The sequence below is a fragment of the Armigeres subalbatus genome, chromosome 2, assembly GCF_024139115.2.
Source record: "Armigeres subalbatus isolate Guangzhou_Male chromosome 2, GZ_Asu_2, whole genome shotgun sequence".
Lineage (NCBI taxonomy): Eukaryota > Metazoa > Arthropoda > Insecta > Diptera > Culicidae > Armigeres > Armigeres subalbatus.
This window is the reverse complement of record NC_085140.1, coordinates 91,691,393-91,979,750: the sequence shown is the minus strand read 5'-3', so window position 1 is coordinate 91,979,750 and position 288,358 is coordinate 91,691,393. Positions and strand designations below refer to the sequence as shown.

The 288,358-nt window shown below is 40.2% G+C and overlaps 7 protein-coding genes across 10 annotated transcripts; 2 read left to right on the top strand and 5 right to left on the bottom strand.

The window, feature by feature from the left end:
* Positions 1-21,626: 21,626 nt before the first annotated feature.
* LOC134209946 (cuticle protein 16.5-like) lies at positions 21,627-22,504 on the bottom strand. The gene is made up of 2 exons (XM_062685964.1): positions 22,373-22,504; positions 21,627-22,291 (listed from the first exon to the last, which is right to left on the bottom strand). Exons 1-2 carry the CDS (start codon positions 22,385-22,387, stop codon positions 21,839-21,841), a joined length of 468 nt encoding a protein of 155 aa, XP_062541948.1. The 5' UTR covers positions 22,388-22,504; the 3' UTR covers positions 21,627-21,838.
* Positions 22,505-47,893: 25,389 nt separating this feature from the next.
* On the bottom strand, positions 47,894-48,634 carry LOC134209948 (cuticle protein 67-like). Its single transcript, XM_062685966.1, has 2 exons — positions 48,542-48,634; positions 47,894-48,482 (listed from the first exon to the last, which is right to left on the bottom strand). The coding sequence occupies exons 1-2, from the start codon at positions 48,554-48,556 to the stop codon at positions 48,039-48,041; spliced, it is 459 nt and encodes a 152-aa protein (XP_062541950.1). The 5' UTR covers positions 48,557-48,634; the 3' UTR covers positions 47,894-48,038.
* Positions 48,635-60,296: 11,662 nt separating this feature from the next.
* Positions 60,297-61,042, bottom strand: LOC134209950 (vitelline membrane protein Vm26Ab-like). The gene is made up of 2 exons (XM_062685967.1): positions 60,932-61,042; positions 60,297-60,868 (listed from the first exon to the last, which is right to left on the bottom strand). Exons 1-2 carry the CDS (start codon positions 60,944-60,946, stop codon positions 60,455-60,457), a joined length of 429 nt encoding a protein of 142 aa, XP_062541951.1. The 5' UTR covers positions 60,947-61,042; the 3' UTR covers positions 60,297-60,454.
* A 1,424-nt stretch (positions 61,043-62,466) lies between these two features.
* Positions 62,467-63,178, top strand: LOC134209947 (cuticle protein 16.5-like). The gene is made up of 2 exons (XM_062685965.1): positions 62,467-62,563; positions 62,625-63,178. Exons 1-2 carry the CDS (start codon positions 62,549-62,551, stop codon positions 63,069-63,071), a joined length of 462 nt encoding a protein of 153 aa, XP_062541949.1. The 5' UTR covers positions 62,467-62,548; the 3' UTR covers positions 63,072-63,178.
* A 17,850-nt stretch (positions 63,179-81,028) lies between these two features.
* On the bottom strand, positions 81,029-81,597 carry LOC134209951 (cuticle protein 38-like). The gene is made up of 2 exons (XM_062685968.1): positions 81,459-81,597; positions 81,029-81,392 (listed from the first exon to the last, which is right to left on the bottom strand). Exons 1-2 carry the CDS (start codon positions 81,468-81,470, stop codon positions 81,135-81,137), a joined length of 270 nt encoding a protein of 89 aa, XP_062541952.1. The 5' UTR covers positions 81,471-81,597; the 3' UTR covers positions 81,029-81,134.
* A 13,222-nt stretch (positions 81,598-94,819) lies between these two features.
* LOC134214713 (cuticle protein 16.5-like) lies at positions 94,820-95,382 on the bottom strand. The gene is made up of 2 exons (XM_062694034.1): positions 95,258-95,382; positions 94,820-95,196 (listed from the first exon to the last, which is right to left on the bottom strand). Exons 1-2 carry the CDS (start codon positions 95,267-95,269, stop codon positions 94,939-94,941), a joined length of 270 nt encoding a protein of 89 aa, XP_062550018.1. The 5' UTR covers positions 95,270-95,382; the 3' UTR covers positions 94,820-94,938.
* Positions 95,383-114,162: 18,780 nt separating this feature from the next.
* On the top strand, positions 114,163-263,190 carry LOC134209943 (protein boule). 4 transcript variants are annotated; one of them, XM_062685960.1, is made up of 8 exons: positions 154,378-154,704; positions 201,389-201,443; positions 227,891-228,685; positions 248,865-249,030; positions 249,970-250,029; positions 250,208-250,384; positions 250,806-250,839; positions 261,925-263,190. In XM_062685960.1, the coding sequence occupies exons 3-8, from the start codon at positions 228,588-228,590 to the stop codon at positions 261,939-261,941; spliced, it is 552 nt and encodes a 183-aa protein (XP_062541944.1). In that variant the 5' UTR covers positions 154,378-154,704; positions 201,389-201,443; positions 227,891-228,587; the 3' UTR covers positions 261,942-263,190. The 4 variants fall into 4 exon arrangements, with proteins under 4 accessions (XP_062541941.1, XP_062541945.1, XP_062541944.1 ...); XM_062685957.1 differs by lacking the exons at positions 154,378-154,704; positions 201,389-201,443 and adding an exon at positions 114,163-115,215; XM_062685961.1 differs by lacking the exons at positions 154,378-154,704; positions 201,389-201,443 and adding an exon at positions 114,167-115,215 and having other exon boundaries at positions 248,865-249,018.
* The last annotated feature ends 25,168 nt before the right edge of the window (positions 263,191-288,358 follow it).

The window sequence follows — 288,358 nt, the reverse complement described above, 5'->3', positions numbered from 1 at the left end:
GCGAAATGCCCACACTAGCAAAATACATCTAGGCAGTCTGGGAAAACTGTGTGCAGCGTTTTTGCAATTGGAGATGTAACCGACAAAGAGTGGTATTTCGATTCAGGCGCCACGTGCCACATGTCTCGCAGTGGCAATAAATTTGTAAAGTAACAAAGTATGGTGCGTGCTGGTGGAACGACCAATAACGGTATCAGGATGTCAGTAACAAGAAGTCTAACTTGAACTCAGTGAAGGTCCCACTGAAAATCAAGAAGTGCTGCACATTCCGGAGCCAGCTACTAATCTGCTTTCGATCGGCAAGATTTGCCAGAAAGGATTGACGGTGATCTTCGATGCGAACTAGTGTGAGGTACGTGAAGATGATGAAATTGTAATTGCATCCGGTACACACACAGTAGGCGGTTTGTATATGCTGAATCGTAAAGAAGAGCAAGCCCTCGTTACATCCGTCTGGCTTAGACGACTTGGTCATCTCAATCGCTAAAGTTTACGCAAGATTGTGTTGATGGCAGACGGAATCGAGTTAGCAAATGAAGTCGTACCAAAGTGCATCGCTTGTATTGAAGGTAAGCATGCTCGTGATCCTTTCATTCCAGTAAGTCGCGAGCCAATCTATAAGAAAGAGCACAGACTAGAGTGTGCCAATTACAGAGCGGTCACCCTTCTGAACTAGACGTACAAAATCCTGTCACGTATCCTGTTTAACAGACTGAGACCTCTTGAGGACTTCTTCGTTGGCGAATACCAAGCAGGTTTTCGTGAGGGCCGATCAATGACGGATCAGTTGTTCAGCCTGCGGATGATCCTTGATAAATTCTCTACAACACCCCAGGCATAGGTGTATCGACACTGTAGCCAACCAGGTATCAAGTAAGTCGCGAGCCAAAAAGATACTCGAATTAGTTCATTCAAATTTGGTCGGACCCATCGAAGTTCCTTCGCTCGATGGCTGCCGATATGTGATGACGTTCATCAACGATGCAAGCCTTCAGACCGCATCGTGCTTTCGTGCTGTGCGGCTCTTTCTCTCTTTGCGGAAGGAAGTTTTTAATACTACCCGAAGCTATTTTAATTTCAACAGTGCTTTTCAGCGCTATTTGTACCCACTGATCCCGTTGCGATCTTTGCAAGGACCCGTGCCTTCGTTTTACATTGGACCCGTTTGCGGAAGTAAAATTCCGACAAGCGGTGGTAATCCTGCAGGGACACCGTTCTGGGAAAAAACCTCTTAGAAGGTAACGTCTCCACGCTCAGCAATGAGCATTAATAAAAACAAGAGGAAGGCGGAGTCTCTGAATTCTCCACTTCCTTCAAAGAAACAAGGTTTCAAGACCGTCCTGCCCAAGCGCGGAAAAAATAGAAGGAAGCTGGAGACTTCCGATATTCCTTCTAAATCTAATGTTGACCTAGTTTCTTCTCCTATCGAACTGAACAATTAGTTCGATTTGATTAATGATGAAATTGAGCAAATCGAATCTACCTTTAGCCCAGGTGATTCGATTCATGCGAAGAAACAAAGGATTCCGCCAATTGTGGTATCTGTTGCCGAGTTTTCTGGCTTTCGGAATGAAATCTTGAGTAACCTTCAGGGGATCAAGGTTTCTTTTCAGATTGCTAGGAAGGGTGACTGCCGCGTTTTGCAGGGATCCTTTGACGATCGCAAACGTCTTCTTCAGTATTTAACTGAGAAGCGCCATAAATTCTTCACATACGACGACAAAACTGAGCGATTGTTTTGAAAGGTCTCCCCAGTGATGACAAATCACTGGATGAGATTAAAATTGAAATTTCTCAATTACTTGGATTTTCACCAGTCCAAGTAATTAAGATGAAAAAGAAATCCCACTCTGGTACTTCCCAGAGGGGCATTTCTCAAGAATTTTATTTAGTTCATTTTAACAAAAGTGAACTAAATAATATGAAAAGTTTGGAAAAGGCCTGTATTATGTCTCATGTCCGTGTTACATGGGAACATTTCCGCAGGCCTGAAATTTCCAAAACCCCACCCAGTGCCGTAAGTGCCAAAAGTGGGGTCATGGAACCAAACATTGTCACATGGATGCTAAATGCATGATTTGTGGTGGAACCTCTCACGCCAAGGACGCATGTCCTGTGAAAGAAGATTCCAATAAATTTAAGTGCGCAAACTGTGGGGGCAATCATAAATCCAATTTCTGGGAATGCCCTTCACGCAAAAAAGTTTTGAATTCCCGTGCAAAATTGATGACGGGAAATTCCAATCAGATCCCAGATTCGACGGGTTGAAATTTTTCAAACGCTCAAATTTCGAAACCAATTTGCCGCTCGTCAACGGGTAGCAAGCACTTCATTTTTTCCAATGTACCTACGTATGCAAACATCGCTGCTGGTAGACAAAATTTCTCTTCTCAAAATGAGGTTTATACCCATGTCCCAACGGAAAATAACGGTCATGTTGCCGATTCAGGTAGCATGACTGCTTCCGATTTTGATTTTTTAACTGAACAATTGCATCACATGATTGATGCAATGTTCAAAGCAAATACCATACCAGAAGCTGTTCAGGTTGGTGTAAGGTACACACAACAAGTTGTTATCGGACTCCGTTTCAATGGATCCAAATAATTGTGTGAAAGTTCTAAATTGGAATGCCCGCTCTCTAAAGGGTAAGGAAGATGAATTATTCAACTTCCTAACAGTTCATAATGTGCATATTGCCATTATAACAGAAACTTATTTAAAACCAGGACTCTCCATTAAAAGAGATCCAAATTATTTTATCTACAGAAATGATCGTCTTGACAGCGCCTGTGGGGTCGCCATTGTCATCAATAGACGTATCAAACATACATTATTTTCTTCGTTCGAAACCAAAGTTTTTGAAACCTTGGGAGTTTCTGTTGAAACAAATTTTGGACAATTTTTCTTCATTGCAACCTAATTGCCTTTTCAATGCAATGGGCAGCAAAAGAATTTGTTGAAAGCTGATCTTCAAATTCTGACTCGCAACAAATCAAAATTCTTCGTAATTGGTGACTTCAATGCCAAACACCGTTCATGGAATAATGCTCAAAGCAATTCCAATGGTAAAATTTTATTTGAAGATTCTTCTGCGGGATATTATACTATTCAATATCCCAATGGACCAACTTGTTTTTCTTCCAGTCGAAATCCTTCTACAATTGATTTAGTTTTAACGGATTCAAGTCAGCTGTGTGGCCAATTGGTAACTCATGCTGACTTTGACTCACCTTCCTGTGACGTTTGAAATCTCACAAGAAGCCATTTATAATCCAAACAGCTCTACTTTTAATTATCATAGAGCTGATTGGGATTTATATAAAACGTATATCGATAGGAATTTTGATGTTGATATTCCTCTCGATACCAAAAGTGATATTGATAATGCTCTCGTATCTTTGACAAATTTAATTGTCGAAGCCAGAGGCATTGCAATTCCGAAATGTGAAGTTAAATTCAACTCCATTATTATTGACGACGATCTTGAGCTACTGATCCGTCTTAAAAATGTGAGGCGAAGGCAATACCAAAGAACTCGCGATTTCGCGTTGAAAGTTATTTGGTGAGATTTGCAAAATGAAATTTAAAAACGTTTCGCTATTCTGAGAAATACCAACTTTGAGAATAATGACTCGAAGTTGGATCCCAGTTCGAAACCCTTTTGGAAATTAAAAATTCTTAAAAAACCTCAAAAGCCAATTCCAGCGCTTAAAGAGGGAAATAAAATTTTATTAACAAATGGCGAAAAGGCTCAAAAACTTGCTCAGCAGTTCGAGAGTGCCCATAATTTTAGTCTAGGTCTCACTAGTCCAATTGAGGATTAGGTTACACGAAGCTTCGAAGACATTCTCAACCAAGATAATGTTTTTGACCCTTCGTTGGGAACTAATTTGGATGAAGTGAGATCTATTACTAGAAAATTTAAAAATATGAAAGCCCCGGGTGATGATGGTATTTTCTACATACTTATCAACAAACTTCCTGAGAGCTCTTTATCCTTTTTGGTTAATTTATTTAACAAATGTTTTCAATTGGCATACTTCCCAGATAAATGGAAAAACGCCAAAGTTGTTCCAATTTTGAAGCCGGACAAAAATCCAGCTGAGGCTTCTAGTTATCCTTAATCAGTTTGCTTTCTTCAATAAGCAAACTGTTTGAAAAGATTATTTTAAATAGAATGATGGTTCATATTAATGACAATTCTATTTTTTGCTGATGAGCAATTTGGTTTCGCCACAGGGTTCAACCACCCATCAGTTATTAAGAGTAACGAATTTAATTCGGCTCAACAAATCTGAAGGATATTCGACTGGAGTTGCTCTTCTTGATATAGAGAAAACATTTGACAGTGCCTGTCATAAGACGAGTTTGAACAATCCCATTGAATTCCACCACTTAAGTGGTTAAGTGGTGGAATTAAATGAGATATTCAAACTCGTCTTATGACAAATTAACATTCCACTAAAAGCTCAATATAACTTTCTTATCATTTGACTGTGTTTGGCATGAAGGTTTGATTGTATAATTGATGAATTTTAATTTTCCTCTGTACATTATTAAACTGATCCAAAATCATTTATCAGATCGCTCCTGCAGGTAAACTATCAGAATTCTAAATCTGATAGATTACCTGTAAGGGCTAGTGTCCCCAAGGCAGCATACTGGGGCCCATATTGTACATTTTTACTTCTGACTTACCTGATTTACCACCAGGGTGTCAAAAATCTTTGTTTGCAGATGACACAGGTCTCTCAGCCAAAGGGTGTAGCCTTCGTGTCATTTGTAGTAGATTGCAAAAAAGTTTGGATATTTTCTCCACTTACTTGCAAAAATGGAAAATTTCCCCGAATGCTTCCAAAACTCAGCTTATAATTTTTCCACATAAGCCGAGAGCTTCTTATTTGAAACCTTCTAGCAGACATATTGTCACTATGAATGGGGTTCCAATTAATTGGTCTAGCAAAGCTAAATATTTAGGACTTCTGCTAGATCAAAGATTAACATTTAAAAATCACATTGAAGGCCTTCAAGCCAAATGTAACAAATATATTAAGTGTCTATATCCACTTATAAACAGAAAATCAAAACTTTGTCTTAAGAACAAACTTTTGATTTACAAACAAATTTTTAGACCTGCCATGTTGTATGCTGTACCAATATGGACTAGTTGCTGCAATACCAGAAAGAAGGCAATCCAGAGGATTCAAAATAAAATTTTGAAAATGATTCTGAAGTTGCCTCCGTGGTATAGTACCAATGAACTTCGTAGAATTTCTAATATTGAGACATTGCAACAGATGTCCAACAAAATAATTTCCAATTTTAGACAAAAATCGTTGCAATCTTCTATTGCAACGATTAACTCCTTGTACCCTTAGTATAAAATAGGTTAAGATTAGTTTAAGTTGACAACATTGTAATTCCTATATGGTTCATTTCAACCAGAGGAAAAATTCTAACTGCCAGAGGCAATTGAAATGTATTAATAATAACTAAAAATATAACATAGCAAATAAGGATGATAGTGTTAGGAAAACACGGAACACCTAGTCTAAGAGATGAATGCATGTATTAGATAATTAGCAAATAAAATTAGTTAAAGAAAAAAAGAAAAAAAAGATATCGACGGAAACTAACCATGTACTAAAAAAAAACAAGTAATTCGGTTGTAATGCGTTCGAGTAATGAACGTTGCTGACGGGAATAGGGGGTGCTGCTCAAATGGTTCTCTACCTTACTGCTTTAAAAACGGATGCAATCCATAAAAAAAAGTGGAAATATGGAGGATTTTTTTTTTAATCTTTCAGGGCTTTCAAAACCTCCTTGAGTTCAGAACTTGATGATCTACATAAACAACAAAGCGTTTTATGGAGCCTCAATCCTAATATGAAGTTGGTAATGGTACTTGAGCAGGGTTTGAATCCAAAGGAGAATGAGAAAATCTCTCACTTATCATGTCTGTATACACTCTCGATAGGTAGCATACCGTGAGAGACGTTTTTCGGTAGCTGTTACGATAATGAACTGATTCGGGGGAACCCATGATAAATTCATTTTAATAAGCTCCAACTGCGGGGGGCACCAGTTCTGGTGATGAATTTCAACTTGTTTTACACAGCTGTGCGAAAAAAGTATGGTCCCCAACATAAAATGAGCGAGAACAACGCGTTTTATCAAGCCCCCTCGGTGGGAACCGCCTATCCAAATCAGTTCTTTTCCAACTTGTACACATTTTTTTTTAGTTTTGTTTTCATGGCTTGTTATGATTCGAAGAGGTTTTTGCTTCTCTTTTATCGTTGTTTGTTATCAAGAGCGATTTCTGCTATTCCTGTACTTGAGGCATAATTAAACTATTTTTTATCAAATCGCAGTGTTACCAGAACATCAACGGTATTATTCTGGAGTTCATATCCTGGAAGTCCTCAAGACCAACAGAGTGATTCAAAGGTTCCTGACCTTGTGTTATAGTTGGAGTAACCCCATGGGATATCATTACACCAGTATATACAAAATACAATTCTTCCAGAAGATTTACGGTACTTCCAAGCATTCTTGATTTCAGATCTTGGGGTCTATAAAAGCAACAGACTGATTCTAGGCTACCTAGCTTATGTATCAGTTGCAAAAACCCCATGAGACATCATTATACCAGTATATGAAAATTATAACATTCCCAGAATATTTACGGTACTCCAAAACATTCTTGAGTTCATATATTGGAGGTCTACAAGATCAACAGAGTAATTCCTCGGCTCCCGAGCTTGTATGTTAGTTTGAGAAGCCCCATGAAATATCATGACACCAGTATATACAAATCATAACATTCGGGGGCAGCAGGGACTATGTCCAAGTGCTTGACGATCCCTCCCCAGGCCTTCTGCGAGTTGTGGCGCCTGCCTAGGATGTGGTGAGGTTTGACAGTGGGCCCTGTTAAATCTCTATAAAAAGCTGCATGAATCCGCAAGTAGGCTCCGCCAAAGCGACCGTGTGCCGCTCAAAGCGCACAAGCCCAAGTCCTGGTGTTAGGTGGGACGCCAAACAGCCCTGATACGACGGCCCTCCGACGAGACAGGAGGTTTGCGCAGGCCCAATAAGCCGCCTTTAAAACCAACTATTACGAACGACATAGAAGATAATACGACTCGATACAATCGGCAACGACCTAGGCGACGAATAAAGGATCACGATTGGAAGCTTGGAACATGGAACTGCAACTCGCTAGGCTTCGCAGGTTGCATTACATCCCCGCAACTTCGATGTCGTAGCGCTGCAGGAAATCTGCTGGACAGGACAGAAAGTGTGGAAAAGCGGGCATCGAGCAGCTACCTTCTACCAAAGCTGTGGATGCCCACTGCGGGACGTCAAAATCGTCATCGGTGACATGAACGCTCAGGTAGGAAGGGAGGAAATGTATAGACCGGTCATCGGACCGGATAGTCTGCACACCGTATCGAATGACAACGGCCAACGATGCATAAACTTCGTAGCCTGCCGCGGAATGGTAGTCCGAAGCACTTTCTTCCCCCGCAAGAATATCCACAAGGCCACATGGAAATCACCTAATCAAGTAACGGAAAACCAAATCGACCACGTTCTAATCGACGGTAAATTCTTCTCCGACATCACGAACGTACGCACTTACCGCAGTGCAAATATTGAATCCGGCCACTACCTCGTTGCAGTATGTCTGTGCTCAAAACTCTCGACGGTGATCAACACGCGTCGAAGTCGTCCGCCGCGGCTAAACATTGGGCGGCTGCAAGACGGTAGACTAGCCCAAGACTACGCGCACCAGCTGGAAGTGGCACTCCCAACGGAAGAGCAGCTAGGCGCAGCGTCTCTTCAAGATGGCTGGAGAGATATTCGATCCGCCATTGGAAGCACCGCAACCGCTGCACTATGCACGGTGGCTCCGGATCAGAAAAACGACTGGTATGACGGCGAATGTGAGCAGTTAGTTGAGAAAAATAATGCAGCATGGGCGCGATTGATTGCTGCAAGACCGCACGAGGGCGAACGAGGCACGATACAAACGGGCGCAGAACAGACAGAACTCGATTCTCCGTAGGAAAAAGCGCCAGCAGGAAGGTTGAGACCGTGAAGAGACGGAGGAACTGTACCGCGCTACTAACGCACGAAAGTTCTATGAGAAGTTGAACCGTTCACGTAAGGGCCACGTGCCACAGCCCGATATGTGTAGGGATATAAACGGTAACCTTCTTACAAACGAGCGTGAGGTGATCCAAAGGTGGCGGCAGCACTACGAAGAGCACCTGAATGGCGATATGGCAGACAACGGTGGCGGTATGGTGATGAACCTAGGAGCACGCGCGCAGGACATGCGACTTCCGGCTCCGAATCTCCAGGAAATCCAGGAGGAGATCGGCCGGCTGAAAACAACAAAGCCCCTGGGGTTGACCAACTACCAGGAGAGCTGTTTAAACATGGTGGTGAGGCACTGGCAAGAGCGCTGCACTGGGTGATTACCAAGGTTTGGCAGAATGAGGTTCTGCCGCAGGAGTGGATGGAAGGTGTCGTGTGTCCCATCTACAAAAAGGGCGATAAGCTGGATTGTAGCAACTACCGCGCAATCACATTGCTGAACGCCGCCTACAAGGTACTCTCCCAATTATGCCGCCGACTAACACCAATTGCAAGGGAGTTCGTGGGGCAGTACCAGGCGGGTTTTATGGGCGAATGCTCCAACACGGACCAGGTGTTCGCCATTTGCCAAGTACTGCAGAAATGCCGCGAATACAACGTGCCCAAACATCATCTATTCATCGACTTCAAAGCCGCATATGATACAATCGATCGGGACCAGCTATAACAGCTAATGCACGAAAACGGATTTCCGGATAAACTGATACGGTTGATCAAGGCGACGATGGATCGGGTGATGTTCGTAGTTTGAGTTTCAGGGGCATTCTCGAATCCCTTCGAAACGCGTAGAGGGCTACGGCAAGGTGATGGACTTTCGTGTCTGCTATTTAACATCGCTTCGGAGGGAGTAATACAAAGGGTAGGGATTGACACGAGTGGTGCGATTTTCACGATTTTCATGGTACGTCCGTCCAGTTATTTGGTTTCGCCGACGACATTGATATCATGGCATGTAACTTTGAGAGGATGGAGGAAGCCTACATCAGAATGAAAAGCGAAGCTAACGGATTGGACTAGTCATCAACACGTCGAAGACGAAGTACATGATAGGAAGAGGCTCAAGAGAGGTCAATGTAAGCCACCCGCCACGAGTTTCTATCGGTGGTGACGAAGTCGAGGTAGTTGAAGAATTCGTGTACTTGGGCTCACTGGTGACCGCCGATAACGATACCAGCAGAGAAATTCGGAGGCGCATAGTGGCTGGAAATCGTACGTGCTTTGGACTCCGCAAGACGCTCCGATCGAATAGAGTTCGCCGCCGTACCAAACTGACTATCAACAAAACGCTTATAAGACCGGTAGTTCTCTACGGACACGAGACCTGGACGATGCTCGTGGAGGACCAACGCGCACTGGGAGTTTTTAAAAGGAAAGTGTTGCGTACCATCTATGGTGGGGTGCAGATGGCGGACGGTACGTAGAGGAGGCGAATGAACCACGAGTTGCATCAGCTGTTGGGAGAACCATCCATCGTTCACACCGCGGAAATCGGAAGACTGCGGTGGGCCGGGCACGTAGCCAGAATGTCGGACAGTAATCCGGTGAAAATGGTTCTCGACAACGATCCGACGGGAACAAGAAGGCGAGGTGCACAGCGGGCAAGGTGGATCGATCAGGTGGAGGACGATTTGCGGACCCTCCGCAGACTGCGTGGTTGGCGAAGTGCAGCCATGGACCGAGCTTAATGTAGAAGACTTTTATGTGCAGCACAGGCCGCTCCGGCCTTAGTCTGATAATAAATAAATAATCTTTTCATGGCTGCCCTTCATGCGAAATTGATCAAAGAACCCAAGATAATTTCATCATGGCCTGTCTTATCTGTCTTATGACTATCGCGACCTTTTGCAGTATACTAGTCCCGTTTCTAAGTAACGATAGCATATCTCCACAGCCAATATTCAACATCCTTTGCCTTTACTCCATGGCTTCCGCGACCGGTAACCTCAGGAAGGCTACCTGCGGGCCACAGGGACTGCCTCTTAGGCGTACAGAGGTCTTGTATCTTTCATAGCAAGTGACAATGGATTGGATACACTATGCCCAAGGAGCCGAGAATGTTTTCCATCCGAAAACATGCTAAGTCGGACCGAGAATCGGACTCGCCATCATCGGATTGGCAATCCTACGCCTTTGCTCACAAGGCTTACTGGTGATGTATCGGGGGTGTTCCCTTGATTTAAAGGAATGAAAAGCCGAGCCAGCCTCGGGCTGAAAGCCTCCTAAATAAAGACAAAAAAAATGAAAAGCCGTCTGTCAACAAACGTGTGTATCGTGCTGACAAACCATAAAACATTTCAATGCTTATTCCATTTCCGCCGAACGCAGCTATTTATTTGCCGTCCTACAATATCAGTATCACTTAATAGCCACAATCATCTTGATAACGTAAACAAACCAACTTACTGCACATGTTCATATCCAGAAGTAAATTTACTTTCACTCAAGTGGTACAACATGAGCTCAAAACTCAGTCCTTTAGTTATTTGCCAAATGTTTCTATATGTTCAAATTTGTCTGAGCCTCTATAAAATGGTCCTGGAATTCGATCGCTACGAAATTGAATACAGCATTATCGGTGACTTCTCCAAAATTCGCATTCGCAAATACAACCGCACTACTCCAGTTATCAATGGGTCATATGATTTGTCCATAGACTTAGACAATAGACATGAGGTAATCTTTCTTCAAATTAATGTTACACCTTATTAATGTGAATTATTGTCATTCGTAAGATTGGATTCATCTGTTCCCGTAGCGAGTTGGGTAACAACCAGTACAATTTATTTCCAATGAAGCTGGCTGCCATGCCGGTGTGTGATTTCATCAAAGCTTATGCTGAAGACTATCAGTGGATTTGGGAAAACAAGTCGAACTTTCACAAAGTTGGACCGGAGGGGTTATGTCCATGGCCCAAAGGTGTTTATTGGATTAAGGACATGGCATTGGATGGAGCGATGCTTCCTTCGGTTATTCCCGATGGGTATTATCGATGTTATTTGGACGTGCATCTCGCTGCGACAAAAGAACTTATTCATCATCAAGCTTACTATTCCCGAATACGGCGAGAGTTTTTAAAAAACGTTTAATAAAATTAGGTTAAGGTGTTTTTATTGAACGTTTTATAATTGTTGAAAGATATGGTGAAAATTTTTGAATTCAAAATTTTTTTCTTCCAAATTCATTTATTTAGTAAGCTTTTAACACGGACGGTTTATTAACATATGGTTTATTATCATATCAACCGATATCATCTAATTAGACCCAAAATAATATTTAAAACCCAGAATAATCCAAGTAGCGGTGATGGTGCCTTTCTCGTGTATTATAAAACAAGAAAACACATGAGAGTAACAAGAAAAGTACATGAGAAAGCATTAAGCACTTCCAAAGTTATCAACTCAATCGAGATCTAGATCTCCAAAATTTACCATTTTGTATGAAAAACGGCAAGTGGGATTTTCATTATGCAGGTCACTGTTAATTTTTTACATTTGGCTTGAATGCCTTCAATGAGATTTATAAAAGTCAATTTTTGATCTAACATAAGTTCTAAATATTTTTGCTTTGCTAGACAAATGAATTGGAAGCCCGATTTTGAATAGTTGATTTCAAAGGTTTAGTGAGTTCGGAGAAATGTTTCAATATGTTAAGAAAGGTTCATGCTTTTTATCGGTAGTATAGACTTTGTAGAACATTCGAAAAATCTGAAAAACATGTTGAAGAAAACATCGTAAAAGAACTCGACTTCTATATCAAATAGAACTGAATTTTTCGTAGCAACCTTTTCTGCAAAATTCTTGAAGACAAGGTGTTCAAGGTCAAAACATTTTCGATTACGAATTCATGGAACACTGTGGACTGGTTTCGGATTTGAAGCGTTTGTAAAATTTCTTCCCGGTCAATCGGGAATCCGAATAACGTATCCGTATGAGGGGTATTCGCAGAAATTGGATTGGTGATTGCCTCCACAATTTGCGAGGTTTTCGGCCCTTTAAAATAAAGAAAAAATTAAATCTTGTCGTGAGTTGTTCCCCACAAATCATGCATTTGGCATCCATGTGGCAACTAGTGATCCGAATAAACGAATGTTTTCTCCTCGTGGACTTGAAGACTTGATTCTTACGAAGAGAAAAACGTCTTTTAGCTGGAAGCGGTCAGGAAGCGTTCAGGAAACAACGCAGTGCGTTCTAGTATAGACAGTGCAGTGCGTGGAGACGCGTAGTACATTGTAAGTTAGCCCCACTAAGGCGTTGGCAAATGAGCCTACCCAAGGCATTTTGCCTCGCTAAAATGTTAGAGAGTCATGAAAATAATCTGTTCCTGTCATTTTCGCGATCACGAAATTGAAATCCAGGAACGGCTCTACCGTATCATGCCCTCAGGTGTACTTCATCCCAAAGAAAGGTTGATGATTAAAATGCTGGTGCTATCATACAAAAGACATTGCATCGAACTGCATGAACAACGCTATCAAGATTCTACATTCACGACAAGCGCGCCAGAAAGGAGGATATCATATACATCCGACAATCTTGGCACAGCAGGAACTCCAAGCTGAAGTGTTTATAAGGAAATACAATAGATCTACTGATCTACGAACTGCTGTGAAACGGAAAACTACAGGCCCCACTTCAATCGGTAGGAACACAAGAAAGATGGCCCTGGTAGTTCTTAGACATTATTGATGAGATCTTTCGAATACCTCGATCGAATGAAACACACTCTATACAAATACCCACTATTTTACAAACGATGTTTCATCTAGATAGTTCATACAGTTCCCTTATTTTGGTTGATGGGCAACAGTGCCTAAATCCGTTCATGCCATTAAAAAATGAGTTATGTGGGCGTAATCATGCACTTCTTTTCGCTAATAGAAGTTGGAGTACACTACACCAACATATTATAAATTCCTCCTAAATGTTTATTAGCAATATTTGGCTTTATGAACCCATATTAACTTTGTAAATGCCGAACAACTTTTTTGCAAAATCGTTGTTTAATAATTCGCATTGTCGCTCGTATACCTTCGAAGAGTGAAATATTTGTGGTTTAGTATTTTCCCACAACTTCATTTCATTTATTTAGTTTACATCTAAACAGATAACACTGAATCACAACCATTTGACGCCACAATACACGGTTCGAGGCCGCATCTCTCCATCCTCGGATACGCCCCTAGCTCGCCAAGTCGTTTTGCACCTGGTCTGCCCATCTCGCTCGCTGCGCTCCACGCCGTCTCGTACCTGCCGGATTGAAAGCAAACATCATCTTTGCAGGATTGCTTTCCGGCATTCTTGCAACATGTCATGCCCATCGCACCCTTCCCGCTTTAGCTACCTTCTGGATACTGGGTTCGCCGTAGAGTTGGGCGAGCTCATGGTTCATTCTTCGCCGCCACACACCGTCTTCTTGCACACCGCCAATGATGGTCATAAGCACCCGTCTCTCGAATACTCCGAGTGCTTGCAAGTCCTCTTTGAGCATTGTCCATGTTTCATGTCCGTAGAGGATAACCGGTCTTATAAGCGTCTTGTACATGACACATTTGGTGCGGTGGCGAACCTTTTTCGACCGTAGTTTCTTCTGGAGCCCGTAGTAGGTCCTACTTCCACAGATGATGCGCCTTCGTATGTCACGACTAACGTTGTTGTCGGCCGTTAGCAAGGATCCGAGGTAGACGAATTCCTCGACCACCTCGAAGGTATCCCCGCCTATCGTAACACTGCTTCCCAGGCGGGCCCTGTCGCGCTAGGTTTCGCCCACAAGCATGTACTTTGTCTTTGACGCATTCACCACCAGTCCAACTTTTGTTGCTTCACGTTTCAGGCGGGTGTACAGTTCCATGGGCGTAGCCAGGATTTCGAGAAGGGGGGGGGCCAAATTGTGTGGTCTTCTAAATCGTAGTTTTATACTAGTTTTATAAAAATACATGAAACCAAATCCAAACCAAATCGAAACAATAATGATTAAAACAATAATGGATTTCAAAATACGTGATTTATTGCTCATCAGATATTTTTAAATAAAGTGAGAAAAATATTAACGAACTTAGTATTCAGAAAGAATATAAAATCGGCTATAACAATTATTATAAAAATCCTGCATTCTTCCATAAGTTAAAGAAAACTAAAACCATACATCTGAATTTCTAAACAAATCCTCTCTGAAATAATATTTATTATAAAATAGGCAGAAAAATCAATATGCAAATTCCAGGAATTCCTTCGACAATTGCTCCTGGCATTCTATCCGGAATTCTATCAGGGATTCTTTAGGAATGCCTCCAGCAACTTCTTCGGCAGTGTCTCCAGGAATTCCACCATAAATTTTGCCGGGAATTGATCCGAAAATTCCACCATTATTTACTCCAAGAAAATATTCACGAACTTCTATATAAGTTCTGCAGAATTCCCTGCATTAGTTCAAATTATTTCGTGCTGTTTCCCATAATCTTTAAGAATAAGAATATTCCGTGGAAATTCCGCAGAATTGCCAGTAAACATTCCTGAGAATTTCACGAAAAATCTTCGAATTTCTTGTGTAAATTCCATAACATTTTCCGTGAATTGTTTCGAATAATTTCTTGTGAAAATTTTAAAGATAATCTCCAGGAATTCCACCGGAAATTTATACAGAAATTATATCGAAAATGAAATCAACAATGGAATTTTCGGAGGAATTCCTAGATTAATTCGCAATGAAATCCTGAAAAAATTCCGGTGGAAACTTCAAGATTTCCACTGGGAGATCCTCCAGGAGTTTCTCCAAAAATTCCTCCTGGAATTCTTCCACCAAGAATTTCTCTAGGATTTCCTTCGAGAATTATTCCGGTGGTTCTATCGGCAGTTCCTCTGAAAATTTTTCCGGTGATTTCGGCAGAACTGGAATTTATTTAGGCTTCTTCAGGAATTTATATAAATTTTCCACCAGAAGCTCCTCCGAGAATTTCTCTGCGAGCTCCTCAGGGAATTCTCCGGGAGGTCCTCTGATGATGATGATGGTCCAGCTACAAACCCCAACAAAGGTTTCAGCTAGACGAGATTTGTCCATAAGATGAATTCTCTTGTTTCCGAGAATGCTTCTGGTAGTTTCCCCGGGGTTCTTTTGAAAATTCCTCGGGAGTTTCTTCAGAAATTCTTCCAGAAAATTCCTTCGAGAGTTCCTCCGGGAATTCCACCAGCAATACATCCGGGAGTTTCTCCGGAAATTCCTCCGGGAGTTCCACCAGAAGCTATTCCAGGAAATTATTCAGGCTTTTTTCAGGAAATCATTTAGGCTTTCTTCAGAAATTAAGCTGGAAATTCCTTCCGAAGTTCTTCCGATAGTTTCTCTGGGAGCTCATCTGGGAGGTCCTCTAGGAATTCTTCTAGGAATTCCTCCTGAAATTCCTCCGTGAGTTCTTACGGGAGATCTTACGGGAGCTCCTCCGGCAGTTCCTTCTGAAATTCCTCCGGGAGATCCACCAGCAGTTTCTACGAGTATCCCTGCGGGAGTTTCACTGGCAGTTTCTCCGGGTGTTTCTCTGAAAAGGAACTCCCGGAGGAACTCCCAGATTAATTTCCGGAGGAACTCCCGAGGGATTTTCTATAGGAATTTCCGGAGAAATTATCAGAGGAATTCTCGGAGGAACTGCCGGTGGAACTTCTGGAGGAATTTATTAAAGAACTTCAGGAAGAATTTCCGGAGGAAATCCTGGAGGAACTCTCGTAAGAATTCCAGGATGAACTCCCAAAGGAACTTCCGTAAGAATTCTTAAAAGAACCTCCCGGAGGAATTCCCGTAAGAACTCCCAGAGAAATTCTCCGAGGAATTTCTGGAGGAATTTGTAGATAAATGCCTAAAGAAATGCTAAATTAATTCCTGAAAGAAAGCCTGATTGAATTCCCGAAGTAACTACTGATGGAACTTCAGAGGAACATCCGGTGGAATACCCTAGAGGAAGAGAAAAAATATTTCAGAAGGAACTTCCGAAATCCCATTTTCCGTGAAATTCCTGCCAAATATCGTCCAAGAATTCCCTGTAAAGTTCCTGGAGGTATTACCGGAAAATTTCTTGGAAAAACTCCTGGAAGAACTCCCGGAGGAACTCCAGCAAGCACTTACGGGGGAACTCCCACATGGAAGTCCTGAAATAATTCTTAGATAAGTTCCTAAAGGAATTTCCGAAAAAAATATCTGAAGGAATTCCCAGAAAAATACCAGGAGGAATTAATGCAGAATTTCCCAGATGAAATCCTGTAGGTATTCCCAGATGAATTGCTGAAGAAAATCCCTGTGGATTGTTCCGAAGAAATTTCTGGAAGAACTCTTGGCAGATATCCGAGTAAATTGCGAGTGAAGTCCGGAAGGAATTCTAGTACACTTCCGCGGAAAATCTCCCGGAGAAATTTCTAAAGGAATTCCTGGAGAAGTACCTGAAGAAACTCCCGAAAAAATACCTGGAAGAATTTCTGGGGAAATATTTGGACGAATTCCAGGAGAAATTCATGAAGATATTTCTAGAGGATTTCTTGAAGGATATTCTGAAGTAATTGCGAAAAGAATTCCAGTTTGGAATGCTAGATGATTTTGCTATTGAATGTTTGGAGGTATTCCCGGAAAATTTCCTGGAAGTAATCCCGGAGGAATTAAAATAAGAGTTCCGAGAGGAATGCCCGGAGAAGTTCCCAGAAGAATTTCCGAAGAAATTTCTTATAGATTTACAAGTGAAATTATGGAGTTAAATCGGAGGATTTCCGTCATAAATTTTTGAAGAAACTTCTGGTAGAATTTTGGGAAGAAATTCCGTATGTATTCTTGATGGAACTCTCGAATGCATGCCTGAAGAAAATGCCGGATTCTTCCTGAAGAGAGATTAGCCGAAGAAATATCTAGAAGTAAATCTTGGAGAGAAGAAAAGAAATCTTCAAGGAATTTCCTCGTGAATTTCCTAAAAAAAATTATTGGGGGGTTTCTAGATAAGGAGGAATTACAATTACCGGAGAAGGATTTTCGAACGATTTTCAGAGGAATTTGTGGATAACTTTCCGGAGGAATTCCGAAGTTCTCAGGAGAGCTTCTAGAAGGATTTCAAGGAGAATTTTTGAGCCCGAAATGTTTCGAGTTGTTTTGAACTTTCATATATTATGGATCCTGGATGCCCTAATAAGTTTTTGGAATCTTTTGAATTTCAACCACCTATTTCTGTATATGATTGGATCGTAAAGTGCACATGTTTGAGGGAATTCATTTCAGTACCCGTTCAATCTTTCCACAACTTAGGGGGGGCGACGCCCCACCCCCTGGCCCCCCTTGGCTACGCCCTTGTACAGTTCTGCCACCTTTGCAAATGTTCGGCCGACAATGTCCATGTCTTCTGCGAAGCAAATAAATTGACTGGATCTGTTGAAAATCGTACCCCGGCTATTACACCCGGCTCTCCGCATGACACCTTCTAGCGCAATGTTGAACAACAGGCACGAAAGTCCATCACCTTGTCTTAGTCCCCGGCGCGATTCAAATGAACTGGAGTGTTCGCCCGAAATCTTCACACAGTTTTGCACACCATCCACCGTTGCTTTGATCAGGGAAGCTGTTCTCGTCCATAATTTTCCATAGCTCTACGCGGTCTATACTGTCCTATGCCGCCTTGAAATCAACGAACAGTTGTTGCGTTGGGATCTGGTATTCACGGCATTTTTGTAGGATTTGCCGTACAGTAAAGATCTGGTCCGTTGTCGAGCGGCCGTCAACGAAGCCGGCTTGATAACTTCCCACGAACTCGTTCACTAATGGTGACAGACGACGAAAGATGATCCGGGATATCACTTTGTAGGCGGCATCAAGGATGGTGATCGCTCGAAAATTCTCACACTCCAGTTTGTCGCCTTTTTTGTAGATGGGGCATATAACCCCTTCCTTCCACTCCTCCGGTAGCTGTTCCCAGATTCTGACTATCAGTTTGTGCAGGCAAGTGGCCAGCTTTTCCGGGGCCATCTTGATTAGCTCAGCTCCGATACCATCCTTACCAGCTTTATTGATCTTTAGCTGTTGAATGGCATCCTTAACTTCCCTCAAGGTGGGGGCTGGTTGGCTTCCATCGTCCGCTGAACTGACGTAGTCATCTCCTCCGCTGCCTTGACTTTCACTGACTGTACTCTCAGCGCCATTCAGATGTTCCTCGTAGTGCTGCTTCCACCTTTCGATCACCACACGTTCGTCCGTCAAGATGCTCCCATCCTTATCCCGGCACATTTCGGCTCGCGGCACGAAGCCTTTGCGGGATGCGTTGAGCTTCTGATAGAGCTTGCGTGTATCTTGAGAACGGCACAGCTGTTCCATCTCCTCGCACTCCGCTTCTTCCAGGCGGTGTTTCTTCTCCTGAAAAAGGTGGGTCTGTTGTCTCCGCTTCCGTCTATAACGTTCCACGTTCTGCCGGGTACCTTGCTGCAGCGCGACCTCCCGCGCTGCGTCCTTCTCCTCCAGAATCTGTCTGCACTCTTCGTCGAACCAATCGTTCCGTCGACTTCGACCCATATACCCGACGTTGTTCTCCGCTGCGTCGTTAATGGCTGCTTTAACTGTATTCCAGCAGTCCTCAAGAGGGGCCCCATCGAGCTCACCCTCTTCCGACAACGCAGCCTCGAGATGCTGCGCGTATGCAGTGGCGACATCAGGTTGCTTCAGTCGCTCTAGGTCGTACCGCGGCGGTCGTCGGAAACGAACATTGTTGATGACGGATAGTTTTGGGCGCAGTTTAACCATCACCAGATAGTGGTCAGAGTCGATGTTAGCGCCACGATATGTTCTGACGTCGATAATGTCGGAGAAGTGCCGTCCATCAATCAGAACGTGGTCGATTTGTGATTCTGTCTGCAGTGGTGATCTCCAGGTGTACCGATACGGGAGGCTGTGTTGGAAGTAGGTGCTGCGAATGGCCATGTTCTTGGAGGCGGCGAAATCAATTAGTCGTAGGCCGTTTTCGTTCGTCAGCCGGTGAGCGCTGAACTTCCCAATAGTCGGTCTAAACTCCTCCTCTTGGCCAACCTGAGCGTTCAAATCTCCTATGATGATTTTGACGTCGTGGCTTGGGCAACTGTCGTACTCACGTTCCAGCTGCTCGTAGAATGCGTCCTTATCATCATCAGTGCTTCCGGAGTGTAGGCCTCTAACAATATCAAAAATCGAAAACAAAAGCCGAAAAATGTTTTTTTGTTTTAAATTTTAAAAATACTTAGAGGCGTCGAAAAATATGGGTTCTTTGGAGAAGTTTACCTTTAAAAAAAATGGATTAAGTGAATAAAAAATGTTGAAGGGAAAGGTCAAATTGAAACCATTAATTTTTTTTTTTTTAAATTCAATCCATAGCCACTTCTGAAAATTCTTAAAAATGTTTGAAGACATGCTTCTAGGAAATGATCTTGCAAAACAAGTTTTATAACTTATCCGAGGATGTCTGAAAAAATCTTTTGAAATATGAGAGGACCTTCGGAAAGTCCTTGAAATTCAGTTTTTGTGCTACCCACGTCTCGGAACGTGACCGCGCCTCTGGGTGTCACATAACACATTTAACGTAATATGTGAATATGTACGTTATGTGGAAGATATTGATTTGGAAAATGTATTGGAGGTAACCACTTTCCCTTCGATGGGACTCGAACCCATGACCCTACAGAGTCCCATCGAAGGGAAAGTGGTTACCTCCAATACATTTTCCAAATCAATATCTTCCACATAACGTACATATTCACATATGAGTTTTCATAACATTGTAAATTAACGTCCAAGTCGGGTGGTTTAATCCCCGGAAATAGGCAATTACCTTTGATTGAACTGACATTTAACGTAGTTCCAAAGGAACTTGACCATCAAAAATTATTACTGCCTTTAATAATTGAAACTGCATTTAATAACTTTGTATTTTTTCGGTATTTAAAAAGTTGCTGTTGTTCTTTTTGATCCATACTCGCTCACTTTGAGTGATTAATTGTTTAACCTCGCGACAGATTACAAATTAACAACTATTCTAAAAGATCAGATAAAAAATTGGTAATACTATATTCCATATAAAGTTATCCGTATTGATTAGTAAAATAGAAGTTGTATAGATCGCATCACTATTCTTGGTGAATCCCGATCTACGTTTCTAATTACCCCACCCAACCAACATAACTTCCTTTCCGTGGCTATTGTGGAGATGCAGAGGTATCCTCGGTCTCTAGTAGCAACACACAAAAATCACACACTAGCATTCCCGGCTTTTCTCTTCTTATTGCTCTAAAGGAGTGTTGCCGGGGAAGAGCGTTATTAGACAATTTCTTCTAGTGTTCAGCTTTGGACCATACGCTAAAAGGACGACAGTTCATCGTGGGTTTTTAAGAAGAGGAAAAGATGATGACAATTACTGGTCTTCTCCTCCGCTATGGGGTTTTCCGTAGAAGAGAAGAACAGAATTTGCTTCAACCTCACGAATTCTGTTACATTTTCAATCAAAATTATCTATTTTGCTACAACCTCATCGTAATCTTTTGCACTTGCTTCAGAATGTTTGTTGAGTGCTTTAAAATAGGCGGAGATGTGCCGAAGCGAAATAGCCTGCCAGATAGTTATCTGAAGTTTTACATTGACCCAACATGGTCAATCCTCCATGTTTTCTATCAAACTATAACTAACATGTGTATCGTGCTGACAAGCCATAAAACAATTTAATGCCATTACTTTTTATCCTATGCAATCAATTTTACTTAACAGTCAGAGTCATCTAGATAACATAAACAAACCAACTAGTTGCACATACTTATATTCAGAAGCGAATTCCCTTTCACTCAAGTAGTACAACATGAACACAAAACTCAGTTCCATAGTTATTTTTCAAATTTTTATATATGTTCAAACTTGCTTTAGCCTCTATAAAATGATTCTCGAATTTGATCGCTACGAGAACGAATACAGCATTATCGGTAATTTCTCCAAAGTTCGCGTTCGCAAATACAACCGCACTACTCCAGTCATTAATGGTTCATACGAGTTGTTTATAGATTTGGGTGGCAAACATGAAGTAAGTAGTTTTAAATCATATGTGATATTAATGATATTAATGTGATTTTGTTATGCGAAAGGTTGGATTAACTTGTTCCCGTAGCGAGTTGGGTAACAACCAGTACAATTTGTTTCCAATGAAGCTGACTGCCATGCCGGTGTGTGATTTCATCAAAACCTACGCCGAAGACTATCAGTGGATTTGGGAAAACAAGTCAAACATTCACAAAATCGGACCGCAGGGGTTATGTCCATGGCCCAAAGGAGCTTATTGGATTAAGGATGTGGCATTGGATAGTTCGATGCTTCCCTCGGTCATCCCTAACGGATATTATCGCTGTTATTGGGACGTGCGTCTCATCGCGACAAAAGAACTTGTTCAGCGTCAAACTCTCTATGCCAGAATACGACGAGAATTTATGAAAAATGCTTAATAAAAATAGGCTCAGATATTTTTATTGAATGTTTTATAAATGTTGAGAAAAATTTAATTCTAATAGGAAGCAAATTCCAATTATTTTTATGGATTTATTGGTTAATATTCATTTAATTACACTACGGACTAGCAAGGTACTGAATTAGAACTAAATAACTATTAAATGCTTCACTCTCCTCTTTCGCACCATTCCATCACGTCGCAAGTTTTAGTCCTCTAGACTACAACCGAGCGATAACGAATGGTTGTAAGGTAAGGTGCCGTTCGCACAGGTGCCACCACTTTTGCCACGGGAGCAGCGGCCACCAACTTGGCAGCGGCTGGAGTGGCCACCACAGCAGGAGCAGCTGCAACTGCGGGAACTGCTGGAACCGCCGGAACCGCAGCAGCCACTGCTGGCGCTGGAGAGTACACCGCATAGGAGAACAGTGCCGGAGCTTGCGGCACATAGAATGCGGCGAAAGACGGTGCAGGGACGTGGAAATGTGGTGGTGCGACTGCTGCTGGGACGGCTGGGGCGGCTACTGCTACTGGAACAATTCCGTTGTAGGTTCGGGCAAACACCTGGGAGCTCTGTGCAGTGACAAACGCAGGTCCTGCCACTGCCGGGGTTAGAACGTGCGGCTTGGCACTGACCGCAGCTACCAAAAGGCAAACAGCAACGATGGACTGCAATGTATCAATCAGGTCAGTAAGTGTAGATCAATTAGGGCTATCGATTGGACATAATCAGTCGATTGGATAACTTACCACCTTGGCGAACATTATGGTTTCGACTGTGAGTGAGTGAAGCGAACTCAACCGCAACGCTTTGCGAACAATTAGTGAATATTAAGTGAATAATGCCGTTATCGGTATTTATACATCGAATGTTGATTAATGCTGGGCTAATAAGTGCCCTCCCATTGTTCCTAGCGGTAGTGTATGGTCAAAAATAGTTGAGGCGTGGAGTTTTGGTGCGGGGTACCTTGATTTGGCGTTTGGTGCAAAGCAAGGCGTGCATCACGATTTTTGGATATTTTTTTGAATAATTTAATTTGATTTAGGCTTTTCGTACATCAGCGCAAATGATGCAACTATGACATTGAACTCAAATATATGCTAAAGTTGTTAATGTTACTGAATTAAAATGTGTGCGAGGGACTGCATTTCGATGTAAAATTTGCAATTGAAAGCGGCACCAAATTTAATTCACCATAAACATTAAAAAAAATTAAAATTAGATATTCAAAGTTCACCAAAAATCAAATACGATAAACGCAATCTCTATATATTAAGTTTCGAGAAATTTTTAAATAGAACTTTATGTTCGTCACTAACAAGAATTGTAAGTTTCCAATAAAGACAAACCTTCCTGAACCCGAAACTAATTTCACTCACGTTTTCCAGGGCACCCAATACGGAAACATAACATTAACATTTCGGATATTTCCCCGATCCTAAGAACAATAAGCAAATTATATTGCGAACGTTGTAATATATACAATATACATTATTCTTTCGGGGCCCTTCTTAGCCGTGCGGTAAGATCCTACAAAGGCTACAAAGCAAGACCATGGGTTCGATTCCCGGTGCCGGTCCAGGCAATTTTCGGTTTGGAAATTGTCTCAACTTCCCTGGGCACAAAAGTGTCATCGTCTTAGCCTCATGACATACTAATGCAGAAATGGTAGCTTGGCTTAGAAACATCGCAGTTAATAACTGTGGATGTGGGGGATGTAATGTCAATGAAGAGAAGAGAAGAATATAAAATTCTATGTAGCACAATATAAAATTATACATTGAAAAAAAAAGGTCCTGTGTTTGTGTTTGGCGAAAATCGTGATTTTTTTTTACCTTTTAGGGTTCCCAACGGATTCTATATGGTTCTATCTCTGTTGAATATTGTTTTCTATTTCCGGCATTCATACCTAGTGACAAGCCCATTGATGTCTAAAAATGATTGATGTCTTAAAATGTCTATGATGATTCGAAACGGATCGAAACGAAATATAGATTTACTTTCGAGACTTCGAAACGATACGAAATCGGGGTCCCTTTAATTCGAAATTTTACGAAACGAAACGAAATTATAAAATTTTTCTCCGCGGATTTTATATTAAATTGGTTTTACATTATGTACGGAATTTCAATTTCACTTTTCAAAGTCAAATAACTGTTTTGCGACCAATATAGTTAAAATAAGAGAAGAAATAGTCAACCCACACTCCAAATTCCAATATAACCCACACTCCATAGCACTTGCGCTTAGGCGATTGACGTCGCAAACCGCACGGCTACGAAGCCCACTGCTGAAGCATACTTTATGTTTACTTATCAGCGTTGTTTTATGGTATTGAGCTAATTCGAAATTAGAAAATGAATGCATTGATTTTATTTGTTATCCAATGGAATACTCCGTCGTGCGTATACGCAGATAGAGAATTGATAATAGCATACATTTGCTTACTAGCAGAATCCTGTGAACCTTTCTAAAATGCACAATAATTTTTCCTTTCTCATACAAAACATTGTATCAAAAGGCTATCATACTTTCAAATTCAAACTTTTTATAGGAGACTCGGCCCAAAGTCTTATATGCAATCAGCTCGACGAACTGAGCTATTGTCTGTTTGTCCTTGTATATGTGTTTGGGCATATGAGGAATGCCAAAATTGTTGCCAAATTTCCATCATTATTCGATATTTCATGGGCTACAGCTCTTCGATGAACCTACGCCGCATGGAGTATCCTTCTGCACCAGAATCGATCCTGAGCCAATCGCTCCCAGTTGCCCTGAACATTGAGCGCCCTCAGGTCCTCTTCAACTGTAAAAAGCCATCGTGTACGCGGCTTTCCACGAAGCCTGCGGCATTTTCTGGGTTCTCTACTAAATATTATCTTCGCTTGACGTTCTTCCAGCATACGAACAACGTGACCAGCCCACCGTAGTCTGCCGTGTTGTATAAGCTTAATAATATCCAGCCCTTTATACACCTGGTACAATTCGTGATTCATGCGACGCCGCCAGATATCGTTCTCCTGTTTACCGCCGAGTATTGTCCGCAGCACCTTACGCTCAAACACTCCGAAAGCTCTCCGATCAGCCTCCTTTAACGTTTATGTCTCATGGCCGTTTAAAGCCACCGGAAGAATCTGAGTAGTATACAGCGCGAATTTTGTTTTCGTTTGCAGACTACGGGACTTAAGCTGGTTACAAAGTCCGCAATAAGCCCTATTTGCAGCTGCAATACGCCTTTTCACCTCACGGTAATTACATTATCGCACGTCACTAATGTTCGATGATATACAAATGCTTCTACCACCTTTCACCATCCAGCACCATTTAGCTACCACCACTACTACGATGATTGCCAGCGACCATGTACTTCGTTTTACTGGTATTGATCGTGGGTCTAATCCTCGCTGTCTCCCTCTTAAAAGGCACAAAAACCTCTTCCACGGCACGGCGATCAATCCCGTTAATATTGATATCGTCCGCAAATCCCAGGAGCATATGCAATCTTGTGATAATGGTACCGCTTCTTTGCACACCAGCTCTCCTAATCGCTCCCTCGAGCGCTTTATTGAACAGTAGATTCGAGAGTGCATCACCCTGCTTTAATCCATCTAAGGTAACAAATGACGTCGATATTTCATCCGCAACCTTTCACTTGATTTCGATCCGTCCAACGTTATACGAATCCGCCGTATCAGTTTCGCCGGAAAACCATGTTCAAGCATCCCTAGCAGCACACTTATCATATACCAGTTATTAAAACCTCTGTATAACTAAATCAAGTTACATATGAGTTGCTGCAACCAAATCAGTCCAAATTGTGCTGCTTGGGATAATTTTCTATAATTCATTCCGTTTCACTGAATCGTACGCCGCCTTGAAATCAATTAACAGATTATGTGTCTGCAAGTTGTACTCCTGGAATTTATCAAGGATTTGTCTCAGGGTAAACATTTGATCCGTCGTTGATCGGCCCTCAAGAAAACCTGCTTGGTATTCGCCGACGTTTTGGCGCTGTCTTTTTCCGCACGCCATTGACAGACTCATAGAACCTCCGCATATAAGTCTGCTCCATTTTTTCCTCCGCCTCGCTAATCACTTGTTCTTCATATTCTTTCTTCTTCCGTTTTTCGTTGGGTTCGTTTTTCGGCTGCTTTTGCTTCCTTGTACCGATCTCTGTTCGATTGGGTACCCGACACCAACATCCGGTTTCTGGCAACGTTCTTCTCGTCTGTCACTCTCTGACACTCCACATCGAACCAACCCTTCCTTGGTCGCCTCTGTGCAATGCCTACCACTGCTCGTGCTGTTGTGCTCACCGCTCCATGGATCGACTCCCATAGATCGTTACTTGATTCCACCGCATCACTCGCTTCATCTGCTTGCCCATCATTAAGAAACCAACTCCATGCTCTGCTTTTCCGCCGCCGCTGTGATAGATGTTATATTTGAATGCAGTGTTGGTCGTGGCGGGGTCCACGGCTCGGAATTCACGTTCTCCGGATCTAGGCCATAGGACTTCTTGAATAGCGGCCACGTTCACTCCAACCTTCTGCAGTTCACGAGCCAGAAGGTTCACTCGTCCAGGTTCATTTAGGGTCCTGACATTCCAGGTACCAAGTTTCCAATCATAGTCCTTTTTTCGTTGCCGGGTCCATCATCAACCGACTTCAATTAAATGCAAGAAACAGCTGTTATGATCAGTATGAGCTGAAAGCAATCATGAGTAACAGTAAAAGGTATCAATAACAGAATAAGTCATTGTTTCCTCCCCTTGGATATGTTATCGTGATGCGATGGGTGGGCTTACGCCATTTGCACTGAGATGGCACCCAAAGACATATTCTGTCGTCACAAGTTGACTATTTTTGCTTGGTGCCATGTCCCATATCTGACATTGATGCACAAATTTAACGCATGTGCATGTGATCCAACGAACGTTGTGTCTTGATGCTTTGAATGGTAGTGCAGTCAGGCAGAAGCCTTTTTCATCAGTGATAATGATGTGAGTTCCCTCCTTTTCGGCAATTCTTTTCTGATACGTTCCCTGTGACGATGAGTCGTAGCTACGCTTATATTTAAATAGCTAGGCATTTATTGATAAACACTGTATTCACTTCGAAGAGCCATAATAAAAAAAAATACCTCACATTATTATGATGGTATATAAACAATCTTATGACGGCTTCATTCTCGATCATTTTTACTAATAGATAGGGAATAGGTGTGATGAAGCTTTACTTTGCTGCTTAGCTAAAAATCGTACAGATCAGTCTATATGATTAAGAATGAGTTAATGGGAGAGAATATCTAATTAAAATTGTAAATATAACGTCTTTTTAGTCAGTTCAACAGTGTCTTAATGGACGACATGATCCTTAAACGGCTGGAAAACTGCTTCAAAAGTTATTAACTTGTAATTTTCATAAATCGGGGATTGAACTTCCGACTCAGTTTCTATGATGAAGCATGTAAGTTAAAAAAACTGTTTCGGTCGATTTTGAACGCGTATAATGACAATAGACATCTAAATAGCATAACAACTCAAAAAATAATTTGACTCTTACAAGAAAATGACAAAAATGACTTTAAACTATTACGATGTTAGTTAGAATTACACCTCTCTGACTATTTATGAACGTAATTCCCTCTGATTCAGTTGCTACAGCGTCTTCTTGGACGACATGTTTCGTGTACGGCTGGCAAACTGCTTCAAAAGGAATTATGCAACTTGTTCGGTATCATAAAGGCCTGGTGTAGAGGTCTCTATTCTGTTCAGAGTCCCGCTAGTAAACATAAAAAACAGAATGTGACATTGTGGAGCATTTTTCTTTTGCTCGGGAAGCACCACCTTCGGTCAAATAGCCTGTTCGATCAATCTGAGCGTTACAGCCTATTCAGATTACGCCATTGATGATAATAAATATCATGATGAAGAGTTACTCGACGCCAATCCCCATACATTCAGCTTTCTGTGGTGAATGCAATAGAAAATATTATATAAATTATATTAAGCTATTAACTTGATATGCCCTATAGTACATCATGCTTCAGTTACATTTACGAACATATTTGGGATTTAGGGGCCCTCCTTAACCGTGCGGTAAGACGCGCGGCTACAAAGCAAGACCATGCTGGGAGTGGCTAGGTTTGATTCCCGGTGCCGGTCTAGGCAATTTTCGGGTTGGAAATTGTCTCGTCTTCCCTGAGCATAAAAGTATAATCGTGTTAGCCTCATGATATACGAATGCAAAAATGGTAACTTGGCTTAGAAACCTCGCAGTTAATAACTGTGGAAGTGCTTAATGAACACTAAGCTGCGAGGCGGCTCTGTCCCAGTGTGGGGATGTAATGCCAATAAGAAGAAGAAGAAGTAATTGATCATGCCCTTTGAAGCGATTTGGATAGGAAGAGTGGAATCGCCAACTGCCTGTTGTTAACATCTCGTGAATAAAGGGCGGGCTCTTCTCCTCATCTATTGGGTCAATCTGAGAAACGAGGGCTAGATTATAATATTGTATGTACCAGGGTTGTTAATCGTTGATTTATCGTTATCGCCGATAAAGTTGATTGTGATCAACGTCATTGGTTGCTACGATAACGATGAATCAACTGAATTATTATCGGAGTTCGATGATTTAACGTAAGTTAACTCGATAATTTTGCGAAAATGGGGTTACTAGATTATGCGAATAAAATTAGTGTAAAATTTTGACAGAAGTCGAGAATGGAACAAATTGTTTGCACCCGGTTGACCAGACTTATGGGCCAAACACAATGGATACGTTTGCGTGCGTTTTGACAGTTTTCCCATGGGAAAACTGTCAAAACGCACGCAAACGTATCCATTGTGTTTGACCCTTTAGTTCTGATTGAAGAGGGGCACTCTAGAATTAATGCATAATGCCTGCTACTCTACGAAACGAATCTACGAAACGAAGTGAAGTGTTCTGTTGGTGGTTTAGGGATTTTTTTCACTATGCAGCATAGGTGTTACGATGAGAAGACCGCGGAAATTTGCAGTACCCAGGCGGACATAATTCTCTGCGACAAAGACAATTAAATATAAGTACAATATAACTGAGAGCGCAATCCTTATCGTATAAGCAAGAATATTCAGCTGGAATAGGAACCCCTCGACAATATATTGGGATTCAAGTACTAGAAATGTATTTGATCCAGCGATCTGTAGTGCTGCAGGCATAGAGCACCATTATCGAGTAAACATACTCTCAATAGATTGATGGACTAATCTCGTCACCTATTCAATATGATTCGGTTAGGCTAAGGAGTTTGGTCTACACTGTGAGTCATAAAATAGTCATATATCTGGGTGCTCCAGATCTTAAAAATAAAAGTTTTATTAATCACTAATTTATTTGTGGACGCAATAGCGCCCGTGGCAAGTGTTTTTTTTTTTTTTTTCAATATGAACGGTTCATTAATTCATGCATTTAAAAAAAAATCAAAATTTTCGACGTCTGCTGTCTGTGATTTTTTTCATCAAATGCTGTTTCTGGTTGTCTAAGGCTGTCACTGGTTTTGTTTTCTGCATCTGATAGTATAAAAGAATTGAAGCGTCGAATATTTTATTTTTTGTGAGAATTTCCCCGCGTGCTGCGTCTGGTTGGCTAGTCACCGGACAGACAAACAGGGCTATTATATTAATCATACTAGATTAAACAGAAGTATAGACTTTAAAAATGAAATAATATTTTGGTCAATTCGGTGACCCCTTTGAATCCCAATTTAATTCCAGGATTTAAAGGCGTTTCTGAATATTGTAAGGCGATACAATGCTTAAAACAGATATTGCAAACACAACTTGTGAATATTTGTACTTTTAACTGTAGTACACGTTACAGTTAACTCGATAATTATCGATAAATCAACGAATACTCGATAACGATAAAGTTAATTCAACGCTCACTTTATCGTCAACGAAGCATCATCGTACAACCGTTACCGTTATCATCATCATCATCATCATCATCATCATCAGTAGTAATTGATCATGCCCTTGAAAGGATATTTTTTTTCGAAAATAAATTGAAATATAAAATTTAAAATTCATTCCAATGTGTATTTCATTTGATCTTCAATTCGAAATTCAACCAGACGGAGTTTGTGCTATCTTGCTCGGGGTGTAATCAATGCGGCATGTTGTAAATTCAATCCATTCTGTAGCTATTCAAAATCATTGCCATGGGACCGGTCTCTTAGTAGATGGTGTAAGGGGACAATCCGTAGTTGTAGGCCACTGGAGTTCCGTAGGAGTAGGCAGACACTGGAGCACTATAGACACTTGGGGAAACGAGGCTGGAGTATGCCAGTGGGCTGGGAACTCCGTGATAGGTGCTGGTCACATAGGGGCTACGGGCAGCAACAACAGCTGGGGCGACAGCACTAACCACGGCAGGCGAGCTGTAGCTGGTAACGGTCGAAATTCCTGGGCGGGCAGCCACGGCGGCGATGGCAACGGCGAGGACGAACTGTAGGATGAGAAAGACATTTGATTGTTGTTAGATTCTTGAATCCTTAAACATTCTTCAAACTTACCAGTTTAGCGAACATTTTGACTGAGGTTTTGTGGTTCTGCTGACGCGAGAAGCTGTTAGAGTTGCTGAAGTTTTGATTATGATTTACTGCCTGTCCCAATGGCTCCTTTTATACTCGAAAAATGTAACACATTCTCTCTGCACACATTCTAACCAGAACCGAAATCCAGAATATTTAATACCCGACGCGCTTGACATACCGCATCCAGTTTCCAGACGAGCAAAAACATTTCTTACATGCGTATCAAGTGGTCATCTATAATTGCTCCATGTAGACATAAGAGCGATACGTTGGAGTGCGAATGAACCGAGACGGAACGAAATCGCAAAAACTTCAATCGGGATCAGCAGTAATAGCAGGCACCTAGTGCTTTCGGTTTCATGAATTAGCTGGAGGTGAGATTCCGAAAAAAAATTGGCATTTAAAATACCGGCGGATCCGGTTCAAAGCGCCATAGTATTGCAAGTGTTCACACCCTTTAATGGGTAAAGAAATAAAAATAAACATGAAAAGATTGTTCTTGCTCTGGTTTGGTTAATTGATAGAACATACTGGTTTTTGATCCGATAGATTATACATTTGGTTAGTGAAATGTATTTCGTGCTAAAAAGATTTATTTCAAAATGTGAACCAGCCGACCAAAAAATGTGATCAGTAGATCCAAATCAATTATGGACAGGGAGTCATTAGAAGCTTTATGGCTAGTTTAATAGGCAAATTTTATTACTTTACTTTATTGACTATTTTTTCGTAATATTCAGTGAGTATACTTCTTATTCTTTTTCTTCTTTGATGGCATTATGATCTTTGATGGATGGTTTCTAAGCCAATTACACGCTTTGCATTAGTAAAAACAACTTAGATAGCAACTAACAATCTACCTCTATACCCGTCATAAATCTTTATTATTCAATCGTTAATTACTTGTTTTGACGTGGAACTACAGTTTTGTTTGATACGGAGTACATTTCAGAATTTGAAAAAATTAGACCGTCACGAAAAAATGATAGGCTAATATATATAATGGGCTAATAATAGGCTAATAATAATAGGATAATTCGAGGCCAATACGTCCATCATTTTTCATCGGATTTTCAAAACTTTGTCATCAGTCGATTGCAAATTTATCTAAGATTCAGAAACACCAATGAGCTATTGATTTGTTACCTATTTTCAAACACTCCAAACACACTCATAATCATGACTTCGCATGATTTCACTCTCCTCTACCAGTTTCCAATTATCTATTCGATTTATTTAAGGCTTATGTGGAATTACAGAAATGTTGGGGCGAGGGTAAATAGGCAGGGTAAAATGGCCTTCAACGCACTTTTTGGGCAAAATTGGTCAAAACATAAAATCGTGTTTACTACTTTACTACATTTTTAACGAATAGTTCAATAAAAAATTAGTATTATTATCGAAGCTCTAACGAAAAGATTTCTTGATTGGCTGTTCTTCTAGCTCGGTTGTAAGCAGATGGTTCACAACGCTAAAAAAATCAATAGGGTGGGTGTACCAATTGTCGCCATACATAAGAACAACTATTTTTTAAAAAATAAGTAAAAGGCATGTTGGTGGACTTTATATATCAAGCGAAAGGTTTTACTTCCTGCTCCTTAGAATAGCTGTGAAAACCATAATAAAATTTGTTATGATCATCAAAATTGATTAATCCATAATAGGAACGCATGCACCAGTTTTGGCACTATTCTTAATTTTGGTTCCTTATTTGGCAAATCCCATTGTTTTCTTATGGGACTAGCCAAATAGGGATCACTAGTGCGACAACTGGTGCAAAGTATGTCAAAAATTAAGCAAAATCAATTTTTACAATTATGCTCTGCTTGTTTTGGAGGAGATCAAAGGTTTTATCGTATCATATGACCATAGGAAACAATGGGACAGGATTCTGCGTCGAATGCAACTTGATAAGAACAAATCGATTAAGGATAAGTAGGGGGAATGACGGCTTTGGCAGGTTTTGTTCTATTATTGACAGGGGGTTTTTTATGACTGACTAGGCTCAAATTTGGCCTAAACATTCTTTGCATATCAAAGAATATTGTGGCCAAATTTCATAAAATTTGGTCGACAAAAACCCCCCTGCCAATAATACAAAACCTGCCAAAGCCGTCTTTCCCCCTACCTAGAAAATGAATGAGTTTTTTGCGGGTTTTGCGCACACATCGTTCTAGAACTGACATTGTTTCATCGCTCTAAGGAAATTATTTCATCTTCTTGGGACGTGGTTCCACGAATGCATCGCCCGATACATCTTCAACTTTCGCGTAATCATCTGATTCATATTTCACCGGATTAACTATAAACGTTACACGTAATACAAATAATGGTGTGTTTACAAGATTTCACTTTATTTACATATCTTATAAAAATCGTTGCGCTCAGCTATTTTTTTCACAGACTCCCCCTTCGGTTGTACCAATGTTTGACACGTTCGGTTACTAATACCGAAAACAGTTTATATTTTTTATTCCCATCTTTGGCGCAATTTGTCGAAACATTTTCTTTTTGTTTTATAATTCATTAGGTATTTTCTCCAGTCTGCATAAAGTCTTTTTACTTTCTCTCCGATATGCCACGGACGCTGAGTTTGAATATTTTCGGCATTATATTTTTCAGTAAGTAATTTTACAACGCGTGAATCAATATCCGAATATTTTGATTGTCAGCCGAGCACCCTAGGGGCTGTCTACAAACCACGTAGAACGTGTTTTCACATTTTCAAACCCCCTCCCCCATAGAGAACTATCGTAGACTTTTCCGAAACCCCTTCCCCCCTATGTAGACTTTTCTAAATTTCAAAAAATATCATACACAATTGGAATAATATGGAAATCAACCACGTGTTAAGCAATTCAGCTATTCAAATCCATTCCAGTATGTAAACTTTACAATAGAGATGGGCGTTCAGATCCGGAACCGTTCAAAAGATCGTTAAAAGAAGTGAGTGAATGATTCGTGGATCATTTTTTTAAAGATCCGGTTACCAGTTCAGCAAATTATTTGACCATTTGTATGTAAATGACAAAATGGAAAGTTCATTGTTTGTACTCCATACGCTTGTAAACAAGAAAGGGTGAAGATATTTCCAATACGGTTCAAAAGTGTGAGCCTGAATGACTAATGCTTCACTATTTCGCATTCTCCTTGCATTTTGTTCTATGGATCCGATCCGGTTGAAAGATTCGGATCCTTAGAATGAATGATCCAGATCTGATCCGTTCATCAAAGTGATCCGTTTTGCCCATCTCTATTTTACAATAAAATTAGAATTTCTCCTACAGGTGTGCGCCACCGTCACCGACACTTTTGCTTCGGCGCACCACTGCCTAAAATCTGTGACGAATCTGAACTATAATTCTCCACGCCGGTTTCAATTTGTAGAAAACTGAAGACTTCCGAATAATTTGAGTTGAGATTCCGAAAATGTCAACTCAATTAATAATTTTTTAAAATTTCTTTAGAAATTCAGAGGATTTTCCATTGATAATTCCAAATAATTTTCATTCTAACTCCCGAAGAAATTGCTATGAAATTTACGAAAAAAATTCCCATGGACATTTTTAAGAGTTTTCCGAAAATTCCGTAGAATTTTTGAAATTAAGAAAAATTTCCCGGTACATCCAGTGGAAATTCTGAAGGTGTTCTCGCGTAAATTTCGGAGAATTCCCTCTTACAAGTTTCAAAGAATGTCTTTTGGATATTCAAAAGACTTTTTCTTTGGATATTAAAAAATAGGGGGAATGACGGCTTTCGCAGGTTTTGTTCTATTATTGGCAGGGGGGTTTTTTATGTCTGACTATGCTCAAATTTGGCCTAAATATTCTTTGCATATCAAAGAACATTGTGGCCAAATTTCATAAAATTTGGTCGACAAAAACCCCCCTGCCAATAATAGAACAAAACCTGCCAAAGCCGTCTTTCCCCCTACTTCTTTTGTAGATTCCACAAAATTTTCCTTTGAAGTACAATATAAATTATCGTGAAAATTCTAACGAATCACTTGCAGCTTCCAAAGAAGTTCTTGTCGAAAACCAAATAATATTCTAGTAGAATGTGCAATGAAATCTAGACGGAAATTTTGAAAAATTTTAGAAAATTTTTAAATAATACTTCGGAGAAATTTCCTGCTCAACATAGAAGAATTTCCTGATGAAATCCATGATAATTTTAAACCGTAGTTCAGCCTATTACTTGAGTGAAATTCATTAGATTTTTCGGGAAAAATACAAGAGATATTTCGGTAAGGTCTTGCAAGTCCGGAAAAATAAAAAAAAAAACAAACAAGTGAACTTCCCTTAATGCAGTATAAATTGTTTTGCTAAAAAAATGAAATATAAAAAGTCTACGTAGACTTTTGGTATACCCCGTCCCCCATCGTAGGCTACCGTGGACTTTTTCGAAACCCCCCCTCAAAAGTCTACTTGTTGAAAAAAATGTTTGCCATCGTTCGTGTCTTTGTGGTATGCCACCCAATGCACTATGGTCCAGGATACAGATTTACGCGGAAAGATTCATCTTACGCCAAAACTAAATTTTTTAGAAAAAAAAACTGTTGTTTTACAAAATTGTTCGAAATAGTAAGGCCATTATTATGGTGCTACCAAAAAATAGGGTGGCCCATCATATAAAAAAAAATAGAAAACATTTTTTTTATTTCTCGGAATACTGACATGTTATGTTATACAAAGTTGTAGCGCGGGTTATTCCAATAAATTTTGCTAAAAAAAATCTGTAGCTCTTAAGTTGGCTGATTTAGAGCAGTTTTAATTGGATTAGGGTGTACCTCAAAAAACAGTAATTTTATCTACTTTTTTTGTTTTAGATTTCTCAAAAATGTCATCTTCGGGTGACTTTTAGAGCTAAAGAAAATGCAACTTGTGATATGGGTGAATATGCTCAATATCTTTTTCTGATCAAAAGTTATAATCGTTTTTCTGTCAAAATTACATTTTTTTCAAAAGTTGGTATCTCCGGTTAGGGCAGGCCAAAAAATATGTTTCCACGGCATTTGAAAGAGCAATTCATATTCTTTATTATGTCAAAAAATTGGGGATATGTTATTTATCTCAAGTTTTACCAATTTTACTGAAGTCATGTTTTTTCAAGTTAATTTATATAACTCGACTACGGACTTAACTTTGACTCAACATACATAAAGTTAAAAAAATACATCCAAAAAAATATTCTATAGTATACAGGGTATTTAGGGTTGCTTGTCGGTGTTTGAAAACTCCCAAGTAACAAATCTTAAATTATTTGAATTTATTCATAATTTGTAATGGTTTTAAAAGTGATATCAAAATTCTATTTCTATTCTAATTTTATTAGAGCTATTAATAAGAAAATGGTGCATCATAATTTTATCATTCTTTAAAGCGTAGCATTAGCTTTGACTGACTACACATATCTATGGTTGGTACTCCTTGATTGACCAGAATCAGTGAAATTTCTCAAAGAATCAACTGAATGATCAACTGGGATTGTTCAAACATTCTTAGTATGCAAGTTTCATTGACTCAAATATTCAAATGATCAATAACGGCGCCGGCCACGTCCTTGTAGTCGGTTAAGAAGAGGGAAGGAATATTAGTAAGTGGTTTTTGTTATTCGAAGACCATGGCTACCTCTGTGTCTCCACAAAAACCACAGGAAGAATTTATCAGTTCATTGGTAGGCATCGGTGAATCTGAATTCACTCTGATAAACGATACGACCATTCTTCATACAAAATGATTTTAACTAACCATGATTCGGCCGCACAAAGCAGAATGAACTAACTACCTGCACACCGAGCAGGAACACCATCAAACGCATATTAATTGATTTACTTCTCGACCGCTCAAAGTACATCGATACCAGATCGTTCGACGTGTTTATGAACCGAGCATGGACAATAGTCACCATGTATGTCTTATGACATATGCAAACTGCGGAGGATCGCGTTTTGGACGACCGAACTGACACTAAAAACTATTGTAGAACTAGTGCTTTTTAAAATATTCTCCTAGATACATTAAAAGTTATGCAATAAATCTAAAATAATGCTTTTTATAATATTGTTTTGAGACACTGGCATAAAATGCAACTTTTCCATAAACTAAATTTAAACCCGTAATGAATCTGTTGAACATCAGTTAAATGATGTTCGACACTATTTCATAGCTGTCGAAAGGAACCATACCGATGGAAAAATCAAGTCCAGTTGATATTTCAAAAGAAAAGTAAATTATAACTTCAAAAGAATAAGTAGTAAATTTTTCAATTCCAAAAACTGTTCGTTCTTCGACAAATAAATAATCAAAAATGTGAAAATCAAACTGCTTCTACAATCCCCAAGTCACTAACAGCCGAACAGTGGGCGCAATTCGCACAGACTCATAATACTGAACAAGGAGCACTAGAACAGTTGGCGGATGAGTTTCTGCAAACAGGATATGAAAATATTGACCGGGAGGAAGATGATGAGGACAAAGATGACAATAAGGATGAAAAACATGAGGAGCTTTCAACAACTAGACACTTGAACACAATATCAAACACAGTGCTTTGAAGGACTTTATAAATAATCACCCTTATAAATAATCGTTTGCCAAATGTATTACCCAAGGACCCCAGAAAGTTTCAAGGAACTGCACAAGATGTTTCTTCTTCTGCAATGTGAGTTAGTCAATACTGGCACCATGGTATACGATAATATCTGTTGAACTTCTTTCCAGATTTGAATGAATCTATGTTTATTCTAATTAATATATAAATAGATAGGTTGCCAATTTACAAAAGCTCGAAGGATGAGTTCTGGCTAATTCTTTTTAACATTTATGAATAACCACATTTACAGCCAATGATAACACTGAACGACAAAATCAGAAAAAGCTTTAATATTTGCGATTCTCATGTGTTGCATTTGTAGTTCTCGACTTCTAAAGGCTCCCCCAGACCTAAGTGATTTCATCGCCGCGACGGCGACAACTAGTCGCCGCGATTCTATCGTTGGGTCGCTGCAGGCAATGTTTTATTCACGCTTCCATATTAACGGCGACAGAATCGCTGTTGCCAAGCGATAGAATCGCGTCGCGACTGCCGCATCGCGTGTGTTTGGGGAAACCTTAAATCGACTGGTTACTGACGTCCGAGATTATTTGGTTACAAAGTTGGAAAAGGTACTCACTTTAACGGCGTTGAAGTCATTTAATGCATGTTTGCTTGTAACCGAACGGTAACTTTTTTAGTAATTGGTGTGGGGTCGTAGGGTTAAATTTTGTTCAGATAATAATCAACGGGAAATTCAAAATTTGCTTGTTTGGGTGTGGCGACAATGGTTACGAAAAACGGGTGATGAGAAAGAACAAATGCGAAATTTGGTAGCTATGTGGAAGGATGTATCGAGAGTTAGTATCGAGTAGGGGATGGGAGATTTGGCTCTGTGGAAAAGCTGGAAGCGACAGATATGAAGATTTGATTAGTGGTGTGTCCAAAAGATGTCAAGTTCGTGATTCGTGGAAGAAGAACGTCGACAGATCCCTCGTGGAGATTCCTGCCAAATCGACTAAAAGTTTTTTTTTGTCTTTGTCTTTGTCTGTTTGTTATCGAAACTTTCAGCCCGAGGCTGGCTCGTCTCATTGGGAAAAAAGAGTAATTACATTTTAGTTTATTATTTTAGTGCTGGGATCGGACCAGATGGGTTCCGTCGTAAATGTGTTATTCTAGAGGGGGTGGACCATTTAGGTGCCGAAAAAGAAAAAGTTGAAATTTACGTTTGGTGCATGTTCCGTTGTTCGTTGTCCGTTGGGTTTGGCAGAGGGTCGTTCTGGGTTCCGTGGGGGGTGTTGTATTCTGTTTATCCAAAGGGGTTCCGTGTTCATTGCTGGGTCTTCCTTGTGTTTTGGGTGATGGGGGGTTTGTTGGTTAAATTGCGTCAACTCACTGCTTGCTTCCCTGAAGCCATTTCACGCCGCCAGAAACTTTCGACTGGCCAACTCTGCACTATTGCAAAGCTCACTAATATTGAAGTCATCCACTGCCCACGCCATCTTCGATTGAAGCCGTTCTTCGCCAGCCAGTGCCGCCCCTAAAAAGTCCATCAGTCGGCAGATATCAAGCCGCCATTTAACCACTTCATTGCGAGTCGCCGCTGTTACGTTCCCCGCCGTTATCGGCTTTCGAGAGGCCACCACTCGATCTCTACTGAGCAAGTCGTCCGTCATTGCTGCCCAAGAAACACGGTTTGTTCTATGAGTGTAAAAAATACATCTTCCGAACTTACAGCTTGTTACGCTTTGGTATAACAAACTGCTTTCATTACTTTCACACGACGCAAACAGCGCAAAAATTGTCGATATTTTGAACATCATTCAGTCGCAACCTTGTTTTTGATTGCACATACACAAAACTAAACTCAAGTGCTAATGATGTTTTCAATAACCGACTCTCAACATGGATCTGTCAAATTGAACACCAAATTGAAAATGTTGACCAAAACGTATATTTACAAAACACGAATGAAAACAAGCATGCATGAAATGATGAATACCATTTTATTAATAATAACAAAAATATACAAACTGAAAAAGGGGGCCCTCCTTAGCCGTGCGGTAAGACGCGCTGCTACAAAGCAAGACCATGCTGAGGGTGGCTGGGTTCGATTCCCGGTGCCGGTCTAGGCAGTTTTCGGATTGGAAATTGTCTCGACTTCCCTGGGCATAAAAGTATCATCGTGCTAGCCTCATGATATACGAATGCAAAAATGGTAACCTGGCTTAGAAACCTCGCAGTTAATAACTGTGGAAGTGCTTAATGAACACTAAGCTGCGCGGCGGCTCTGTCCCAGTGTGGAGATGTAATGCCAATAAGAAGAAGAAGGAGAAGAAGAAAAAGAAGAACAAACTGAAAAAATAAATCAAAATTGTTTCGAAGTCTCGGTCGAAACATTATATGCGGCTGATGTTTCATTGGCTAACTTTTCATTTTACTTCTTTTGAATTCATGCGTCATTGATTGAAGAAAAGTATAAATATGCAAACGCATAGTTTTGAAATTGATGCGTAAACAAATTCTCGAATCTGCAAAATAAAAACAATATGGCGAATTCTCGATAAACAGCAAGGTCGATGAGAAACGTTCATTGCATTGATCTTAAAAGGTGTTGAAATTACGTTCAAAATGCATATTTTAGCTGAACTACTATCATTGGGATATACATATATTCTGACAAAACAAATGTCAAAAAATGAACAAGTTATAACCTTGTTCGTAAAATCTTCCTGTTGGCATGATTTAAGTTGTAAGAATGCAGTATGAAACATCTTTAATGATCAAATTTCTTTATGTTTTGAAAAAACCTTTTTATAGCTTTCCTTGAACATAGCATGTTTTGTATTTCATTTTCCCGACCTTTATTCAACAGTATTACTAGATTTTCGTTAATAATGATGTTTTCGGTGTTACTTGGGTGGGGCTTAGGCACATTGCCTTCTGGGATGTAGCAGGACTCCCAGGGTCATAAATAGTCATATATACTAAATTATTACGATATCAGAATGTGCCCAATGGCACTGTCCATAAGTGTTTTTCAGGCAATAATGGGTCTTCCAGGGAAAACTATTGGGAGAGATTTTTAAAACTGTTCAGCAGCATATAGTCTTAAAAGCATATGGAGACGCTTGGTACATTAGTGCGATGACTCATCTTGTTACTGAACTTTTTATGCAAATTTCATTACTTCCGTTTTATTTAATAAATTAACAAGTATGCAACCACTTGTAGGGCTGTCCAGTGTCCATATACCAGGTGGACAGTTTTGGGGGGAGGGGGTTATGCCGAATGTCCACGGTACATACATTTTTTTTTTTTTAATATTTATAAGAACAACTGTAAACGCCGGGGAAGGGGCGTATCTGAAACTGATCAAAACCTGTCCTCGTGGTATATAGAAAGCCACTGTATGAAACTTATATTAAGGAAAACCATGTTCTTAAATAGTACATGATCTTGATAACCATGTCGAATACTGCGATGAAGAAATCATTAGAATAATTATTTTAAACAGCAGGTTCCCGTGCGTCTTCGAAGCGATTTTCGGTAGATATTTTATGTTTCGTGTGTTATGTTTCAAGGGATCATCTTTTTTATCATGATCAGCTGGAGCACAGATGCTGTTATTTAGAATGTAGAAAATTTCGATCTACCAAAAGCCCTTGCGTAAAATATTAGTTTGATGCAAATGTTCTAGGTTCTCCAAATTGTCCTGGAATTCGGATCAATGAGTCTACAAGATGTCAACTCTGCTTGGCATCAAACCAAAATCGACCCAGCATGTCCATAGATCCCTTGCGTATTATTTATTATCAGACTAAGGCTAGAATGGCCTGTGCTGCACATAAAAGTCTTCTCCATTCAGCTCGGTCCATGGCTGCACGTCGCCAACCACGCAGTCTGCGGAGGGTCCGCAAATCATCCTCCACCTGATCGATCCACCTTGCCCGCTGTGCACCTCGCCTTCTTGTTCCCGTCGGATCGTTGTCGAGAACCATTTTCATCGGATTACTGTCCGACATTCTGGCTACGTGCCCGACCCACCGCAGTCGTCCGATTTTCGCGGTGTGAACGATGGATGGTTCTCCCAACAGCTGATGCAACTCGTGGTTCATTCGCCTCCTCCACGTACCGTCCGCCATCTGCACCCCACTATAGATGGTACGCAACACTTTCCTTCAAAAAACTCCCAGTGCGCGTTGGTCTTCCACGAACATCATCCAGGTCTCGTGTCCGTAGAGAACTACCGGTTTTATAAGCGTTTTGTAGATAGTCAGTTTGGTACGGCGGCGAACTCTATTCGATCGGAGCGTCTTACGGAGTCCAAAGTACGTACGATTTCCAGCCACTATGCGCCTCCGAATTTCGCGTCGAAACACCTATGCCTGGCGTATTCTAGAGCTCCATAATCGTCGGTCTTGGGCAATGTTACTCCAGTTTCCCCGAACGTTCAGGGTCCCCAGGTTCGATTCCACAGCGTGCAGCCAGCGTGTTCGTGGGCTTCCACGAAGTCGCCGGCCCCTATCTGGTTCTCTGTTGAATTTTCGCTATTCTTTCTTCCGATATTCACACCAAGTGACCAGCCCACTGAAGTCTGCCGTATTTTATACGATTTACAATATTTTCTTCTTGTACGCAGCACTTTTCGGTCGAAAACCCCTAAAGCTCTCCGGTCCGCCCTTTTAAACGTCCATGCTTCATGTCCATAAAGGGCCACTGGTATAATCAGAGTTTTGTGTAGAGAAAATTTCGTTTCCGTGTGCATGTTGCGGGACCTAAGCTGATTACGTAATCCCTAAAAGACCCTATTCACAGCAGCAATACGTCTTAATTTCACTTCACGGGAAACGTCATTGTCACATGTCACAAGCATTCCAAGGTAAACAAGTTCTTTAACAAATTCAAACACATCCCCGTCAAGCACTACCTCAGCACCAACACCACTAGGTCTTCCTTTTTATCTACCTGCCACAATGTACTTTGTCTTGGCAGAGCTAATGGTTAAACCTATCCTCGCCGTCTTCCTCTTCAGTGAGACAAAAGCCTCCACTACTGCTCTGTGATCGATTACAATGAGGTCGATGTCGTCCGCAAAACCCAGGAGCATATGCGACCGTGTGATGATAGTGCCGTTACTCTGCACGCTAGATCTTCTAATAGCGCGCTTGAGTGTAATGTTGAAAAATAAATTCGATTTCTTATAGATTGAGCATATGAGGCCATCCTCCCTAGCAGCACACATGCTTCACATAGGTTGCTGCAACTCATATGTGACCAGATTTAGTCACAATCAAGTTGCTGCAACCATTTTTGTCTGACTTGTGCTGCTCGGGCTACCAGCCGGCAGGCAGTTCTTCATCATCCCATATTTTCTGGATAATGTGGTGGACTGATTGATGCAGCTGCTCACTTCCGTGTTTGAGTAGCTCGACCAGGATCTCGTCATTCCCAGCAGCTTACTGTTTTTCAGCTCGTTTAGAGCTTTCTTTGCTTCGTCCAGTGTTGGTGGTTCCACAGCTTGACCGTCGCCGACTATGTCCGATGTTGAATAGCAGGCACGAAAAACCATCACCTTTCCATAACCCTCCGCGCCTTTCGAAGTGACTCGATAAAGCCCCTGAAACTAGAACTACGCACATCACCCGATCCATAGTCGCCTTGATCGACCGTATCAGTTTATCCGGAAATCCATGTTCGTGTATTAGCTGCCATAACTGGTCCCGATCGATTGTATCATATGCGGCTTTGAATTCGATGAATAGATGATGCGTAGGCACGTTGCGCAAGATGTCTTGTAAGTAAATTTGATATTTTCACAATCAAATGTAAAATGGTTCCAATACCATTGAATGCAACAGTAATCGTATTCATACCACTACTTCATACTATTCTATAGATGAGACAAAGTTGAACAGTCGACAATAGTTGTAGGAAACTCATAATAGATAATAATAGAATCCTCTGTGATTCAGTTGGTATACTTTGATCCTGGAGCTTTAATACAAGCTTATTAAGCACTGAATTTCAAAGTGAATTTCGGTTGAAAAAACAAATTCGAAAATATAAACCCCCATATTTATTACCCAAAATCGTGACTAATGACGACTTCGGTGGTTAAGGGGTATAAGCATGCCTACCGCACCCTAGGTATCCGGGGTTTGATACCAGCTTACGTCGTTGGCGTTTTCTACTCTATTTTCTACTCTCTTCTACTCGGAGTAACGCATAGTAGTTAGTCAGCTGCGTCGAAGAAACATTTTGAGAGGCCGTCGGATGCATCTGGCGTCAGTAGTAGACTGGCTCCATCAATATCAAATGAAAACAAAACCAGCGGCCCTCAAATACAAGATGATAACGGTAATCAATCACTACTCCTTACAGATCAGAATGGTTGCAGCAAAATTAATTGTGGCACCAAAGTAGGAACGAGTTTCCTTCACTCGAATGACAAACGCTTAAACTCCGTTTCCCCGAATAGACAATTGGACCGATTACATCAAATATCCGAAAGAATCGCTTAGACAAGTTAAGTTGTAGCTTTTTTTGCAATCCCGATGCTACAAAATACTACAAATATGTTCGCACTACTTATTTATTGTCGAACTAACAAATTCACGGTGTATTTTGAGTCATGGAATCAGGAATAACAGTCACGTTTTCTGGAATGTTCTGGAAAACGTGACTGGTGCTCCCGAATACATGACTTAAATCACTATGTACTTTTGCTGGTACACGAATTCTGGAGCGCTTTTTTGCGTTAATATGATCATCATGGTCGGGTTCAGCCAAATCACACCAAGCGCCAATGAAAAATTACTCATTTTCTTGCACAAATTTTCGTGTAGCAGATCCAACTGATCACAAATCTTATCGGATATCCTTCTTTCTACCCTGTAACTGAGGATAACCAACAACAAATGTACGAAAGAATTGACATGAATTACTTTTGCTTTTTATCAAATATATTATATTAACAATATGGTTCACTTCGAGTTTTCCCATACATCGAAATGGTGAACAATTTGCCGGTGATAACAACATCATCTAGCGAGCAAAGAGGAATCTAAACATGTTTTTTTCTAGTTTGTGCGGGAAAACCCTCCTGCCATCTTCCGGTGAGTAGTCACACATTTGTTCGATGCCATTTAACAGTGTGGGATGTCCATACATTTTAAATAAATCGATTACCGGAATATCGACTTTGTTAAATGCAAACACTACTGTAAATATTGCGATGAAGCTGTGCAATGCAGATTAACTACAATTTTGCTTTAATCGTTCAAACTGTGAAAGCCGTTCCACAAACATTAAAATAATTTTTCCACTGTAAACATTTCAATCATTTTCTTCAGCAAGAAATTTGATTATTTCTTTATGAATATTATCGATATTATTCCAATGCATCATTCTTCTTCCTCTTCGGTGTCCTAAATTCCTACTGGAACTTAACACCTGCGTTTCAACTTATTGTTTTATTAACATATTCCCTATTATGAATTGAAAATTTTCGCTGCCCACCATTGATTGAAGGAATATGTATCTTGAGCGGAAAGCAAGGAAGATGACACTCTCCGATTGCGTTTTGTTATGTTGCGCTTATCATAATGGGTATGATTATTATGTTACGTTTTGACATGGAAAGTGAATTGAACAAGTCACTTGGATTAAACGCGTCCAAACACCTTCGTTCAACTCACTTGAACGGATAGTAAGTCAATTCACTTGCCCACTTAATTAGCTAACTTTATTGTGCTTTCTCGATTTCGTATTCAATATCAGATATTTTTTGGGATTGATTAGATTATTTTTCGATGATTTTGCAAAAAAAAAACTAGTTGAACGTACCCGACCTTGCTCGGGATTATACTGTAGTCGCTTCTCCACCTCTAGATATTGAAGGGGCCATCGAGATAGGGAGAGATCGAGGAATGGAAGAAAAATTTAAATGGGTACTAGATCCAAAAAAGCTTGTTGCTATGCAAAACGACAACAAAACAAATGTCATTACTTATTGTTGATGTGTTTGTTATCGTCCAAAGATGGTCTAGTAGCCTAAAAATTTGAACATATCGACATAAGGAGAGTGAATCCACAACAAAATACGATTACAACACATCGAGATAGGGAGGTTATCGAGATGTAGAAAGCCAAAATGTATGTAGATTGAAGGGACCGAGGAAACCATCGACATAGGGAGAGATAACGAGATATATAGAACATCGAGATGTAGAGACTCGACTATATTTTGCATTCTTACTGTCAATTGTGGAGTTCATTTAGCGATGCACTCTAGAACATTTTTTGTGCCATCGTATTGGGTTTCCTCACAACTCGCCTCAAAATTGTATTTCCACAATTTCTCAACTTTCTCCTCAAAATTTGGTAATATTATACCTATCTATACCTATAGAAACACAGCGGACCTGAAGACGAATCGATTAGTGAGAAAACCGTACCAATCGGTCAATCCGTTCGTGAGTTATAATGCCTCAAAGGAAATGCAAACTCATTTTTATATATAGAGATTGTACCACAAACGTAATTATGTTTGAATTGTATTTGTATCAGACTCTCATATCGGCCAGATAGTTCACAAAATTTCGTTTTTCCTTGTCAAATCATATTAAAAAATGATAACGATTTGGGAATTCTCAAAAATGGGATTATGCATGCTAGTGTGTATGGGGGACATTTACGACAAAAAAATGAGCATCGCTAATACATTTACTACGTAAAAATATAGCTCTAAAGCTTTCATTTCGTGACTATTTGGAAAAGGGGTCCCACACAACTTTTTTTCTCTCTGAAACGGAACCTTTTAGTTAAAAAATTGTCTATTATTTACCACGTCCCTATTAAATGAGATTCCTCTATTTGTTTTCTTCCAATCATCATATAAACAAAGGAGGAAGCGATTATTACCAAGTTATAGTCTAAATAACTTCACTTGTCATAAGACGACTTTCTACCTTCCCATTTAATTCCACCACTTGGTTGTACCTTGACAGATACGTATTTCGACCTCAACAGTAAGGTCGTCTTCAGTGTCTTGTACTTGACTCGACTCGAGTACGAGTCAAGTACGAGACACTGAAGATGACCTTACTGTTGAGGTCGAAATACGTATCTGTCAAGGTACAATCAAGTGGTCGAATTAAATGGGAAGGTACAAACTCGGCTTATGGCAAGTGAAGACATTCCACTAAAAAGCTCAAAATAATTTTCTTAAAAAATTTTTACGTTATGTTATTTTAAGCCTTATTTAGCTATTATAATAAAAAAGAATTGAGATTTCTTTCCTGACTATTTAACTCGCGAACGGGTTGATCGATTTGCAAGATTTTCTCCCCAATCAATCCGTTTTGGGATACGCTAGGTTTGTATAGGTTGGTTGGTGAGTTGAACGGGGAAAGGTAAAAAATCAATAGAATACAATTTTGGGTCAGCTGTTGTGGAAAACATTTGAAACACGGAACACCCGGGCAAAGCTGGGTATTTTTCGCCATTTTTTTATTATCAAAAGTATTGGAAATAGTTAGAGATTGTGTAGTAGTTTAACATTGGATTTGGATTTACAATTAGACGAATTATTACTTCTTCTTCTTCTTCTTCTTCTTATTGGCATTACGTCCCCACACTAGGACAGAGCCGCCTCGCAGCTTAGTGTTCATAAAGCACTTCCACAGTTATTAACTGCGAGGTTTCTACGCCAGGTTACCATTTTTGCATTCGTATATCATGAGGCTAACACGATGATACTTTTATGCCCAGGGAAGTCTAGACAATTTCCAATCCGAAAATTGCCTAGACCGGCACCGGGAATCGAACCCAGCCACCCTCAGCATGGTCTTGCTTTGTAGCCGCGCGTTTACCACACGGCTAAGGAGGGACGAATTATTACTATTAAATATAATTCCAGCAATTTGAAATCTTTCTCACCAGATATTCTGATGCTCGATTTTGATATTCTGATCGAGCATCAGAATATGCGGTTACACACGAATCAGCCTAATTCGCTTTACGGAAAAGCCGTGGCCTTCATCGTTCGTTCGTTTAGTTTCGTCTGGTTTGTTGTTGATCGTACATCTCGTAAATCGAGAATGCACTTTTTCTTGTAGATATGAATATAACGCCATAAGGCCAGATTGGAGGCGCTTGTTTCTCTCTGCCTCTGCTTCAGAGTATGAATGAAACCAAGAACTTCTGAGGCTTTTGTATTGACCACCTCGCGGACTTGCTACCTTCAATGCGTTCAGATTCTCCCCAAAATGATGTTTTTCGATTCGCTCGCCGAGTTTATGAGCGAATTGTTCCGCAATTATTTTACCGGACAGTAGCTGTTTATCCAGCTACATGATTTTTCTCTCACGCCTAGGGTTCCGAGTCGATATTTAGATTTTTTGGACCAGTCGAGTCCTTGACTTATCTAAAGTCAAATTTCGCAATGAATTATATTATTTGATGCTTTTAACTATTGAAAAAAATCCAATTCTCAAATATCAAAAAAGTGTTGCATCGAGGCAAGCTGCAGATATATGAACAAAACAGGCAAACAGCAAAATGGTGTAAGAGCAGAGAGCAACTACAATGCAAGAAATGAATAAAGAATGGTAACTTTAACAGCAACCTGTTTTACCGTGCCTCAATTTCGATATGGTACCTACACCAGCAGTGGTACCATTCCGTCGGGTAGGTACAGTTCAACCAGCAATTTCAAATTTATTATACATTTTAACAAAAATAATGGCTACCACACTTCAGCTACAACATTTGATTTTCGGATAGAATTCGAAAAAAGATAATCGATTAATTTCCCAGAAGAAACATCCGGCATCCCTATTTTTTTCATGATGACATTTTGAAGTGCGTGTGTATAGCAATCCTCATATTTTGGGTAGTTTAATTATAACGTGTATCGACCTTTTTGGACGCGAGTTGGCGCCACATGTGGTGTCGCCTGAATTTCGTGAGAGTGAATCATATTGTTAATATAGTATATTTGTTTTTATTCTACGATCAAAATATCACAAGTCAGTCAAAAAGGCGCTTGATGTGGTTTCGCTAAGCCCCGACCAATTGTGTCTAGATCGACGATCATCAATTGCTAAAAAACTGTATGTTTCAAACACCTAGAACGCTGATTAATAAAAAGTCGCTTTTTCGATTCAAATTGATTTGTATTTCTCCGACCTTAGCTTACTTAATACTGCAGTAACAATAACATCACGTGTTCCATTGTTTGTAGAGCCTGCTCTCATTATTCAGTACCACATATTCAGTCCTTATTGCCTAATCATCCACTTACAGCACGTACGGGTTGTAACGGTAGGCAGCGTATGGCGACGCATACGGAGAGGCGAAAGGAGCAGCATATGGAGCAGCGTATGGAGCAGCGTATTGAGCAGCGTATGGAGCCGCAAACGGAGCGGCATAAGGAGACGCAGTGTAAGCCAATGGGCCAGCCGGGGCGTATGCTACTGGTGCAGCGACCTTGGCCACTGGAGCTGCGTAGGCCAGAGGAGCGGCGACTTTGGCAACCGGAGCGGTGTAAGCCACAGGAGCAGCCACGGCAGCGGTGTAAGCCAGAGGAGCGATTCCGTTGTAGTTACGGGCCACCACTTGAGAGCTCTGAGCGGTCACAAAAGCTGGACCTGGAGCGGCCACTAGTGGGGCAGAGTAAGCAAACGGAGCTACGACTCCCGGCTTGGCGAGGGCGCAAGAGATGGCCAGGGCGGCGAAACAAATCTGTAAAAAAAAACTTTTTGAAAACCAAACTGAATAATAGAATTTTTTTAAGTACTAACCAATTTAGCGAACATGTTGTGTTTAGATTGGTTTCAGTATACACTGATTGAAGTGAGCTGTCGAACTATAATTCTATTTTCTCCAGTTGGTACTTATATACCATTATGAATTTTGGAGTCCTGCTACAGATATACTCCTACCCTTTTCTAAGCGTCAGTCTCAGTTTCACTCTTGGTAAAGCGTCACAATATTTGCTTTGCTTACACAGAAGCAATCGACAACAACACAAATCACTGAAAGAACTAAATACCTACACTCAATTGGACAGCAACGAAATTTCATTCATTGGTGTATCAAGGTATTTGTAACTACATAGTTAAGGAAATATTTATTTTGTAAATCCCTTTTATTTTATTTGCGAGTAAAAAGGTAATGAAGAACTGACTCTAAAACCACTAATAATGATTCAAAAAATAAAATTTATAATATACAAAAAAAGATAAAGGAGCGTTAAACAGCTGATAATTAAAAAAAACAAAAAATAGTGTAAGCAAATTACCATAGAGACAATGAAAATTTGCAAATAAAAAATTTAAAATTGAGGCTTAAATCTTTGAAAAAAAGTTCGACGCGTGAGAAAGTCAGCAAAAAAGATATCACTGCTTTGATCGGTGAAACATTGATGGCTGATAAATAAATAATGAATTTAATTTCTTTGAGAACATACGCAGTATCAGTTTGCTTACAGTGCACATTGGGCCACGTCGTAAAATTAGGAGGAAAAAAATATTTTCACCATAATGATAATATTTTAGGATCAAAGTGTCTTCAGCAAAGTCAAAGGTTATTATTCAAGCTTCTTTTTGAAGTTTGTTGCAATAGGGTGGCCCCACTACATTTTGAGATAATTTTTTTAACTTCTATATTTCTAATTTTAGCATTGTACGATGTTCTAGAAAGTTGTTCCTTATTTTATTTTGAGGCATTTTGCTGAAGAAACCATTTTTGTACGTCGTTTGTGTCATTTGTTATGATAATTTTAAATAATTATGTTAGGGTGACCCTTAAAAATCAATATTTTGATTGTAACTTTTAAGTTTTAATTTTTATCGAATTGACGTCTTCTACAAAGTTTCAGAGCATAAAAAATGCACGTTTTGGTTACATAACCAAGTAAATTCATTGGTGGATTGCAGAGATATCACTGTTTTTCTTGATGGGACAGAATTGAGTGATCGGTGTGGAGAAAAATAGAATTTTTGAATCACCCTAATATATATCTAGATAAAAAATAAATAAAAATACGCTCGAAAAACCTAATTTTCCATACCACCCTAGCGATTTAAAAGTAAAATCGATTGAACGAATGATGTAAACAACCTACGATTACGGTCTGTTCAGTGAAGTTATCACGTTGATGAGCGTTGATATTATTGAACATGTTATCCAACCAATCGGTATATTGAGTGAAGATGCGCTGGAAATATATAAGGAAGTTATGATTACTATAAACATTTTGTTTTTGATGAATTGGGCGGAATTTTCGGTTTTATAACACTTCTAGAACTGATGATTTTGATTTCCTCGTACACAAAGCCATTTTTTTAAATGATGGAAAAACCTCAAATTCCCTCAAATTCCCCAATACCAAAATATGCAAAGTAATCCTTAGCCCTTCCTCTGTCTAACCCAGGAAAAAATGGATCCCCCTTTTTCCCCCATTCAAAAATACAGGCATTTGAAAACAACGGATTTTTTCAAGAAAAACAGTGATATCTCTACAAACCACCAATGAATTTACTTGGTTATATAACCAAAACGTGCATTTTTTTATGCTCTAAAACTTTGTAGAAGACGTCAATTCGATAAAAATGAAAACTAAAAAGTTAGAATCAAAATATTGATTTTTTAGGGACACCCTAACACAATTATTTAAAATTATCATAACAAATGACACAAACGACGTACAAAAATGGTTTCTTCAGCAAAATGCCTCAAAATTAAATAGGGAACAACTTTCTAGAACATCGTACAATGCTAAAATTAGAAATATAGAAGTTAAAAATTTTATCTCAAAATGTAGTGGGGCCACCCTATTGCAACAAACTTCAACATAAAGCTTAAATAATAAGCTTTGTCTTTGCTGAAGACACTTTGATCCTAAAAATTATCATTATGGTGAAAATATTTTTTTCCTCCTAATTCCACGACGTGGCCCACTGTGCAGTGTATGGTTGCTCTGACACGTGCATAGTGAATTGAGCGCTCGTCTGAGTCCATGAGGGCTGACGCAGTACACCCAGGTTTTTTTTTACGCGGTTGGAATTCTTTAATTTATTGATTAACCTGAACTTTCACAGCTTTTTAAATACCCCCTGAATTTTCTTTGATTGTTTTGTGATTTTTTTTGTCATTTAACTCATTGCTTCGTTGACGGTGAAGGTCTGAAACAACCAAAACCGTGTAAAAAACCTGGGTGTATATCATTACATTTCTATAAAGTTGGGGCTCTGCAAAAACGCACCTAATGCTTTCCGGAATGCCACGTTTTCTTCTTTTCTAGTTCTGAAAAGAACACGGAAATTAATTCTTAACTGTTTATAAGTGCATTGTAATTATTATAGAATATCCTCAACTACTGAATTAAGGAACAATCGATGCGATGTAAAAATTAGAAAAGCTGAAGATACAACTAGAAATGAATTACTATCTTAAAATAAAATAAAAATTCTAAAATCAAATCTGAAATAAACCAGAGAGACACAGAAGCATAAAAATATTATCAATTTTTAAGGAAAATTGAATACACAGATTAGAAGAATATTGAAAACAAGAAAAAGTGGTCAGAGATATAGAAGAAATAAGATATGAATGAATATGAGTAACAGATGAAGAAGAATTGTCATCAAACAAATGAAACACAATTTTTAAAAACCTGAAACCGCCTATGCATCCCTCCGGTCTCTAAAAGTGTCTCATCCATCACAGAGCCAATAGCAATTCCAGTAGCCAGCTAAAGATAGATTTTGCCGAAGCCAGGAATGTCATCGTTCGTTACGGTATGCACGGAGCTGGGGGCAGCGCCGAAGGACGATTAGCATTCCAGTCGTGTCGCGATAACCACCGAGTTGTGTGTGATTACACCTGTCCAAAGTGCCATAGGCCGTGGCTGCGGTTCACTTTCGTAGTAGTTCGTAGTCATCATCATTGTCCACACCTTTGGTCCAGTTATTGTCACAGTGATGTGCGCACGCCCGCGTACATTGGCCTTGGCCGATCGGCTGGCGGTGACAAACACAAAAACAGTTGGATTGGGAAGCGTGACGAAAAGATTTTCGGTTAACCTTTGGGAAATTTTAACGGCCCATTGAAAGTGAATTGCGTTTTTTTGTCTTTCTGGTTGTCGATGAGAAGTTCAAGGGCATGGACTTGGAGCAGGTGACATTTACTGGACAATAACCTTTGGCTGACAATTTTAAAAACCTGGAATGGTATGAGCAAAACTGCATTTTGAAATTCAAAATCGAGATTAGCTTTTATTATTCAAAGTGATCCCTACCTCAGTCTAAAGCTATTTCGCAGTTTCAATCCCAAAAATTGGAAGACCTTTAATTTAATTTGTTTAATTTAACTTAAAGCTGCTCTAGACTACACGGTAAGAATCAATAACACAGAGATGTGTTTACTTCAAACAATACGGGCTTCTCCAGCAAAAATACATAAATAGAGCTTTAGTCACAAATCTATAAACATTTTGAAAAACCTCGCTTATGACAAAAATTGAATAAAATTTCCTCGAAAAACAAATAAGGTTATACAATTTTACTCAGTCTCTGAGTAGAAGAAAGTTATCGTGCATTTACCATTTTCGATCACGCCGCCAAGTATTATGCTTTCAGTTGAAAACCGAAGTGACCTCTCGCGACGATTGAGTTTTTCCTTTTTCCTGATATCTCAACTGCATCGCGACTAGTGCGCATCTATGCCACTGCCGTGCGCCATCATACACACTAGTCGTGACGCAGTTGCGACAAAAGGAAACGGGAAAAACTCCGTTGTCGCGGGAGATCACTTTGGTTTTCAACAGAAGTACAATATTCAACAGTATTTTCTGCTCAAATGCTTGAAAAATTCGATAGTCGGCATCATTAAGGTCACTCCTGACGGAATCCAAGTTTAAAAGTGATCGCGTTTTCTGGGGCACACCACTCGATACGGAAGCAACGCATAACTGTCATTTTGATGATTTCACGCATGCCGCGACGCAGCAAAGCTAAATCAACCTAAATGACAGTTGTGCGCCGCCTCTTAATCGAGTGGTGTGCCCCCGAAAACGCGAGCACTTTTAAACTTGGATTCCGTCAGGAGTGACCTTAAGGGCGGTCCTCACGAAATTTAAAAGTACTCTCGTTTTTAGGGGACCTCCACTCAATACGGGAGCAACGCACAACTGTCATTTTTAATGTTTCAGCTTTGCTGCATTGCAGCATGCGTGAAATAATAAAAATGACAGTTGTGTATTGCTTCCGTATTGAGTGTTGTACCCTGGAAAACAAGAGTACTTTTAAACATGGATTCCGTGAGGAGTGTCCTTAAGTATCCATGCTGTAAAGGACAACGGGAAGAATCAGAGATGTGTACAGAGCTAGTTTAGTCCGTATCTGTAAGCTGTAAGACTTTGGCTACGGAAACAGTAGAAAGTCCTACTTGAAGCCGCAACAAGTCTCTTCACCTCGCGACTAATATCATTGTCATATGTAACGAATGTTCCAAGATACACTGGAATCGGGTTTTACGCAGCGGATACGTTCTGCGTAAATCAAAACCGCGTAAAAAAATTGCGAAAATCCCAAAAACCGCGTTAAAGCGACTTAACTAAAAATCGATTTTTTTGTGGATTTCACGTGTTTCCTAACCTTTTTGAAAAACCACGACTTCTTCTCAGATTTTTTGAAAAAATCCGCTTAAAAATGCATAAATCCCGAAAACCGCGTAAAAAACGACTTTTAAGCAAAAATTGGGCTTTCGCTATTTCCACGCGTAACCAAAGGTCTATCTACCTGTTTCAAATATGGTGCATGCTCCTTGTGCTACATAGAATAGAATATGTAGAAAGCATAACTTCTTGGCCATCCAAGAAATTCCCGGAGTAAGGCCTTTTGATCTACACGCGTAACCAAAGGACTGTCGACCTGTTTCGAATATGGTGCATGCTCTTTGTGCTACATAGAACAGAAATTGTACAAAGCATAGATTCTAGCCAATCAAAAAAAATCCTGGAGTAAGGTTTCAAATACGGCGCATGCTCCTTATTGTAGATAGAATAGAATGTGTACACAGCATATTTTCCAAGAATTTCCTGCAGCAAGGCCTTTCGATCTACACGATCATGATACATGGAATAAATTCCGAGATACGCTTGAAAATAGTCACGTAAATAACGACCCGAGTCAGGGACGTTGTACGGGGCGGACAGGAGAGCGACATCGGTCCTTGACTTCAAGACCGACAGCCACAGCAGCTGCTGGGCAGATGCACAGTGATTAAGATTCAACTGTGTTACTTGCATGGCTTCTTCTTGTTTTCATCTCCGAAGAAACATGTAGGTCCATCCATAACGTGATTACATGCTTGCTTTTTTGCTGACGCAGAAGGACACTTTGTTGCCTTATCGCATTCCTAGGCCGTGTGTCCTTCCTAACCACCATGACGACACAGGTAGCAACGGTCTGGGCCCTTACAGTCGTAGGACTTATGTCAGCGCCATCACCCAAGATCTAGCTTGCGCTCCACGTTTCAGTACCAAGATCATTTCACCGGTCTTGGTGCGTCTGGCACTTTGCGCGTCCTGTCCCAGCGCCGGAAAATTTTCAGTCGCCCCCATCGACGCGACGTCGTCGTACTTATCCTTATCAGTTTTTACCAACATGGCCTCTACTCTGTCCTTAACTTTCTTTATAAGTCAAGACGCGCTCGACTGTCGCTTTGAGCTACTGACCTGCAGCCAGGGATTTTCGGTCCCTTGTACCGATGGCACCGACCAGCTGGTACCCTCTTGCGGCTCAGCGACTTGCGTCTGGTTGGTGTATTCCGCTTTTTTTGGGCCGAGAAGTCGCCTTCTCGGGTCAACGCCTTTCAGGCAACACTACGCTCCGATCTGCTCCGTCATGATGACGTTTGGAATTTATGGTCGCCTACTGTGTTCTGCTTTCCGCTTACGAACTCGATAATGTTATCGAGTTGCTCGACGACCACCCGCATCCCGGATTATGGCCCAAATATTGTACCCAAATCGCAAAGTTCCATAGACAAGCTTAGGCGATGGTGGGGTTTCGGTCACCGTAAAACTTTATATTTTCTGGTTTGTTGATTTTTTTCGGTGATGAAAAATACACAATTTCCGTTTCGTATTTCACGAATATCTCTGAAACTAAATGTCCGATTGCAGAGGCCGTTTAAAGATAAAATCATGCAAATCGGTTCACAGACGGCTGAGATCTAGATGTGACATTTTTTTGTAACGCACACACGCACACACATACATACATACATATGCTCAGTTCGTCGAGCTGAGTTGATTGGTGTATATGACTTGGTTCTCCGAGTCTCGGATAAAAAGTCGATTTTTCAAGTGATCTTAATACCCTTCTTAGGGTGTACGAAGGGTAAAACGGAAATTGTATATTTTTCATCGCCGATAAAAATCAACAAACCAGAAAATATGAACTCTCAATTAGTCTAGCCAAACGAGCATGACGTCACCATTACAATTCATGCAATGCAATGTGTGACGTCAAATTCGCTATGTACACTTCTCGCTTCTCACTTCTCACATCTTTATCCCATTTTCACTTCTATCATCTCACTTCTCAACAGAAATGCACATGAAAACGAGAACGCGTGTTCGTGTTCAAAAGGTTCTGAACACTGCACACTGTTCAAGAACACTGTCATAACTTAGCAACTTGTATCCTAGGAAAACAAATTCAATCGATGGCATGTTACATATTTTTCGGCTAGTAATGGAACACGTGGGCATCTAACGGATAGAAATCAAGCATGCTTGTATGTTTTTGCATAGTTCCAAAACTAAGGAATCTTGCTTGATTACCACTTCAGTGCACACTGAAGTGTGTTCCGAGAGCAAAACTAGGAACACCAAGACACGCCTTAGGCTCATGTTCTGTTCAGGATGCATCTCTGCTTCTCAACTCTTTGTTTCTCGCGTCTCACATCACACACCTCATTTCTCCTCCTAACTTCTCTCTTTTTGCTTCTCACTTCTAACATCTCACATGTTGCTTATCACTTCTCACTCCTCACTTCTCTCATATCTCACTTCTTGTATTGAATTTCTCACTTCTCAATATCACTTCTCATTTGTCGTTTCTAACTTCTCGGCTCTCACTTATCACTTCTCGTTTCTCACTTCTCACATCTCACATCTTTAGGGGCCGTACACTAATTACACAAACAAACTGACATAACACATTGAACATTCAGTCATGAAATTCATCATCGTAAACACCCTAACGACATCTTTTGTTTTCACTAAGTTGGGCAAACCACGACCCGGATGGTGGTAGTGAGCAAACGTCAAACTCGAGCAAATCCGATGTTGGCGCCACGAGTGATCGATTGGTCAACTAATGATAATTGAAATTGACCAGTAAATCAGTAAACGATGAGGATTTCACAAGTGTTATGTCTGTTTGTCTGTGCTAATTACGAAAGCATTTTTTTGGGTTTTTCCTCCAAACAATTTTTTTTTTATTTATATGGAGCAAAAGAAAATGGAAGACCTCCTCCCGCATAAGTGCTTACGTAATTAGTGTACGACCCTTTATATTTCTTACTTCTCACTTCTCGCTTCCCACTTCTTACTTCTCGCTTCCTACTTCTCACTTCTTATTCCTCATTTCTACCTTCTCACTTCTCTCTTCTTATTTCTCACTTCTTGAATCTCACATCTCACATATGACTTCTCATTTCTCACGTCTGACTCCTCACATCTCAATCTTCACTTTTCACTTTTCTAAAATTATTTTCCACTGCATACCTTTTACTTCTCACTACTCGCATATCATTCCTTTCTTCACACTTCCCAAATCTCACACCTAACTTCTCGCTACCGTTTTCTCACTTCTTCCTTCTTATTTTTCGCTTTTCACTTCGCTCATCTTACTTCTCATCCTTCACTTTTTACTTCTCCCTTGCAAGGAATATGACATTGTTTTACTAAAGGAATTTCTGAAGAAATTTACAAAGGCTTTTGAAGGAGCATTCAAATAAGGAAATTTTGTAAAATATTCCTGGAGGAGTTCTCTAAAGAATACCTTGAGAAATTTTAGAAGAAATTCTTGGAGGAATTTCCGAATGAATTCTCGATAGGTTTTTGAAAAGACCTGAATAGGTTTTTGAAAAGAAATTCTGAAGAAATTGTTGAATAAATGTCCTAAATATTTATTAACGGAATCCACAAAAAAAGTCAAATGGCATTTTCAAACTAATACCTATTGAAATTTTCATATAATTTTGTGGATTTCTACAGGAATTCTTTCGGGAATTACTTCAGAAAATCCTGCAAGAATTTCTTTAGGAATATCTGAAGAAGTTTATCCAGGAATTCCTTCGAAAACCCGGACAGTAATAGAACAAAATACTGTTTTGAATCTGTAATTAAGACTTCATGCCGAAAAAAACCCAAAAATATCGATATGGCATTCGATCCATCATCCTACTTCTTCTGATATTCTCAAAAATTTTACATCTGGATCTGCTTCGGAAATTTTTCCAGTATTCATCCAGGTGATGAAGAAGGGTCGTTTAACCAAAAACCATTCAACCAAAAGCCATTTGGCCGAATGCCACGTGGCCGAACAAACCATTAGGCAGAAACCCATCCGGCCGAAAGTAATTTTGCCGAAAGGGTCATTTGGCCGAAAGGGTCATTAGGCCGAAGGGATCATTTGGCTGAAATGGTCGTTTGGCCGAAAGTGTCGTTTGGCCGAGTAGGTCATTTGAAAAGTGAGAAATTAGGAATGAGAAGAGAGACGTCTCAATTCTCATCTCTCATTTCTAATTTCTCAGTGTAAAAAGTGCGAAGCGCAAAGTGAGTAGTGAGACGTCTCACTATTCACTTCGTGCTTCTCACTTTCTACAGCGAGAATAGAAAAATGAAGAGTGAGAAGTGAGACTTATTATTTTATTTATTCAGACTAAGGCCGAAGTGGCCTGTGCGGTATATAAGAGTCTTCTCCATTCGGCTCGGTCCATGGCTACACGTCGCCAACCACGCAGTCTACGGAGGGTCCGCAAGTCGTCTTCCACCTGGTCAATCCACCTTGCCCACTGCGCACCTCGCCTTCTTGTGCCCGTCGGATCGTTGTCGAGAACCATTTTAACCGGGTTACTGTCCGACATTCTAGCTACGTGCCCGGCCCACCGCAGTACTCACTTCGCCCTTCTCATTTGGCCGTGGTAGAGCGAAGTGGGTAGTAAGACGTCTCACTACCCACTTCGCACTGCTCACTTTCCACAGTGAGAAGTGAGAAATGAGGAGTGAGAAGTGAGACGTTTCACTTCTCACTCCTTGTTTCTTATTTCTCGCTGTAAAAAGTGAAAAGCGCGAAGTGAGTAATTTCTAAACTCCTAAGTAAACTCCTAATTTCTCATTTTTCAAATGACCTATTCGGTCAAATGACCCTTTCGGCCAACTGACACTTTCGGCCAAATAACCCTTTCGGCCAAACGACCCTTTCGGCAAAACGACCCTTTAAACCAAACAACCCTTTCGGCCAAATTGATATTTTAGCCAAACAGCATTTGGGCCAAATGACCCTTTCGGTCTTATAACGCTTTCGGCCAAACGTCCCATTCGACCAAACGTCCCTTACGGCCAAACGACCCTTTAAGCCAAATGATGTTCTAATGGTCTGCCCGGTCAAATGGTATATTTGGCCAAACAACTTTCGGCCTAGTGGCATTCGGCCGAACGGTATTCGGGATACGGCTTTTCTCCAAGGAATTAACACGATTAGTGAGCCAGAAGTTCTTTCAGGCATACGTTCAAAAATTCCTCCAGGAGCTTCTTTATTGGCATAACATCCCCACACTGGGACATTGCTGCCTCGCAGCTTAGTGTTCATTAACAGCTATTAACTGCGAGGTTTCTAAGCCAAGTTATCATTTCTGCATTTGTATATCATGAGGCTAACACTATGATACTTTGGCCCAGGGAAGTCGAGACAATTTCCAATCCGAAAATTACCTACACCGGCACCGGGAATCGAACCCAGCCACCCTCAACATGGTCTTGCTTTGTAGCCGCGCATCTTACCGCACGGCTAAGGAGGGCCCTAGTTCTATGTGAGTAATACATCGGAAATTCCTCCAGTGATTCATTACTAACTTCCTCAGGTAATTTCTTCAAAAATCCTCTGGTAATAAATCTAGGAATACCCCCAGAAATTTCTTTAGGAAATCTTTTAAAAAATGTTTAAAAATTCTTTTGGGGAAGAATTTTCGAAATTCTTGATTTTCTCTGTACATTCCTCCAAGAATTTCTTAGGATTTTTCTCCATGGATTCGTCCAGGAAAATTCGTAGCCTCAGATAGATCCAGAAATTCTCCTGGAAACAACTAAACATTTAAACATTTAAAAAATCCTTAAGGAATACCTACTTGCGTCTTGCTTGACAAATTCTTCGAATTTTCCTAATCGAGATATTTAAAGAATTTCTTCGGAAAATTCTTACGGCAATTTCTATGGGAATAGCATCAGTAAAACCTTAGAAATTCCTTCGATTTTTTTAAAGAAATGGTTTCAGCAATTATTTCAAAAATTCTTAAGAAAATCTCTTCTTTAGAACATTATCCAGGAATTCTTTCAAATTTTGTTTTAGGATTTCCTTCGAACATTCCTCCAGAAATTTAATTGGTCTCAAACCCTAGGATATTTTTTTGAAAAAAAAAACCGGAAATAACTGCATAAATTCATTCAGAAATTCTTGTCAGAATCATTCGGAAATTACTATAAGAGTTCGTATGGAAATTTCATCTGGAAATTCCTTTGTAATTTCCGTTAGAAACTCTTCCGAAAATTCCTTACGTATTTCCTTTTCCATTCTGTAATAAATTTCCTGAAAAATTCTTCCAACAAAATCTCCGGTATAATTGCTGCAGTCATTTCGAAAGATATTGCGTGTGGCTTTTCTAAAAAGATTTCCTAAAGTTTTCCTGGACGAAGTTTCTAAGGAATTTCTGAAGAAATTTTCAAGTGCCTCTCCAGAGAATTTTCGGATGGAATTCCGGGACGAATGTCAAAAGGGAATAAATTTTCTTGGATTTTTTTTAGTTTCCAAAGCAATTTCAGGTTATATCTCCGATGTTATTTTCCACGGATTTTCTGGGGAAATCCAAAAATGAGATTCCAAAGAGTTCTTGGAAGAATGTACAAAGAAATTCTTGAAATTGTATTGATTACTTTTAGAAACAGTCTCCAGTAGCCTTGTGGGCAAAGGCGTAAAATTGCCAATCCGGAGATGGCGAGACCAGATTCTCAGTCTGGTCTAGGATGTTTTCGGGTTGGGAACATTCTCGATTCCCTGGGCATAGTGTACCCATTGTACTTGCCACGCAAAATACATACTCATGCAATGGCGGCCATAGAAAAGCTTTCAATTAATAACTGACGAAATGCTAATAGAATACTAAGTTGGAAAGCAGACCAAGTTCCTGTTGGAATGTAGAACCATTGAAGAGGAAGAGAAAGAGAGACTTTAGTTAGTTAGTTGTAGAATAAAACACCAAGAGTTGCACTGAATAAATATTGTATATTGCTTAAAACATCAACATTCATGATCACGGGACAATTTTGCTTCGTTACACCGAAACATAGCTCAACACTGCATCATATGCAAAACTGAGATCAACTCATTCAATCACTCTAATTCATCCGTCTGTAGCACACTTTATAGCACATACTTGGCCGCCAAAGGAGCGGTGTAGGCCAGAGGCGCGGCATACGGAGCGGCGAACTGCGCTGCGTAAGGTGCAGCATAAGGAGCAGCGTAAGGCGCAGCATAGGAGGCTGCATACGGAGCTGCGTAAGGAGCGGCATAGGAAGCGAAAGCTGGAGCAGCGGCAGCAGCAGCATAAGCCAGTGGAGCGGCAGCAGTGTAGGCGGCGTAAGCCGGGTTGATAACCTGAGAGTTGTGCGAGGTGACAACGGCGGAATCTCCAACGTTAGCGTATCCGGCGGCGTAAGCCAAGGCAGGGGCCACAGCAGCTGGGGCGGCAACCAGTGGAGCCGAGTAGGCCAGAGGGGCACCCACCAATCCTGGCTTGGCGGCGACGCTAGCGATGGCCATAGCGGCAACGAAGAACTGTAAGATTTTAAGAAAGGGACATTTTAAGAACTGTGATTTTCTTAAATAATGTAAACTTACCAATTTGGCGAACATTTTTAATCGGGTTGTTTAGACTGTGTTTGGCTTCACTTGAAAGTAGGTAACTGATAGCTTCCGATTGATTGCAAATTGTATTTATACTAAATCAAGTATTTGGGTTTCGTGCACCCGCACTCTGCACTTTCTGGTGAGGTACCACAGGCGTAAATACGTGATTGTTGTATATTACGGACAGGTTGCATGATCGACGGCGCTGGTGTGATAATCGGTAGAATGACGCGACACCACACCGACAGCAGGTGAATTGGGTATTCAAATTAGACCACCGTCATTCAGCTGGCAAATGAAAGTTAAAAGCAATCTCCCAAGAGCGACGAAAATCGTCGTTTGAAACAGTCTAAAGCAAAGATATGGATCAATTCTCATGGCGTTAGCTCAGAATTTCGAGCTTTTTTGTGCTTCATCATTCTGTCATAGTATGAGACACTGGAATAGAATGATCGACGAATAACTTGTCAAATTCGTCGATATTCACAACAATATTTAGGAAAAGTCATACTTTATAAACAGTTTTTTTTTTCAAAATAATACATCAATCCATTCTCAGTTTTAAGATGGAAACTCTTCGGATATTATTACCGTATGTTTTGTAATTTCTACGATTTTCCTCCATTTTTTTTATTGAAATTAACTCGGAGTTTTCATGGAAAATTCTTCTGGTTTCCTACGGAAAATTCTTTAAAACTTACACTGGAAATACTTTGGAATAACCAACCAATGGAAATCCTTCGAAATTTCCAATTGATTTTTTAGCATTTCTACGGATTTTAATTATAATTGTAGCTTGCCATTTTCTATGTTCTAGTTTCCTCTTCGTAACCTGATCAGGAACCCGGCAGCAATTCTGTTATTTTTTTCAATGCTGTTTCGCAACTGGTTGAGCCAAGATAATGTCAAAATTTTCTATGCTTGAAAAAATCAGTCATAACAATCTTTTTTGTCTACCAAATTATATATGACACGTTTGCACTTGAAATATTTAATCCTTTTTATCTACCTTGCGTTCCATTGTAGTTAAAACTGGTTGTTTAACTCACTTAGATTGAATGTGAATTTTAATGTAATATCAGACAATTACTATTCTACAATATTTAATTTAAATATATGACAGATTGATAATTTTTGTGATAGATTTAAATCAATTAAAAAAAACTTAAATTAGGTAGAAGACTGAATAAAGCAGAGAAAATATATCTCCAAAAACCGATTTTGCTACCCACGCCATAAAGCAATCAAAATAATTAATCAGGACATGCCATCGAATTCACTTTTACACTATCCGTTTATTGCAAGTTCACCTATTTTGCATCTGTTCGATTGGTATGCCACTCAACTTAGTCGCCAAGTATATACAATCACCTGTGAAATTAAAAGATTACTGACGAATTATTCATGTAAATAAAAGAAGCAAAACAACACACGATGAATCAAGTTCACTTTAACGCTGTGTCCTGTTGTCGATCAAGAGAGGGAGCAAGAACTGGGTAATGCCAAAATATTCGAAACGACTACTATATAAATCGAATCGTGGGAGGGTAGAATCATAGTTCAGTTGCAATCTTCAATCAGTACGCAGAACAACCAATCCCATTCAAAATGTTCACCAAATTGGTAGGATAGAAACATTTCCTATTTTGACTTAGGATATCTAATCAATTACAATCAATTACAGATCTGCATCGCCGCTGTGGCCATTTCGTGCGTCAGTGCCAAGCCTGGGCTTGCTGCCCCAATTGCCTACTCTGCACCGTTGGCCGTCGCTGCTCCGGCGCCAGCTTTTGTGACCGCTCAGAGCTCCCAGGTCATCGCTCGTAACTACAATGGAGTGGCTCCCCTGGCTTACACCGCAGCCGTCGCATCCCCACTTGCCTATAATGCCCCCGCTTTAGCTGCTGCCGCCCCTGTGGCCTATACTGCTGCCGGCCCTGTGGCTTACTCGGCCCCTGCTCTGGCTGGTGCCTCTCCACTGGCTTACACCGCTGCCTCTCCTCTGGCTTACACCGCTGCTGCTGCCTCCCCTCTGGCTTACACCGCTGCCACTCCATTTGCTCGTACGCTGGCTACACCCTATGCCGCCCCATTCGCTGCTCCTTACAGCGCATATCCTTATGTGCTGTAAATTGATTTGGACTGTTACTAATGACTGAATTTATCATCAAGGCTTGTACAGTTATTGTTACCATAGTTTTCTAAGGTGATTTAAATACACGACATGAGTCAAATTGATGTTAGTTTAAAAATATATTTTTAAGAATATATCACAAATAAATCGTGGTGATGTTGTCATACGAAACGGTACCGCTTTGCAAAACTATCACCCGTTCGATTAGGGGACGGGGGGGTCAAAATGCCCTAGCTAAGCAAACACTGCTTTATTGTCTCATTTGTAACGCTATTCATGGGTATTTTTACATAATGCAACAGTTAAACAAGAAAGCTAGTTGATGCCATTCAAAAATTGTCAAAAATCTCAATCATATTGATATTATTCACATTTCAAAAAAGTGGTGATATTCTGTTGCCGGAAAATTCATGAGGCAAAACGCCTTTTAGCTGGCAACTACTAGGGAACAAAGTACCATGCGTCGGCGAATCAGCATTCTGGTATGAATAGTGCGTGGAGACGCAAGTACATTGTAGGTTAGCCCCACTAGGGCGTTTTGCCTCGCCAAAATGTTCGATGTCTCTTTAAAATGTGGAAATTTTCGGTTTTTCCGACCTTCCCATACACTATTTTGAAACTTTTTTCGCCTAACCTACATAATTCTAACCTACATAAGATCTAGTTTTGTTACGGCCATCTTAACCCGTTTCGGTCTGACCTAGAAATCAAAATTGAAATAACCCGTGTAGGCTCATTTTTCGTCCGATTGCCATGAAATTTTCAGGGAAGAAGCGTCATCATGTCTATTTTTTGGTACATGACTTGATTTGACCATGGTGCCAATCCGGCCGGATTTATTAAGGGGGGGTCCTGGGTCAGATGCAGTCAAAAACGGGTCATTTTTTTAAAACCATTGATAAATGAACTAAAGTGACTAGAATGCTGATGCAAACGTGGTCAATCATCATTGACCAGCATCAGAAGCTAGTTTTGATATATTTGAATCACCAGGACATGGTTCCGGATGTTCCGGGAACCTGGTTCCCTGGGGTATCCCTGGGGTGGTGGACACTTTTCAAGTGGACACAACCCAGTCTTGCGACATATCAAACTTCATGGTTTTGAAAGAGAATCCTAATAGATGAGTTTTTGGGAGGTTTTGGACACATTGGCCGCATCCGGAAGTGTTCCCGGGAGCCTGGTTTCCTCAGGGAAGCGGACAAATTTCGATAAGCACCGAAACCCATCTTGCGACCCATCAAACTCCATGGTTTTCAAAGACAACCTCAATAGATGGGTTTTTGAGAGGTTTTGGACACATTGGCCACGTCCGAAAGTGTTCCCGGGAACCTGGTTCCCTCAGGGAAGCAGACAAATTTCAATTAGCACCGAAACCCATCTTGCGACACACCAAACTCCATGATTTTGAAAGACAAGCTCAATAGATGGTTTTTTTTAGAGATTTTTGACACATTGGTCACGTCCGGAAGTGTTTCCGGGAAATTGGTTCCCCCAGTGGACAAATCTTGCCTAGCACCAAGACCCATCTTGCGATATATCAAACTCCATGAATTTTAAAAACAAGCACAATACATGATTTTTTGACAGATTTTGGACACGTTGATCACGTCCGTAAGTGTTCCCAGGAGCCCGGTTCCTTCAGGGATGTGGACAAATTTTGATTATCACCGAAACCCATCTTGCGACCCATCAAACTCCATGATTTTGAAAAACAAGCTCAATAGATGAGTTTTTGAGAGATTTTGGACACATTGGCCACGACCGGATATGTTCCCGAAAGCCTGGCTCCCTCAGGGAAGCGGACAAATTTCGATAAGCACCGAAACCCATCTTGCGACACATCAAACTCCATGGTTTTGAAAGACAACCTCAATAGATGAGTTTTTGAGAGGTTTTGGACACATTGACCACATCCGGAAGTGTTCCCGGGAGCCTGATTCCCTCAGGGGACAAATTTCGATTAGCAACGAAACCCATTTTGCGGCATGTTCAACTCCACGATTTTGAAAGACAAGCACAATACATGAATTTTTGAGAGATTTTGGACACACTGGCCACGTCCGGGAGTGTTCCCGGGAGCCTGGTTCTCTCAGCGAAGCGGTCAAATTTTGATTGGCTCCAAAACCCATCTTGCGACATATCAAACTTCATTATTTTGCTTGACTTTCAAAATCATGGAGTTTGTTACGTCACAAGATGAACCAGGTTCCCAAGTACACTTCCGGTCGTTGCCAATGTGTCCAAAATCTCAAAAAAATTCATGTGTTCAATTTGTCTTCCAAAATCATGGAGTTTGATATGTCGCAAGATGGGTTTCGGTGCTAATCGAAATTTGTCCGCTTCCCTGAGGGAACCAGGCTCCCGTGAACACTTACGGACGAGGCCAATGTGTCCAATACCTCTCAAAAAATCATGTGTTGTGCGTGTCTTTCAAAATCATGGAGTTTGATATGTCGCAAGATAGTTTCGGTGCTAATCAAAATTTGTTCACTTCTCTGAGGGAACCAGGCTCCCGGGAACACTTCCGGACTAGGACAATGTGTCCAAAACCTCTCAGAAACTCATTTATTGAGCTTGTCTTTCAAAATCATGGAGTTTGGCATACCGCAAGATGGGTTCCGGCGCTAATCTAAATTTGTTCGCTTCCCTGAGGGAACCAGGCTCCAGGAAACACTTCCGGACGTGGCCAATGCGTCCAAAATCTCTCAAAAATTCATCTATTGAGCTTGTCTTCCAAAATTATGGAGTTTGACATGTCGCAAGACGAGTTTTGGTGCAAGGCGAGCTTGTATTTCAAAACCATGGAGTTTGATGTGTCGCAAGATGGGTTTCGGTGCTTATCGAAATTTGTCCGCTTCCCTGAGGGAGCCAGGCTCCCGGGAACACTTCCGAACTTGGCCAATGTGTCCAAAATCTCTCAAAAACTCATCTATTGAGCTTGTCTTTCAAAATCATGGAGTTTTATATGTCGCAAGATGGGTTTTAGTGCTAGGCAAGATTTGTCCACTTTCTTGAGGGAACCAGGTTCCCGGGAACACTTCCGGATGTGGCCAATGTGTCCAAAACCACTCGAAAACTAATATATTGAGCTTGTGCTAATCGAAATTTGTCCACTTTCTTGAGGAAACCAGGGGTGGCATTGTGCATCTCGAATCGAATCACTCGATTCGTATGTTTTTGCATTCGTTTCGAAAAAATTGCGGCATTATATATTTCGTTCGACTTCATTCAGTCGCAGTACAAGATTTCGAATGGTGCTGTACTAGCTCAATCGAGTATGTTCTGTCAAACGAAATGTAAACAGAGAGAATAAGAGGTAGCTGTCTCCGTGTTTAGTATGCCGCCCGCTGGAGAGACAACCTTCAGCGCGTGGCGAATGTGAGTAAACAGAGAGAATAAGAGTAAATTCATCTGCGTGTAGCATGTTGCCTGTTGGAAAAGCATCCTTCAGGGCATGAATTGGCAGTTAATTTATAAACAAGCAAATTGTGCTCAATGACTATAAAAAGGAATATTATTTATTGAGCAGTTACAATCGATTAAAACATTATGCCGATAGGATATGTTTTGTAAATTGAATTATTGTTACGATCAAATTATAAGTTTTATGTTTATTCGAGTTTATGCCACAGATCCAATTTTGAGCTTCATAATTTAAAGCTAAAGAAGGATTCGATAATAAATTACTTTGATTTTTCCATGTGTTTTAGTTGAATGCACTTGGGTTTTTTTTTAAATTAAACTCAACTATTTTTACGCAGATTTTCCCCATCGATTTTTCACGCGGTTTTTTTGAAATCGTCATGAAATACGTGAAAACTGCAAAAATAAAAGATTGTAATTGAAGTCGTTTCTACGCGGATTTAGGGATAATTAGAGATTTCATATTGTCTGGAAACTATAAAAGTAGGTATACTAATGACATTCTTTCCATCAAGATACAATAATGAAACATTTATTATCTTCCCGTAGAGAAATAATAACAAATGTAACTAAAAACTTTCAGCAAGAAATGACTCTCGAACAACATTCGAAAGCTATAAAGGTGACGAGTGTTTTTCATTCGACTTGAGTCGTTTTCCAGTGTGCTATCGAGTATCCATAATGCCAAAACATCTCGTTATTCTTGTACCTCCTCGAGCATACTCGAACGATGAGTCGTTTTCGAGATCGAATCGAAAGCCGTAATGCCAAACATGTTCGACTCGATAGAATTACGTTCGAATCGAGATGCGCAATGCCACCCCAGGTTCCCGGAAACACTTACGGATGGGCCAATGTGTCAAAAATCTCGCAAAAACTCATCTATTGAGCTTGTCTTCCAAAATCATGGAGTTTTATATGTAGCAAGATGGGTTTCGGTGCTAATCGAAATTTGTCCACTTGCTTGAGGGAACCAGGTTCCCGGGAACACTTCCAGACGTGGCCAATGTGTCCAACATCTCTAAAAAAAACCATCTATTGAGCTTGTCTTTCAAAATCATGGAGTTTGGTGTGTCGCAAGATGGGTTTCGGTGCTATTCAAAATTTGTCCGCTTCCCTGATGGAACCAGGCTCTCTGGAACACTTACGGACGAGGCCAATGTGTCCAAAACCTCTCAAAAAAAACATGTGTTGTGCGTGTCTTTCAAAATCATGGAGTTTGATATGTCACAGGATGGGTTTGGGTGCTAATCGAAATTTGTCCACTTCCTTGAGGGAACCAGGCTCCCTGGAACACTTCCGGATGTGGCCAATGTATCCAAAACCTCCCAAAAACTCATCTATTAGGATTCTCTTCCAAAACCATGAAGTTTGATATGTCGCAAGACTGGGTTGTGTTCACTTGAAAAGTGTCCACCACCCCAGGGATACCCCAGGGAACCAGGTTCCCGGAACATCCGGAACCATGTCCTGGTGATTCAAATGTATCAAAACTAACTTCTGATGCTGGTCAATGATGATTGACCACGTTTGCATCAGCATTCTACCCGAGCAGCACAAGTCAGTCAAAAATGGTTGCAGCAACTTGATTGTGACTGAATACGGTCATATAGGAGTTGCTGTAACCTATGTGGAATATGTGTGCTGCTAGGGTAGTCACTTTCGTTCATTTATCAATGGTTTTAAAAAAATGACCCGTTTTTGACTGCATCTGACCCAGGACCCCCCCTTAATAAATCCGGCCGGATTGGCACCATGGTCAAATCAAGTCATGTAGTCAAGTCATATGACGGAAACCACAAAAGGCGTTTTGCACCGGGGGGGGGCGTTTTGGGGCCTCTTCCCCTATGTGAAATGGTTAACATCCACGCACTAATTTATCTACATAAGAAAAAAAGAAAATAATATCGATTCGCTTTGGGCTAAAAAAAATCTCAAGCAAGATTTAGAATAAATCCTTAAATGATTATCGTTTAATGGCCGGAGATGTCTGAGTTAAAATCAAGCTCTATCGGGTGAAAGGGCGAATGTCGCAAGAGAGGATTCTCTTCGTCGACTTCCCCTCTTTTAAATAAAAGTGACAAGCAGAGGATTTCTTCGGCCCCTGTTACATGATACTAGGCGCGTAATCCGGCTTCGGGAAAAGATAATTCTATGACGTCTAACAATATTAAAGCTCCCATTTTTTTCGAGAAACGGGAAATTAATCAATTATTTCCCGGAAAACGATGGCTTTGGAATGTTCTCTTCTGAAAGGTTCATCTAACACCAACTATTTTTAAACTCGGAAACATTTTCTCAAATACAAACAAGGAACGATAAGCCTTTTTGCCTTTATCGTATACAAAGTATACGTAAAGGCTATATGGTCGCTCCAAAAACGAACTTTTCATAGGAGTCCCGGAGACCCATAGTGTTAAATACCGATCGACTCATCTCGACAAATTGAGGTGATGTCTGTGTATGTGAGTGCATGTGTGTGCGCAAAATAATCTCGCTCATTTTTCAGGCACTTATCCTTAACTGATTTGTTCGCAACAAGTTGCATTCGACGCGGAATCTTGTTCCATTGTTTCGTATTGAAAATTGGCCCAATTGGACTAGGGGAAGTGTACCGGTTTGACACCATAGTGCCCAATTTGGCCAACCCTGAAAAATGCATATTTTCCAAAAAATATCGATCAGTTTCAACAGCAAAGAAAGATAAGGGATATATCTCCTGTAAGAGCCAATAATACCCTCCAAATACCCTCGAGAAACTGGCCAAATTAGCACAATGGCCAAAACTGGTACAGTTACCCTATGGGCTTCGGAGTTATGGCCAAAATACTTTTTTTTATACCAAAAGTGCGTAGAAATTACTCACTCGAAAAAAACGAGAAAGGCACCATCACCGCTAGGTGGATTAATCTGGGTTTTTATTCAAATTACGGCCACTTGAGCACATTTTAGACTTTGCATGTATTTAAAGCAGAAGAATAAAACTATTTTTGAATCATAAATTGTTCATTCTATTCTTGTGGTGAACGCTTGATGATCGTACTTTACTAATCGTAACTATCAAAACTGTATATTTTTTCCAGTGAAACTTTGTTTGAAATAACAAACAGCACTTGTGAGACAGTTGTAATGACCTCATACAGGAAACCTAAAAGCTGTTATCCATTAAGATCTGTTGGCTCGCCGTGAGAGATTTCAGCAAATGAATCTGTTTGCGAATTGAATCAAAACGGGTTGAATGTCTTAAAAAAAACCTATTACAATAGTAGGACAAACCAGTGAATCTTCAGTTATAACTTCAATTCTTCATAATAATAGTCGTGATCTAATTTGAATGTGAAATATGATTTGGAAATGGTAGAATGATGCTAGTCAAAATATGCAGTTGATATCCCAAAATCAGCTATCATCAAATTCGAAAAATAAGAAAATTATGTAATTTCCAAATATTTTAGTACCGTAATCCGAGGAACATTTTTTGTTTTGTTTTGTAAATATCTCCTCCGTATGAGAAATCATAGCTTTTTCATATTTTAAAAACGAGTATTGCTACATGTGGAACGTCTTGTTGGCCGAATGCCATTTGGCCGAATGCCACTAGGTCGAACAAACCATTATTAGGCCGAAACCCATCTGGCCAAAAGTCATTTGGCCGAATGGGTCATCCGGCCGAATATGTCAAATGACCGAATAAGACATTTGACCGAAAAAGACATATGGCCGAGTTGAACATTTGGCCGTATAGGACATTTGTCAGTATAAGTCATTTGAAAAGGTCAGGGTAGTGAGACGTCTCATTGCCCACTTCGCGCTTCAAACTTTTTAAAGTAAGATGGGACGTCTCACTAAACTCGCCAAACGTCCTATTCGGCTAAATGTCTTGTTCAGCCAAACGCCCTATTTGGCCAAACGTCCTATTCAGCCAAATGTCATATTCGGCCAAACGACCTATTCGGCCAAATCTTCTATTCGGCCAAATGTCCTATTCGGCCAAATAACCACATTTCTCATTTTCCAACTGATCTATTCGGCCAAATGATATATTCTGTCAAATGACCTATTCTGCCTAATGGTCTGTTCGGACAAATTACCTAAACGAGCGAATGTCCTGTTCAGCCAAATGTTCTATTCAGCCAAATGTTTTATTCAGCCAAACGTCCTATTCGACTGAATGACTTGTTCAACCAAACGTCCTATTCGGCCAAATGTACTGTTAAGAAAAAAAAAATGACCTATTCGGCCAAATGGCTATTCGGCAAAATGACCTATTCAGAAAAAAACACTCTCGGCCAAATGGATATTCGAGAAAATGACCTTTTCGGCCAAATGGCCTATTCGTTTAAATGTTCTATTCGGCCAAACGTCCTATTCGGCTAAATATCCTGTTCAGTCAAACGTCCTACTCGGCCAAATGTCCTATTCGGCCAAATAACCTATTTGGCCAAATGATCTATTCGGCCAAATGACCTATAAAGAAAAATGATATTTTCGGCCAAATGGCCTATTCTGCAAATTACCTTTTCGGCCAAATGGATATTCGGGCAAATGACCTTTTCGGCCAAATGGCCTATTCGTCCAAATGACTTATTCCGCTATATGACCCTTTCGACCAAATGTAGCGGGCTTGGTAGTCATATGGCTACTGCTTCTGCCTCATACGCAGGAGGTCGTGGGTTCAATGACAGGTCCATTCCATTCTCCTACTTTGTATCTTTCTCTATATTCCTCATGTTCCAGCAATCACTAGAACTGGAAATGGACTTCCATACCGTTACTATTCCTATACTTTCAACTTGAGTAACAGTAATCTGCTAGAATTGGAAAATTTTTTTTTTTGTGTCTTTATTAAAGAGACTTTCAGCCCGAGGCTGGCTCGTCTCCAAAACATCCAATTAGAAATTCCATCAGTTGCTCTCTCCTATCTATCACATTGGCAGCTCGTTAACCAAGACGGACCTCTGCCTCTCGAACCTAGCCCAAAAATTCCAACAAATTCCGCATGAACTCGTGGCAAGTGCAGAGGTATATTCGGCTTGCAGTGGGCGAGTGATTGCATCATCATTTCCTCCCCCTTCCCTACATTGACTTACATTCTGACGTGGCAGGCGCCAGTATGTCCTAACAAATGAGTGTTACTCTCAAAAGAGTAATATTACAGTTAAAAGCGTAAGCTACTTATTTCTCCGATTAGGAGAGACCTTTCGCTTAGCTTTTATTGACAGAAATAGAGGTTACTTATTTCTTCTTTTTAGGGAAGAGACATTTCGCCTTATTCTGAAGTTTTCCTCAAGTAATTGCTACTTATTTCTTCGTTTTAAGGAAGAAACCTTTCACAAGGCTTGATTGAACCTTTTACCGATCCGCACCAGGGTGAGTTCGGAGTCAAAAATGAGAACTCTTGGAGTCAGCTTAGAAGTTGTTTATTTCGATTTTTCTTTACAATAGTCATCTACGTGTTACATTAGCGATGTATTGTTATACTAGTATCTGAACTATGGCTAAATATTGTCTGTTTATCCTTTTCTAACTCGGGGAAGTCTATTATTAACATTTCGTTCTTTCTCAATCCTTTATGATTTTATATGGAAACATACCATGTCATTGCAACGCATTAACCTCGTTTCACTCACTCCTTTTCCTAATTCTAGAAAGTTTCAATAAGTTTCCGTTGAGGGTGGAGTCTACTAGTCTAATTAGATTATTTTCTTGTAAGTGGAAATTATCTCCCTAATGATAGACAAAGAAGGATTGATTATATATATGCTCTTGTCGTGCGTGGGCGTGTTCTTACTTCCTTTATGGTCCTTTCGTTACAGACATACTATGCAACTCGGTATGCGTTTTTTTGTCTTATCTTTCATTTGATTTTCTTATAGCTGTAGCTAACTTATTTGGTCGTACGGCGCAGAGCAATATGTTTAGGAAATTAATTATCCCACAGCCACAAATGAGATTACCAGTACTTGTACATTGAAGATGTGTGCTAGTCCCAAGCAAACATCTGTTGGTTCCCTTGCAAGAACAGCTGTTCTGGTCATAATGGAGTAGCAACTACGAGCAGCCAATCAAGCTCAAGCTCAAGCTAAATGGCCAAATGGTATATTCAGGAAACCTTTCGGCCTAGTGGCCTTCGGCCAAGTGGCTTTCAGCCGAACGGTATTCGAACAGCCCTTCCCCCTTTCAGACACCTCTGGAACTAAATTATGGTTTTATTGTCAATTTTCATTTTAACTGCCGCACTTACATATTTACTGAGGCTATCTTATAGCTTTGGAATTTTCTGAGAAAGTTTATCTTCAATATAGTCATGCCATAAGCTAGTTTGGTCATTAATACTCTGTATTTGCATGAATTGTTTCGCCTCCATTTCGCTTCTACTTTTAATTAACTTTTAATGGAGCTATTTGGAACCTGATCTCAGACTGAGCCAATCTTCCTGTATTTGTTTCCTGCACATTTTAGTCTCCTTCATATTTGCTCCAATCTTTTAGTTTTACTTTTTTCCTGCTCAGAGCAGATTTGCTCACATGTTTCACAAGTTAAGTACACATTCAGGGCTAGATTTAGCCTGAAGGGAGGCCGGGGCCGACAGTTTGCGGGGCAAACTGTTTCTATTCAGAGTTTTCACTCGAAATTATTTAAACGTGTAACAAAACATTGTAGACCAATGCGTTCTTCAGCAAAGTGATTTCACTAAATATTCTTGACTTTTTGGATCCTTTTATGACTTTTGTGATCCATCCACCTAGAAGTGAGAAACGAAATTTATTTTTACGATTTCATAAAATGACTTTGTTCAGCAAAGTTGTAGAGAAAGTCGTAATATTTTCTTTTTTGAATACACTATAGGTCTATCTCTAAATTTCAATGGTCAAAATTGATTTTTCAAATACACAGAAAATTATTTTTCTTTGAATAACTTTTTCTATCGATTTTCTACAATTTTCAAATGTTCAACAATTTGAAGAGCTATAAAATCTCCGAGATGAGCCATCCTCTTTATAAATATATAAGAAACCCTGATTAATCCACCTAGTGATGATGGTGCCTTTCTCGTGCAAATAAAAAAATGTATTTTGGCCATAACTTCTGAGCCCAGATTACGAACTGTCCAATTTTCAATAGAAAATAATGGGACAGGATTTCGCGTCGAATGCAACTTGTTGCGAGCAAATCGGTTGAGGGTAAGTGCCCGAAAAATGAGTGACACTTTTACTACATTTTGGTACGTGGGTGCGCACAGACACACACATACACACACATATTGGGGCAGCAGGGACTTTGTCCAAGGGCTTGACGACCCCTCCCCATGGCCACTGCGAGTTAGACCGGGATCATCGTCCCTAACCCCTAATCCCAAGGCGTCAAGCGACCCGTGCCGAAGGGATGCATGGCCAGGGGGGTGAAATAATAAGCTAGGCCTTTAACGGAGCCTGTGGGGTACCTGGGCACCCTCCACAGTAATTGTCCCTTACCGCGTCATGCTGGGCTCTGGCGTGCTGGACCTCTTTTCCCGAGCAACTCGTGGGACCAAAATGGAAAACCAAGTCAATTCTTCAATTAGTGGTAGTAGTGTAGGCGACAACCCCTTCGCAAGAGGTGGGTTGTTCAGGTCTCCGCCTAGGAGGCCAGAGGCAATAGTCGGCAGCTCAGTGCGCAGCGCCAGCGTGGGTCACTTAACCTTCCTCTCGGCTAAAAAACGCCGGTAGAGGTTATTGACGGCCCATGGCTTGTGGAGGCGATGAACCGCAAACGCGATGGGCTTTCGGCCTTCGAGGTGGCGACGGAACAGCTGGACGCCATCATCGACTTTGCGTCATCGAAGCATAATATCAGTAAGGACCTCAAGAGGAGCTTGCTGAAACTTCGAAAGTCGATGCTGGACGCCAAGCTGGAGAGGGCGGTCGGGACGGCCAAGCTGGAGAGGGCGGTCGGGACGGCCAAGTGTAAACCCGTGAAATCCGTGGAGTCGAGGTCTACCCAGACTGAGACCCAAGGATTCGCGGACTCGGGCAAGGTCGAATCGACCGAAGGCGTGCCAGCGAAGACGGTGGTACCAAAGTCTACCCAGACTGAGGCTCAAGTATTTGCGGGTACGTCGGTTGTGACTGCTCCAACGGAGCAGACACAAAAACGGGGGAGACAGTCTTCAGAAGATGAGCTCCCTGGGGGCCGCTCCAAAACGCGGAGGGTTACTACCCCGAACAAGGGTAGTGGGACTGGAAAGCTGAACCCCGGCAAGGTACCTCCAAAACCGGGGGAGGAAGGACCTGGAAAGGTCCGTCCACCCAGGAAAGACGGTGGTAAGGGGTTACGGCAGGCTGAGAGCTCTCAGCCGCACCAGACCAGGGAAATAGAGGGGGATGACGCCTCCTGGACCCTGGTCAAGAACAAGAGGAAACCGAAGACGTCAAGGGCCGAAAAGAAGGCCCAAGCAAATGAGGGTAGCAAGAAGTCTAGGGTAGGCGCCAATCGCTCCAAGGGCGGTGCCCTAGTCATCAGGTGGACGAGGCTAAGTACTCGGACGTCCTGAAGGCGATGAGGAGTGACGTCAAGCTCGGTGAACTCGGCGCCGACGTACGTCGAATAAGACGTACCCGGATGGGCGAGATGATCCTCGAGCTGAAGCGGGGCGTCTCGCAAAAGGGCTCCGCCTACAAGAAGTTGGTGGAGGAAGTCCTAGGCGAGATGGTCAAGGTGAGGGCACTCACTACGGAGCTGAATCTAAGGGTTAAAGACCTGGACGAGATCACCGAAGTCGAAGAGCTCGTCACGGCACTGTGGCGACAGGGTGAAGTGGAGACGCCCACCGCAGCCGTTCGGCTACGGAAAGGTACAGGAGGTACACAGGTAGCATTGGTTCGGCTATCTGCAGCGGACGCACATTGGAACAACTCAGAAAAAAGACGGTCAAAACCTCATTGTGGCGTTTAATACAGATTTAGAACCATGATTTTTTTATACAATGTGTTCAAAAGGCTGCCCGACAAAATCTAGAGCGTGAAATCCACTATTATGTTTTAATGCGATACCCGAGCAAAAAAATTTTTTTTTCAAATTTTTTTTTTGTTCGGGTTTTTGACAATGTTTTAGAATATTGTGTTTTGAGAAATTTTGCTAAAGATACTGTATGTTTTCTTCCTAATTTTATAGGTTGAATCATTGTTTTTCGATACTGCTGTCTAAAACTCATATAAAAATCGATTTTTAATATTTTTAAAATAAATATACAACATATCAACACGTTTTATATCACAAAATAAAAAATGGAAATAATATACGATCGTTTTCAGATAATATGGTCTTTCTGATTGGAATTTCAGTCAAATAGTTATTCAGTTATTATTCAGTTATTGAAAAAATAGGCTAATTTCTTGATTAAATATTAGCCTTATAGGCACATTTTGGCAGCTAGATTTCCGTTATACTAAAAGCTGATTTTGTATAAAAGAAGCCAGTGGGTAAAGTTCAGTTGGGTCTGATGAGGCTCATTGGTTTTTGTTCCAATTTGCATAGTGTAGTTTTCGAAAAAAATAGGTTGTGTTTCACCTGTATCCAGTTTGTACTAAAAATAGTACTAAAAATGCTATAGCTCCCGCTCACAAAAAGAAGACCCCTTCCCTTAAGATATGGAAGATAGAAATATGCGCTCAAACATGATAAGTAAGTAAAATATAAGTATACTAATTTTCTTGTTTCAATTTGATTTGCCTTTAATTGATTATTAGGCAGTTGTTTCCGCATTATCGATTAACTGTAAGGTGCAAGTATCTTAACCAATAAGGTATTATACGGGTACAGTACCAAGTTTTGGCCATATCTCCATATTCGAGCATTTATTTAAAATATTTTAGAAGTTCTAGTGATGTTTTAGCTCTCATAAAGATACACTTATTATTTAGTCAAATTTACTTCTAAACCCAATCGATTTTGCTAGAAAACAATGTTTTTCAAAAGTTGGCTGAATTAGGCACTGAGTTATAAGCAAAGGGTACGCTCACCCTACTTATAGAAATAATAAATAGATCCACAATAAGGCCGATGAAATGAGTATATCATGAGAAAGAGAAATATTTATCGAAAACTACACTATAAAAATTGGAACAAAAATCAGTGATCCTCATCAGACCCAACTGAGCTTCACCCACTGGCTTCTTTTATACAAAATCAGCTTTTAGAATAACGGAAATCTAGCTGCCAAAATGTGCCTATAAAGCTAATATTTAATCAAGGAATTAGCCTATTTTTTCAATAAAACCGTTCTATTTGACTGAAATTCCAATCAGAAAGACCATATTATCTGAAAACGATCGTATATTAGTTCCATTTTTTATTTTGTGATATAAAACGTGCTGATATGTCGTATATTTATTTTGAAAATATTGAAAATCGATTTTTATATGAGTTTTAGACAACAGTATCGAAAAACAACGATTCAACCTTTAAAATTAGGAAGAAAACATACAGTATCTTTAGCAAAATTTCTCAACACACAATATTCTAAAACATTGTCAAACACCCGAACAAAAAAAAATTTGAAAAAAAAAATTTTTGCTCGGGTATCGCATTAAAACATAATAGTGGATTTCACGCTCTAGATTTTGTCGGGCAGCCTTTTGAACACATTCTATGAAAAAATCATGGTTCTAAATCTGTATTAAACGCCACAATGAGGTTTTGACCGTCTTTTTTCTGAGTTGTTCCAATGTGGGACGCCTCCAAGCTAGTCAAGTTAGGGAGCGTCAAGGTGGGATGGTCGGTATGCCCTGTGGGCATATACGAGCAACCCGAAGTTTGCTTCAAGTGCCTGGAACCGGGGCACAAGTAATGGGACTGCAAAGGCCCTGACAGAAGCAATCTCTGCCGACGCTGCGGATTGGAGGAACATAAGGCACAATGCGGCACGAACCCTCCCAATTGTTTGATTTGTTCCAGCAAAGCTGTAAACAGCAAGCACCCCATGGGGGGTTCGATGTGCCCGGCGTTTAAGCGTGCTGCAAAATCACAGTGCAGGTATCGCAGCTGGCTTGCTCGGCCTCGCCCGAGTGTTCGGTGTGCGCAGGTTTAGAGGAAACGGCGGAACACGTTAATCATGATTTTTTTTAAATTAATCGTGAAGTCGACCCTTCCCACCTTCCGAGGACATAGGGCGTGGTAAGGCCACCTGGAAAGCCGGTAACGCGCTGGCACGATACCATGGTGTTCTTTTAAAAAAGCGAGTTACGATGTTCGGTGCTGCAAGGACACGCAGCTAACCTCGAGGGTGCGTTGTGCACTGGCCCCCCTTTGAAGCATTACTTTCTGGTTAAAAGTATGTTTTTGGAGCGATCATATAGCCTTTGCATTTATTTAGTATACGAGAAAGGTTAAAAGAGCTGTAAAAATACACTATTCGCTGGAATATTAACCGCCGTTGAAAGTATTTTTCATATTACATTAGTTTTATTGGTCATTTTTTCCTCATTGGTTTAAGCATGGAAGGGACAACGAGCGACAAATGGTTTTCTCATGATTCATTAGCGTTAACTTTATAGTTTTAGCCCTTTCAGGCCCAAATTTTCCTTAGCGGTATAACCCAGTAAATTTGATATGTTCCTTTTATTTTCGTGATTAATAATGGAGAAATGAAAACAAGGTGAGTGATATTTTTTCGGGATGTATTAGATCATCCAAACTGTCCTTGAACTGGCTATGTACAGTACCTTGCGAGCTTTTTTCGTCACTCCAAGCTTGGATATGTATTCAACCATATTCATAACATATTCCTAAAGATCAAAAGACATGGTGAGATAATTTTGGGATATCGAGGGTCATCCAAACCGTTCTTGAGGCCAGCCCTTGCGATCTACGAACACGACTCTAGGTTTTTGCGTCATTACAAGCTTGAATATGTATTCAAATATGGTAATAACATATATGTGTAGGCCAATAGACATGACATGATGGTTTTGGGATAATCTAGGTCATCCAAACTGTCCTTGAGTTCAGAATTTGCGATCTACAATTACCACTCTAGTTTTTTTCGTCGCTTCAAGCTTGGATATGTATTCAACTATATGCATAATATATTTGTGAAAGGCAGGAGACATGGTAAGATGGTTTTGGGACATCTTGGGTTATCCAAACCGTCCTTGAGATCAGAACTCGCGATCTACAGCCACAACAGTAGATTTTCCAGGTAGCCATAAGCATTTAAAAAATCCGTACGTGCGACTATAATGCTGTCACAGTGCAAACATGCTTTACAATGGTTTATAGAGCCTCGTTTGTATAGCTTTATATTGCCGAAAAAACGAGATATCCAGCATTTTACGAGCGCTAATGGCCGCCACAATCCAACTCAGTTTTTGGTAGGGTGGACACAGTTTGAAGTTTGGCTTGTGTCGTATGACACAAAAACGATAAGTTTTCATCATCATAATGATGAACTCATGATGATGATGATCGCTGCGGTGTCATACGACACAAGCCAAACGTCAAATCGAATGCATCCTACCAAAAAGTGAGTTAAATTGTGGCGGCCATTACCGCACGTAAAATGCTGGATAGTCGTAATGGTTACTCGGGCTTTCCGTCACTCAAAGCTCCAATACATCGGCACCAACATTTCAAAAGGGCGAAGCTACTTTTATAAACAAGAGCTTCTCACGTCGCTGGTGGGCTAATTTGTGCCCACCCACGCAATCCAACGCCATTAAATGAAAGTGACGTTGGATTGCGTGGGTAACCCACCAGCTTTTGATGATGATGATGATGATGATACTACCATCTATTGTAGAAAGGCGCTTGTAGTAGCACTGGTCATATCAGACAAACAATTTGGTCTATATTATTGTTTGTATTTCATCAAACTCCTGTATGAATGGTCAAAATGGGTGGGTGGTTTCATAAACAGATACTTCTTCTTCTTATTGGCATTACATCCCCACACTGGGACAGAGCCGCCTCGCAGCTTAGTGTTCATTAAGCACTCCACAGTTATTAACTGCGAGGTTTCTAAGCCAAGTTACCATTTTTGCATTCGTATATCATGAGGCTAACACGATGATACTTTTATGCCCAAGGAAGTCGAGACAATTTCCAATCCGAAAATTGCCTAGACCGGTACCGGGAATCGAACCCAGCCATCCTCAGCATGGTATTGCTTTGTAGCCGCGCGTCTTACCGCACGGCTAAGGAGGGCCCATAAACAGATACACTTATGCGAAATCTTCAAGAAGTAAGTTCAAACAAACAAACAAACAATAAACAACAAACAAAGTATGTGACAAAATTGGAAAAAAAAATCCAATTTTTTAATTCTTTCCACAAATATGAATCATTTTATGCCTTGGAAAGGCCAAATGCGTGATCGCCACCCGTTATTTCTTGTCAAAATTGCTTACATAATATTTCCCAGGTACTCAAAAGTCATTCGTAATAAACTACAGGCGATAAAAGTTATTTCATGAAAATCAATGTTGTTGGTGGTATTATTTACGAAAATAAAAAGAATGACAAAATGTTTTCGGGTGACAAAATCGGGTCGAAAACGTGATAAAATCGGGACGTGATAAAATCGGGTCGAAAACGTGATAAAATCGGAGGTAGACAAAATCGGGGAATGACAAAATCGGGTCAACACTGTATATATATTTGAGTAGTTTTAGTATAAATTATTGCATATAATGGAATACTTTCAACAAATTTCCGTGCGTGAAAAAACAATGTTTGATGGGCGATATTCTTCCTTCACATCAGTGTGTTTTGAGAACATTTCGGTTTTGAGCCAATGTATTGAAAAGCACAGAAATCAGATAATGTTTGAGTCCTTGCTTTCTTTCCCATCTCCGTTGATTCGTCCAAGACGTTATGGATGTCTAAGTCGGTACACGACTGGTCACTATCATTTTTTTTCTTCTTCAGGGAATCTTAGGCTGTTTTTTTGAAAACTAAAGCGAAATACAACCAAATGAAGCATCCACCGGTTATAATTATGTCTTATCAAAAAATACTTTCCCCATCCAGCTGGAGACTGCTTTTTCTCCTCGGTGGGTAGTTTTATTACTGGGGGGTGGTACGAGCACGTGGCTGTCTTTCTCGTCAATGACTGGATGACGGTAATTTGAACCTTAAGCGAGTGCTGCGAGGATATTAGGGTGGGACAACTCGATTGCATCAGAAAACTTCCTAGAAGCCTCTTCGGACCACCAAGACCGTACTATCTAGAAATCGCCTAGGGGATAAAATTATATACAACTCATGCTGAAAAAATAATCCTTTTGCAACTAGTTGCACGAACTACTACTACTTAAAATATCGATGAATATTTGGGAGATTTTTTTTTCATGTAATTATAAAAAATTTAAAATTTTGAATCTCTTCTATTCCTGAATGAATTTGAAGAATAAAGTACATAGCATGATTTATGATGTTAAATGAGCATTTCAAAATATTCTTCTTATTTTTAACTATGTGAAACACTAATTCTATCTGACAACTTTTTCAATTAGTATTAACCAGGGAAGGTATGGAATAAGCACGACTAGTTGTGTTTTTACTCAAATTTGTATTGATTGCTAAATATCACATTTTTCTTCATTGCTCAGTCAGTGATCAGCGGCATCAGTGTCATTTCCTGCATCGTCAAAATATTCACTTGCCCAGCAGTGGAGCGGCTGCAACGTAAGGAGCAGAATACGCCAATGGAGCAGCGACATAGGGAGCAGCGGCATAGGCAGCAACTGGGACCAGTGGGGCAGTATTTCCGTGGAAGGTGCGTTCGTAGACGGCTGCTCCTTCCGACACGAAGGCAGCTGGGGCCGCCGCTACCAAAGGAGCGCTGTAGGCAAGAACTCCTGGTTTTGGCTCGGCAGAAACCGATGCAACTGCAATGATGGCGAACAGGCAGACCTAGAATTAGAATTAAAGTTCTATGAAATATAAAGGATAAATACAAGACTAAATTGAATAACTTACAATCTTGTACATCTTGAATAAGATTTTCTACACTTTTCAGACTACTCAGTAGTGATAAGAAGCTATAAGCAAACTGATGCCTGCTGTCAAATGAATGATCCTATTTATACGAATTGATTTCATATCAGTAGAATTCTTGATTGTTTTCTGATATGGAGACCCATTTTTCATCTGATTTGAATAAATGCGTTACTTGGAGGTGGTTGAATATTGGAGGACGCCAGCGGACGGCACACATGTGTCATTCACACGAAATACCAAAATTGAATTCGAATGATCACGTATCCATGCAAACGACTTTCGATCGTATTGCTTCGAGCTAATAATGCAAAGTTTTCAAGGCATGAATTGGTGTATGTACATCGAAACGCGTGATGATGGTAAGCGGGAAATGAAGATAACCAGCAAGAACGCTAAAGTTTACAAACAATATAAATATAAATCCTCGTTGCCTTAAAGGATACAGTTCAATAGAAAGCTCCGAACAGTACACAGTACTCCATTATTCACAACAGCATTCAACATGTTTACCAAATTGGTACTACTTACTTATAACAACACTTTTAACATATTCTTAATATGTTCTATTCTTTATATTTCTAGATCTGCATCGCCGCCTTGGCCATTTCATGCGTTTGCGCCAAACCAGGAGTCCTCGCTCCTGTTGCATATTCCGCTCCATTGGTCGCTGCTCCAGCTCCAGCCTTTGTTACAGCCCAGAGCTCACAGTTCATTGCCCGCAACTATAATGGAGTGGCTCCACTTGCATACACCGCTGCCGTTGCCGCCCCATTGGCGTACACCGCACCAGTCGCCAAGATCGCTGCTCCAGTGACGTATGCTGCCCCTGCTGTGGCCGCTGCTTATGCCACCCCCTTTGCTGCCCCTTTGACCGCAGCGTACCAATACAGTCCATATGTGCTCTAAACTTTCGAACAACGTGCGAAGGAAAATTGATTGCCAACATGTGATACGTGCGTTACAATTGTTACTATGATCGGCTAGGAAATACAACCAATTAGACAATTTTAAAATTCATTATTGTTATCTTTATTCTTTGATAGCATTCTCAGCCAAGTTTCTATTATTACATGCGCACATGATGAGCCATACATGATGATCCTCTGTGCTCAGGAAAGATGAGAAAATTTCAAACCAAACATTTCCGGAACCGGATTAGATCCTAGTTACATTTTGCACAATCTTACTGGGTACCTGTTTGTTATCGTGTACACAATATTGTGTGCATTTCATAAAAAATATTTGGTTAAATGTGACCATCAAATTTGATTCTAAGGATCCTTCAAAATGAAGTTTAACAAAATCCGCAGAAACCTTTTCTGACATTGCGCCATCGAAAACCTTTCACGATGCTGATTTGGAATTTTCCACGCCGGTATAAATTTGTAGGATTTCAAGCCTGCCCAACCTTTTCATATCACGGGCCACATTTTAAAATCGTCACTTGCTGGCGGGCCAGAAAATATTCGGTACACAACTTTTTAAAAAAATTCAAAATAATTATTGTTTTTTATGTTCTAGAAAAACTAAACATGATTTCATTGCGTTCAAACAATCTTTTTTGATTATTTTGTTTTCGTTAGAGATCCATTTGAAACATTAAATTAAATTATTCCCATAGTTTTAAACGGTAATACCGGGTTTTTAAAAAATGAAAATTTAGTACTTTACCAGCATATTGAACAGATTTGCATAAGCTGTTTGCAGAAATGTAGCAGATTTCAGCAACCCACTGTGCCCTCGTAAGGTCACTTAAGTTTTCGAAGGAGAAAAATGTTCCTTCACACTGGTCTTAACAGCCGTCAGGTTTTTCCCGTTTGTTGTTCCCTGCATTAGGATTAAAGCTGCCAATTTCTCTGTCTTGCATGAATGACCATCATTTCCTCTTATGAAGACAGTCACTTCGCCACGTTTTTCACGTCAGTATTTTCATCGTTTGCGAGACAGTAAAAGCCGCTTTTCAGGGTTTACACTTTCAGGCATAAGTGCGATGGACATAAGGACGTTAGGCATAAAATGTCCCAAAGAACAGCCCACGGCATAAAGAAGGCAGAATTATGTCTAACGTCCAAGCTCCGGATTTCTCACTCATTAGCATTAGCATTAGCATTGAGCAATTCGCACACATTCGTAGGTGGTACAAGCCAAGACTATTGTATGAGAGTAGCATCACTTTCATCCGTTACCACATATATTGATTTGGGACTAATCACTATCTCTTAAATGGAAGCAATGTACTCTCCAATAGTCGAGATCTGTCCTGGCCACGTCCTTGCGAATGCTGAGGAAGGGGAAGGATGGTTAGTTGGACACCTACTTAAGAAACATGCAGAGAACTCTACGACCTCTCATAGGTGCCACGGGAGATTTTTGGGATTGTGTGGGAGGTTATTAACACACGCTTAAAATAAATAACACAGAGATGTGTTTGCATCACACAAAACGGACCTAATGTGGAACATCCCCTAGATGAGCGACAGTTACACAGGCACAAAAATGCCTCGTACGGTCGTGATAACGGTCCTTTTCAACATGTAAACGTTTGTACAGATTCCTTGTTTCATGAGAAACCAAATACTGTTGAAAATATTGAAATCCAAGCTTCAATAAAACCACACGAGCTATTTTTGTGGCTGTATAACAATCGCTCATCTAGGGGATGTTCCGCATTAGGTCCGTTTTGTGTGATGCAAACACATCTCTGTGTTATTGATTTTAAGCGTGCAGTAGGAATAGTTTTGGTAGAACGTGAAACACAGAAGAACTAAGATAGAAATACAAAGTAGGAAAGGGACAACCCTGGAATCGAACTCACGACCTCCTGCTTATACGGCAGAAACAGTAGCCACTAGACCACCGAGCTCGTCTAACTTCGGCTTCGGATTTCTCACTCATATGAATAAAAACCCAAGATTGATCCACACAGCGGAGTGCAATTTTTCCATGTTCTCCTGTAAGCAAGTGTTCTCAGACAATATTTTATCCAGATAGAAAGACGAATGATAAACTCGTGAGCGCCGCTTGGCTTGTCGAATAATTTAATTTTGCACCTCCAAATTCTCCATCTCGTCACTTCTCCAGATGATTTTTACAAGCGTATTCACAAAAATGTAGGTCCGCGTCGAGATGCGACAGAATTTTACGTTCTCCCGGCATACGAACAACGTGACCAGCTCACCGTAGTCTGCCGTGTTGTATAAGCTTAATAATATCCAGCCCTTTATACACCTGGTACAATTCGTGATTCATGCGACGTCGCCAGATATCGTTCTCCTGTTTACCGCCGAGTATTGTCCGCAGCACCTTACGCTCAAACACTCCGAAAGCTCTCCGATCAGCCTCCTTTATCGTCCATGTCTCATGGCCGCATAAAGCCACCGGAAGAATCAGAGTAGTATACAGCGCGAATTTTGTTTTCGTTTGCAGACTACGGGACTTAAGCTGGTTACGAAGTCCGTAATAAGCCCTATTTGCAGCTGCAATACGCCTTTTCACCTCGCGGGTAACATCATTATCGCACGTCACTAATGTTCCAAGATACACAAATTCTTCTACCACTTCAAATTTTTCACCATCCAGCACTATTTCGCTACCACCACCACTAAAGAACCCACGTTGATTGCCAGCGGCCATGTACTTCGTTTTGCTGGTATTGATCGTGAGTCCAATCCTCGCTGTCTCCCTCTTAAAAGGCACAAAAGCCTCTTCCACGGCACGGCGATCAATTCCGATAATATCGATATCGTCCGCAAATCCCAGGAGCATATGCGATCTTGTGATAAAGGTACCGGTTCTTTGCACACCAGCTCTCCTAATTGCTCCCTCGAGCGCTATATTGAACAGTAGATTCGAGAGTGCATCACCCTGCCTTAATCCATCCAAGATAACAAATGACACACAGTTTCGCCGGAAAACCATGTTCAAGCTTAATTTGCCATATATCATTCCGTTTCACTGAATCGTACGCCGCCTTGAAATCAATAAACAGATGATGTGTCTGCAAGTTGTACTCCCGGAATTTATCAAGGATTTGTCTCAGGGTAAACATTTGATCCGTCGTTGATCGGCCCTCAAGAAAACCTGCTTGGTATTCGCCGACGAAGGACTCTTCAAGCGGTCTCAATCTGTTGAACAGAATACGGGACATAATTTTGTACGCCGAAGTAAGGAGGGTTATTCCTCGGTAATTGGCGCACTCCAATCTGTGCCCTTTCTTAAAGAGAGGGCAAATGAGGCTTAAAGGGAGGGCAAATGCCATGTTTGAGAAGTTCAGCCGGGAGCTGGTCCTTCCCCGCAGCCTTATTATTTTTCAGCTCTTTAACAGCTTTTTTAACCTCATCTAGTGTAGGTGACTCCACAGCTTGTCCATCATCGCTAATATTTATTCTGTTCACCAATGCACCGTCACTTCCTCTATTCAACAAAGTCTCGAAGTGTTGCTTCCACCTGGCAGCCACTTCGGTTTTATCTGTCAGCAAATTTCCTTTTTGGTCGTTGCATATGACGGGAGATGGCGTTGTCTTTCCCCGCACGCCATTGACAGACTCATAAAACCTCCGCATATCATTCTGTTCCATTCCCTCCTGCGCCTCACTAATAACGTCTTCTTTGTACTCTTTTTTTCTTCCTGCGGAGGGTTCGTTTTTCGTCTGCTCTTGCTTCCTTGTACCGATCTCTATTCGATCGGGTACCTGACACCAACTCGTCTATTACTCTCTGACACTCCACATCGAACCAACCCGTCTTGGGTCGCCTCTGTGCAGTGCCTACCACTTCTTGTGCTGTTGTGCTCACCGCTCCATGGATCGACTCCCATAGATCATTGATGTTGTCGCTAACGTTGATTGCACTTATCCGTTCGTCGAGCTTCTGGCGGTACTCAGCCGATACTCCTTCCGCCGACAATCGCTGGATATTGTAACGCATCGTTCGCTGTGATCTTTCGTTCGATACAGTTGACAACCGAGATCGAATTTTACTGACAACGAGGTAGTGATCAAAGTCAATGTTCGGAACTCTGAATTTCCACACATCGATAACATCCGAGAAATGGCACCCATCCACCAGAACATGGTCTATCTGGTTGCAAGTTTCACCATTTGGGTGTCTCCAGGTGTGCTTTCGGATGTTCTTTCGTGCAAAGTAGGTGCTACTGATGACCATCCCTCTGGCAGCAGCGAAATTTACTAGCCGTATGCCGTTGTTATTGGTAGCGGAGTGAAGGCTCTCCCTACCGATTATGGGACGGAAAAAGTCCTCTCTACCGACCTAAGCGTTAGCGTCTCCGATAACAATTTTCACGTCATGCTTTGGGCACTCTCCCTAGGCTTTACCAAGACATTCATAAAACGTGTCCTTTACGTCGTCGGATTTATCGTTTGTCGGTGCGTAAACGTTGATTAGGCTGTAATTGAAGAATTTGCCCCGTATCCTCATCACACAGATTCGTTCGCCAATGGGTTCCCACCGCATCAGTCGCTTCATCTGCTTGCCCATCACTACGAAACCAACTCCATGCTCTGCTTTTTCACCGCCACTGTGATAGATGTCATACTTGAATGCAGTGTTGGTCATGGGGTCCACGGCTCGGAATTCACGTTCTCCGGATCTGGGCCATCGGACTTCTTGAATAGCGGCCACGTTCTGCAGTTCGCGAGCCAAAAGGCTCATTCGTCCAGGTTCATTAAGGGTCCTGACATTCCAGGTACCGAGTTTCCAATCCAATCCAATCCTAGTCCTTGCCGGGTCGGTTGCCAAAAAAAATCGTTCTCTTTTTCTTCTATCCCCATTTTTCGTGGCATTTGAGAGGCTTCAGTAAGCTACCTTACCGGGGTCGTGTTACCTACATCGCGATGATGGGGCTGCCACCTTAGGTATAGCTGACGCGATACAGCATTTCGTTATTCAGCCGCTGGGTACCAGGCAGACGCTGTTTGAGCCGCACCTCCTGTCGAACAGACGCTCGAGGCGTACCTTCTCACTCTAGCTGATGTCAGAAGGACAACAGCGCCCAGGCTGCACTACCAGCTAAGTACACAACCCTTAGCTGGCGGTCTTTTGTCATCGGACGACCCGTGGAAGCGTGAGATGGGGACCAGAACTCTGTTGGGCGCTCCTTCCTTGATGTCAACCCACCATTTTGCAGCCCGTGTCGCAGTTTATCGCAATGTTATTTCTCCGGATAAAGTGGATGGTGGAAAAATCGGTTGAGAGGTGAGTGAGTGAGAAATCCGAACCCTGCTAATGTCCATTATGCCTAACGTCGCGGACCCGCTTTTTAACGTAGCGTAGCTTTCAAATCTTCTGCGAGAACTTTTACTCTTTACCGTCTTCCGCGCAAGCTAATGCTACATCAACATTTTGTAGCCAAAATTTTTTTGAGAGATTACAGAGTTTTACCGGGAAAATAATGAAAAAAATATTGAGCTTCCATAGAAAATTCTTTAAGAAAACTGATGAGTTTTTCAACTTTATCAATTTACGCCTTTAATTTTTATTTCCCACCCGCTTCATTATCGAAAGCTTACAGACAAAAGATAAAACAAGTATTAGTTCCAGCCTAAATGGAAATTTAAATTAATTGAGCTTTGAGCCTTTGAAGTTCTATGGTTCTATCAAATGGCCCCTTTCAAATAACATATTTCATAGAATGCTTGGATTCAGATTTTATTCCTTCAATTATTATCAAAAATTATCGAACAAGTTAAAAAAATCAGCCTTCCTTTTTTCAACGTGAATATTTATTATTTTATTTATTCAGACTAAGGCCGAAGTGGCCTGTGTGGTATATAAGAGTCTTCTCCATTCGGCTCGGTCCATAGCTACACGTCGCCAACCACGCAGTCTACGGAGGGTCCGCAAGTCATCTTCCACCTGATCGATCCACCTTGCCCGCTGCGCACCTCGCCTTTATGTGCCCGTCGGATCGTTGTCGAGAACCATTTTCACCGGGTTACTGTCCGACATTCTGGCTACGTGCCGGGCCCACCGCAGTCGCCCGATTTTTGCGGTGTGAACGATGGATGGTTTTCCCAACAGCTGATGCAACTCGTGGTTCATTCGCCTCCTCCACGTACCGTCCGCCATCTGCACCCCACCATAGATGGTACGCAGCACTTTCCTTTCCAAAACTCCAAGTACGCGTTGGTCCTCCACGAGCATCGTCCAGGTCTCGTGTCCATAGAGGACTACCGGTCTAATGAGCGTTTTGTAGATTGTCAATTTGGTACGGCGGCGAACTCTATTCGATCGGAGCGTCTTGCGGGGTCCAAAGTATGTACGATTTCCAGCCACTATGCGTCTCCGAATTTCTCTGCTGGTATTATTTTCGGCAGTCATCAGTGAGCCCAAGTACACAAATTCTTCTACCACCTCGATTTCGTCACCACCGATGCAAACTCGCGGTGGGTGGCTCATATTGTCTTCTCTTGAACCTCTTTCGATCATGTACTTCGTCTTCCCCGTGTTGATGACTAGCCCGATCCGCTTGGCTTCCCTCTTCAGTCTGATGTAGGCTTCCTCCATCTTCTCAAAGTTACGTGCCATAATATCTATGTCGTCGGCGAAGCCAAATAGCTGGACGAACTTATTGAAAATTGTACCACTCGTGTTAATCGCTGCTCTTCGTATTACCCCTTCCAATGCGATGTTGAATAGCAGACACGAAAGACCATCAAATTGTCGTAACCCTCTGCGGGTTTCGAAGGAACTCGAGAATGCCCCTGAAACTCGAACTACGCACAATGCACATTACCCGATCAATCGTCGCTTTGATCAACCGTGTCAGTTTATCCGGAAATCCGTGAATGAAATCAACGTTAATATAAACTACTCCAACTAATCTTTATTGATAACGCAATGTTCCACATCAACCATCTGCAGCAATTATTGGATACCCTAGTGGCCCGAGGTAAACAACCCTTCCAGGAGATAAGTGGTGTTTTGGGAGCTGTTGTCTATATGCTGGCTATCTATATTTTGTTTTTGTTCTTCGGACATTAAAATATATTATTTTTGTTTTTTTTTTCTTTCTTCAAAGTTTTTTTTTGTATTGTCTCTGTCTTTCTGTTCCGGAGAGCTTCTGATCCGGAAGATGCTCCTACTCGAACCACTCCTTGAGCAGGATGACACACCACACCGTCCCTGACGCCAAATGCCCGGATGAGCTGCTGTAATTCCCTAATACCGAATCCTAACCCCATCCATAGAAAAAATATTAATCTAACCTCGAGTCACCACGAGTACGTTGGCTTCTATCCCTCTCCGTGGCCCCGTAAAGTGTTATACACGCCTGAGCCTACCAAATAAACGAACTTTGAAAAAAATCAACCTTCTGTGTCTTGGGGTCGCTTAATGCAATCCCAAATTTTCAAATTCAAATAAATGGTTTTGCAGCGCGAGCTTTGATTCAAAACTTACGTATTTAATAATGAATAATAAAGAGAGCTTCTCGAGCCAGATAGAAAAGCTGGCGGGCCGAATATGAGGTTATTTTTCTTACACGCCGCGGGCCACAAAAAATGGAGCCGAGGGCCGTACGTTGGGCAGTCCTGGTTTACATTATTATTCAATATTGTATTATTATAATTGGTTGTGCATCTTGTATTTTTTTAGTCACGTGAATTCTGACCCCAGATCTATAATTTACATTTTATGGCAACGTAGCCACGCCCCGGAAAAGAGTATTTTACCTGGAACGGAAAGACACCTTAGCATTGGGTACACAATCTTATTAGGCCCCACGGATTTCCCGTTGCTCCTTGCTCCTTGCTCCAGATCTCTGCGGCTCATTTATAATAGCTGGTTGACGATCCGGGGGATCCAAAAGATTCCTTAGATAAAGTTTTCTCGATGGATTAGCCTTCTAAATTCCGGAGGATAGCCGTCGGTCGAGAAATATCACTATTCCCTGAAGAAGAATGAGAAGGTATATTTCCCGCAACGAAAATTGACAGCTCCATATAATTTGACATTGAAATCGAAATCAGCTTTACGAAATTCGCTCTATTTGTCAGCTCTTTACTGCTGAAGGAATTTAATAACCGAACTGGAGATTTAGATATTTTTGAACAGTTTGTAGCGGTGTGAATCTGGTTGTATTACCAGGAGCACTTCAGTGCAGTTAATAATATGACGTCTACGGTATCAAGCGACCTGTGTCAAGGGAATGCATGGTTTGGGTTGAATGGCAAGGCAAGGTTAAATAAATAGCAGGCCGCTAACGGAGCATGTGGGGTTCCTGGGCACCCCCACTGGCAGTATAACGTTCCCTTACCACGGTATTGCGGTGCTCTGCCGTGGCGGACCTATTATCTCGCGCGACTCGTGGAACCAAAATGTCGACCAAACCAAAAAAACAAATTTGAGTGGAGAGGGAGAGCGTCGGACGAAAGGATGGATCCCTTCGTCAGACGAAGTGGCCTTAACAGGTCGCCCCACCGGTCGCCAGGGGCAGGCGAAACAGAAGAGCGTGGCAGGTTGGAAGAGCCGCCCATCCAGATCAAGATGGATAGAGCTACCCTGACTAGTCACAAGGAGAGCGGAGGTCAAAAAATGGAGGTGATTACAGACGTAACAGACGTAACCATGTCCTTTCTAGACAACTGCGAGAAGTACATTAAGTACCTTAAGAAGTCCGTGCTGACCCTCTGCAACATGATTATAGAAGCAAATCAGGAGTGGAAGTCCTTGCAAATAAGTAAGGAGACGGAACGAAAGATCCACCAACTTACCGAAGAGAGTGAGCCAAGCGGTGGAGGCCAGGAAGAAAGCCGATTCGAGTCCTCACTGAAGAAAAGCAGCTGGCAGAAAGTTAGACTGCAGAACTCCACAGACGCATAGCTGCCACTAAAGCAACTCCAATAGCTAAGTAAGGTCAGTATGACAACCGACCTGAAAGGACCCAGGTAACCATAAGCATTAAAATAAGCCATACGTGCGACTATAAGGCTACCATTGAGCTAACAAACTTCATACTGGTTCTATAATAGCCCTATATAGCCGAAAAGGCGAAATAAAGTGCTAATGGTTTCCTGGGGAGCTAGTGCCAAGTCGGTATTGTACAAGGGGAAAGCTACTAAGATCCGTCGGGAAGAGGTTGAGTAGGTTACCGATCCTAACGAACGAGAGAAACCAGTCCCTCCTTCTAAGAGGACTACCGAAGTTAGGAGGAAGGCCTGCCCTGGCCGGCCGGAGTGGCCTGTGTAGCACATAAAAGTCGGTCCCTGGCTGCACGTCGCCAACCACGCAGTCTGCGGAGGGTCCGCAAATCGTCCTCCACCTGTTCGATCCACCTTGCCCGCTGTGCATCTCCCTTCTTGTTCCCGTCGGATCGTTGTCGAGAACCATTTTCACCGGATTACTGTCCGACATTCTGGCTACGTGCCCGGCCCACCGCAGTCTTCCGATTTTCACGATGTGAACGATGGATGGTTCTCCCAACAGCTAATGCAACTCGTGGTTCATTCGCCTACTCCACGCACCGTCCGCGCTTTGCACTCTACCAAAGATGGTACGCAACACTTTCCTTGTCAGTCAATATGGTACGGCGGCGAAATTGTGAACCCCAAAAAGGCACAAAGAAGCGAGAAGCGGCAGAGAAGGCCAAGAAATGGAGTGCCCGTAGAGGAAAGAACACACCTTCTAATGGTCATTGCAGGAAGGACAGAGGCGAAGCAATTATCGTCAAGGCTAATGGTAAGAGCTCTGAAGGATTTGCGAGGCGATAAAAATCTTACTGACTTAGAGGATGGTGTAAACTGTATACGTAGAAGCGGGATGCTGCGCTTATAAAAAGTTGGCAGAAGAGGTGCTAGGTGATGCGGTTCAAGTGAGAGCCCATGGGAGGTAATCCAATGCCGAGGCCTGGACTAAAATACCGAAGCCGACTGCGATGACCACTATATGCTAATACGGAGGACATTGCGGTTCATGCGCGGTTGTTGTTGCCGGGTTGCTCTTCTCCAAACGTGATACGGATTAGCGGAAGGGTTTTGGCTTTAGTGGACCGGGTAAAAAAATATAGAATATTTAAACGCACACTACTTGAGAGCCTCCTCAGTAGGGTGCCAATGGAATGTATGGGAAAAAAAATTGCCATCGAATTTAAAAAAAAAAACGACATTGCTCAAAAGTTTCATTACCCCAAAATATGACCCCATGCAAAATTTGAGCTCAATCGGACATGATTTAGGGGTGCCTGAAGTAAGTTTTGAAATTTTTACCCATGAAAATTTTTCCAAGGGGAAATCAAAAGAAAAGTCTAATATCGAAATTTTGTATTTAATGCCAAATGACTTAAAAATGCATGAAACGTCGAGATCTGATGTTACGGTAGGGTGCCAATGAAATGTATGGGAAAAAAATTGCCATCGAATTTAAAAAAAAAACGACATTGCTCAAAAGTTTCATTACCCCAGAATATGACCCCATGCAAAATTTGAAAAAAAAAATTTTTTTCTCACAAGGGGGATTTTTTTTTGTTGGTACTGAAGGACTCCAACTTGTTTTTCGGTTTACACTTCTTGCATTTTCATGGGTAAACATTTCAAAACTTTGATGAATTTTAAGCACCTCTAAACCATGATTGAGCTCAAATTTTGCATGGGGTCATATTTTGGGGTAATGAAACTTGTGAGCAATGTTGTTTTTTGAAATTCGAATGTGCCATTATCATTGACACCCTACTCCTCAGGTGTCTGATAGCAGCATTTCACATTTCTTTAGTGAATAACCCAAATGTTGTGGTAAGGTTCTGATCAGGGTTCGGATTTCTCACTCACTCACGCGACAACTGATCACTCCAGCATGCATTTTATCCGGATAAATTACAGTGCGATAAACTCCGGCACAAGCGATAGTGCGAAAAATTGTTATCCTTCTTCCCATGTTTCGCGAAAATCAAATGCTGCTTACTTTGCCTCTCCAAGCTGATTGAATCTGACGATGCGCCACGATAAGCAGAAGGTTCAATACAGCAGTTTTTCGCTTCGATTTCAATCAAATCATGTGGTGGCGTGGTTATAGTGGGCGCTCTAAATATTTTAAAATTGTTTTAGGTTCGAATCCCGTTGCGGTCCTAAATTTTTGTAAATATGCTTGTAAAATTTATCTGGTGAGGCGACAAGAAGGAACATTTGTGGATTAAAATTTAAATATCCGGCGATCCGGTGCTAACGAATTAATCATTTATCACGAATTTGTTGTGTGAAAATACTTCCTCACAGGGGGACCATGAAAAATCGCACTCCGCTTAATGGATTAATCGCAGGTTTTTATTCATACGAGTGAGAATTCCGAGGCCTGGTTCTGATAGATCTTGCGTGTTCTTGAGAACGGAACAGCTGTTCCATCTCCTGCTTTTTGGTCTTAAATTAAGCAATCTTCAATACGCCTAGCGATTCCACATGCACCACGCTTGCCGGGGCATCGAGAGTCCAGTAGAGCAGTTATGAGACTACCTTACAAGAGGCATCTATTAGTACCTGCAGCAGACTGAGGTACCACCCGACCGACATTCCTACCCAGCTTTAACGACTGGTCTCACTATGTCAGGGACCCCACTGTCCAACAGTTGGAGCCACCCCGTTCATACACCAACATCCTAGTGCAATAATAGATAGGGGAACTGCTCCTGCATTACATCTCATGGCTCCGATGTTCATCCCACCAAAAACAATGTAATGAAAAGGTATTTGATTTGTTTCTCATTTTTGTGACTTTTCTAGCAGTGAGCACGTATGTGAACAAAAAGAAGCGACGAAATTGGCGCCGTATTTTTTTGTATCGCGATGCGATAAATAAGGAGCTGGATCATTTGGGCAGCACCCCCTATTCCCGTCCGAAACGTTAATAACTCGACCGCGATCCAACCAAATGGCTTGATTGTTTTTACATCACTAGATATTGACAGAAAATAACCATTTACTAAAAAACAAGTAAATCGGAGGCAATGCGCTCGAGTAATGACGGGAATAGGGGGTGCTGCCCAAGTGATTCTCTACCCTAGTGAGATGGAGATCGGCACAATTCATCTAATATTCTGGAAATAAAAAAAATCTATTATTGAACTCGTTACAATGCAATCATGGCGAATACTTGAGAAGCAGGCAATTACTAAAGCTTAAACGTTGCTGTATCGTAGATTAATCAGATTTTAATTACAATTTACCTAGAATTTATTATAAGCATTTTTAAATGATCTTCCTATGCTGTACTGTAGGATCTGTCAAAGTTAACACCGTCGTGTTTTTTTTTCTTATTTTTACTTGGATTCGTTTTTGGAGTAAAGACTTAACAGAAAACTAGAAATGTAAGGCTTTCGGATTTTTAATAAATATATCGCACATCGGTTTTAATTATTTGTGCTTATAATTTCCATATTGAATTGATTAAATTAACAGCCTGTGTAGCTTAGTGTAGTCAGGAACAATCGGTTTCGAAACGTTTATCCCAGAACCATTCACTTGAGAAGCACTGGAGCAGCTGCAACGTAGGGAGCAGAATACGCCAGTGGGGCAGCTACATAGGGTGCAGCAGCGTAAGCGGCCACCGGCGCCACTGGAGCAAAGTTTCCGTGGTAGGTGCGTTCGTACACGGCAGCCCCTTCCGAAACGAAGGCTGCTGGAGCCGCAGCCACCAGAGGAGCACTGTATGCAAGGACTCCGGGCTTTGGCTCAGCCGACACCGAAGCGACAGCAATGATGGTGAACAGGCAGATCTGGAATCAGATTTAAATATATTTAATAAGATAGTTGAAAACGGTTCTAATTAGAACTTACAATCTTGTACATTTTGAGATTGATTAGACTACACAGTAGTGATAAGGAGTTATAAGTAATCGAAACTGATGCCTCCTTCAAAACGATCGACCATATTTATACAAAATCATATTTTTGCCGGTTGAGTTCTTGGAATTTCTTCTGATACTTGCAGAGGCGATAGAATTTAGAGGACGCTGCTAGCCTCACCGCCGCATTTCGGGACGTGATTGTTCGCAAAGGACACGATTTAATATGAAAATTGTCAACCAACAATGTAGTAACTCAATTTGAGGCTCATAAAGAATTCATGGCTGCTAGTTTTGACGCGAAAGCATTCGAGCAATTCGTCAAGCCACAGACGCAGACGGCCGGCTGTGCTGTTGACCGTCGATGATGACATTGATTGCGACGAACATGTAGATCGATATGAAGACATGGGTCGTAAAGCGAAGCAACGGACATTAAACCGCAAATGACGGTTCGGCACATGCTGTCCGATGCGAAAGCTGATTGTTCCACTAATTTTTATTGCCCGATTAGGATCCATTAGCAAGTTAACTGTATTCGTCGTAGATTGTATTTTAGATTCAACGGTGAGGTTCAATATTTGAATAGTATTTAAGATAGTAAATGCACAAGGATGTGACTGGTAATATCATTCTATTTCTTGAATGGTTCTATATTCCTGGAACTGGGCATGTTTTCCAACTTAGCATTTACGAAGTTATTAATTGAAAGAAATGATTTCAATCTTATTATTGCATGAATATGTATCTAGTGTGCAAGCACAATGGATCTACAATACCTAGGGTTCATATATGTAAAAAAGACATTTTTAAAATTTTCAGATTTTTGCTTAAAGGGAATGTGGGGTTAAATGGCCCTTCAAAAATTAATTCATTATTAATGGCGGTGATTGTCCGATTTCGTTCAAATCTTGCATGATTCCTCTGCTTTTTTAACTGATTTTATTTGCTAATTATCTAATGCCAAAAGCATGATCTTGATTGAGAATGTCTTCGAAGCTTCGTGTAACCTGATCCTCAATTGGACTAGTGAGACCTAGACTAAAATTATGGGCACTCTCGAACTGCTGAGCAAGTTTTTAAGCCTTTTCGCCATTTGTTAATAACATTTTATTAACTCTTTAAGCGCTGGAATTGGCTTTTGAGGTTTTTTTAAGGGGATACGGGAAGCACGAACAATCATCAAATCGTCATAATTTTCATCATTGAATGCTTAACTTTTTTTCTACAACAAATATGGTTTTGAAAAAGTATCAGCGGCGTGTGTTTACTCGCAATCTACATTCTGATACATTTACAGTTACATCAAACAACTGAAAACCGAAATACGCCGCTCCAAAGTTACGAGGTGATAATGCTAAGATAATGATAAGATAGGAAAAATAACACGGTGTGTAGTGCTTCCAGTCACCTTAAGAATTTTCGTTAATTTCCAGAAGGGTTTCGAACTGGGATCCAACTTCGAGACATTATTCTCAAAGTTGGTATTTCTTAAAATAGCGAAACGTCTTTTTATTTCATTTTGCAAATCTCGCCAAAAAACTTTCAACGCGGGATCGCAAGTTCTTTGGTATTGCCTTCGCCTCACATTTTTAAGACGGATCAGTAGCTGAAGATCGTAGTCAATAATAATGGAGTTGAATTTAATTTCACATTTAGGAATTGCAATGCCTCTGGCTTCGACAATTAAATTTGTCAAAGATACGAGAGCATTGTCACTTTTGGTATCAAGAGGAATATCAACATCAAAATTCCTATCGATACACGTTTTATATAAATCCCAATCAGCTCTATGATAATTAAAAGTAGAGCTGATTGGATTGTAAATGGCTTCTTGTAAGCTTTCATACGTCACAAGAAGGTGATCAGAGTCAAAGTCAGCATGAGCTACCAATTAGCCACACAGCTGACTTGAATCCGTTAAAACTAAATCAATTGTAGAAGGATTCCGACTGGAAGAAAAACAAGTTGGTCCATTGGGATATTGAATAGTAAAAAATCCCGCAGAACAATCTTCAAATAAAATTTTACCATTGGAGTTGCTTTGAGCATTATTCCATGAACGGTGTTTGCCATTGAAGTCACCAATTATGAAAAATTTGGATTTGTTACGAGTTAGAATTTGAAGATCAGCTCTCAACCAAATCTTTTGCTGCCCATTGCACTGGAATGGCAAGTAGGCAACAATAAAAGAGAATTGCCCAAAATTTGTTTCAACAGAAACTCCCAAGGTTTCAAAAACTTTGGTTTCAAACGAAGAATATAATTTATGTTTGATACGTCTATTAATGACAATGGCGACCCCACCACAGGCGCTGTCAAGACGATCATTTCAATAAATAAAATAATTTGGATCTCTTTTAATGAAAAGACCAGGTTTTAAATATGTTTCAGTTATAATGCAATGTGGACATTATGAACTGATAGGAAGTTGAATAATTCATCTTTCTTACCCTTTAACCCTCTCTTTCCCACGACTTTTTTCAAAGATTTCAATAAGAAGGAATGATCTATGAAAAAAATGCTAGAACAAAAGTTATTTGGCATAGCTTAAATTAGTGGAAAACGAAAAAAAAAATTGATTGTAAATCAATAGTTACTTGATTGTTTTCAATAGTTTTACTATTTTCACTCAAAATTGATTATATTTGCAGTCTAATGAAACCATAAAGTTGTGCCAAATACTGCTTTTTGTTGTTGGAATAAATCGATGAATGTTGGAAGGTGCAAAATTTGATGGAGCTCTACAGCTACCATGGGAAGGAAAGGGTTAAAGAGCGGGCATTCCAATTTAAAATTTTTAGAAAAATATTTAGATACATTAAAACGAAGTCCAATAACAATTTTTGGAGTAAATTTGATACCAACCTGAACAGCTACAGTTTTGGTATTTGCTTTGAACATTGCATCAATCATGTGATACAATTGTTCATTTAGAAAATCGAAGTCGAAAGCAGACATGCTACCTGAGTCGTCAGAACGAACGTTATTTTTCGTTGAAGAATGGGTATGAAAATCATTCATCGTCGGTAAATTTTCAGAAATGAAATTTTGCCTGCCTGCAGCGATGCTTGCGTGTTTGAAAAAGGCGTGTAGGAAAAATTTGAATTCGACGAACTGCTCGTTACTCAGTGAGAGGTAGGAGTGAAATTTGTTCGTTGATTGTGGTGGGTATGAATTACTCGACCGGCAAATGATTGCGGATTTTGAGCGTTTAAAATATGTTTACCCGGCGAATCTTTGATCCTATTGGAATTTCCCGTCATCAATTTTGCACGGATATTCAAAACTTTTTTGCGTGAATTTTCATTGAACATTCCCAGACATTCCCATTAGTTCACTTTCGTTAGAGGAACTAAATAAAACTGTTGAGAAATACCCCTCTGGGAAGTACCAGAGCGAGATTTCTTTTTCAGCTCTGGAATGAAACCTTGATTTATTTTAATGAAGGATACCCAAAATCTCATTTCTAAAGTCAATAAACTCGACAACAGATTCCACAATTGGTGGAATCCTTTGCTTTTTCGCATGGATCGAATCACCTGGGCTAGAGGTAGATTCGAGGTGCTCAATTTCGTCATTAATAAAATCGAACTGATTTCTCAGTACGATAGGAGAATAGTTATTTAAAATGGTAGAGTTAGAGGGAATATCTGAAGTCTCCAGCTTCCTTCTATTTTTTTCCGCGCTTGGGCAGGACGGTTTTGAAACCTTGTTTCTTTGAAGGAAGTGGAGAATTCAGAGACTCCCCCTTCCTCTTGTTTTTATTAATGCTCATTGATGAGCGTGGAGACGTGAAGACGTGAAGCACTGTTGAAATTAAAATAGCTTCGGGTATTAAATATTAAAAACTTCCTTCATTAGATTAAAAAGAACCGCACAGCACGAAAGCACGATGCGGTCTGCGAATTGGCTCTTAATTGAAGGTTTTCTATATATAGGCTATATATAGGCTTCCATTGCATGAATTTGGAATTAGCGTGACAAACAGTGTTGGCGACTAATTTTTGAATCAAATCGGTAGTCTTCCAAAATTTTGAAAAAATGTTTGAAAAATCATCATGTAATATCTTCTGACTAAATAATGTAAGAGAGCTAAAACGGACAAAAACGGCGATAAGGTCTGCGAATTTCCGAACAAGTTGGACCATACCCAACAAACATTGTGTGCTGATAATTTATCGCCAAAAATTCATTACCAATTCAGCTAAAATTGTTTGTTGAGTATGGTGTTTTATTCATGATGTGAAAAGGTTTTAACATTATTGTTTGACAGAAGGCTAAATCTTAGCTAAGTTCTTTTTCTTTCTTTTCATTGGTATTACATCCCTCACTGGGAAATTGTCACTTCGCAGCTTAGTGTTCAGTTAGTGTTCGCAGCTATTCCGCAGTTATTAAATGCTTAGAAAAAGCCAGGTTACCATTTTTGCAATCGTATATAGTGAGGGTAAAATGATGATACTTTTATGCCCAGGGATAATTTCCAATCCGAAAAATTCATGAATCAGACCGGGAGTCAAACCCAGCACCTTCACCATGGTCTTGCTTTGTAGCTACACGGCTAAGGAAGGCTAAAAAACCTGAGAGTGCAAAAAAGTAATGATGGAAATAATTAACAACACAAAGGACTTGAGGAATAGTTTTATTAAACAGCCTGGAACCGTGGGAGGCAATAAGGAACATAATTGGATGAATAAAACGGCAGAGTTAAAAATTTAAAACCGATCTTATGAATTGATCGAGATTTTTGCGACTGTTGAACAGCCTTGCAGTTTCATACAAAGTAATGAATATCATAAAAGAAAATTGAGAAAACCTTGATTATTATTCAGTCCGTAAACATGCGTTTCCATGATTCTAAAACAATTGTCCTGGACCATGTTTTGCGTTGACTTGAAACTGATTAATCACCCGACAACAACTCAGTAGCGCGAGACTCGGAGCTAATCACAGGGTCGGCGCACTACCGGGCAACCGGAAGGGCTTCGCGGACACTAAAGACGCTAAAAGATTTAAATAAACTAACACTATGGGATCGATTTTCACGGTATATTTCGGTGGTTGGTGTTCAAGTTCACTGCAGTACGTACCTCTGCGAGTTTTCGCTGGGTTGCTGGTCCAGCAATGGCTGACGGAAACGATGAAGCTTGCTGGAAGATGGCGGTACAGCTGGCCGGCGAAATTCGATGGAACTTGCTGGAAGATGGAAGATGGCACGGCTGGCCGGCGTTCTGATGGTGGGTAGCGGGCTGGATTAATGGGTTATGGAGGTGGTTCTCGGCTACAGGCGCTTCCTTCAGAAGTAGTCGGCCGACGACAGCAAGGCCGCCCTTTGTCGAACCGAGAAGGGATCCTCTCCTTGGTAATTAGGGCCACGGCCCGAGAGCTTTGTCCTCCTTGATATTTATGGCCTAGAGCCAGAGGAGCAATGGCGGTCCTTGACGATTAGACTCGGGATTTACCCAAGTCGGTGCGTGCAATGGCGGTCTCCTGACACGCCAATCAGAAGGCTATCGTTAATAAAAACGCAAAAAAGGTCCTATCGAGAGGACAGCCAAGGATCAGTCTCAATCCATCAAGACGGAATGGGTTTATTTACCTGAACGATAGTACACTTCAAGTCACTGAACTATCACTTCAGCCCGTTACCATAGCGTCTTCACAGTATTGTTCTGTGACACTATTCACGCCATGTTTAGCTGTTCACGGTTACAACCCTGTGGTGTTCTATCCTCTATAGTTTCGTAGTGTACTTATATCTTCGAAAACATGGCGCATTTTTAAAATAATTTGAAATGTTGTACCAACGGTTATGGAACGTACACACGGTCAAGCAGATTGACCAACATTGACTCCACCTTTCGTTTATTCAAACATCCATCAAGTTTTACCAACAGCGGCGCGAACAATCAATTAATTCGGCCAACAATATCACACACGAACGACCGAAGCGCCAACTTGAGCACCAACCGTCAATAAATATATGGGGGTTTGTGCAACTTCACTACAAATGCTCAAACATGTTCGGCGAACCTTGACTCCACCCCCGACAACTCAAACCAAAATCAAACCGCTTTAATTTTTTCCAACCGAGCCGCCAACTGTCAAATGGTTGTTCGAACAACTTCACACACGTTCAAACAAAGCAGCAACCGAAGCGTTTTCTTGGGGGCGGCGTCAATGTTCGTCGAACTGCTTGACTGGTGTGTACGTTGCATTACAGACCGTTTTATTAGTCCTCGATAGTATCTGTGGAGTGCATTTGGTACAAGAGGTTCACGCATTCATCCCTTCCACAAGATTCCAATATATGAAGCGACTTTAGATATTCCTAGAGTCGGTATCTAGGAGTAATCTATGCAGTTGGCCGTATGATAAGAACAAATGCCGGAGTGCTCAATCCGTAATTTCCAAAGATGCTATTTATAATTGGTCACGCAAGATCACATGGTGCACAATAAGTCCTGGATAACAAAATAAGCCCCACCGACTGCATCAGATACGCTTGCCATTGCAGCCTGATGTTATGGTTAAATGACATTCTACCAAGGCACCAATAATTACTTTGTTACCTAGGGGAACGGTTCGCCACTTCATCTCATAGCTCCTATTTCTAGGCTGACCATACGTACCGTATTTAACGGGACAGTCCCGTTTTTTAGACCTTATTGTGCTGTCCCGTCGTAATCTAAAAAATCCTCAATTTGTCCCGTTTTTTTATTGATTCTTCCAAAGAACTCCAAAATATTAATCAACAAATTCGATATTTTAGGTAGGAATCTAAAATCAAATACATAGAAAGACACCATTTTCTAAGAGCGATTTGCAGCCCTCGGCTGGCTCATTTCTCAACAAAGAAAGTGGACGAAACTCATAAAAAAGTATGAGATGTTATGTTATTAGATTTGCTTTTAAAAGAATGCTATTTATGCCGTTTTGCATTTTTCATTGATCGACTTCTCTTAACGTTTTGAACAAGTAATGGCAATGGGTGCTTCTCAGTTTCATTTCAATAATTTGTTTCTGCTTATTCCGGAGGCATTAAAATTTGGCCAATTTCATAAGTGGAATTGAACGGAATTAGGAACAAGGTAGGCAAGTATTTCCTGGAAATCAGGTCACGCCTCAACGTCAGTGAAATGAAGCACAGAGACAGAAACTCTTAGTTTCAGATCAAGTGCGTTTTGGATTATACTTTTTTGAATCTTCCGAAGTAGGTAATACCATTTTTTCTTCAAATCTGCTTTATCGCATATTTTACAATCATTTGATTCCTTTCGAAACATAAGGAATCATTCAAAGTCTTTCTGAATAATTCTGAATATTTCGGAATCATCCACTGTTAAAAAAACGATAGCATGAAAAAATAAATTATAATTGAGCTGAACAAAAATTTAGTTTAAGGCAGTTTTAAACCGAGGGAAAATTTGGTCGGATTAAAGGCTAGATTTAAGGTCACATATCAGGAGCTTGTCTGCCCCCCTGAACTGTCCACGTGAAATGCGCATCAGTTTTCGTTCGAACTTAAACAAGAGTAAGGGTGAATGTCTATACTTAATGTTTAATCTAGCATTATTAACAAAACTTCTACTTGAAGATCCGGAGCATCCAGTAATATGATTATTTTATGACTCACAGTGTAGACCAATCTCCTTAGCCTTACCGAATCATATTGAATAGGTGACAAGGATAACCCACCAATATATTGAGAGTATATTTACTCGGTACTGGTGCTCTATGCCTGGAATGCAGCACTACAGATCGGTGCATCAAATACATTTTTAGTGCTTAGATGTATTATATTGCTGAGGGATTCCGGTTCCAGTTGAATATTCTTGACAAAGGAAAGTCTTTATGTGCTCTCAGTAAATCCGCCTGGGTAGTGCAAATTTCCGCTATCTTTTTATTGGAAGACCTATGCTGCATAGTGAAAAAAAAACACTTAACCACCAACAGAACACCTCCTTTTCCTTCGCTTCATAGAGTAGCAGGCATTAAACAATAATTCTAGAGTGCTCGCTTCAATTAACTCTGGTCAACCAGCTGCAAACAATTTGTTCCATTCTAGGCTTCTGTCAAAATTTTACACCAACTTTGTTTGCGTAATCTAGTAATCCCATTATCGCAAAATTATCGAGTTAACTTACGTTAAATTATCGAACTCCGATAATAATTCAGTTGATTCATCGTTATCGTAGCAACCGATAACGTTGATCACAATCAACTTTATCAGCGATAACGATAAATCAACGATTAACAACCCTGATTCCAACCATTTGAAAATATATGGAAATAATTAAAACTACATTTAATTAATTATCTTTTCTTGTTGAGATTCTTGGTATTAAGATAAGAGATAAGACATAAAAAATGGATCTGGCACGGGAAATCAATAATCCCACCCTATTGCTCTTTTCGCATTTGTATTTTGACATTTTTTCTTAAAACTATTTTTCTTAGCCTTTAGGAAGGGTACTTTGACTATTGTTTGTTATTTTCAATTGTTCAGAATTGGGAAAAAAATGATATTGGTCAATAATAATATCCCTTAATGAATATCTAAGAGTATGTCAAAATAGAATTTCAAAACTACACTTTTTTAAATATTGAAAGATGCGTAATTTTTTGTTCCTTCGTGTTCATGCCCGCGTTCTTTCAAAGAGTGAAATATTTGTGGCTTAGTATTTTTCCATGTTTAACTTTTAATACAAAGAATGTTTTGGTACTGAATGATTCACTCTAAAATATTTTTAATTTCTTGCATTGCGTTCAAAAGAAATTTCTTTTTCTATCCCAACCCCATGTTAAATTCTGTTTACGGAATCAGAGAAGTAATTGAAATGAAATTTCTTCAACAGTACCAGCCTGAAAGGAACAAAAAACAAACAACAAAAAGAGAATTTGTTGGATTTCCACAAACTAATCGGAGCTGTCACTTACTTTCGGAAAAATAGTCTGCTCGATTATTCCGCAAGTAAAAAGTGACATCAGTTGTCAATATTTGGTAATATTGAACAAAATTCCGTGACCACTCTATTTTTAAGTAGATACTGGCCTTTACACGGAAAATGAAAATTAAGCCCATAAATTTTGAAATTTCCACAGCTCTTGAATTTTATTACAAGGTTTTTCGACATGTCCCGTTTAGCAAGCGCGTTTGTCCCGTTTTTTCACCGAAATGATATGGTCAGCCTACCTATTTCCATCCCATCAAAAACAGAGAAATGGAAAGGAATTTGGTTTGTTTATTAGTTTTGTGATTTTTTTCAGCAGTGAGCACGCATGTTGACAAAAAGAAGCAATGAATTTGGTGCCGTATTTCTTTGTTTAGCGATGAGATGGATATATGTACAGTGAGATTGAGATCGGAGCAGTTCCCCTATTTGTATTTATTTATTCCAACTGACATGATATTGTATTAGGGCAAATGATCCGATAGTCGTGGGTGTTCCTATAGTTGCGATAGTGTTATTTTCACAAAATCTACGTATTTAACGCAGCAACCCATATAGTCAATCAAACTGTTGTCCTGTCATTAGATGAAATAACGGAGAACGGTTGAGATTTTCCTCAAAATCAATAAATTATCACTGAAATACATTATCTTTTTCTCGTCTTTGCTCCAATAGTTGCGGTAGTGTTCCCATAGTTGCGAGTCCCATATAAAAGCAAAGGGATTCGTAACTATAGAAACATGAATTAACTATTGGAACACTGCACCAATAATTGGAGGTATCATTTTAGGCAACAACGATGGATGGTGCTGCAATTGCGAAACTTCTCTTTTGAAGCATAATTAGTGACTATTCGTTTGCATATTTAATGTAGGTGAAATGAAGTATAGGCTTGGTGTAAACCGACAAATAGTGAGAGAACGTGCTTAGTTCCTCCACTATTGGGTCTTTTTCCCTATTGAAAACTTATATCTATATAAGTTTGTCTCAACAACAACAACCAAAAATATTTGATGACTATCATTGAAAAGCAATGGTTACTTGTTCGATCTAATTACTTCCCAGCGTGCAAGTCTTTGTATTGTCCATCCGCAGGGCCGAATTTAGCCAAAAATTTCATTAGAACTGTGAATATAAGTTGACCGGTCGGTTTTAAGAAACTTTTTGTAATTTGAACAGATCTAACATATAGCCATATATATTCATAGAGACAAGACAGATTTTTAATTCTAATTTCTAAGATACAAGACGGATTTGCTGTTTTATTGATGAAGCAACGTAATATGAAGTAAAAATGGCAACCTTTTGTATCGCTGAATCCTTTGCAGTTCATCCGATACTTTACGAATGTTTATGTATTACATGAAATATTGAATCAAAAGGTAAATCCTTTAAGGCATCCTTCAGTGGACTCGAACAGGGTGTGTGATGGTTTCATTGTTCACTGATACCGGAAAATATACGTAGACCCTCCTTCATCAAAACTTTCTCCAGCATTTGAATAATAATCGACCATTACAGCTGACTGTCTGACTGTCTGACTGACAAAGTTCCTAAAAACAGATAAATAATATAATTTGATTCAAAAACCAGAGTACTCACCTTTAAACTGCATCACTTGTTATGAATAAGAATATACTAAAATGCAACACATATGATCAACCGTGAGAAATGAGAGAAGACACAATTCCAATAGGATTGCCTCATCGGCCACGAACTAGCATTCAATTTTGTTTTCTCAATTTTCCTCGGTATGTCACAGATCTGTTTGATCTGCATTAGTTTGGTTGGAATATTTGAAATGACAGTTTTAAATATATTAAGGCTCAAGAAAAGTTGGGCGATGAAAAGAGCTTTCTGAATGATTTACCACCGACGGTGTATCGTCTGTCTCTTTCCGTCCTTCGAAAAATTGTGATTCTGGTAGTGTCACACCGAGAATTACCACAAACACTCATTCGAAAAATACGGATCTATGTAGTGGTTTGATGTCGATCTTTGTTCCCCCTTAGCCTTCTTTCTGTGCTTGAAAAAAACTTAGGATATCTGTGCTCTAGGGTTATCTTCTTCTTCAATGACTCTACATTCCAACTGCAACTTGGCTGGCTTTTCAACTGTTCTATTAGCATTTCCTCAGTTATTAATTGAAAGCTTTCTATGCCCGCCCGCCATTACATGAGTATGTATCTTGTGCGGCAAGTACAATGTGTAGCGACCCTAAACGCCATGCAATTATCAAATTATTTTTTCTTCTACATTTAGTAGGGTAGAGTGCCCAATAGTGGACCCCCTACCAATAGTAGACCCTTCAGCCATTTTTGCATTATTATAGAACAATGTAAACATTTTTCTATGAAATTCCATCGAGAGAACCTACCTTACAGTCCTATGATTTGATTACATGCATTCGAAATGCTATGGAAAGTAAAATAAGATGATTTTTTACAATTCTATAAAAAATAAACACAAGAGTGTCCATTATAGGATTATTTTGAGGGGTCCATAAAAGGGAAGAAGAACGTGCCGAAACGGAACCTGAAAATCAAATGAAGTGTCGACTATATGGAAGCAATTTCCTATTGTGGACCCCCAGGGGGTCTACTATAGGGCAAATTCAGTTAGACCTTAAAATGTTAATTTCAACGTCGTGCATTTGAGTGTTTTATGTATGTATCGTGGAGAGGAGATGCAGAACTTGTTATTAGATATCAAGCAGAATTAATATGTTGAAAATTTCTACTCCTTACGACAGGACGAGCACAAATCCGCTACTAGGAGGTCCACTATTGGGCATTTTACCCTAGGTTACGTAATCGAATGGAAAGCACGATTGAACAGGTTGGAACCTGTCCATTTATGTTTATCAAATAGCAATCGATGTTGAATAAATACAACGGATATTTAGGGGAAGGGTCGTTTGGCCGAAAGCCATTTGGCCGATTGCCACTAGGCCGAACAAACCATTAGGCAGAATAGGACATTTGGCCGAATGAGCAAGGAATGTAATTGTCGCTGAAAAATGTAAAAACAAGCAACAAACGAGAATAGCGATAAGCCTTTGTCCTCATCTGCAGAAGATAAAGTCAATGTTGCGTTCCATTTTATTTGCAACAAACATGGAGAGTTAATTGTTGTGAACTTTCCAAACTGCGATAAATTGAATATTTCAGACACAATAATAGAACGCAAATCAGATGGTTAAGTTTAAGTCTAGACATTAATAACTGATACTTATTTAACCAAAAACATCGTCGAAAACCGACTTCCAAATACCGAGCCAGGTGATCATTGTCCTATTCTGTTGCCAATTGCGAGTTGAGTTTGTCCCAACATTTACAAGAGAGGACAATGTTGTTGTCATAAGCAATGTAGTTCTAGTTGTTCCCTGCGAATAGGCTGGAAGGTTTCACTTCTCACTCCTCATTTATCACTTTTCACTATAAAAACTGAAAAACGCGGAGTGAGTAAAGAGACGTCTCACTATTCCCTTCGCGCATCTTAAACTATACAGGGGGAAGAGAAAAATGATGAAAGAGACGTGAGGCGTCTCACTACTCACTCCTCAATTCTCACTTCTCACTGTGAAAAGTGAGTAGTGAGACGTCTCACAAAGACGGCAAAGACCACGCTTCTTACTTTTTACAGTCAGTAGTGAGAAACGAGGAATGAGAATTGAGACGTCTCTCTTCTCACTCCTCATTTATCACTTATCACTGTAAAAAAAAGTGAGAAGCGCGAAGTGAGTAGTGAGACGTCTCACTGCCCACTTCGCACTACTCACTTTTTACGGTGAATAGAGTAGTGTGACGTCACTCTTCTAACTCTTCATTTTTTCTCTTCTCACTGTACACAGTAAGAAGCGCGAAGTGAATAGTGAGACGTCATTTTTGATAATGATTTCTACAGAAGCGGTCTGCAAGGACTATGTCCAAGGGCTTGACGATCCCTCCCCAGGCCATCTGCGAGCTGTGAGGCTCACCTAGGATGTGGTGAGGTTTGACAGTGGGCCATGTTAAATTCCTATAAAAAGCTGCATGTATCCGTAAGTAGGCCCCACCAAAGCGACCGTATGCCGCTCAAAGCGTACAAGCCCAAGTCCTGGTGTCAGGTGGGGAACAAAACAGACCTGACACGACGGCCCTCCGACGAAACAGAAGGTTTGCGCAGGCCCAATAAGCCGTCTGAAAAACCAATAATGACGAGCAATATAAGAGATAATACGACTCGATATAATCGGCAAAGACTTAGGCGACGAATAAAGGATCACGATTGGATGCTTGGAACATGGAACTGTAAGTCGCTAGGTTTCGCAGGTGGCGACAGGATGATCTACGATGAATTAACATCCCCGCAACTTCGACGTCGTGGCGCTGCAGGAGATTTGCTGGACAGGACAGGAAGTGTGGAAAAGCGGGCATCGAGCGGCTACCTTCTACCAAAGCTGTGGCACCACCAACGAGCTGGGAACCGGCTTCATAGTACTGGGAAAGATGCGCCAACGCGTGATTGGGTGGCAGCTAATCAACGCAAGGATGTGCAAGCTGAGGATAAAAGGCCGTTTCTTAAACTATAGCATCATCAACGTGCACTGCCCACACGAAGAAAACCCGGCGACGAAAAAGAAGCGTTCTACGCACAGCTGGAGCAGACATACGATGCATGCCCACTGCGGGACGTCAAAATCGTCATCAGCGACATGAACACACGGGTAGGAAGGGAGGAAATGTATAGACCGGTCATCGGACCGGATAGTCTGCACCCCATATCGAATGAATGGCCAACGATGCATAAACTTCACAGCCTCCCGCGGAATGGTAGTACGAAGCACCTTCTTTCCCCGCTAAAATATCCACAAGGCAACATGGAGATCACCTAACCAAGAAACGGAAAACCAAATCACCCACGTTCTAATCGACGGTAAATTCTTCTCCGACATCACGAACATCCGCACTTACCGCAGTGCGAATATTGAATCCGACCACTACCTCGTTGCAGTATGCCTGCGCTCAAAACTCTCGACGGTGTGCAACACGCGTCGAAGTCGGACTCCGCGGCTTAACATTGGACGGCTTCACTGCCGCTAACCGCAAGTCGAGCACATCTGTATATGGAGCTCCAAATACAGAAGTGCTCGACTTGCGGTTAGGGGCTGTACAAGACGGTAGACTAGCCCAAGGATATGCGCTGCAGCTGGAAGTGGCACTCCCAACGGAAGAGCAGCTAGACGCAGCGTCTCTTGAAGATGGCTGGAGAGGTAATTTATCCACCATTGGTAGCACCGCAACTGCTGCACTTGGCACGATGCCCCCGGATCAGAGAAACGACTGGTATGATGGCGAATGTGAGCAGTTAGTGGAGGAGTAAAATGAAGCATGGGCAAGATTGCTGCAACACCGCACGAGGGCGAACGAAGCACGATATAAACGGGTACGGAACAGACAAAACTCGATTTTTAAGAGAAAAAAGCGCCAGCAGGATAATCGAGGCCGTGAAGAGACGGAGGAACTGTACCGCGCCAATAACGCATGAAAGTTCTACGAGAAGTTGAACCGTTCACGTAAGGGCCACGTACCCCACCTCGATATGTGTAAGGACATAAACGGAAACCTTCTTACAAACGAGCGTGAGGTGATCCAAAGGTGGCGGCAGCACTACGAAGAGCACCTGAATGGCGATATTGCAGACTACGGTGGCGGTATGGTAATGAACCTAGGAGCACGCGCGCAGGACATGCGACTTCCGGCTCCGATCTCCAGGAAATCCAAGAGGAGATCGGCCGGCTGAAAAACAACAAAGCCCCTGGAGTTGACCAACTACCAGGACAGCTGTTTAAACACGGTGGTGAGGCACTGGCTAGAGCGCTGCACTGGGTTTACCAAGGTTTGGGAGGATGAGGTTCTGCCGCAGGAGTGGATGGAAGGTGTCGTGTGTCCCATCTACAAAAGAGACGATGAGCTGGATTGTAGCAACTACCGCGCAATCACATTGCTGAACGCCGCCTACAAGGTACTCTCCCAAATTTTATGCCGCCGACTAATACCAATTGCAAGAGATTTCGTGGGGCAGTACCAGGCGGGATTTATGGGTGAACACTCTACCACAGACCAGGTGATCGCCGTACGTCAGGTATGGCAGAAATGCCGCGAATACAACGTGCCCACATATCGAGTGATGTGCGTAGTTCGAGTTTCAGGGGCATTCTCGAGTCCCTTCGAAACCCGCAGAGGGTTATGGCAAGGTAAGGGTCTTTCGTGTCTGCTATTCAACATCGCTTTGGAGGAAGTAAAAGGGAGGGCAGAGATTGATATGAGTGGTACGATTTTCACGAAGTCCGTCCAGTTATATGGTTTCGCCGACGACATTGATATCATGGCACGTAACTTTGAGAGAATGGAGGAAGCCTACATCAGACTGAAAAGCGAAGCTAAACGGATTGGACTAGTCATCAACACGTCGAAGACGAAGTACATGATGTGAAGAGGCTCAAGAGAGGTCAATGTAAGCCACCCACCACGAGTTTCTATCGGTGGTGACGAAATCGAGGTGGTTGAAGAATTCGTGTACTTGAGCTCACTGGTGACCTCCGATACCAGCAGAGAAATTCGGAGACGCATCATGGCAGGAAATCGTACGTACTTTGGACTCCACAAAACGCTCCGATCGAATAGAGTTCACCGCTGTACCAAACTGACTCTCTACAAAACGCTCATTAGACCGGTAGTCCTCTACGGACACGAGACCTGGACGATGCTCGTGGGAACCAACGCGCACTGGGAGTTTTTCGAAAGAAAAGTGCTGCGTACCATCTATGGTGGGGTGCAGACGGCGGACGGTACGTGGAGGAGGCGAATGAACCACGAGTTGCATCAGCTGTTGGGAAAACCATCCATCGTTCACACCGCGAAAATCTGAAGACTGTGGTAGGCCGGGTACGTAGCCAAAATGTCGGACAGTAATCCGGTGAAAATGGGTCTCGACAACGATCCGACGGGAACAAAAAGGCGAGGTGCACAGCATGCAAGGTGGATCGATCAAGTGCCGGACGTTTTCGGACCCTACGCAGACTGCGTGGTTGGCGAAGTGCAGCCATGGACCGAGCTGAATGGAGAAGACTTTTATGTGCAGCACAGGCCACTCCAGCCTTAGTCTGGTAATAATAATAACATGTGATCTACCCGAACAATTCCTGAACGATGCATCCGTGCATTGTAAAAGGATTTCACTCATTTATTTCACATTAGTTTCAGTGGATCCTCCTTGAGTACATGTTCTAAGACTCGATGTTAACACGTGGAAGCATATGGTTCTATATTTAAAAAAAATCTCGGTTACTCTGCCTTTCTTAGTTGTGCTGTACCTATAATATGATAATGTTGCCAAAGACTTGGGCTGAACTCTAGAATGTTTTGGAGTACCTTGAACATCTCAAATGCAAGGAAATTGGGTATATGACGATTATGAGGATATTGCAAAAGACTTGGTTGATCTGGTAGATACTGGCTGAGCGCTAGAATGTTCAAGATAACTTAACCTAATAGAGTGTTCAAAATGATCATACAATGCTGTATTTCAGATTCATTTACATGCTTTCAGAAGCGAAGGTTTCGGATATCTGGGTCTTCGAGGTATAGTCACACATGGTTTCCGATATTTTTCCTGTAAAGACAACTTTGCTGAAGAAAGCGAGGACCTAGCTCTTTTCTGTGATTTTACACAGTCAATCTAAAACGTTGGGTATATATGACCCATACGTCCCGAAAGAGTTAAGCATCAGGAAACAAAATTTGGTATATGCTCATAGTGATACCAAGATTAAAATGCGTTCACAGAATATGTTCCTGGTCATCCATGACATTCCTGGAGTTAAAGCCTCTCGGTCTACACGCGTAACTAAAGTGTCTGATGTTTTGTAACGTGTTTTGACCTAAAGGCCCTAACTCTAGGAATTTTTTTGATGACCAAAAACATAAGCTGTTCACGCATTTTGATCTTTGTATCACTAAGAGCATACATCATATTTGAAACAGGCAGGCTGATCTTTGATTACACGTTTAGTCCCAAAGGCCTTAACTCCAGGGATTTATGGATAACCAAGAAAATATACATACTGTGAACTAAACTAACTATGAACCTGTGAGCGCATTCTAATCTGAGCATCACTAAGAGCATGTACCATATTTGAAACAGGCTCGCTGATCTTTGTAGATGGTGTAGATCCACAGGTCTTAACTCCAAGGACTTTGTGGATAACCAAGAGCTGTGAGTGCAATCTAATCTTTGAATCACTAAGAGCATGTATCATATTTGAAACAGAACGGCTAATTTTTGGTTACGCGTGTAGACCCAAAGGCCTTAACTCCAGGTATTTCTTAGATGGCCAAGAACATATGCGGTAAACACATTCTATTATTTGCGTCGCTAGATCTAAACAAATAAAAAATAAATACTACAAAAAAATACTAAATACTACAGATCTCTGAAGGAACTCAACTATAACTGCTCACTAGCGCCACCTCTTTGAAGAAGTACTCATTATATTCAGCAACCTTTGTAGTCCTGGACATCCTGAACAACAATGCCGAATACAACCATATACCACATATGTATAGGAATGACTTGCGTAGTCTAAAATGATAATTTAATGCATACCACTACCTGGCTGCCAAATTCTGAACGTATTAATGTCTCATGTCAAAGCACACGCAAAGCACACACAAACCGCACAAGAGGTGCAGTTTGAAATGGTCAAATATTTAAAAAGTTATAACAATTTCAATTTGGGGTCAATATGACCTCAGAGCACAGACAACGTAAGTTTTTTTGGAAAAAAAATAGACTGTTGCGCTTATTTTCAATTTTTTTCTAGCGAGTTTGTACATAGAAAACAAATGTTGGAGAATTTAACCAAACTATCAAAAATCAGGAGATTCAGTTGAAAATAACGAAATGGCAGTCCTTCAAAGTAGCCTGGTGTCATATTGACCCCAAAGCACATACAAAAGGTTAACTAGGGTCTTCAGATAGCATTCCCGACAGGGTCTAATTCCTGGTACAGGCTCGAAAACCAAAGATAGACTCATTATTTCGTCACAACTTCTTCGTATTCGTATGTGCTCATTCATGAATTTACGATGCAGTTGGCTGAAATTGAACTTAAAGATGCAATTGCGGCTCTAGAGGGGTGTGCCGAAGCGCAGTAGCTTGATGGGACTTCTTGCCCTACCACTTTCAAGTTTAATCTGAGTTTGGTTCGAGAATTGGAACAATGCCTAAAAGTGTAAAACAGCTAGCAGCAATTTTTCAATACCTAATAGGGACACGGCAGGTATTTCCGTCCATCGTCATAGGGGCTAAAACCAACGAAAGCAACGTACATTTGCTAGAACTCCACTATAGCAGAACGTTTCTCCTGATCTTACGATTTGGTACGTATGAGTTTTCCAAAAAAGCGTCTCTTTTATTGGTTTTCGAGACTATGACGAACAGACGAAAATACCTGCCGTGTCCCTAGACAGATTTTTTCATTTCTTTATCACTTAAACGCAAAAAGTACTAAACGCACCTATCAATCTCGCTGCACTGACATAATAATGGTTCAGCTGCACTTGCTCACACGAGTACTGATAGCGAATGAACGCCATGGCATATGATCGCCGCGAATCATGAACGCGAAAATTCGCCGTTTACTCTCCCTTGGAATCGCACATTCCACCACATCAGAGCCATGTAGGTATTGCATTGCATCGCATGCCCGCGGAGAAAGAAAGTTCCTCGTGTATCGAATCGAGGAAACATCACAGCACAGCCACTGGCTGCTGGCACTGTATTCGTACTTCTATTGTCGTCTTTTATGTACATACACCCATCCAGGAGAGTGGCTGCATCTCTCACTGACTGATGTTGAACAGAAACTCACTCGCCATTCGTTGGAGATACTTCGGTTGGGCAGTCTAGAGGTTCAATCGCACATCACCGCATCGGCAGAGAGCAGCAGCAATCGCAAGTAATATAAAAGTAAAATCATTTGATTTCATAGGAAAGTAATAAGCCAGTATAGTAGTAAAAAAGTAAGCCCGAGCCAGCAAAAACACGAAGAAAATCTCGGGAGAGAGAGCAAACAATCAGAAGCAGACAACGAGGGCCCAGCTGAGGCACTATTCAAAACCAGTTTGAGTTTTTCGCTAGCCTTCCATCGCGAAACCCACATTCGAGAGGTAGAGAGAGGTTTTCCTTCCCGTGGTGGTCGCCCAGAAAGTTTGTCACGAAAAATTGGTGTGCTTTTCCCGTCGCGCAATCCCGATTCAGTGAAAATTTGCTCCCAGCTGGTGTTGATTTGGTGTTTTTCCGGTGTTAATCGTTCACCTGGCCTGGCTCACCCAATTCGGTTCTCAGTCCGAGGTGAAGAGGTCGACCGTATGTGTAATGTGCAGTAGAGTGCGTTCTCGTTTTTTTGCATTTTTGTCAGTGCTCTTGAAACCCTACACCTAAAAAAGTAAAAACGCGAAGCAAATAGTGTATTGCAGCGGTCAACCAGCAGTCAGTAGAAGCAGCCCGAGCCGAAGGAGTAAGAAGAAAAACCCTTGCTGCCGCAGCGTTAAAGGCAAAAAAAGTTAGTCAGAGCTACCAACCAGCCAGCAGCAGCCCCAGGGGAGAGATTTTTCGGTTCGATTGATTTCGGTTTCAATTCAGTCTTCTTTTGTGTGCCTATGCCTACAACGGCGACGTAGACGACGACGTCTTGAAAAGAGTAAGGATTCGAGAAAAGTTTTTGTCTCAAACACATCAGCACACGGGCTTTTTCGTGTGCAGAAAAAGTGCGAGTTAGTAGCGAAACGAAAAAAAGAAGTGTGCCCAGTGATTCGTAGCCAAAGCACACTAAATTGTTACAGAAAAATAGTCTTCTAGTTGTGATTTGTCGTGTGTTTTTTTGGATCAAAGGATTTTCCGCTCGAAGGATTCAGCTGGAAGCATTGAACAAGTACGAGGTCAAAATCAGGTAAGGCATGGCTCAGTTCCCTGTTCCCGATCCCATATCGGTGTAATCTTTGTTCAGTGTAATTAGCTTAATAGAATTTGGGGAAAATTGAAATGTGAAAAATCTGCATGAAATTGATATTTTTTCCTCTCTCGAGCACAACCACCATTATGGTTCTGATTGCATATACCCACATCATATCGTGGTGATGGTTTTGCTAGTTAGTATACGAAAATCGAAAGCGTAGCGCAGCAATAGAAAAGCACTACCAGGCGACACAAAAAGCGCCTAAGAGAGAAGACAACGCACTTACACATCCAATTGTGCTGTGCTGAGCGAAGGTAGTGCGGAATACTTGAGATGATTGCATTTTAGTTACTGCGGAGGCTCTCCCCGCTGAAACAGTACACCATGCCCTGGACAGGGGTGCCAGGATGTCTGCCTTCTGGCTACTGTTATTGTGGTGTTCAACGTAGTTAACCTTTTGACAGGAACGTGGAATGTGAATGTGCTGATAGTCTTCAATTTGTCAATAATTGATTTTTTGGGTATTGAGATCATCGCTAAACTTAAATCTATTATAAAACTGGAAATGAACTTTATGAACTTTTGGGCAAGGAAACTTTTTTAAACTGACTTCGGAAAACTTAATAATTTCACTTATTGGACACCCCTAAATAAATTTTACTGTGAGACGAGCTGTGAAATAGTTAACTAACTTTCAAATATACTTTTGAAATTGATTTTATACATATATCCAAATTAGTGTCTTCGGAATTTCTACAGAAAATCTTCGGAATTTCTATGAGAAATTCATTTAAATTTCCACGGGAAATTCTTTATATTTTTTCATGGAAATATCTTTGAGGTTAACATAAGAAATTCTTCAAATTGGTGGGAAAAAATCTCAATCGATTTTTTTTTTTATTTTTACATACATTCTTTGGACGATCGACGATTTTTTTTCGGGTTTTCTACGAAAAAATCTTCAGTATTTCTGCGATAAGCTTCCCAGAATTTTCACGGGAAATTATTCGGAATGTCCACGGCATTTTTTTTCGGAATTGTTGACAACGATTTCCCACAAAAAAAAGTGCGATGGTTTCCTTCAAATTGATGGTTGCAATTGGAAAATGATTTCATCAAGACAAACCGCCAAACCAAATAGGTACCTTTTTGGGTTTGGTTTCTTTAATAGGGGAAGGAGGGGCAATATGCCCTAGCTAAGCAAAGACTGCTTTAATGTCTTAGCTGTGACGATTTTCATGAATATTTTTACCTCATTAAACAGTTAAACAATATAGCCAATTGATGCCATCTAAAAATTCAACTCAATCATATTGAGGCCCTCTTTAGCCGTGCGGTAAGACGCGCGACTACAAAGCAAGACCATGCTGAGGGTGGCAGGGTTCGATTCCCGGTGCCGGTCTAGGCAGTTTTCGGATTGGAAATTGTCTCGACTTCCCTGGGCATAAAGGTATCATCATGTTAGCCTCATGATATACGAATGCACAAATGGTAACCTGGCTTAGAAACCTCGCAGTTAATAACTGTGGAAGTGCTTGAACACTAAGCTGCGAGGCGGCTCTGTCCCAGTGTGGGGATGTAATGCCAATAAGAAGAAGAAAAAGAATATTGTTAATATTCACATTTATAAAATGTGGTGATATTACGTTGCCGGAAAACTCATGAGGCAAAACGCCTTTTGACTGGCAGCTATTAGGGAACAAAGCACCAAGCGTCGGCAAATGGATTACGGAGATGTACTATTTGGGCTTGTTTCTCAAAGGAACCTCAGAAAACTGACACTAGTATTTAACACTATTACAAGATATGTATTCAATTTAAGAAAGTTTGACCACATATCAAATTACGCTAATCTACTTCTTGGATGCAGTTTTTCTAACCATCTTAAGATTAGAACATGCACACAAACGTTTAAAATACTTATCAACCCTCCTAAATATCTCGAAAACTTTTTTACTTATACGCGTTCAGCAAGAACACCGTCACTGATTGTTTCGAGATACTACACAAATTACTTGAAGGATTCATTTCGTCACCGCGCGGTCAAATTATGGAACGAGTTACCGTCAAATTGTAGGCTTGAAAGACATTTTCATTCGTTTAAAAATAGAATTACATCATTTTTCAACCGTAGTTAGAGTACAATGGCATTCTGCAATTAGTTATAGTTATGGTATCATATACTTTGAAAACCTTTAACCTTCTTCGGATATTAGAAAAAACTTACGAATAAGATGTTGGGGTCATATTGACCCAGAAATGTAAATGCTTATAAAACAGTCAAATTATAACCGAATTACAAAGTTTATATACCGTTCGAAAGATAAACTCATCAATTTTGTGGCTATGATGTGATATGCTGGTTCTGGAGATAATGGCCACCGGGAAACGACTTCCACGGGGACCTTGTCGGTCATATAAGGGGAGCATAAAAATCGCTCTATATATGCCATTCGATCGCTAATTCTTCATATATTCTCTTAAAACAGTAATGTATGGTCCATGAGAGGGTTTCCGACGAAAGTGGCCACTCCTGGTACATGCAAGGTGCCCCCGGGGAACCCGCAGGAGGGGACATTTCCGTTTTAGCACCAAAATATGCCGTGCGGCGGCTCTTTTGTCATGATTTTCCACCAAACAGATGGTTATGCGCTTGAAATCGATAAGTGACCACATTGGCCACTCCTGGTTCATGCAAGGTGCCCCCGGGGAATCCGCAGGAGGGGACATTTCCGTTTTAGCACCAAAATATACCGTGCGGCGGTTCTGTCGTCATGATTTTCCACAAAATAGATGATAATGCGCTCAAAATCGCTAAGTGACCACATTGGCCACTCTTAGAGCCTATGAGGTGCCCCCTGGGAACCCGTAAAAGGGGACATTTCTGTTTTAACTCCAAAATATGTCGTGCGACAGCTCTTTCGTCATGATTTTCCACAAAATAGATGATTATGCGCTCGAAATCGATAATTGACAACATTGGCTACTCTTGGAGCCTATGAGGTGCCCTCGGGGAACCCGTAAAAGGGGACATTTCCGTTTTAACACCAAAATATGCCGTGTGGCGGCTCTTTTATCATGATTTTCCACCAAACAGATGGTCATACGCTTGAAATCGATAAATGATCATATTGGCCACTCCTTGTATATGCACGGGAACCCGTAGGAGAGGACATTTCCGTTCTGGCACCAAAATGTGCGGTGCTGCGGCTCTCTCGTCATGATTTTCCACAAAATAGATGATTATGCGCTTGAAATCGATAATTGACCACATCGGCCGTTCTTGGAGTCTACCAGGGGCCCCCAGGGAACCCGTAGAATGGGATATTTCCATTTTAACACCGAAATATGCCGAGCGGCGACTCTTTCAGTGTGTTTTCCCACCAAAGAGATGTTATTCTCTCGAAATTAATAAGTGACCACATTGGCCACTCTTGAACCTATGAGGTGCCCTTGGGGAACCCGTAGATGGTGACATTTCCGTTTTTATACCGAAATGAATAAGTGACCACATTTTCCATTTTGGAACCTATGAAGTACCGCCGTGGAGCTCATAGGATAGGACATTTCCGTGCTTACTCTTACTCTTACTTAGGGCCGATGCCCACGTAGCGTGTTTTCAAGCGTCCACGCAAGGTACCCGGCATCAAATGTAGTCGTGCACATGTTTACGTGTGCATTACTCCATTTGATGCTGGGTATCTTGCGTGAACGCGGCGTGCAAGCAGCGTGAAAAAACTTTACGTGGACATCGGCCCTTAAAGACATGCCGTGCAGCGGCTCTTTCACTATAATTTTCCATCAAATAGTTGGTTATGCTCTTGAAATCTAATATTAACCCGGGGGAACCCCAGGCCCAGTTTCGGTAATTGTGGAGTGCCGTGAAGAATCCATTGAAAGTGTCTGTGCACACAAAATCTCACTCACTTTTTAGGAACTTTTCCTCAACCGAATTGCTCGCAGTAAAAAGCATTCGACGAAAATCCTGCCCTATTGTTTCCTATTGAAAATTGGCCAGATCGGACTATGGGCTCCGAAGTTATGGCCAAAATACTAATTTCAGCAGCGGCATGGGAAAATCACTTTTCTGGCACTTATGCTCATCCGATTGGCTTGCAAAAAGTTGCGTTCAGCAGAAAATTTTAGAACCCAGCCCAGAAACTATTTTTTAATTTGACTCAGTACTCAATTTCAAATGAAGAACAATTTCAAGCGCATAACCAACTTTTTGAAGACTTGTGGCCAGGGTAGACAATGATAGACGAAGATAAAGTTGCCGCAAGCGGCACAGTACATTCCATATAACCATGAAAAAGTCCTCTCCTACGGGTTCGCAGGGCATCTCAAAGGTTTCAAGAGTAGACAATATCACTAATCAACTCCAAGCACATGACCATCTGTTTGGTAGAAAATAACAAAGAAAGGGCCACCGCACGGCATATTTTGGTGTTAAAATGGAAATGTACTCTTCTACGGGCTCCCGAGGGCACCTCATAGGTTCTAAGGGTGAACAATATGTCAATAATCGATTTCGAGGGCACCTATTTGAAGGAAAATCACGACGAAAGAGCCGCCGCATGACGTATGTTGGTGTAAAAATGGAAACGTCATATTCTACGTGTTCTCCGAGGGAGCCTCAAAGGTTTCAAATATAGCCACCCAAGTAACATTTTTAGTTTTATGACGGTCATGAAAACCATTATTTGCTCTACATGACTTCAATAAAACTAGGATAAAACCAAAATGATACTAGGGCAATGTGGTCACTTATCGATTTCGAGCGCACGTCCATCTGTTTGATGGGAAAACACCGAAAGAGCCACTGCACGGCTTATATTGGTGTAGAAATGGAAATGTCCCCTTCTACGGGTTCCCTGGGGGCCCCTCATAGGTTCCAGGCGTTGCCAATGTGGTCACTTATCGATTTCAAGCGCATAATCATCTATTTTGTGGAAAATCATGACGAAAAAGACGCCGCACGGCATATTTTCGTGCCAAAACGGAAATGTCCTCTCATACGGGTTCCCCGGGGGCACCTTGCATGTACCAGGAGTGGCCAATGTGGTCATTGATCGATTTCAAGCGCATAACCATCTGTTTGGTGGAAAATCATGACAAAAGAGCCGCCGCATGGCATATTTTGATGCTAAAACGGAAATGTCCCCTCCTGCGGGTTCCCCGGGGCCCCTTGCATGTACCAGGAGTGGCCAATGTGGTCTTTTATCAATTTCAAGCGCATAATCATCTATATTGTGGAAAATCATGACAAAAGAGCCGCCGCACGGCATATTTTGGTGCTAAAACGGAAATGTCCCCTCCTGCGGATTCCCCGGGGGCACCTTGCATGAACCAGGAGTGGCCAATGTGGTCACTTATCGATTTCAAGCGCATAACCATCTGTTTGGTGGAAAATCATGACAAAAGAGCCGCCGCACGGCATATTTTGGTGCTAAAACGGAAATGTCCCCTCCTGCGGGTTCCCCGGGGGCACCTTGCATGTACCAGGAGTGGCCACTTTCGTCGGAAACCCTCTCATGGACCATGCATTACCGTTTTAAGAGAATATATGAAGAATCAGCGATCGAATGGCATATATAGAGCTATTTTTATGCTCCCCTTATATGACCGACAAGGTCCCCGTGGAAGTCGTTTCCCGGTGACCATTATCTCCAGAACCAGCATATCACATCATAGCCACAAAATTGATGAGTTTATCTTTCGAACGGTATATAAACTTTGTAACTCGGTTATAATTTGACTGTTTTATAAGCATTTACATTTCTGGGTCAATATGACCCCAACATCTTATTCGTAACTTTTTTTGTGGGGTCGTTCCTGTTGCACCTTAAAATACTTTTTTCATGTCAGATGCTTCATTTCCACAAAATATTAAAAGTCAAGAAATTTCAGAAAGATCGGATTATCAGGTAAAAAGTTATTCTACTTTGAAGTTTCGTTTTGGGTCATATTGACCCCAACATCTTACTAAGGTTAAAGGTTATTTATGTTACTATATAGATTATTTAATAAATAAATAAATAAAAAATGATCGTTGCGATGACAAATCAGCATTCTGGTATGGACAGTGCGTGGAGATGCGTAGTACATTGTAGGTTGGTCCTCCTAGGGCGCTTTGCCTCACTGAAATGTTAGATGTTTCATCAAAATGTGGAAAATTTCGGTTTTCCAACTTTCCTATCTTTTATTTTGACACTTTTTTCGCCTAACCTACATAATTTTAGTCTAGTCAAATACGGTAAATATGAGAGAATACTCAAAAGCCGTTTTGCCTCGGGTGGCGTTTTGGGGCCTCTTCTCCTATACGTTTCTCACCCTTTTCCCATACATCTATAAGCCAAAATTGGTCGTACATATGTTGTGTAAATCCATTTGATACATTTAGGTTCAAGACCCCAAGTTTTTCCAAAGGTTCCCGACCAGACGATATTACCAGATTTATATCAGAACTTGTTATTCTGTTACATCAGTTTTTCATAATAGCGGTTGTTATAAAACATGTACCATTAGTAGTTAAAATAACAAAAATTGTAACAAAATCTCTTCTAGTTTAAACAAAAATATTACTTAATATGTTATTAATTGAACAAAAATATAACTCGTTGTGTTACATAAAAAGTGGGGAAAATAGCTTATACTATAAAAAATTATGTTATTGAAAAGATTATGATTATCTATAATGTCGGCAATTAACTTTGTTCAGCTGGTTCAACTTTGAATGTAGGTACCTGTTATACAGATGGTGGAACCTTCGTTTTGTTTCCAATTTCTATCTACCAAAAATGTAGGCAATTTTTATTGGTAAAAATAAACATAACACATTATGTTATAATCATGTTAAGACGATCATACAATTTTTTTTCCTTTATCTTTGACATAGAAATTATAACTAAGTAATGCTTGGAAATTGTGGTACTTTGGCCGTACACTAGTCGAAGAAAGCTAACGAAAAACTTCACAGAAGAAACTTTATTCAATTCCCTGCATATAGAGGTGAGCGCCGCCACTGCCGGCAGTTTTAGCATCACGCGGTCACCGACAATTTTGCATCGGCACGCCGCAGTTCACGTCACTTATCTACAACTTTCAACGCAGATGCAAATTTTGCAGAAGTCCATGGAATTTCCTGATTGATATCCCCAAAACATCCAGTTGAAACTTTGGAGAATTTTTCGAGAATGCAATCCCTTATAAATTCCCGTTCTCCGTTTCTGCGATTTCGAACACTTTTTTGAAAAAAAAGTCAATAATTTTGAAACACTGAATATGGGTATTATTATAATATACGGCAGACTACGATGGGCTGGACACCTATATCATACGTGTACTAAAAGGGCACCAAAAGGGAACACGATGGCTTGTGCAACTGGTAACGTATACTGGATTAGGCTTAGGCTCATCAAGAGGAGACAGCTCATTATTTATCATGTAATCAAGTAAGTACACGTGAAAAACAATGGATTTATAAGGGTAAATATTCTAAGAGTTTGACAAAATATATATCCTGTTTTCAAACTCCAAGAATATTTACCCTCAGATAGAAACATAGATAGGGACACTTATGGAATATCTCCATTACTCGCATGGATGTGATTTTTCGAGTGCCTTCTACACATATCTTACCAAATAGATTTTGAAAAGTGGCTGTTATGAAAAATATTAAAGAAACAGTACCTGAAAGGAAAACAGCTTATACAGAAAAGTCTTTATGATAGTTTCGGAGCCAAGCCAATGCGGTGCAAGATCAGATACAACTGGAAACATATGTCTAGCAGATATTGTAATCGAACCTTGAAAAAATTATTATTAATTTTTGGAGATGTTCATGAACATAATAAATAAATAAATGTTGTAAACCTTGAATCCATTATTACATGGAGTTTATGTAGCTCCCTTGGAGCATTATATTGTATTCCTTTTACTTAATTTAAGGGTTAAGAGTCTGAAGCAATTTAAAAAATCTATCAAAGACAACCAAATACGCTTGTAGATGCAAAGGCCTGTATTCCATGAAGTTCTTAGGCGACTTAGATCATCTGTACAACTCAGAACAATACACAAGTTTTTAGTTTAAATACTATAGGTCTACGTCATAATAAAATATACATAAATAGACTGCTGAAACATGTACATTACGTTCATAGATGAAAGAGATGTATACAATGGAGATCAAATTACTATATTCCAGGAATTTGAAGACCTTAAAAGTAATAATGACCTGCATAACATACATTTCACATATTTTAGCCATTAATCCTCGAAATAAGTGTAAAATATTGTGAAAATTTTCGGCCACCTACTTGAATGGAGCCGCCCCATAGTGCATTTGGGCCGAAAGTCCATTGGCCAAAATTGCATTTGGCTGAAATGAACATACGGCCGGAAGTGTTGTTTGTCTAAACTGATTATTTTGCCCAACAAGTCATTTGTTCGATTAGGGCAAAAGGGTCAACCTTTTCGGTCATATAACCCGTTTGGCAATTGCATTTTCGGCCGTATGTAACTGTCAGCCAAATGACACTTTCAGCCAAACTATTTTTGACCTAATATCTCACCGTTTCGGTCAAATGTCCGATTCAGCCAAATGGAATTCGGCTAGATGACAATAAACCCAGTGGAATTCGAACAAATGGCCTACGCCGAATGACTTTCAGTCAAACGACGGGAAGTGTCATCCGGCCGGAAGTTGTTTAGTCGGATATGTAATTTGACTGAAACCCATCTGGCGATTAGACCGAAACTCATCTGTCCAAAAATGTCATTTGACCGAAATGAACAACTGGTCATTTGGCCGTATAGGCCATTTGGCTTAGAATGTCGTTTGGTAGAAACGGCCATTTGGCTGAAATGGACATATTTACTACCGGTCCTTTGGCCGAAAAAGTCGTTTTGCAGAAGGAACCACGCTGGTAACTGATTATAGTGGCAATAGTGGCAATGGGAAACTATCCAACGGTGTTCCTCAGAGGTGAACCAGCCAAGAGCTAAAAGCCTCTTTAAGGTCTGAGGGAAGCTCTCTCGCGGTAGAGCGCTATTTTCGTACTAAAATGACTTTAACTCGGAATTGGAAACGAATTTCGCTTATCCCAACTGACAATCTCTTTGAAATTTATCAAGGAATATTCCTACAAAATTTCATGGACCTACTATTTCCCAAATTTGAATTAAGCTCTAAATACTGAACTATTGTAGAACTGAAATTTTTGCTTCTCAGTACCTCTCTCCAATGATTTGAAGCACAAAGGAACCGAATTTCGCAAAACCCAACTGACAAAAGTTCTGAATTCTTCCAACGATCATTTTGATGTAATAAAAAGTATATGTTTGCGCGATAAATTTTGAAGGAAGCTCTTTTTACTTCAACCAAGTTTTTTTAATTCCATACAAAAGTTACCATTTCGGGAGAGCAGCCAACAGCATATTTTCTTGTGGCGCACGGCAGAAAAGGAGCGATGAGAGCGGTAGAAAGTCTGTCAACTTTGTATCTAGCGTGACACTAGAAAAAATCGTATTCCTATTTGTGAACACGAGGATACCAAATAATATATATTGGAATCAAATGTAGGAATTAGATCAGATAAACAGTTGAAAATAAATAAGACAAATAAGACAAATTATAAGCAAAATAAAACAAATAAGACAAATAAAGCAAATACGATAAATTCCTACGAAAGTCAATCCAGGTATTCCTGCAGAAGTTCCTGCAGAAGTTCCTCCAAGAATTCCTACGAAAGTTCCTCCAGGAATTCCTCTGGAAATTCCTCCGGGAATTCCTCCAAAAAGTTCTCAAGAAATTCTTCCTGAAACTCCTTCAGGAATTCCTCCGGAAGCTCCTCCAGGAATTCCTCCGGAAATTCCTCCAGAATTCCTCCGGAAGTTCCCCCACGAATTCCTCCGGAAGTTCCTCCAGGAATTCCTTCGGAAGTTCCTCCTGTAATTCCTCCAGGAATTCCTTCGGAAGTTCCTCCAGGACCTTCCGGGTGAACTTCCGGAGGAATTCCCGGGGGAACTTCCGGAGGAATGTCCGGAGGAACTTCCTGAGGAATTCCTGGAGGAACTTCCGGAGGAATTCCTGGAGGAACTTCCGAAGGAATTCCTGGAAGAACTTCCGAAGGAATTCCTGGAGGAACTTCCGAAGGAATTGCTGGAGGAACTTCCTGGAGGAACTTCCGGAGGAATTTCTGGAGGATCTTCCGAAGGAATTCCTGGAGGAACCTCCGAAGGAACTCCTGGAGGATTTTCCGAACGAATTCCTGGAGGAACTTCTGAAGGAATTCCTGAAGGAACTTTTGAAGACAATGCCTGGAGGAACTTCCGAAGTAATTGCTGGAGGAACTTCCAAAGGAATTGCTGGAGGAGCTTCCGAACGAATCCATGGAGGAACTTCCGAAAGAATTCTTGGGGAAACTTATTTTATTTTCCTTCTTAGTCTTATCTATCTTATTTGTCTCATTTGTGTTATTTGTCTTTTTTGTCTTATTTGTCTTATTTGTCTTATTTGGCTTATTTGTCTTTCTTACACCAGCACCACTGTTATCACCCAAATTCTTTTCAAAGCTTTTGTGGAAACCTTGCGTGATTGGTCGGCGCTGCTGCTGTTCTCTCGCCGAACCACTGCAAGAGTGATAAATTTCTTCCCCATTGTTGCCAATTCCTTTTGTTCTCCGTTTACGGAAAATTCTCAAGCAATTGCAAACTGCATAATGATGAAATAATTTTGGCGACACTGGCAGCGTCATTCTGGCGCGCTGAATTGGGCAATTTTCTCTCTCAGAGAGTGCTACCACGTGCTTTTTTAACGGAAAACCCTTCCCTCAGACCTTAATATGTTACCGACAGGTCGTTATCAATAAATTAACCTCCCCTTATGAAGATCAAATATGCTATTTATTATCTATTAGTCGAAAAATCAATACAAGTAAATAGTTTAAATTGTTGCAAATAATTTAAATTGGCACCTAAAGTTAAAAATATTTCATTAGTTACATCACATTTATCTCTCACCCCATCCTTACTACACCTTGACCAACACTACTCACATCTCGTCATCGTCGTCCACTATCTGAAATGGTGGTACCCCTGTGGATGTTCCGGGACGGAGAGGGGAGAGAGCACGAAAAAAAGTGTGGACCGGGGAAGAAAAAAGAGAAGATCGTCGAGAGTGTGGAAACTGAACGGTCGCAAGAAAGAAGAGTTTTTGGAAAAAAGGATACCGCTGGTGTTCTCGGCCTGCAAAGAGAAGTTTTTGTGTTCCAGGAAAACCAGATAACCGCTTGGAAGGTGCCGCGAGATCCGGATTAAGAAGTGTGCCGAGGACCGGACGCGAATAGCGCCGTCGCGAACAAGCTGTTCGCGAAAAGCTGAAGCCCTGTGTCGAAAGATCCTTGCTCCGAGGCACGACAAAAATCGGCGAGTTCCGTGCTGGTGGCCGACAAGTTCTCGCTATCGTCGCGCCACACGCTTCGAGAGACCGTGACCGTTGTTTCGAAGGGGAGGGCTCTAGCAAGGTCCGCGGGCTACGCAACGCTTGTGAAAGCCCAAAATCCGATGTGTCACCGTTCCTATTGTGAGCACGTGGGACGTCGATCAACCAAGAAAACCGCTGTATTGGAAGCCAGTCACCTGTAAATTCCCCGTTAGTCCGCTGACCGCAGGCCCGTTGGCCATTCGCCTGAAAACGACTGTTTTGGACCGCTGACTCGTGAAAGTTTGCCCTGGCAAGCCTATTGGTGAACGTCGGCTCGTTGAAGCTGCCCTGGAAGCCTGTTCGTGAAAAGCCGGCTCGTTATTCGCCGTCCCCCATAACCATTGGCCCTGCGCACCAAAACACCGGTTGGTGGAGCGCCAGCCCGAAACCCATTTGCCTGGTTACCGCTCGCCCCAGAGCTCCAGTTTCCGTTCTGTCGTCTACGGCATGCCTGTTAACCTCGTGTCTGCGAAGCGCCTGTCTACCAATATCCCCGAACCCACTACGGAAGACAGCACAAGATACCCGCCAGGACGACTGGTGGATCTGGTATAAATAACCCCGGCAAGTGCTAGCCGCGGGGCTAGCCGTTAGTAACAAATAAAGAAGAAGAAGAACGGTGTTCCAAGCGGAGATTTTTGCTATAATGAAATGTGCTAATATCTGTGTAGAAAGGAAATATAGATATGCACATATTTGTATTTTCACAGATAGTCAAGCGGCACTCAAAGCGTTGAGTAGCTTTAAATGTACGTCAAAACTTGTCTGGGACTGCATTCTTTCATTGCGAAAGGTGTGCCAAGAGAACTCCGTAAATCTGTACTGGGTTCCAGGGCACTGTGGCATTGGAGGTAATGAAAAGGCAGACGAGCTTGCGAAACGAGGTTCAAATACACAGTTTATTGGCCCAGAACCTTTCTGCGGTATATCATACTGTACCATAAAAATGGAAATAAAATCCTGGGAAGCACAAAGGTTGATGACCAATTGGTGTGTTGCCGAAAAGTGTGCTCAGTCAAAGAGATTTATAATTCCCAATGTTAAAGTAACCGAAAAGCTCTTAGAGCTCAGCAAGAGAGCTCTTTGCACCTTTACTGGCCTAATATCACTTGAAAAATATCGGCCAAAAAAAAAAGCTGATTGCTGAAATGGTCAACATTATTGGCCATATTACCCGTTCAACAAATAACATTTTTGCCAAAACGGCTATATGACCTATTGAGGCAAATTGATTGCTTTTTCAGCAAAAATACCAGTTCGGCTTTATATGTCGCTTTTGCAAATCGACATTTTTAGTCAAATCGTTTTCGACCTATTAACCATTTCAGCCTAACGTTCAATTTGTCGAATGACTCTTGGGCAATATTTTTCTTACTCTTTTTGAACAATTTCTGTGGATTATCCGAAGATTTTTCAATGGACAATAAAAATAATTTCCCGTAATTATTTAAAAAATTCCTTGAAAATAAAAATAAAATCCTGAACGAATTACAAAAAAAAACCTCCAAAAAAAAATTTCCTTGAAAACTCTGAACAACTTCTCGTTGAAATCAAAGAATTTCTTCCACATTCTTCCATATTCAAAAACAATCTCGCGAAAACTCCTAATACTCCTAGAATTCCCGTAGATCTTTCTCGAAAATTCCAAAGAATTTCATGTGAAAGTTTCTGAGAGTTTTCCGCGGAGCTGCCCGCGGATATTGCAAATGATTATGTGGACATTTCGAAGAACTATCCGCGGAAATTCTGAATAATTGTTAGTTAAAAATATTGAACCATTTCCATTTCGAAAATCCGAACATTTTTCCCTAGGAATTTCTAAAAGCTTACATTGGAAATTCCAAAGATTTTTTCGGGAAATTTTAATTAATAATCCAAATGAATATTTTGAAAAATTCAGTGGAATTTCCTGAGGAGGAATATTTTTCCGACGAAATACAAATGATTTTCCTGTTAATATTTGTATCCAAAGAAACAATGGTCATTTAAAAAATCGCCACGCCGATTCATGCCGCTGCCGCCGCACTGAGGAGTATTTCAGCCCAAATCCTGGCCAAAAGTCAAAAACAAAAATTTGAGATATTTCCATATTATTTTTCGTTTGTGAACTCTCAAATGCTAAGAAACTTTTTAAACAATATTGTTTACTTGTAAGCAATGCTGACTGTCAAAACTTCACCATAATTTCAATGCTAGTTTAATCACAATTGTGCATAAAAAAATGTGCACGTTTTTTGTGTGTTTCTTTGTTAACTATTAGTGATTTTGAAGAAGAAAATCAATATAGGTATCAATGATGATAGTATGTAAAACGTTTTCGATCTGAAACCGTTTTTAGGTGATCTATAATCATAATATTATTGCTAGCTTTTTTCTACCTTTTTTGTAATACGTTTTACAAAATAAAACTTTTAATTAGGTTCCAAACCCGTCCAAGCAACAAAATTTTCAGCGTTGGAAAGATTGGAGTTTCCTTAAAGATCTCCACAAAAGATATTTCACGTATCCTCATGCAATTGTTACTTATTTGTATTTGAATAAAGTGAAGTTTGCTAAAAAGCGAGTTAAAATGATAAATAATCTTGATTTTGAGCGACAAAGCTCACATAAATTGTATTTCGCTTCCAAAAAAGAGTGATGCCATAAATTTAGTAAGTAATAATTATCAAAGAATGAAGAATAACTAAAGAAAAGTCACACTCAATGATGGATCCAGAGGTGGGCACCACTCGTCGCAAGCACGCTGTAGTTATGAAAGACAGCGTTCTTGCGCCAAGTGATGTTTTATCAAATCTAGACCAACATTTGAAAAGGGCGTAACAGCCAAAATTTATTCCTTCTGGTTCTTGGTCCACATATATAGCTTTATATGAAGACGAAGAATCAGAAGGAATAAATTTTGGCTGTTACGCCCTTTTCAAATGTTGGTCTAGAAATAACAATAACTGAATGAAAAAAGCATAAAAACAAAAAAAACTCTTTTCTGTTTATAATGAATGCATTTACATACGATAAAATGATTGACATAGTTTTGGCCACGCTTTTACACTACGTACTCCTATGTGCGCCGGCTAAAATGACTTTCGGTGTGACGCCGAAAACGCCTGACAATCGCCGCCGCCGATTTTCGGGCCGGTTCGCAACTCTACTTGCACGATCTTGTGATTAGATGATTGGTGCCGATGTTCGTATTTGCGCGAACGGATTGTAATAATATGTTCTTTGTATCGCATGGGATGCTCGGGACCCTCAACCGACTTTCAATATTTTACTGTGAACAAACACAAATGGTGAATTCCAATAAATTATAATTTGTTCCAGTGCTCATCGTGTCAAGTATGCTCAAATCACAAATAACTTTTTTCCATAATAAATACATTCAGCATAGGATTTAATCTTATGTTTTGAGTTTAAAAAAACATTTTTTGAAACATAGACGGCAAATAAAATGTCGCTCTTTAGTACTCCACATTAAACGAGCTCGTGGCTGTTGTTGTTGAATTGACCGCCTCGTTGCCACAATGCGTTCAAATGTTCTCTAGTTGGATATTCTTCGATTCTTTCGTCGAGCTGATGAGCAACTCTCTCCCCAACGTCCTCGCCTGACAGTCTCTGTATGCGCAGCCACTTGGTTCTTTCACGCCTAGAACCGGTGATGCTGGACAGGCTTGCGCTAATTCTACATACCACCAGATAGTGGTCATAATCGGTATTTGGGCCTCGAAAGGTGCTACGGAAAACCATTCTTCTAGTTGCGGTAAAATTGACTACCAGGTCGTTGTCGTTGGTAGTAGCGTGGCAGTACTGCAAAGGGTCGTGATCGTTATAAGACAGAGCGCAAAGCGCCTTTTTATATCTCAGGCGACCAAATGAAAGAAACGTATGTTCTTTGATCAATTTCAAATCAATTTAAAATTCTAAATTATTTTAATAGATATTATGCAAAGAATAATGAATAGTCAAAAAATTAATCATATTCCTTTAATCCACCGAGTTGAAAGTGGTAATGAACACAAAAATAAAGCAGATATTGCACACTTTCATGGCCTTTCACGGAATAAATATATTTTTGAAATGCAAATATCATCTTCCAAACTTAGACGTACATGTTCATGATAGAATTAGAGGCGAAAGTATGAAATTGATAGTTCCGTTAGGAAACGGCCGGCATGAAGAATGATTTTATAGAAGTCGATTTGAAAGCGAGCGGAGCGCAATATTTGTGATGGCATATATCGCACTGGCGTGGAGATATATCAGCTTCCACACTGATACTCTTCCCTCCCCCTTTATACGGGAGTTTGGCAGAAGGAAAGGGTCGTACGATATATACCATCTCAAATATTGCCCTCGGCTCGCTTCCAAATCGACTTCTATAAAAAAACATTTTTCATGCCTGCCGTATCCTAACGGAACTATCAGTTCTATACTTTCGCCTCTAATTCTATTACGAAACTTGTACGTTTAAGTATGGAAGATGATATTAAAATTTCCATATCATTGTAACTCGTTTAACTTCATGTATTTTGCATCGCTGATTATGAATATCCGGTCGAGTTTTGGGCATTCCTATAACGTCATAGTTGCAAATCCGAACAGGAAAAAAACACTCATAGAGCTCGCCCCCTCTTACTCTAGCTCAGTGTTTCACAATCGGTGGTCCGTGAACCCCTGGGGAAGCAGCGAGACCATACCTGTGAAACTTTTACAATTACCTGTGCAAAGAAATTACAATTTTAAGGGTTTGACTATCATGAGCACGTTTTTTTGGTAAAATTGTATTATTTTTTGTGTACAAAAATCAATTTATGAGTTTTACGAATCATGAGATTTAAGCCAAAAGCAACGACATCATGGTTAAAATAAATACATTTTTTTGCATCTGGTGGCTGCGCTGGTAGTAAGAAAAAGTTAAGGTGATTATAGAATGAAGCCCGTGGTGAATTTCAAATTCACCACACGTTTATCTACATACATTTCCAAACGCCCAAATCTGGCGTAATAGTTTTCGTACAGTGCTGAAACTCAAATTATGATTGTTCAGCATAACTAAGCAAACGATCTACCATTATTTAAGCCGCATACGCGTTATGGTTCTTTCATCTCGTGCTCTTGAAAAAAAAATTGGAAAAGCACGTGGTTTACAAAATGGCCGTTTTCTGGCTTTATTGTATAATCACCTTAAATCAGTATTCCAGAAAAGAATCAAAGAGCTTGTTGCATATTCCCAATGTGTATTACATTATTCACCGATATGTCCTAACTTGTGAGAATCATAAACAATATAAAATCTGTTGGAATTAAGGGATGAAATTAAAATTTTCTTGAAAAGTTAGGGTAAGAATAATTTGCTTGCCAACATCAATGAAGAAGGATGGCAAGCATTTTTGACGAACTAAACTCGCTGATCTTGAAGTTACAGAGCTAGCAAACCAATTTCAATTCAGAGACAATTTGTAACATCGCTTTGGAAGGGGGAATACGCAGAGCACGTAACACGGGTGGTACAATTTTCATGGAGAAGACTTTTGTGTACTGCACAGGTCACTCCGGCCTTAGTCTGGTAATAAATAAATAAACAATTTTCAATAAGTCCGTCCACCTATTTGGCTTCCCCGACGACATAGATACTATGACAACTTATGGTAACTATGATAACTTTGAGAAGATGGAGGAAGTCTACATCAGACTGAAGAGGGAAGCTAAGCGGATCGGACTAGTCATCAATACACCGAAGACGAAGAACATGATAGGAACAGGTTCAAGATAATATGATAACTTTAATATGACAATGTGAGCCACCCACCGCGAGTTTGCATCGGTGGTGACGAAATCGAGGTGGTATTCTTGTACTTGGGCTCACTGGTGACCGCCGAAAATGATACCAGCAGAGTAATTCGGAGACGTATAGTGGTTAGAAATCGTACGTACTTTGGACTCCGCAAGACGCTTCCCGATCGAATAGAGTTTGCCGCCGTACCAAGATGACTATCTACAAAACGTTTATTCGACCGGTAGTTCTCTACGGACACGAGACCTGGACAATGCTCGTGGAGGACCAACGCGCAACGAAGTTTTCGAAAGGAAAGTGCTGCGTACCATCTATGGGGTGCAGATGGTGGACGCCATGTGGAGGAAGCGAATGAACAACGAGTTGGCGAGGTGCGCGGCGGGCAAGGTGGAAGATGTCTTGCGGACCCTCCGTAGACTGCGAAGTTGGCGACGTGTAGCCATGGACCGAGGCGAATGAGGAAGATTCTCATGTACTGCACAGGCCAATTCGGCCTTAGTCCGAATAAATAAATAATACAATTTGTAAGATTTCGCGGCAATGATAACAAACTGGCGACTTATATTACAAACACTTGATAAACTCAGCGGTTAGATTGAGGAAGGATCAACTAAATCAGATGCAGATCTCAAATTGGAACTCTTGACTCACTGAAGCAACAGTTTGATCGATATTTTCCTGAGCTGGCTCAAGAAGACGCTTCATTTGTTCCCAATCCGTTTATGGGCTGCACTACCAGCTAAGTACGCAACCCTTAACTGGCGGTATATTGTCATCGACAGACCCTAGAATGGCACATCCAATATAAAAGATAATTCTAGACCAACATTTGAAAAGGGCGCAAAATTTATTATTCTCGATTCTTTGTTAATGTATACAACTATAAATGTAGACGAGGTATCAGAAAGAATAAATTTTGCTTGTTACGCCCTTTCCTCATGTTGATCTACACTTCAACAATTCCATTCAATATCAAATGTTAAAAGCGCCTTTGCTCCGAAGCGTTTATTCAAAAAGGGACTTTCGTCATGGAACACTTCAAAAGTTCAGAAATACTCGCGCTTTAAGGCTCTCCCAGACGTAAGCGATTTCGTTGCATTCGATGGAATCGCGTCGCGGTTGTTTGGGGGAACCTTTAATTTTCTCTTTTGATCACGCGCGCGTGGTTTCGGTCAGGTTGGTGCCATCCATATCTCGCACAATGGACTGGACTTTTTGCCGCCAACATTACGCGAATGGTCCCCACTGAGATTTTTGGATCACAATTAGAAACTGTAAATGTAAATAATTTTTTCTTTGACTTTTTTGGCTATAAAAAACATGGCGTCACACAAGTGCGAACCCCCATAGAAATGCTTGACACAATCTAATATGTTGTTCGAATTTTTCACCAGAGAGTAATTTTAGATCGCTGAATTCATTTTGAAGCTAGAATGGTTATCTAACACATGCTTATGCTACTCAAGTACTTCTGGAAGTCCATGCCTTAGAATCTAAAACAGTAACAGCGTCTTCATTCTAACGTTGAAGAAGTTAATCACAAACTTTGGCCCAGCTAGGCGCAATTAACCACACTAGGTATTTTGAACCACCAGTTCGACGGCTCATATTTTGGACCACTGAGCGCAAATTCCTCTTGGTGGTCCAAAATAAGAGCCCCCGTAAGGGTGGTCCAAAATACATCCTTTACTCTAACCCCCGAAAAGTAGACAAAAAATAGATTCTGATACATGATACCAGATCATTCCGAATCTTTCCTGAAAAATTTTAGTCAAATTTTCTTTTCCATACATATTTGTTAGGGATACGCTTTACAGCATCAACTTCAATGAGTCACCAAATATTTGAGGTTTTGTCCGAGTTTTCGACACTGCATGTCAAAGCGTTCTCGGTTGAAGGTTCCGCGTTGAAAAAACATGTGATGGCGGTGGTTGTTTCGGTATCCTAGAGTAAAATATCACGCGCCCCCATCGAAGCTTTTTGGGTTTCCCCACATCACATGCTGCTTATCCGTGAATATTTTCCGATTGTACTGTATCATCAAGTTTGTACAATATATATAACGAATTCACATAATCCAAATACATATTTATTTAGATTGACGAGAAATCTATCGAGAATTTAAATGTTAGGGACAAAATTGCCACATGTGCAGTGCAATGATCCAAAGTCTGGCAAAACAACTCAACTTTTGCTAATTTGCTTAGTATCTTAATTACATGCGGAAATAGTCCAGTTTCTCAAAATTATTCAACCCTTCATAACCCAAGCTCAGTAAACCTTCTGGACTGCTCATGTTCTCCTTTCCCTTCTGGTTTTTCGGATCTGGTATTTTCTGAACATCTCAATTCCTACGGATTTAATCAACTCTGCAGACGTTACAGATTTATCACGGAATACGAGACGCTTTCTGGGACGCCTGTCAATGCGGCTGTAGGCTGAATCAGGGACGTCCGGCCAATTTACCACCAATTTCAGTCAAGAGTTGATTCGAAAGTTTAACCGATAATATGTCAAATAAGTATAAATTACATATGATCCCTTCTTCTTAGGGCCTTGCAAGCAAAAGCTTGCAAAAGAGATGGCGAGTTCGATTCTTGGTCCGGTCTAGGATGTTTTCGGGTTGGAAACATTTTCGACACCCTGGGCATAGTGTATCAATTGTACTTGCCACACAAGATACATACTCATGCAATGGTGGGCGAAAAAATGCTTTCTATTAATAACTGAGGTAACGCTAATAGAATATTAGGTTGAAAAGTAGGCCAAGTTCCAGTGTACAGTCATTGAAGAAGAAGAAGATTCCTTTTTCTTTGTTATATTATTTTGACAAAATATTTTCAAAGAAATATTATTTTAGGCAAATGTTATTTTCGAGGAAATATTATTTTATAGAAAAAGGAAAATTTTCGAGAAAATATTATTGTCGTTGAATTGTAGTTTTAGGTCATTGTGTATTCGTTCCCAAATCTTAATTTCTAATTTTTATTTCTATTTGAATGTATGCTCTTATTAGTGAATAAAATGATCTGACGATTTGAAAAAGTTGGACATTTTGTAGAAAAAAGTAATCTTTGGTGTTAGTATTCTGAAAGCAGGTGCGTCCAGAGGTGAGCCAGTCTAGAGGTGAAGGCCTCTTTGGTACAGCTAATTTATAATAATGAAAATTACATAAAATAAGATACTGATGTACTTACAATTATACCATTAAAGCTTATTATAAGAAATCATAACATATCTGAATTCCATTATGATGCAGTGCAGAATACCCAATTAGAGTGGCATCCTATCAAATATAATGATTTAATTTTCCACTATGAGCTCAGTGCAGCTGCCGTCCATGCGTCTGGCCGATCGGTGGCTTGCTTCAACCAACAAATACAGCCGATAGAAGTTACAGCGAAAAGAAAAGCCCCTACAATCTAACTTTTTCTTTGTGCCTTTCTATTTTTGCGAGATCTATTTCATCTGGCTCTCGGGCGGACCGAGTGCCTTGGCATTGTGCAGCAATAAGAACCGAAAGCACCGGACGAGACATCCTCTAACTTTTATCCGCCTGTCTGTCTGTTCGATGGCAGAACCCACTGGTCCGAATTCCAAATGAGATGGAAATGTGGGGAACCTAATTTGCAGATGAATGCTTGAGGCCTATATACTAATGGGTGAATGGGTGTGCTGCTGATAATAGCAATTATTAAAGAGAACATGACTGTACGCCGTTCTGAATGGTGTCTGGAAGTCTTCTTCATTCTGCATGGAAGGTAATCGATATTCCTGGGTATTTTTGACCATTGGTTCTTTTTCTAACCCTTTTGGATCGCTTCCTAAAATTTAGGCATTTAACGACAGTTCTGGTTGAAATAATTCCTTTTCAATTATTTCATAGCCTTTCAGATACTTAAAACTCATACAACCCGTAGGGGCATATTAAAGGGGAGAGAGAGGAAAGGGAGATAATATAAATATAAATTGTTGAAAATTCGAATTGTTCTGAAAAGGATACACATTCCCAATATTCAACATGTATGTTCTTGATGGTTGTATTACAATATAAATAGAATGAAGTGTTCCGATTTGATTTGCCCATTATCCGTTTTAACAATTTGTATTGAACAACTAAAACAAACACTCGTTCACATTTCCAGTTCCGCATTGATCTGTAGGCAATCGGAAAGCTATTTCGGAAAGCCATTCTCCAATGGCAGTTCGTTATGACCGTCGCACGTTTTAGTGCCTACGAATCCGCGACGACTCGCGAGACGTGCGTCAGTTTTATCCGTAGCAAAAAATAATGCTCTCCCCAACTTTCACTTTCGGACCCTAACTCCACACGAGGGGGCTTAGAGCTAGAGGAACACCTCTCGACGCGATCATCATCGGGACAAGTTTTTTTTTTCTTTCTAGTTTGGCGTTGTGAATGGTCTTCAGCGCTGAACTCGCATTTCAATTTGTTTGCTTCTACTTTTAACTTAGGGCGTACCTTCCAAAAAATGTCGTTTCCAAAGAAGTTACGCTGCATAATATTCCTCCGTGAGGATATTTTATAAAGAAAACCCAGGCCGAGAATTTTCGCATTTATCCTTAAATGTTAATAGAAGTTTGTATTAATGCTTATCCTTTGCTTATCATTAAAAAAAATCACAAAATCGATAATCCAATTTGTTTTTTATTTTCCTATTTTAAATAGAATAAACAAGTTATGTTAGAAACAGCATCAGCAGTAGCTCAACGTTCCTCAAAATTGTTGAAAAAAAAAAACGGATAAATTATTTTCTTCCAAACTGAGATCTATCAAAAATAAATAAATATGTATTCTGAGGTAAAACGTTGTCGTTGAGCTTTTTGGGACACCCCAGTTCCTATGTTACCTAAGCCTCGCTTCATTATGTGAGCCCCCAAAACAGGCGAAGATCAGAAACAAAACAACGAAACGAAATTGAACTCTGATCAAAACATGCGGAGCAGAAAACGAAATTTGGATTTCATTGATCGGTGAGTTAAGATTGGTAAACGGGCACTTGTTTTATTTCTTGCTTCATTTTAATTCATTTGAGCACTTTCCGATTTTTACTAACGAAGGAAACCTGACTGAAAATTTGATGCGCTACGGAATAAAGCTGTTCAGTTTGTTTATTTGCAAAATAAGCTCTCGCCAAGTTTAGAGAATACACCATAAATGCCTGTACAAGTTGATGGAACAGCCTGTCAATTTGTAATACAATTCAGGTACAATGGGTGTAAAAGTCTAAGAATTTTTGAGCTTCGACTAGTAATGAGCGTATGTAATTGGAAAGTAACAATTTTGTGGGAAAATCGTATATGTTTTGTACATGCCATTTGAAAGTGTTTTATGAGAGATCTTGTCTCCGTTTGATCATGTATTGAATCGTAAGTGATTTACTCATTTAAGTTATCAATAAGCAATTCATTGACGTGATTTGCGATGAATTCTTCTTAATTCTTCTTCTTATTGGCATTACATCCCCACACTGGGACAGAGCCGCCTCGCAGCTTAGTGTTCGCTAAGCACTTCCACAGTTATTAACTGCGAGATTTCTAAGCCAGGTTACCATTTTTGCATTCGTATATCATGAGGCTAGCACGATGATACTTTTATGCCCAGGGAAGTCGAGACAATTTCCAATCCGAAAATTGCCTAGACCGGCACCGGGAATCGAACCCAGCCACCCTCAGCATGGTCTTGCTTTGTAGCCACGCGTCTTACCGCACGGCTAAGGAGGGCCCCAATGAATTATTGCGATGAATTATTTATATTAAATATAATTTTAGACTATTAGTTCTCCCAAAAATAAAAAAAATTAAGTACAATAGTTTATTCGTTCTTATTTTTCGTCCTCGTCGTGAAGTGTTATTCCATCAATAACACAATAACTAAGTTGATTTACCGGTTTTACTATTTTTTCAATTATTTCGGACGAGGCAGAGTGCAAACAGTACTCTTTTCAACAAAACATAAGGTGCACATTGCCTAACATAATTCAATATTAATTTCGATATTATATATTTTTTCGACTTTTTGTCTTTTCTTTTAAACTTCGTCCTTAAGCCTTTTATTCCACGCCATGCTTACGTGCACCGATAGTTTGGCACGATATTGATTTAATTCCAGTTCAATTGTGTTATCCGGGATTATGTCAAACTAATTCATTTGAAACTAAGCAATAATTGAATAATTCGTTCCGGATTACGGTACTAGAATGAGAACTGAGCGAGCGTAATGTTACGATTGGCACACAGAGGCTTCGCTGCCTCTGGAACACATTTTTGGATACCAAATACATTTGGTAGTAAACCAACCGATAAACATCATCAGTGAGCTGTGCCAAGCAAAAAACTCGAACGCAGTCGGTCGGTCGGTGGTTGCTATCGTGGTGACTATCGTCTTTCGAAGGCATTACTCTCGCGCATTTCTCTCCACTCACTGTACCGATACAAGCAGGGAGGTGCATTACAACCACCGAGCGACTAGCTCTTGCTCTGTTTTCTACCAGGCACTACTATTCGCTGTAGACTTGGTAGGTCCGCGGGCATGTGGACGTGAGCACTTGCACAGCTGAGCAGCAAACAGTAGGTGGCTCACCTCGGGGAAAATTCTTTCACTTGCTTTCTAAGTTGGGTTGGTTTTTGTTCACCAACATTCACAATAATACAAATACGAATGTACAGCTGCATGAATTCCTATGTACAACATATATTTGTGTGCCTCCGTAAGAAATGTGGTGCGCTTATCAGTGAGCAAGTTAGTTACTTGGTGTGTAGGTGTTCATTTTTATATTATAATAGGAAAAATATATTCATCGGTGGAAATAATTGCACGGCTTTTGAGAAATGTGGATTCAAGAGCGGAGAGTAAGAGGTAGCTTATATTTTTAATTAACTTGCAAGCTAAAGTGTTTCCAGATTTCTTAGCATAAGTCAAGCGGTAATAGTATCACTATGTTTTAACTCATCTTAAACATTTTGTTTGGAATAAAATTGTTAGCTTATCCAATTCAATACGAATTTTTCTACATCGCATATTAACTTAATTTTTGTTGTAGATGAAATATTGTTTAAGATTTTCTAAATATTCCAAATAATTCTTGAGTTATGATCTTGATATTCTACATAACAGAAGGAGCACATTTATGCAGTCTATACCAAGGTGATGGTCATACGTGCCTGCTATTCAATATTGCTTTTGTGGGAATAATTCGAAGGGCAGGGATTGACACAAGTGCACAGTGGCTGAAATCGTGTTTTGAGCGCGTTTATTTAATAGTACCTTTATTATTCAATTTAGCGTAAGGGCGTCTTCGAGACATTTTATCAGTAAGTTAATGAGCTTCTTTGAAGGTATTCAGCTTACTGATAAATCCCCCTAAAAGTGAGATGAAAAATTTAGTTTTTTCACTTAAGTTTTCACTTTCACTTTTCAATAAGGTTTAATTTTCATTAAAGTTGTAGCAAAAGTTCTCCTGAAAAACTTTGTCAAAGACACCAAGTTCGTAATTCCGCTACTGTTGGAGATTTTTTACGTTTTATGCAGTTAATCATGTTTTCAACCAGACAACCCCATAAAAATGTGTTTTTCATCATATCCTTTTCAGTTTAATTTATACATTTTTTGCATGTTCTAGAAAGTTTTAGATAATATTAAAATACATAAAGGCAATTGTGACTTAAAAGCTTATATATAAAAAAGTTATAACAGTTTCATTGGATTTCTTAGTCATATTTGATTTAATTGCAAGTTGACATCGGGCGAATTGTGGCAGTCAATCTCATACCCATAATAAAGTACAAGAGATGAGCCTTAAATTAATACCATCACTGTAGAGTTGTAAGCGAATGAAAAGAATGTTTCATCAAAAACCATTTCCTACTATGCAAGGTAGAACTCAATCACCCATCACAAAGAGTTGATGAACCAATGCACCATGCGTCTCCATATACTTGTATGCTTATACTGTCCAACTTATATGTTCAAAACATGTTGGCATAAAAATCAATAAATCTCAATAAGTAATGAAATTACGAACTTGGCGTTATCGACAAAGTTTTTCAGGAGAACTTATGCTACGACTCTAGCGAAGACGTATACCTTCCATGTTGTAAAGTGGAAAAAATAAATTTTGCATCATGTTTTTTTAGGGGGATTGATCATAAGGCTGAATACCTCCAAAGGAACGCGTTACTGAACAAAAACAGAATGTTTTCATGTTTTTTTTTAATTTATTTTATTTTGGAGCAGGGAAAAGCCCCTGGGAGTGGAATTCATACTGAAGCACTTCTCCCAAAGGCATAAAACCTCCTCTTCTTTTCGTTTTTTTTGTACAATTTTGGTGCACTTCCAGTAAAAAATATTCTCTTTTAAGGAAGTACAATAGTTCATTTACAATTCACATAATAATTACAAAGAACATATAAACTATACTACTAACAAATTTAGAAAATCAGAACTATTCACTATACATATAAACATAATCAATGAAACATTAACATTAACAACTGATGGTGAGATGGCGATATTTTGGCAATAGGCAAATAGACTAATGAAACTGAGCTATTACAGATGGAGCTGAATAGATCACAGGAGCCATGACGGGACAGGCTGCCAAAACCATGTTGTGCTGGGAGGGAAACTGGCGTTTCTTGCTGACCGAGCGACTACAGATGTAGCTGGAGAGACCACAGGAGCCATGATAGGATAGGCTGCCAAAACGTGTTGTGCTGGAACCATTCAATATTTTGAAAACGGGAGCAGTATCTCTGGCTTCGGCCAGACGTATACCAATTTCTTTTACCTGGGAGGGGAACTGGCGTTTCTTGCTGAACGGGCGACTACAGATGTAGCTGGAGAGCCCACAGGAGCCATGACGGGAGAGGCTGCCAAAACCATGTTGTACTGGGAGGGAAACTGGCGTTTCTTGCTGACCGAGCGACTACAAATGTAGCTGGAGAGTCCACAGGACCCATGATGGGATAGGCTGCCAATGGCGTAATGTGCTGGGAGAAAAACTGGCGTTTTTTGCTGATCGAGCGACTACAGATGTAGCTGGACAGACCACAGGAGCCATGATAGGATAGGCTGCCAAAACGTGTTGTGCTGGAACCATTCAATATTTTGAAAACGGGAGCAGTATCTCTGGCTTCGGCCAGACGTATACCAATTCCTTTTACCTGGGAGGGAAACTGGCGTTTCTTGCTGACCGAGCGACTACAAATGTAGCTGGAGAGTCCACAGGACCCATGATGGGGTAAGCTGCCAAAGGCGTATTGTGCTGGGAGGGAAACTGGCGTTTCTTGCTGACCGAGCGACTACAGATGTAGCAGGAGAGTCTACAGGAGCCATGATGGGATAGGCTGCCAAAGGCGTATTGTGCTAGGAGAGAAACTGGCGTTTTTTGCTGACTGAGCGACTACAGATGGAGCTGGAGAGACCACAGGAGTCATGACAGGAATGGCTAACAAAGGCGTGTTGTGCTGGAACCATTCAATATTTTGAAAACGGGAGCAGTATCTCTGGCTTTGGCCAGACATATACCAGTTTCTGTTACCTGGGAGGGAAACTGGCGTTTCTTGGTGACCGAGCAACTGGAGCTGGAGAGACCACAGGAGACATGACAGAAGAGGCTATCAAAAGCATGTTGTGCTAAGATGGAAACTGGTGTTTCTTGCTGACAGACAGACAGGACAGAAACAGGTGTCTACCGCTGACACAAGCTGGGAGAGCCGATGTTTGTTTTACAGCGAGTTGAGCTCGAATTGGATGTAGGTCGAGGTAAGTATGAGCTGCTAGTTGACGTAACGTTGAGTTTCCGATCGTATTAATGTTTTTACAGCTTGTTTGAATGTTTTAACATTACGCTCATGTTTCAATGTTATAGGCAGATCATTGAAGCATTTTTTGCTGTAATAGGATACACTTCTCTTATCCATCTCTGTATTGGTGCGTGACGTGACTAGAACAGCAGCATTTCGAAGCGAATATCTCTGGGAAGCATTCTCCAAAACCTGATTATGCTTCCATGTTATGCATGTTATTGTGAATCTGCAGCAAACACTGGAGCTCTCTTAATGCAGAAACTGGTAGTATCTATGATGGACTATTTTTGTACAGATCAACCGTTGGGTACAACCTTGGTAGATGAAACACTGCTTTCAAACAACGGTTTTGGATTACTTGTAGAGGTTTCAATCTACACTTTGCTGCAGCTCCCCAAATTGCTACAAGTTATTGCAATTTTGATTGTACAAACGCGTGGTACATTGTTATCAACGTTTTGAGGGGTAGAAATTGGGAGACCTTTCACAATATACCACATACCGAGCTGATGTTTGTTTTTAGTGAATCCACATGTGCACTCCACGAGAGTTTCGAGTCAATTACCAAGCCAAGGTGTTTGAAATTTTCCTCCTTGTCGATCGTAGTCGATTGTACGACTAGGTCTCTGTGCGATACTGCTTCACGGTGTGGTGAATGTATAATCATGAATTTTGTTTTTGACAAATTCAGAGAAAGTAGGTTTTCGTTGAAAAAATCATAAAGCATCGCCAAGTCTTCCTTCATTTGTTGTATAATATCATTCGAGTTTGTACTGTGGTAGGATAACGAAGTATCATCAGCAAACATCCAAGGTTTTCCATGCAGTTTCAAATTCGACAAGTCGTTTATGTAGAGGAGGAACAACAGTGGACCAAGAGTACTGCCTTGCGGAACACCGACGGTTAATGGACATTGAGAGCCATTGTTATTATTCACGTGCACAAATTGAGTTCTTCGGGATAGATAGCTACGGATTAGGTCATTCGATATTCCTCGAATCCCATTGAAATCCAACTTGCGCAATAATATGTCATGGTCGATGGTGTCAAAAACCTTTTTTAGGTCAAGATAGAGTACTCCAACCAGTTTTCTGGAGTCTATAGCAGCATATATTTCATCAATAAGATCACATGTCGCTGTCAGTGTGCTAGATCCTGTTCTGAAGCCGTATTGATGGCTATATAGGATATCATGCACGTTCTGGAAATCCAGTAGCCTAGTCGCAAGCATTTTTTCCAATAATTTACTCAGAACAGATAGTACTGATATAGGTCGGTAGTTATTAACATCAGATTTGTCTCCGGATTTATGAATAGGTGTTACTCGGGCTACTTTCAAGTAGTCTGGAAAATTTCCTGTTGTTATCGATTGATTGAAGACATCTCTTATGAGGGTTGAAAAAATAAGATGGTGATCCTTGATAAATTTCACTGGTACACCGTCCGGTCCACTGCTTTTGTTCTGTTCAAGGTTTCTTATCTCAAATATGACTTCATGTTCAGTTGCGGGCCGTAGGAGTATTGATGCATTCAATGGCGTAAGCGTATCGAACTTATTGACTTGCAAACACAATCAAAAACTCTATATTATTTGGACTTTACAACGACAAGTTCGATACTTTGCCGAAAAATTGATCATAGAAGCATACGATGCATGTGATACATGAAAAATGACTCTTTTCATTTTGGAATTCGCTTTTCAAATTTTCTTGAGGGGCCACAAGTGGGTTTGGGGAGGGCCAGGCCCCTCCTGGCCCTCCCGTTAATTACGCCAATGACAGTTCCCCTAGCTGATCGTACCGTTCAGGTCAATCCCTGCCCTTCGTATTACTCGCTCCAAAGCGATGTTGAATAGCAGGCACGAAAGATCATCACCTTGTTGTAAAACTCTGCGCGTTTCGAAGGGTCTCGAGAATGTCCCTGAAACTCGAACTACGCACATCACCCCTTGGTCAACTGTATCAGTTTTTCTGGAAATCCGTTTTCGTGCATAATAGAACCAGTAGCACTCTAATTGGTCAAGTCCTTCCATATGAAACGAGTTCAACAAAAAAATTACGGGCTGCACACGTGTGTGTGTCTGTGTTCAGTTTTTCGAGATGAGTCGATTGGTATATAACAACATGGGTCTCTGAGCCTCCTATACAAGAGAACAAATCCATTCCAGAAAATTGCAAATTTACTCATGATTTCATGAATATTGCGTTTTCATGTTATGACTTGTGAACACAACCTAATACATAAACGTAAGGCTTGTCTAAATCATGATTTATGATCATGTCTCCGGGTGTTATGGCTCATGAATTTAGTCAATTTGATTATGGAAGTCGTGAGTCATAATCATGATTTCATAAAATAAGATGGTTCATGAGGGGAGATCCCGTAGCGTAGTTGGCTACACGTTCGCCTTATAAGCGGATGATCATGGGTTCGATTCCCAGCCCCTCCATCAAACCCCTGTCAGTCGCATTCCTCTAACGTACCCGGATAAATGGCAACCGAGCAATGCAACGAGCAATTGGATACCCGATACGGACAAATGGTAGAGTTGATCACGGTACAGTAGCGGTTAAGTAACACAGAGTGCCTACCACATAAAAAAAAGATGGTTCATGATTTAACCTTTCCCTTCAAAAATTGTCTCAGTTGATTCTTTGGCTTATTTAAGGTCAACTTTTCCGAGGAACCCATATTTTTTGAAGCCTCTAGCCAATTCCATTCTAAAGATATTCTAAATTGTTGAAAACACTACCCAATCTCACTCCTATTTGGCCAATTGCCACCCCCGATGACGGTACCCAAATCAATGTTTTGCTATGTATTGTTCTCAAGACTATGGCTTTTCAAATTTAACCAATTTGTAATTTCGACCTTTTGTTCTTTCGACATTTTGTCCCATCGAGCTTTTGTCCATTCGAACTTTTGTTCTTCGATCTTTTGTCATATATTCAGCAATGCACTTGATCCGTAGATAAAATGACGTACCAAAACAATTAAAAAAAAAATATCGTGATTCATTCGTGGTTCAAATCTGCAAAAAAAATAGCTGAGCGCTATACCAGTTTTAAATTTTGAACAGTTAGATGGTATAAAAAATGAATCTAGAACAGCTGCTGGGCAAATGAATGTTTCAGATTCAAACTGACAGCCCGGAACAATTTGAATCACTGCTGATTTTAATCTTTATGTGTATGATTTTTAGCGTAAATTTCGAAGGATTTTGTCTATCCGTGTACAACTTTGTTGTACGAGGAAGGCAAAACAACACAAACAAGGAATATAGCGCTCGTCACCCGACATACCTACTTAAAGATAATTTGTACGCGGGCATCGGCATGGGACATCTTCACATTTCACGTATATTGGACAAACGACACCTTCCATCCACTCCTACGGCTGAATCTTGTTAAGTCATACATTTACAAACACAATTAGTTTTGTTCAATACCACATGTAGACACTATTTCAAGAAAAACCTGGGTCCTGTTGATCCGTTGTGTACTATATCGAACATAAATATGCTTAGGCTACAAGACCTTCTATCGAAGGTTTGCCTCTCGAGTAGTTTAATAAACTTTCTGTTTCATAAATGACCAAAAATGCAAAAAAAAAACCTCTTCGAGTGTACCTACAACAACAAAATCAAGTCTCCCCAAACTCTAAGATTTCATGCACTATCCAATTACTAAACAAAATTTGTCCACGAATACGCACAGCAAGTCAGAGTCTACGTATATTGAAAGTAAAATATTAAAATAATCGGAGAGTACCTTTCTACTTCTTCAAACCAAGTTCATGGAGAGCGATCAATTCCCCTTGAACATTTTAATATTTGATTTTGTATCAATAACAACAACAATTTAGAGACATTCGCACATCACTAAAGTTAAGTTATATGTTTCTCAGAGAGTCTGTGTGAAAACGGCGAAAATTTATTTGTTTTTGACAACAAGACATCGGAAATGAGAAAAGAGGAACAAGTCTCCCCAGTCTCCCCTACTGATTATGACGCTTCTCCATTAAGCGCTGGTTAAAAGCAAACCTGCATAGCTAAAAGGAATACCATGAGCTTTCACTCAATGAAAACCGCATCTTAATCGATACAAGTTGCGAATCTATAGTCATGATTGTTAAACTTCTTTGAGGGCGTCACTGAAACGTGCAGTACAACCCAGGACTGGATGTGCCAATTCTAGGAACTTTTTTCAAATAAGCGTAACTGTATTTGACATTGAGCTAGTACTCTCTCAATTCTGCATATTCCGTACAACTGACATTGAATCAACTAATAACGTTTTCATTGTAAAAACCAATAAATGTACGAACTCGTTATAGCCGCCCTCAAATTTCCTTAAAGTTTATAGTTGTTTCATATTGGTAGCGGAATGGTAGTCCGAAGCAAGATTTTTTTATGTGCAGGTTATCCGACTTCGTCAGTAGATGGGAATAACCAGCGCGGGGGGGAAACACATTTTCAGTGCAAAACGTAAACAAACGAGCATAAATTCCATACAAAAATCCAAGATGGCTGAGTTGGGGATATTGACAAATCGGATAACCTGTACATCAAAAAAATCTTGGTCCGAAGCACCTTCTTTCCTCGCAAAAATATCCACAAGGCCACATGGAGATCACCTAACCAAGAAACGGAGAACCAGAAAACGTTCTAATCGACGGTGAATTCTTCTCCGACATCACGAACGTCCGCACTTACCGCAGTGCGAATGTTGAATCCGACCAAACACCGCACGAGGGCGAAGGAGGCACGATATAAACGGGCGCGGAACAGACAAAACTCGATTTTCCGGAGGAGAAACTGTACCGCGCTAATAACACACGAAAGTTCTATGAGAAGTTGAACCGTTCACGTAAGGGCCACGTGCCACAGCCTGATATGTGTAAGGACATAAACGGGAACCTTCTTACGAACGAGCGTGAGGTGATCCAAAGGTGGCGGCAGCACTACGAAGAGCACCTGAATGGCGATGTGGCAGACGAAGATGGCGGTATGGTGATGGACCTGGGGGAACGCGCGCAGGACACAATTCTACCGGCTCCGGATCTCCAGGAAATCCAGGAGGAGATTGGCCGGCTGAAGAACAACAAAGCCCCTGGGGTTGACCTACTACCTTCTTCTTCTTCAATGGCTCTACATTCCAACTGGAATTTGGCCTGCTTTTCAACGTAGTATTCTATTAGCATTTCCTCAGTTATTAATTGAAAGCTTTTCTATGCCCGCCATTGCATGAATATGTATCTTGTGTAGCAAGTACAATGGATACACTATGCCCAGGGTGTCGAGAACGTTTCCAACCCGAAAAGATCCTAGACCGGACCGAGAATCGAACTCGCCATCTCCGGATTGGCAATCCTACGCCTTTGCTCGCAAGGCTACTGGAGACCCCTAACCAGGAGAGCTATTTAAACACGGTGGTGAGGCACTGGCTAGAGCGCTGCACTGGGTCATTACCAAGATTTGGGAGGAGGAAGTTTTGTCGCAGGAGTGGATGGAAGGTGTCGTGTGTCCCATCTACAAAGAGGGCGATAAGCTGGATTTTAGCAACTACCGCGCATTGCTGAACGCCGCCTACAAGGTACTCTCCCAAATTTTATGCCGTCGACTAGCACCAATTGCAAGGGAGTTCGTGGGGTAGTACCAGGCGGGATTTTATGGGCGAACGCTCCACCACGGACCAGGTGTTCGCCATTCGCTAAGTACTGCAGAAATGCCGCGAATACAACGTGCCCACGCATCATCTATTTATCGACTTCAAAGCCGCATATGATACAATCGATCGGGACCAGCTATGGCAGCTAATGCTCGAAAACGGATTTCCGGATAAACTGACACGGTTGATCAAAGGGACGATGGATCGGGTGATGTGCGTAGTTCGAGTTTCAGGGGCATTCTCGAGTCCCTTTGAAACCCGCAGAGGGTTACGGCAAGGTGATGGTCTTTCGTGTCTGCTATTCAACATCGCTTTGGAAGGGGTAGTACGAAGAGCAGGGATTAACACGAGTGGTACAATTTTCAATAAGTCCGTCCAGCTATTTGGCTTCGCCGACGACATAGATATTATGGCACGTAACTTTGAGAAGATGGAGGAAGCCTACATCAGACTGAAGAAGGAAGCCAAGCGGATCGGACTAGTCATCAACACGTCGAAGACGAAGTACATGATAGGAAGAGGTTCAAGAGAAGACAATGTGAGCCACCCACCGCGAGTTGGCATCGGTGGTGACGAAATCGAGGTGGTAGAAGAATTTGTGTACTTGGGCTCACTGGTGACTGCCGAAAATGATACCAGCAGAGAAATTCGGAGACACATAGTGGCTGGAAATCGTACATACTTCGGACTCCGCAAGACGCTCCGATCGAATAGAGTTCGCCGCCGTACCAAACTGACAATCTACAAAACGCTCATTAGACCGGTAGTCCTCTACGGACATGAGACCTGGACGATGCTCGTGGAGGATCAACGCGCACTCGGAGTTTTCGAAAGGAAAGTGCTGCGTACCATCTATGGTGGGGTGCAGATGGCGGACGGTACGTGGAGGAGGCGAATGAACCACGAGTTGCATCAGCTGTTGGGAGAACCATCCATCGTTCACACCGCGAAAATCGGACGACTGTGGTGGGCCGGGCACGTAGCCAGAATGTCGGACAATAACCCGGTGAAAATGGTTCTCGACAACGATCCGACGGGCACAGGAAGGCGAGGGCAAGGTGCATCGATCAGGTGGAAGATGACTTGCGGACCCTCCGTAGACTGCGTAGCCATGGACCGAGCCGAATGGAAAAGACTCTTATATACCGCACAGCCCACTTCGGCCTTAGTCTGAATAAATGAAATGAATGTTTCATATTAGGGTAACCAACTTAATTTGGACCCCCACACATTTTCGACCCTTCTGCCAACATTTTATTGATTTCTGAACTAAAATCAATGCCGCTGCTAATTCCCCCTGTCAGAAAAATAATATTGTTCACCATCTGTTTCACTGGTTTCCCGCACGAAAATAGCGATCTTTAGATGGAATTTCGGGGAAATTATTTTGTTCAAGAAGGCGAGCGTTACAATGCGTTTCGCTTAAAAGTACACAGTACTGAAAATCCCACAACGCACACAATAAGTTTTTGTCGAAATTGTGAATTTCAAACGCAGGAATTTCCTCAGCGATGCATGTCAATCAAAAGATACGACCATTCTTCGGCTCAATTGACCAAGGTTAATTAGATATTCGACTTTGAGTAGACTAAATTCAAGGTGTCCAAAATGTGTACATTTGGGGGTGCAAAATATGTTGCACTGTCCAAAACAAAGAATATATTACTTTTAAGATAATTACAATTCTCAGCGATTTATCAATAAGACTTCCATCTACTAAATGGCGTGATTTCCACCTATATCAAACCAGAGCATTAGTGATTAATCATAGATTTAATCATGATTAATGAATAATGGATTATTTATTCATTATTCATTAATCATAATCACCCAAAATTTAAGATTTAATCATTAATCACTAATCATTAATTAGACACTTTTACATTTTATCATTAATCATTATTCATATTCATAATTTTTTAGCGTTTAATCATTAATCGTCAATCTCAATCACAATATTCATCGTATTATTCATTAATCATTAATCATAATCATACTTTTGAAAGTGCCTTTATAAAATTGCTAAATCTAAAATCTGGAAATGTTTTCGTTGTACGTAATATTTCTTATTTTTTCAGTGGGTGTGATTTCTGATTATTGATCACTAATTAAATTTGATTAATCATAAGTATTAATCGTTAATCATATGTATATTTAAACATTAATCATATACATATTGTGTCGATGTTTAATCATAATCGTTAATCATTATTCATTCTCGAAACTTTTCATTCATTAATCATAATCGTTAATCATTGTCAAAAAGGTATTAAATCGTTAATCTTAATCATTAATCATTGTCGACAACTGATTAATCATCAATCATAATCTTTAATCATAGGGTAAAATGATTTAATCATAACAAATTTAATCATTCATTGGAAGCTTTATTCATTAACGCTCTGTATCAAACGTTCCATTTGATACATATAAGCAGATATCGGTATGCACTGCCTCGAGGGGTCTAAAATGGAAAATTTACCCTACTCGTTCATAATTTGCCAATAACAGGGCTGTCCCTTGTATTTTTTTCCCCATTTCTATTAAACGGTTCAACTCAAATATTTTCCACGTAAAGTTAGCCTGCTACCACTACTTTTTTTGGGATTGATTAAAAAATAAACACATTGGACGATAACGATTGAAAATTTCATTTGAGAACATTTCAAATGAGAAAAGTAGGCGAGTTGTCGCCGGCGATAGCTTCTCAAATTTTAGACTCGATCGATAATAAACACAGAATTCATCAATATCAGAATCAAATATAAACCTTACTTATACCACATAAATGTCAACAGCCCCGTTAAATATTCTATTTGGCGTTATAGTTTCGTGGCAGGAGCAAGAGTTAAACATTAACGGTAAATGCTACAAATCAAGATACAATGTTCAAACGATTCTATTCCGCTGGTAAATTTTTTTCAATTTATATTTTTTAAATAAGATCAAGTGTGAATGTTGTTTACCTTCGATTTTTTTTTAATTTTTGATTTTTCTCATCCCTGTGTGTGTGCTCATGTCACATTAATTCAATTAAATCTCCTTTCTTTCTCGTTTTAGGTACCCCATCTCGATTTATTTTGATTATCTACAATCAATAACCGTTTTTCAGGTAAATAAGTATTCATTGACATACACTATGAAATATTAAATTTTCTTTACCCTATGATGTATCAAGTACGACACACTCAAGACGGCCTTACTTTTGAGGTCGCAATACGTATATGGACCTGGGGTCATGGAGCCCTCCTTTGCCGTGTGGTAAGACGCGCGGCTACAAAGCAAGACCATGCTGAGGGTGGCTGGGTTCGATTCCCGGTGCCGGTCTAGGCAACTTTCGGATTATAAATTGTCTCGACTTCCCTGGGCATAAAAGTATCGTCGTGTTAGCCCCATGATATACGAATGCAGAAATGGTAACCTGGCTTAGAAACATCGCAGTTAATGACTGTGGAAGTGCTTAATGAACACTAAGCTGCGAGGCGGCTCTGTCCAGTGTGGGGATGTGATACCAATAAGAAGAAGAAGAAGAATACGTATATGTAAAGTTACAATTATGTGGTGGAATTTCCGTTGAAAAAAAGGAATTCACTCAATCGATTCTATAGTTTATTTAAGGTCAACTTTCCTAAATAACCTATATGGGTTGTGAGTTGTGACTCCTCTATTTTTAAAATTTAAAACAAAACAAAATCGAAAAAGTGCTGTTTTTAGCTTTTTATAAGACAAATTCGTAATTCATTTAATTCGTATTATTTATGAAACTTCCGTAAATAAAAACATATGAAAGATACGTATTTCAACCTCTTCAGTGTCTTGTACTTGACTCGATTCGGCTAAGACATTGAAGACGGCCTAACTGTTGAGGTCGAAATACGTATTTGTCGGAGGAACAATCAAGTGGTGGAATTAAATGGTATTGTACAAACTTGTCTTATGACTTGAGAAAACATTCCACTAATAGGCTGACCATACGTACCGTATTTAACGGGACAGTCCCGTGTTTTAGAACTTATTGTGCTGTCCCGTCGTAATCTGAAAAATCCTCATTTTTTCCCGGTTTTTCATTGATACTTCCAAATAGCTCCAAAATATTATTCAAACAAATTCAATATGTTAGGCAGGAATCTAAAACCAAATTCAAAGAAAGTAGACGGAACCCATAAAAAAAGTGCAAAATGTTATGTTATTAGTGTTGTTTTTAAAAGAATGTATTTTCCTTTTCCATGGATCGAATTTTCTTAAGGTTATTAACAGTTTTATTAATATTATGTCAATTAATGTTATAACAGGTATTTCTCCGGGAATTTTTTTCATACAGATTCATTTAAATGACTTTTTTTATGCTTATTCCGAAGTCATTAAATTTTGGCCAATTTCATAAGTGGATTGAGCGCAACTGGTAACTTGGTAGGCAAGTATACCTTGGTCACGCCTAACGTCAAAAAAAAAATGAAGCGCAGGGACAGACATTCTGATTGCCAGATTAAGTTTTTTTTTCGATTTTTTTAAATCTTTAGAAGTAGGTAAGGTAATTTGTTTTCAAATCTGCTTTACCACATATTTTTCAATTATAATTTCGGCCTTTAAGGCTGGTTTACAGTTTGGAAAACGTGTAACGGGATTTGATCTCCCATGTTTTTTTTAAAAAGGGCGGGAGAATCGTTTTCCGTACCCAAATCCCTCTAATCCTACCCCTTCAAAAATGCATGAGGAAAATCCTGTGACACGTTTTCCGAACTGTAAACCAGACTTTACTTTGGCTATTTTTTGTTATTTTCAATGATTCAGAATAAGAAAAGTTTTTGATATTGGTCAGTGATGAAATCCTTCTTCTTCTTCTTCTTCTTCTTCTTATTGGCATTACATCCCCACACTGGGACAGAGCCGCTTCTGTGAGTCTGCGAGGTTTCTAAGCCAGGTTACCATTTTTGCATTCGTATATCATGAGGCTAACACGATGATACTTTTATGCCCAGGGAAGTCGAGACAATTTCCAATCCGAAAATTGCCTAGACCGGCACCGGGAATCGAATCCAGCCACCCTCAGCATGGTCTTGCTTTGTAGCCGCGCGTCTTACCGCACGGCTAAGGAGGATAAAATCCTTAATGCATGCTTAAGAATGGATTAAAATAAAATTTCAAAATTCCACAATCTTTTTTAGTATATTTAAAAATGTATAATTTTTTGGAAGGAGTTTTAGTCCTCGCCTCCTTGAAGAATGAAATATTTGTAGTATTTTTCCACAACTATGTTATAACTTAAAAGAAGCTTATGGTGGTGAATGATTCACTCTAAAAAAAACTTTTCACACGGAAAATGAAAATAGAACCCGTGAATTTTGAAATTTCCACAGTTCTTGAATTTTGTCACAAGGTTTTTTGACATGTCCCGTTTTGCAAGTGCTTTTGTCCCGTTTTTCACCGAAATGATCTGGTCAGCCTATCCACTAACAGCTCAAAATAATTTACTTATCAAAATGGCTGTTTTCAAGCTTGGCCTAAAATTCGCCAATTTTCAACCAACATCAGACCAATTATTCCGGTCGGTTCACACGTACAAGACTTTTTCAGTTTTTGTTTGCAAAATAGTAAAAGGTTTCAATAACTTTCTTTGGGTTTTTTGAGTTCTTTGGGAAAGGCGACCTTAAATGAGTCAAAGAATTGAATGAGACAATACAACGAGATACAATTTTTGATGAGAAAAGTCAATTAAATGGGATTGTAACAAACCCGTTATATGACAGACAAGTGCTCTATCTTGTTATCCTGAAGCATTCAGTTATACAAAATCGACCAGTTGTAGATAGCTTTGCGGAACCACCGTAGACTGAGTGGATAGTGTCGCATGAGCATGGGCCAATTTGACTAGAGGAGAGCTGTACGTACTGCATAGACCTGCTCTGTCTTACTTCGATAATAGATGAATAATAAGCCAGCATTCAGAGTTCGTGAACAAGCTAGAGTTTATATTCAATATCAAACATTAGGCAAACATTATTATATGCGAATGAACTCTATAAATTAATCACTATGTTTTGATTAATTTCTTTCTTTCTTTGATTTAATTTCTCTTGTTCAACACATCGCAAACGATTTCTTGTTATCATATCTTAGATCCTATTTTGGTAACGTTGACAACATCGAACGTTCATGCAGAATGTACCTATCGAGCGACAGCAACTGCTGGCAACCGCAAGCGAGAGATTTTCGCTTCTCGTGTGCCATCACGTCTGACCGCAGGCAGAGACCTACACACTACGCCAGTTATCATTCGCTCTTTAAATCCCACCAGCAGCAGCTGCCGTGCGTTCACTGATCGACCCGCCAGTCAGTCTCAGTGGCTGGTGAATGTGGAAATTGCGAATTTGCTTTCAGTAGGCATTCATTTCTCCATCGTCGCGCAACGAGACTGCCGTCTGGTTTCCGCTGCACGTGGGTCGTTTGTTCTAAGGATACGTGGACTTCTGGTCGTACGGTTAGTAAGGATAAGTCAGTGTTCTTCTTGCCCGGGCCGAACTCGTCGTCGGTCGGTGGTGCTCTGGTTATTGTTCGCGATAGTGCTTTATTCATCTTGTCAAGGAAGCTGTCAAGGATCTCGCAAGCTGATCCTGAGAAATATTCGTTTCGCTCGTTCGGCTCGGTTGAGTGTTGCCAATTTTCTGAGCCGCAGAGGATTATTGCTGCTGTAGTTTTTCAACCGAAAACAAGTAATTTATTTCGTCTAATAGTTATTTTTAAAATTGAAATTACCCATAAATGAGTGAGCTGTAAGAAGAATTGAAATTGCAGGAATGTGTCTCGGTTTGATTCAATGCGAGGATGGTGTGAGTATGGTGAGCGAGTGAGTGCGAGGAAAGTGTCTCACGATTGTCAGTCAGTCAGTGTCGGCTGAGAACGGGTGAAGCAAATTTCTTCGTCGCAGGGATAAACAAGTGAAACGAGAGATTCCAACATAGTAAATGCTATGGAACGATAAGCAGTAAATCCGTAAGAAGGATACCAACACGTACTCTGTGAAATTGGCCAAAAGTGCTGAGGAGGGCGTAAATGTGTTTGTTTGCGTGCGATTTTACGACTGCTTGCTCTGTTGTTGTTGCTTGCTCCTGCCAGTGGTGATGAGGAAATGCGATGGTCAACTGAAGATTGGAACCAAACGGTACATGTGATGCAATGCTCGCGAGCGAGTCAGCGTGGTGGTGGTGGTGGCCATCCGGGAAACCCAAAGAGGACGACGACGTTGATGGTGTTCTGGGATCGTGTGCGCGGTGGCCGGTATGTTTGGGACTGTGACTGTGTATGAGAGTGTATGTGCGTACATGGCGGAGCTCAGCTCGCCTCTAGAACGAGAACGCGACAACCAGTGCCAGAAGCATGGCACTGTACGGAACGGCCAGAGAAGCCAGAGATAGTGAGCCAAAATAAATAAATTATCCGTAACCTATATTTTCGCAGTCTCTTGCTCTTTGGTTGTCGAGTTTTTAGTAGGGAAATTTAAATCGATTTTATGGGATAGGTCCCAAGCTGTCGTGGATGTGATAAGTTGAAAGATAAAGCGTGGTTCGCTGGAACGGCGAATGGCTAGGATTTCTGCTTTTGCGAAGAATTTGGGAAGATGAGGATGAGCATTTTCCGGAATCCCCCGATGAATGTGTTCAAAATTTTAATATCTATCCATAGCTAACATGCTGGAAAGTATAGGAATGCGTTCCAGTGACAACAATCAATCTCTACAGGGAAGAAAGTTTTATGCTGAAATATCTAGGAATGACATTATATATGAGAAGGGAAGTTAAAGTTATTGTATGGCTGTAAATTCAGAGGTTCTTCGTGACGATTTGACATTTTGCACTAGGCTGCTACATTGATAGATTGTTCACAACGGCGACTTAATAGCAAAAAGCGGACCCTTTATATCGCGAATTCGTGAGAAGGATACATAGCAAAATAATTTGTTTTCTGGAATGGGTAATAAATAACCATTGACAAATGGAGGCAAGGAAATCTGGGCTGATTTGGATGGATAAACAAAGTTTTTTTGACAAACATGAATCTTGGATCTGTTTGTAAAGTAGAAGCAAAAGCATACTCATGTATCTACAGTTCGTGATTTTTTTAAATTATGGCTGAGGAACAAGAATGGTTTACATTTGATCGTTTCAGTTATTCATAAATTGGAAAACGTTTGCATGAATTGAATAAAAGAATTTAAATGGTCTTATACAATGAGTTGGTTGAGCAATCATAACATTTCTTGTATTGTTCTTATGCGGAAGGTGCAATTCTTGCAACAAAATATATGAATCCTTCTTTCATTTGAAATTCAAATCAGTTTGATATAGAAGGTAAATTTTTAACTTAAAATGTTCGCTATTAATAAAGATTTTGATCTTCAAACATAACCACTTTGTATGAAAGTCAGCGGTGGCATTCTACTCATTTTTTTGATTATTGTAGAAAGCAAAACACCATTTTCGTATGGTTGCTGCCAGAGGTTTATTTTTCTTTGACTGCTTAGCGGAATGAATGGTATAACAAATGTGAACCATTCCCATCTCTGGTCGTGAAGCTCAGATTTTCACCAAAGTATCTATAGGGTCTAGCGTCAATACACCTATGCCCGGCGTATTGTAGAGCTCCACAATCGTCGGTTTTGGGCGATGTTCTTCCAGTTTCCCCGAACGTTTAGGGTCCCCAGGTCCGATTCCACCACGTGCTGTCAGCGTGTTCGGAGTCTTTCAAGAAGTCGACGGCCTCTATAATTCCCACTTTCGCACTAATTATCCAGCCCAGTGAAGTTTGCCGTATTTTATACGATTCACAATATTCTCTTTTTTGTTCACTTGATACAGCTCGTGATTCGATATTTTCTCCATATCTAGGATATTTTATTATGCATTTTGGAAGTTGGAGCTCAGTTCAGGTGAATTTTATATCAAGATTTTCAAAAGAATTATAGTGAATATTTCCTTTAGAGCATTTTAAGACCGGATTGAAACTCTGTTGGGCTTGTTACTCAACAATCGAGTAGACTGCTTCTTCTTATTATTATTGGCATTACATCCTCCACTGGGACAGCCACCTCGCAGCTTAGACAGTTATTAACTGCGAGGTTTCTACGCCAAGTCACCATTTTCGATTTTTTTAAAATCCATGTTGAAATGTTTTTTTTTATTAAGATTAAGTTCAATATCGCATCTTACCGCACGGCTAAGGGGGCTGATAACAGTACCAAAATTTCAAGGAAAAGAAGCCCATTCTAAAACCAGATATTTATTTCCTAGATTTCAAAGACTTGTTCAACGTGTTTTTGTCAAGTTTGACCTAACATTCGTCCGATTTTGAACCAACATCATGCCTATTCTTCAGGTCGGTTCACACGTGCTGAACTTTTTCAGTTTTTATTTTAGGTTTTCAAAATAGAAATTGGAAGAGGCCATGAAGTAATCTAGACGTGTTATCAATTTCGTTGTCAGTTTCACTTATATTCTTAGAAGGCCGGTTCACCTATGGCAATAGGACTTTTTCCGGAAACACATTGTTCTTGGGGCCCGATGAGGGAACCTAATTTTGAAATATAATCCTGCCTCCTTCAGGAAGCAGATGAGGGCTGCGGTCGCAGCTTCGTCGTCAGCACGTGTGTCCCTTATGCTGACTGGGATGCCGTATAACTTCCATATTTCCGAAGTGTTCAACATTATTTACTTCATCACAGATATCGTAATAGGACCGAAATGAACCTCCGCAGATATAGTTTGAGACACGGGTGTGTCCGATCCGGAGCCTGGAAATAACGCCTTGTTCTTTTGGGAAGCCTTTGATTTTTCTTGAGAAGATTGAGTTCCTGAAGCTTCAAAGTGAAGCCCAGTCCTGTCCGATGACATTTTTTGTCCAATTTTTCACGTTAGCCAGCCGGACGGAGTTAGTGTAACGAAGCGTATGTGTCCAGTACCAGCAAACAAATCAGCAGTGGTGTTCCCACAAATATTGCCGGCAAGGATTCCACACCATAATTCCTCATTTTTCAAGCACTTATCCTCAACCGATTTGCTCGCAACAAGTTGCATTCGATGCAGAATCCTGTTTCCTATTGAAAATTGGCCAGATTGGACTATTGGCTCGGAAATTATGGCCAAAATACCATTATTACAAAAAAAAACAGTTGAAAAGTTTGTCTCCCATTTTTAAGGCGCTTATCTTTAACCGGCACAGACACTAGCTTGCCACAAATTGTATTCGACGTAGAATTCTGTCCCATTGTTTCCTACTGAAAATTGGCCAGATCGCACCATGGGCTTGGAAGTTATGAACAAAATACAACTTTTTATTTGCACGAGAAAGGCACAATCATCGCTAGGTGGATTAATCAGGGTTTTTTGAATCGGGTGGCGATGGTGTGTCCACGGGAGGCATTAGCCAGCTTATTGCTCCATTCCAGTGGACCCGCACCTCTGGGAAGAGATCGTGGCGACCGTTCCTTAAGATCCGGTCAGCCTCATCGAGGAAAGGGATCCTGTGCTCTCCTGAGGTTACAGTGGCAAAGGAAGCGGCCTTGCAACAAATGGCTGTGAGGACCCTATGTCGGAATGGGGTGATACCGGCGTCGACGCAAGCTGCTTCTACTGGAGTAGAAGGGAGGAGTCCAGAGGCCAGTCGAACGTAATTGTTAACGATGTTCGGATGTGCCACTGCGACCAGTTATTAGATCTATTGTAGCGTTACCCATATCCTTAGTGTATAAGTGCATGTCGAATTACTTCATTACTATTGATAAGCAATGCAGTATCGGTTTCGATACAGCTCTTGTTTTGTTTTCTCAAGAGCATAATGACAAGGTCCCGCTATTTAGACCCTTCACAGAAAGCAATCCCATTGAAGAAGCGCCCCTTGTCAATAGCAAATAAATCCTTTCTTGAGAAAACAGAACAGTACATTGTCCGTTTGTCCGTGCATCGGAGCCCTAGTCACATCTTTGTTTTGCTTCTAGAATATCACCAGTAAAGCTACAAACCCGGGAGTTACTCTATCTATAAACCCATTTCTAGCTAAAGAATTTATTCAGTAATTTTTGCAGCGATCAGTTCAGCCTAGGATGGACACCGAGGTTTTTTGAATTAGTTGCTGAAAAGTTGCTTCCGCTGCATACAGTTTAGCCTCAAACGCTGGAAATTCGAGTCTTTCAACTCTCTGCAGGGTAAAGTTAATATTATCATACTTCAAACACTGCTGTTAGTAGCGAGGACCTGAGACCTGGGACGGGACTTGCAAAGAGGAAAAAATGTAACTTCATCTGCAACCAGCAAGCGCTGTCACGAATTGTCAGCTGCAACCAGCACTTTTTGTGTAAAAGTATTGGTATCCCTCAAAAAGTATTCCGAATGATTTTGTTTTACGAGTACTTTTTCACTTTGAAAAGTATTCTAGAAAAGCCGGACAGCTTAATATTGAACTGTTATGAATACGTGTTTTATTTCCGATAGGAAAATCTTTATAAAAATAAGTTTACAAATCCGTAAATCACAAACACTTTTATTGTGCTCAGAAGATTCTACCCGGGATTTAGGTGAAACACTCAAGGAAACAGTTGAGAATCGATGATCAACTGTGATGAAAAGAAGAACAAGTGTCAAAACAAGGAAAAAGAAGCCGTCTTTGCAGGTCTCGTCTCAGCCTCTAACAGGTCATTTTGCCGAATAGGTCATCGGCCCAAAAATGTTGTTCGGTCGAAATGGTCGTTCGACAGAATGGAACGTTTGACCGAGAATATCGTTTAGGCCAACAGCTTATACGGCCAAATGTCAATAACTGAACGAGTAATTTTATCAAAAATATTCATTTACGTTGAAAAAATTTCGTGACCTCTCTACTTTTTAAGTCGATACTGGCATTTAAGCCAAAAGCCATCTAACCAAATCCTTTTAAGCCGAATTGAACGTTTATCCGAATCTATGTGGATAAACGTCTTTTTAGCAAAATGATCAATTCAGCCGAACGACACTTTTCAAAGAAGGTTGCAAAAAGTACATTTTTGGGCCGAATGGATCTTTCTGTCAAATGACATTTTTTACCAAACGGCATTTTTGATTGAATGATCTATATTCGATTAAACTACTTTTTCATCCGAACAGCCAAATTACCTATTTAGGGTAAACAATTTTTTAAAAATCCGGCCAAATTTTTCTTTTGGCTGTCCATTGCTTTGGGCCAAACTACATTTTCGATCAAACCAGGGGTGACATTGCGCATTTCGAATCGAATCACTTGATTCGTATGTTTTTGGATTCGTTTCGAAAAAATTGCGGCATTATGTATTTCGTTCGACTACATTCAGTCGCAGTACAAGAAAATGGTGCTGTACTAGTTCGAGTATGTTTTGTCAAACGAAATGTAAACAGAGAGAATAAGAGATAGCTGTCTCCGTGTTTAGTGTGCTGCCCGCTGGAGAGACAACCTTAAGCGCATGGCGAAAGTGAGTAAACAGAAAGAACAAGAGTAATTTCATCTGCATGTAGCATGTTGCCTGTTGGAAAGGCATCCTTCAGGGCATGAATTGGCAGTTAATTCATAAACAAACAAATTGAGCTCAATGACTTTAAAAAGCAATATTATATATTAAGTAGTTGCAACCGATTAAAACATTATGCCGATACGACATGTTTTGTAAATTGAGATATTGTTACGACACAAATTATAAGTTTTATGTTTATTCGAGTGTATGCCACAGATCCAATTTTTAGCTAAATAATTTCAAGCTAAAGAAGGATTCGATAATAAATTACTTTGATGTTTCCATGTGTTTTAGTTAAATGCACTGTTTTAGTTAAATGCACGCGCGTTTTTTTCTAACTCATCTATTTTTACGTAGATTTTGGAATATTTACGTTTTTACGCAGATTTTCATCATAGATTTTTCACGCGATTTATCGAAATCCTCAAAAAATACGTGAAAACTTCAAAAAAACGATTTTAGTTGAAGTCGTTTTTACGCGGATTTCGAGATAATTAGAGATTGCATATTGTCTGGAAACTATTAAAGTAGGTATACTAATGACATTCTTTTCCTCAAGAGACAATAATAAAACATTTAGTCTCTTCCCGTAGAGAAATAATAACAAATATAATGAAAAATTTTCAGCAAGAAATAACTCTCAAACAACATTCGAAAGCTATAAAGGTGACGAGTGTTTTTCATTCGACTCGTTTTTCAGTGTGCTATCGAGTTTCCATAATGCCAAAACATCTCGTTATTCTTGTACCTGCTCGAGCATACTCGAACGATGAGTCGTTTTTGAGATCGAATCGAAACCCGTACTGCCAAACATGTTCGGCTCGATAGAATTACGTTCGAATCGAGATGCACAATGCCACCCCAGTTTTGACCTGATAACAGTTTCCGTTAAACGTTTAGTTTTTCTAAATGGTACCTGGTTTAATGTTATTTGGCCAAAAGGTCTGTATCGACCTAATAGAGAGGCCACGGAATGGTCAATGGTCAATGGTCAACTGACAAAAAGACCATTTCGCCAAACAAATTACCAATTCTGACCATATTACCCGTTCAGTACGCGGTTCAGTAATTGAAATTTGGAATTTTTGACCAACGATCGATTTGGCCGGACAACATGTTAGGGCAAACGGCTTTTCCGGCCAAATTAGCTGTTCGGCCGTCTGTCGCTTTCAATCAATGAAACTCATCAAAAAATTTTAATCGAAAATATAAAGAATTTTCTGAAGAAATCCAAATAAATCCTCAAAAATTTCGAGCATTGTTACGATGATTTAAAGTTGGCTATGCCAAACTAACCGTTCAGTGATGAATTTCTCCCTGCGAAAAAATCACTCTAATAAAAGATAAAAAACTAACAGTCTTAATTAAGATTGAGGAAGTCAACGTTAAATCATCTCTTTCACCAGTCACAATTTTCTGTGTGAATTTCAAAGAATACTCAACAAAAACTCAAAAGGAACTTTCAGTGGATATTCTGAATATTTTCCTGTAGAAATTTGGAACAACTTCCCGTAAAACCGTAAAAATCCCAAGGAATTCTCATGTAAATCTCCAAACAATTTTCTTTGTTAAATCCAAAGATCTCCTCTTGGTAATTCAAAAGAGTCCTCGAAACTTGAAAGTAGTTCTCGTTGAAAATCTGAAAATATTTTTCAAATGAATATTCTGGACAAACTGGAAATCTTTCGTCAACATTTTGAAGTGAAATTCAAAAGATTCTCCCGTTATTGTCTTGAAAAAAACAAAAATTGTCAAACCTAGTCGAGTCAAGTACGATACACTGAAGACGACTTTACTGTTGAGGTTGAAATACGTATCTGTCAAGGTACAATCAAGTGGTAGAATTAAATGGGATGGTACCGTTTTTTTTTCGACCGTACTGTAAATCGTTTAGTGGATGGCAGCGTAGCCCTGTAGCTCGATTTCAGTTTGAGCTTTCGTGAGTTATATTGCCTCAAAGGAAATGCAAACTCATGTTTATATAAAAGAAGATGAACAATTTAGCCGAACGACACTTTCTACCGAATGTCCATTACGGCCAAATGGCCCTTTCGACCAAAGGACTATTTCGGCCAAATAACTTTAGGCTAGCTATTCTAGCAAAGTCTGAAAACATAATGAGATCATATAGAAAACATATTTTGATTTTGACATCATCATCATCATCATTTTGACAAATCATCATGATTGATTACATATTTTGATCTCATTTTGCTATAGATTTCTAAGTGAATGATATGACATCAAACTGTGTACTTATTTTGTTATCGAAAAACAATATCAAAATTAGTTTTCGATTTGCTCTCATCGACAGCAGGAACAGTTTTTGATTGGATGCCACAGTAAGATATTTCTGCTATTACGTTTTGTTATTTTAACCGTTAAAATGACCCAAAAAGTATCAAATTAAGTAGGGGACATGACGGCTTTGGCAGCTTTTGTTCTATTATTGTCAGGGGGCTTTTTGTCGACCAAATTTTATGAAATTCGGCCACAACATTCTTTGATATGCAAAGAATGTTTAGGCCAAATTTGAGCATAATTGGTTATAGAAAACCCCCTGACAATAATAGAGTAAAACCTGCCAAAGCCGTCATTTCCCCTAAACATAATCGATGATTTCACAACATTAAAACAAGTTATCGATTTGCTCCTAAGCTTTGCTTAAGGTTTCTACCAAATAGTCTTTTCGGTTAAACGGCATATTTGGTCTAACAACTATCAGCCTATGCATGCCTCGAACCGTGTATTGTGGCGTCAAATTGTTGATTCAGTGTTATCTGTTTAGATGTAAACTAAATAAATGAATGAACTATCAGCCAAGGGGGTCCCGTAGCGTAGTTGGCTACACGTTCGCCTTTCAAGCGAATGGTCATGGGTTCGATTCCCAGCCCCTCCACCAAAAACCCTCGTCAGTCGCCGGATACGCAGCCTATGTGGTGGCGTATTGGGGTGCACGCCTCACCGTCACGGCTGCCTGATGACGACTGACAACTTGTTCTTCTCGGAGGCATTCCTCCAACATTACCCGGATAAATGGCAACCGGATAATGCAACGATCATTGGATACACGACACGCCGATGTAAAAATGTCGGCGGCGGCGGCGTGACAAAAACTGTCGGCGGCATGGCGGGGCGGCGCACACCTCTAGCTCTAGCAATAAAAATGGTTTAAGCTAGGGCTCTGTTTGGTAGATCTTACACCGTAACACACCACGTCAAAGTGATCTACCGTGTTACGGGATAAAGGATAAAGGAAATAAGTTTTTCCGTGCGGAGCAAGTTAGCTCCAGGCCATAGAGCAGGATAGGCGCACTTTTAATCCAGTGTGCCTGTTGTATGTACGGTGTTTTTTGGCCAAGGTCTTCATCAGGCTAATACGGGACTTGCAGGCAACCTTAACGGCCCGGAAATGTTGTATGAAGGTGAGCCGCCGATTGATATCCACTCCGAGAAAACGGACAATTTTCCGGAATGGGATCACGGCCTAGCTTGATGGATGAACTTACGAGTGGGTACCGGCCATAGCAGACGCACTAAGGAGTATTTTAGCCCAAATCCTGGCCTAAAGTCAAAAATAATATTTTTAGATATATTCACATAATTTTTCGTTTTTGTACTCTCAAATAGTAATACTAATTTACCATGAGATTTTTGGACCAATATTGATTATTTATGAGCAATGCTGGTTGCCAAAACTTCACCATAATTTACATGTTAGTTTTATCGCAATTGTATATGAAAAAATGTTCATGTTTTATCGTGTTTTTCTGGGTTTTTATTGATTTTTAAGATAAAAACCCATACAGGTACCAATAATAGGGGTATGTAAATACGTTTCCAAGCATGATTCAATCTGAATCGATTCGATCTGGTGATATAAATTGCTAGTTTTTTTACCTTTTTTACAATAATATGTTTTACAAAATTAAACTTTAGATTAGGTTTCAAACCCGATCAAGCAACAAAATTATCAGCGTTGAAAAGATTGGAGTTTCCCTAATAAGCTCCACGAAAAACATTTCACGCAATCGTTGTTTTTATTTTAATATAGTGAAGCTTGCTAAGAAAAGCTAGAAGAAAAAAAAAATATTTATGATTTTAAGCGACAAAACTCAAATAAATGGTTCGCTTTCAAAGAAGAGCTGGACTTTGATGAAAAGCATACGTATTTTTCGGATGCAAAAGGTTGTTAAGAAATAAAGTTAATCGCTTTTATCTGATCTGCTCAATTAATTGTAATGTCAATTCATTATCCATTCAGGAACATTGACATTATCAGATGACAAATTTGTATGATCGAAGTGAACAAACGAAGCACAACTAAATAAGTAATAATTAAAGAATGAAGTTTAACATAAAAATCATACTCATTGGCAAAGTCAAAGGTGGACACCCCTCGTCGCAAGCACACTATAGTTCCCAAGAACAGCGTTCTTATGTCAAGTGGTGCTCTACCTAACAACAATAACTGACGCCGCCAGTGGTCATACTTTACTACTAGTTTAATGCAAAGAGCACCAAAACAAAAAAATACGCCGTCTAAGACGAATTAAGTACTGTCCATTTAATTCCACTAGTTAATTTTCGTTATCTTTGCAGATACGTATTTCGACCACAACTGTGTGGTCGTCTTCAGTGTCTTGTACTTGACTCGACTAAGTCGAGTCAAGTACAAGACACTGAAGACTGTTTCACACAGTTGTGGTCGAAATACGTATCTGCAAAGATAACGAAAATTAACTAGTGGAATTAAATGGACAGTACTTAATTCGTCTTAGACGGTTTAATACATTCCACTAAAAGAGCTTAATATATTTTTCTGAAAAAAATACGCTTTGCTGTTAATTGAATGCATTTACACACGATAAAATGATTGACATAGTTTTGGCCACGCTTTCATACTGCGTACTCCTATGTGAGACGTGACCCCGAATGCACTTTCCGGCATTCATGACGAGTCCGATGGAGGCAACCCAGCGGTATATGACACTGACCGGCGTCTGTGCTTTACTTCTGGTTCGTCCGGGAGTCCCTCCTACAACGACTAGGACAATGTTGTCGGCATGCACGAAAAGATGGACGTTCGCTGGTAGGATAGACCCCGTTCATTGCAATCAAAAATAGAGTGACTGCAGGAACAAAAGATATTTTAGTTACTAGATAAAGATTGTCGCTTCGGTTCCCTTTGTTCTGCTGTCCGAAACATGTGTGGTACATACCTGTCAAATCGTATGGATTTTCCTTCTTTGACATTTAGCTCCCCTATCCTCGCCAGCAAAAGATGTTCCGGACAGCGACAATCTTTATCTAGTAACTAAAATATCTTTTGCAGGAACCGACTCTTGGGGGCCGCCAGTTTCCTCGGCAAATTCTTCGGGTGCAGTGCCGTCAATTAGAACCGTGAAGGTCCGTCCGGTGAGAGTTTTTGATAAAGGCAAGTATGTTGCCGGTGAAACCCCATTCCAAATTTGATGAGGACCAGGGGTGTCCAGGTCCTGTCAAAAGTTTTGATGATGTCTAAAAAGACCACGTCAACATGCTTGCCTTCGTTGTATTCGCCTTGAAGCACGCTGCCCTGGTTGGCGAATAGGTACTAGTGCCATACCCTGGACGAAGAGCGTGCTGTTGGACGCCAAACCTACCATCTGCTTTTCACGGAGTCGGCGGTTATTATTCTTTCCATAGTGTTGCAGGCACAAGAGGTGAAGGAAACTGGCCTGTATTTGGTGGAATCCCGACCCGCCGCGTTTAGGAATGGGGACCACGACACTTCGTCGGAGAACGTACGGTTTTCCCCGATGTCGTTGACGAGCTTGAGAAAGTGCGCTTTAGCGTCCGGTGGGAGCCGTTTTAACATAGGATACCCCAATTCATCCGGTCCGGATGAGTTCCCGTTGTATTTGGCAAGTGCGTGGGCCAACTCACCTGCTTGGAAAGGCAGGTTTAAGCTTCTCTTCATAACAGTCCAGGTCGTCTGGCCTGAGAGGATGGTTGGCGCTGAGCTTCTTAAATGCACGTTAAGCTTTGCGTCTGGCTACTGATGATTTGAAATGGTCGTGGTACAGATCATAGTTCAAGTAACAATAAATCGGTGACTAAAAGTACAACATCCCCAGGAATATCGAATGTTTTCAATAGAAAATTAAAAGTTGTCAATGGGAAAGTTATAATACAGGCGGTTCATAGGGGTAGGTGTTCTCCGTTGGTACAGAGAGAGAGAGAAGAGAAAACAGCCAAAAATAGATATAAGTATATACTATTTTCACATCCAGCTTTCAAGATTTTAAATTAGAAACAACTTAACAACTTAGGGTTGAATTGCCAATTCGAAACATACCCTACAAAATCATCAACTCTGTCAAAAATGAATTAATGATTGATTATCCTCGCAATGGATGATCAATTAAAAATTATATCATATAAAAAATCGGGTGATGTTAATCAAATAGGTATGTACTCGGGCGAGAATAAATGGTGAACCCAACCAGTGATATTTACAGTCAGTCTAAGCTAAACTTTTATTTCAGGTAGAAAATAGGTGAGACTTCAAAAATATGGATTCTTTGGGTAAGTTAATCTTAAATTAGTCAATGAATTGACTGAGAAGACATTGAAGCGAGATGAAATTCTGGCAGGAAAGATTAATTATGAATCATTGCTGATTTACATTAAATGTTTTCCATCAGATACGTTGGGTCAACTTATTTTTAAATATCTGAGCAATTCAATAAATAAGCAAAACTTATGAATATACTCTCAAGAAAGCAAGTACATGCTTTACAAGTTGAGGTAAATGCTATCCCATTGCATCTCAATGTGCGAAAAACAAAATACAATCAACAAATGAAAAGCAAAGAATTAAGTCGCTCGACCGACATGGTTAAAGCACCAGCAGCCCTCACTCAGTGTGTAATGCTGCATAAACAATTTGATCTTCGCAAAACGGCTACCGAAAACAAACACCCAGAAGTAAAAGAAAATAACCACTTTTCTGAAATCGCGGACAACGCCAAATTGTTTCTGCCTGTCTGCCTACCGCCGAAAGTATGCTCGCTACACAGCAATAAAAAAACAACGAGAATACTACAATATGATAATGTCTGTTTATATTTCTTGGAAATAATTGTTTCAAATTCAAACGAATGTTTGCAACATGCGTCTACACAGATTAATTACACGCGTACTAATATTATGAAATATTTTGTTTGTATTGTGCCCACTTGCAGGGACCGGGACATCGAATCGAGTTGAATGCGGTAAAGCATAGAGGAAGATTTAATCCAATCTGAATTTCCTCTGTGCCAGCTTTCGATTCGATTCAAAACAATTAAAAATAGACAAACATACTACTCGCTACAAGACACTGCCCATTTGAATCATTTGCGCTGTTTTTGCGGTGAATCTTGATGGGAAAATTGAGAGCAGAACGAGAGGAGTTTTCATTCTGTGCAGAAGGGAATCCGGAAGCTGATGGATGTGCGACACGAGTTTGGCTATTTGGTTGTCGTTCGGTGTGGCATGATATCAAGATATAACTAGGATTAGGCCGATATTGCACCGACAGCGTTCGAAAATTTTATTCATTTAGATGGGAGTTCGGAGACAGCTATCGGTTTCTTTAACTATACCCATTTGATACAACTTCAATCTGGAAACTCTCGGTAGAAACTAATTGCACGGGCATAATATCATAGTTTTTGAGTGTCAATAATTTATAACTGCTTTTTAAGATATTGGAAATTGGAGTTTGTAAATTGGACAACACTCTCACTGCCTCACTTCTTAGTTTAGGGAATAATCGTAAAAATGGCTCACACAAAAATGTGCATTCGGAGACGAGCCAGCCTCGGGCTGAAAGTCTCCTTAATAAAGACACAAAAAAAAAAAATGTGCATCAAAATTCGACCTTAATCGGATTCTTTTGAAACTTTTAACAATTGAGCTTGATCTTGAGCTTGATTGACTGCTCGTAGTTGCTACTCCATTATGACCAGATCAGCTGTTCTTGCACAGGGAACCAACAGATGTTTGCTTGGGACTAGCACACATCTTCAATGTACAAGTACTGGTGATCTCATTTGTTAGGTCATACTGGCGCCGGCCACGTCAGAATGCAAGTCAATGTAGGGAAGGGGAAGGAAATGATGATACAATCACTCGCCCACTGCAAGCCGAATATACCTCTGCACTTGCCACGAGTTCATGCGGAATTTGTTGGAATTTCTGGGTTAGGTTGGAGAGGCAGAGGTCCGTCTTGGTTAACGAGCTGCCAATGTGATAGATAGGAGAAGGTAACTGATGGAATTTCTAATTGGATGTAGGAAACAAGCTCTATAGTTTATTTCCAATTCTAGCAGATTACTGTTAGAATACTCAAGTTGAAGGTATAGGAATAGTAATGGAAACGGTACGGAAGTCCATTTCCAGTTCTAGCGATTGCTAGAACATGAGAAATAAAGAGAAAGATACAAAGTAGGAGAATGGAACGGACCTGGGATTGAACCCACGACCTCCTGCGTATGAGGCAGAAGCAGTAGCCATATGACTACCAAGCCCGCTTTCTTTTGAAACTTTTAACAATTAACGATAAACTGGGACGGGAGTGAACGTTTGTTATTTTTTCTTATTCCAAATGCTTGCACCTTTCTCTTCACTCCCTTCACAAAGCTTTGTACAACAATTTTCCCATAGATTTGACCACTTTCAAGTAGACTTTCCATCAACATCAGCCAAACAGATTGCATGTTCCTTTCTTATTATTTCGAGCGAAGTTCCGGTCAATTTGACAGATTCGTGTGTTTTGGCATAAGGAACTCAGAACATTTTGGCATCGTATCAACACGTCTGGAAGATTATGAACATGCTTGTTATTATGTGCTTATGGAATTTTCAATCCTCCCCCCGTAGTGAAACATATAGATTTTTGCATCTTATAAAAATAGCGTGGCACAATTTCACGTAAAACATCAGTCAAGGACTGAAAGGATGCACAAATCAAACAACATCGTTCATCAGTCATTATCATTGCAGAAAATGAACGGCGAAGCAAAGGCACACATTTTTGAGTAAAACCCCGCATGACACGAGCCAGTTTCAGCTAATCTAGCCAGTTGAGTGATTGTTTTATTTGTGCAAGCTCTTCGGGAGACAGTTCGAATTTTTCACTGTCGCCGAATAGTGCTTGTCTAGCGCTCATGTGTGGTTATTTGATTGTCACTCCACGGATCTCTCTTCTGTGTTTTGTCTTTTCTGATTTGTTTTTTGTTGTGAAACTGTCCAAATGAGTGGCTTCGTGTGCCAATTTGTTTTCTGATGGATTAGATTGATGTATATCGCATTGTGATGTTTGGAGTTAGACATTGCGAATGAATTATGAACTGTTCCACCCTCTAGGTTTCGTCTAATAGATCTTAGCTTTCACTTACCTAATCTGAACTCCGAGGTGCATAGTGACGGCAAATAAATGCTGGATAATGCTTAATGCAACATAGCTAGTATGCTTTCAACCATGGAGTTAACCAGCTGTGCCGTTGGCAGGTTATGTATTGACATCTGTATAAATTTTTGGTTTATACAAATCTTACAATTATGTCTTATTACAATACAGTATCTGTAATAAAAAGCTTATGTACCTTACATAATCTGTATATGCCCAGATTTTATAGAAAACTATGAGTGTTATAGTTAAGCTATTCGTTATTCCATAGCTGATTTAGCATGCATTTTGGCTGATCTAGTGAAAAGTATTTCAAAATTAGAGCATTCCAAGCCGTAACCGTTAACAAGTTAAAACATACAACGTACCAATGTTAGAACAGTTGAATTTCCGTTATAGGATGCATGACGTTAGACATAAGTTCGTTAGGCGTAATTGACGTTACCCGAGCAGATGAAAATATCAAATCGTGATTTTATAGCAAAATTAGATATGAACAAGAGACAACAATGTCAATGTTTTGTACTGAAATGTTATGAGGATATCAGATTTTGCTATTTGTAAGAAGTGATGAATATGTCGAGCTATTCGTTTGATTCTAGCTAAGGCACTTCTTTATATCACGTTGTGTTATTGAATTCGTGGCTCCTGCTCTTCTTTATGTGATTGGTTGATCTTTTTTTTTTCATTTTTGTTTACCTAATGTCCATTATGCCACGTACAAGTTTTGTGGCGTTCCCAGTCCATTTAAAACTGGACTGAAACGAACCCATTTAACAAATTACATTTATTCTAACGATCATAAAACATCGCCTATTAAATTTAGATTTCAATCCTCACTGATCAGGAAAATTCATCTCCCAACTTTGCATCCCGGAAAAGACTGCATCGGGCAAACCGTCATATTTCACAGGTGACTTGCTTGCCCTCACAATCATGCCGCCCTAGATTTATGTGCCGCCGTTTTATTACAGTACGCTCGGTTTTATTAGAATTCCCTCTGCTGGTTCCCGCGACAATGCTCCCGTTCCCTATAGGCAAGCGTTATTTTTTGTTTTCGTGCTGCAAATTTTTCAGCATGTGCATAAAATAGGCTTTCTCCAAGAATCCCCCTCGTTTTTTCGCCGCCGTCGTCTTATCGAGGTAATTTCATCTTTCAACGACCCTGCTGCTGGCAGCTCCGGTTGTTGCTGGTGGGGTTGAACCATTTGTAGTTTTCCCAGATGTGAAAATTCTCATTTAGTGATATAAAATGAGGAAGTGTTTGTGCGCTTTTGCCACCTGACATCCCTGCTCTGCTGTTGCTGGCGGGATGTAAAACGTTTTACGACTGTGACAGCCCCCGTCGCCATCCGCTAGCTTATTTTCCAGGTTTAAAAAAGAAAACTTAAAAAGGATGATGAAAATCCATGACAAAGCACAACCGTCAACACCAGTTGTTGCAGGTGGGAGGGTCACGAGCGTGGGTGGGGACCAGTATGTCGACCGGTCGACAACATTAGTAGCCAACGTATGTCAACGCTGTACACTGATAAAAAAGTAAACAAATTTGCACATATTTGTAACATAAACGTAAATGCAAAGTACAACCAGACCTAAGTTTTATTTCAAATCGAAATGGATTTCAATAACAAATTGTATCTCAAGCTCATGATATTCATTTAAGATGTTTTTTTTTGTGATTGCTGTGCATCCACATTGGTGAAGCTTTATTTTGTTTGTTTTTTCTTGTAAAAAGGTGAAAGATTAGGACTAAAAATGTGTAGGTACCAGTTTCAGGCTCGTTCGAGTTTAATTACGAAAAACAGCGGGGATGCGTCCTTCAGGGGTGCTTTTTCCTACGCAGGGAAATTTTCGGATATATATGGGATGTTGCCACGGAAAATATGTCAACCGGGGAAACAAGAAGCAGAAAAAATGCGTATTAAAGCGAGATCTCTCCGTTTCATAACTGGTCGAGATGTCTGGAGTATGACTAGTATTTTCACCCCAAAGGCTCTCAGACCATTGTGATTCATCCGCTGAGTCTACCTTTTAATAAGGTAAACTAATAACAGAGGATTACCTGTCGTAACTCCTCGGGACGAGCCAGCCTAGGGCTGAAAGTCTCGCTAATAAAGACAAAAAAACCTTTCGTAACTCTATGAGAATAAAAACAATGTTTTTGGCGAAGTGGAAACATAAAAAGTGTTATAAAGTAGGCAATTTGCAAATTGTTTCTGACAAGAGGTTTTGTATACTTATTTCTATGACATTTACGAGCCGTTGTCTTTCGGATGTCTGATGTGTTGGAATTCTGATGTCACGATTAAAATGAATTGATTACTGTTAAATCCATAATCTTGCATATGTGATATGTTCATACATTCATTTAATTATTAACTCATATATTGTATACAGTTAACACTGAAATAAAAATTTGACGCCGCAATAAACCGTTCACAGCCACATCCCGCCATTAATGGTTGCGCTTCACACTCTCCAAATCATTTTGCACCTGATCTGTCGTATATTTCACTGTGCTGTGCTCCTTGTACACGCTCAACCTGGAGGTACCTGGCATGTCCTTCCCGCTTTAAACACACCTTCTAAATACAGGGTTTGATGTTGAGTTAGAGGTGCAAGTGCTTGTATCTTCTTCTCGAGCATGGTCCAAGTATTATGTCCATAGAGTACCACCACGGTGGTCTGGTATTACAAAGCATGCAACAAATTTAGAGTATTTTAACAAAGGGTTAAATGAAGAGCAAAATGGTGGGTTGACATCAAGGAAGGAGCGCCCAACAGAGCTCTGGTCCCCACAAGTCCCTATCTCACGCTTCCACGGGTCGTCCGATGACAAAAGACCACCAGCTAAGGGTTGTGTACTTAGCTGGTAGTGCAGCCTGGGCCCTGTGGTCCTTCTGACATCAGCTAGAGTGAGAAGGTACGTCTCAAGCGTCTGTTCACCAGGAGGTGCGGCTCAAACAGCGTCTGCCTGGTACCCAGCGGCTGATCAACGAAATGCTGTATCGCGTCAGCTATACCTAAGGCGGCAGCCCCACCAGCGCGATGTAGGTAACGCGACCCCGGTAAGATAGCTTACTGAAGCCTCTCAAATACCACGAAAAATTGAGATAGAAGAAAAAGAGCTCCATTCGGCGTAGGTTCATCGAAGAGCTGTAGCCCAATAACATCCATTCAGAATCCTTAAATCTATAATATTGTTTTAGAACAACATGCCGGAAAAATGTCTAACGTTAATGAATTTCATGGTTATGTATGTTCATAATATTTTTGAAAAATTCTTGGAAAACGGGGTTAAATGATTTTAAGATTACATTCAAACTGTTGTACATTCTGCTGGTAAATAAAAATCTGTGAATCAAACGTAATGTTGCCTTTCGAGGTACAACTGCATCGCTAGAAGAATGGTGATACCTCATTGAAAAATCCTAAAATCTCAAAATATATAAACAAAATCTGACAATCTATAAATCTAAAGATCTAAAGATTTACAAGTTACAAAATCTAAACAAGTTAAATAAGAAACTTCAAAGATCTATAAAAAAAACAAACATACTTAAAAATCTAAGAATCCTTAAATCTAAAGATCTGAAAATCTAAACATCTTAAACTCAAAAAAAATGGAAATCTGGAAATTGGAAATTGAGCAATTTCAAAATCTAAAAATCAAAATAACTTAAAACCTAAAAATATTAAAATTTAAAAATTTAAAACATAATAATTTAAAGGTCAATATCCAGCCATTATCGGCGGAAGGAGTATCTGCTGAGTACCGCAAGAAGCTCGACGAACGGATAAGTGCAATCAACGTTAGTGACAACATCACGAATCTATGGGAGTCGATCCATGGAGCGGTGAGCACAACAGCACGAGAAGTGGTAGGCACTGCACAGTGGCGACCCAGTACGGGTTGGTTCGATGTGGAGTATCAAAGAGTGACAGACGGGAAGAACGTTGCCAGAAGTCGGATGTTGGTGTCAGGTACCCGATCGAATAGAGATCGGTACAAGGAAGCAAGAACAGCCGAGAAACGAACCCACCGCAGAAAGAAGAAAGAATATGAAGAACAAGTGATCAGTGAGGCGCAGGAAAAAATGGAACACAACGATATGCGGAGGTTCTATGAGTCTGTCAATGGCGTGCGGAGAAAGATAGCGCCATCTCCCGTCATGTGCAACGACCTACAAGGGAATGCCAGGTGGAAGCAACACTTCGAGACTCTGTTGAGTACTGGAAATGACGGTGCATCGGTGAGCAGAATAAATATTAGCGACGATGGACAAGCTGTGGAGTCGCCTACACTAGATGAGGTTAAAAAAGCTGTTAAAGAGCTGGAAAACAATAAGGCTGCGGGAAAGGACCAGCTCCCTGCTGAACTTCTCAAACATGGCAGTAAGCAGCTTTACGAAGTTCTGCACCATATTGTGTCGGAAATTTGGGAAGACGAGGAAATGCTTGCTAGTTGGTTGAACTAGGGCAAATGGGCCGCCCTCTCTTTAAGAAAGGGCACAGACTGGAGTGCGCCAATTACCGAGGAATAACCCTCCTTAATTCGGCGTACAAAATTATGTCCCGTTTACTGTTCAACAGATTGAGACCGCTTGAAGAGTCCTTCGTCGGCGAATACCAAGCAGGCTTTCGTGAGGGTCGATCAGCGACGGATCAAATGTTTACCCTAAGACAAATCCCGACTAGAAGAGCATAACAAAAAAATGAACGCAATTTTAACATATTGTGATATTTATAACTTATTTTGATACAATTTTAATCTCAGTAGCCATTATCTTTCAAATGCTGTAACAGGATTATATAATAATATGATATGAAAAATGCTTAACACCGAATTGCCCAACAGTAGACAATTTAAATAGATGTAGCAAAGTCTCCCAGCCATAGATATCACAACGCTGATATAATTTGAGAAGGTTGCCTTATTTGTAATGTTGTTAGTTTCATGTTCTCGAAAAATATTCTTGTTCAGACAAAAACAAAAAATATGATTGTTGATCACAATCTGGAGACCCATCACGACCTGTGAAATTTCCAACTGCACAGAAACAATATATTTTGGATCTGATTCTGTTATAAATTTCACAGACAATACTCGGCGGTAAACAGGAGAACGATATCTGGCGGCGTCGCATGAATCACGAGTTGTACCAGGTGTATAAAGGGCTGGATATTTTTAAGCTTATACAACACGGCAGACTACGGTGGGCTGGACACGTTGTTCGTATGCCGGAAGAACGTCAAGCAAAGATAATATTTAGTAGAGAACCCGAAAGAGGCCGCATGCTTCGTGGAAGTCCGCGTACACGATGGCTTTTTGCAGTTGTAGTGGACCTGACGGCGCTCAATGTTCAGGGCGACTGGAAGCGATTGGCCCAGGATCGAGTCCAGTGGAGAAGGATACTCCATTCGGCGTAGGTTCATCGAAGTCCTGTACCCTATCAGGTATCAAGTAGTAATTTAAAGGTCTACAAATAAAAAAAAACTAATATACAAAAAATAAATATATAAAAATCAGAAAATTAAAAAAATAAACTCTAGATAGGGGTAATTTAAATATGACTTCTCTGCTTTTAAAGATTTTCAGACCTCCCTCTGTAACGCTCTTTAAATACCTAGTATATGTACTCTCACCAAATCTTGGACCTCATCGCCCCTTGTACCTTGGGTGTCATTTTTCCACGTTTCAAATATGAAATTTCGGAAATCTTGAGATCTAAAAATCTATAAATCTAACTGTCCAAAAATCCTAGAGTATTAGAATTTAAAAAAAAATCAGAAACATCAAATTTTAGGAGTTCAAGAATTTGATGATTTAAATATATTAAAAAATATTAAAACTAAAAATTTCAATATCCAAACATCTGAAATTCATAATTTCTAAAAATCTCAAAATCCAAAAATCAATAAGTCATGGAGTTGGCCTTGCTATCCAGGTAGGCATTCCCTTCGAGCGTTTGCAAATCAAGCTGGAAGGTCCGGAAATATTCCTGGGTATTTTCCCAGTCGTGTAGCACGCTTGGCCGTTTCATCAAGCAAGTGGACGATTCATGGATATCCCCGAAAAAGCAGCGGAAAAACAAGCTTCGTTCTACAGCGAGAGATCAGCGACCTTCAGCTACCCTTCATTGTTTCAGTAGGCAAAGGCAGAAGCAGAACGAAAGTCCATAGAGCTTTCGCCCAATACTGATGATGAGTACGGCATGGACATCACCCTGAATGAACTATTGTGGGCCCTCGACAAAGGAAGAAGTGTCTCTACAGGTCCCGATTCGATTGGATATCCCCTGCTGCAACGCCGACCCCTATCCGTGAAGATAACACTCCCTTAACTGCTCAATACAATCTGGCACAACGGCGAGTTTCCTGATAGCTGGCGAAACGCCATCGTCGTTCCCATCACAAAAAAACCGAAGGACTGCAACGTAAACTGCAACAGGCTACCTTCAAGGCCGTCGATAAATGGGCTAAGAGCGTTGAATTCGTAGTGTCAGCAACACCCAGTCAACACAAGATCGCATATGATGTCACATAAGGTGCTAAAGTGGAGGCCATATAGGTACATCCCCATACAATATGTGGTGGTCTGGCAGCACTTCTTGCCGACGGGTGTTTGTATCACGCGATGGCAATAAAATTTATAATTAGTTGGTGTAAAAAGTGGAAAATATTATAGATTTATGTGGATCTTGCTTCCTTGTGTTAAATATATTTGGTGAAAAAGTGAATTACGAAAGAAAAACCGACTATTGAGAAGAAATTCTGAAAAGAAAAGTGACGATACATGCATAAAAAAATATCAACCTCAATACAACGAAGAGTGTTTGCTGTTGAGTAGAAGCTTCCAGTTTTAATTTAACGAAAAAGCTCAGTAGTGGCCGAATATTAAAACGGATTAACATAATACCGGTGAGGATGTTCCATATTGATTATTATAACTATTATTATTAACAATTAAATCTACATCTTGCATGCAATGCTTTTAATTTCTCCAATTAAAAAATATTTATCTATTTACGTACAAACTGGAATTATCTTTTTATTATTATTTGTATTTTTTCATGATTGAGTAATTTTTTTTTCTTGTAACGCTGCAGACTACCTATGTGTAAACGTTTCGTTAAAAGCTTTTTGTCATATTCGTTAAAAGTTTTCCAAAAGTTCGTACTTCTGATTCCAACCACCAGGTGTATTGATGTTTTCATCATGTAGGTTTTGTGTTTACTTTGATACATTTGTTTGCATTCACGTCAAATTTTCGGTTTGCGGCGGTTAGTAGTCAGAAGGATGAGTCCTAGTTCAATGAATCGCCTGCTTTGAGCGTGCTTGCAGCGGCGCACTGGGAGTTGACTTCCTGAGGTCAGTATGGCGGGGGGCATCTGGGGTGCGATTTCTCAAGATTGGGCACCTTTGTCGAAAGAATGTTTGGTGGCTGACACCTTCCTACATGACCGGTACCGGGTATTTTTTCATGAGAGGTTTCTAGTTTTGAGGGGACCCGCGTTGGATGTCTTTCGCCATACGGATTTCTGGTGGTTGACTCGGGCGCGGATAGCCGGCGTGGGTTGGCCGCCGGAGGTTTGTGTGGCGGGGGACATCTGGCGCGGGTTTTCTCAAGATAGGGAACTTTTCATGAAGAACTATTTGGTGCCGATTATGAGGAATGGTGTCCGCTACTGCGCTTACCAAATATTTTTCCGATTGGGGTGTTTAGTTTTGGGAGGTCGAACCTTGGATGCCTTTCGCCATGCTGATTTCGGAGAGTTGGCTCCTGGTGTACCGCTGTAGGCACGCTCGGGGCAGGCGATTCATTCATTAAATTTTTGCTCTGAAGTTTCTTGGGCAAAATTGCTTAATGTTTCCGGATGCTCCTATATTATGGGGTTCGGTTGCAGTATGGTTCAGGTGCAATATGCAACCGTTCGCAGCTGTATATTGGCGCATTTCCTAAATTATAATTTTCAATGAGTCAAGTTTCAGATTTTGGTGGTGGCAGCAATGAGCTAGACTTTACTCGTAAAGTCTAGTTCCTTGGGTCAGCAGTTTTGTGCGTGCCTTTTGGGGCTGCCACCGTTATTTTTCTTCAATGTTTTTATTCACGAATTGACAGTAAATCATTCGCGTTTTGCATACGAAAAAACCGTCTAAGACGTGCAACAAGACTCATGAGATCGAACGAATATCAACCGAGCTCCATTATCGTGCGCAAATAGTTGTGGATCTGAATCAACTGAATACATATTCCATAGGTTTTTATATAATTTGTATGCTCTTTTGCAAATATTTTCTCGTACATTATGGGGCAAAGTAAGACGATATATATTCCCATGCAGTTGAACAGCTACAGATACCATCGAGTAAGGTAAGGTTACGAGATAGTGTGGTAAACACAAATTCACACCGAAACAAATGACACATTAATATACAAAATTTCAAATAACAAAGAAAATAATATGTTTTATATCAACATACAATAACATCTATTTATTATATTCTTTAATATTTCAATATACTAAAACTCATATGACTATTGATGATTTAATAATTTACCACTTGATATATTGCTATGTACATAATAATTTCTTCAAATAATCTCACATGTTTTCAACTTTCTCTTATAGTTGCCTGGCTCTTGGAATCATCTAAGGGGCGACACACTAATTACGCAAAACCCCAACTTCCCCCGTAAGGTGTTACGTTATTAGTGTATAGTACTTTAAAGGCTATATATTTATTTAATTTATTTTAAATGCAACCATTAGACAATACAACTATCTAAGCACATTCGTCGGACAGAAACTAAGTGACCACATAATAAATAGATTTTAGTCAAACAGTATGAGGACCAAATACATAGGTTCGTACAAATGGAAAAGTATGAATCACATCAACAACCTTGCTGTTATTTAGGTAGGCATTAAAAATTCGTGTTGTTGTCTCTCCTGTCCTAGATGGGAATCAAGCTCTTGAGATCACATAGACAGGCATCTAGATAACAAATTCATAGAAGTATGAGCACCAACTAACATATTAAACTATAGCTATGAAAATGCTTATATCATAATATATAATATATCATAAAAACTGAAACTGTATAGCACGATTACTGAGTGGATCGAGCATTGGACTACACCACATCGGAACACATCTTACCCACGTACGAGGTACGCTGATTCCAAGGAAATAGGACTCTTGAAACAGAGACACCGCGAGCTATATAATAAACAATATAATAACATAATTAAAATCTATATTCCATTTTTCAGGTGAAACGGTGTTTGTCATGTTGGTGATGTGTGGATTTCTAGCTTAACTTTTCGGCCTAAATATTTATATTTCCTTTTTCAGCTGAAACACGTGTCGCTGGTGAAGTTTGTTTCACACCAAGAATCAATTTGCTCTCTTTTGATTTGCATACATTTCAACGTTTTTTTTCTTCTATACTTATTCCTAATATTTCCATACATTTTCTTAAATTACTTTCAGAAACATTGCGTGCTGACGAAGATTCTGAAGCAGCATCACATTACAAAGTCTAATATTTCTACAATTTATTATTTCAGAAATATGCTGAAGATTGCAAAATCAATGCAATTGTTTTGCCAAAATCTATTTTTCATACTTCATTTAAGAACAAAACATCACCATTTACAATATCAATACCAATAAAATAAAAATATAATATCCACGCTTTTTTCGCCAAGAAAAGCATGCCATAATAACCCATCCAAACTCCAACTCCAGATACCTATGAAGGTCGCGCGAGTTCTCCGCATCTTCTTAAGTAGGTATCTAATCAACACTTCCCACCCAAATCCCCACTGATCGTAAGGACCTGGCCAGGTGTTGAACAAAGGGATCGTTGAATGAAACACATGCCAAGCCCCAGGCTGTTTTTCTGGCGCATCTAACGTCCCTATCGACAGCCAACCCAGGATAGTGTGCGGTCAGATATGCTATGCTATGCTATGCTATGCTATATCGCCTCCACTTTAGCATCTTAGGGTAAAATCAGCAGTGATTCAAATCGTTCGGGGCTGTCAGTTTGAATATGAATCTGAAACATTCATTTTCCCAGCAGCTGTTCTAGATTCATTTTTTATACCAGTCAAATGTCAAAAAAAAATAAAACTGGTAAGACGCTCCGTTCTATTTTCTGCAGATTTGAATCACGATTGAATCACGAGATTCAAATATTTTCCAATTGTTTTGGTGTATGAATGCGTCATTTCATCTACGGATCAATCCACTTTGCAATTACTTGGCGCCAACATGATGATTTCATTAAATTGAAAATTTGAAAAACATGAATAGAACACTGCTGGGGAAACCAGCGAGTTTGTTCTATTTGGCTCCATATTCAAACTAGAATAGTGGTCGAAAATTTGGAATGAAACTGAATCACTCCTGATTTCACTCTTATGTTGCATCATATACAAGGCTTCGCGGATTTCGCGATTTTCGCGGATTTGGCGCGGATTTACATAACGATTTTAGAGTTTCGCGCGGATTTGGCGCGGATTTAGTTTTAGGCGAAAATTTAATAAATAAACAGCTAGATCTAAGCACGTTTATTTGAAAATTAGTTTAATGTCTATTTAGATGAACATCATTTTCAATAGCAAATGTTTTTGAGAACTATTACTTATTGAAGTCTATTACCTATATTGTTTTCGGATATATCCAAGCTCATATTGAATGGCATGCCAGCATTCAAATGTCATGAGGAGAGGGATGCCACTTATTGTCAATTTTAATCCATTCTAAAATTGACAAATAGAACACATGTCTATTGAAGGGCATGAACATTCATTTACATCTTGTCAATTTCTTCGTAGTTTCGAGATATTTGTCAGTTCCTGAATGATTATTCCTTTTACGATGAACCACATAGCACAATATATCATAATATTTTTCAGAAGTTTTTTATATTGTTGGAACATTTTATATTGCTTCCATAGTATTCATCTACCTATAACGAATAAGGGTTTATATATACACCGTATACGATATTTGGTCGGGGTTCTACCAGAACCGCCCGCACCAAGCGGCTTTTTCACTGACTTGTAAATCACTTCAGTATATGTTTAGGTCTCTAGAAAATACGAATCATATGCAAATAAAATGTTTGTCGTTGTTACAGTTGTTGGTGGGCCTTTATTTTGTATGTTTTACTATTACGAACTAAAAACCACGAAACACACTAAAAAATAATGATTTTGAAACACCTGCTGAATCGAAATCCGTCCACCGTAGGCGGATTTCGAATCAAATAATCAAAGTCCGTACTTTATATGTTGCTATTTCAAAGCCCACTTCCCATTTAAATGGCCAAAAAGCTTCTGGTCAAGTATATGAACAGGATGCGATAAATTATTTATAAATTAATGCCTAAGGGCCTTCAATATATGGATATCACATGAGGTGGACTGATTTCGGTGATTTGCGGATTTTTGTCCCCTGCGGTATCCGACAAGATTTGTGACCAACAAAATCTGCTAAACGAAAACTTGAGCAGAAAAATGGTTAGCGCTTGGTTCGATTCGGCTGAACCCCGGCCAATTAACAAAAAAAAAAGTTCCTTGATTTGATGACACAAGGATTTTATGAGAATTTCAATAAATGAATTTCCACAGCCCAAAGAGAATCTCTAATCCATTTAAAATTCGAAAAATTATAAAGAAACTTTTGGAGGTATTTCCGTAGAAATTCTTGGAGCGGTCACTGTAAAAAGTCGCAAGAATGCCGCCTTGAAAGAAAGAATTCGCGGAATGATGCCCGAAGGAATTCAACAAAGAATGTCTGCAAAAATTTCCAAAGCGATTTACACAGAAATTCATAAAGAAATTCCTTGAAAGTATTCTCGGAAGAATTTTTGCATCAATTCCCAGAGAAAATTCCATAAGAATTCACATTGCGATTTTCTCAGAAATTCTAGTAACGATGACGAATTACTGCAGGAATTCTCTGAAGAATTTTACGCTCAAACTCGAAATCCGACTTGAAAATCATAGGAGCTTGAGTAAATATGATAGATTTTGTATTGTAAGGCCGATACAAATATTTGAAACCAATTATGTCTCCCCCCCCTCGGACTTTTTTTGCCCAAAAATGATTCTTTGAGGGGGGGGGGCAACATATTAAAATTCGAATAATTTTGAGAATGATTTTTTTCATTTTAATATTTATTTTTTATTACCCCAACCCAATCAATAATAAAGTTATCAATAATAAAGTTGCATAACTGTTCAGAAGAATTGCGGTTTCTGCAGATTTTTTATTATTTTCCAATATTATTATCAATTAAGACCAAATCTGGCCTTGAAATTTGTTGTATATCAATGCATCAATATTCACCTCAGTACTTCTAGTGGTGGATAGGGCCAGGGTTGTACTAATAACTACGGTTTTCTTAACCCTTATAAAAACGAACTTGAAGAGAAAACGTTCAGTAAATTGTGGTGAAAAAATTGACATTTTACATGTATTTGCTTAAAATTAGTTCTGGTTCGAGCGGGTTTGGCGCGAAATGGATTTCATGTCGCGCGGAAATGGCGCGGATTTGATTTTGGTCGGCGCGGATTTGGCGCGGAAAATATTCCAGGATCTCCGTAACAACCCTGCATATACGATTTTGTGTTGACTGGGCAAAGTCTCAAATATTCTACTGCAACCCAAATGCGCGTCGTGAACAGAATATCATCATCGATTAGAAAGCTATACCCAAGACGAACAGATTGAGGATTCTGGGCGTAACCATGGATCGAAGCCACACTGCCAGATGAGTGTCGACTACGAATCCTACAGATAATCTGTGCCTAGCTTCCGTGTGGCAACCGAACCGAGGCCGGCTCCGCCTTAGTGACTTCAAAACTTGCATAGGGAATCGGTCTGGTAAGCTTAAGAGGTCCAGAAACGTTACAAACACTTGCTCCCACTTTCAACAAAATGGTACGGTTCGTCTCTGGAACCTGCGTGACCAGCCCGGTAAACTCGATCATGGTTGAAGCGGGAACTCTCCCCTTCGAATGGCTGGTGCCACAGATTACTGCGCGTACTCGTATCCGAATATTAGCTAAAAACCGAAACAACGATACCCTTCCTCTAGCTCGACGAATATCCGATCCTTTATCTGAACTGACGGGTACAGCGCTCCCCGTAGTCGGTCACCTCACAAGGCAAGGTGATCGTGTGTGGAATTCACGACGATTGTGAGGGATGTAAAAAACCTGTGCAGACATTTTTGACGTAGCGGAGAACTACAGATTTTGTAGAAGAATGACGCAGCGCGAATGTTTGCGCTATAGCGAGGGACCCTCCAGAACGTAGAATGCTATAGACCGAGACGGAGACAGCAAATACTGAGTTCTGAGTTTAATGAAGATCCATTATTTACGTAACGCTAAAAATAATTATTTTCAACCCCCACACTTTTTTGAAGCATCTAATTTTTTGTATGGATTGTCACTCTTCGAGTAAACACCCCCAACCCCACACCATCCCATCTAAGCGTTATGTAATTTAGGGATGTTCCCTATTACAAGTAATGAAGGCCTCCAGTAATTAGTAATGAGACGACTTCAGCAGTTCGGCGGATGATGAAAACCAACAAGCTCCCACCTCGAGAGAAATTGAGGATGCCATCCAACAGCACAGGAACAATGAGAGCCAGATTCCGGGAACACTCAGAAAGTGACCTGTTCGATCGAAAATCGTCTAAATGTGCTTTAGTGTCATTTTGGAAATCGTAAAGTTTGACATGTTGCAAGGTGTCCCCAGAGGGGAGGGGGGGGTCCGGAAACTCCCAAAGGGTGGTCAGTTCGATCGAAAATCGCCGAAATGTGCTTAAGCTTATGAAGTGTACATGAAGAACTCCAAATTTCAAAGAAAAGTGTCCATTTCCATTTCTCAGGAGGCTTCGCCATGGGAAACAGGCCCTGGAAGTACCCTGGGGGTGTCCAATTCGATTGAATATCGCCGAAATGTGTATTTGTTTTGCCCGCCTTTTAACAATATTGGAACACATATTCTCTATATTTAGCAACTGAATATAGAAATGCTGGGACGGTCATTGGGAAAAGGGGGAGGTGTGGGGGCTGTAGAGTTCGAGATTATGTGTAAATATTTTATGCATTATAACGTTAGACATAATATACGTCAGGCATAATTCTTTTTTGTTTATTCCTTTTTGTTTATTTATTATTTTTTTTTGTTATATTTTAGTTGTAGACATTCGTTATTGTTATCTTTGCCGGGGTCCATCTAATCGAGAGTTCATTGTGTCCATTTGTTCATATCGTGGGTCGAACTGCTCATTACATTCTTCGGTTCCCATTCATACGAGTACGTTGGAGGCATGCCTCCGAAAAGAACAATTTGTGTCAGTCGTCTTTGGACAGCCGTGTATATAAGACGCGCACCCCAAAGCGCCACCGTTTGGGCTGCACCTTCGGCGACTTATAAGGGATTTGTGGAGGGGCTGGGAATCAAACCAATGACCGTCCGCTTATAAGGCGAACGTGTACCCAACGACCCCCTAACAGGCATTATTCGAACTCCTTATTCATGCGAGGAATTTGGACAATTTCCCGAAATCCAACTGTCCAGATTCCCAAACAAAATTCATTACCGCGAAATGTCTTGTCTTGACTTTTCAACGAAAATATAATTTTCTAGAATACAACAAGAATTTATTTGCGGAGGTTTCAAAAGTGAAGTCTGCTTAGGGTCTGTTCATAAATTACGTAACGCTTTCGGGGGGAGGGGGGAGGGAGGAGGTCCAACTTGCGTTATACTTTGTTACACTAAAAGATGGGGGAGGGGGTGGGTACTAGCAAATGTTACGCATAACGCGAATAAAAGTTTATCTTAAAGGTTTGTTTAATCATTGATTGAGGTAATTGCTAATATGTCTTAACCATGACAATGAATACGTACCAACCTTTCCTCTTCACTACGATACTACGCATAATTGTCCCATGCTAGTCTTTGTTGTTTTTTGCTTTTTATCACTGCAGGCTATTTTGATGATTTTTTGGGAATCCTAAAAGACAGCGAGTTTTTTTCGAATAATTGTTGCTAAATTTTGAGGCATATTCATTCTAAGCAATTGCATTTTAGCTCAACCACTTTAACCACATAAGCAGTCCAATTTAATAATGATTTGTCTATCGTTATCGTTTTAGTCATTACCGAAATCAAGCACATAGCGAGACCGTTACGCGTAAAAGAACAAAGCGAATATTGTATTTCTCGACAGAACAGTCCCGCTAAACTGAAATTTGATTGACCATGGTCGCAAATTCTATTTTAGTTTGTACTAGATGCATTCTTTATATGCTTGGTTTTAATCATGTGCCGTTCCTAATCTAACAGTTTCTAAAAAATACCAAAACCCACATGCTTCAGAGAAAAAAAATGGAATTAAAATTTTCTCAGTTACGCGTTATATGGGGGAGGGAGGGGTGTGAAAAATGTTACTTTTTGTTACGAGGGGGAGGGAGGGGTCAAAAACTCTGATTTTTGCGTTACGTAATTTGTGAACAGACCCTTACTTTTAATCAAATAATTAAATATCAATAACAAAACACAATTTCCCTGTTGACCAACTGGTTTTATCATTTTCTAATTGTTACAAAAACTGCGAATCAAACTGGCAATTTTAGGCAATGTCAGGTACACTGACCCCACATATATGGGTCACTTTGTATCAATAATTAGTCACTCCATTTTGCATGTTGATCAAATGGAATTGAATCATATTAGTGTGTGACCCATGATTGTGGGGTCAGCGTACATACAGCTAGTATTTGTAAGAAAGTGTTGCATCCCAAACCTCGCAATAAAATTAGACTTATTGTGTTTCGTATGCACCTCCATGAGCTTAAATGGAACGAAAAATGTATGAGTTATGAGCAAATTAATTTTCTTATTCCAAGAGGTGAAACCAAAGTTTTGACCGATGTAAGGCATAGACACTTTTTATTATTTCATTGAATAGAAACAAATCAAGATTTGTCATATTTTTTAAGGGATGAACCCAAAACGGGAGAGTATATTTACAGTCGTACAGCTGATCGTCAAATAATATGCAATCAGTTGAAAAAACTTAAAATTTAAAGATTTAAAATTTTGTACAGCTGTCGTACTCTACGTTGAAGATGCAGATCCAACCATGAGAAAACTGTCCAAATGGTCACAAACGTATCCATTCTGCGTGGCTCTAAGCCGGAAGTTCAATGTACTTGATGAATATTTTTCCAGTTTCAATATAAGATGGTAGAAGGACTCCAATAGTTCTCCACAAATATCTTGCCTAAATTTTAATTCATTTTTCCATGACGCAATACTGAAAGCTTACTACAGTCGACTTCGTACATGTCAATGTGCTACATATCGACATCTCTCCATGTCGATGCTTTTCTCAGTCCCTTCAAACTACATATCTACGATTTCTTTTTTTATGTCTCGTTATCCTCTCTATCTATCTATGTATCATTGTACTCTTCAAATACAAAGGATTCTAGACTAAATTATTAGCCAATAACAAGTATATACTTCGAAAACATACAATGATTCAATTTTTGTTATCTTTTTCTGGAAACGAACGTATTCAATCTAGCTCCCATTTCATTCTCTCACTATCGCGTTGGTCCCATCAATATCGAGATATATAAACATCTGTATTCTAATCTCTTTCTATCTGAATGTTTGTACATTACTGCAAACTTGATGTAATGTGTTCACTTCGTTTTGTTTTTGCACCCATCAACACAGATCTCCCCGTCTAACCGATTATTGGAAGTAAAAGGAACAATTAATCAAATTAAGCATAATTAGTAATTGATCCGCAGAAAATGATTCAGCTTAATGACACCACATGTACAACCGCATAGACTTCACCCGCAGAAGAAAACAACTGATGCCTGGCACATTCCGCAAATCATTCCACCGATTATAACACAGAGGAAAACCACGTCGTCTATTCAACTTTGCTTTGTAATAAAACTAACGAAGCCGAAATTAGCCAAAACAACACACGCGGCATTGTGGAAGACAAATAGTACCTATCTGTACTTGTGTACTTGTGCCGTTGCTGCTGTTAGTGTCCGATAGTACGCCATCCCAGCAAGTGCGAAGCCCTCCGGTTCCTATATGCGAACGTCCGACCAACAACCCAAGGCTAAACCGACCGACTAAGGAAATCCCGACCGAATGAATGTTTATGGTCCGTAGAGAAAATTACTGCTGCTGTTGCTGCTGCTGCTCATGGCGGACAAGCATCTTCGTTTCAATTCGCCGCCACTGAAGTGCTGTGATTGTGATTGGTCCCCACCGACCGACGACCACTTGCGACGAATTTCTTGATGCATATTTCTACAAATGAAAGTTGGTACACACAACAGTGTGGTTAAGGCGACGATGACGCGACGGCCTGGCAGGCGTCTGCCAAATTCGCGCTATTCACTGGCGTTGGACGCTGGCCGAAAGTCGGACCATACCTCCCATATATTCGTCAATTTTGAAAGAGTAATTTAGTAACTCGAATTGAGGAAAATCGCTGAAGTATGAAGAAACCTTTATTCAATCAATGAATTTTTCAACAACCAGCTATCAATGAGTGAACCTCTAAAGAGTATACTACGGTACATGAAGAACTCTTTTTTTTAACTCCTTGATTAGTAATGTTAAAAAAATCAATACTCAAGGAACGGGCACATCCCCTACATTGAATATCCTGACTTATTAAAAAAAACATCCACAGTTGGATGGAGGGTGAGCAACTGTGCATCTCGCAGACACACAGCTTGGGAAGTAACAGAAACGGGGCTGCAACAACAGAAGCTTAACCGTCTCGGTGAGTGTTTGGTGAGTGAGCGAGGAAAAACAAACAAGTTGTTTGAAAACAAATGGGCCGTGTTGGAAAAGATAGTCGGGACATGTAAAGAGTGCCAAAAAACGTTTCGTTTGTTGGTAGATACCCACCACGCCACCTCTTGCAGCAGGGATTTTCGTTTAGCGTCACTGAATGGGTTGATTTTAAACGATTTTTCATCCGTTGTCTAGTGGCGAATTCAGTTATGCATCGCCAATCGTAGCAACTCTGTTGTGTACAGAAAATTAACAACGTTATTAGTTGATTTGCAGCAGCCATGGCGAAAACAGTCAAGCAGCAATACTCGATAGTTTGTTCGAGCTGCCAGCTCAATCCCGGAGCTAAAAGTTTGGGCGTCCTAAGACACTTCATGTATGCCAGAGATAGCTGATCTGACATTTGGGAAATCATATCCATTCTGGAGATAACTGAGAGCGTCAAAAGAAAGCATAGTCCTGTGGCCTGGTAGTGCTGAGCGACTGCAAAAAATATAGAAAACTAGCCGAACCTGCCCGATCTCGCTCGTGATTTTTGTTTTATATAACTGTCTTGTGTTTGATGGCAGCGTCGCACTCTAGATTTCAATTCGAGTTGATGACTTTCTTCAGAACTCTACATGATATTATATTTTGACAATAGTGCTGTCCAATGAGAGCTCGATGTAGCTCGAAGTTTCTCCCTGCCCTGCTCATGCCCATTTGTTGACAAAAAAGAACGAGCAGGACGGGAACAACTTCGAGCTGCTCATTGGACAGCACTAATTTTCTTACTGCATCAACTTTTTGCACATATTAACACATCTGATCTCAAGACGAATCGATTAGTGAGAAAATCTCGCAAATCGGTCCAAACGTTCGTGAGTTATACTGCCTCAAAGGAAATGTTAACTCATTTTTATATATCGAGATAGAGATATAAACGATTATTGTTTGAGAAACTATTCCACTTTTGACAAACAGGACCACTTGCAAATTTTTTAGTATTTAAAAAAATAGTGTTTTGTAATTTTTGAAGCAAAATATATTGCATTTATAATTTATTTCTATTTTCTTGAAAATTATATTTATTCAATTCAATCGCAATTAAGCTTAGTGCTTATTGGCGTATTAAGGAATGGCAATGCTTTTCCTACCCGGATTCACAACACAATTTGCTTTTCTGAGACAAAAATTTATGTTGAAGATATTGATGCCAGCAAAGATTTTCCATAGAACGACAGTACGTCTGTTCAACAGCTCTGTACGGATCGTTACTTTCCAAATTGACAACCTCGTCGCTATAAAAACGGATGCCGTTCTTTCGTTCGTGCGTAATACACGTTCCGGCTCTCGTCAACATTATGTAAATATCCAGCATGAATGTTTCTACAAATTCATAACCATTGAGTACACTCATTTTCGTTGTAGCAAAACTAATTCAAATTCATTACGCTTCATCGCCACCCTCGTTTCGCGCGAAGGAAAACAATCATCAGCGCCAAAAAGTCATCGATATGAGCTGAGCACCCATTTAGCAATTGCTCTTTACGGCAAGAGTAGGAAATCTCGCTCGAGTGGAAATCACAGCACCGACAATGCTATGCACAACAGCACATGTACCTATGTATGTCAGCCGCACAGAAAGCCGTACTTACAGTCACCTTACAACTATGGATTATCTGTTTAGTTTGGCGGCGAGGTAATGGCAGACAACGCGCTACAAAACGGTTTTGAGGGATGATGATTACAGTTTGTTTCGAGCAGCTCAGTCAGTGCTAACACAGTCGCAAAACGACATTCGTCACGCAAACCTTTTCCTGCAGCACCGCGCGGACGAGCAGCTGCCGCACTAAGTGCCAGTATAGAGGTGCGATTGCGACGATGTCTATTTAGATAATGCTGCTAGCTCAAGAGTAAGAAAGTAAAAGTATAGAAAAAAACAACAACTATGCGGACGGTGCAATAATCGGTGCAGTGTTCACACTCAGAAACTGTAGGCAACGCGGGTTGCATCTATAGCTTTACTAGCGATATTGCTCTTGTCAAATATCATATATTGGGAACATTCCTGATGGTGAGAAAAGAAATATGGTAACGGATACATTGTAACAAAATGAAATTTGTATTCACAGTGTTCTATCAACGGCGAGCAGCTCCACTAGATACCTATCGCAATCGCAAACGTATTTATTCAGAAAGTTTTCAGATTATCGGAACTGGAAATTAAATCTCTGTTATTTGATCGAAATATCCATCAAACATTATCTATTATTATTATTATTATTATTATAGAGTTTTGGTACTTGCTCAGCAAGCGTGCTGGGAATTTAGGCTTTGTGGATCTCATTCGCCGGTTGATTTAAAATCCTATAATAAACGTTTGCACCGGATGTATTAGTTATGGTGGTTCAGGAATCTTCTTACGATGCTGCAAGTTCCAAGAACCACTGTCTTTTGGATGCTATGGAGGTTATGAGATAGTTCTAGCTCTCCTAAGGATCTCAGAAGAGATTTCGGGACGATTCCGGTTGCTGAGATAACAACCGGAATTATACGCACGTCCTCCAGGTGCCACATCTGCTTCAACTCCTCCGCCTAGTCGTGGTACTTCGTTATCTTGGTGGAGAATGTTGTTTGGACATTATGGTCTAGCGGTACAGCAATGTCGATGAGGGTTACCCGCTTCATCCCTTTGTCGTAGACCACAATGAGGACATCCGTTATGATCTCGCGATCCCAGTACAGCTTCACGAAACTATTTTCCAGAACCGGGACAGGCACATATTTGTAGTAGGCGACAAACTGGTTAACCAAGTTGTGCAAGCAAGCTGTTGGTGCACAATCTTGGCTACTTCGTTATGACGACCGAGATAGGCTGAATCAGCTAAGGCTGAACACCCGGACAAGATATGTTCGATCGTCTCTCCTACTGAATTGCACTTCCTGCAGCGGTCCTCCACGTTTTCGTGCAATATATAGTGCCGATAGTTCTTCGTCGCAATTACTCGGTCCTGGATGGCTACCATGAATCCTTCTGTTTCCCAGAAGAGTTCACCCCGCACCAGCCACGTATTCGACGCCTCTTTGTCGATACATTCCAGCTCCAGTTGATGGGGGTGCGTCCCATGCAACTCCTTCTGCTTCCACGATGCGATCATCTCGTCGACAGATTTGATGTCACAATTCAGCTGATAGTCCTCCTGCGCCAGATGCAGGGCACTGAATCCGTGGTCAGCTTCACATACAGGGCGATAGATTTCGTGGCGGTTCTGGCTTTCCACGAAGTATCTTCGCAACTGCTGGATCTGGGAAACACATAGTGTTTGTATATCGGTGACGCCTCTTCCTCCTACTGTACGTGGCAGGGTGACTCTCTCAATAGACGGTTTTGGATGGCGCATGCGATGCTTAGTGAGCGCCACTCGTACTGCTCGTTCTAAACCCTAGTAACATTTTGGTTTTATAATGGTTTTATAAAACTCTTGTAGAGTAAATTATGGTCTTCAAGAGCGTTATAAAACTTAAAATGTTACTTGGGAAGCCTCCAAGTCAGTCTTGGTCCACTCCACCACCCCGAAACTGTATGTCAACAAGGGCACAGCAAACGTGTTTATCGCCTCCACCTTGTTGCCGGCCGACAAGAGGCTCTTCAAAATACCGTTGACACGATGCAAGAACTTTTCCTGCAGCCCTTTTTGATCGTTGTATGGCGAATTCCTTTCAGTTGCAGGAAACCAAGGAACTTGTACGTTTCGCCTTCAACCATGTTTCGAATCTCCTCCTGTTCGTTGACGCGGAAACTGTCGGCATCCACCAGGTGACCCCGGTGTAGATGTATGGATCGACATTTATCGATACCAAACTCCATCCGGATGTCGTTGCTGAATACCGCTACAAGCCGCAGAAATTGGTGCAGCTTCTCCACAGATTCCGCAAACAGCTTCAAGTCGTCCATAAAAAAGGTGTGGGTAATGTTTGTACTCCTTTCCCCACTCTTCAAATGATAGCCATAGTTGTGTTGGTTGAGTGCTCTGCTAAGAGGGTTCATGGCAAGGCAAAACCATAGAGGACTAAAGGTATCGCCTTGGAATATGCCCCTCTTGATGATGAGAGTCCTGGACCGTAACACCTTTTCTCCATCGATAATGTGTAGGGATGTGCTCCACATCCCCATAGCGTGCTGCATTACCCTGATGACGTTACCGTCTATCTTATACAACTGCAGTACCTTAAGAAGGTACGAGTGAGGTACTGAGTCGTATGCCTTTTTATAGTCGATATACGCCATGCTCAGGTTTCTTTGCTTGTGGGTGGCCTGCCCAACAACGACTGCATCAGTGATGACCTGATCCTTGCAGCCTCGTGTATTACGTCGACAACCTTTTTGTTCCTCGGTCATCAGGTTGTTGACGTCGCAATGGTTCTGCACCCCCCTCGCTATTATCGATGACAGCACTTTGTACAGACTCGAAAGGCACGTTATTGGTCTGTACTTGGCTGGGTTCAAAGTGTTCCGATCCTTCGGCAGAAGATAAGTGACACCCCTAGTGATGAATTCCGGTAGCTGCCCGGCCCTAGTAGCACACATGTCCCACATGGGTTACTGCAACTCTTATGTGACCGGATTCAGTCACAATAAAGTTGCTGCAACCATTTCTGTCCGATTCGTGCTGCTCGGGGGGGTTATTTAGTACCGTGTTGAAGCATTCCGCCATCCGCCCGTGGATCGTTGTGAGTTTTTTATACCAGAAATTATGCACAAAATCGGGTCCTGGTACAGCCCAATTCCTGGTATACCGAGTAGCCTCACGTATGTCTTGGGCGGTCACGTTGATAGCGGTCATGTCTCCAATTCCACCACAATATTGCTCTTCTTCTGCCATCCACACCCCATCACCATTGTGTATGATGGGGTTCTCCCATAGATTGGACCAAAACTGCGTGACTTCTCCAATCTCCGGAAGGCCCTTGCCAAAGTCGGCTTTGTCGTTTCGGATGTGGTTGTAGAACTCCCTTTCGTTGATGTTGAACATTCGATTTTGCTCCTTCCTCTTCGAACATTCTCCATAACGTCGCAGTCGTTTATCAAGAGCACTCAACCGCTGTACATGGGTGTCGAGGATCTCAGCTATGTTTGCCTCGGTGAGATCACGGAGTTCTGTGGGTCTCACAATTTCAGCAACATTCCGAACTAGCCTGATTGATCGATTCCCCTGCTTGTACTGTGTTAATCGACGAACCTTTGACCGCAGTGTGGCGAGGCGGGTCTCCAGACGTCGCATCCACGCGGGTTTTCGTGCTTTGGGGCGTGCGCGTCCATCACTCTAACCTTGTGGGCGCGTTCGCAAATCCAACGTTCTTACAACAGCCACTGCAGCCGAATACACGATAAATTGCAGCTCCTCAAGGTTCTCCACGGTTTCCAAGTACTGTGGCAAAATATCCTGGTTAAGGATGCTTACTGTACTCGTCAACCGATAGGAGTACTGCAACTTGGGTATCCGGTGTCGGGACATGGGGTCTGCCCGACGGAATTGTGTAACTGCTGTGCCCATATGATTAGCTAGTTCGTCCTTCAATTGCTGTCGTTGCAATTCCACTGTTGGTCCTGGAGCGGCGGGTGCAATCGAATCGCGACGGTTACTTGCGATTGATGCATCCAACCCAACAGAACTCCTTCTCGACGTATCGCTCGATCTTGCCTCCTCCTCCTCTCCTAATTCCCTCTGCACTTCCCGCTTGATGTACTCTACGTCTTCTGGAGGCAGCATATTATGTGACCTAATAGCTCTCTGGCGTGTGTACAACTTGTTCTGGTCAAGCTGGGGTGCAAACCGAGGAAACCTCTCATTGAACATCTCCAGCATCGCTGGTCTGCCGGACATATCCGTCTCCATCCTGGTGCAAACGTAGTAGCAACGGATCACGTACTGATTCATCTCCCTTGTCCACATGATCCGTTGCCGTCGGCGGCCCTCTAACGTGAGTGATTGGCGTCGATCAACCACAGCAACATCAGCAGGTGCAGCATTGCCTTGGTGATTTCTTCTGCTGCCGTTTCTGTTTTGCCTTGTCAGCACGGGCTGAGCCCGATGACTAGAGGGTCGCTGTTGCACCTCTCCTTCCTCTAGCCGCTGGCCGCTCGCTCTGTCCCCCGTTCCAGGACCAGCTCCAGTAGGGGCTCCCTCCTCGGGCAATCGCATGGGTGGTATTCTTCTTGAGCGTAACTCCATTATTATTATTATTAGAGGTGTCATTACCTTTATTCCCTGGTGGGGGATTCAATTAATCTGGAGTACAGTGTTCAACTTTTTACACATAGTCAAATTAAATTTCTTGAAAACCGTTTTTCCCAATTAGTCGAATTTCGCCTTTTTGCCTTTCTCGTATACTAAGTATACGTAAAGGCTATAATTTCACTCCAAAACCAAACTTTTGATAGAAGGCTCGGAGACCCATAGTGTTATATACCAATCGACTCAGCTCGACGAATTGAGGTGATGTCTGTATGTGTATATGTATGTATGTGTGTGTGTGTGTATGTGTGTATGTGTACAAATTTTGTAGACACACTTTTTGGAACTTAGCATTACCCGATTTACTCGCAACAAGTTGCATTCGACGGGGAATGCGGTCCCATTGTTTGCTATTGAAAATTGGCCTGATCGGACATTGCATTTCGGAATTATTGAAAAATCATTGTTTTTTCCCAAGGGTCCCCCCTTGGAAAAAAAATTTTAAAACCGAAAAAAAATTTTTTTTTCTAGAATGGTGGGAATGCATAGTAATTAATGCAAAAGTATGCAAAATGATAGAAAAAATGCAATCTATCCCCCTAAAGTGCTTTTTTGACCTTTCCTATGTGATTTTTTCAGAACATTTTACGATGCACGAGAAAGGCATCATCGCCGCTAGGTGGATTAATCTGGGTTTTTTTTACTTAAATTCCTTTGCTGCCTATTGCACTGAAAAGGCAAGAAGGCAGCAATAGTAAAAAAAAAATGTCCAAAAATTTGTTTCAACAGAAACTCCCAAAGTTTCGAAAACATTGGTTTCAAACGAAGAATATAATTTATGTTTGATACGTCTATTAATGACAATGGCGACCCCACCACACCATCATTTCGGTTAATAAAACAATTTGGATCTCTTTTGATGAAAAGCCCAGGTTTTAAATATGTTTCAGTTATAATGGCAATGTGCACATTATGAACTGATAGGAAGTTGAATAATTCATCTTCCTTACCCTTCAAAGAGCGAGCATTCCAATTTAAAACTTTCAAAGAATTATTTGGATCCATTAAAACGAAGTCCAATAACAATTCTTTGAGTAAATTTGATACCAACCTGAAGCGGAAGCAGACATGCTACCTGAATCGGCAACATGACCGTTATTTTCCGTTGAAGAATGGAACATCATCTATCGTCGATAAATTTTCAGAAATGAATTTTGCCTGCCTGCAGCAAAAATGGTGTGGTGGCGTGTTTGAAAAATTAGAATTCGACGAACTGCTGTGGTGGGTATAAATTGATCGACCGGCAAACTTATTTGCGTGAAGGGCATTCCCAGATGTTGGATTTATGATTGCCCCCACAATCGGCACATTTAAATTTATCGGAATCTTCTCTTACAGGACAGGCGTCCTTGGCGTGAGAGGCTCCACCACAAATCATGCATTTAGCATCCATGTGACAATGTTAAGTTCCGTGACCCCACTTTTGACACTTACGGCACTGAGTGAGGTTTTGGAAATTTCTCCCAGGGCTGCGGAAATGTTCCCATGTAACACGGACATGGGACATAATACAAGCCTTTTCCAAACTTTTCATATCATTTAGTTCACTTTTGTTAAAGTGAACTAAATCACATTCTTTAATAGGCTCTCGACTGTTTGAATATTACTTATACATTTTTTTTGGCTTTCAGTCTTCACTGGCTATAGAAGAAATATGTCGTTTTAATAGCCAGTGAAGACTGAAAGCCAAAAAAATGTATTAGTAAATCAAATTCTTGAGAAATACCCCTCTGGAAAGTACCAGAGCGAGATTTATTTTTCATCTTAATTACTTGTACTGGTGAAAATCCAATTAATTCAGAAATTTCAATTTCAGTCTCATCCAGTGATTTGTCATCACTTGGGGAGACCTTTCAGACGGCTTTGAACAATCGCTCATTTTTGTCGTCGTATGTGAAGAATTTATGCTGCTTCTTAGTTAAATACTGAAGAAGACGTTTGCGATCGTCAAAGGATCCCGGCAAAACGCGACAGTCACCCTTCTTCACAATCTGAAATGAAACCTTGATCCCTTGAAGGTTACTCAAAATCTCATTCCTAAAGCCAGAAAACTCGGCAACAGATACCACAATTGGCGGAATCCTTTGCTTTTTCGCATGGATCGAATCACCTAGGCTAGAGGTAGATTCGATTTGCTCAATTTCGTCATGAATCAAATCGAACTGATTGCTCAGTTCGATAGGAGAAGAATTATTTTTAATGTTGGAGTTAGAAGGAACATCTGAAGTATCCAGCTTCCTTCTATTTTTTCCGCGCTTTGGCAGGACGGTCTTGAAACTAGCTTCGGGTAGTATTAAAAATTCCTTCAGCAAAGAGAGAAAAGAACCGCACAGCACGAAAGGTACGATGCGGTCATTTCATGAAACTTTTGTGCTTCCTTGCAAGGGCATTCACGCCTGCGACGGTGGCTTTTTTCCTACTCGCTACTGAATTTGCCTTGGGGATGCCTATGCTTCGGTTATTGACGGGGTTTTCAACCAAAAAACGGTCAGACAGATGAGAAAAAGAAAATACTGGAATCAGCTTCTGTCTTTGGAAGCAGCCACTTCAAGTTACCTGACGTTTTGTACGCCTGGTCTGCTTCCAAAAACTCTCTTCGCTTAAACTTGGTATAAATCGGTAACTTTACATCTGGAAACTTAACATCCGTTCACTTCATAATGCTTTGGGATAGTGAACGATTTTAGATGTATCCCCCGCTTCCAAGGGTAATGACCTCCTTTTTCAGGTCAGCCATCTCGTATCATGGTGGCGACCTAATTACGCCATCCCTTAAGGTCTGAGGGAAGGGTTTTCCGTTAAAAAAGCACGTGGTAGCACTCTCTGAGAGAGAAAATTGCCGAATTCAGCGCGCCAGAATGACGCTGTCAGTGTCGCCAAAATTATTTCATCATTATGCAGTTTACAATTGCTTGAGAATTTGCCGTAAACGGAGAACAAAGGAATTGGCAACAATGGGGAAGAAATTTATCACTCATGCAGTGGTTAGGCGAGAGAACAGCAGCAGCGCCGACCAATCACGCAATGAGAAAATCAAAATAAACAAACTCCAGCTGGTTTTGGAAAATGAAAACATGAGCTGTTTCTAGAACAACATTAGAAAATATCGTGAGAGGATTTCTGTACAAGGTTTCCACACAAGCTTTAGAAAGGATTTGGGTGATAACAGTGGTGCTGGTGTAAGTAAGACAAATAAGACAAATAAGACAAATAAGACAAATAAGACAAATAAGACAAATAAGACAAATAAGACAAATAAGACAAATAAGACAAATAAGACAAATAAGACAAATAAGACAAATAAGACAAATAAGACAAATAAGACAAATAAGACAACAAGACAAACAAGACAAAAAAGACACAAGACAAAAAAGACAAATAAGACAAAGAAGACAAATAAGACAAATAAGACAAATAAGACAAATAAGACAAATAAGACAAATAAGACAAATAAGACAAATAAGACAAATAAGACAAATAAGACAAATAAGACAACTAAGACAATTAAGACAAATAAGACAAATAAGACAAATAAGACAAATAAGACTAATAAGACAAATAAGACAAATAAGACAAATAAGACAAATAAGACAAATAAGACAAATAAGACAAATAAGACAAATAAGACAAATAAGACAAATAAGACAAATAAGACAAATAAGACAAATAAGACAAAAATACAAATAAGACAAATAAGACAAATAAGACAAATAAGACAAGACAATTAAGATAAATAATACAAATAAGATAAATAAGAAAAAACAAATAAGACAAATAAGACAAATAAAACAAGACAAATAAGACAAATAAGACAAATAAGACAAATAAGACAAATAAGACAAATAAGACAAATAAGACAAATAAGACAAATAAGACAAATAAGACAAATAAGACAAATAAGACAAATAAGACAAATAAGACAAATAAGACAAATAAGACAAATAAAACAAATAAGACAAATAAGACAAAAAAGATAGATAAGACTAAGAAGAAAAATAAAGTAAGTTCCTCCGGGAATTCCTTCGGAAGTTCCTCCAGGAGTTCGTTCAGAAGTTCCTCCAGCAATTCCTTCGGAAGTTCCTCCAGGAATTGTCTTCGGAAGTTTCTCCAGGAATTGTCTTCGGAAGTTTCTCCAGGAATTGTTTTCGGAAGTTCCTCCTGGAACTGTCTTCGGAGTTCCTCCAGGAATTCCTTCAGAAGTTCCTCCAGAAATTCCTCCGTAAGTTCCTCCAGGAATTCCTTCGGATGTTCCTCCAGGAATTCCTTCGGAAGTTCCTCCAGGAATTCCTTCGAAAGTTCCTCCAGGAATTCCTTCGGAAGTTCCTCCAGGAATTCCTTCGGAAGTTCCTTCAGGAATTCCTTCGGAAGTTCCTCCAGGAAATCCTTTGGAAGTTTCTCCAGGAATTCCTTCGGAAGTTCCTCCAGGAATTCCTTCGGAAGTTCCTCCAGGAATTCCTCCGGAAGTTCCTCCCGGAATTCCTCCGGAAGTTCCTCCGGGAATTCCTCCGGAAGTTCCTCCGGGAATTCCTCCGGAAGTTCCTCCGGGAATTCCTCCGGAAGTTCCTCCGGGAATTCCTCCGGAAGTTCCTCCGGGAATTCCTCCGGAAGTTCTTCCGGGAATTCCTCCGGAAGTTCTTCCGGGAATTCCTCCGGAAGTTCCTCCGGGAATTCCTCCGGAAGTTCCTCCGGGAATTCCTCCGGAAGTTCCTCCGGGAATTCCTCCGGAAGTTCCTCCGGGAATTCCTCCGGAAGTTCCTCCGGGAATTCCTCCGGGAATTCCTCCGGAAGTTCCTCCGGGAATTCCTCCGGAAGTTCCTCCGGGAATTCCTCCGGAAGTTCCTCCGAGAATTCCTCCGGAAGTTCCTCCGAATTCCTCCGGAAGTTCCTCCGAAGTTCCTCCGAATTCCTCCGAAGTTCCTCCGGAATTCCTCCGGAAGTTCCTCCGGGAATTCCTCCGAAGTTCCTCCGGGAATTCCTCCGGAAGTTCCTCCGAATTCCTCCGAAGTTCCTCCGGGAATTCCTCCGGAAGTTCCTCCGGGAATTCCTCCGGAAGTTCCTCCGGGAATTACTCCGGATGTTCCTCCGGGAATTCCTCCGAAAGTTCCTCCGGAAGTTCCTCCGGGAATTCCTCCGAAAGTTCCTCCGGAAGTTCCTCCGGGTTTTCCTCTGGAAGTTCCTCCGGGAATTCCTCCGGGAATTCCTCCGAAAGTTCCTCCGGAAGTTCCTCCGGGAATTCCTCCGAAAGTTCCTCCGGAAGTTCCTCCGGAAGTTCCTCCGGGAATTCCTCCGGAAGTTCCTCCGGGAATTCCTCCGGAAGTTCCTCCGGGAATTCCTCCGGAAGTTCCTCCGGGAATTCCTCCGGAAGTTCCTCCGGGAATTCCTCCGGAAGTTCCTCCGGGAATTCCTCCGGAAGTTCCTCCGGGAATTCCTCCGGAAGTTCATCTGGGAATTCCTCCGTAAGTTCATCACTTCCGGAGGAATTCCCGAAGGAACTTCCGGAGGAATTCCCGAAGAAACTTCCGGAGGAACTTCAGGAGGAATTCCCGGAGGAACTTCTGGAGGAATACCTTGCCGGACTTCCGTAGGAATTTGTCTTATTTGTCTTATTTGTCCTATGTGTCTTATTTGCTTTATTTGTCTTATTTGTTTTATTTGTTTTGTTTGGCTTATTTGTTTTATCTTTTTTGTCTTATTTATTTTCAATTGTTTATCTCATCTCATTCCTATATTTGATTTCATATCTTCGTGTTCACAAATAGGAATACGCTTTTTTCTAGTGTCACGCTAGATACAAAGTTGACGGACTTTCTACCGCTCTCATCGCTCCTTTCCTTTCGTGCGCCACAAGAAAATATGCTGTTGGCTGGTAACTTTTGTATGGAATTTAAAAAACTTGGTTGATGTAAAAAGAGCTTCCTGCAAAATTTATTGCGGTGACATATACTTTTTATTACATCAAAATGATCGTTGGAAAAATTCAAAACTTTTGTCAGTTGGGTTTTGCGAAATTCGGTTCCTTTGTGCCTCAAATTATCGGAGAGAGGTACTGAGAAGCGAAAATTTTAGTTGTACAATAGTTCAGTATTTAGAGCTTAATTCAAATTTGGAAAATAGTAGGTCCATGAAATTTTGTAGGAACATTCCTTGATAAATTTCAAAGAGATTGTCAGTTGGGATAAGCGAAATTCGTTCCCAATTCCGACTTATAGACATTTTAGTACGAAAATAGCGCTCTACCGCGAGAGAGCTTCCCTCAGACCTTAATGGCTACTTAACGATGGTGCTTGAGGCTTGAGTTTTTGTAGAGAGATTGAGGCTCATTCCGTCCTGCTCTACTGCAGACGCCAAAGTACTGGGGAAATTTATCAAAGACGAGGTTTACCTGCCATTCACAAATATTTCACGCTCTACACTACATTTATACGAAATTCTCGGTAACACTCAATATATAACATGACCAACTCTGGGGTGGTTAGGTCAGTGTTTTGAAAGAACTACTGGACTTTAAAAAAATCTACTTTGAAGTAAATTGGTGGAAGGTAGGAATACCGATTAGCCCGAGTCGTATCAAGCAAAACCAAATCCGTAGTCCGGACTAATTCGGATCAATCATATATAAATTTCAGGAATGGGACGGTCGGTAGTTTGGTTGCACCGGTTGATTTGGTTAGACCAATAAATTTCAACTTTGAAGTGGGTCAGTTGTCATAATTACTGAAATCCCACGAAGCAGATTTTTGTATTCAGCAAGCCGTGGGATGAGTGTCGTCATTTCAAATACATCATCTTCACAAATTTCATGGCAATTCTGTAGCTCCCTCATTAGCAACCTATTATTAAGATATTGCCGCCTTGCAACTTAGTGTTTATTCATTTCTACAATGACAATTATCTAAACCTTACCGGGAATCGAACTAAGCTTCAGTTAGACTTACTTTGCCGTCGTACGTATTATCGCTCCGCTAAGATATGCTTCTAATAAACCATGATTACGTACAAATGATGAAATAAATCTTTGAACTTGTTGTTTGGTTATAGTCGTTTGAATCAATGTTAGCGTCATATTATGTTCTGAGAACAATATTATGTCAAAGATGTGCTGTCCATTGAAATATATTGAAAGCTCTATGAATAATTATAGGGAGTCCTTTTTTCAAATCTTCTCAATCTCAGGAATCCTTTTTTTAAATCTTCAAAATCATATCCCAATTTCTGCGTTTTAAAATATAATTTATTCTATCTTTTACACTTCATCTTAATTAATTGACTTTTTATCTTTTCAGGTATATATCGATCCAACTATACTTTCATGTTCCTCGAATCATACACAATGGCCAGGTTAGATACAAAATATATTTAAAATTATAAATATTACATCTCAACCGGAAATACATTGGATAAAACATTCTTCTTTAAGTAAGAAGCTACCTCAATAAAGAATGAAACTGAGAAAGTTGCTTACAATCACTCCCTAAAATCCACTGATAAGCCTGCCACTAAATTTTTATCCGACACGCACTCCAGAGAGCCGGCAGTGCTTTCCAGCAGAATTTGTCAAACAAAAATTCATGTCAAAAATCCGTAACACCAACGAGTGGCAAAAGAATGTTTCAGCGGGTGCAGCTTACAAAAACCTTCCGGCCCAAGAAGCAGCTTCTCAAGCTTCCCCCGCCGGCTGTCTTCCGCTCATTCTTCCTCGTCACGGCGACGTGCGACGATGATTGTTTTGGATTTTAATGTGTCATTTTATCGCCATCCCTGGCTGCCTTGCGCCGACCGACCCGACCCACAAAACACACTCCCATCACAATGGACGACTGAGCTGTGACGAAGATGAATGACGACATGGTGGGTGGTGATGTTGATGATGATGATGATGAAAGGTGGTTAGGATTTCCCAGGAGTAAGCAGGCGCACGGGAAAAGCCTCCTCGGCCTGGAATCGAGGCAGCCAAACAGGCATCCAACACCCGGGCTTGCGTATGAAAAACACTAGAACCCTTTTACAGTCGGCGATGATGTATTGTTATCTTGCCAAAGGCGCAGTAACAAAAGTATCTTCTCGCGAGACTGCCTTCAGAAAGCGACGAGGGAGGTTTCTTGGGACCTTTCTTTGCGTGCGAAAATGGGGTGCGAGGAGATGACAGCCGTTCTTCGTTACCGGATGGGATAATATTTTTTGATGTACTTATCGCGAGAAATGAAAAGATGCTTTAACGCTGGTGTGGAAGATTATGATGCTCGTTTGATGGGTGCCATTTAAATTTGATTGTAAATTGTGTTTGTTAAACTTCCAATATAATAATAATGGGGGAGTAAAAAATATTGTGAATAATTTTGAGAACACTACTGACCTTTTAAAAAATATTTCCTTCAAACGAGATTTTTTGCATATTGATCCAATCAGACACCAACTGGTCTACCATCCCAACGCAAGCTCAACCCAAAACTCGTCAATGTTTAATTTGTTTGAATGCAATTTCAATAAACCGATCCCCGATGCGTACCACTGCGACTCTGTTCGATTATTTATTCATTGCAGTGTGAATCATATGTGACCTTCTCGTGACTCTGGATGCGTTGCGTTGTGGATGGGACGGGACGCATCATCCCAGCAGCTTTTATTCATCAACCTGCATGAAAAATAATTATAATTTGAACTATAGCACCGACAATTCAAGCCATACATTATTCATTACCAAATGATTGGAAACGTTGTATACTTGAGGATAGCTGTGCAGGTTACATAAATGCGGTCGGGCGAGGAAGAGAAAATTCTCATTTTAAAGCACAATGATTCGCAAAACGAAAATTTAATCACCACTCAAGGCCACGGGCGTCCAATTGGTTTCCTATCGTTCGTTTCCTTGTGGATAACCAAAAGACTTCGGAACGGCTCGCTACCAGGCTCGTCTGCTATGAATTTTGTATGAATATCGACTAATGAGTCCCAGGTCCTGTTCCGAATACAAACTACATCGGATGTGCCGCAATGACCGAAATTGCAGACTCGGCAATAATGGAAAATAATCAAACCCGAAAGCGATCGAAACTCATAATTCAATAATAAAATATCCCGAGTCCTTATCACATTTGTGCCCCCTCCCTTGTGCGACATGGACTGCACTTAAGCGAGCAACCAACGACTGTTGGTAGGTGTTTGTAGCCTTGGGACCCGACCATTATCCCCGTCGCATACGACTGCCGCAAACGTATAAATAGCACTCTTAACAATGATGTGATCAACATAACAATTGGAAAATTGGGGGAAATCTGGTCGGTGAGCATTTGAGCAAACGCGCGAACGAGATGACCGCCCGACAATGTTGCCACTACACATACATATTTATATGCAATGGAATTGGATCCGGATACAGCATGTCCCACATTTGCTACACGGAGTGCACGTTTCCGGTTTGTCATTTTGGGAACCGTAAAAAAGCTACACGTTTCAAGCTTTTGGGAAGTGAATTAGAACAACGGGTCCTCCAGTCAGTATCGGAAGCCGGAAACGTATGGTGGGTGGAATGTTCTGTTGCACGTGTTTGCTTTAATGACCTAAACTTTGTTGGCCAATCCAACCGCCCTTTCTGCACGGAGTGAATCCATTGATAGTGGAACAGCTACGTGATGCCCCGGTAGCATACGGTGGTGATCTACGAAAGAAAGCAAAACTGTGCAAGGGTAAAACAAGGAATATGTGAATATCGGTGCTCTGTGGATTGTTGAAGAGTACTTATCTTGGCATCCGTACGGGTGCCCAGTAGAGTGATTCAAATTTTGACTTTTCGCTCCCCTATGCTCAAAATATTGTATTTGCTATTGTAATGTCTGTGCACGCATCATTTAAAATTTGTATGAAAATTACTACATACGGTCGGGGTTCTGCCAAATCTCATCAAGTGCCAACAAAAAAATACCTATTTTTTGCCTATGATTTCGTTTAGTGGAGTTAATTGATCGCAAATCATATCCCAATCCCATAAATGAGGATATCATACATCAAATATACGTATGAATTGATATGAAATGATTCCCGTTTTCCTTGTGCGAACAAAATATTACAAGGCAGTCAAATAGCCGCTTGGTGCGGTTTGGCTGAACCCCGACCATATGTAGATAACAACTTATATATAAAGACTTATGATAAAGACTGTTTCGTGAAGTAGCACATAAACTTTTTGAATATAATCAACGCGTCGACATCAAAAAACAGATTTGATGGATGTTTGTCAAAACAAGTTAAGATTACATCTGGAGTACCACAATGATCCCACCTTAATCCATTGTTATTCATCTTATTCATCAACGATGTGAATCATGTTTTGAATTACCTGAATGTTTCAATTTACGCAGATGACATGAAACTCTTTTTAGAAATACATAAGCAATCTGATCTACTAGTGTTTCAAAATGAAATCAACGATTTTTATAAATGGTGTAAGAAAAATCTGTTACAACTGAATATAAAAAAGTGCCATTCAACCTCGTTTACAAGAAAGATCAATACGGCACAAGAACAAATATACATAGGTCAGAAAAAAGTTGAAAGATGCAAACTAATTAGAGATTTAGGTATCATTCTGGACTCCAAATTATCGTTTATAGATCACTATAATAATATTATCTATAAAGCAAGCAACATGCTTAGTTTTATCAAAAGATTCAGTTATAATTTCAATGATCCTTACACAATCAAAACTTTGTACGTTGCACATGTTAGGCCTCATTTAGAATACTGCAGTGTAGTTTGGGCTCCGTATCATGAAACACATGTAAACCGCATAGAATCAGTTCAGAAACAATTTTTACTTTTTGCGCTCCGAAAACTAGGGTGGACGTCTCTACCATTGCCTCCTTATGAATCACGGTGTTTATTAATTAACCTAGAAGAACTCAAAAAACGCAGGGAATTCTCAATGATAGCTTTCATGAACGATATTATCGCACAAAGAGTGGATAGTAGTGAAATTTTGGAAAATATTAATTTTTAAGCCCCTATCCGTCCACTTAGAAATAGAAGTCTATTTTATATCAATAATCAAAGAACAAACTATGGCAGAAATGGCCCAATAAATAGAATGATGACATGTTATAATGCACATTGTGAAACAATTGATGTAACGATGAGTAAAACTAATCTAAAAAACCCAGATTAATCCACCTAGCGGTGATGGTGCCTTTCTCGTTCGTTCAAAAGGTTTGGAAAAATCTCAAATAACACCAATATGTGGATTGGTCTTATTTTTCATATTTGTTTATATGCATAAAAAAATTCTCGCCAAACGCAATTTGTTGCAAACAAATCGGATGAGCATAAAAGCAAAAAATGGCATTTTTGCATTTAGTAGTTTTAAAATTAGTATTTTCGCCATAACTTTTGACCCAATTGTACGATCCGGCCATGTTTCTATAGGAAACAATGGGACCAGATTCTGCGTCGAATGCAATCTGTTGCGAGCGACCTGAGAAGCACACATATCACAATCACAGTAACTTATATATGACCGGATTCAGTCACAATATGGTTACTGCAACCAGATTTGTTGAAATTGTGTTGCTTGGGGAATAGATGAAGTATAAGTGCTAAGAAAGTGAGCTAGACTTTTTTGAACTCTTTTTCACAATAAATAGTAATTTGACCATAACATCTAAGCCCATAGTCCGATCTGGCTAATTTTCAATAAGAAAATATGAGACATTCTGCGTCGAATGCAAATGCGAGCAAATCGGTTGAGGAAAAGTGCCTGAAAATGAGTGACATTTTTTACGCGATTTGTTCGTATGAATTTGTATTTTGGCCATAACTTTCGATCCCATAGTTCGATCTGGCCAATTTCAAATAGAAAACAATGGGACAGGATTCTGCGTCGAATGCAACTTGTTGCGAACAAATCAGTTGAGGATAAGTGCCCGAAAAATGAGTGACATTTTTTACGCGATTTTTTCGTATGAATTTGTATTTTGGCCATAACTTCTGATCCCATAGTTAGATCTGGCCAATTTCAAATAGAAAACAATGGGACAGGATTCTGCGTCGAATGCAACTTGTTGCGAACAAATCAGTTGAGGATAAGTGCCCGAAAAATGAGTGACATTTTTCACGCGATTTTTTCGTATGAATTTGTATTTTGGCCATAACTTTCGATCCCATAGTTAGATCTGGCCAATTTCAAATAGGAAACAATGGGACAGGATTCTGCGTCGAATGCAACTTGTTGCGAACAAATCTGTTGAAGATAAGTGCCAGAAAAATGAGTGACATTTTTTACGCGATTTTTTCGTATGAATTTGTATTTTGGCCATAACTTCTGATCCCATAGTTAGATCTGGCCAATTTCAAATAGAAAACAATAAGACAGGATTTTTCATCGAAGGCAACTTGTTGCGAGCAAATTGGTTGAGAATAATTTCCTGAAAAATTAGTGACATTTTTTACGCGATTTTTTCGTATGAATTTGTATTTTGGCCATAACTTCTGATCCCATAGTCCGATCTGGCCAATTTCAAATAGGAAACAATGGGACAGGATTCTGCATCGAATGCAACTTGTTGCGAGCAAATCGGTTGAGAATAAGTTCTCGAAAAATGAGTGATATTTTTTACGCGATTTTTTCGAATGAATTTGTATTTTGGCCATAACTTCTGATCCCATAGTCCGATCTGACCAATTTCAAATAGGAAACAATGGGACAGGACTTTGCGTCGAATGCAATTTGATGCGAGCAAATCGGTTGAGGATAAGTGCCCGAAAAATGAGTGATATTTTTTACGCGATTTTTTCGTATGAATTTGTATTTTGGCCATAACTTCTGATCCCATAGTCTGATCTGACCAATTTCAAATAGGAAACAATGGGACAGGATTTTGCGTCGAATGCAATTTGATGCGAGCAAATCGGTTGAGGATAAGTGCCCGAAAAATGAGTGATATTTTTTACGCGATTTTTTCGTATGAATTTGTATTTTGGCCATAACTTCTGATCCAATAGTCCGATCTAACCAATTTCAAATAGGAAACAATGGGACAGGATTTTGCGTCGAATGCAATTTGATGCGAGAAAATCGGTTGAGGATAAGTGCCCGAAAAATGAGTGACATTTTTTACGCGATTTTTTCGTATGAATTTGCTCAGTTGCTCAGTTCGCGCCTTAACGTATGACTGTGAGTGGCCCATTTAAACGCGTGGTGATTTTTTTCAATTTGCTGTGTGAATGTGTATATTTCGCTGTGGTAAATTTCATCTTCGCGGCGCCGTGGGTGATGTGAGTTCTGTTGTTTACTTTTTTGCCTCTCCCGGAATGTGAGGTTGATTTCAAAGCAGGAAGAAAATAAAAAACCCAGATTAATCCACCTAGCGGTGATGGTGCCTTTCTCGACCTTCGTAAAATGTGTGTGCTTGAAAAAAGATGAGCTAATGGCTAGGAGTAAAAAAGACAAATTTCATTGTCCGTTCTATGAAAATCAGATTATTTATGGCAAAGATATTGTAGATCCAGTTGAAAACCGAAAATCATATTTTGTCCCATTTCCGGATGTCGCAACTGCATCGCGAGTGGTGCCCGACTATGGCACAGTTGCGCACTACTCGCGATGCAGTTGCAACATCCGGAAATGCGAGAAAATGCGATTTCGCGGGACCTCGGTTCGGTTTTCAGCTTGATCTACAATATGCTAATAGGAATTTCGACATTTTTGTTTCCTTTTCCAATCTTTTTGACGTACATAACCCTGTTTCATTTCACCCAGTCATATATTTTAAGGATATCACTTTTGGATGTTAGTTGAACTGAAGCTCCGACTACACAAAAAGAAAACGAAAATGTCATTCCCATCACGCGAGCGGAGGGCAATATTTGTTATGATATAAATCTCATGACCGTTTTTCTGCCAAACTCCCATATGAAGTGGGAGAGACAGAGACATCATCTCAGTTCGTCGAGCTGAATCGATTGGTATATAACACTATGGGTCTCCAGGCCTTCTGTAAAAGTTTGGCTTTTGGAGCGAACATACAGCCTTTTCGTATAAAAAGGCTAAAATGGTGTTTCGGCCATAACTTCCGATCCTATAGTCCGATCTAGCCAATTTTCAATAGGAAACAATGGGACCGGATTCTGCGTCGAATGCAACTTGTTGCGTGTGGATCGATTAAGGTTAGGTGTCCGAAAAATAGGTGACATTTTTTGTGATTTTTATGAAAAAAGGTATTTTGGTCATAACCTGTCCAATTTTCAATAGGAAACAATAGGAAAGGATTTTGCGTCGAATGCAATTTGTTGCGAGCAAATCGGTTGAGAATAAGTGCTTGAAAAATGAGTGACATTTCTTACGCAATATTTTCGTATGAATTTGTATTTTGGTCATAACTCTCGATCCCATAGTCCGATCTGGCCAATTTCAAATAGGAAACAATGGGACAGGAATCTGCGTCGAATGCAACTTGTTGCGAGCAAATCGGTTGGGGATAAGTGCCCGAAAAATGAGTGACATTTTTTACACGATTTTTTCGTATGATTTTGTGTTTTGGCCATAACTTTTGATCCCATAGTCCGATCTGGCCAATTTCAAATAGGAAACAATGGGACAGGATTCTGCGTCGAATGCAACTTGTTGCGAGCAAATCGGTTGAAGATAAATGCCCGAAAAATGAGTGACATTTTTGACGCGATTTTTTCGTAGGATTTTGTATTTTGGCTATAACTTTCGACCCCATTGTCCGATCTGGACAATTTCAAATAGGAAACAATGGGATAGGATTCTGCGTCGAATGCAACTTGTTGCGAGCAAATCGGTTGAAGATAAGTGCCCAAAAAATGAGTGACATTTTTGACGCGATTTTTTCGTAGGATTTTGTATTTTGACCTTAACTTTCGATCCCATAGTCCGATCTGGCCAATTTCAAATATAAAACAATGGGACAGGATTCTGCGTCGAATGCAACTTGTTGCGAGCAAATCGGTTGAAGATAAATGCCCGAAAAATGAGTGACATTTTTGACGCGATTTTTTCGTAGGATTTTGTATTTTGGCCATAACTTTCGACCCCATTGTCCGATCTGGCCAATTTCAAATAGGAAACAATGGGACAGGATTCTGCGTCGAATGCAACTTGTTGCGAGCAAATCGGTTGAGGATAAGTGCCCGAGAAATGAGTGACATTTTTTACGCGATTTTTTCGTATGATTTTGTATTTTGGCCATAACTTTCGATCCCATAGTTCGATCTGGCCAATTTCAAATAGGAATCAATGGGACAAGATTCTGCGTCGAATGCAATTTGTTGCGAGCAAATCGGTTGAGGATAAGTGTCCGAAAAATGAGTGACATTTTTTACGCGATTTTTTCAAATGAATTTGTATTTTGGCCATAACTCTCGATCCCATTGTTCGATCTGGCCAATTTCAAATAGGAAACAATGGGACAGGATTCTGCGTCGAATGCAACTTGTTGCAAGCAAATCGGTTGAGGATAAGTGCCCGAAAAATGAGTGACATTTTGTTGAGTAGTTTTGCGCACACACACACACACATACACACACACACACACACACACACACACACACACACACACACACACACACACACACACACACACACACACACACACACAGACATCACCTCGATTCGTCGAACTGAGTCGATTGGTATATAACACTATGGGTCTCCGGGCCTTCTATAAAAAGTTTGTTTTTGGAGCGATCATATAGCCTTTACCGTATACTTAGTATACGAGAAAGGCAAAAAGGCAAAAACCCTGATTAATCCACCTAGCGGTAATGGTGCCTTTCTCGTGCATTATAAAAATAGTATTTTGGCCATAACTCTTGAGCCCATAGTCCGATCTGCCCAATTTTCAATAGGAAGCAATGGTAGAGTATCTTGCGTCGAATGCAATTTGTTGCGAGTAAATCGGTTAAGGATAAGTGCCTGAAAAATGAGTGACATTTTCTTACTCAATTTTTCTATAAAAAAGTGGTATTTTGGCCATAACTTCCGAGCCCATAGCCTGATCTGACCAATTTTCAATAGGAAACAATGGCAGAGTATCCTGCGTCGAATGCAACTTGTTGCGAGTAAATCGGTTAAGGATAAGTACCTAAAAAATGAGTGACATTTTTTTGGGTGGGTGCGCACAGACGCACACACATACACACACACACACACATACACACAGACATCACCTCAATTCGTCGAGCTGAGTCGATCGGTATATAACACTATGGGTCTCCGGGCCTTCTATAAAAAGTTTGTTTTTGGAGCGATCATATAGCCTTTACCGTATACTTAGTATACGAGAAAGGCAAAAAGTGTTCTTCTCTAGACAAGTTAGGTAATGACTGAAGTACACATAGACTAGATAATAAGTATTTATTGTACAAAGTATAATTGGTCTACATTTGATTGACGGCAAATAAATAAATAGATATAAGTGGTAAAAAACAGCCAACAATATCAAAAATGTGCACCGAAATATCATTTAAATGTCAAGATATGCTATGGATAAAAACAAACTAATGGCACATGATATTGATCACTCTTTTCAAATAGTAGAACTTGATCGCCTCGTGATATTTTAGTGCAAAATGTTGATATTGTCGTCTGATCTTTTATCTCTTATATCAATCATGTGCATATCAAATTTTGTTATCTAATCATCATTTGATATTATTGAGCCATTCTCGTCTACTCGAGAAAATTATAAAGATAACAAAAATATCTCATTGTTGATTTTGATGTTATTCTTTTACAGGGTGTTCAATAAGTTTGAATACACTTTCAAAAAATGTTTAAAAAATTAGAATGAATTAATTCTTTTCTCGCTTCCATTTCATTGAAAGCATTGTTCATAAGGAACGTTTGTAACATTTCTTTAGGAATGACCTCTGTTTTGTACTTCTTTATCTACAAGGGTTTGAGCTAGACGAGTTATCTTTAAGATAATTAATTGATATGCATTTAGTCGGATTTTCAAAAAGAAAATCGATCCGATTTCTTATCACAGATATAAATTTAAATATTGTCCATCAATATACAGCAAAAATATAAATTAAAGAAACTTATCTCTCCAAAACCAAAATCTTGCTAAAACAGCAGTAGTGATACATACAGCTCTATGAAAATGCGAAACTTGTGATACCTCTCGCATAGTTTTCAAATTTTTCACCAGGAATCGCTATATCGAAACTATATCGAACATTCAAAACTCTTTCAGTAGTAACCAGACAAAAGTCATTCACTCCTAATCATTCAAACAGATCAAAATGTGGCATACGAAAATCAAATTTGAAATATTTTGTACCTGTATTCCGCCCGCGAGGCTCAAACTCTTGTAGACTACACAAAGAAAAGTTCAATTAATAATTACGTCAAGAATGCATAAAATCCATCATCACCATCGAGGCGATCGTTGTAGTCGTTAATGCCCCAAAAACAAAAAATAAAGTTAAAATAAAACGGCAGTTGGTATACTACAGAATAATGTCACAGAATATTGTAGCATGATTAAATGAACTTTTATATAGTTTTCGGCTGATGCGATTCGATCAATAAATCAAAAAATACCCAATTCAGCTACTAATCAATCAGCCGAAAGCTAAGTAAAAGTTCATTTATTTATCGTACAACGTTCTCTGAAATTATTTCTTAACATACCAACTGCCCTTTTTGCAATTCTGAACTCAATCGAGCCGTAAGAACCAATTTCTAGATCCAATGAGTGACGAAGGTGTATTTTCCTATATATTTAGGCTGAAATCTCCATACAAACTTTGATTCAAATGCGCCAGCTTATGCAACAAGCGATTGAGCTGAAATTTTGAGAGATTGATTTTCTCACCCAAAGACACAATCCTAGGGGGTGCCACGTGGAATTTGAAAACATTTTTTTTCTCCCCATACTAAGCTGGGCCAGTCTAATATGCAGCTAAAGCTGACACCAATACTAATACAAAATATGTACATTGGGCATACAAACACAATGATTAAACATTTGTTTTCGAACTGTACGTGTTAATTTTTTTTAATTTAAATTTAATTAAATTTCCCCTGATGTATTGCTTAATTGCGGGCCGAGGTATACAGACTGGCGAAATGGTTTTGGTTTTAGTGGGTCGGATGATCCCATCCCCACACTACCTGAGTTAACCTTCTCAGGTGTCTGTTTACAGATTTCCGTTTACCCTTTTCAAGAAAAAAAAATTAATTTTCCATCATTCAGTATTTTCGTAATAACTTCGTCTTCTCTACATTCTACATTCCAACTGGAACTTGGCCTGCTCTTCAACTTAGTATTCTATTAGCATTTTCTCAATTATTAATTTTCAAGCTATTTTATAACACTCTTGAAGAGTAAATTATGGTCTTCAAGAGCGTTATAAAGCTTAAAATGTTTCTTGGGATGTCAGTTATTGTTTTAGCATGTATCTTGTGCGGCAAGTACAATGGATACACTACGCTCAGGGCGTTGAGAATGTTTCCCACCCAAAATAGTCCATAAGTATTAGACTTCCCCGGAAATAGGCAATTAACTTTGATTGAACTGAACCTGAGTTGCGTGCTCTTGCCTACGCAATGCGGTCGGGTCTGAGCTTGACGACCGACTGGCAAATAGCTTACACAACCTCACTTGATCAGTACTGTTGCTGATGAAGAATGTGTATAGCCGCCAGACATTCTAAATACTCACGCTCCTCTAATGTGGACGTGTACGATACACATGTGGAAGTATTGGCTTGAGAAATGGATTGCGAGTGATTTGACTATGCGTCCAATTTGGGAATCTCGAGCTCGTTCAGTAGCCTCTAGGTTTCGAAGGCCGACGGAGGTCCTTCGTAGCTTAGTTGGTTAAAGCACCAGTCTAGCGTACTGAGGGTCGTGGGTACGAGTCCCATCGGAGGAAAGTAGTTACCCTACAATACATTTTTCAAATCAATATCTTCCACATAACGTACATATTCACATATGAGTTTTCATAACATTGTAAATTAACGTCCAAGTCGGGTGGTTTAATCCCCGGAAATAGGCAATTAACTTTGATTGAACTGATTAGACTTGATTTCGAGCCATGTTCGAAAAACCATGAAAACCATGTTCGGACCCTTTTTTCTCTTGTCATTAGACAAGTTTGTACCATCCCTATTAATTCCAGCACTTGATTGTATCATGAGAGATACCTATTTCGACTTCAACAGTAAGGTCGTCTTTAGTGTCTCGTACTTGACTCGACTTACGAGAGTACGAGACACTCTAGACGACCTTACTGTTGAGGTCGAAATACGTATCTGTCAAGGTACAATCAAGTGGTGGAATTTAATGGGATGGTACAAACTCGTCTTATAACAAGTGAAGACATTTCACTAAAAAGCTCAAAACAATTTTTTCAACATGTTCGGATATTATCTGCCACAGAAAGACTCCTTAAGCGGACTCAGTCTGTTAAACAGGATACGCGACAGGATTTTGTACGCTGAGTTCAGAAGGGTGATCCCTCTGCAATTGGCATACTCTAGTCTGTGCCCTTTCTTATAAATTGGGCGTATGAGGCCATCCAACCAGCCGCCAGGTAGTTCTTCATCCTCCCATATTTTCTGGAATGTGGTGGATTGATTGTTGCAGCTGCTCACTTTTGTGTTTGAGAAGCTCGACCGGGACCTCGTCCTTCTCAGCAGCTTTACTGTTTTTCAGCTCGTTTAAAGCCTTCTTAACATCGATCAGCGCTGGTGGTTCCACAGCTTGACCGCCACCGACTTAATACACCTTCATTTTCACCGTTCAACAAATCTTCGAAGTGCTCCTTCCACTTGGCTGCCACCATAGTCTTGTCTGTTAGCATTGTACTTGCCACACAAGATACATGCTCTTCGTGTTGCTTTTTTTCTGCGGTAGATTCGATTCTTTTCTTCCATAGCTACATTGTACCGCTCTCTGCTGGAACGGATGCGAGCCATTAGCATTCGACTACTTGCAACATTTTTCCCGTCCGTCACTCGCTGGCACTCCTCATCCAACCAACCATTTCGTTGGCGTCGCTGTGCAGTGCCTAACACTTGTTACACTGTTGTAGTCACAGCGTCGTGGATATTTTCCCACAATCTGTTGACGTCGCCAGATCCGGTGGCATCTCCTATCCCCTCGTCCAGCTTCTGGTGGTACTGTTCAGCAACACCTTCAACTGACAAGCGTTGGATATTGAAACGCATCGTTCGGTTGTTTCGTGAATTCGTGACGCTGGAGAGTCGCGTCCGATTTTTTGCAACTACAGGGTAGTGATCCGAGTCGATGTTCGGACCTCTGGAGAACCTTACATCTAGAACATCCGATAAATGTCGTCCGTCGACCAGCACGTGGTCTATCTGTGAGCAAGTTTCTCCTCTCGGATGTTGACAGGTGTGTTTGCGGATATTGTTACGTGCGAAGTAGGTACTGCTGATTGCCATCCCTTAAGCAGCAGCAAAGATCACAAGTCGCAGAACATTATCGTTGGTAGCGGAATGAAGGCTTTCCGTATCGATGACAGGGCGAAAGAAACTTTCTCTTCCGATCTGCGCATTTGCATCCCCGATGACAATCTTTACATCGTGTGTTGGGCACTCTCCGTAGGCCTTATTAAGGCTCTCATAGAACTCATCCTTCACGTCATCAGGCTTATCGTTCGTTGGGGCATAGATGCTGATCTGGCTATAGTTGAAGAATTTGCCCTTCATTCTCAACACGCAAATGCGGTCACTAAACGGCTTCCACCGGATAACACGCTTCATCTGCTTCCCGATCACCATGAAGCCAACTCCTCGTTCTGCTCTGTCATCGCCGCTATAGTAGATGTGGTACTTGAATGAAGTGTTCACTATGGGATCTACCGCCCGGAATTCACGTTCTCCAGTTCTGGAGCACCGTATTTCCTGGATGGCTGCCACACTCACGCCGACCTTCTGCTGCTCACGAACCAGGAGCCCAACGGGTTCATTCAAAGTACTCACGTTCCAAGATCCGACTTTACAATCGTTATCCTTTATTCGTTGCCGAGTCTGTTGCCGTTGAATCATTCCGTTTTCTCTACTTTAGCCTTTCTTGGTAACTGTAGAATCTTCGGTAGGCTACCTTACCAGGGTTGCGCTACTTACATCGCGTTGAAGGGGCTGCCTTCTCGATGCTGACACGATGCAGCATAATGTGCACAGTTTAGTTTAGCAAATCCCCCCTTCCCTGTCAGCATACGACCATAGTTCCCACCGGGGTTGGTTACCCGATCTTCCCTAATGTTGGTCGTATCCCGTCCAGCTCCACGAAGAGGTAGCGATAGGAGTTGCTGGGTAAGAGGCTAAGGACCGCGAAATGGGGTCTATTTTATTCCTTCAGGTACGCGAAGTACCAATGGTACGCTTTACACAGCATTTGCTGTGCCATATTTTAGTTAAAACCCTGATGGGTCATAGTGTTGATGAGCTCCTGGATTTGGCAGTTTTGTACACGGAAACAAATCAATTGTCATTATGAACAGAAAATCATGGAACTATACAATTTGGCATGTGTAATTGAAACATGACGTCAAACGTCACCAAACGTTGATGCCCAACTTCGGTAGCATCTTCGCTAAGAATGGCGTTCCAGAAATCTCTAACAATTTGGTCCTTGATAGAAGTATGCTTCGGAAGTGATTCAAAGTTTCTACTTGCAGTTTCAGTTCCGTTCACAATGGAATCTGCTTTATTTTCCTCGGTGGATTCATTACTCCGTAATCTATAAGAATTAAATCTCTCCTTTGACGGCAGTTATGTCCGAAAAATGACATATGGCTGAAAGTGACATATGGCTAAACTGGTAATGGTAAAGAAGCCTGATTATTAATGAGCAATTGGAAGATGTGCCGCCAAGTGGAAAGGTGCTGTCGAAGAATCCTTACTCATTAAGCTGCTGAAGAACAATGCTGCTGAAGTCCATGTTCTGTAGAACACCTTCGAGCTGAATGAATCCGTCCGCGTGAAAGATGCAACCCTGACAAGACATGCGAGATATGACGGTTGAAGAGTGGACATCTGGTCGGTCCATTTCTTAAGGCTAGTCATACTACACAACGAGCAATCTCGATACACATAGCAATGTTATTTCATGAAGCGGAGGTTTTCTACGTGCATGAAGCTCCTTGAAGTTGATAATTCAACCTCACATCAGGACACAGTTTTAATATTGTTTGGGAGACAAATTTGTTTGTTCGATCAATGTTCCATTTGGAGGAAGGGGTGATGGACTGTATGACTTGCGTCTGGATTTCTTGATCTTCTGCGAACAGAAACAGTGTCTGGTGATGGCTCTCCAGACACATTCATGTAATTATTTTCCCTTTCGTTTACTGATCAGCAAAACAACGAATACTTTTACCTAGTCCATGAGATGATCACGCAAAGGGTTCTGATAGTGCATTGTCCGATAAAACTAGCGGAACTGTAAAATTACCATAAACAGCAGGAGTTATCGAATGAATAAGTGTCAGGGCCTTCAGGAGGTTTTGGCACTTCGGAAATGAGCTGGTTCCAAAGGTGCAAAGTAGTTACCATGGAACACGCGTACGATAATGTCGTGTGCCGACAGATAGTTGTGAATGATTTTCACCAGGTATCTGAAAGGATTGTAGCCCTATTACAAACCATCATGCCAAACACTGTCGAATGCCTCTTCGACGTCGAGCTATGCTATTCGTCAGTAGGGAAAGGGAGGGGGGACAATATGCCCTAGCTAAGCTAAACCTGCTTCAATTTCTTAGCTGTAACGAGTTTTATGAGTGTTTTTACCACATGCAACAGTTTAACAATGTAGCTAGCTAATGCCATCTTAAAATACCGCCATCGGGAATGACAATGCACACTGGGCCACGGGGCGGAGCTAGCCCGACAAAATACCTTGGAGCTTAGGGGATGCGGAATTTTGAGTTGGTGTCTTCGGAAGAGTGTCGTGTTTTGAAAAAATATGAAGCTCAGTGTCGTGCATTAGTTCAAATTTTCGCCGTATAGGTGGCGCTGCGATACAAAGTTTTTTGTTTTACGTTTTAGAGCTTTGGTGTCTTCGGCAAAGTTGTAGAACGTAAAAAAATAACTGTAGTCGCCGAAGACACCTAAGCTCTATGTCTTCAAATTGCTGAGATATAGTTAAAATTGTAAAAAATCATTGATTTTTATATTTCTCGCACTATTTTACCCAAAATTGTAAAAAAAAACTAATCACACGCGACAGAACTAACTGATTTACACAACTGGTTATGGTTATGGTCCATGCTTGAGTTGTTTTTACTGTAACTTGGTATCATAGAGTTAGGGAAGTTATTGAATTCGAAATATTAAACTATCATATTAAGATAAAGGAATCGATCAGAGTAGTCCATATTTTTATCGAGTAACAAAACACACAGTACATAAAGATTGATTTCAATGAGTTAATGCAATCTAAACGCATAACATGATTGACATTTTTAGTCATATATATTTGTTTACGATAAATTCAGTCCTACTTAAGATGTTCAATTGGGTTGTTTAGCAAAGAAAAATATGAGATTTTTTATAGTCTAACACAAAAAGCATGCTTGGCTAATCTTCAACAAATTTTTATTTTGTTTGTAAACCTTTTGTTTACATTTTTATACAGCAAACAATAAGCCATTTCAATCGATAGAATGAGACTAACATTCATACAATGACAGTTGGCCCATGCAGCATTAGAACATTTTTTAATCCCATATAAATTTAAAATGCAAATTAAAAATAGTTCCAGAGCTCAAATTTTTTTTGAAAAATTGGAAAAAGGCTCAGTTTTTTATGCAGATTCAGAATATGTAAAAAACATATATACCCCTAAACAACCCAATTATAGTTTATGTTAATAATCGATGCACGGTAACGTGTTCTGCAAATCTTTGCCACAACATATCGATTAAGAATCGTAGTAGGCAAAGCGTATGCTGTTGATCTTAGTATACATATTTACCGAGGGTTATGCAGGTGAGATTTCAAAATCGAAACATTTCATCTTCATTAATTGTGGTTTTCTTGTTAAACATTATAGCGAATGTGTTTTTTTTTTTGCTTTTATCCGATAATCGATATTTTAATCAGTTTATACATATCAAATATTAATTAGTATATCAGTATCCAGTATCACCATACGAGCAATTGTCGAGAAAACAGTTTCCTCAGTTTCTAATTTCTTCCCAGAATCAGTACAACAACTATTGAAGTGAGCAAATAAAAGCATTTTCATAATTGTTTGTAGATTAGTCATTTTTATTATTTTTTCCTTCATGTGTCACGTTGTCCAATAAAAGTTGAAGTCTCGGAGAAATAATAGAAGGCAACTGAAGTGTATTGTGTTTGCAAACTCGTTTTCTTGGTTAGCCATGAATTGTTTGCTTTGACCCACTAATGTTGCTTTTATACCAAACTTTAAAACTATTTAATATATTTGATACCAAAATAACATGATATGTTTCAATATTCAGGTTAATATTTCTCTTTCAACTTGATGAAATATCAAAAACTCTTGCATAAACCATGAGCACTATCGACTGTGACAGACTACTAGGTTGTAATATGTTATTTTTTACAATTTTCGTAAATAGTCCAAGAAAATCGAAAAAAAGATGAAACTTTACAATTTTTACTATATCTCTGCAAATAGAAGGTATACAGCTTAGGTGTCTTCGGCAACTACAATTATTTTTCCACGTTCTACAACTTTGCCGAAGACACCAAAGCTCTAAACCGTAAAACAAAAAAGTTTGTATCGCAGCGCCACCTAAGCGGCGAAAATTTGAACTAATGCTCGACGCTGGGCTTCATATTTTTTCAAAACACGACACTCTTCCGAAGACACCAACTCAAAATTACGCATCCCCTAAGCTCCAAGGTATTTTGTCGGGCTAGCTCCGCTCCGTGGCCCAATGTGCAATGGGTCGTTGAAACAGTGACCCATTCTCACCCCCATTTGACCCATTTTCACCCCGACGATGGTAGTAGAAAATTTCAATCATAGTGATAATACCTATTTTCATTAAAAAACAAATATTTCGATGGCGAAAAACTCATGAGGGAAAACGCCTTTAAGTTGGTAGCTCTTTGGGATCAACGCACCATGCGTCGGCGAATCGGCATTTTGGTATGGACAGTGCGTGGAGACGCTTAGTACATTGTAGGTTAGCCTCATTAGGGCGTCTTGCCTCGCCGAAATGTTAGATGTTTCATCAAAATGTGGAATATTTCGGTTTTTTCTATTATTTTGACACTTTTTTCGCCTAACCTACATAATTTTAGGTCTAGTTTTTCTACGGCCATCTCAAACACGGTAAATATGAGGGGGCGCGTTTTAGGGCCTCTTTGCATACGCCGTAATGAGCGCGATAGTGCCGAAAGATGTAGTAAATTCAACACCAAGGGAAGATCCATCAATTACGTAACGCAAAATTTGCCCATTTTTGAAGCCTTCCTTTCCCCTATGTCACACTTTTTGTATGAAGCATCTGAACTTTTTTATGGATCGTCGCATTTCAAACACTCCCCCTCTAAGCGTTACATAATTTATGGATGTCCCTCAATGATATCCGTTACTTTCAGCTGGAAGCTCGGCAGCATTTAGTGTTGCTTTGAAAAGCTATTTTTAATAATGAAGATTTTTATTAATAAATGGCGAAAAGGCTCAAAAACTTGCTCAGCAGTCCGAGAGTGCCCATAATTTTAGTCTAGGTCTCACTAGTCCAATTGAGGATCAGGTTACACGGAGCTTCGAAGACATTCTCAATCAAGAGAATGTTTTTGACCCTTCGTTGGGAACCAATTTGGATGAAGTGAGGTCTATTACTATAAAATTTAAAAATATAAAAGCCCCGGGTGATGATGGTATTTTCTACATACTTATCAAAAAACTTCCTGAGAGCTCTTTATCCTTTTTGGTTAATTTATTTAACAAATGTTTTCAATTGGCATACTTTCCAGATAAATGGAAAAACGCCAAAGTTGTTCCAATTTTGAAGCCGGACAAAAATCCAGCTGAGGCTTCTAGTTTCTTCAATAAGCAAACTGTTTGAAAAAAAAAATATATAAAGCTTTTTTAGTGGAATGTATTCAACCGTCTAAGACGAATTAAGTACTGTCCATTTAATTCCACCAGTTAATTTTCGTTATCTTTGCAGATACGTATTTCTACCACAACTGTGTGGTCGTCTTCAGTGTCTCGTACTTGACTCGACTTGCAATTATTTTGAATAGAATGATGGTTTATATTAATGACAATTCTATTTTTGCTGATGAGCAATTTGGTTTTCGCCATGGGCATTCATCCACCCATCAGTTAAGCATTTGACAGTGTTTGGCATGAAGGTTTGATTGTAAAATTGATGAATTTTAATTTTCCTCTGTACATTATTAAACTGATCCAAAATTATTTATCAGATCGCTCTCTGCGGGTGAACTATCAGAATTCCAAATCTGATAGATTACCTGTTAGGGCTGGTGTCCCCCAAGGCAGCATACTGGGGCCCATATTGAATAACATTTTTACTTCTCACTTACCTGATTTACCACCAGGATGTCAAAAATCTTTGTTTGTAGATGGCACGGGCCTCTCAGTCAAAGGGCGAAGCCTTCGTGTCATTTGTAGTAGATTGCAAAAAAGTTTGGATATTTTCTCCACTTACTTGCTAAAATGGAAAATTTCCCCGAATGCTTCCAAAACTCAGCTTATAATTTTCCCACATAAGCCGAGAGCTTCTTATTTGAAACATCATAGCAGACATATTGTCACTATGAATGGGGTTTCAATTAATTGGTCTAGCGAAGCCAAATATTTAGGACTTCTGCTGGACCAAAAATTAACTTTTAAAAATCACATTGAAGGCCTTCAAGCCAAATGTAACAAATATATTAAGGCCTTCAAGCCTCTTGATAGAATAATTTCTAACCTATTGAAAGAATGTTTAAAACCCTTTTGAAAGGACGCTTCCAAACCTCTTGAAAGGAGGGCTTTCGAAATCGAAAGTAGGCTTCTGAGAGAAGGCTTCTGAGCCTCTTAAAAGGAGGCTTCCGAGCCTCTTGAAAGGAGGCTTCCGAGCCTCTTGAAAGGAGACTTCCGAGCCTCTTGAAAGGAGGCTTCCGAGCCTCTTGAAAGAAAGCTTCTGAGCCACTTGAAAGGAGGCTTCTGAGCCTCTTGAAAGGAGGCTTCCACCGAGCCTCTTGAAGAGAGCCTTCTGAGCATCTTGGAAGGAGGCTTCCGAGCCTCTTGAAAAGAGCCTTTCGAGCCTCTAGAAAGGAGGCTTCTGGGCCTCTTGAAAGGAGGCTTCCGACCCTCTTGAAAGGAGGCTTCCGACCCTCTTGAAAGGAGGCTTCCGAGCCTCTTGAAAAGAGGCTTCCGAGCCTCTGGAAAGGAGGCTTCCGAGCCTCTTGAAAGGAGGCTTCCGAGCCTCTTGAAAAGAGGCTTCCAAGCCTCTTAAAGAAAGCTACCGAGCCTCTTGAAAGAAGGCTTCCGAGCCTCTTGAAAGGACGCATCCGAGCCTTTTAGAAGGAGGCTTCGGAGCCTCTTGAAAGGATGCTTTTGAGCCTCTTGAAAGGAGGCTTCTGAGCCTCTTGAAAGGAGGCTTCTGAGCCTCTTGAAATGAGGCTTCTGAGCCTCTTGAAAGGAGGCTTCCGGGCCTCTTGAAAGGAGGCTTCTGGGCCTCTTGAAAGGAGGCTTTCGACCCTCTTGAAAGGAGGCTTTCGACCCTCTTGAAAGGAGGCTTCCGACCCTCTTGAAAGGAGGCTTTTGACCCTCTTGAAAGGAGGCTTTTGACCCTCTTGAAAGGAGGCTTCCGATCCTCTTGAAAGGAGGCTTCCGATCCTCTTGAAAGGAGGCTTCCGAGCCTCTTGAAAGTAGGCCTCCGATCCTCTTGAAAGGAGGCTTCCGAGCCTCTTGAAAGTAGGCTTCCGAGCCTATTGAAAGGAGACTTCCGCGCCTCTTGAAAGGAGGCTTTCAATCCTTTCGAAAGGAGGCTTACGCGCTGCTTGGAAGGAAGCTTGCAAGTCTCTTGCAACGAAGCTATTGAGCCTTTCAGAAAAATGCCTTCATGTGTCTCGAATGAAGTCTTTCGAACCTTTAGATTCTATATTACGGATCTGAAACATATTCTTAACATATTATTTAACATTTTGTCTCGAACAGGTGGATTACATTGAAGATTGTCTATTCTACGTTTTGTCCCTTTGTTTATTTTGTCTCACAGCCCTTCATTTAGTGTACTGGGGTAAGCAGGATTCAAAAGTCTTTGATCGATCGCCATTCATGTTATGTACAATGCAAAGTTTTAGAATAAAAAAATTATTGAAACTTTATCAACAAGTTTGTATTGAAATTGTTATACGTCCGCCATTACGCATCTTTTTCCGAGGTACCCCCAGGGGTACATGTACCCCAGGTTGAGAACCGCTACAATAGAAGATTGCAACGATTTTTGTCTAAAATTGGAAATTATTTTGTTAGACATTTGTTGCAATGTCTCAATATTAGAAATTCTATGAAGTTCATTGGTACTATACCACGGAGGTAACTTCAGAATCATTTTCAAAATTTTATTTTGAATCCTCTGAAGTGCCTTTTTTCTGGTATTGCAGCAACTAGTCCATATTGGCACAGCATACAACATGGCTGGTCTAAAAATTTGTTTGTAAATCAAAAATTTGTTCTTAAGACAAAGTTTTGATTTTCTGTTTGAGCCTGATATTGATATTGAGCTGGAGCAAGAACCGACGCTAATCGTTAATGTGGTTGCAATGGTCAAAGAACTGGAATTGTTTGTCGTATTGCCTGGATGGCCAGATAGCTGGGGAGACTTGAACCCCTTTTCTCATTTCCGATGTATCACAGCCAAAAATTAAGTGGCTTTTTCACAGATTCTCTACGAAACATATAATTTAACTTCACTGATGTGCGACAATCTGTAAATTATTCACTAGTCGTAAGACGAGTTTGTACAATCCCATTTAATTCCACCTACGATGTCGAAGTCGAGTCGAGTAGGACACACTGAAGACGAACTTACTGTTGAGGTCGAAATACGTATCTGTCAAGGTACAATGAAGTGGTGGTATTAAATGGCAAGCAATATACCACCACTTCATTGTACCTTGACAGATACGTATTTCGACCTCAACAGTAAGTTCGTCTTCAGTGTGTCGTACTCGACTCGACTTCGACATCGTAGGTGGAATTAAATGGGATTGTACAAACTCGTCTTACGACTTTGTATAAACTCTTCTTATGACAAGTGAAGACATTCCACTAAAAAGCTCAAAATAATTTTCTTTGTAAATTATTGTTTTTATTGATACACAATTGTTTTTTTAGTGCTGTCGAAAATCGAGTTTGAAAATATTCGAAGGTAATTGATCCCTCTCTAAGAACTTGCTTTGATAAAAGTAGAAAGATTGATTTTTCAAATATTTTTCCTCCAAAATACGCTGATTTTCCGACTTGCTATGTGTATACATGAACGATTTTGTATATGTAATTCGACAATGCATGCAATCTTAGAGTTTTGGGACACAATAAATATTTTATCGAGCCAACCTTTATCAAATCTGTCAAATCTACACAAGTGAAGAATAGAGAACAAATCTATACTTTTTTTTTTCAAATTTTTGCCAAATTTTTGTATGGGTTGCAAATGGGGGGATCAAGTGTCCATCCCTTGATATTATTTTTCAAAACCCCGGACAACAAATTCTTTTTCATTTCAGGTTTTCTAACAATGCACTTCTCACAAAAGTTATTTGTTGTTAACGCGCAACGTCAACTAAGGTAATAAATCCATAAATTCTTTTTTATACATCACTCCCATCAGTCATGAAAATGTTGGAGATAAGGAAACCACTTTGCAGAGAACGCACAGTTCCCTTTACTCCAAGGTGAGTTTTCTGCTGCAACTCTCTTTTATTTAAACAGCGTAGGGGGAATGACGGCTTTGGCAGGTTTTGTTCTATTATTGTCAGGGGTTTTTATGACTGATTATGCTCATTTGGCCTAAACATTATTTGCATATCAAAGAATATTGTGGCCAAATTTCATAAAATTCGGTCGACAAAAACCCCTGCCAATAATACAACAAAACCTGCCAAAGCCGTTTTTTCCCCTATATCATCAATTCATACATCGTTAGTAATATTTCTTATATAAAAATGAGCCGCTACATCTAACCTACCCATCTTCCGTCTAAAGCAAGTTGTCGTACATTACCTGATATTCCAACACTCTTTGTTACTTAAATACTTACGCCTAGCTAATCTCCTTGCAGGTCGTACAGGAGTCCTCCGCTCCAAAAAAAAATAATCCATGGCTCGTACAAATGGTTTTCCATTCGACGTTTCGAAAAGTGGCCCGACTCAGATGCATGCAAGTTCCTTTCGATGATGTGTCAGCTCTTCAATGTTTTGGTCCTAGGCTCCTCTTGGACTCCTGCTGATCAGCCACAAAACTTTCGGACGTTTCAACCACCCGATAAATTCCGCACGACGCTATCCACGACTTTTGCAGCCAATCCATGATCCCATGGTGCCACGCGACTTATGCGGCCGATCCATGGCTCCCGTACTGATATTACGTCCTTGTGGCTCATCCATCAAAACTATGTGGTAGATCTGAAGCCATTACTGAGCCCATAACCTGTTGGATATATGGGAAAGCAGCAGCTACTAGTCAGTAGCCTGCCATGGAGTAAAGGAAGCATAAGTATTGTCAACCGTCTGAGACGAGTTTAGCACTTTCCATTTAATTCCACTGAGATCTGTTATCTTTGCAGATACGTATTTCGTATACTAAAGTACTAAACTCGTCTTAGATGGTTGAATACATTCCACTAAAAAGAGCCTAAAATATTTTTTTTCTGATAAGTATTGTGTTTTATTTGTGTGGGGTTTCCCTTATCCCCGAAATGTTATGGCCACGGTCCTTCATTCATCTTGGGTTATGGCCTAGTACGCTTCCACTGAGCATTTTCCGTTCTCAGTGAGGTGTCACACACTACCCGATATTATATAAAAAATACGTTTGTACAATTAGGCAATGTCTTGCATTACAATGAATTTTCAAATGCACGGCGAATGTCTGTTCCAAAAAGCGGACTATTCCCAAAAAACGCGTATGTAATTTGATTCTTGCAGTCGTATTTCGAAACAATTTATTCTTTTTTTTAATTGGGATCAATTTGAACTCTGTATTTATCTAACTTTTAAAAACTATGAACTTGTACTCCTTAACATTGAACAGAATCGTAAAAAAAATCAGCTTTTTTAAACATTGAAATATCCCGGGATCCCGGGATTTCCCGGGATATACGAAAAAAATCATCCCGAATCCCGTTACAACGAAGTTGGCTGAGAAATGGAAAGATCATTTGTCTAGAGGATCTATACTAAAACCCTGACTAGCGGTGTTGGTGCATTTCTCGTGTAAAAAAAACTAAAAAATATAAATGAGTATTTTTTAGTGTGTTTCTGATCCCATAGTCCGATCGGGCCAATTTTCAATAGCAAACATTGGGGCAGGATTCTGCGTCGAATGGAACCTGTTGCGAGTAATTCGGACAATGCTAAGTCCCGAAAAGTGTGTCTTCAAAATTTGTACACATACACACATACAGACATCACCTCGGTTCGTCGAGCTGAATCGATTGGTATATAACACTAGTGGTCTCCGGGCCTCCTATCGAAAATTGGTTTTAATAATGGTCATATAGCCTTTCGGTACAATTTTATTATACGAGAAAGGCAAAAATACGCTCGGACAAAACTACTTTGACTCGCGGTAAAACAGGGGGAATCAAGTATCCCAAAGGATCAAGTCTCCCCACCTTCCCCTGCACATAGTCGAATGCACAAATGTTTTTTTTTTTTCTGGAAGACCTAGTTGAAGCTTTCTTCCAAATTTCCAGAAACTCTAGCCACTATTACGAAAAAGTGCGTGTTCGCAAACAAATGAAAAATGTGGAAAATTATTAGGTGTTTAATTATCAAATCAGATGAGTATCATGAGAAGCAAATAATGTGCATTTAAAATGCTTGTGCAGTATTGAAGTATGCTAATTTTGCAAGTTCGGGCAATTTCTTTAGCAGAGTGGCTAATATTTGCGTATGTCCCATGATAGTGCGGGACCACAGTTATCTTCCCTGTCTTCAAAGAGGATAACAAACTTGAAGCTAGCACGAAGTAAACGTGGTATCTATCTGCCATTTCTAGGTTATTCGAAAAAGTAGAGTTCTGCTTTCTGTTCGATAACTGTTCGTTCAATGCCAATGTCTTTTGAACACCATCGTGGTTTGATGCCACAGCGGTCAACATACACAAATTTAATTATCTGCACATTTATTAACTGCTGCATTCAATAAAACTAATCATCGCATATGATGCACTGAACTATCCCTGGAGCTTTTCCTTGTAAGCTCGACCCATATCTTTGTGGCTGAGAAATATTCACATAGAATTGAGTTTACATTTCACTACATTTTCCAGTTACCCCATAGGTACTATTCAATTTCGTTTATATTGCTGATTCATCTCAATAACATGAATACATTTCTCGTATCTAACAAGTTCCCCCTTGCCGACGATTTCATATAATTAGTTTACTGACTTCATGATGCACTCTTTTCACAATCTCAGTTCAAAGTACCTCGTCGAGTGGTAGTGAAAATGTTTTTTTACACGTTAAATGGCTTCAACCAAACTTCAACTAAGAGGTCGTACACTAATCACGTAAGCATTTTTTATGGGTTTTTCGAAGCCACCTCCTCCCCTAGAATATTAATATGAAGATCAATATATTTTCAATCAACATTTCTTTTTTCATGCATTTTTGCCATCGGTTCCGAAACTGTCGTTATTGAAACTCAGCATTTAACACGTTATCTAAAGTAGTTCAAAAAGGGACCACACGAGCATTTTTGTTCAGCTTCGTTTAAATTCAACCTGAACTTCTCGATTTTCCACCTATTGCACCCAATTTTTACTGTCGCACTAGAACATAGGCCTAGAACACTCGTCTCGTAAAAATCCATACTTTATTACATTTTATGTGTTGAGGTCGAGCTATCCGTGTTTGTCACACGCTCTGCCTGCGGTCGTTCAACGTTTTGTGGTGCCGAAAAAGCCTCCCGGTAAGTCCCGATATTTGCCACTCTGCTGCATACATCGCCTGTCGTTATGGTCGTTGTTGTTGGAATTATTACCACCTACACGCTGTTTCCCGCTCGCTGACCATTTTGTAACTGTAGCTACCGTAGTTGACGACCAGCGACCGTTTTGCGGGAGACCACTCGATTCGACTACGGGCATCGCTCCAATCCAGGGAGCACCACAAAGGGCACTAAATGCTTTGGTCCGAAAATTTATGGCTCCCACCCACTACTCGCTAGACCAGTCCACATCAGTATGAATTTTCTCTTTGCCGAAGAGCTACAGATAAGGGTACATTTGACATGTTTCCTGTGGAAGTTTGATGTCACTTCTACATTCTATAATGTTGGTCAAATCATATTTTAAACCACGAACCTCCATTCCAATCAAACAGCTAAGTCATTTTTCACACAAGGAATATATTCGTTTGAAACACTGAGCCAATCTATTTCTCACAACATTGACCATTAGCCTGGTCATCTCTCTCACACACACATGCCCCACAGTCCTTCTGGAACGTAGCAAACCATGATTCTTTTTTTCATAAGCCCCGGAAAATTGACATTTTATCTCATTTCCGTTTTTGCTTATTCTTGTTCTCGTTACAATTTCGCAGATGGTGTTCCTGAATAATCAATAGCATTGTTCTACGACGAAGACGAAACAGTTCATTCTTGAGTGTATGCATCGATATCTTGGAGCGGCAGTCAAACACACTCTCCGCCACTCCACCACCCGACAGGATTCCCACTTGGAGCACTAACTGGAGCTCCGAAGTCAACGCCGGAGAGAAGAAGAACAAGAAGACTGTGTTTTACTGTTTGTGTGTTGTTGTTATTCCTGTTTCAAGCCAGGTCCCAGATCGTTTACAAGTGATATTTAAAAAAAGCAAACGAATCGAATAAGGTGCCCTCGTTACAAGCGGTAGTGATAATAGAAAAGAGTTGCGTTTTTTCGGTGTATCTTCTAATTCCTGTTGCAAGTGAAGAGTGCCGTAAATTGTTACCGAATATCGTTTTAAGGAAGCCCCCCACGGCTACGTAGTGCAAGAAGTCCTTAGCATCCTCAGCGCCCCCCACATTCAGGAGATTTTTTGTGCTATACCGGAGCAAGTTACCTGCTAGAGGGTAACCCCCAGTCGAACCATCTACCTTTTCGACAGCCCGACGACGACGACGACGTCGAGTTCGTCGACCGACGGAATCATTTCGTGCGTGTACCCGTTTCACCAACAAGCCGGCACAATTGAACCGTTCAAGCTGGCCACCCACATACACCCGACGGAGCCATTGGCTGCCGCACATCACGGGACGATGTCGATACCGAACCCTGCTGGACAGATCGACGGCGCACTGGCGGCGCCCAAGTACGGCACACTCATCCCGAACCGGGTATTCGTCGGTGGTATCAGGTGAGTTGATGATTCTTGTCTTTGCTGATTTATGAATATTTTGAACTCTTTAATTGAGGATGATTGGGCGAAGATGTTACCCTACTCAAAAGAAAATTGATCAGCAGTAAGGTGGTCGAGATGAATTAGGCGTAATTCCATACTTCGCATAAGTGCTTTCAAACCTTTTTTTCAATTCAGAGAGACTGTAACAGATGTAATGGTAAATGAAGTTTGGTAATTTTTACTTGTTATAATACGAGATAGTGCTATCCCATTTCATTCCACCACTTGGCTCGTAACGTTACAGGACCGTAATTTGACTCGACTTTCGAAGTCGAGAAACTGTACAATATGACCACAATTGATAGAAAAACGAAAATATTTTTCATATAGTTTTTTTTTTTTGTTGAAACTCAGCTGAAGATTCGACAACGTGGGATTAGAATTAGGGGGATGGGGGTGGAACCACTGCGTCCGTTGAGTTAGGCTTTTGTGGTATACCCCAGGCTACTATTAACTATTCTTGTAGGTTGATCAACATTTGTCAAGTAAACAACTCAAACCGCGTCTTTTTACAGTCCGGCAACAATGAATTAATAAAACCCACTACCCTTCCAGGGTTTGCAGTCCAAATTTCTCCTAGTTGCATAAAGCCACTATTTAAAAATTAAGATCTACACTTGTACAATGCATCACAACTTCAAAACATATGTTCCGAGGTTTTATAAGTTCCATGTTACAAAAGCAACAGATATCATTCCGAACTTGATCAATAAAAATGAAAAGAGCTAATTGAGCTTTAAGAGCTTTTCGGTTACTCGGAACTCCTCAAACAAATCGCCAATCAAATCAATCTTCACGTCCTCAGTCGGCAGCGGACTAATAACTTCAAGAGGGTCCCATGGTAAGATTTCACACTTTCTGGAGCTTACCATCAGAATGCGACTTTATTATTATATACTCAGACTTAGGCCGAAGTGACCTGTGTAGTACATCCAAGTTTTATCCGTTCAACTCGATCAATGACTGCACGACGCCAGCCACGCAATCTGCAGAGGGTCCCAAATCGTCTTCCACCTGATCGATCTACCTTGCTCGCTGCGCACCTCCCCTTCTTGTTCCCATTCGGATCGCTATCGAGAATCATTTCCTTCGGTTTATTGTCCGACATTCTGAACGACGATCGGAGCGTTTTGCAAAGCGAATGCGGTTTGTACTTTTAGATTTTCTTCATCAGTTCGTTGATAAGACTACCCAATCTGTTTTATGGAACGTACACACGGTCAAGCAGTTTGACCAACAATGACTCCACCTCTCGTTTATTCAAACATCCATCAAGTTCTACCAACAGCGACACGAACAATCAATTTATTCGACGAACAATATCACACATGAACGACCGAAGCGCCAACTTGAGCACCAACCATCAAAAAATATATGGGGGTTTGTGTAACTTCACTAAAAATGCGCAAACATATTCGGCGAACCTTGACTCCACCCCCGACAACTCAAACCAAAATCAAACCGTTTTAATTTCTTCCAACCAAGCCGCCAACTGTCAAATGGTTGTTCGAACAACTTCACACACTTTCAAACAAAGCAGCAACCGAAGCGTTTTTTTGGGGGCGGAGTCAATGTTCGTCAAACTGCTTGACTGGTGTGTACGTTGCATTAGAATATTGCATACTTAGAACCTTCATGTCATGCCCGCCAGCGTCCCAGATCTTCCGCATTCCTACTTCTTCTTCTTCTTCTTCTTATTGGCATTACATCCCCACACTGGGACAGAGCCGCCTCGCAACTTAGTGTTCATTAAGCACTTCCACAGTTATTAACTGAGAGGTTTCAAAGCCAACTTAACATTTCGAGGTTTCTAAGCCAAGTTACCATTTTTGCATTCGTATATCATGAGCCTAACACGATGATACTTTTATGCCCAGGGAAGTCGAGACAATTTCCAATCCGAAAATTGTCTAGACCGGCACCGGGAATCGAACCCAGCCACCCTCAGCTCCTCCCACTTAATTGGTCCGGAATACGCGACGTCAAAAGATTGTGTAAGATGGGGTACGTTCAGTGGCAAGAAAATGAATGTTATGCCTTTTGACGTAGGACTACGTCTGTGTTTTCTTTATTGGGGTACACTTTACGATTGCAACAAATCAAAAAACATCCTGAAAATATGATATAATTTGATCGTTAATATCTCAGCCGTTTCTTGATGAACTCTCGAGTTTCTTGGACCATTCGATCAAGGAAGAGTAAACTGAAGTCGTTTTCACGCAGTTTTTTACCCGATTTTTTTTACTCGGACTTACGAGGATTTTTATGCTGTTTTAATTTAAGCGACACGTATCCTCGGCATGAAAACTGACTCCATCTTGCTCTTCTTATTGGCATCACACCCCCCCCCCTGAGATATTGCCGCTTCGCAGCTTAGTCATTCAGCACTTCCACAGTTATTAACTGAGAGGTTTCAAAGCCAACTTAACATTTCTGCATGTTTATATCATGAGGCTAACATTTTATGATACTTTCATTCCCAAGTCGAGAAAATTTTCAACCCGAAATTTTCTTAAACCAGACCGGAAATCGAACCCAACCACCTTCAGCATGGTCTTTGATTTGTAGCCACGTAGCTTACCGTACTGCTAAGGGAGGCCTCAAAAGAAAATTGACTCCAGTATGTTACAATATTTATGTATAATTAGGCCTATTATTATTATTTATTCAGTCTAAGGCCGAAGTGGCCTGTGCGGTATATCAGAGTTTACTCCATTCGGCTCGATTCATGGCTACACGTCGCCAACCACGCAGTCTACGAAGGGTCCGCAAGTCATCTTCCACCTGATCAATCCACCTTGCCCGCTGCGCACCTCGCCTTCTTGTGCCCGTCGGATCGTTGTCGAGAACCATTTTCCCCGGGTTACTGTCCGACATTTTGTCGGACCGCAGTCGTCCGATTTTCGCGGTGTGAACGATGGATGGTTCTCCCAATAGCTGATGCAACTCGTGGTTCATTCGCCTCCTCCACGTACCGTCCGCCATCTGCACCCCACCATAGATGGTACGCAGCACTTTCCTTTCAAAAACCACAAGTGCGCGTTGGTCCTCCACGAGCACCGTCCAGGTCTCGTGGCCGTAGAGGACTACCGGTCTAATGAGCGTTTTGTAGATTGTCAGTTTGGTACGGCGGCGAACTCTATTCGAGCAGAGCGTCTTGCGGAGTCCAAAGTACGTACGATTTCCAGCCACTATGCGTCTCCAAATTTCTCTGCTGGTATCATTTTCGGCAGTCACCAGTGAACCCAACTACACAAATTCTTCTACCACTTCGATTTCGTCACCACCGATGCAAACTCGCGGTGGGTGGCTCACATTGTCTTCTCTTAAACCTCTTCCTATCATGTACTTCGTCTTCAACGTGTTTATGACTAGTTCGATCCGCTTGGCTTCCCTCTTCAGTCTGATGTAGGCTTCCTCCATCTTCTCAAAGTTACATGCCATAATATCTATGTCGTCGGCGAAACAAAATAGCTGGACGGACTTATTGAAAATTGTTCCACTCGCGTTAATCCCTGCTCTTCGTATTATCCCTTCCAAAGCGATGTTGAATAGCAGACACGAAAGACCACCACCTTGCCGTAACCCTCTGCGGCTTTCGAAGGGACTCGAGAATGCCCCTGAAACTCGAACTACGCACATCACCCGATCCATCGTCACTTTGATCAACCGTATCAGTTTATCCGGAAATCCGTGTTCGTGCATTAGCTGCCATAGCTGGTCCCGATCGATTGTATCATATGCGGCTTTGAAGTCGATGAATAGATGATGTGTGGGCACGTTGTATTCGCGGCATTTCTGCAGTACTTGGCGAATGGCGAACACCTGGTCCGTGGTGGAGCGTTCACCCATAAATCCCGCCTGGTACTGCCCCACGAACTCCCTTGCAATTGGTGCTAGTCGACAGAATAAAATTTGGGAGAGTACCTTGTAGGCGGCGTTCAGCAATGTGATTGCGCGGTAGTTGCTATAATCCAGCTTATCGCCCTTTTTGTAGATGGGACACACGACACCTTCCATCCACTCCAGCGGCAAAACTTCCTCCTCCCAAATCTTGGTAATGACCCAGTGCAGCGCTCTTGCCAGTGCCTCACCATCGTGTTTAAATAACTCTCCTGGTAGTTGGTCAACCCCAGGGGCTTTGTTGTTCTTCAGCCGGCCAATCTCCTCCTGGACTTCCTGGAGATCCGGAGCCGGTAAAATAATGTCCTGCGCGCGTTCTCCCAGGTCCATCACCATACCGCCATGTTCGTCTGCCACGACGCCATTCAGGTGCTCTTCGTAGTGCTGCCGCCACCTTTGGATCACGTCACGCTCGTTCGTAAGAAGGTTCCCGTTTATGTCCTTACACATATCAGGCTGTGGAACGTGGCCCTTACGTGAACGGTTCAACTTTTCATAGAACTTTCGTGTGTTATTAGCGCGGTACAGTTGCTCCGTCTCTTCACGGTCTCGATCTTCCTGCTGGCGCTTTTTCCACCGGAAAATCGAGTTTTGTCTGTTCCGCGCCTGTTTATATCGTGCCTCGTTCGCCCATGCTGAATTCTTCTCTTTTACTAACTGCTCACATTCGCCGTCATACCAGTCGTTCCTCTGATTCTGGGGCACCGTGCCAAAGGCAGCGGTTGCGGTGCTACCAATGGCGGATCATATACCTCTCCAGCCATCTTCAAGAGAAGCTGCGTCTAGCTGCTCTTCCGTTGGGAGTGCCACTTCCATCTGCTGCGCGTATTGTTGGGCTAGTTTACCGTCTTGTAGACAATCCGCGCGTCCGACTTTGACGCGTGTTGTTCACCGTCGAGAGTTTTGAGCGCAGGCATACTGCCACGAGGTAGTGGTCGGATTCAATATTCGCACTACGGTATGTACGGACGTTCGTGATGTCGGAGAAGAATTTACCGTCGATTTGGTTTTCCGTTTCTTGGTTAGGTGATCTCCATGTGGCCTTGTAGATATTTTTGCGGTCTATACATTTCCTCCCTTCCTACCTGTGCGTTCATGTCACCGATGACGATTTTGACGTCCCGCAGTGGGCATCCATCGTATGTCTGCTCCAGTTGTACGTAGAACGCTTTTTTCTCGTCGTCGGGTCTCCCTTCGTGTGGGCAGAGTACGTTGTTGATGCTATAGTTGAAAAAACGGCCTTTAATCCTCAGCTTGCACATCCTTGCGTTGATTGGTTGCCACCTAATCACACGATCGCGCTAACACCAAGACTTGGGCTTGTGCACTTTAAGCGGCATACGGTCGCTTTGGTAGGGCCTACTTGCGGATACATGCAGCTTTTTATAGGAATTTAACAGGGCCCACTGTCAAACCCCACCACATCCTAGGCAAGCCTCACAACTCGCAGATGGCCTGGGGAGGGATCGTCAAGCCCTTGGACATAGTCCCTGCTGCCTTGCTGCTGCTGTCCCTGCTGCTCGAATCATTGGTATGTGTTCAATTAGCTACCTGGTGCGAAAAGTGATGAGTGAAAAATATAAGTTTTCTGTGTTTGGACTGTAAGAATAAATCTCGTACTTAGTTTTATAGGGGCGTAATTGGGGGCGTATTGATCGATTTCTCTTAATCGATTTTATCTTTTGTTAATAACTCAATTGTTTCAAAAGCTACAACCGTGATTATTGATTCCGGTGCAAGATACAATCATCCTTTATCACATCAAACCATTATACACAATAAATAAAAAGAAATAATAAAAAGAAAACATCGATGAAGAGAAATCAATCAATACAGTTACGCTCCTATGAAACTAAGCGCGAGAAATAGATAAAACAATATTAGCCCCCCTCTACAAATTTTCATTAGTTACTACTATGGACATGGTTTCAGACCATTCTCCCTTACACCAAACATATTTGCATTTTTATGGCCTTCAAACAACGTGAAGTTTGATAGCAATAAGGAAATATTTGAAAAACTATAACTTTGGCCACTTTGCTCAGAACCTGTTTCCAGGATATCCCGGAAATGGTCATATCTCAGGTGTTTGTCGGCCGATCTGTGACATCAGTGTATAAATCAATTCAGAAAAAGCTTTAGTTTTCGTAATTTTTTTTAAAAAGTGTCAATTTTTCACTCATGCATGAAGTACAAGCGACAAAAAATAGCGTTTTTGACATGCCCTTAAACAATCCGTATTATCTCCGGTATCCGGTGGTCTAAACATGATTTTGACATAATTTTCCATAACCAGATGAATTTTCCCGTCGAACACTGACAGAACCAAAAAAATTTAATTTCACAGTGTTATGATCATTCGAATTTTGGTAAAATGTTGACTGTCCCGATCATTCTGTTCGTACAGTGTAAGAAATAGACTATAAACTACTTCTACCCAAATTTTCATAGGAAAATATACAATGGGTAATTTTCTACAGCGTTTTGTCCGTGATACAATTTTATGTGGGACACCCTTCAATGCGATCGCCGATCGCGACAGTTTTTCGTTTACATGCTTCTGAATGGGAGGAAGTAAATGGTACCTACTTTCTGGTAAAACACCTATTCTCTTTAAATAGATAAATTTTACTTAGAAGAACATGTTTGAAATAGTTTTGGCGTTGGGAGACATCGCGAAATGTAACAAAAAAAACTACCAACTGTTACAAATTAAATTCTTGTGACCTGAGGGGTTGTGTTTTATTTGAAGCCGTGTACTATTCGAGGTAGTGTCTCTTACGAGGATGAGACCCATTCGAATGGCATTTGGGGTAGTGTTAAAGAGACTCTATGAAAGAAGATGTCATCAATTCGTCAGTTCAATCAGCCACTTCTTTGCCACTGTCAAAACGCCATTAATACCGCTTTGCGTGTAATCAAAAGTGAAACATAATTTCTGTTGTATATGCTATTAGTCATTTTCTTAAATAAGAAGAAGAAAAATCCATCTACTCGGGCCGCATATTCCGAGTCAACGAACGTTTGCGATATAGAAAAAAAATACACTTCGTTATAATCCAGACAAATACCTACTTTAAACGAAAAGGTCGTATATTATTATTCAAGGCAAACGCATTTTTCATTCTAGACAGTTTCAGTGCAAAGCTATACTACAAATGACCGTGGCTCTAAAATTTTTTGGCCAAATTTTTATGTAGCAGATCCAATACGACAGGTGTAATGGCAGTGCCGTATTTTTAGTGAGTTTTAGGCTAAAACCCTAACCTTAAGTTTAATTTGTGTGAATGTCAGTGTAACTATGAATCCCTCGGCAAACGCATGGGAACCATAGTTTCTCATAATTATAGGTGTGCTGAGTTGTTTTCTGTTTGGCACCAGCGTACCAGCAGTAATTGACCTGACCGACACATTGATCTAATCCTAAGATCAATTTAGAGAACTTAGAACATCTTGCATCTGCATTCGGGAATATTCTTCTGACTTGCATGGATTTGCTGGGTTGGACATTGGTTATAGGCCAGGACTTATCTGAATATTGAAATATTCGTTAGGGAACTAGGGATGTATATGGACATGTTGGACTCACTCTATGGACAATATTATGTATAATAAAAATAAAAATCACCAAAACACCAATCACGTGATAGTAGGAATATGGAAGATTAAAAAGGACAGGAACACCGTCTTCGACCAAGGATCGTACAGACTGAACACTTAACACCTGGCATGAGACAACGGACAAAAACACACAAGCAACCTGTGGACCAGTGGAGAATTTTTCGATCACGAAAAGTTTCCTCCTAACCGAGGCGGGAATCGAACCCACACTCCGTAGCACATGCGGACTGGAACGCTCATGTAGGCTCGTTCGTGTTGTGTACCGCCAGCGATGTTTTTTCGTTAGTGCTGTACAAAATGCAACAGCGTGCCTGCTCGAGTGTTAATAACCTCTTGTTCTCTTGGAAAACACTCTGATTGTCGAAATGACTTAACTTCTTTAACTTCTTTGAACATTAAACTCATTCTCACTCAAGTAGTGTTGGGTTGAGAAGTCCTGTTCCTGTTCCTACCCACTACTATTGCACCCCTTTTTCACTGATTATATTCGTCGTAATCAAGCAATATTTCAGGGAGAGGGACTAATAATGTGTTTTATATGGTCAGATTGTTTTCTGCTTCTATTACGTACGGCGACTTCGTTCGCTGTTTTACCGGACGGACACGGACATTTTTGGCATTTTTCACAAGCAAACTTTTCTTTGCAAGGGTTTTCGATGCATGTGTGAGAAATTATTTAGCCAAAACTGTTTGAAGGCTGACTACAATATGTTGTTCTATCGTTGCCATGACAAATATTTGGGTTGGAAACTTTCTCGACACCCTGGGCATAGTGTATCCATTGTACTTGCCACAAAAGATACATACTCATGGAATGGTGGGTAGAGACAAGCTTTCAATAAATAATAACTGAGGAAATGATAATACAATACTAAGTTGAAAAGCAGGCCAAGTTCCAGTTGGAATGAAGAGCCATTGAAGAGGATGAAGAAATATTGCACTTGAGTTCCTTTTTTAAAGCATTTAATATTTATCTACTACAAAACTATGAGAAGTTTGTACCATTGAATTTCTCTAGTTTGTTTGTTACTTCATATATACGCGTATTTCGACCTCGAAGGTAAGTTCGTTTTAAGTGTATCGCAAATGAATTATCCGATTGGTCAATGTACGTACTGATGGTTTAGAAAAATTAAGATTCTCCGTTGGTATGTGATTTACTGGCAATGAATAAAGTGAAACTTTCTCAGATTTCCCATATTTAGGGACCTGAAATCGAGTCATGAATGAGCGGGATATGGCTATCCCGAGAATCGATTTCGATTCAATCTAAAATATGGAAAGCGGTCAGATTTCAAGTTCATTTCATTAACCCTTTCGTCGTCTCTTGTGTCACATTTTTACCCCAAAATTCTATTTATGCGAATAGAATGGAGAACAGGAGCCGGGTGGGATACCGGTAGAAAGGAGTATTTCCGTTTTAGCACCAAATCATGTCGTCCGACCGCTTTTTCCAAAAGGGTTTTTCTTCCAAAAGCATGTTGACAGAAAGGACCATTGCTCAGTCCATTTCTGGAATCGACCGAAAAGAAATTGATGGTGACATGAGACGAGAAAGTCACTGCTTTATTTAATCCTTCTGGGGGTTGGCTATCACTGTACAGGCGTTCGAGTATAAAATGTAATTTATCGTAAAAATCTATAAAAACAAATAAGTATGTATATCAAGCTGAGCAATTAATGAAAATTTATTTTTTTATTATTTAGGGGAACTGCTCCGATCTCCATCTCAAATGCGATCTTATTGTCAGCATGCGTGCTCACTAGAGAGATTCAAATTTTGACTTTTTTTTTCAATTTAACACGAAAAAGAATAACATCAATGTCAATAATCTGCATTTTTGTTTTCTTCATAACTTTGCTTCCAAACGACAAATCGCTTCGCAACAACAACTGCCTTTCAGCTTAAGAAGTATTCTATGTAGTCAATGTGTTGTGCCGCCTCACGGAACGGTATTTCACAAAAGGGTCAGTTTGCACAGTAATTTCCATACAAACTTTAAATGACGCGTGCACAATCAAATTACATCCAAATTTGCTAAAAATTTTGGAGGATTATTTAAATGGCAAATGCAATCGTTCAAGCAACGGGTGGGCAAAAAAGTCAAAATTTGAATCACTCTACTATTTGAATCAAAAGCATGAACGTGTTTTCGTTGGTTTTTAACATGGTCTCTAAAAATTATAATTAGAAAAATGTTTGCTACTGCGTAATTCCATAAATCTGTACAGTCTAGAGTGTGTGGTTTTAACCGCAAATAATAATTTAATGATTTATTTAACGTTTCGATGATTGCTTGCTGGACGAGAACAGCTTCCCTGGGAAGCTTACCAGACTGATCAAAGCAACGGTGGATGGTGTGCAAAACTGTGTGAAGATTTCGGGCGAACACTCCAGTTCGTTCGAATCGCGCCGGGGACTAAGACAAGGTGATGGACTTTCGTGCCTGTTGTTCAACATTGCGCTAGAAGGTGTCATGCGGAGAGCCGGGTGTAACAGCCGGGGTACGATTTTCAACAGATCCAGTCAATTTATTTGCTTCGCGGATGACATGGACATTGTCGGCCGAACATTTGCAAAGGTGGCAGAACTGTACACCCGCCTGAAACATGAAGCAACAAAAGTTGGACTGGTGGTGAATGCGTCAAAGACAAAGTACATGCTTGTGGGCGGAACCGAGCGCGACAGGGCCCGCCTGGGAAGCAGTGTTACGATAGACGGGGATACCTTCGAGGTGGTCGAGGAATTCGTCTACCTCGGATCCTTGCTAACGGCTGACAACAACGTTAGTCGTGAAATACGAAGGCGTATCATCTGTGGAAGTCGGGCCTACTACGGGCTCCAGAAGAAACTGCGGTCGAAAAAGATTCGCCACCGCACCAAATGTGTCATGTACAAGACGTTAATAAGACCGGTAGTCCTCTACGGACATGAAACATGGACAATGCTCGAGGAGGACTTGCAAGCACTCGGAGTATTCGAGAGACGGGTGCTTAGGACCATCTTTGGCGGTGTGCAAGAAGACGGGGTGTGGCGGCGAAGAATGAACCATGAGCTCGCCCAACTCTACGGCGAACCCAGTATCCAGAAGGTAGCTAAAGCCGGAAGGGTACGATGGGCAGGACATGTTGCAAGAATGCCGGACAGCAACCCTGCAAAGATGGTGTTCGCTTCCGATCCGGCAGGTACGAGACGGCGTGGAGCACAGCGAGCGAGATGGGCAGACCAGGTGCAGAACGACTTGGCGAGCGTGGGGCGTATCCGAGGATGGAGAGATGCGGCCTCGAACCGTGCATTGTGGCGTCAAATTGTTGATTCAGTGTTATCTGTTTAGATGTTAACTAAATAAATGAAAATGAATGATTGCTGTAAATAATGCTACCGTTTTGACTCAAATTCCGAACATGGCTCATATTCCAAACACTCGCTTTTAAACGCCCATTTTGACTTTATTCGTGTAATTTTCCCACAGTAGCTTGAATTCGTTTGTAATCTTGATCATCAGTGCGGAAAACTAATGAAAGTTTTAGTTTAAGGGTGCTAAAACGCCAGTGTTCAGAATATGAGTCATGTTCGGGATTTGAGCCAAAATGGTACAAGCTGTGTTGTAAAATGTGATTGTCATTCGTTTGTATACATTTTCGAGAATTTTTTTCATAAGTCAGCTATCAATTCATGAGGTATGACGAACTTGCAGAGCCTAAGTGTCCCTATAACATTCTCGAACAGGACATTGCTGTAAATGTACAATTTCACTATCTAGCCTCAGGTTTTATGTTTAGAGCTATGTATTCTTGAGCAAGTAGGACTACTTAAAGGTTATGAGGTCATAAAAACAATGAACTGGATTATGCTTCTAAAAATTGTTCTGGTCAAATTGGCGGCAGTGGTGTGAATCTGTGTAGCGATTTTTTATTATTTTTTTACATTAAAATACACGAAAAAAAGCGTTTCCGAATTCGTGAACCTGCAAAAATACACCGTGATTTAATTCATGGATTCGGGAACACCAGTCACGTTTTCGTGACTGTCTGTTGTTTCCAAAAAAATACACCGTAAACTCACGAACAACACGAATTCATGAACGCTTTTTTTTGCGTGTATTAATTTGGAAATTATTTTCTGATTTTCCACGGCAACTACTTTGAAGTTTTCAATATCTTTTGAATTTCCTTTTGAATTTCAAATGATAATGGTTTAGTATTTACGTGGTAAAGTCGTCGGAGTTTACATGAGAAATTCTTCAGATTTTGTACGAGAAATTGTACCATATTTTCATAGCAAATTATTCATAATATCCAGAAATATCCTTCGGAATTTCTGTTGATCAGGGATTTGACTTTTCCTTTCGATAAGACCAAAGCAAGCATTTTACGAGCCAAGGAAGAATCTGATGTTTTCGTTGTTTATGGCGAGTATTGGTAATTTTCGTGATCGTCGTGTAAAAGCGAAAACAGATGCATTTTCATTTAAGAGAGCAAATGAAAATGCAGCGAGCCCCTGATCACTTGTCACATTACAAACACTCATGATGCGAATGTTGCTTTGTTTTTCAATTTAAATTTCTGAATAGTTTTAATAGATCTGTACAAATAACGATTATTAGTCGATAAAACGACTGCATTGTTCCAGATTTTCGAGTTAGAAGTAAAAATAATATCAGTTTTCATGAAATAAGAATCCGTGCAAATTTGGTGAAATTCCTTTTTTGTTTCATCACTATTACCTCTCACTCACTTTTAACAAGAACAATAGCAGAACATTTAAAAAAAATATGGCCACGGTAGGATTGAACCCAGAATATTAACAATAAGAGCCGTAGGATGCGTTCACTTTAGTTAAACTACCACGCTATCTTCATATAGGTATAAGGTTATTTGTTCCACATAGGCAAATACTGTTTGCATAGGTGATGAAAGGAGGCTTCCGAGTTTCATGACAACAGGGGTGACATTGCGCATCTCGAATCGAATCACTCGATTCGTACGTTTTTGCATTCGTTTCGAAAAAATTGCGGCATTATGTATTTCGTTCGACTTCATTCAGTCGCAGTACAAGATTTCGAATGGTGCTGTACTAGCTCAATCGAGTATGTTCTGTCAAACGAAATGTAAACAGAGAGAATAAGAGATAGCTGTCTCCGTGTTTATCATGCCGCCCGCTGGAGAGACAACCTTCAGCGCATTGCGAATGTGAGTAAACAAAGAGAATAAGAGTAATTTCATCTGCGTGTAGCATGTTGCCTGTTGGAAAGGCATCCTTCATGGCATGAATTAGCAGTTAATTTATAAACAAGCAAATTGTGCTCAATGACTATAAAAGCAATATTATTTATTGAGCAGTTGAAATTAAAACATTATGCCGATACAACATGTTTTATAAATTGAGATATAGTTACGACACAAAATATAATTTATAATAAATTATAAACAACTCGGCCGTACGAAAACCATTTTGTTTTTGTTAAATGTCTTGGCTGTGCATGGCTTTTCTAAAACATTTGTTTAGTTTGATTGCTCTAATTGTAATCAAGTGTCGGTCTTCCACCGTCATTAGTCGTCTGAGTACACGCGACCGCATGCGTAGAGCAATCAAACTCATTAAATGCTTTAGCATTTATAATATTTATTCGAGTTTATGCCACATATCCAATTTTGAGCTAAATAATTTAAAGCTAAAAACGGATTCGATAATAAATTACTTTGATGTTTCCACGTGTTTTAGTTAGATGCACTTGGGTCATCTCTTGCGCGTTTCTTTTATTTAACTCTTAACTATTTTACTTTACGTAGATTTTGGAATATATACGTTTTTACGCAGATTTTCCCCATAGATTTTTCACGCGGTTTATCGAAATTGTCAAGAAATACGTGAAAACTGCAAAAAAAAACGATTTAAGTTGAAGTCGTTTTTACGAGGATTTCGGGATAATTAGAGATTGCATATTGTGTGGAAACTATAAAAGTAGGTATATTAATGACATTCTTTCCTTCAAGATACAATAATGAAATATTTATACTCTTCCCGTAGGGGAGCGTCCACAAATTACGTAACGCTTAGAGGGGGGAGGGGGGGTTGAGTGAAGTGTGACGATCCATACAAAATTTTCAGATGTTTCATACAAAAAGTGTGACATAGGGGGGAGGGGGGGTTGAAAATTGCCAATTTTTACGTTACGTTATTAATGGATCTTCCCTAGAGAAATAATAACAAATATAATGAAAAACTTTCAGCAAGAAATGACTCTCGAACAACATTCGAAAGCTATAAAGGTGACGAGTGATTTTCATTCGACTTGAGTCGTTTTTCAGTGTGCTATCGAGTCTCCATAATGCCAAAACATCTCGTTATTCTTGTACCTCCTTGAGCATACTCGAACGATGAGTCGTTTTCGAGATCGAATCGAAAGCCGTAATGCCAAACATGTTCGACTCGATAGAATTACGTTCGAATCGAGATGCACAATGCCACCCCAGGCTTTCGGAGCCACTCGAAAGAAAGCTTACGAGCTGCTTTGAAGGAGGCCTTCGCCTTTGTCAACGACACTACTTAGCTGTTCGGTTAAGCCATCATGCCTCTTAAAAGGAGGCTTCCGAGCTATTGGATTCTAGAGTTAAGTCACTCATCGTTTTGTTCCACACCACACTGTGCTGGTTGTAGTGGGAGGATTTAAATGGTTTTGAATTACTGAACGTCATGCATATTGTGTATAATACAAAGTGTTGCAAAAAAATTGCACAATTATCAAAACCTAATCGATAAGTTTTGATTGGTATTGTAAAACATCCACCATTACGCATTTGTGTCCGAGGTACCCCCTGAAGCCAGCGAAGGTACCCCAAGGGGTACATGTACCCCAGGCTGAGAAACGCAATCAATCAGGGTCAATTGGGTGAAAATGTCATTCGGCCGAACGGATCATACGGCCTTTCTGTCAAACGACCATTTCGGCCAAATGACCTTTTTGGTAAACGGCACTTTCGGTGAAATGACCAATTTGGCCAAATGGCTTTTTCGACCAAATGATCACTGACCAGTTTACTGCCGCTAACCGCAAGTCGAGCACATCTGTATATGGCGTTCATATCAATATGTGCTCGACTTGCGGTTAGCGGCAGTTTAGTCAAAAGACATTTTTAGCTGTATGTCCATTTCGGCTAAACGAAACTTTCCCCCAAAAAATAATTCGGCAAAACACATTTTGGCCTAGTGACCTCCGCCCAAAAGTCATTCGGCGGTAAGCCATTTGTTTGCCTTGCTCGTATACTAAGTATACGTAGGGCGCTATATGCTCGCTTTTTTATAGAAGGCCCGGAGACCCATCGTGTTATATACCAATAGATACTTATCCTTAACCGATTTGCTCGCTACAAATTACATTCGACTGAGAATCCTGTCCCATTGTTTTCTATTGGAAATTGGTCAGATCTGATCATGAACTCAAAAGTTATGGCCATTTGTTTTCTCACGAGAAACAAAAATTAATAAATAGATTCGGCCCTGGAGCGATGTTCTTCCAGTTCTTCCGAATGTTTAGGGTCTCTAGGTCCTATTCTACCGCGTTCGTGACCTTTCAGCCTCTATCTGATTCTCCGTTGAATATTGTTTTCGTATTTTTTTTTCTTTAGCATTCTTGCTTGGCGATAAGCCCACTGTAGTCTGACGGATTTTATACGCTTCACAATATGTTTTACTCTGTACACATGATACAGCCCGTAAATCATACGTCTGCACCGCACACCATTCTCCAGCATCTTACCTAGCTTTGTGCACAGCACATTTCGCTCAAGAACCTCAAAAACTCTCCGGTCTGCCATTTCAAATGTCCACGCTTCATGTCCAAAGATTACCACTTGACAAATAAGTGGTCAATGCCTAAAGACCTAACCCGTTATGTCAGCACAAGTCAGACAAAAATGGTTGCAACAACTTCATTGTGACTAAATCTAGTCACATATGAGTTACAGTATTATGTGGAATATGTGTGCTATAAGAGATGCCATAGAAAGCATTTTTCACAGCAGCAACACGTTTCTTTACTTCAAGGGAGTGATCATTGTTCAAAATCATAAGCATTGGACTTTTGGCATTGGATGCTTATGATTTAGCAAATAAATTCTTTAATAACTTCAGTAGACCTATTAAGCACTACCTTAGCTCCAGCACCACTAGTTGTATAAGTTTATTATGGGTTACCTCTGTTTCTACCAGCCAACGTATATTTTACATTGGTAGAGTTAAATGCTAAGCCCATCTTCGCCACCTCTCTCTTCAGTAAGACTAAAGCCTCGACTATCGTCCTGCAATCTATTCTACTGAGATTAAGGACTTCTGCAAACCCCAGAAACATATGCCGTTCCTCTGCACCACAGATCGCCTGATCACATCAATCCATTTCAAATCACGAACGAGTTTGACACTTTGTTAGCGTTCCGAATAGCTTATGCACATATCAGCCTAATCAGTTTCGCCGGTAAATCATGTTCAGACATTATTTGGCACAGTTAATTTCTTTTCGCTAAATCGTACGCTGCTTGAAACAGGTGGTGATTTTGCACTCCCGAAATTTATCAAGCACCATCCATAGGCAAAATATCTGATCCATCGTTTATTGGTCCGCGCGAATACCTGCCTGGTATTCACATATGAGGGACTCGTCAAGCGGTCGTAGCCTGTTAAACAGAATATGTGACCGAATTTTGTACACCGAGTTCAGAAGGGTGATCACACTCTAGTCTGTGCCCTTTCTTATAGACATAAGAGCATCCAACCAGCCGGTAAGCAGTTGTTCATCCTTTTATATTTTTTGAATAATGCGATGGATCAATTGAAGCTCCTGCTCACTTCCAAGTTTGAGAAGCTCGACCGGGATCTCGTCCTTCTCAGCAGGATAAGGTGTTTTCAAACTCATTTATAGACTTCATCAAGCGTTGTTGGTGGTTTCACAGCTTGTGTGTTTTGATACACCTTAGTTTACCTAGTTTAACAAATCGTCGAAGTGCTCCTTTAATCTGGTTCTCACGAGATGCTACCTGGAATTCGTTAATAAAGATTTCTTCATGCGTTGCGGCAAAACTTCCTCCTCCCAAATCTTGGTAATGACCCAGTGCAGCGCTCTAGCCAGTGCCTCACCACCGTGTTTAAATAGCTCTCCTTGTAGTTGGTCAACCCCAGAGGCTTTGTTGTTCTTCAGCCGGCCAATCTCCTCCTGGATTTCCTGGAGATCCGGAGCCGGTAGAATTATGTCCTGCGCGCGTTCTCCCAGGTCCTCACCATACCGCCTTCTTCGTCTGCCACATCGCCATTCAGGTGTTCTTCGTAGTGCTGCCGCCACCTTTGGATCTTCTCACGCTCGTTCGTAAGAAGGCTCCCGTTTATGTCCTTACACATATTAGGCTGTGGCACGTGGACGTAAGGGCCAACTTCTCGGTTTAACTTCTCATAGAACTTTCGTGTGTTATTAGCGCGGTACAGTTGCTCCGTCTCTTCACGGTCTCGATCTTCCTGCTGGCGCTTATTTTCCGGAAAATCGAGTTTTGTCTGTTCCGCGCCCGTTTATATCGTGCCTCGTTCGCCCTCGTGCGGTGTTGCAGCAATCTCGCCCATGCTGAATTCTTCTCATCTACTAACTGCTCACATTCGCCGTCATACCTGTCGTTTCTCTGATCCGGGGGTACCGTGCCAAGTGTAGCGGTTGCGGTGCTACCAATGGCGGATCGAATATCTCTCCAGCCATCTTCAAGAGACGCTGCGTCTAGCTGCTCTTCCGTTGGGAGTGCCACTTCCATCTACTGCGCGTATTCTTGGGCTAGTCTACCGTCTTGTAGCCACCCAATGTTAAGCCGCGGCGTCCGACTTAGACGCGTGTTGTACACCGTCGAGAGTTTTGAGCGCAGGCATACTGCAACGAGGTAGTAGTCGGATTCAATATTCGCACTGCGGTAAGTGCGGGCGTTCGTGATGTCGGAGAAGAATTTACCGTCGATTAGAACGTGGTCGATTTGGTTTTCCGTTTCTTGGTTAGGTGATCTCCATGTGGCCTTGTGGATATTTTTGTGGGGAAAGAAGGTGCTTCGGACTACCATTCCGCGGGAGGCTGCGAAGTTTATGCATCGTTGTCTTGCGATACAGTGTGCAGACCATCCGGTCCGATGACCGGTCTATACGTTTCCTCCCTTCCTACCTGTGCGTTCATGTCACCGATGACGATTTTGACGTCCCGCAGTGGGCATCCATCGTATGTCTGCTCAGGCTGTGCGTAGAATGCTTCTTTCTCGTCGTCGGGTCTCCCTTCGTGTGGTCAGTGCACGTTGATGATGCTATAGTTGAAGAAACGGCCTTTTATCCTCAGCTTGCACATCCTTGCGTTGATTGGCTGCCACCCAATCACACGATGGCGCATCTTACCCAGCACTATGAAGCCGGTTCCCAGCTCATTGGTGGTGCCACAGCTTTGGTAGAAGGTAGCCGCTCGATGCCCGCTTTTCCACACTTTCTGTCCTGTCCAGCAATTATCCTGCAGCGCCACGACGTCGAAGTTGCGGGAATGTAATACATCCGCAACCTGTGAAACCTAGCGACTTACAGTTCCATGTTCCAAGCTTCCAATCGTGATCCTTTATTCGTTGCCAAGGTCTTTGCCGATTATATCGAGTCGCATTATCTCTTATATTGGCGCAGCAATCTACCAAGATTGAAAAGCTCGACCGCGATTTCAACGTTCACAGCTACTTTATTGTTTTTTAGCTAATTAAATGTCTTCGTAACCTAATCCAACCTGGGTGATTTTACAGTTCGTCATTTCCTTTTTTAAATTCACATTCGTTATCACTGTTCTGCAAATGCTCAACATGCTCCTATCTGTCCGTAACTTTTCCCACTTGGTCATTGCACATGACGGGCACTGGCGCAGTCTTGTGCCGCACTCGAGTGACAGTTGCGTAAAACCTTCACATATCACTCCACTTCATGTTGTCCTGCCTTTTGCCATTTTATTTCGTGCTGAATTTTCTTTCTGCTGTGGACTAGTTCGTCTTCTGTCCTTTGTATATTGTATCGTTCACTGCTCAGGTACCAGTCACTAGCATCAAACTCCAATAACACTTTCCACTTCCGTTTCCTAGAATAAATCACAAAAGGCTTAAGAAAATTATTTTGAGCTTCCGCTTGGCTGTTCACATTTGGGGCCGTCCATATAACACGTGAACAGTTTAGGGGGAGGGGGTGTTTTCGGCCCTCCTTAGCCGCGCGGAAAGATGCGCGGCTACAAAGCAAGAGGGTGGCTGGGTTCGATTCCCGGTACCGGTCTAGACAACTTTCGGTTTGGAAATTGTCTCGACTTCCCTGGGCATAAAAGTATCATCGTGTTAGCCTCATGATATACGAATGCAGAAATGGTTACTTGGCTCAGAAACCTCGCAGTTAATAACTGTGGAAGTGCTGAATGAACAGTAAGATGCGAGGCGGAAATGTCCCAATGAGGGATGTAATGCAAATGAAGAAGAGGGGGTATGGCAAATGTCCACGGTTCATACATTTTTTTGGAAATTTAAATCAACAAATGTCCAGTTGGGGGGTATCTAAAATTGACCAAAACCTGTCCACGTGGAATATGGACATCTCGCTGTAACAACTTCATCTAATCTAGGATGATAGAAATGAAGCATAATTTTCATCAGTTGTTTCTGATAGCATGCGTACTCATTCCTGAAAAGGAGCAAATCTCATTCTTTTAATGCCTTTGTTTTTGATGGGATGATTGATGACTATGAGATGAAGAACCGAAACAGTTGCCCTATTCGTTCTGTAGAACTTAATGCCACTTGCTGCTTCTAATTATTTTTTCCACAGTTATCCATTACAAACAGACTATGTCTGACATTACTATCATGTCACACATCTACCCAGTTGAAGAATTTACTTGAAAGAAGTGAGATACATAAGAATATTCGCCAAAAAATTGAAGTTGGATTTCCATTGATGGAGACAAAAACAAGTTCAACTCCATTGCTTTTGGAGACACTTAATAACAAAACCTTCCTTGTGCCTATCTGCAGACCCTAGACTTTTAAACAAAATTTTTCGCATTCAAAGCATATTTATGAATGTCAAATAAAACTCCTGGAAATGAAATATCCTAAATTTGGCGTTAGTCCTTAGACTGCTTTCCAACAGTTTCATTGTTGAATGAATATCAAGCTGCTGATAGTAAAACTTACTGCTATACATTTTCGTACCATTGTCCATTCTCCCGTGATGTATAATGCAAATTTCTATTGAACTTCCTTCATCGTAGCTATCGTATATTCCTATAAACATTCAAAGTTTGAATGAAAATTAACCAAACAAAATCTATAATTCATCCTCTCGGCGGCAGCGGACCATAACTGCAACGTCGACGAACAACTTTGGCTATGTAAATTGAATTAGCTGAAAAGTCTCGTTATTCAACTCTGAAAGCATCATCTCTGCCACCATCACCGACCATCGTCATCGTCATCGTTTGCAATATCATTTTGCACCATCCCCATTGTAACATCACTACAGAGAACGAACTCTAACTTTTTCCGTTTGGTGCTTCCTTTTCTCCCCGTTCTTTTTCCTATACAGTGGCGACACGACGGAAGCGGAACTGTGCCGGTTATTCAGCTCGTACGGCAACGTCAAGTCAACGAAAATCATCGTCGACCGGGCGGGCGTCAGCAAAGGCTACGGATTCGTAACGTTCGAAACCGAACACGAGGCACAAAGACTGCAGAGCGATGTAAGTATGAAGGTACGACCCAAAATCAAACGCTAACACACTACTCAGCAGCGAGTTTTGTACTGTACTGTGAGAGCCCCAAGTGCGTCAAACTCCCCGATAAGTATAACCGACACAACTTGAGAGGAAAAGTTTTCATTATTATTGCTGGTAGATTTCTGCTCTGTTGTGCTTTCGTTACCTTTTTGTTTGCGGAATTTCCTGAATCCCACCCCCTTCGAACTGTTTACCGACAGCGACCCAGCGTTACTCTGCCCCAGAGAGTGGAGTTGGTCGTCTTTACCACACTTTTATTGCTTTTGCTTGTATACATATGTGCGTGATTATAATTTTTATGTTCGCTGGTGATCGAGTGGGGGGATGTTCAAGTTTACGAGTCGATGTGAAGCTTCGTCCTTGCCAGAAGATTGAACGTCAATCTTGTTCAGATTTTCCATGGCATGCACAGTGAATCATTCTTAAAGCTTCCCGTAAAAATTAAAAGAGATTATAAAAGAAATCAAGAAAATAATGCTTTCCTTCAAGATTTGTATAATAATTTATGCAAACGCATTTTTTATTGCTTGTCCAAAAGAAAACAGAAATTGGCCCTCATTCATCCCGTAAATTAATCCATCGTCGATGGAAACGCACGGTCGCTCTCGATACTTCTCACTTGAACAACCCTCGCCGTTCCCCCGCCCACTGGATGTATGTAGCCCACTCGTGTTCGCTGTCCAAATTAATTGCAAATTATGTTAATGGACGGATTAAGTCCCGGAAAAGTTTGGATGCTTAATTTCGTTATCCCTTTTTCTTGTTTCTTTCCGTGCCGTGACCAACCTGAACACACGACTCTGTTCAAAACTTCATCACCTTCAACTACCTTCGTTCGTTTGCCGTTGCCGTTGCCGTTTGCGTTCTTACTCACGCAAATCCCAACCAACAAAATCGCCTTTCCACCGCAACCAGGGAGACTGTATTGTGCTGAGGGACCGTAAGCTAAACATAGCACCAGCGATTAAGAAGCAAGTAAGTTGGCACCACGTTGTTTGGCGAATATACAATGCACGGAAAACGAACTTTACTGTATTCCATTAATATCCGATGAAGCTCGAGGATTAAACAAGCTCGATTCACATAATGCACATCTTTTCTTCTCTTTTTTCGCCCATTTCAATAAATCACTCGCAAAACAAAACAAAAAAAGACTATCTGCGCGACGAATGGAGCCGTGTACTACGCAGCCACACCCCCGACGCCGACGATCAACAACATCCCCATCGAGCAGTTCGCGACAGCAGTCTACCCGCCAGGTGTGCCAACCATCTATCCTCCGACGATGACCCCCTACCAGCCGTTCTACCAGTACTACAGCGTGCCAATGGTAAATCATACGAAAATAGAAACCGTCACCCGTTGCGGTCCAATCAATTTCCCATCCGATTGGATGAGACAGTTATCCCGAAAAAACATTTTCCCGAATGAAGTTATGTCGTCGGTTTATATGATTTGGATTTGACCGTACAACCTAAACTAATGCGTTTACAATTTACAATGCAAAAATACACTGCCCATAAATGCATAACAGTCCCATGTAGACTGGAAATCAAGCAAACATGGGACTGTTATAAATTTATGGATAGTACAGTATAGATGAAATGGAATGAAAATAGAACATTGAAATCAATGCAAAGTTCATTCGGAAAATTGTTTTTCGGGTAGTTGCCTCCCAATCTACTCGCATGATCTCACCAGTGAACAGAAGCTAAAACAACAGCATCCACTTGTTTCCCCCTTTGTTTCAGAATGTACCGACAATTTGGCCTCAGAACTATCAAGGTATGTAAATTTCGACGAGCAAATCCCGAAGACTAGGAAGCGCTCCGTGCAAGCAAGCTAGCAAGCAAGATAGTGACGAGCAGGGTAGATAAAATTAATCATAAAAAAAAACAAAACAAAAAAGCATAATGCAAAGCAGCCAGTTAGTTTAGTTTAGTTTAGTTAATCCTTTGTTGAAATTTACAGTTGATTAGTGCTAAAACTTTTCCCATTTCGCGTCGATCTGTTCGTTCGGCTACTGATTGAGTTATGTGTCCTCTGTTTTTAAAATATACAAATGAACTTTTTAATGCAGGGATTGCTTTTGCCAAATGGATATTTGAACTTTTTGTTTTTATTTGTAATGTTTTGCTTTTATTCAAAGAATAAAATCTATCGCCATTAACGCCGAAACAGAATGTTGTGATATCAATCGGGAGGAAAATTTTGAACACATAGGTTACAAAGCAATAAATGTTCACTGAAAAATGTTGTGCGGTTTCAGATTATGAAGACATAACCGTTAGGATATTGTCAACTTGAAAAGTTTTCCGACGTCAAGGTTTATAAATTATAATCTATCGTGATTGGTGCAGAAACAAATAAATCAATTCAATTGAACTACGAAATCATACATCTTCAAAAAAAAAAGAACGAAGAAAAACTTTTTTAAGTTCTGTGGATCATTTCTTTTGGTGCAACAGCTTTTACTTTAAATCAAAACTCTTTTCAACAAAACCAAATTTAAAGAAAACCCGCAATCAATGTACATTGCAAAAGTCCAGCTAGAAAAATCTACATGTTGAAATTCCTTGCTACCAATCAATATCCGTAGCCCGGCTCCTATTGTTGCTAACGATCCAAAAATTCCCGTTGAGTCGATACCGATAGCAAATCTGTGATGAAGAGTGATGAATTGTTAAAAAAAAATGCTAAGGCTACTATTTCCTTAAGTTACATTTGAGATTCGTGGAGTAACCACATATTTTCGGCTGAATTTTGGAGAATTGCAGCTGGATCGAAAGTCAGATAAGAATAAGACCGTACACTGGATTCTGTAGAATTGTAACCAGGCTGGAGTTTCAAGGATAAGATCTTACGCTGGAGTTGTTGATCTGAGCGGCACTTGGCTTCTGTTCCGAAAAGATGAACTCTCTCAAAATGCGTAATGACTTAATGTTTAAGTTGAAAAATTCGGTGAGTTCGATTCATGCTTGTTATTTATGAAATTGATTTTATTAAATCCGCGCCACTATCGCTATGGACGCTTTGAACCGGAAGAGTGAGCATTGCCCATATCCATTTTATATCTGAGTGTAATGTACCTTAAGATGTGGTCTGATCATTTTACTACAACGATTTTAGTTCAGTAGAACGTGAACGTTGCAAAAAGGAAAAAAAATGTAACATGACCTGCATCCAGGAAATTGTTGTCACGAACTATCTGATAGATAACAGCATTTGTGTGAAAGTATTGGAATCTCACATAACAAACTTCGCATTACTTTTGTTCAGCGAATACTTTCTAACTTTGAAGAATGTTCTAATTGAAGAAAGCAACTGATATTAACCAGTTATGAACATGAGTTTCATTTTGTAAAATTGAAAGCGCTTGTCACACTCATTTTTAATCGCCAAAATCTGAATTCATGATTTCATTTGCCATTTAAATTCTTCGAAAATAGAAGTCGAAGTGATAGTGATAAAAAAATATAGGTATAATGGAAAGAAACAAATGAAAAAAAAAACAAGGGAATGACGTTTTGGTTGTATTTCCGTAGCACAGATTGTGTCTTTTTTGTTAATGTCAAAGGAACAGTCACCGGATTGCATCTATGTCCATTATTTCGGTTATTATTTTTATGAGTGTCAATATTGCCAACGAAACGAGCTGTGTTGCTGGAATAAAAGTGTTATTCAAGTAGAAAATTTTTATGGTCGTGTTGCGGAAATTGAACTCAGAACAATGATGACAAAGACGCGACATAACGATACGATCACTTTAGCGACCGCCACATTATTTGTATGGAGGCGCTGGGTCTAGGGTATGTGTTCTACAAGCGCTACTATCGTTTTTATTGGTGGCGACAAAAAAGCAGAGAAATGGAAAAGTTTACTCTTAATCTTAACCATATAATAAAGACAGGAACACCGTCTTCGACCAGAGGTCATACAGACTCCACACTTAACACCTAGAATGAGACAACGGACAGGACACATAACACCCAGTGGACCGGTTGAGAATTTTCTGTATCACGAAAAGCTCCCTTCTTACTGCACAGTGGAGGGCCCGGACAAATGTCGGACAAAACCTAATATGTTGCTCGAATTTTTTACCAAAGAGTAATTTTGGAACGCTAAATTCATTTTGAGTTTGAAATTTTAATCCAACATATACTATGCTACTCAAGTGTTTCCGGGAGCTCATGCCATGTCTGAGGCATTAACAGCGTCTTCATTCTAACATTAAAACAGCCAATTTTCAGCTTTGGAGCAGCAATTATCACACTAACCACTGGAAAGAAGACAAAAACTAGATTTTAATACATGAAACCAGATCGTTCCAAATCATTCCCGAGTTTAAAAAAGTTTAATCAAATTTTGGAATCTGTTCATTTAATATATGTGTGAAATACGAGCTTTGCGAAACGAACAAAAATTTTTTTAAAGTTTTGTCGGGCTGCACGAACTCCCAATTTGTTTCATGGATCTCCAGTTAGCCTTGCGAGTAAAGGCGTTGGATTGCAAATCCGGAGATGGCGAGTTTGATTCTTAGTCCACCATAGAATATTTTTGGATGGGAAACATTCTTGGCTTCTAAAGTATAATGTACCCAAGAAACATATTCATGCATTATTGATGTGCATAGCAAATCTTCCAATTAATAACTGTGGATATGCGAATAGAACAAGTTGAAAGGCAAGCCAAGTTCCAGCTGGATTGTAGAGCCATAGAGGAAGAAGCACTCTCAAACCACTCGAATTTGGTGGAATTTGTATGAATGGACGTTAAAAATGTGATCGAAAGCAATTGTGATCCACTACGAGCTATGTACTACTTCGTTGGACGGGACTTTTAAGTAAAAGTGAGATATCCTTTCAACTAGGTAACCAATTGGTACCGAACCTCCAAATATTGCTGAACAAAAATTGGGTTTAGACACGAAGTTTTCCAAACATTATTGCACAGTGCATTTGATATAATCCATTTGCTCGTATTATAATGATGGAATGACGAAAGAAGTTGAAATATATTTTTGGGATGGGCTAGAACATCCATACTGTTCTTGAGTACAGAAATAAAAAATGAGCATTCCACAACCATGACACTAGCTTTTTTGTCACTCATGGCTCGAAAGTGTATTCAACCAAATCGTATAACATCTACCCCAGAAGATCAACAGACACGGTAAGATAATTTTGGGATATTATTGATCATCCAAACTGTTCTTGAGTCTAGGACTTGCGGTCTGTGAACTCTACAGTACCTTGTTTATTTAATGTTTCGATATGTTTCTGGAAGGCCAAACAACATCGTAAAAAGTTATGAAATATTTTGGGCTAACCAAACTGTCCTTGAGTATAGAACATAAGTTATAGAGCTACCAAAGTAGCACATTATAGTTACATCTCTTGGAAGGCCAACGACACCCCAAAATGGGTTTCGTATATATTGAGTCATCCAAAATGCCCTTAAATAAAAGGATTGCGATCCTCAGCCACAATAGTAGCTTTTTTCATCACTCATAGCGCCGATGTATACATAACTATATTAGTCGTGTACATTTAGCAACTTTGAGATATTCACCTCAAGTCCCAAACTAGAAGACAGTTTAGTTGAGCCAGAAACATTATCTGTGCAAATTCTGAACAACTTCTTGTAAAAACTTCAGAATATTTCAACGGTGAAGAGCCGTTTGGCCGAAGTACATTTGGCCCAATGGCCACAATACCGAAAGTTGTTTGACCGAATATGGTATTCGACCGAACAAACCATTTACCCAAAACCCATCTGACCGAAATGGAGTCACGGCCGTTGGTCTAACAGGTCATTTGAGCGAAAAACTCGTTGGTATTGTATGTTGGGCCAAAATTGCCGTTTGCTCGAAATGGTCGCTTGGCAGAAAAGTCTATTTGATTAAAAATTCAATTTGACCGAAAGTGTTGCACAAAAAAGCTGGTGTTTGAGCCGAATAAGTCGAATGGTCGAATGCGTCCGAAATGGTGGTTACGCTAAAAGAGCCCTTTGGCCGAGCGGGTTGATATTTTTGGCCATACATATTACCTGTTCAGAAAATGGCGCATTCGGTCAATTGATAATTTTGTTCATTGGTATTTTCGGCCAAAGAACCTTTTCGCCCAAACAACCTTCCTTTTTCTTCCCTTTTCTAACATTTTCCCATGGAGTTTCCAAAGAATTTCTTATGGACAATAAAAAAAAGTTTCTTTTAAATTTAGAAAAACTAACCGTTGAAATTCCAATCATTATTTGATGAAAATGAGCAAAAAAAATTTAATTCGCAGTTCTTAAGAATTTTCATTGGAAATTTAATTTTAAAAATCCCATGAAAACCACAAAAAAATATCTATGGAAATTTCAAAGACTTGTCTGTGGACCTTCCAAAGAGTTTTTCTAGGAGTTTCTAAACAATTTCTCGTTGAAATCTACATTTTAAACAATATCCGTAGACGTTTCCTTGGAAATTCCGAAAAATTCCAGAGAGTTTCCCGTGAAAACTGATGTTGCGGATATTCCAAAGAATTTTCTGTTGAATTTCTCATGAAAATTTCATAGAATTTTCCGTGGAAAATCCTTAGAAAATTCCAAATGAATATTTTGGCGAAATAAAAAAAAAAAATCTTGAAAAAATCTAGAAAAACAAGCATTAACAAACGAACGCAATGAAAAATCGCCACGCCCTCGCCTCTGCCGGCTAATATTTGCAGCTATAGATCTAAAGTCCTGAACTTAAAGATGATTAGGATGATTGGCCAAGGAAGATAAAAAATAGTTTCATGTATCACGGTAGCTCTAAAGAAACGTTTGAATAAAAATCTTATTTCAAACCAGTACATTTAGCTGCTAATATACCAAAAATATTCTCTATTTGCGAACTTCATCGTTTTCCAGATTGTCGTAAGCCCTTAAACGCCCATGCCTTGAATTTTTATCTAATAGTTACTGTTATTACCTATGATTTTGAGTGAACAGTCACCGTTTGACTTACACGGAAGAAATAAACTACCCAATAGTGAGTTTAATTCACCCAACCTCGAACATCCGTACGGGAAGCCAAAATTGAGTAAGTAGGGTCGAAGTAGTTTGCCTTTACTCCCATGTTAAAAAAGTACCCAACGGAAATTTTATTTACCCAAATGTAATTCACTCAATTTCGACCTCAGGTAATAAAACTCAAAATTGGCTTCCCGTATTGAACTGGCGTCGTTGGATTGTTTGGCTCTTTTGTTTTTGACAACAAAAGAAAGAGTGGATGAAAGAAAAGAGAAAAAATAACTCAAAAGTAAGTTTAAAAATAATCATTTTTGGGTACTTTTTTTCTTCCGTGTAAGGCCGAATGCCATTTGGCAAAACCAGTTGAAAAGCCAGGCGCCATTTGGCATAAAGACCATTTGGCATAATGACCGTTTGACATAATGAGGAAAAATAGTCAAATGTGAAGATTTTAGGGCCATTTGGCATACAAATTAAAAGAATTATAAAAGCTCTAGGCAGAAGCGTGCTTTACAGGAGTCATCTATCTTATTGTCTTATTCTGCGCATTTGCGGGTTTTAGGGACAAATTTACTTTTTCGCCTATTTTAGAGTAAATTTGTGATTTAAATGAAGAAATGATTTTTGTCTTATTCCTGAAAAATGTGAAGAAGTAGTCATTTACTCTTTCCATTTTACGGGCAAATTCATGCTTCGAATGAAGAAATCTCGCTTAACTTTTCAAAATGACCTAAGTAACATTTTTTTTTCATGAATTAATTTGAATAGCGCAATCAACAGAACAACATGAAAGCTACTGATTGCAGTATTCAAATTAATTCATGAAAAAAATGTTATTTAGGTCCTTTTGAAAAGTTAAGCGAGAAATAATCTACTCAATTCTTCAAGCAAATGCTTGCGTTCTTTCGCGTTATAAGCAGAAATTTTGTTCTTTAAAAGATGGAATCAACTGCTCATTTGTGTTATTCCGATCGTACACGTAGAGAAGAAATCATATAAGCTTCGAATATTTCCTGACAAATGCACTCTTTTTCAGATGGATCACTGCCTTCTTCCGGGAAAATGCATACTTTTTACTTCTGTGCCTTATTACGAGCAAATGCATATTTTTAAACAAAGGGTCATCTACTCTTTTGCCTTATTCCAGACAAATGCATTCCTTTAAATAAGGAGTTTCCGGGCAAATCCATACTTTTAAAGAAGGGGTCTACTCTTTTGGTTCCGGACAAATGCGTGCTTTTAAATAAGAAGTCATCTACTATTTTGCCTTATTCCGGGAAAATGCGTACTTTTGAAGAAGGGGTCATCTATCCTTTCTCCTTTTTCCGGCCAAATGCATACTTTTAAATGAGGGGCCATTTACTCTTTTGCATTATTACGGGAAAATGCATATTTTTAAACAAACTTTTGCCTTATTCCAGATGCATGCTTTTAAATAAGGAGTTTCCGGCAAATGCGTACTTTCAAAGAAGGGGTCTTTTAGTTTCGGTTTTGGTTTGAACTTTATCATTATTTAAAAAATCAATTTAATAAAGAATTTAAAAAAAACCCAAATGGCCTTTAAACAGTTAAGTCGTTGTGCCAAACGGCCTTATGCTAAACTGCATTATGTCATACGGGCTTCCGGTCCATGGGCTTCCGGAAGATCAGAAACATCCGTAAAAATGACCATTTTGTAAAGTTCGTCCTAGAGCAGCGCATTTTTTTTTCAAATAGTGAATAAAAATCTTACTCTTCTGTGACCCCTGAGTGACCATCGTATGGTCTCCCAGAAAATAAGGAATGCCCGTACAAAGACCTAGTAAAGAGCAGTGCAACTTTTTTCTGAATGCTGTCCAATAGTAATCTGAAAGTGAATCAACAGTAATTACGCTTCTATGACTCCCGTAACTAGTCAATGACCTCACGGAAGATACTGGAACATCCGTAAGATATATTTTAATAGTTTGTCCTAATGCAACGCATTTCTAAAAAATAAGTTCTGATAGTCACCTGAGAGCGAATTCACAGGTACTAGTTTTCTGTGAATCCAGGTGGCCTCACATTCCTAACTCTTCTATGATCCCAGGTGGCTATCAGCCTGTCTCACAGATAATTGCGGAGAATATCCGTAAAAATGATCAATTATTAAATTTATCAAAGAGATTGATTTAGAATCAATTTCGATGGTGGCTTGAGAGGGGATTGACAGCGCCTACTCTCTTATGACCCCAAGAAACCACCGGACAGCCTCCCGGAACATCTGCTAAAATGACTCATTCGTTACATGTGTGGGGGAGTAGCGCGGTGTTATTTTTCTTATTGTCATAAAACAGCGTGGAAGTTTTCTGAATCCCTTCTTATAGAAAACTGACAATGCTTTCCGTTCTAAATTTTCTATTACTCTAGGACACAATTGGACGGTATTTTTTTCTAGGGACATTATTACCACTGCGACCAATATTTAGATCTATTGTGACTTCCAAAAACTTCCGAACATCGGTAAAAATAGTCCTTCTTATAGTTTTCCTTGAGTATAACTATGCCGTAATTCATGTCTGCAAGATATTATAGTGAGGGAATGCGTTGCTGGTTGCGTGTAGAGCAGTTTTTTGCTTGCTTTTTGGAAGATCCTGAACATTCGTAAAAATAATAATTTTTAATGCCAACAAACATATTTTGAAACGGACTCTCAACTGAAGTTCTGCTGGAAATCAGATCAGGGACCTTTTCTGGTGATGCTGATGCTCAGTATCGAAATTTTCTTGGCCTCGACGGCCCAACTACTACTCGACAATTTACCGGAATTTAAAATAAAAGTGAGGGGGTTTCAAGCGGAGGGGTATAAGTGACATTTTGGTCAAACTTAAGTTGATTACAGCAAAAAATGTTTTGGATTAAGAGCTTTGCGCAATACTTTGATATAGCTTGTACGTTATTTGTAAACAATGTAAAAATTCACAGAAAATTTGTTTTTTTTTAACCTCCATGCGATTTGTATGGAACAAAAAAATGGGTGTCCTACGAAGGGCGAAAACCGAAAAGCAGAATAAACGAAAGGCAGAACGACACCAAAAACAGAAAGACGTAACCACCACAAAAGACACAATCGCGAAAGAATTGAATTGGGCTGTTTTAACTCTGGCGGACATTTTGAATCAGCAGATCAAAGCAGAGTTAACATAAAACAGTATAAAGCAATTCTGATTTTCGTGATTCTACTTTCTCTATCATAAGACATCCTCTGACCTAGATCGCCCAGATGCATGCTTTCTTGTTTTTCATTAAACATGAGACATGTAACTCAGCGATAAGGCGTATGGCTCAGCGAAGCATACTATGCTGAAGGTTACTGAGGTCTATACTAATTATCCCCCTTAATTTGGTTTTTAACACAATAGAAAAATGGTTTTATCCTAAAGCTTAGTATTTGGATAAAACTTTATGAATATATCTATCAGCTAAGGGTATTAAAACTCATATTCATCTTAAAACTACTCCATACGGCTAAGAAAAATAAAATGCTGATCAAATCGTATAAAGTGTAAGTTGTAAAATATAAGTAAATTTCCATTGCATGAGAAATAATTTGGGAAAATAAAGGCTCAAAATTCTGAGAATCACTGAGAAGTTTTTGGGTGGAAAATTGTTTCGCCTTCATGAAGCACAGAAGTTGTATACTAGATAGCTGTGAAACAGCCTTATAAAAACTAAGCAACGAGGCGGCAAATTGTGTGATTCGATTCCAATATATAGGGTAAAACGTCCTATCGTTGTGGTGTGTCCTAATGTTGTGGTAGTGTTATAGTAGTCCATTCTGGATATAATAGCATTAGAAACAATTGTGGGTACGCTAAAATTCTTCGAATTAACGACTAAAACAGCTTTTGTTTGACAATAGGACCTTAGCACTACTGCAATAATAGGATCAAAGGATTCAATTTTTTAACGAAAAAGTTGATTTTTCATCATTTTGAACGGAATCAAAATGATGGAAAATCAACTTTTTCGTTAAAAAATTGAATCCTTTGATCCTATTATTGCAGTAGTGCTAAGGTCCTATTGTTGCGGTATCGCTCCCCATAAGAATTACATGCAATACCGCAACAATCGGACTGACCTTCAACAAATATCGCAACGCTAGGCAACTGTGTCCTTTTATTGCGGTAGTTTGTTTTTATTGTGATAAAAACAAAACAACATTAGTTCAGCACAACTGACGTTATATTTACAAAACTATAGTTAACGTAGGATGCTCGTTCAACTACTACAATGTGGAAAACGATAAACAGGTAATTTTTTAAGAATGTTTTAAATCAACTTTGTTTTGACACGGTGCTTAAACCCTCCATAATAGGTCGTTTTACCCTAGAAAGAATAAATATATTTACATTGGAGAGTGCTTTTCAAGATGGAATCATATCCCTTTCAACTGAGATCGGGCAGATGCGGGCCATACAAAGAAATAAATATATCCTCCCTTAGCACAAGCAGAAGCCTACTCAAAACTAAGTAATGGTATTCTACCTTATGAAGTTCCGCCTTTTGTTACATGTGTAAGGGGGACTGCCTTTCGAGAATCTGTCTTTTGTGATTCCGCCTTTCAAAAGGGTCCCGCTTGTACGTTATTTGTGAAAAATATGAAAATTCACAGAAAATTTGTGATTTTTCAAACCTCTATGCGATTTGTATGGAACGAAAAAATATTGGAAAACTTTACACCCATTTTTCTCGAAATTAAGTTTTTGTCACTTACACTTACCCCCTGCGTTTGACCCCCTCAGGTATTCTAATAAATATGTTTTTTTTTTTAATATGGTGAACTAGTGCTGCTAGTCAGAAGTATTTTATTCTACTATTTAAAATAGGCTTCAACCTATTGTTTTCGAACCTACGAACAGCTTTTGAGATGACAGCAATTTTTAAATCGTAGATCCTAGATATCTTTGGCCTAATGGTTTTGATCCCACGAACTTCCCAAATTTCATAGATCTCGAGATATCTAACCCAATTGGTGATATCATATTCCATTTTTAACTAGTTTCTTTATTTCGCAGGCTCAATGTTGTATAACACTTTGCGGAGCCGCAATTCTTTAGTATGATTGATTTCACCTCTTCAGTGTAAATAGGAATGATACCTATAGGGAAAAGGCTATTTTTTTATAAAGTTGGCTTTTTTCAGCGATGTTCCATTAGTTCCGAAGCTCTCGTAAACCAGTTCATAAATAATCATAACCTATCAATGTTCTGAATGTATTACGCAAAAGCCATGTTATATTGTTTCAATATATAACAGATTCAAACTAGTGTACTTTCTACAACACGCAAGTTCCTGTGTGATGAAATTCCTGCAATTTTCCGGTTGTCAAATGGGTCTCGCCTTCTCAAATGTCTCCCGAGTGATGTCTTGTCAGTTGGCATTCGTACTCCAAAGGTCCCAAATATGGATGTACTTTATTCAACACATCAATGGATACGATAACGTGGTCTGTCTTGCGCCTTGTAATACAGATGTAACATTTGATTTTAATACTTATTCTTATTTCGTCAAAACATATTTTAATCGCAGTGTTTTAATACTATTCTTGTTTTTCAAAATAGGGGTATCGATTTTTATTCTTGTTTTTTTTTTGTAAATTGAAGTAGAATAGTTACAAATCAAACCAGAGACAACTTTTTTAGTGAACATTTATCTAATAGCAATTAACAAAAATAAAAACGATCGATTTCTGAGCGATGCTCCAGCGAAAAAAAAAACAGTAATGATAAACTTCAAAAAAATATCCAAATAATTAACAAAAAATCGCAACGAAAATCACACATCATTCAAACCGTTTTCTTCTTTTTTTCTTTTTTCTCTTTTTGTCCTGTGATTGTCGTTTTTTCCTTGCAGGAATCTATCCTTGTTAAAGAAAAAGAGAATGGATGTTGAGAAGTCTAAAAACCAATCTAGCAAAAACAAAATCAGAATCTTATTTATTATCATGAGTAATATTTATACAACAAAAGAAAAAAAGCAACAACCAGAACGAATCCACAAAACAGAGCAACATAAATAATAGAGCAAACATGAACAAAGATGAGGGGAAATCTCACTCGAACACACGCGTCTACTATAAACTACAACTACTACTACTATTACTATATTGAATTAGTAATCAGCAGAGGCAGAGAGAAAAGAGAATCCATTAGTATAAATGATTAACCCTAATATAGAAAGCAGAATAAATGCAATAAATAGCAGAATGGTCGCAAGAAAAAGCATAATTAGCGCGACGACGCCAACAAACGACGGTGAGGACGACCACGGTGACGGGGGTGGGCGTTCGACTACCGACACAATCAGAGCCCGTAGTGTGGGGTGTGCGTAGTGTGCCAAAGGATTTGGATTGTGCGGTGGGCAGGAGCAAACGCAGCGTAGTGGAAAGGACACGCCCGCGGTCAGCAGTCACGCGGCGGTCGAAGGAAGCTAACATCGAATAGTTTACGATCTTATTAAGCGATATTTATACATCGGGGCATCAGCAGCAGCAGCAGACGCAGCTACACAACGCGTTCGTACCATTATTGGGATGCTGCCGGGTAGAGAATACCGAGCGGGTATGCGGTCCGTTGCAGATGACTGGTTGTTTCGCGACTCCGATTGATTCGTCGATGGAGCCAATGTGATGCGAAAACTCTTGTTGTAGATGAATATAAAAAAAGACAGTGATTCCGCTTAATGATGGTGATGAGCGAATGAGAACGGCAGTGACTAATCGGAACTGGATCAACTTTTACCGATCGATCATTGCCGAATGTTGAAACTTTTTTTTTACTTTTTAAAGTAAACCATTGTTGAGCGATATTATCATTATTACACTAGTGATCATATTATAACTTATTAACAAACTATTTGTAGCGTAATGATGATGAAGAAGAAGTAGCAATGATGAAGGAGGAGCAAATGTAAGTCAGATGAAATATTAGGAAAGTATGCGAAAAATGTGAATAAAACACACTACTGATCCGTGTGCGGTAGATGGACATATTAAATTTGAGTAAGAAATACGCAAATATTTATAAAAATAAATGCAAAAGCATGAAAAATCCATATACATATATACATAGAATATATATACAAGCGTACAGAAATAAAAAAAAAGAAAACTGATAACAAAGGAGTACTACAAATCATCACGTAACATACATATACACGAAACTACACATACACACACCTACATGTAACTTTACACTTTAGATGCAGCTACATAGAACAGGGGAGATTAGGGTAGGGAGTTGATAGCAAACAATGCAGCACACTTTTCCGTGCCGATGCTTGAAGAAACGACTTTGCTAAGAGTGCAATGATGCATTATCACCCCTACACCCACCTACACACATCAACACACCGGCAGACAGATAGGCACTCAATGGTTACCACCATCAGGGCAAGATTTTTTCCTCCCGAGCAATGATTCTTGCCGTCGTCGGTCGACCGTGCGACGGAATTGTTGTAGGTAGGTACTAACTGTAACTATCACTGCTTGCAGTGGGCCAGGGAACTGGGAAAAGAAAATCCAACAGTTTGCGAAAGTAATACAAAGTAATCATGTGATGGGTTTGGTTCTTATCAACATCGGCTGAAGGGGAGGGGAAACCTGGGAACATGGAAGAGTCACTTGTAAGTGGCGGGCTCTTGCACTTCTGCTTTGCTCCTGTTGTTGTGTAATGTTCGTCGATGGCGACCATAATCTATCAAAGATTCCATCCATCGATTGGAAGAGATTGCATCGTTTCCGATGGATATGATGATGAAGGGTGTGGTTGTTGTTTTAAGTTATTGAAGTTGAGGTAAAGTTTAATGGAGCCCCGCGTCACAGATGATTGGCGGTTCCAGAGCTGGGTACCTATTTGGGTCAGACGTTTTCTGTTCGAAATGAATTTCGCAAGGAGATCAATATGTTTGTGCAATTTTGTTGCAAAACCATGAACAGATGAGTCACAACCTTTCGGATTTCCGTGACCTTTATTACTAATCGATGTTCCTACCATATTTTTTTTATTTGCACACAGATAATAGCTAAACAATCACTTAGTGATAAAATTTTTAAAAACTTGCAAATTGATCATTTTAGATATCTGAAAAGCTGTATCTAAAATATTTAAGGATAAGTAATGCCAGATCCTAGACTTGAGATCATAAAGACATAAAATACGCAATGTCACCCTAGTTCTTAGAATTTGTTTTTAGCCAAAAACCAACAAGTGTCCCATTCCGAAAATCCTACACCCGAAAATCGAGTGCCAAACCATGCGTCTCCATTGTGTGTCTCCTGTTACTATTCCTCATATTTCAGCGTCACAACTCAGTGAACAAGTTTAATTATTTTGCTAATCCTCTGACATATCCTAGTTTTCATCTACACTGGGGCGTCAGTCGTACTCGCACGAAGCACTCCCTAACTGTAGAAAGGATGCAGACGTCCTCCTTTCCAACGACGGTGGTGAGGTCGACAACGCCAAGCATCCACTCCGGATGGATGTGGCAAAAAAGTGGAAATGAAAAATGGTAAACTGGATTCACGTGCCTCGCCGGTCGTAATCAATCATAACTTGGTGCTGCTGAGCTACAGTGGCAGTTCTTACCTCCAGATCCGACGGATGGATGATGGAAATGGAACCACACCATGTGATGGGCGAGTAGGGGATTACTGGCGAAGAGCGATTATCGAGACCGAGGCCATCCGCGCTCAGCACCAGGTGGTATATTGTGGGCTCCCTAGTCCCCACTGCACCCGCCCAGGATTCGGATCGTATACGATTCGAACTTTATGGGCCACAGTCGGTGTGCGGTGGAGGATAGATTGTATTTTAATTTGTTTTACTTCAGATCAATCGTGTCGTCGTGCTACGCTGATCTGTCAGAGGAGAAATTGGATAAACATTTTTGGCGAATCGGATGTTGCGCGGAAAACCGATGGAATGGTTTTGCGGATGGCGGCGTGGAAATATCGGGCAGGAAGATGAACGCTTGTTGCTTTGGAACCTTGCTTGGGGGAATAAGAATTGGATTAGAGAAGGAAATTGAAGTGAATTACATTTTGATCGGATATTTGATATGCATATGCAGGATTTACATTAATGTGGCAAAACATTGATGTCATTCATCCGATTGTAGTATTTTTTCACATTTTCGGAAGGAATATGAAAAAGATAAACAAGAATTAGAATAACAGACGCATTAGATTTTTTTTGGCGAGATTTGACAAAAATGAACAATTCAAACCACGACATAACTTTAGAGAGAAATTGTATTAAAAATTGTTTATCACAGGTTATAAAAATATGTATTTTCATTGGACCTTTGCAGGGGTTTCAGGGGTTTTCAGCTCTCTCTCTGCGATATCCGAATCTTTATGAGGATGCCAGTAATAAACGACTTGAAAAGAAATCCGTCTAATTCTTAAAGCATGAGATCATGTCATCCATCTACAAACAGGAACACAAAAAGCAATCGTCCAAGAGCCTGCATCCATTTGCCGACCGAAAGAAAAATAAATCAACTCCCGTTCCCCTCGCCTGATAAATGTTAGTACACGGTCGTTTCGATTCGATTGGTTTTTGGGCTTTTTTCGATGTCGCCAAACGAGAAAGTCACACTCGACATGTAGCTAGTAGTGGCCGGAGGCGTCGCCGAGTTCGCGCCGCGTTCGGTAGTAGAATAGAGTAGCAAGTCCGAAAAGGGAGCGATTACATTAAGGAAACACAACACGAAACCGATTTCCGGTTGAGACAGGATGCAGTTTCCCTTGGAATCAATTTTCGACGTAACACAAGGTGGGGGGAAGCTTGCGTTGAAGGGAAATCCAAAAGGAAAGCGTTACCCTCCGATTGCAGCAGCCGGAAAAGCAGGAGAGTTAGGTGAAGAATAATTGCTTGTCAGACAGAGTTCCTTTAATTTGCCATCGATTACTTTTTTGTTTTGTTGTTCGTGGTAGTGCGATAGAAGCTTCTTTTTTGTTGTCCATTGTTTAATTGTTGAACAACTGATCTTGTGCAGTTGAGAGCAGCAGCGAATAGCTCTAATCGTATAGCCCAAAGTAGATACACATAGTGACTTAGGTTTGTTTTTTTTCTGACTGATACGGAAAATAATTGTTGAATAGTTGAGCTAGACCCGTCATTTCTTTTGTTGAGAATTCATCTCATTGTTATATACCGTTTTTGTTCTGTTATGTAGAGCTAATTTCCAAAGGTTTCGGCGCCATTTTTTGAAAAGTCACAAGAGTGAGTAGTATTTTAGCAAAAAATGCTCACGATGGCCGTCATTATTTCCAATATTTGTTTTACATTGTTAAGTAGAGTAATAGCTACACACTCACATGGTGAAACCATACACAGACAAGAGACAGCCATTTGAAAATAAAATTAAACCGTTGCTCAATGAACTCCTCATCCAACTATTCCATGACGTGTATAAAGTACTTGAAAACGCAAATGTCTCCAACCATGTACGGAAAATCAAACGATCTAATAAAAACACAATAATCTACGTAGCATAAAAATAGTAATAATAAAACATCACAGACATGCATAAAACAAGCTTGTATAGAAAAGATCACAGAAGAAGATAATAAGCAGTCGTGCGATAAGCGATCTCTTTAAGAAGAATCAAACGTAGAGAAAAGTACACACAAAAATGCACCCCAATACTGAAAAATACTCGAACAAAAATAAACAAACATCTAACACAAACACAATGAATAAAAAAACACGAATGCAAAGAGATTACGAAGAGTCAAAAACTGACGGTTTCAAATTGAGAAAATAACCAACAGCACATTAGCACACATGCATACATTAACCGAAGCTAAATGAAAAGGACAAAAAAACATACAAAACAAAAGTAACCATTTGTCGAAATGTTTTGATATGGAATTTATTGTTACTGTTATCGATGAACATGCGCATCAGCGAATAACAACTAGCATCGCCCAGCAGCACCCATTACAAGAGAAGAGAAGAAGAGCTACGGCAGCCCGAGATCCCACTTTACTAACCCATTTTTTGATGGCCTCCTGGTTGACTGAACCGAGGAGCGAGCTGTTGTTGTTGTTATTGAACTTTGCGATGGAGCCTCTTCCTCGCGGAACATCATAGATCCATGTGATAAATACAAACCTTTGCCAAATTTTCTTCCCCCGCCCCCTGCTGTCGGAACTGTTTGTTAATTTGCGGAACTGGGAATGTTAACCAAACTTCGGGACGACGACACAGGTAGTATGTTTCTTTTCATTCGTCTTCTGGTTCGGAAGTGTTTATTAGAACGGCACGGATTTACTTTTTTGTTTGTAATCCATTTAAGTCACATGCTATGAATGTGTCACCGATACATTGTGTCTAGGTTGGTGTTTGATGTACCTTTGGGAGAGTGGTACCAGGTTTTGTAATCCCCTCGCAAACTCTGGGAGAAATTCCTGGAAATCTTTTACCAGAAAAAAATATCAAGTGAACATCTCAAAGGGATCTTAAGTACCTATGACGTCCTATGCAGTCTTAAGATAAGGCCGAGCTGTTCTAAATGGTTTTGGCAAATACCACTAAAAGTTTCAAAAGCAAACTTAAACAAATATTTAAAAAAAATCATGAATCTACGAAAAACCTCCAAAGAGGTTGAAATACACCCAGGGTTTTCTACGCAGATGAAACACATTAACTTCTCGTTAATCTGAATTTTCACACTCCTTGTTTCATTGACGCTAGAGGTCTTAATCGACTAAAACCAAACCGTGTAAAAAAATGTGGATGCTGAAGAGTGTTTCGATCAAAATTTAGCCAAACAAGAATTTGTGTGAATCAGTAAAATGTGTAATTGGAAAAAAATGTTCAATTAATGCCTACACAATACAGAACAAATATACATTTTTGCTTTTTTTACCAAACGCGAATTTACTGGATGGAAGAAGCTTCTTCGTTAGTCGCAGAATCCTAGACCCGTTTATCGGCCACCACCATCATTCCTCGAGTATTCTTTCTACACTGCTTGACGATGGCAATCATTTTCGATAAGGCGGAGCTCTGGCGATTTATTATTGTGCACTAGCAGCCCCGTCGAGCTTCGTCTCCCCAAAAATAGATCATTTTCAAAATTTGTGTTTCATTTGTATGCGAATCGTCTCTCCTATAGAGTATAGAGCAGGGGTCTCAAAGCGTAATAGATCAATTTTTTGCCTTCAAAACATCCACATGTCAAATTTTGATCCATTTGCTTGATCAGTTTTTGAGTTTCAGAAATTTCTGTTTCATGCCCCATTGATTAACTGATTGGTTGCCAAAAAGTGTGTTCAATCAAATAGATTTACAGTTCCCAATGTTTTAGTAACCGAACAGCTCTTGGAACTCAATAAGAGAGCTCATTGAACATTTACTGGCCTAATAACCGGACAATGCCCGAGTAGATATCATTTGAAAAATATTGCCCAGGTTCAGTTCTGTAATAAGTAACCCGAAACCTCGGAACATCTGCTTTGCAGTTGTCATGCATTGTACCAGTGTGGATCTAAATTTATGAATAGTGGCTTCATGCAACCAGGAGAAATTTTGACTGCAAATCTTGAAAAGGTAGTGGGTTTCATTAATTCAATTATGCCGGACTAGGAAAAGACGCGTCTTAGGCTGTTTACTTAACAAATGATGATCCAGCTTACAAGATGCGAATAATAATAGTAAACAGGGGTATACCACACAATTTTAACCTCATAGACGCAGTGGTTCTACGCCCCAACAACAACAAAAAAAGACCCTTCAAGAGGGGGTAGGATTCTCGAACCATCTTAAGACCCTCCCCCGGCCCCAAAAACCTCTGCGTACAAATTTTCACGCCGATCGGTTCAGTAGTTTCGGAGTCTATAAGGTTCAAACAGACAGAAATTCATTTTTATGTATATAGATTTATAAAGAAGGTATAGATTTTGAAATTTGTACCCAAGCTCTTCACTGGTCGATGAAAAAAAGAGTAATAACCCACTTCTAAGCCCAACTGAGGAACCTCGAAGTACCTACATTGTTTTAGGATAAATCGTTTAGGGCGGCGGTTCTTAACCTTTTTTTGAGAAGTACCTCAAGGTAGAGCTTCTGGTGCTCTTAAAGGGTGGATTCTGAGCCTCTTCAAAGTATGCTTCCGCACGTCTTTAAGGAGGGAATCCGAGGCACTTAAAAGAAGGCTTCCGAATAACTTGAAAGTAGGCTTTCGAGCCTTTTAAAAGGAACTTTTCTAGCTTTTTGAAAGAAGGCTTTCGATCCTCTTGAAAGTAGGTTTCCAGGCCTTTTAAAACGAGGCTTCTGGGCCTCTTGAAAGGAAATTTTTGAGCCTCTTGAAAGAAGGCTTTTGAGCCTTTTGGAAGGGTTTCCGAGCCTCTTGGAAGGAGGCTTCCGAGCCTCTTGAAAGGAGGCTTCCGAGCCTCTTGAAAGGAGGCTTCCGAGCCTCTTGAAAGGAGGCTTCCGAGCCTCTTGAAAGGAGGCTTCCGAGCCTCTTGAAAGGAGGCTTCCGAGCCTCTTGAAAGGAGGCTTCGAGGCTCTTGAAAGGAGGCTTCCGAGCCTCTTGAAAGGAGGCTCTGAGCCTCTTGGAAGGAGGCTTCCAGGCCTCTTGAAAGGAGGCTTCTGAGCCTCTTGAAAGAAGGCTTCTGAGCCTCTTGAAAGGAGGCTTCTGAGCCTCTTGAAAGGAGGCTTCCTGAGCCTCTTGAAAGGAGGCTTCCAGGCCTCTTGAAAGGAGGCTTCCAGGCTGCTTGAAAGGAGGCTTCCAGGCCTCTTGAAAGGAGGCTTCCAGGCCTCTTGAAAGGAGGCTTCTGAGCCTCTTGAAATGAGGCCTGAGCCTCTTGAAAGGAGGCTTCTGAGCCTCTTGAAAGGAGGCTTCTGAGCTCTTGAAAGGAGGCCTGAGCCTCTTGAAAGGAGGCTTCTGAGCCTCTTGAAAGGAGGCCTGAGCCTCTTGAAAGGAGGCTTCCAGGCCTCTTGAAAGGAGGCTCTTGAGCCTCTTGAAAGGAGGCTTCTGAGCCTCTTGAAAGGAGGCCTGAGCCTCTTGAAAGGAGGCTCTGGGCCTCTTGGAGGAGGCTTCCAGGCCTCTTGAAAGGAGGCTTCCAGGCCTCTTGAAAGAAGGCTCTGAGCCTCTTGAAAGGAGGCTTGAGCCTCTTGAAAGGAGGCTTCTGAGCCTCTTGAAAGGAGGCTTCTGAGCCTCTTGAAGGAGGCTTCCAGGCCTCTTGAAAGGAGGCTTCCAGGCCTCTTGAAAGGAGGCTCTGAGCCTCTTGAAAGGAGGCTTCCAGGCCTCTTGAAAGGAGGCTTCTGAGCCTCTTGAAGGAGGCTTTGAGGCCTCTTGAAAGGAGGCTTCTGAGCCTCTTGAAAGGAGGCTTCCAGGCCTCTTGAAAGGAGGCTTCCAGGCCTCTTGAAGGAGGCCTGAGCCTCTTGAAAGGAGGCTTGAGCCTCTTGAAAGGAGGCTTCTGAGCCTCTTGAAAGGAGGCTTCCGAGCCTCTTGAAAGGAGGCTTGAGCCTCTTGAAAGGAGGCTTCTGAGGCCTCTTGAAAGGAGGCTTGAGCCTCTTGAAGGAGGCTTCCAGGCCTCTTGAAAGGAGGCCTGAGCCTCTTGAAGGAGGCCTGAGCCTCTTGAAAGGAGGCTTCTGAGGCCTCTTGAAAGGAGGCTTGAGCCTCTTGAAAGGAGGCTTCTGAGGCCTCTTGAAAGGAGGCTGAGCCTCTTGAAAGGAGGCTTCTGAGCCTCTTGAAAGGAGGCTTCTGAGCCTCTTGAAAGGAGGCTTCTGAGCCTCTTGAAAGGAGGCTTCTGAGCCTCTTGAAGGAGGCTCTGAGCCTCTTGAAAGGAGGCTTCTGAGCCTCTTGAAAGGAGGCTTCCAGGCCTCTTGAAAGGAGGCCTGAGCCTCTTGAAAGGAGGCTCTGAGCCTCTTGAAAGGAGGCTTCTGAGCCTCTTGAAAGGAGGCTCTGAGCCTCTTGAAAGGAGGCTTCTGAGCCTCTTGAAAGGAGGCTTCTGAGCCTCTTGAAGGAGGCTTCCTGAGCCTCTTGAAAGGAGGCTGAGCCTCTTGAAAGGAGGCTTCTGAGCCTCTTGAAGGAGGCTTCTGAGCCTCTTGAAAGGAGGCTTCCAGGCCTCTTGAAAGGAGGCTTCTGAGCCTCTTGAAAGGAGGCTTCCAGGCCTCTTGAAAGGAGGCTCTGAGCCTCTTGAAAGGAGGCTTCCGAGCCTCTTGAAAGGAGGCTTCCGAGCCTCTTGAAAGGAGGCTTCCGAGCCTCTTGAAAGGAGGCTTCCGAGCCTCTTGAAAGGAGGCTTCCGAGCCTCTTGAAAGGAGGCTTCCGAGCCTCTTGAAAGGAGGCTTTCGAGCACTGGTCTGTTGGGTGACGGGAGGGGGGGGGGTTCTAAGCTGGAACAGATTAAAAAAATGTGGCAGTTTTTTTTTTCGATCAAAAATTAACATTCACTGCGGTCGATGATATGATGTGAAAAAATGAATGTTGTGAGCCCGGAGAATCACTGGATGTTTGTATTGTAGTTTATTTTATTTCGATCGCGTGATTTTACTATAGCTACCAAAGACTACGCAAACGAACTTCACAAGCATTAACTTGTAGTACAACTTCCGAGTGCGTTTTTTATGGAAGACATGTTTTGACTATCGTCACGATTTGTATTCATCACACTTTGATTTGAAGAGCTTTTCTGCGAAATACTGCTGAAATTAAGCTAAAAAACTGAAAAGTCAACCCTAAAACTATTTTTACTGAAATTGTATGATGCTTGCGCTGATTTTTTAAAAACATGAAATTCAGTCAAATCTTATTGGTTGTCTGCAAAAAAAAAAGCTTTGTGTGATAATTTTATTGGACGTTGGAGTTTTTGTTCATTTTTAGCACAATGCACAGTCACCGGTGCCACTATGACTTATCTTTGTCCATTTTGGAAAATTCATTCAATGACGAAATAAAGGGAAACGAATCTAACAAACACACATTGAAACAATTGTCTAAAATACTGTTGGAAATGCCGAGCAGTGTGATAGAAAAACTCAACAAAAATTCTTGGAATCTCCTTGATTATGATGATTCCCTGATTCCCGAATCCTAATCCCCGTCCATCCTTAAACATTGTAAACCTAACCTCGAGTCACCACGAGTACGTTGGCTTATTTCCCTCTTTCACTAATTTAATAATAAGATTATGTCGATTGTACATATCACAAAAAAGGTGGCTCCGTAAATTATTATACACGCCTGATCCTACCAAATAAACGAACTTGGAAAAAAAATGCTTGGAAGAAATAGGCAAAAAATCTGATTTTTATTTCAAATATTCTAAAGGTACAGTTTTCAGTTTTGAGAGAAAACATAAGAAGTTCCTTTGTGAAATTTCAAAAGGTTTTGAGTGATATTATCAAGGATAACAATCATATGCATTTTTAGCTAAATTTAAATGGTTGGAATGAATTCCAATACAATTCAAAAATAGTTCTAAAATTAATTACGAGACAAAAAAATGTTAAGTGAATTCTGAGAGGCATCATTTAATAATAATCTGACCACCAATTTTCAAAAGAATCTCGAAGGAATTTGTTAAAAAAAAATCTACTCAAAGAGGAGTTTTGAACGATTTATGAAAAGAAAAAAAAATCTTGCGTCAGCTGTTGAGGAAAACAAAACATTAGCACGAAAATTGATCGAAGGAAATCCCAAGGCCAGCTATTCTGAACAGTGTTTCATTCTGAGAAGATCCTTAAGGATTTCATTAGGATTATGATAAATATCCACAAATAAACCCAAGTGTATTCAAAGAAATGAGATTTCAAGACGAAGGAAATGCCATAAGATAACAATTTTTCTTTTCTTCCTTCTTATTGGCATTACATCCCTCACTGGGACATTGCCGCCTCTTCCACAGTTGTTTTCACTTCCACAGTTATTAACTGCGAGGTTTCTAAGCCAAGTTACCATTTTTGCCTTCGTATAACATGAGGCTAACGATGATACTTCTATGCCCAGAGAAGTCGAAAAAATTTCCAATCCTAAAATTTCCTAGAATCGAACCCACCCACCTTAAGCATGTGAGCAGCGTAGATCATGGAATTTTCCTTGATCAATCAATACTTGACTCAAATCAAGTACTTTGACGTGCCATCGCAAAAAGTCATCAAACACCAACCAAATCACAATGAAAAATTCACAAAACTCTCAATCTGAATTTCTGAAAATCCGAAAAACTTTATCGCCATGCATTTCATACCATCATACATCGAACCAACACTGAAACCGTAAGTAGTGAGTGAACTTCAGAGAACCGAATGTGGCTAACCCTGTGAAACTGATCGAGTCTAGATAATAACTTAACCAGGATCCATATTCTCTAGATAGTAATTTCAGTCGAAACGTCATTATCTACATGCAACTACAAGCAGATAAAACCCATATGTAACGTATATTTACTATAGAAATCAGAAGCAGAGTAAAGAATAAGGCAAATTACCATAAAACTCTCAAGGTGAATGCAAAATATATACATTACAAAAAAAATGCAATTGCAGAACCGAAAGAAAAATTTCAACGCAGCAAAAGAAATCAAAAAACGTGTACTTACATTTACCTTTTGCAACTCTTAGCATCACGAAAATACTCAAAGTGAGACATCTAGCTCTCAGATTGAACTTATCAACAACATAAAATAGACGATGAAAGGACGAACCTGAATTTTAAACTGCTATAGAACCTGGATACATGGAAGAAGCAGTGGTCTGAGACGGATTTCAACCTTGTTACGCAACTGATTTGAATTGTGTAGGATTGTAAGGAATCCTTCTCCTGATTCCATTTTAGTTGTTTTAAACACGATACACTCTATTAGGAACAAAATCATAGCGGAAACAGATTTTTAACTACAAAAGTGCATGCTCTACTACTACTTACATACTACTACTACTACTACTACAACTAACAAACAGCTATTACTTCTATTACTACTGCTACCAAACAAAGAACTCGGTCGAGAGCTACTCTACTTTAGCGAAACAAAAACGAACGACATAGGTCAAAATTTATTTCTCTCTGTACTCTGAATGTAGCACACAACAAACACAAACACTTACGAAAAATGCATACTACACCAAATGAAAATAGATCTTTGTGGGAAAAAAATACATCAACACAAACAAATACACAAGCACGTTTGCAAAATGGTGCGTACATAATACAAAAACTCAGAAAAACTCTTTTAAATGTAAATCTTTATATCTCTACGTACACACATAAGTGATTGGAAAAGAAACTGTACGGAGGACAGCTACTGATCGCATTGAATGCTGGAATGCTCGTAAATAAATAAAGAAAATACTACTGATATTATAAAAAAAACTATGGAAAATAAAGTAAAATGAAATATAATGAACTTAGTGTAATGAAAAAAATATTATCTCTATTGAGATACAAAATTTATGTATTTAACATGACAGAACATTGAACGGAGGAGATGGAGCTGAAAACAAATTCGTAGTAAAATAATAAAACAAATCCAGATAAAAACAAAAATGACGAAACAAGAATGTAATTTATTTATACATAACAAGTAAGCAATAAAGTCTATATGAAGAAGAAAAAACCCAGAGTAAGTAAAAGTAACATAAAACTAAAGAAAAAAAAAAGAAAATGTACGATCATTATATACACTATACAAGATCACACCCTATTAACATTTATCCCATTGTAACTTTTAGCGAAAGTGGCCCGCGGGTGGAGTGCCCGAAAATGAATATTTTTACCTTAAGGATGCGTCGATGAATAGAGTCAAATAATGTCAGCCGGAAAGAAAACCTAAACGAACGAGGTGGGGTATGTAGATCGCTGGATATTATAATTTATACACCTAGGAAATTATGAGGCAAAAGAAAAGAGAAATATATACAACACTTAAAACCACATTGTCACGTATGCAAAGAAAAGAAAAATACACTCTCACACAAAAAAAAACCCTAATAAAATATAACATCTACTAAGACGAAGCAGCAGAGCATAGAGATTAGACGAAGAAAACCACAAGTCGGTGATATTTTTAGAATATATTACACAAATAAGAAAATTATACATCTAACAAGTTGAAGGACGACGAAAAGTTTTCTGCATTTTCGTTTATGATCGGCAAAACAGCAGTGCGCAGGAGGTTGGCAGTGGCGGTGTACAACATAGTAGAGAACCTAAAGCGAATTGGCAAGCTGAGCAAGTTTTGGATTTGGTTTTGTAACTCAAGTTGCGCATAATAACTTCGCGGTTCGATGCACTCAATGTTCAGCTCGGTTTGACGTTTCGATCAAGTCAAGGGTCCCGTCCCGGGATGTCGGCTATCGGAGGAATGCTTCCCTGTGGAGTCCGCGAAGGGAAAAATAAAATGAAATTACATTGTAATATCAAATGTCTTCCAAACGTGTTTTGAATTTGGTTTAGTGAACTATCGGTTAGGTATATCCGGATATTTGTTATTACTAGAGTGCGCGGGTAGCTGAATGAGATTTGTGTTAGCACAGGAGAAAAACTTGTTAAGGGGGAGGGATTCGGTAGAATAGTTATCGGGGTTTTATGGTCGGACTCGGGAAGCATTCCAACGGATAGCTCAAGCGGTGGATGCTGGTTGAATAATGTTCAAGCATTCTGTCGTGAAAATGGATTGATTTTATCAGTATTCAATTATCAATTACATAAGACGGAATCGTAAGAAATTTCTATTAAAAAATCACATGAAAGAATTACCGTAGGTTACTAAAGCATTACTTGTTCAACAGTTTTGAAAGATTATGAAACATTTTAATACTTTTTCACGCCTCTTGAAAGAGTGTAGACATGATTCAAATGATTTTTTTTAATTTAAAAGGTCAATGCTCAAAATTTGTAGATTATTTCGGAGCATAGAAGTCCATAAGGAAATTCATATTTTTTACTTCTCGGCGAATCTGTGCTTGATGGACGTTATAAAGAAAAATAATAATAATAAAAAATTGCACCAATTAGCACTTTTTGAAGACTACTCCAAATTATTAGCATTTTCAAGGAAAATTTAAATGATGAAATCTGTTGTATTTTTTTTAGAAAATTTTAACAACGCATACTTTGAATTTCGTTCATATTAACACGATTTTTTTAAATCACCACGAACAATTAGTTCACATTTCTACGGAGAGGGAACAATTCTTTCTGACTTCTTTTGGTATGTCTTTCACTCGATTTTTTTCCGTGGAAAAATGAATCGAATTTTCTAGGATGATTCTTTTGATCTCCTGTTGAAAATTCTGTCTAAGCTACCTACATGATTTTTTTATTTTCCACAAAAATTTCTTTCAATTTAACGGAATTTCATATTATTCCAAATTTCAGATTTCTAACCAGCTATCTATTTTTTTCGGATTTCCATAGGACTATTCGGGAGAAATTCTTCACAATCTGCGTGAGATTTTTTTCTTGAATGGGAATTGGAAACTTTTCTAATTAAGTGGTGGAATTCAATGGGATTGTACAAGCTCGTCTTATGACAAGTGAACTTTTCTAAGTTTTCAAAGAAAATTTTGCGAGTTTCCTAAAACAGTCTTCCTCGGAGGGAATTTTTTAAATGCTTTCCATTTTTTCTGGAAACTGATTCTCATTTCCAAGAGTACTTTTCCTCGAAAATTTCAACGAAACTCTTTCGAGCTCCCTTCATATTTGCCGACCAGACTAGGTTTACTTCCAAAGGCTTCATTTCGCTCGCAACTGGTTGCTGTCTCATCATTGTTGGTACTTGCATTCGGTTCCGGATCCTTCATCCCTCTTTTTTCACGAAACTACCAACGGTAATGGATTCGTTGGAGAATTCGATCCTAATGCCGATAACTGTACTGCGCAACAACTTTCGGTGCCCAGTTTCTTTCGCGGCTGGCCTGATATGCAGGTTAATGAACGGCAACCGAAAATTCACAGCTTCTCCAGAATGAGATTCACTCCTAGACACAACTCAGCGGGTGTCGACTTGACCCGTAGTGCCAGCATTGGGCATTGGATCTTTTTCGGCATTTGGGGATCCAGGAGCATCGTGTGAACCTTTTCGATAAACGTTCGGTTGAACAGCTCTACCATCCGTTCTATTGCGGGATATATGCAATCGTCGTTTCGATCTGGATACCCTTCGTCGTGTACCACTTTTTCTGTTCGTTAGAATCATATTCTGTACTTCTGTACTATGTGCAATCGTCGATGATAGTTACAAAATAGCGTGAACCATAAACGCAAGGTTCGAGACTGGCCACAGACGCACGTAGGAGTACGCAGTGTAAAAGCGGGACCATAACTATGTCATTCGTTTTGTCGTCTGTAAATGCATTCAATGCAAACAGCAAAGTATATTTTTTTGTTTTTATGCTCTTTGCATTCATCTAGCAGTGAAGTTTTACCAATGGCGGGGTCAGTTATTGCTATTTGATAAAGTTCCACTTGGCGCAAGAACGCTGCCTTTGTGAACACTTGCGACGAGTAGTGTCCACGTCTGGCTCCACCAGTGAGTATGATCTTTCATATGTTATCTTCATTATTTGATTATTACTTACTGAATTTTTGGAAAAGGTGTACTTTGTTCATTTACTTCGACAATATAAATTTGTCATCGGATAATATTTAAGTCCCTGGATAATGTTTTGTAACATCAAATGGGTCAGATCCAATATGTAAATACGGAATGCAAATCAATTGCTTTGTTCCTTAATAACCTTTTACATCCCAAAAATGCGTATGCTTCTTATTGATCGATTTGTCCATCCAAATATCCAAATATCTAAATATCACTTGGAAGCGAGTCATAATTCATGCGAGCTTTATCGCTCAAAACCATGATTGTCTAACTATTATTGCAAATTTCACTATGTTTAAAGCCACGATTGCGTTAGGATGTGTGAAATGTTTTTTTATGGAGCTTACTAAGGAAACTCTAATCTTTTATAATTCTGACAATTGCTTGGACGGGTTTGGAACCCAATCAAAAGTTTTATTTTGAAAAACATATTGTTGTATAAAGATAGAATAAAAAGCCAGCAATTATTATCTGTAAACGGTTTCCAGATTGAATCATGCTTAAAGGCGTTTTACATACCCTCGTTACTGTTATACTTATATAAATTTTATTATTAACCATGATAAAGACGATTATACGTGAACATTTTTTCATGCACATTTTCAATAAAACTAGCATTCAAATTATGGTGAAGTTTGACAGCCAGCATTGCTTACAAGTTCACAATATTGTTTAAAAAATCACGTGGCAAATTAGTATTACTATTCAAGACTACAAAAACGAAAAAAAATTTGGAAATTTACAAAAAAAAAATTAACTTTTGGTTAGGGTTTGGTCTGAATTACTCCTCAGTGAGACGTCCGAAAATATCAACGCACGTTGACGAGTTCCTTCAAAGGGCTCGCTGCATAAGTTGCCCTACACGCATGGTTCGCGGAGTCCTGTCCTCTCTGACTTCCAATTAATACTTCCAATTATACCATGTTGCACCATTGTCAAATTTGATAACCGGCGATGCCACTATGCCACATATCACTCATCTCAGCTTGGCATGAATTCATAGAAGTTTTGAAATTTTTACATGGATTTCTTTTTAGTAGTAACGATCTTGTCATATTTGCGCAAGGTAGCTTGATTGCCGTATAACAGCGCCGTGATCTCAGGCTTGTTAACTTTCTTACGGACAAGCCTCCTGGAATCCGAAACTAATTTCACTCGTGTTTTTGTGGACACGTTTTTGCGACGCAGCAAAGCTTAAATAATAAAAATGACAATTGTGCGTTGCTTCCGTAGCGCCCTTGAAAACGCGAGTGAACTTAGTTTTGGATTCCGAGAGGCTTGTCCTTAACCGGCATAAACAAAACGTCGTTGATCATCATGGAGAATCTTTTGCTTCGTCCAGGATGGGACGACACTACACGCCCGTTTCAAATCACTCAGAGACTGAGTGAAATTGCATTGCCGTCTCTGCCGTGAGAAAAAAAGAGACGGCAATAGAATTTCACTCAGTCTCTGAGTGATTTGAAACGGGTGTGTACGTTGTTTTTCACTGTTGGTTCTCCGGACAACGATGAAGGCAAACTACTGGTTACTATTTAACTATTGTTTTATTACCTCCGAAAGACTGCACACCTGCACGGAGGAATCGGTTTAAGATACTGTACATTGCATGACATTGAGAGTCGCCTTTTAAAGTCGACTCTAGAACGGATTTTATATAAACATTAAGCTATAAAGGGACATGTGCACAACATTCAAATTTTAATTCTAATAGGACTAACAGCGCGCCAAATCAGCGTGCATATAACCCAAGCACGTGGCGTGAGGACAAATAACAACAAATTACGCACATGAAAGGCAGCACACATGCTGCACTGCTTTAACCCAACAGCAGCTATAAGTGGAACGCCTGAGCATCTTTTGTTGCTTAACCCCTTGATGATATCCTTCTTCCGTGCTCCCAAAGTTTGGCCATCCTTAGCATCGTTGATATCGATTGGTCTGGACAATTTACACAAAGACGAGAGCTCCGCAGCGAGCACCAGGAGATCCGAAGTCAAGCTTGAAGACCATCAGTCGACTTTCACCGCTTCAGCATTCTCCTGTTCGACCGTCCATAAAACGCGCTTCTTTGCTTCCATTTGCCACGTTTCCTTCATTCAGCCGGCAGTCGTATTTCGTGTGCCCTTTCATACTGCACCGGTTGCACTTGCCTGTGAATTTCTTCACCCTGGCCCGATCTTCATCATGAGATGGGTCTGGACAATTTGCACAACGACGAGAACACTGCAGCGTCGTTCACCAGATGAAGTATTCAAACCTGTCGTCCTGCATCGCTTCGGCATTCGTCTGTACGATCGACCATGAAACGTACTCCCTTGCTTCCAGTCGACACGTTTGTTCAGCCAGTAATCCTTCTTCATGTGCCTTTTCTTACCGCACCGCTGCGCACTTGCCTGCGATTTTTTTCAACGTGACTTGATCCTTCCCTAGTAACATTTTGGTTTTATGCTGGTCTAACAGGTAAATTATGGTTTTCAAGAGCGTTATAGTACTTAAAATGTTGATTGGGTTATCATCAGCAGTAGACTTAACGTTCACGCATTCTTGATGTCGGTCGTGTTGCTTCACCTCTTCGCCCAAAAGCCGTTGCTTTATCATGTTGATGGCGTCAGATCATCTTCGTGAATTATCAATGGGTCGTATGATTCTGAAAGCGTCCCGAACCAATTTGATAATCTTATCAGGCTTCTTCAGGTCCGCTCCAGCCATCTGCAGTTGTCAAATAAGTTCGTTAGAACACACCAAATGACTCCGCATAGATTCGCCTACTTTCATCAGGTCCTGCGTCGATAGCAATTTCTTGGGAGATTAGTTTTCAGTGGCGTATTTATATTGCATTGTTTGGGAACATGGTTTTGATCGGCTAGCAAATTTGTTATGTATTCTAATTATTTTTGGACGGTCCTGAAGGGTATCGGGATTTTGTTATTCTAGAATTGTGTGCTTGGATCAGCACGGTGTCTCTGGGGGGAAATGTTAATTTGAAAAAATCAGTATCTATGAAACACCCACCACGCGAAAGCATATGCTCTCCTCTTTCATGTCGTGGGTAAATTGAAATGTTCTATCGGGGGATCTAGAACAACTTTTACTTTTTTCAGTATTTTTAGTGCAATTTCCATAGAAATCTCGAATGATAGCCGATTCAACACCCCTAAAAATGTATGGAAAAATGACCCCCGCTAGAACATTTTGAAAATGCACCTACGAGAAAGAGGAAAACCTATACTTTCGCTTAGTGGGTGTTTTAGAGATACTGATTTTTTGAAAATAAGCCCCTTTGGACAAACACACCGTGATCAGAGAGGTAGCGATGCGGGTACCGGGGTCGGGTTATTATTTCGCGGTTGTGTATTCCACAGAGTTGTCAAATTTTCTAGCTTGGTCTTCATATTTTTGAGATCGTCAAATTCGGCTGTAGAGGTGGATGTCTTTGAGAAAGTTTATGGTGTTTCTTTCATCCAGCTTGTTGTTGCGTTTGTTGTGTAGTCGTTGCTGATGTTGTTGTTTTCCCTTGCCGATTCAAAAACTGGGCAGACGTTCAAATTTGATGTATAGAAAGTCTGCTGTAGCAGATTTCGCAGGACCGATGGAAATTGTGGTTGTCCAAGTTGTGAGACACGTTGGTGTGCCCAGTGCGGAGGCGGGTGAGGACCACTTGTTCCCGTCGCGCCGGCTAGGAAGATCTTCGCCGAGTAGCGTGGAGTTTTCAATCATCCTGCAGAAGTTTTGCTGACTTTACCATTCGTTGACCCATGTGGTTGCAGTCTCCTGTTTTACCCATAGCTTTGCATCAGGAGTTGGTACTTTTCGGCTCAGGGTATCCACATGAGGGTGACGACACTGTCGGCGATGGCTTCCACCGCCTGGATCCACGGATGTTTATTATTTGGGTAAACTAGTGCTGCCAATGCGCTCGCAGAGTCGGACACTGCCAGCGTGTGTTCTGTCCTGGGGATTGCTAGGGCTTGGAAAATATCCGCAGTATCAGTTGAGTAGAAGAAAGGGCTCTTCTGTCAGGTCAAGGGAGATACCGATAACTACCTATCCGTTGGCTTTGGACCCATCCGTGTAGCGGATATCGGATTCGGGATACTTTTCCTCGATTCGGCTTCGGAACAGGGCTTGGACTTGGTCGGGGTTCGGTTTCTTCTTCAGATGCTTTTTCATGTGGAGGTCTATCTTCGGTCCGCGTTTTTGTCATCTTCTCGGCCGTAGGCAGCTATCTTGGGGAGATACTTGCCTCGAATTTCTTTTAAGGCTTGATTCGCTCTTTTGCAGTGTGCAGTGGTTGTCGTTTGCTTTGGTTCGTTCATGGTAGCTGATGGATTTAGAGCATAGTGCTGCTGTGGCCTTGAAACGGAAAGGCAGTACGCTGGCTTCGGCACGGATTGCATCCGACGGGGTGGAGGGCAGGTGACCGGAAACCAGTCTGATTTCACGATTGTAGACCAGGTCGAGTGTTTGGGTCACTTTGGCAAAACTCATCGATGTCAATTCCAGCCCGCAAAGGAGGCGACTGGTGATGACTACATCAGCTACTCGGAATCGCGTTGGATGGTCGCTTTTGGTTCTTCTTCGGGGCAGACATACATTATCTCGCCTATTCCATGTCATTACCAAGCAGCAGCAGATCTCTCACCCAAAGAAGGCCCCCGGTCTGATCGTTGACGAAATATTGATAATGCTAATGTAATGAAACCCTTAAATGCCCAATGTTGTTTTTAATCAACATACTGAAAAAAACGATCAATGGTTAGGATTTTCTTGTTTTTTCGGAGATTAAAAAAAATTGCCTCGCGCCTTTAAGATTCAAGACAGCGGCTAACATTGTGAGGCAAGTTCCACTTTGAACCAATATCTCCAAAGGTTTTCGTGCCATAGCGGACCAGCCAACGTAAAGAACATCCGTATCGTCATTCGTTATATAAGTTCCGTCACGGATAGTCACTCTGGCAAGTTTTGCATAGTTTCCTCAACTGACCCAATGATATGAAGACCATCTATCGCTGTGCTCACAGAAGCATTGATTGATGGTTACTCGTTCGTAGGTTAAGATAAGAAAACGAGAAGGTGAAACAGTTGATGGTGAAAGATGATGATAAGGAGGATGGTTTTCTTCCTCACGAAGAAAAAGAAAAAATCGTTGGAAATGGGATCGAGATCTTTCAGACACGAGTACTCTATCACCAGTCTTAGTATGCTCTCCAAGGCTTTGTTGTGCAGAGTCAGCTGCACAATCTGTTGACCTGGCTGATTTATTCAAGTTACTATTCAGTATTGTCGGTTCTAACGCATCAGTTCTATTGAATTCCACTGCTCGTACGGGAGTTTTAAACTTACGATTCTGGACATATATTTAAAAACCAAAAACGATACCAATCCAACGCAATGTTGGATAATTATTCGTAATTTAATCTAGTACTACCAATTGATCGAAACGCCATATCGAGTACTTCATTGATCATCATTCTCAAATTCCAAAGCATTTTCCACAGCCAGTAAACCCTTGCAGAAATCTTTGTTTGACTATGTTTCTCTAGTTCCGTCATGCCTAAAATGTATGCCACTTTTTTCAGACCAACAACTTACTCTTCCTTTACCAGATGTCGAAAATTTTTGCTTTTTTCTAAATCGTGACATTCGGTGGTATCTGCGGAATCCTAGTCATTAAACATTCCTCTCTCAAATTCATGCAGACAATAAGTATCGAGAAAGAAAAACGAAAAACTAATTTTTAGACAAACATTTGTATTCCTTACTGGCAGAGGCGTCAAACAGTTCGCGCGAACATATAAACGGCGCTATTTCTAAATTGCAAATTGCACTAAAACAGGAGAAAAAATAACTTCCATCGAAACGAATCTGGGTTGACGATCGATATTTTGGGCACGTTAAATCGCGGGGAAGGAAATTCGTTAGGTTTGATTTTTCTAAAACATTTAGAATAAAGTACACGAAAAACCAGTTTAGATACTGTGTTGCTCCTAGAGACGACGAATGCGATAGGCAGATAGTAGAGAGTCGGTCGATTCCAGAACAGTGTGTAGAGAGAAAAAAAATTGTGTATCTCTTGCCAAAAAGAACATTGGAAGCTGGACGACGATTTAACAGCGGAGATGTGGTTAGGAAATTTTTTTAAAATATTGTTAGTGAAAAACAATTAGCAAGCAAAACGGTGATAGCTCAGAAGCTGTAACACTTTGTTGGTATCCCTACCAGTAGAACAGTTTGGCTTATAAAAAAAACCCTATTTTTATTGAACACTCAATTTTCAAATTATATCAATTTTTAGACAAATGTGGATATTTTATTTTATTGCGAAATATATGAATGACTGCCAAATTACGTGTGGTAAAATTTGTAGACAAAATCGATTTGTAATTTTGAATTTGTTTTCTATTTGCAAACTAATTGGTGACGTTAATCGATGTTGAACTATTTTATTTTCCACCAATATGTTTTTTATCGAATGGTTAGCTAAACATGGTTGAATAAAGCAAAACTGTGAGAACAATAATGAAATTACTAAAAAAAATGAGAAACGAATTATTTTTATCCCAAAAGCAATAAATGCGATCGAAGCAAGCGCAAACTAAACTTTCAAAACAATACATTCAAACAACCTGATTTTCTCCATCGAAATAAAAATTGATACTTACATAACATTAAATAAAAAAAACTTATTATATTTACTTATGAAGTCGATTCAAAACTGATACCTTGAATAGTAGTGAAAACAGAGAAAATAAAAAAAAACAAAAGTAAGCAAACGCACTCCTTAGAACAAGCCGACAGAAACCGAGTGTAGAAGAATGGATCGTTTTTTCATATGTAAATGTAAAAGAAGGGCAAATACTAGCTAAACGTACGTGTATAATAAGGCAAAATCTTTAAAAAGAAATAAAAAATGAGTACATATGGTTGTGTCAAAAAGTAAAAAAAAATATACATGAGAAAGCATGAGATAAAATAAGTATAAAATAATACACATTAAAAATACAACTAAATTATACTCTACATATTAGTAAGTGAAATCAATAAAAGAACAAAATAAACTATATAGATGACATCAGAAAACTGTCGGGCAAGAAGAAAACTACAAAAAAAAAGAATCTAGATTATTTATACACTTGCAAAGATATTCATGGTTATGGCAAATGGGTCCGATCGGTTGATTCGACGGATCGCAAGCCAATTCCCCAGTCCCATTCCTCATGGTTGTTCGGAATTTATTCTTTACTTGAATTGCATCGATCATGGGATCATTGGAGCTGATACTCCTCTGTGTTGAAATATTTTCTTTTTTTTTGTATTAAAACCAAGTGCCCTGTTGTAAACCAGGAATTTTTTTAGTTGGGTTCAATGAGATCAAGTCAATAGTCATTTTAAATCTCTTTAATTGATTCGTACTCTGAATGTCTTAATTTGTTCGAGATCATGTCCATAAGAAATCGAATGGAAGTGAAAATCGAGAGCCAAAATAAGTTTGAAAACTAGGTTGACCATCTCCCTACTTGAAAGATATTTCCACTAAATCTTTTTACATATATTAAGCTATAAATTTTATATATGAAAAAAATAATGTGATAGAATTAAATTATATATACTATTGTACTGTAAAAAACAAATCTAAAACTGGTATATATACACAAAAATATATATTAAGACGAAATGAAAATAAAAACTAGTATGAAGAATATTTCCTATGCGTGGAATATTTTACTTCAAAAATCTTTATACCCTATATAAACCATAAGTAGCGAGAGAAGTGGAAAAAACTTCATTGTAGCGAAAAAAACAAATCAAACTGAGCGCTAACGATCACATTTGATGAAACACAACATACACAAACACATCCAGAATTATTTTATGCTGCTTATTTTCCCATTCAAAAATCCTCAGAATTTAACTTCGATTGTTTCGACCTTAAATGTCCACTTTTGCAGACGTTCCTTCTAAATTATCTTAATCACGCTTTACAATTCAATTTGTTTAGTTTTTGTTTTCAAAATTGATAATCGAAACATGCTGTCAATTTCTTCAATTAAATAGGAAAATTGCGTCAATCATTTATAATAAAGAGCATTACAATGAATGCCATTGAGAAAAACTCATTGACGAGTAAGCTAGCTAAAAAAAAGCATAGTTATTAGAACAAAGGAGCAATCCAATTTAAAGCAATTACTTACAGTATCAATTATCCAAGTCTAAATCAAAATACAAGCGCCCAATGGCTCGTTCTTCTCCTTAGCAATCAATACTTGATCAATTAAATTTCAATTAAACTTCTCCCCTACCAGGAGATTAGGTTTATCAAGAAACCTAAAGTAAACCACTCGCTAAATGCTATCTTAGTTGCAAACGTAATACATCTACCAGGACTATAATAAGATTTTATTCACCTAAATTCTTTGGAGAAAACCAACATAAATACAGAAATACACACGGTCTAACAAGCCCGGTTAGCTCTATCAAGTTTGATGAATTTTAGACGAAAGAAAAAACGAAACAAAAACAAACAATGGCACAGCCTTTTGCAGTACTTATGACTACAAACCAGAAACCCGAAGAAGCAGAATACGGTGTAAGCAAAATAGATCTATTACTACTGAAACATAGAATGGCAGCCACAATCTAGTACTCCAACAAAAATGGTGGTCTCTTTTAGCTACTTTTAACCAAAAAATATAAACAACACAGCGTAGACAGAACACAGAAATTACCATACTTGAAACACAAAGAGAAAAGAAATAATCAAAACAAACAACACAAAGCATCTTATTTATCCAAAACAGAAAAGAGAAGAAATACATTAGCCTGCAAACAACTAACCAACAGACAAAACCAATGCATGAAAACTAGTAGAAGCAACATTGAAAATATTCCAAACAACAATTCCACGTGTCAGCAACAATATCAGACCCGGAAACTGCGCAGCAGCTATCTGTAACATGGCAATTGAAAACAAAATCCAATCACCTTTTTCTGTTTTCGATTGTTCCTCGGCTATCATCCTTGTTTGTTTAATTTAGATGTTAATTTAATAGAAATGCAATTTGTGCTAATAGTAGCTACGCCCATCAGCGGCGGCAACTTTATTTATTATTATTTATTACTGACCTCATTACCTCATCCCTTCATTTTTATATTTATTAATTCCATCAACCATTCGGATTAAAAATAAGAAGTAACGACAAGCAAACAATCAGCAATCAGCCGAGCAATGTATCATTTCTGGACACAGACTGCGACCCATTTAATTTTTATTGGAAACCGACAGATTTTAACATATTTCTACGCAAAGTCACTGAACTGGACACTTACGCACCGTAACACAGACAAACACACAACCACTCATCCACATAACTCAAACATATGCATTATTCACATAAAAAAGGCTGTAATTTTAAGAAAATAAAAAAGAAGCAGAAGAAAATTACGTGGAGAGTGGAAGCGGTGAAGCAGCACGAAAAAAATGAATAAAAACAATAAATATTATACTTAGAATATAAATAAACAAAAAGATGATCAACAAACAGAGCAAAAAAGCTGACCGGAAAATGCAAATAATGCAAACAAAAAAAAACACTATTGAGAACAATATGTCATATTAAAAAAAAGGACGTGAATGACGAAAATCTTAACAAAAAAAAAACTACTATTAACACATAAAAGCAAACTCACTGGAATGGCAAGAAAGCAAGCAAAATAGAAGAATAAACCGAAACAATGGTAATGTCAAATGTATTTAAATGTAAGTGAAAACAATACAAAATGGAAAATAAAATCTATACATAAAAAGAAAACAATATGACAAAAATGAAGAATTATGATGTGTTTTATTTTTCGCTCGATATCCGAAAGCCGCTGATCTTTCAGCTTTTCAATAGTGGACTCAACTTTTTTGCTGGTCTAGATTTTATTCATTAGTGAATAAGCGTCTTCTATAGATAATGACTGCACGTTGAATAACTGCAATTGGATGGTAGTAACAGTTTTGCTTTTATCGAACCGCTAAACTTCGTAACGATGTCAAATTCAATGACAGCTGCTTCTATACTGATCCGAGCTATGCTGCCTTCACTCGTATATCAATCCCACACCCTTTTTGCGCATACTAAGATAATAGCCACCCAGGAAACATTTTGGTTTTATGCTGGTTTTATAACACTCTTGAAAAGTAAATTATGGTCTTCAAGAGCGGTATAAAAATTAAAATGTTACTTGGGCACTGAAGTTCCAAATCTTTCGCATCTTTCATATAAACCTTCAAAAAAAATACACTGAAACATTATCGGATCTTGTTGAAATTTTGCTGAGATGTTCATCATTCGATAGATTACTGTAAAACGATTTAGTTTGATCGAAACATTGTTTAGCTTTGTGCAATCAGATTATGTAAATTCTTAATGGGACATTAATGGGACATAAATTCGGGTACATTGAATATGAGACGCACGTGACTTGCTATTTTTTTCCTCTCATGTACATACAAATTCGCAATTTCTATTATGATTTATCCTGCTATCTCCTGACTAGGATTAGGAAAGGCTTGAGAGCTATGTCGAAACGCTCCTACACCATCACAATGGCCTGGGTCCCTTCGCATTGCTCAATGTTTGGTAATGAGAAAGCGGACTTCTTGGCTAAGACTGGCGCTCTACGAGGTGATATTTACGAGCGACAAATCGCCTTTTATGAGACCTTGACAAGTTGGCCGAGAGACCT

Coding starts and splice junctions, on each gene's coding strand:
- LOC134209943 (XM_062685957.1), top strand. CDS start 228,588: ATGTCGATACCGAACCCTGCTGGACAGATCGACGGCGCACTGGCGGCG. Junction 228,686..248,864: donor GTATTCGTCGGTGGTATCAG/GTGAGTTGATGA, acceptor TTTCCTATACAG/TGGCGACACGACGGAAGCGG. Junction 249,031..249,969: donor AGAGCGATGTAAGTATGAAG/GTACGACCCAAA, acceptor CACCGCAACCAG/GGAGACTGTATTGTGCTGAG.